The sequence below is a fragment of the Natrix helvetica genome, assembly GCF_964273705.1.
Source record: "Natrix helvetica genome assembly, chromosome: 10".
NCBI lineage: Eukaryota > Metazoa > Chordata > Lepidosauria > Squamata > Natricidae > Natrix > Natrix helvetica.
In genome coordinates, this window is record NC_138561.1 from 6123103 (window position 1) to 6409808 (window position 286706).

The 286706-nt window shown below is 44.3% G+C and overlaps 9 protein-coding genes across 13 annotated transcripts in view; 5 read left to right on the forward strand and 4 right to left on the reverse strand.

Annotated features, from left to right (window-relative positions):
* GNAO1 (G protein subunit alpha o1) overlaps positions 1-39108 on the forward strand; it is a 233568-nt gene extending 194460 nt beyond the window's left edge. For 3 of the 4 annotated variants that reach the window (XM_081963388.1, XM_081963387.1, XM_081963389.1), the window contains 3 exons: positions 2405-2534; positions 12999-13152; positions 17211-18203. In XM_081963388.1, the coding sequence (XP_081819514.1) occupies positions 2405-2534; positions 12999-13152; positions 17211-17398 (472 nt within the window). In that variant the 3' untranslated portion in view covers positions 17399-18203. Of the gene's footprint in view, positions 1-2404; positions 2535-12998; positions 13153-17210; positions 18204-30997; positions 31152-35190 lie in introns of those variants that run through there. The other variant, XM_081963390.1, reaches the window with a different exon arrangement.
* Positions 39109-49527: 10419 nt separating this feature from the next.
* AMFR (autocrine motility factor receptor) lies at positions 49528-88457 on the reverse strand. Its single transcript, XM_081963351.1, has 14 exons — positions 88018-88457; positions 80592-80684; positions 80006-80170; positions 77544-77696; positions 74365-74405; positions 71235-71367; positions 69564-69697; positions 66812-66922; positions 63827-64017; positions 61941-62044; positions 59998-60132; positions 55749-55832; positions 54671-54855; positions 49528-51430 (listed from the first exon to the last, which is right to left on the reverse strand). Exons 1-14 carry the CDS (start codon positions 88282-88284, stop codon positions 51283-51285), a joined length of 1944 nt encoding a protein of 647 aa, XP_081819477.1. The 5' UTR covers positions 88285-88457; the 3' UTR covers positions 49528-51282.
* A 4166-nt stretch (positions 88458-92623) lies between these two features.
* Positions 92624-106131, reverse strand: NUDT21 (nudix hydrolase 21). Its single transcript, XM_081963397.1, has 7 exons — positions 105858-106131; positions 101534-101734; positions 100455-100518; positions 98693-98782; positions 98395-98470; positions 95991-96105; positions 92624-92913 (listed from the first exon to the last, which is right to left on the reverse strand). The coding sequence occupies exons 1-7, from the start codon at positions 106100-106102 to the stop codon at positions 92892-92894; spliced, it is 813 nt and encodes a 270-aa protein (XP_081819523.1). The 5' UTR covers positions 106103-106131; the 3' UTR covers positions 92624-92891.
* A 528-nt stretch (positions 106132-106659) lies between these two features.
* On the forward strand, positions 106660-124289 carry OGFOD1 (2-oxoglutarate and iron dependent oxygenase domain containing 1). Its single transcript, XM_081963352.1, has 13 exons — positions 106660-106835; positions 110639-110784; positions 111397-111443; positions 112483-112583; positions 114304-114420; positions 115931-116022; positions 116543-116671; positions 117748-117861; positions 118372-118451; positions 118745-118989; positions 119241-119357; positions 120655-120713; positions 123138-124289. Exons 1-13 carry the CDS (start codon positions 106676-106678, stop codon positions 123288-123290), a joined length of 1560 nt encoding a protein of 519 aa, XP_081819478.1. The 5' UTR covers positions 106660-106675; the 3' UTR covers positions 123291-124289.
* A 334-nt stretch (positions 124290-124623) lies between these two features.
* BBS2 (Bardet-Biedl syndrome 2) lies at positions 124624-163329 on the reverse strand. 2 transcript variants are annotated; one of them, XM_081963342.1, is made up of 17 exons: positions 163037-163329; positions 161870-162097; positions 158915-159040; positions 157305-157367; positions 154578-154655; positions 145387-145491; positions 143178-143264; positions 142292-142427; positions 139865-140004; positions 138097-138241; positions 135786-135957; positions 133056-133185; positions 131722-131853; positions 129637-129774; positions 126936-127048; positions 125833-125981; positions 124624-124993 (listed from the first exon to the last, which is right to left on the reverse strand). In XM_081963342.1, the coding sequence occupies exons 1-17, from the start codon at positions 163151-163153 to the stop codon at positions 124887-124889; spliced, it is 2166 nt and encodes a 721-aa protein (XP_081819468.1). In that variant the 5' UTR covers positions 163154-163329; the 3' UTR covers positions 124624-124886. The 2 variants fall into 2 exon arrangements, with proteins under 2 accessions (XP_081819468.1, XP_081819467.1); XM_081963341.1 differs by having other exon boundaries at positions 138097-138244; positions 163037-163325.
* A 24664-nt stretch (positions 163330-187993) lies between these two features.
* Positions 187994-194549, forward strand: LOC309397511 (metallothionein-1-like). Its single transcript, XM_081963580.1, has 3 exons — positions 187994-188149; positions 189100-189165; positions 194092-194549. The coding sequence occupies exons 1-3, from the start codon at positions 188050-188052 to the stop codon at positions 194184-194186; spliced, it is 261 nt and encodes an 86-aa protein (XP_081819706.1). The 5' UTR covers positions 187994-188049; the 3' UTR covers positions 194187-194549.
* A 7436-nt stretch (positions 194550-201985) lies between these two features.
* LOC309397501 (metallothionein B-like) lies at positions 201986-205007 on the forward strand. Its single transcript, XM_081963567.1, has 3 exons — positions 201986-202133; positions 203695-203760; positions 204773-205007. The coding sequence occupies exons 1-3, from the start codon at positions 202103-202105 to the stop codon at positions 204865-204867; spliced, it is 192 nt and encodes a 63-aa protein (XP_081819693.1). The 5' UTR covers positions 201986-202102; the 3' UTR covers positions 204868-205007.
* Positions 205008-213475: 8468 nt separating this feature from the next.
* On the reverse strand, positions 213476-224567 carry POLR2C (RNA polymerase II subunit C). The gene is made up of 9 exons (XM_081963115.1): positions 224396-224567; positions 222574-222623; positions 222395-222463; positions 221969-222021; positions 220537-220665; positions 218162-218213; positions 217446-217614; positions 216127-216201; positions 213476-214296 (listed from the first exon to the last, which is right to left on the reverse strand). Exons 1-9 carry the CDS (start codon positions 224479-224481, stop codon positions 214152-214154), a joined length of 828 nt encoding a protein of 275 aa, XP_081819241.1. The 5' UTR covers positions 224482-224567; the 3' UTR covers positions 213476-214151.
* A 1910-nt stretch (positions 224568-226477) lies between these two features.
* The window catches only part of NUP93 (nucleoporin 93), a 132066-nt gene continuing 71837 nt past the window's right edge, over positions 226478-286706 (forward strand). The window contains exons 1-3 of the mRNA XM_081963335.1: positions 226478-226598; positions 243689-243895; positions 247977-248094. Of these exons, the coding sequence (XP_081819461.1) occupies positions 243717-243895; positions 247977-248094 (297 nt within the window). The 5' untranslated portion in view covers positions 226478-226598; positions 243689-243716. The remainder of the gene's footprint in view (positions 226599-243688; positions 243896-247976; positions 248095-286706) is intronic.

Here is a 286706-nt window from a genome sequence, read left to right on the forward strand (position 1 = left end):
ATTCCACCCAAAAAAGTCATAAAAGAAGAACAACCATTCACATTTTGTTGCCAAGAAAACTACCATATTTTCAGAGTATAAGACATACCTTTTTCCCTCAAAAAAGAGGGTGAAAATCTGGGTGCGTCTTATACACTGAATACAGCATTTTTGTCCTACTGAAACCCTGCCCCCTTTGCAAAAATAGCCGTGCATAGCCTTTAGGAGGCTTCCAGAGTGCTCCTAGGGACTGGGGGAAGGCAGAAATGAGTGGAAAACTGGCTGTTTTTTGCTCATTTCTGCCCCCCAGCCCCCAGGAGCACTCTATAAGCCTAAAAGCTATGCTCATTTTGGGGGGGCTCACCCCTCAGGAGCACTCTACAAGCCTCCTAAAGACTATGCATGCCTCTCTCTCTCTCTTTTTTTTTTTTTTACAAAAAAGGGCCCGTTTTCACGAAAAATGGGCCATTTTTGGAAGGTCTGCAGAGTGCAAAAACTTTTTTTTTTATTTGACTCTTCAAAAGCTTGGTGTGTCTTATACTCCGAAAAATACGCTACATGTGTCCTTATCATCACCAAGCGTTGAGCTAGACTAGAAGGGAACTTCACTTTTACCTTCCATGACAGATGTCACCTTAAGGGCCTCCTACTCATCTGAACCAAAGCAATCCCCCCCACTCCCCAGGAATAATCAACGCACTGTATTTAATACCTGAGAATCAGGATGGTGAGGTGGGTGTTCTTAATTGTTCTTTACTTTGCTTCTTACATTTCTGTCAAAAATCAACATTGACCCAGAAGAATTTCATCAGACCAAACCGTTGGATAAACACTGAATGGAGACTTCAGCTTTCACTTCCATCTCGCATAACATCTGGGTCAAACCAGATGTGGTTTTTGAATTGATTTCTTGTGCCAATAACCATTTCCAAGATAATTTTCAGCACACAATTAACCTGACTTCACACATAGATTTCTGGATTGGTTTAAGTGGAAATAGGGGCAGCAAGGAAGAGCCCTAAGCATTAACTGTAAAAATAACCTTTGATCCTACTATATCTTACATGCGGAAATATCTATATTTGCGTTCCTTAATTTATTGGGCATGATTTGTTTCTATGAAAGAGAATCCCGGGAATCAGAAAATTTTGTTCCATTCTCTGAATTCTCTGCCTCGTGTAGCGGTTTTTAAAGGAGTCCTTGCATTTTTGGGAGGAAAGTTTGCAGAAATTTTTGTCCAACACGTTCTACTGAGATAGTATTTTACTTCTCGGTCTACAGCTGAGGAAATCACCCTGCTGGCTTTGGGGCAGTTCTCCTAGCCAACAGCATTATACCAAACAGTCTCTCTGCCCTACACCTTGTTACAAAATGCTTTGAAATCCTCCTCTAGTTTGGAAAGCCATTTCCTGAATGCTTTATGGAATGAACATTTCATAAGAAATGTAAGTTCAGAATGTTCATAGCTGATCAAGTCAGCCTTAAAATGCTTTGGACCTAGGCTAAAGATGTCAACCTGAAGTCCAAATTCAATCATGAAGTCTTTGGGGTTTGGTCCCCAAAATGGCCTTTCTGTTTGTAATCTAACAACAATGACAATAATTGATCAAATGTACAGGCTGCCTGACTCCCAACAACTCCCAACGTGATCATCCAAAGAAATTGCAATAAAACCAACACAGGAAAAAGGCAAGAGCAACAGAAGGCAAAATGATTTATGTAGAATAAGCATATTAATTCTGTGAACATTAATTTTGCTCCCTTTTCCATCCAGTTTTGGTCACCATACTGTAAAAAAAAAAAACTGTTGAGACTTTAGAAATAGTGCAGAGAAGAACACCAAAGAGGATTAGGGGATTGGAGGCTAAAACATACCATGAATGGTTGCAGGAATTTGGCATGGCTAGTCTAGTGAAGAGAAGGACCAGGGGAGACAGGATAGCAGTCTTCCAATATCTCAGGGATTGCCACAAAGAAGAGGGAGTCCAGCTACTCTCCAAAGCACCTGAGGGCAGGACAAGAAACAATGGATGGAAACTGATCAAGGAGAGATTCACCCTAGAAAAAGGAGGAATTTTCTGACAGTGAGAGCAATCCACCCATGGAACAGAAGTTGCCTTCGGAAGTTGTGGGAGCTTCATCACTGGAGGCTTTCAAGAAGAAACTAGACTAACATCTGTCAGAAATGGTATAGGGTCTCCTGCTTTGGGGGGGGGGGTTGGACTAGATGACCTACAAGGTCCCTTCCAACTCTGATCATCTGTAATCTGTAATCCCTGACTTATCCACATCTTTCTCCTTCCTGCCTCTTCTTGGGAATGCTGCCCTTGACCTGTCACTCAGAGGACAAGGGTCAACCTGACGTCACTTATACTCTTTTGTGCTAGGATGAAATAATGAAGAGTTTTCCTTGTTTCTCCTTAAGGCTGTTTGATGTTGGGGGTCAGAGATCGGAGCGTAAGAAGTGGATCCACTGTTTTGAGGATGTCACGGCAATCATTTTCTGTGTCGCGCTGAGTGGGTATGACCAGGTACTTCATGAAGATGAAACAACGGTGAGTAGTTCCCTGGCTAAAATGATCCCTCCCATGGTTCTTTGATTTCCTGTATTTTGTTCATAGACACCACGCCATCGGGGTCCTCTCCCAAAGGATCTAACCCAAAGGATCTAACAATATTCTTCATTGCTCACATGTCTTCCTTTGATGCAATGTCAGGGTTCCAAGTAAGACCCCCAATGAAAGAAGACTCTGAGGCTAGAAGTTCCTCAAAGTTCCATTTTATTAGAGATGTCCTATTGGCACATCTGGGAAGACCCAGATCTGAAAGCTTCCAGGTTTCTCCCACCCAAAAGTAAGTCTAAGTCCTCTCCCTCAGCACCCACATGTCCATCACATGGTCAAATCAATGCACCGTCCCAACTGGAGATGCCTCCCAGGCACACCCCTCCAGGTGCAGAGCAAGATGCCCTTGATTCTCTGAGAAAGGAATGTTATTATGACTATATATCTCCCATGCTCCATATAATCTCCCTTCCCAATTTCCCATAGCATTAAATATGGCAGGTCTGAAGGCCCAGTGCTAAAGATGGCTTCCAGGCCTGACAGGCTCCCTTATCTATTCAACCAGAGTTGGGTTTAAGCCACTGCAATTCAACAGGATGGTCTTAGCTCAGGGAATGAGTTCAACGACTCCCTACAGTAACTCAAGAATTTATCCAGTATCCTTTCTCATTGGTTATATCTGACCAGATATATCTTTCTTTTTTTCCAAAGAAAGAAAGGGGAGGGGGAAAACACCCTTAAATTTTTAATTTTTCATTCTTATTCTGCTGTGAGCGGAAGGGAAGGAAGAGATGACAGATAGACTGCTGTCCAGGGTGCTGACAGAAAGAAAATGAAAAGAACAGAACAGGTAGAAAAGAAAATACTTGAAACAAACTAATATGAACAGATACCAGGTTGTGCCTGTTTGTGAGAGTCATTGACTTGTGTTTTCCTTCTACGCATACCTAAAAAGTCAACGCCAGGTTAATTCTAGTGCTAATCGAAAAGTGTAGAAGTGGGCATACGTTGAAGACATTGTTAATGCATGGTAGATAATACTCAATCATTTATTAATTAACATTTCTATGGGGCTCTACTCCCAAGGACTATACAAACACATGCAAACCAGCATTTAAAATGATGCAGCAATACACAACGGTATGCATTATAATGGGATGAAAATGTGAAGATTCAAGCATCGAACATCTCTGTTTTCTCTCTCACTGCCACATTGGTAATTATTTCCAGAAACTCATTTTGATCTTTCCACCCATTATAGTAGGTGGACAAATTCCTGCATATTTCCCGGGGGGAGGGGCTTTTTATAAGGCATGCAGAGAAGGAGGGGCATTGAGAGACAGAATAATCAGGCAAATATTTAGTTATTTCACCCAGGGTTAAGTTGGGCTTCAGAATTATCCTCATCCATGCCCCAAAAGAAGCAAAGTGAGTCTATAAAGGTAGTCCTCGACTTGTGACAGTTCGTTTAGTGGTCATTCAAAGTTATAACAATGATTTTTCTCTCCTTTGTGGATCGGGTGGAGGGCAGGGGGCATAAAACAGGAAAGTGGGAGAGTGACAGAGGACGTTATCAGCTGAACCCCTTGTTATTTTATTTATTCGATTTATAAAAATATTTATTTATTCCCTGTGAAATGCACATTTGGAGCAAGATGGTGAGGCTATGAAACCTTTGGACTGGAAAAACCCAGATTTTGCAGAGTGAAAGGCAGTTTCTTTGTAATAATTCGTTCATATCAGAAGTTGCAAGTTTAAAGTTATTCAGGTTACGAATTGCTGCATGCTGTTTCGCTAAAGTCTAAATAAATGTATAGTGGAGTGTCAAGAAATGTTGAACTTGTGAAAACCCGGCCTTTCTTGTTCTTCCTTTCTTACTTCTTTTATCTTTTCAGGCAGGAAAGTTAATAAAATTTGGATTGGGGCAGAGAAAATTCTAAGCTTTGCTTAGCTCTTATAGATCGGTGGCCTTTTCTTGCACAGTCACAATTCCTAAGCATGTACAGTACTTAAACTTCCAACTCATTTCTTGTTTTATATTTTCAATATTTTCCTGAATTACGCAAGGGTCTCGTTTTGGCCAATTGCCAATATCTTTAACTATCCACTCCAAGAAAAAAGCCTATTGGCAAGTCCAATCTTTTCCAGGTGAAGTATCTCACAGAAATATTGGGATGGCAACGTCTTCAGCACATTGATCCTATAAAAATGCTGTTATCTTGATTTATCCTCGCATGAGATTTAGGAAGTTTCGGGACATTCCAGAAGTTTAAAATGATAAAAAAAAATCAGACTGAAACTTGAAAACAAATAGCAAGCAGGACAGAGAGGGGAAAAGTTATTCAATGAAGCGTTTGTGATTCTTCTTCTTTCAAACTGTGCTTCCTCATATCATAAATCTCTACCATGTGGTTGTAGGCCCGTGATGGCGAACCTATGGCGTGGGTGCCAGAGGTGGCATGCAAAGCCCTCTCTGTTGCCGTGGGCACCATTGCCAGCTGTTCTGGTCTTTGTGGGTGCCTGAGCACCAGAAAATGCTCCGAAAAACGGCCAAAAGACAGGCCATTTTTGGGGCGTTTTTGCACGCCAGCCAGCTGGTCTTCATGGGCATTGGAGCTCCAGAAAATGGCCTTAAATGGCCAAAAAACCAGTCCATTTTCTATGCCATTTTCCAGGCTATTTTGGGATCATTTTCAGGCCATTTTGGGGGTGTTTTTGCACACCAGCCAGCTAGTCTTCATGGGCACTGGAGCTCCAGAAAACAGCCTTAAAATGGCCAAAGAACAGTCCATTTTCTGTGCCATTTTCCAGGCTATTTTGGGATCATTTTCAGGCCATATTTGGGGCCAGAAAACCGCCTGAGAACAGCTCAAAAAATGGCCTGAAAACGTCCCAAACAACGACCAAAAAACAGGAATGCATGCATCAGCCAGATGGCCTTTGGGTTTCCGGCACTTCGGCACACACATTTGCACACTCATGCACACATGTTCTGGTTTGGGTACTCGGTGCCGAAAAGGTTCGCCATCACTGCTGTCGGCTTTGTGAGTTTGACCTTGCAAGTGGAAACAAATACTTACCTAGAAAGTGAATTTGGGGTGTGTTCCTAGAGGTGGATAGGTTTCAAATTTGCTTCTCACTTAAAGGGGCTTCGAGATTAAGCTGCCTGGTTCTAATCTGGAGGGAGGGGATAAAATTGGTGGGGCAAGTTTGCTCTTTGATTTAAGAGAATGATTAATTTAGAGTCTTTGAATCTTCGAATTAAATGGATTAGATCAAATGATGGGTAACCTGCTTTATAGATGTTTGCGTCAGAGAAAAAAAAATTACCTGGTGCTCAGCGGGGGGGAAAGATTAAATTGCACTTCTCCGAAGTTGTTTTGTGCCATCGTATTATACCAGTTGTTTGTATGACCTTCTGCAGAAGGTATCGTTTTCCATACTGTTACTTGTTTTTCCGCCCTCTTTCAACTACTAAAGGGTAGGTGCTTAACTTGATTATCGAATTAACTTTCTTTCCGGATGTGCTCTATGCATTGGACCCAGTTACTCAACCTGGGTGGATCATGGCTGATCTACTTCATGAAACCTTTAAAACCGAATTCTGTTTGAACCATCAAAGGGGTGAGAGTTCCTTTTATACACTTACACAACTTTATACCTGTGCGTATGTATACCTGTGTTTACACTCCCGAGATTCATCTAATTCCACCTGTGTAAAAAGTCATGGAAAACATAGCTACGCTCTCAAGCTTTCAAGAAGAGACGGGACTGCCATTTGTCAGAAATGGTGTAGGGTCTCCTGCTTGGGGCGGGGGGGTTTGGACTAGATGACCTACAAGGTCCCTTCCAACTTTTAAAATCTAATCTAATCAAGGTTTGGGGCAGGGGTGGTGGTTGAGCTCCTGTGAAATGTTTTATTGTTCTTTAAAGTCTTTCTGGGTACTTATGATATGCTTATTTTTAAATGTTCCTATGTTTTTGATCTAAACTGAATGAAGAAAAGAATGAATGAATGAATGAATGAATGAATGAATGAATGAATGAATGAATGAATGAATGAATGAATAGCCCAATATGCTAAACCATCAAAAATTAATCAAGCTGAAAAATAAGCAATTGTAGTGTATTGTGCAGATAAAGTTATAGTGTTTTAGCTGGCCTGGTTAACATGTTGTCTGAACTGCCTCTACGCTATAATATTTTAAAGCAAAACAGTAATCTGGGAAAAATGACTTTCACACACTAGCTAGGAATTTGGCTCCCTCAATGCAAGAGTAGAATGAAAACAAATCTCAGAAGAGTTGTTTAATATATTCTCCGGTGTATAAGACGCACCAAGATGTCGAAGAGGTAAGTAAGAAAAAACGTTTCTGTCCTCCCTGGCCCCTAGGAGCACTCTGCAGGCTTCAGCAGGGCTGGGGGAAGGCAAAAACACCAGTTTTTGCACACACAAAAAACCAGGCAGAAAATGGGCCATTTTTTGCACAAATGGATCCGTTTTTGCCTCTCCCCAGCCCTGTTGAAGCCTGCAGAGTACTGCTGGGGGCTGGGGGAAGGCAAAAACGCCTCACGTTTTGCAAAAAATGGCCAATTTTTATCCTGTTTTTTTCGCAAAAATGGGATGTGGGGGCAGGGCTTCAGGAAGCTAAAAATGGCTGTATTCAGTGTATAAGACGCACCACCATTTTCACGCTCTTTTGGGTGGGGGAAAGGTATGCCTTATACTCCGAAAAATATGGTATGTAGTTCTGCTTCATTTCATTTCTGAAAAGGGGATGGGTGTGTATCTTTTATAGCAGGTTTCCTTGGGTGCCACTCTATGGTTTGCACAAGATCCGAAAAGGCTGACTAAACTGACCTTTGGTGGTTAAAAAAATAATATTGTTGTACTTTTGTGGGAGGGCGTACTGCAGGGGTGTCCAAACTTGGGAACTTTAAGACTTGTGGACTTCAACTCCCAGAATTCCCCAGCCAGCCATGCTGGCTGGGGAATTCTGGGAGTTGAAGTCCACAAGTCTTAAAGTTCCCAAGTTGGACACCCCTGGCGTACTGTATATGTAAAGGAACGATTGCGTGCAATCATTTTGCGGTTAGTTTTGCCATTTTAGTAAGAAGACAGAGGAGAATGGTATGAACACACGAGGACATTTCTTACGTTTGAGAAAGTTGAATCTTCTGAAAATTGGCCCTTCAGATTTCAAAGTATTAGCCGCCCTGCATGGGGTCAGAGAGAAACAGCATTTTCGTTTCAGTGACAGTTATATTTATGGGATCAGAAGCTCAAGTGAGCTGAACCTGATAGCTTCTTGAGTCTTGGATGGAAAGCAAGCAGAGAATCCCAGGGCTGTAGACTAAACCAGGAAGTTTTGGTTTGTTTTTAAGTCCCTCGGCCTTTTAGCAAATATTTTCATACTGTTGTCCAAACAAGATGCAAAATATGAACTTCAAGATCCCTGGGTTCAAGCTTGACTCAGAGGAAGCCCAAAATATGCCCGAATTAATTCATGAGCCTCGAGTAAGTTTCAAAAGAAATCCAATCATTTATTAGGAACACCATTTCGGCAATACCCCATTGCAGTCAGATCTGACCTCATTTTAATTATGGTTGAACTTTACCCGTTTCTTCCCTCCCCTCAGTCTGTGTCATAAATCACATTTTCCAACGAGGTGCCCCCTCATAAGTCTGCTGTAGTAATCTGAGATCCGCTCTCTGACTGAAAGTATCCATAGAATGTTTCCCCCCCCCCCACCTTTCCTCTCCATGGCAACTTTATGAGTGTGGATCTAACTGGTAAATTCTTATACCTCACATCCCAAACCGACCAGCTGTAGGAAATACCCAAAGGCAGTGGAATAACCTTCATCAGTTCCCAGGTTCAGGCAAAACCTTGAATCAAATAATTCATCTATAAGAACATGAAAGCCGTGGAGCAAGAGATTCCACTTGTATCTTCTTTTTCCTAGAAAAAGCAACTGACTCTTAAATTAAACCAATGGGTTGAAGACAGACAGCTAGACTGACAGAGTGGTAGACTAGTAGACAGAGATACTAACAGACAGACCTAGACAGACAGAGCAACTCCTTGTATGGGATTTGTTTCTTTACAAAGAAGTGGGACTCAAACTTCTTTAGAGTTGGATTGTTTTGATGGAGTGTGATTGAAAGGTCACAAGAGGAAGGGGGAAGGATCTTATCCAAGGAACTGAAAGGCAGATTAACCTGAAATCCTTGTGGTACAAGAAGAGAGCCAGGCTGAACTCTCCCTAAACTTTAACAGGGTCTATTTAATAGATATGTAGATTTGTGCTTTAGTCTGGCAAGATTCCTGCCTAGAGGTGAGCAACAATAAAGAAACTACTCTGAGTAACCCCCTCATGTCACTCTCGGTTCCTTGCATCTACCCATTTTAAAGTTTCCAAGGTTGGGAAGCACTGCTCTAGCCGGATGCCTTCCAATTGTATTTTCAGATGTTATTTTCATACAATTTTGGATGTCTATAAAACTATACATTGTAGAGGAGGATGCTGTTAGGTTTAGGCATGGGCACCCTTTAGAATTCACAAAGACATCAAATAGGTACGTGATGGCAAACCTATGGCATGTGTGCCCAAAGTGGCACGTGAAGCCATGTCGCCTGTCACACGCGGTGTCACCCGTTCCTCTTCTGGGTTTTTGGCACGCATGCGCAAGTGACTATCAGCTGGCTTTTGTGCCTGCGGCAATGCCAGAAACTGGAAGAGCTGGTCTTTTGTTTTCCGGCATGAGCATGCGTGCCAGCCTGATGATCATCATGTGTGCCAGTAACCAGAAGACTAACTGGTTGGCACGCATGCATGCACTGGAAACCAAACGTTCATTTTTCCGGGCAGCTCCTCTTCTGGGTTGTGGCACTTGGTGCCAAAAAGATTCACCATCACTGAAATACGTGATGATATCAATGTGCAAATGACATAGGTGGTGTGGTTTGTGTCATGATGCCATGCTATGTGGGTGTTCTTTTCCTGCCAATGAACCCTGCACACTGCCCATCTGCAAATTCCAGCTAGTCAAAAGCAAACAAGAAGTTTACGCTATTTTTATCCTATGATAATGTTTTCCAGAAGTGAATTTTGAGTTGGACCCATGCTCTGAAACAATTGATATTTACTGATTAATGTGGGGTGTCAATATGCCCAGATGTGGGACAGACTAAGAATGATGCATCGGCCTAAATTAAGACGATCTAAATGGTCATCCAGGAGCTTTCAAAAGGATCTTGAATTGTGGTGGTAGATGAGAGCTCATTAACTTCCCTCTGGCCTGCTATCTACGGTGTTTCCCCCAAAATAAGACAAGGTCTTATTTTCTTTTGACCCCCGAAATAAGCCTTATTTGGCCTTATTTTCAGGGAGGTCTTATTATTTTTGAGGTGCAGGAGGCAGCGAGCATGGTCACCTCATGGCTTCTGCTGTGTTGCAATATTTTTGGGGAGAACTTATTTTCGGGGGAGGGCTTATTTTAGCGCATGCGCTCAAAAGTCCAATTGGGCTTATTATCCAGGGAAGTCTTATTTTCAGGGAAACAGGGTATGTGGCTATAAAAAAACTCAGTGGAAGAGATAAATAGCTTTGTTCAATAATGTTGTGGGTTTTTTTAACGTTTTATCTCCTGAATCTCTTTCTGTCATTCTTATGTTTAATCAAGATTCTGGCACATTTCTCACAACCCATCATGAATTCACATTAACCTAGACTTCTGGTTCTCACCATTGACTCTTTGGAGCAGACAATGAGTTTCCTGTTTTCTTTTGTAGGGGGAAATGCCCCCATTTCTTACCTCTTCACTCCCACTTCAAGCTCCTTCATATTTTGATGAGCATTTAGTGGGCTTCCAAGGTACCTCACATTCACTGGAACTTGCATTGAAAATCCATGCTTTGATGGCTACATTGAAAAGTCCTGATCAGGGTGAATAAAAATCAATGGTTTTTTTTTTTTAAAAAAGCAAAAGCATCAGATTTTTTTTAAAAAAAATTAAATGATTTTTTTATTTAAATCAATTTTTTTAATCTTTTTTTATTTTTATCAAATGTATTTAATGAAATGCTTTTCAAGTAAAAATCTATCTAAAGATAGTTTTCTATATAAGATACATTAATAATGTAGTTTATTCAGCATGAAATGGAGCTTAGTTATGTAGCATGGGATTCAGCCAGTTCGCACCTATTCGGGAGAACCGGTTGTTAACTTTCTAAGCAGTTCGGAGAACCGGTTGTTGGAAGAAATCTCATTTTCCCCCACTTTACAGGGCTAATCCTGTAAGGAAGGCAGGAAAGAAACATTCTGGTGTTGTTTCTAGTCTAATCTTTACTGCCCTGCTAACAGAAACTGCCTCTCCGGTTAACCCTTATGACATTGTCATAGCTAAGGCGAAGCGCCCATCGACGTGAGTGACATTGAGTTGGCCACACCCACACGGTCACATGGCCACCAAGCCATGCCTACCCAGCTGGTCATTAGAGCAGAGAATCGGTTGTTAAATTAGTTGAATCTCACCACTGCATGAGGCTGTATCTTCTGCAATATTAGGACTCTCAGTGAGTCAACAGTGGGTCAGAGGAGGAGCCGCTGTGGGGGGACAGAGACAGTTGCTCTTTAAAAATGACGATTTAAATCGAATTGATCGAAATCAAGCCTTTTTAGTCGTGATTTAAATCAACTTGATTTAAATCAAATCCACCCTGGTCCTGGTTGATTATTTTTTTGCAGAGGGGTGAATGGTTGGTGTTATCTCAGGAACCTTCAGCAGATCTTCCCGTCACTTGAAAAGATTTCTCTGTTTTATGTCTACCCTCTTTGTCTGGATAATTGCAATTTGTGCCAGCCGCATTCAGCAGGAACTACGGCGCCCGACGTGGTGCCACCCAAGACCAAAGCACAGACACCTCTCTGGTCTAATATCTGCTTTGCTTCCGATAACCCCTCTGACTGTCTGGGTTGGCTTCAACCTCCGTTACGGCTGCTCCTTTCTGCTATTCCATTTCCACCTTCGGCCTCTCGCTTCCAACTCCAGCAGGCTTCTTCACCATCACTCTCCCTGGGCCGACTGATCTTATCTAACAGAACAAAGGCAAAAATAATGAGGTTTTGAAAGAAAGACACCCTCCCAATTTGGCAGGTATGAAGCTTCTCTTGAACTGAGAAAAACCCATAGAGTTGAAAGCAGCTGAAGGACAGGACACCCCCAGGCTGATTTTGCTGTGAACTGCACCTCCCACCATACGCCATGTATCTTGTCGCTACTTAATTAATGCATCAACTCTAGTTTTGCTAATAATCACTTATCCACGTATTGTTATTTCATGCATGAGTCCAAACTAAAACCACATTCCTCTCGTTCTTGCGTTTGAACTTGTGGGCATTAGTGGAAAAACTCCAAATTACAATCTAATCTAATCTTTCCGCTTAAGGCATGAACGAAACTTCATCAAACTATAAATATTCACATTATCCTTAGGTGTGGTCTTCCTAGTTCCTTGTCCTTCCCTTTCTTTCTTTTTTTTCTTTCATCCTTGGTTTCCTTTGTGATTTATTTTGAGCAGACCCCACCTTCCAAAAAGCGTCAGCGTAAGGATGTCGATATTAAACCCACCAACTAACAAATGTTAAATGAAATAACAGACAGGCCAAAAATCACACAGCAAGATTATTGTCCTGAAGAGCCTTCTCCCTCTTAGACTGCTTTCAACTCTGGATTAATTCAAGGGTGACATCCAGCCATCCTTGGTTAATGTCTACAGTCAAGTACTGTTCCCACGCAATCAATGATCCTAGGGTCAGCATTTTACTGATCTGCTCTAACAAATCTGCATGAATTGCCTGCCTTCTGGCTTTAATTTACAAGCCTGTAAGGGCAGTAACGGTTCCTCCACTCAGCCATCGAAATGCATGAGCATGGTGATTTATCTGAGCTGGAATCCCGTTTGTTTGTTTGTTTATTTATTTATAAGTATTATTCAAAATATTTAGCTTTATTAAAAGAAAAACAAAGCCACACGCTTCGGTGCTGCTAACTGAAGCTCACCTCTATACCAGCTGTGTCTCTTTGGCTGCGTTTCATGCAACATACTTAATTGTTGTTGAATAGACCACATTGTGTGGGTTCACACAACGAATTGAACTCCTCTACCCCAATCAAACGGATTTGGTGAATTCAACAGGCGAAGCCGTAAAAGAAACTTGACCACAGTTAAAACCCAGCATCTTCTGTACATGGGCCTTTAAGTGTGTTGTGCAAACCCAGTTGTCATCTATGTACACTTTTTTTTCGGTGTTTAAATATGGGCTGTGTTGCACCCATCGTTGTCTGCTTCCTTTTGAGTTCTTCCTTTCTTAATTTTAGATGCTTCCCTACATGTTGAAGACGGCTTTGTAACCATCCCGGCCTGACATGTTATCTCTTTTATGTTACAGAATCGCATGCATGAGTCGCTGAAGCTGTTTGATAGTATCTGTAACAATAAATGGTTCACAGATACCTCCATCATTCTCTTCCTCAATAAGAAGGACATTTTTGAAGAGAAGATTAAGAAATCCCCGCTAATTATCTGCTTTCCAGATTATACAGGTAAATAAAATACATCCTTTCATTATATATGTGCATACACACACACAAACACACACAGAGAGAGAGGGGGGGAGGGAGGGAGGGAGGGATAGTATTTTGTGACTCAGAATATTTGCCCTTTGTTGGGTCAAAAATTCCCAAACTATAGTCCACCAATAGACCAGATGTTGCATCAAAATTGTTTTTGAAAGGGATAGGGAAACATTGGTAGGGAAGACTCCTGCGAAGGCCAGACCCTGAAGAGGAAACTTAAGTACTTTGGCCCCCTAATGAGAAGGAAGGACTCACTGGAAGAGAGCCTCATGCTGGGAAAGATTGAGGGCAAAAGAAGAAGGGGACGGCAAAGAATGAGGTGGCTGGATGGAGTCACCAAAGCAGGATGTGAGCTTAAATGGACTGGTAGAGGACAGGAAGGCCAGGAAGAACATTGTCCATGGGATCGCAATGGGTCGGATACGATTTCACGACTAACAACAACAACAACAACAACAACAGGGAAACATCAAGAATATGTAAATATGGCCCTACATTACATCACCTTCAGTTAACAGACTCGTAGTTAGTTTTGAAGAGGTTCAGGTTACAAAGAGGAACTTGGCATAAGTCCAACATGTGCATAATATGGATGCTGTTGCTTCTGAAAAGAAGCATGAGCTAAGTAGATGTTCTCTTCCTCATTCTAGCCTGGATCCCATGCTTTGGTTGTCAGACAGGAAAATTTATGAAGCATTTTGATAGCATCACCAACAACCGTGAACTAAAGGAATTGCATCAGTTTCTTCCTTTATAGTTCTGGGCAGAACTTTATATTCAGAATGAGTTGAAGGCAAGGAGGAAGAGAACGAAGAAAGAAGGAGGAAGAGGAGGAGAAAGAAGAAGAAGAAGAAGAAGAAGGGAGGAGGAGTAGGAGGAGAAAGAAGGAGGAGGAGGAGGAGGAGAAGGAGGAGGAGGAGGAAGAGGAGGAGGAACAACTAAACCCCTAGCAACCTAGAACTGAGAAATTTCCTGACAGTGAGAACAATTAACCACGCTTGCCTCCAGAAGTTCTGGGGGGCCCATCACTGGAGACTTTTAAGAAGAGACTGTACAGCCATTTATCAGAATAGTATAGGTCTCCTGTGAGAGCAGGGGTTGGATTAGATGGTCTCCAATGTTTCTTCCAACTTGTTATTGTTAAGTTAAATTTTCTATCCTATGGTTCTGCTTCCTTTGAATTCTTTAGAATTAAAGAATCCAAAACATCACCTTCATCTTTAGAGACATAGTATGGTCTAACAGTTAAGGCATCAGGCTAGAATGAGTTCAAACCCCCACCCTTAGCCATAAAAAGCTAAGCAGAATAACCTAGGACTAGTCCCTCCCTCCCTCCCTCCCTCCCTCTCTCTCTCATTGCCCCTTCAAAGTTAAACCAAATTAGCATTTCGTATGATAATTTGAAATTATTTCATCATATTTCATTTGTTGGTCTATTTTACTATAAGCAGCATAAATCCTCAAATTCAATTTTAACATAGAGAGCATTTAATTTAATTAATTGTCCACAATAAGCAATGTTACTATAATTTCCTTATATCTTAATTAACTACATAACATTAACAATCTTAATACTATTCCCTTTAAACTACTAATATATCTCTTCTTTCTCTTCCTCCTCCTCTAACCATTTTCTCTTGGGCTCTCAAAGATTCCCCTTCTTATTAATTTTCTTCTTTTCCCCCCATTCTCCTAGCTTTTGCTTTTTCTTGTTTTTATGATTATTGTAACTTTTCTTCAAAATTGTTTTTCTCACTTTTAATTTTATTATTCTAGTAGCTTTCCCCAGGGTTTTTCCTAGTCTCTTCCCTTCCTTGCTGTTTGATTATTTCTTTTGGGGGGGACATTCCCCCTTGTCTGCTTTTTTTTGTCACTGTAAATGCCAGTGAAATAATCTAACTAGTTTTTATTTTCAGTTCCTTTTTCTTCCATATTATCTTCTTGTTCTTCATTTATACCCTTTTTCCCCCTCTTCTCCTATTTCCTGGTCTGTGTGCTCCAAATAATTCATCATACATCCAAAACTCCATAATGCAAGTTTAACTAATTTAACAAAATTATATCACATTTAATTAAAGCTTAAAGGCCATGTAATTCTTTTTCCCCTTTTATTTCCAAATTCTAATGTTCAATTCTATTATTAATCCAGTCCAATCTAAGTTGAAAAGTTTTTTTTCCTTCCACAGCTATAGATAGTCGAAACCAAACAATGGTTCAAAAACAAGCACTCCTTAAAAGTTATCATGGTTTCAAAGTATCTTTTCCTATAGCCAAGGTCAATATTTCGCAGCTACACTCTTGTTTTCTTCTTTCACTAGGTATTAACTAGGTCACTAGGTATTGTAGTATTCTCTGCTCACCAGTAGATGGCTCTCTCCCATCTGCAATACACTCCAACAGCTGTCTGTCAAAAACTGTCAAAAATCACTTTAAATCCATAAAAAATAGAAAAAGGAGAAAAGGAACTTCCCCCAGGTTCTTTCTTTTTATTATTTTTAATATCTTCAACTCTCTATATAAAAACAAGAATCTTCTAAGGCTTTAGTACTTCAACATCCACTGTTTCGTTTTCCCTCCATAGAATTCCCCAAATGCCAATTAGTTGCTGATTCAGCTCCGGGACCCTTTTTAAGTTCAAATTCAGAGTTTCTTTTTACCTATGAGTTGGCCAATCACTCATCTGGTTCCAACACTTCATTCCAACACCTCTCCTGCACAAAAAGCTTAGTCCAGTTGCCCCAGCTTTATAACGGTAATTGGAATATGGCTGCCACTCCTGTTGTCAGTTTGAAGAGCTTTTCTCTGACCTACCGAGGAACTGCTGGTTCCTCTTGGTCGTCTGAGACACCTCTTCTTCTTCCCTGTCCCTACAAGACGTTTCTGGTCTGAAGACCCCCAACAGCAGTTTGTCTGGTTGGATTTTTGCGGCACTCGTCAGAGCCCGCTATTTTTCCCAACTGGTCTTGCCATGATGCTTCCGGTTTCCTCATCCCCTTTGACGTTGATTGTCAGAAGGTCACAAAAGAGGATCATGTGACACTGGGAGACTGCAACCGACACCAATATGAATTTTGATCCATGATAATGGAGACGCTACAACAGCCACAAGTATGAAAACTGGTCCTAAGTCACTTTCTTCCATGTCATTGTAACTGAATGGTCACTAAACAAACTGTTGTAAGTCAAGGACTACCTGTATACAGTTGTGGGAATTCCCAGCAAATGTCCCTTGAATTCTTTACCGTTACAGGACCCAAAATGCTGTGTTTTGGGAACATTTTGGATAATCATTTGTCTGAAATGGTATAGGGTTTTCTGCCAAAGCAGGAGGTTGGACTAGAAGAGAAGACTAAAAAAGATTTTAAAAAAGATAACACACTGTCCAATGTAGCTTAATTTCACCGCTTATTTTCTTTTGTTTTCAAATTTAATTTAGCTTTAAAAAAAATTGGGCAGTCTCTTTTATAACAATAAGATTTCCTCACCAGATGGACACACTTTCTCTTTCCGCTTTCCTCCCGTTCCGGAGCTGTCCCAACTTCAGCAGCTTTTGGCTGCATTTCTGTCGCCGGCAAGAAGAGATTCTCTTGGATCAATCAGGGACTTTGCGGTGTCCCTGAGATCAGCAAGACGGACTCTTCTCTCTCACCATCTCTTCGGGATGGTTTAGGTCCAAATGGACTGTCCAGTGGCAAAAGTATCAACTGCGATCTCGGAGCTCCTAGATCGCACGTCGTGTCATTGCGACGTCAGTTCCTGTCTCTATTCTGTTATTCTATTCTATTCTATTATTCTATTCTACTATTCTATTCTATTATTCTATTCTGTTATTCTATTCTGTTATTCTATTCTATTCCTATTCTATTCAGGAAACACAAACCTTTGTTTCTCCAAAACCTTTCATTCTTCTTCTTGATTGGTTGGTCCTCCTGTCAAGGGAAGCCAACATGGACGGTGGTCTCTTCTTGGGGAGTGTGAGGCTTCCAAACATACTTTCACTTGGCTGTTCTTTCTCTCCCTTGCAGGAACCAGCAACTTCCCGGATGCGGTGACTTACATCCAGGCGCAGTACGAGAGCAAGAATAAGTCATCTAACAAAGAGATATACTCTCACATCACCTGTGCCACAGACACCAACAACATCCAGTTTGTCTTTGATGCTGTAACTGATGTCATAATTGCCAATAACCTGCGTGGATGTGGACTGTATTAAAACCCCGTCCTCCCCCCGCGTCCTTTAGAAGAATCTCAATTTATTCCGTTGTTTGGTTCGGTCTCCTTACTCTTCGTATGTAGCCCTAAGACCCATCGGTTTGTTTCAGATGTAAAGGTTGGGGAGCATGGGTTACGCACTCCACTTTGATCTGTTATGGTGGGGAAAGAGTTCCTGAAAATTGCTGTCTGTGCCTCAATTCACAGGGGTTTTTTTTTCCCCACAGGATACACGTGAAAAGGATAAAGAGTGAATAATCAGCTCTGGAAATGCCCTGAAGGGAATTTCATAGAAATTGCTGATTTCTCAAATCTTATTCAAACTTTCCACTCTTCTTTCCGTGTTCCCACGCCTGTTCCTCTGCCTTTCAATGCTCTGATTTCTTTCCTTTTTTTTTTCACAGAAAGTTTAAGACCATAAAAAATACATATGTTATTAATCTTTCGGCTGATTTTTTTTCCCATTGTTTTACCCGCCTACCTCTTCCCCTCCAATCTCCACCCAACCTGGACTTCAAATTTTACTGTTTTTTTTTTCCATTCTGAAATACATCTGAAATAGCAGATGAATTTCCAGAGCAAGAATTCCATGTATTCATTTTGCCGTTCAAGCAAACATACCCAATCCACACATTTAAGGACTAGACCTGGGATGGCGATCCTATGGCACAGGTGCCAGCCATCATCCCAGGTCACTCCACTGCATATGCACACCTGCCTCCCACCTGCCAGATTATTTTTGGGTCTCTGCCGTTTATGCTCGGGGGCGGTCCGCATGCAAGAGTTGTATTTGCAGGGAGCAGGAGGGCCTGTGGTGCCTCCAACACGTGGCTTGTTTTGGGTCCCAGGAGGCTGCAGTGAGGCCTGCTAGGCCCCAAAAGGGGTGGGGGGCATGTGCACAGGGGGGCATGGGGGGAGCAGGAGGGGTCGCACGGGCATTGCACTGCACAGGATGACAAAAAGGTTAGCCATCACTGGACTAGGCAACTAGTGTCTGGAGCTAGACAGCAGTGAGGCAGAGGAACAGCTGGAGCCTGTTCCCAGTGTGTGCATGCGCAGAGCTGCCAGAAGAAAAGAACAGCTCAGAAATCAGGGTAGACTTGGGAGTAAAGACACAGGTGGAAGGTGATTGGCCCCTTCCTTTAGGAAATAAAAGAGGAGCGAAAGGGGAGAGGGCTTTTGCAGGAAACAATTTGTTCGGTCGGCCATTAGATTCGTTTCAGGAGTGTGAAGATCTGTCCGTGAATCTCAGAGACTTTCCTTGCACAGCACCACATTTGGAAAATATTTACATGGCAGCTTTCCAAGATAGATAAGGTCTGTGGTCATAAATATCCCTTTGAAGGACTGTTTGCCAGGCCTTTGCTGAATGGGAATGAGAGGAATTCACATTCATTGAATAAAAGGGGGTTTGTCCAGACCAGGACTCTGCCTCGTGCTTTTGGGGGAAGCCTAGCTCAGAACAGGACTTGGGGCGAAGGCACCAGGCTAGAAAGCAGGAGACCATGAGTTCTAATCTCGCCTTAGCCCTGAAAGCCAATTGGGTGACTCTGGGCCAATCACTAGAAGACAAAGATTCTAGCCATCAAAGCCGATTGGCTTACCTTGGACCAGTCTCTCTCAGCTCAATGCACCCTCACAGGGTTGTTGAGCTGGGAAAACAAGAAGGAGGAAGTTGTGTTGGATATGTTTGTCACTTTGAGTTAAAACAATAAAGGCCAGGTACAAACAAACAAATAGGATGGTGTTCACCACAGTGGTGGGTTGTAGGTGGTATGCCCAGGTACGGGCATACTGGAGCCTGCCCGGAGCACCGGGTACCATTCCGGTATGGTACTCCAGAGGGCCCACCCACCCGCCCTCACTCCTTACCTGTCTTTAAAGTCTTCGGCGCTTCCGCGCGTGGTGTGTACAGCGCCTGCGCCATGCTCCGCTAAATAGCTGGAGCACCGCAGAGGATCGCGGAGGCATCGCTGAACAGTAAGACGCATGTGCAAGCTGCGCGCGTCCATGTGGATGACACCAGACCCAGAACCTATCACTGGTTCACCACCACGTCCAACAGAATTATGGTCCAAGGTAGTGTTCCGGGCTCATAGGTAGATTTCTCAGGTATCATGACGGTCAGAGTGAAGAAGACACAATGGAGGTTGGAAGCTGGTTTGAGATGACAAGAGTGTCAAAGGGGCCATGTGAGTGGGCAGAGGGCAATCGGCCGCAGGAAATATGGGAATAAATAGATGAAAGAAAAAACAAGCGATAATGAAGCTAAGCGTTATGCAGGAGACTCCTCGGTTTGAACAAAAACAGGTAGAAAGTCCAAGGAAGTTGATTTTGGAATGGGAAAAGTAGCAAAAGACATATTCAAAGGCCAGAAGGAAAGAGTTGCAAAACTTTACTGGGGAAAGTCTTGGGTTAAGTTCTCCAGAGTTTCTGGTTGCTCTGAACTGGTCTAGGGTTTCCAGCCTGAGCAGGGAGTTTGACTAGAAGACCTCCAAGGCCCCTTCCAACTTGATTATTCTGTTCATTCATTAGGCGGTTATGACTATTTGGCCAATCAGTAAGACTTTCTTGAAACTGTAGAAGAATGCTAGGTTTGTAAGCATCTACGGAAGGCAGGCGGATGAATTGAATCAAAAATACCAGGTAGAAAAACAAAGATCTTATTGGATGCTTTCTGCATGTACTGGGCTCGGGTGGGCTTCAAAAGTTTCCTGGTTGCTGGGTGGGCGTGGCCTTGGTGGGCATGGCCTAGTCAGCCTCCTGAACCACAGTGGGAGGGGGGCATTTTCACCTTCCCTGGGCTTTGGAGGCTTTCCTTGAGCCTCTGGGAGGGCGAAAACTGCTTCCCCCAGCCTCTGGAAGCCTTCCGGGGGCCCATTTCCCCCCTTCCCCGAGTGTCTGCACTTACCTCACATCCAAAATGGGCCGCATGGAGACTCCTGGGAGGGGCATGGTGGGGTGGCAGCAGAGGAGCGTGGTGGGCGAGGCCAGCCTAACCCTAACCCTAACCAGCCATAACGTTAGCTACGGGTTCTCCCGAACTCAGATGAACCTGTAGCAGCTCACTCCTGATTGAGCTCCATTTCCTCATAATCCACCATCCTGACCGTTAGTTGTGCTAACTGGGGATGATGGGAGAGATGTTCAAGAGACACATTGAAGGCATCAGATTGCCATTGCAAATTAGAGGCACAAGATAATATAAAGTTGTTTCAGCTAATGGAATTTAGGGGAATGGATGAGAGCAGAAGTGATGAAGTGATAAGATACGAGATACGAGCCTGCCCTCAGAAATCTGTTGTGGATGTTCTGCAAAGTTTGGACTACTTTGTTAATTATTAGACTAGAAATGTTAATTTTTTTAAAAAGAGCCACTAATAATTGAGTCTTCAACAAAGTGTCGTTAAAAGTGTTGCAGGCAATGGGGGGGATTCAAATTTTTTATTACCGGTTCTGTGGGCCTGGCTTGGGTGGGCGTGGCATGGCTTGGTGGGTGTGGCAGGGGAAGATTACTGCAAAATCCCCATTTCCTCCCAATCAGCTGGGACTCAGGAGGCAGATAATAGATGGGGTGGGGCCAGTCAGAGGTGGCATTTACCGGTTCTCCGAACTACTCAAAATTTCCACTACCGGTTCTCCAGAACTGGTCAGAACCTGCTGAATACCACCTCTGGTTATAGTTAATCCTCCACTTAGAATAGAATAGAACAAAACAGAACAGAATAAATAGAATAGATGGAGTGTAGTGTAGTGGAGTGGAGTGGAGTGGAGTGGAGAGGAGAGGAGAGGGGAGGGGAGAGGAGGGGAGGGGAGGGGAGGGGAGGGGAGAGGAGGGGAGGGGAGGGGAGGGGAGGGGAGAGGAGAAGAGAAGAGAGGAGAGGAACGGAACGGAACGGAACGGAATGGAATGGAATAGAATAGAATAGAATAGAATAGAATAGGTGGAGTGGAGTGGAATGGAACGGAATGGAACAGAACAGAATTCTTTATTGGCCAAGTGTGACTGGACACACAAGGAATTTGTCTTTGGTGCATAAGCTCTCAATGTACATAAAAAGAAGGAACTACATTCAAAAAATGTCAAAAACAGAGTTGAGCTAGAGGGGAGTTGAATTTAAATGCTCTGTTGTTGGGAACCTAACTCTGAAACTAAGTCTGAAATTCGCAACTGGATTGTCAACTTCTACTTTTATTCAATTAAAACTGGGATTCTGATGGGGTTAAGCCAGGAATTTGATAGCTGGTTGTCCTGGCACCGGGTGAGAAGGGGTGTTCTCTTTTTATTCTGTTTTTATGAGCCTCTGTGGGAGCTAGGTGGCTAGATACATCCTTTAAATGCATAAATAAATAGAAGTGAAATAAAAACTTGGTTGGGAACTTAAAATTGCTGCCATTGTAGATGTTTGATAGAAGAACATGAACAATGGACTCTCCGTATTCTTGGGAAATGTCTCTGGGTATCAGTGGCTTAACTGTTGAAGAGTAATGCTGAATGTATGGGTTTCATTTTTGCTTTTTATCTTTGTTGCCTAATTTAAACCAAAGTATATAATGGATTAAGTGTTAGTGTAAACCAACTGTCATGTTTGCAAAGGTGGAAGCTTTGGCAGGTAATATTTTGAGCATGTTCCTATCGAATATTTTCAGCGCTGTAAACAAAATGTGTGTTTTTGTGCTTTGAAGCAAATTCACATCCGATACTTCCCTGAATGAAAGCCTAAATTAAAAGATTTGGAATTCAATTGTATCTCTAGGCCAATGTTTCTCAACCTCAGACACTTTAAGGCAGTGGTCACCAACTGGTAGTTCATGGACCACTGGTGGTCACGAGAAAAATTTGGTGGTCCGCAGAAAAATTATTTACATTTTTTATATTGCACTAAATCAAACTACGGCCCTGGACTGGATATGTGCAATGAATGTGTTGCTGCAGAGAGTCTCCCCCTTTGGGGTCTTTTTGTGCAGGTCAGAGGGGGGTAGAAATTCCGACTTGGGGTCTGCTTCAGCCTCCTGGTGCAGGGCTTATGGCGAAGGCTGGAGGGAAGTGCCGCTGGTGACAAAGAGCCGGAGGACCTCATTCCAGTGGGACTGCACCATGGCCTGGAACTGGCTGACCATCTCGGCCCATTGAGCCTCCAGGCACTGGTACCTGGCCTTGCACTCCCGCAGGTCTTCCCTCTGCTTGGAAAGCCTATGCTCCTAGTCCTCAGTGAGGTGCTTCTGCTGAGCCTCCTTCTCGGTCAGATCCAATTTGAACTGAGCTGTTTTGCCAACTCTTTCTCATGGTGGATGCTCAGCTCCAGCAACTGCTTCCTGTTGGGGCCCTAAGGAGCCCAGGAGGGCAGGTGAGGAGGGGCTGGGAGGGGAAGAGCGAATAGAGGCTGGTAAGGCACCCCTTGACGTGAGTGACATTGAGTTGGCCATGCCCACCCAGTCACATGACCACCTTGCCCTGCCCACCCAGCCGGTCATTAGGCAGATCATATTACTGGTCCGTGGGATTTAAAATTATGGGTTTAGTGGTCCCTTGAGGTCCAAAAGGTTGACGACTCCTGCTTTAAGGTGTGTAGACTCCCAGAATTCATCAGCCAGCACAAAGTCCACACATCTTAAAATGGCTGAAATTGCACCCATCTTACTGTGAAGGATAGGTGGACTTCCGGTTTACCTGGAACATCTTTGCAATAATTTTAGGCTTTTTAAAATATATATATATTTCTCAAACTTGGCGACTTTTAAAATGGGTGAACATCAACTCCCAGAATTTCCCAGCCAGCAGAGGGAATTCTGGGAGGATTTTGACTTTCTTATCTGGCTGGAGAATTCTGGAATTTGAAACCCATGCATCTTAAAAGTTGGCAACTTTGACAAACACGGATTTGGTACATTCCCAATGTATGAAATGATGCAATTGACCAATTCTGCTCGGGAATTTAGGAAGGTGCAATTTTGCCATTTGGGGAAGGCACCTAACGTGTCTGCATAATTCTTGCAGGGACGTCTAACCATGGCTGCGAAAATGCACTAGATTGCTACAACACAGGCTCCTTCCGTCCTTAAATATTTGCACATACTCTGTTTCAAATGAATCGCTTTGAGGAACTAAAAAATAGTACAATTCTACTTATCTTGCCCAGACACATCCTAAATCAATACAAAAGCCTTGGTGGAAATCCCAAATTCAATACTTGCATATATATTTTTGCAGTGTTTTCCAATCTTAAAGCATCTCCTTATCTTTGGCTTTTAAAATTTTAATATAGCCTCCTGTAGCGTGGCATGCTCAAGAACAGGGGGGATTCCCCATGACATTGGAGGAAGCTACATTACTGTCTTCAATCTCAAAGCAATTCAACAGGGCATTATCTCTTTTGCCACAAAAAGAGGGAAGGTAATTAGCCTGCAAATAGAGACATGCTCCTGTTTAAACCTAGCAATATTCTTAGTTCATTGTTGTATAATTGCCCTCTGCAGGAATGAGTAACCACAACAAACATGACAAGCTAGTGCTACCCTATTTAGCAGTAAAATCAGTACTGACAAAAGGTCTTCTTCAGTGAGTCATGCCCACAAAGAAATAGGTGGCTTCTTCGACATGAGTGCCTTCTTCAAATGCGGATTAAGCTATGATATTCATTTGAGAAGCGTGCATATTGCATGCATTAAGGATGCTATAATTCTGTATTCCAGTAATGCAGTAACAAGAAAAGTCAACGTTGCAATGTATAAATCACACAGCCTGAAGAGGTTGCTGACTGATGGGTGATTAGTTGTGTGCTCTTAAGTTGGTTTTGGCTTTTAACAACCACATCGTTCAATTATCCCCCCCCCCCCCCCAGGATAGCCTGTCCCCAATCTTCCAATGATGCATCTACGTTATTGCTATTGTTTCATTTTGCATCGCCTACCTGATTATTTGTGTGCCTAATTGTTTCTCTGTTTGCTACAGGTGGAAAAGGGAAGGATGGAGAAATAGTCTCATCAGTTCTGAAAAATCTTAATATAGTCATGGTTACCTCACTATTTCTAGATATTTTTTAAACTCTGCCCACTATGTAAAGAGTCAGAAACCTGCAGCCCAGGGGTGGAATCCAGCAGGTTCTGAAGAACCGGTAGCGGAAATTTTGAGTCGTTTGGAGAACCGGCAAATGCCACCTCTGGCTGACCCCAGAGTGGGGTGGGAATGGCGATTTTGCAGTATCCTTCCCCTGCCACGCCCACCAAGCCACGCCCACAGAACCAGTGGTAAAAAAAAATGAATTTCACCACTGCTGCAACCCTTTTTCTAACGTGATCAGGGTCTAACTTTTTCTGGACTCAAGCAGAATTTGGAAATTCTACTATTTTTCTTCCAATCTGAACGATAGTTTCCCCAATTCCTGACACACTTATTTCCTGAAAACCAGAACTGTTAGGAACAGTGGATGCTCACAAAACTGACGTCTATAACAAATTAATTCAGTGAGATTGGATGGAAAGGTGTGACACAGAAGTCAAAGAGATATGGGCCACTAAAATCCAGATGCGCCCAACTTTTACATCCAGTGGTTTAGATTAGGGTCCCATTGTCAACATTTATTATTACAGGTAGTCCTTGACTTACAACAGTTCATTTAGTGATCAAAGTTACAAGGGAACTGAAAAGTCACCAGAAGTCACCTTTTTACAATACAATACAATACAATAGTAGAGTTGGAAGGGACCTTGGAGGTCTTCTAGTCCAACCCCCTGCCTAGGCAGGAAAACCTATTCCTGCCTAGGCAGGGGGTTGGACTAGAAGACCTCCAAGGTCCCTTCCAACTCTACTATTGTATTGTATTGTAAAAAGGTGACTTCTGACCATTAGAACATCCCCATAGTCACGTGATCAAAATTTAGACCCTCCTCAAGTGGTCCCATATTTATGACGGTTGCAGTATCCCGGGGGTCTTATAATCCTCTTTTGCGACCTTCTGACAAGCAAAATCCAGGGGGAAGCCAGGTTCACTTAACAACCGTGTGACTAACTTAACAACCGCAGTGATTCACTTAACCACCGTGGCCAGAAAGGCTGTAAAATGGGGCAAAATCCACTTAACAAAAGTCGCACTTAGCAACGGGAATTTTGGGCTCGGTTGTGCTCCTAAACCAAAGAAAATCCATGCCAAAATATAACAGGAAGGGCAAGGCTCGTTCTGGACTCAACTTTGAGACTATGCACAGGCTTGTTTGCCATAAAGCATGTGAAACAGCTGCGGTGGAAATGCAGCATTGGCACCCTTAAGAACATCTGCTTGACTTCTGCAGCCCAACAACTTCGAAACTCTGGTGTTTAGGTGAAACGTGACCTTTAAAAGGTGGGTTTAGGTGAGGTTGTGAGGTTTTGATCGTTATCCTGGCAAGGTGAGCGGCAATGCTCCAGTAACCGATAGTGCGAACATCTTACGTTGCTTATTAACGTATTTGAAGATCCTTAGCAGAGAATGTTCCGTGGTGCCGCGTGAAAGAGAGGTCAAATGACTCTTGTGCTGCGTGACATCATCAACGCAAACAACTCACATCGTGACTCAACTGGTGTGAATTGCCTACTGATGTCATTGTGCGCGTGCCATTGTGGTAACACGGTCGGGTGTAACAAATGCCTATGACACCAAACTGAGCCTCAAAGCAGTACATTGCTGGGGTTTTTTTTAATCATCTCTGCACTGCAGAGAAGGGCTGACTACAAGAGATTTCGTGTTAATGGTTAAAAGCCTGCTAGGTAATGCAATGCTCTCCGCGGATAATGTATCCTGCAATCCAAAATTTAATATTTGTTAAATATCGCTATTTAATAACGATTGTCAAAATGGAGACATGTTCTGTAAAAGGTTTTGGGCATCCCAAGAGAGATCTTATGTGTCTGTCTAACATGTTGTAGCCCCTTGTAAGGTGGGGGGGATGTAAAACAAACGACTTTTTGGGCTCTTTGTACCTTAGGGATCTCTTTTTCCATTTTTCTCTGGCACGAGAAAAAGGTCCCCTCCCAAATACCAGCCGCCCCCCTCTCCCCGTTTCAACGGCAGCCAAAAGCAAATAACGAAACAGAGGCTGACACGAAGGTACAATTGATACTATATATTCGTGATGGCGAATCTATGGCATGCGTGGCACAGGTGGCATACAGAGCCCTCTCTGTGGGTGTGCGAGCTGTCGCCCCAGGCCAGCTCCATTGCGTACGCATGCGTGCCTCCCGCCAGCCAGCTGGTCTTCGGGTCTGGGGGCATGCAGGAGAGGTGCGCTCGTTTGCAGGGAGCTGGAGAGGGCAGGGGATCACATGCACATGTGCAGGGGAGCATGGGAGGGGTGTCACACATGCATGTGCAGGGGGGGTGCATTGCAATGTGGGGGGGGGGGCTTTCGGCATGCAAAGACAAAAATATTAGCCCTCACTGCTGTATATCAAGACCGCCTTAGCCCATCACAGCAAGTCATAATGTAACTTATTTCCTTTTAGTCTAGAGTCCACCCATATGGCCCATAAACCCTAGCTTATAGGTTTGTGTAGTGTGTGAAGCCAGCAAGTTTCGATTAATTTGATTATTTTTTCCCCTTTTAACAAACCTGTAATCCAGCAGCTCCCCCAATCTTTTGGGCATCAGGAACTGGTTCTGGGGAGAGTGGTTTGTTTGGGGGGGCCTGTGGTTTCCCATGGGGATGGAGCTTCGCATGTTTGCGCAGCCCAGTTTCTGGCACGCCACGGACCGATGCCAGTGCCCAGATTGGGGGTTGAGGAACCCCTGCTGTAATCCTTTTCATTTCCAAGTTTGGAACAGGACGAGGGGAGCTTTGCTGTTTGAGTGCGTCAAACCTACTTTGGGGTTATGCTATAGTGGCAGGAGGATCAAGGGGGCACATGATGCAAGTAGCCACCATGCTGCCATGCCACAACCTCCAGCCCTTTTCGGCATGAATCAAGATGCATCGGCCCGATGCTGCTTTTTGTCATTTCATTGAAAAACATTTGATCTGGCAGGACCTCCGTGTTACAATTTCTTCTGTTTTCCACCTCAAAAGGGCAGGAAAATCTCGTTCCTGGTTTTTTTGGAGCCTTTTGCCAATTGTTCTGACCCAGCTCCCCAAACACGGCAAATCTTCTGAGGTGAACTCAAAAGATTCCTTTATTTGGAATGCCGGCAGCCCTAGCAAAAAGTTTCTCTCGCAGGCTAACACGTCCATTCGTCCAGAAGATGAATCGTTGTCTGCCACACCTATTCATCGCCACCCCCTGCCTTTTATCCCCAGAGCAAGGGTGGGGCCTTGTTAGCAGTGGTGGCTCTTCCTTCCCAAGGACCGGCCCATAGATTTCCACTGCTCTCCTCTCCTCTGCCTTCTGCTCATCCGTGCGTCAGGTACTGGACTCAGCTGTTCCTCCACTTCCTCAACAGCCACCTGCAGAACTGGGGGCTGTTGACTCTCCATCTGAGGGCTGATGAACATCCCAGGCTCCGTCTCTGCCTCTCTTTCTCTGCCAGCTCCATCCCCTCTTCCCCCTCGGAGCTCCCAGGTTGCCTTGATGCTGACTCTGACTCCCACCTTCCTCCTCTTCCACTGATTTGGCTGCTGGTGTGGCCGGTGGCCGACAGGGCATAACACCAATATTGAATAAGTCGAAGGGGTTTGAACGTTGGCCATCCCAAATGGTTCGACCCAGTGGCGTAGCGTGGGGGGTGCAGGGGGGGCCGGCCGCACCGGGCGCAACATCTGGGGGGGGCGCCCTGACTCGCCCCGCGCCGCCCTTTGCCGGACTGTGGCTGCCTCTTTCCGCACCCAGCTCGGCCCGCGAACTAAGCTCCCCGGCCCCGGCCCGCCCAGGCCCCTCCTGCGCACCGCCTACCTCCCAGCGGAGCCGCCAAGACCGGCCGCGCCACCCCCGCGGGAGCCGGAGAGCGGCGCTGCGCTCCGTCTGCCCGCCGCTGCAACGCCACCGCGTCCTCCCGCTCCGCCTGGAGCTCCCCGGGGAGCCGGCACCTTCCCGAAGCCCCTGGTGCGCCTCCCACCCCCGCAGCACCTGCTTCCCTTCAGTCAAGCCTTTTCCCGCTGCCCTGTCGAGCTCCTCCTCGGGAGGAAGGCAGGAGGCCAGCATGGAGAGCCTCACTTGACTGATGCCGACCCAGGGGCAGCTGCAGTCGGGCCGCCCTCGGGTTAGGGGGCGCAAATTACTTGCCCCGGGTGCTGACAACCCACACTACGCCACTGGTTCGACCAGAGATTTAGAGAGATACCCTCGACATCACTAGGTGTCTCAACGGGTGGGAGCATCTGACCGGCCTTTTGCTGACCTCTGAAGCTAAATAGGACTTGGCCAGTTGAGTCTTTGATGGGAGACATTCAGAGAATCCCAGGGCTGCTAAGAAGTTAAGAAGAAGAAGAAGAAGAAGGGAAAAGGAAGCGGGTGGAAATCGATGGCAAAGTAGTTGTATAATGGTGGTTGTTATCCTCTACCACCCAGACTTCCCTGGAAATGGAGTAGGTTATGAGCATCATTAGATAAATAAATAAAAAATATGGCTGCCAAGGAAATTGCTTGGATGTGTCCATGACTTTCCAGGGAGTTGAGCACAACACAAAGGTATCTTTACCTCGACGTGTATTTAATGATTTTCCCTTTCTCTCTCAATAAAAAAATAATAATGGGTCTGGAGGCTGTCTGAAAAGTCCTATGCAACCCTGTAATATATTATCCAGTCTTCTTGATATTTCCTTTTTTTTTTCTTATCGTGCCTCTTTTTTCTTTCTTTTTTCCTTGCTGGCTGCTTAAAATGCTTTACAGAGATATGAGTTTTGAAGGAGACGGGAGTTTGCTGAATCTCTCCTTTATGTTTGCAAATTAGCTGCAGAATCTTTTTATTCCGATTTTTAAAAAATTTGCATGTTTGATCGGCCGCAATGGTATTAATGATCATTTTGTATGATGTGTGAATGAGCCTCAGTCCAGTCCAAGAGTTCTTTTGATTCTTATTGTAATAATTTATTGGCTGTCGTGTATTTATTAGTTACCAAATCTTAATAAAGTGCCAGCTCTTTTCTAGTGTCCGAGACACTTTTATTGGATTTCCCTCTACGAAGTGCAGGGTGTCGCGATGGCTTGAGGTTAAGAGGTTGGGCTTGTTGGCTGGAAAACCGACAGTTCAGGTTTGAGACCCTAGTGCCATGCAATGGGATGAGCTCCTGTCCTCGCCTCAGCTCTTGCCAACCTAGCAGTTTGAAAGCATGCAAATGCAAGTAGATAAATAGGTACCACTTTGGTGGGGAGGCAACAGCATTCCGTGACATCCCACTGGCCACATGACCATAGAAATGCACCACCCCATAGTATCAACAACAACTAGGGGAGTAAAAGCTGCAGAGACCCCTTTACCTTTAACTAACAAAGGCAGATGTGAGGAAAACCATAGGTAAAAATATAGCAGAAGATGTCTACACCACTTCTTAATAAGGACATTTTTCATCCTAACAGTTTCCTGAGAAAGAGAAAAGTGCACATAGACATTTAAAGATTTTAGAGGTTTATGGAGATGTAAAGAATTTAGAGAATACAGAATACCATAGTGGAAGAAAATGTTTTCGGGAAGTAACTACCATGTTTCCCCAAAAATAGGACATGGTCTTATTTTATTTTGACCCTGAAATAAGCACCTGGCCTTATTTTCGGGGAGCTCCTGTTATTTTTGAGGTGCAGGAGGCGGCGAGTGTGGTCACCTCATGGCTGCTGCTGTGTTGCAATATTTTCAGGGAGGGCTTATTTTGGGGGTTGAGCACATGCGCTCAAAAGCCCAGTTGGGCTTATTATCCGGGGAGGTCTTATTTTCAGGGAAACAGGATAGCAGAAGATCAAAAAAGCTATGACTACACCACTGAAATCACTCCTGGTTTTTTTTTTTTTTTAATTGGAGTTTATTGTGAGTTAAAGTACAAAAACAAAGAAATATCAAGGGAGGGAAGGAGGGAGGGAAGGAAGGAAGGAAAGAAAGAAAGAAAAGAGAAAGAGAGAAAGAAAGAAAGACAGAAAGAAAGAGAAGGAAGGAAGGAAGGAAAGAAAGAAAGAAAGAAAGAAAGAAAGAAAGAAAGAAAGAAAGAAAGAAAGAAAGAAAGAAAGAAAGATGCAAGAGAAGATAAAAAGGATAAGAAAGCAGGGACTTCTAACCTTTTTCACTTCCTCAACTAGGTGTAGCATCTTTCTTATTCTCACCAGCTCTATCATGCGAGGTGAATTTTCTGGATGACTTAAAGGAGAAAGAGAACTAGGAAGAAAGCATTAGGACTTCCAAACAGTGGCAGTCTTGATCTCATGCTTTCTGTAAACCTGTACTACATGCTCAAAGTAAAGCAAAAAAGAGACAGCAGCATGAAGACAAAACCCAGATCCTTCATACAAACGAAACTAACCTCCAATTTTCTTACCTCTGTATCCTAAACAATGATTCACCCAACAGGGTTCTTTAACTTTTGTTTTCACTGCCGGCTTGGCAATTGTTCTTTTCTCTTAAGCTTAACTTGGTTTCTTTCTCTCTCTCTCTCTCCAATCCCCCCTTTATTTCCTTCTCTCCCACCACTTCCTTCCTTCTTTCCAATGCAGAACCGTATGCATGAGTCTTTAATGCTCTTCGACTCCATCTGTAACAACAAATTCTTCATCGATACCTCCATCATTCTCTTCCTCAACAAGAAAGACCTGTTTGGTGAGAAGATAAAAAAATCGCCTCTGACCATTTGCTTCCCTGAATACACAGGTAAGTCTTGGGTTCTTAGATCTGTGTTTTGCAGCCTGGCCAACGTTAAGATGCGTGGACATCGACTCCCAGAAATATTCTGGGAATCGATGTCTACGCATCTTAAAGTTACTGAGTTTGAAAAATAGACCTCTAGACTGCAAGGGCTAACCCCATGATGGCGAATCTATGGCGCGCATGCCAGAGGTGGCATGCAGAGTCCTCTCTGCGGGCATGTGCCATTGCCAGCAGCACTTCATGAGCACCAGCCAGCTGGTTTTCACGGCCTGAAAACGGCTCCAAAAACAGCCATTTTCCAGGCTGTTTTGGGGCCTATTATGGGGTGGTTTGGGGGGCCGTTTTCAGGCCATTTTGGGGGCTGCAAAACAGCTGGAAAATGGCCTGAAAAACAGCCTGAAAGCAGCCCAAAAAACGGCCTGAAAATGGCCAAAATCAAGCATGCGCTCACCAGCCAGCTGGTCTTCATGTTTCCAGCACTCCAGTGCGTGCACATGCAGACATGTTGGGCACTCGGTGCCGAAATATTTTCCTATCACTGGCCTAACCAATCCAAGCATCCACATGGGAGGGGGATTGACATCTGATGCACTGTGATGCAGGAGTAGGATTCAAAAATGTTAGCAACCGGTTCTCTGCCCAGTTGCTGGGTTGGCGTGGCAGTGGTGGGCGTGGCCTACCTGGCTTCCTGCACCAAGGTGGGGAGGGACTTTTTGCTCTCCCCAGGCTCTGGAGGCTTTCCTCAAGCCTCCGGGAGGGCAAAAACGGCCTCTCCTGTGCTCCCCAGGCCCTCTGGAGGCCAGAAACTGGAGGCCAGAAACTGTTTCCAGACTTCCAGGTCCTGTACTTACCTGGCATCCAAAATGGGCCATGTGGAAACTCCTTGGAGGGGAGGGTTGGGGTGGGCATGGCCAGCCAGTCCTTGTAACTACCAGTTCAGTGAACCGGATGTAAAATTAGCATCCGGTTCATCCCAACTGGTCTGAACCGGCTGAATCCCACCCATGCTGTGATGTCATCACATCAATGACATCATTTTGGCTTGTACTAGACATCTAGGAATGTTGGGCCTCACCGGTCAAGCTGAGTCTCTTGAAACACTAGAGAGCATTCTAGCATGAAGATCCTGGACTCTTGCGCCATAGTGACACAGTGGTTGGCATGCGGTATTGCAGGCTAATTCTGCTGACTGTCAGCAGTTCGATCCTGACCGACTCAAGGTTGACTCAGCCTTCCATCCTTCCGAGGTTGGTAAAATGAGGACCCAGGTTGCTGGGGGTAATATGCTGGCATTGTAAACTGTCCAGAGAGTACTGTAAGGCACCATGAAGTGGTATATGTCTTAAGTGCTATTGCTATTGCTCTTAATTCAACCCCGGTCTTCTAAAATTGGGCAACACAAATTGGGCAACACAACCTTCTGAATCTGAGAACTTGAAGTCGAATCAATCCAATCCAACTGTACAGTTGGTTTTTTAAACAAAAAATGAGTCAGCTGGGATTTGCAATTCTTTCGGTTCCAATCAGAAATAGCCTGTTTGCCTAAGTGCAAAAATCCCCTTCAGACTCTGAATGGCAACCAAGGTGTGTGTGTTGTTTAATCATTCTGAAGGCATCTGTTTTGATTTCATTCAATAATTCAAAGATTTGGTTCAGAAGAATGAATGGAGAGTAACAGGGTCCTTACCTTAGCCTTAGAACAGTGCTTCTGAGCCCCAGCAAACTTTAAGGACTTCAACTCCCAGAATTCTCCTGCCAGCCTGGCGAGGGAATTCTGGGTGTTGACGTTCACTCGTCTTAAAAGTTGCTGATGTTGAGAAACACTGGTTTAGGGAGTTCCCACCAGAGGTGGTAGTCAGCCGGTTCGGACTGGATCACCAGAACCAGTAGTGGAAATCACAGGTGGGCTTGCGCACAGTCACACTTGCGAACCGGTAGGGAAAGTAAGTGAATGCCCACCCTGGTTCCCACTCTTCTATCCAGCTGTTGACAGAGCTGCAGAGGTTCCATGGAACACTAGCTTGTTCTAATTCAGCTGTTGTCTTATTAACCTGGATAAGGGTGCAGAATTTTAAAATATAATTTAAAATAGCCACAGGTCACAGGGATAGCCAAATCATGGAATGATCTTTATGTTCTCAATTGGAATTCAAAACATGAGTTAAGTCATGGATCTACTCTTTAATGATCGAGATTGGTTTTTTGAGGCACCATCTTCATGGTACTCAAATGCACCAGAGTTGAGTTCTAGTTGCTTAAAATTTAAAACTTCTTCCCTCCTCCTTCCATCCCTGAGAAATACTGCCATTACCCAGTGCAATTAAGAAACTTCCAGGATACGAGGAATAAAGAGTCCAGTCTTGTGTTAACACACTGGAGTTGGAAAACTCTGCAGAGTTGCAAGCCAGAATGCAACCAAAGATGCTTTTAATGAAACTTTGTGAAGCAACACAAAACCCCTGGTTTTCTACAGAACAACACACAGTTGTCACGTTGCTTCGCTTTGGGTTGATTTGACAGCCTCCTCCACGGCTAAAAGTCCCTTTCAGGCTTGTGATTGTTCCAGAGGGGGCTGTCAGTGTGAGTGACACCAGGAGTTTCAATGGGGCAAATGACATCATGGCTTCACTTCATTGAAGTGAATTCAGTTGGCTCCACATTGTGACTTGAATGGAATCCACGTCCCAGAGGCTTATTGAGAGAGGGAGAGGGAGAGGGAGGGAGGGAGAGGGAGAGGGAGAGGGAGAGGGAGAGGGAGAGGGAGAGGAGAGAGAGAGAGAGAGAGAGAGAGAGAGAGAGAGAGAGAGAAGAGGATGGGGTTCCTTATATTACAGAGAATCTGTGCAAAAAATAAACTTCTTTGCACAAACTGTTCTAAAACGAGAACCTCTCCTGATGAACTGAAATAACTGAAATATTTATTTCTGAAATAACATGTCAACATTATTAGGGTGTAACAACACTCACTGGTCTGGGAATCCTAGAAAGTTCTGTTTTTCTTCTGCAGCAGACCGATCTGGTCAGTCCGGAGATCTAGGCCGATGCCTTAAATACTACATCAAACTTGGCTGTCTAACATGGTTAGGTTTGTTCAAATAGATTTGGGCACAAAAGTGGTTGGCCAATGCCTCCTTCCTAGGGCTGAGAGGGTGACTGGCCTATGATCACTCACTTGGCTTTGTGCCTAAGGCAAAACAACAACTCTTAATCTCCTGGTATCTAGCCTGATGCCTTAACCACCACACCTGGCTCTCAAACATGGGCTAGGCTTGTTCAAATAGATTTGGGCACAGAAGCCATTTGCCAGACCCTTCTTCCTAGGTGTGGTGGCACTCCAGCGGTCAGTAGAGCTGGCAGCAGATTCGGACAGTGAGGAGTTTGGGGAGGAACATGGGCCAGTCCTGGAGTCTGGGGAAGGCTCTGATGAGGGCTCTGTGTCAGAGGCAGAGATGGGGCCAGGGCTGTATGCCAGTTATCAGCTGCCTTCAGAGTGAGATATCAGTGAGGCAGATGAACAGCTGGAGCCTGTTCCCAGTGTGGGCATGTGCAGAGCTGCCAGACGAAGGAAACAGCTAAGGAACAAGGGTCAACTTGGGAGTAAGGCCACAGGTGGATGATGAATGGCCCCTCCCAGAGGAAATAAAAGAGGAGCGAAAGGGGAGTGGAGTTTGCAGGAGACCATTAGTTCGCTTCATTGGTTCGTGACTCTCCGAGACTCCTTGCCAAGTTTTGCAGATATCGGCCTGGCAGCTCTCCAAGCCAGATAAGGTCTGTGACTGTAAATCCTCCCTTGAAAGGCTTTGCTGGTTGTGAATGAGCGGAATTCACAGGAAATTAATAAAAGAGGTTTTTGTCAGGACGAGGAGTTTGCTTCATGCTCTTGGGAAGCCTCAGTCAGAACACTAGGGCTGAGAGAGAATGGCTGGCCCAGCTGGCTAAGGCAGGATTAGAACTCAGGGCCGCCTTTCTCCTAGCCCCACTACACCAAAGTTTGCCGTCGAAGTTGAGCCGCCATTCCTAACAAATTCTTCCTTCTCCGCAGGACCCAACACGTACGAAGACGCAGCGGCCTATATCCAAGCACAATTTGAAAGCAAAAACCGTTCGCCGAACAAGGAGATTTATTGTCACATGACCTGTGCAACAGATACAGGCAACATCCAGGTTGTATTTGATGCCGTCACCGACATCATCATTGCCAATAATCTTCGAGGCTGCGGCTTATACTGACCCCTCCCTCTCCCCTCTTCCTTCCCCCTTCCTCCCATCCTGTATAGCAAGCAGCATCTTTGGAAACAATCACAGCGAGAGGGAAAATAATAATAATATATAATAAAATATTTGAAAAAAAAAGGCAAAGCAAAGTGCGAGTCTCACAAACACACACACACACACAAACACACACATAACACACAGTAAAAATGAACCGTGCAAGTTGGTAACTGAAAAGGCATCAGGTTGACGCAGACAGACTCATTGCAAAGATGCACTTGTTAATTTTAATCTTGCCTCAAAGGATTCCCATCTCGGGAACTTAGTTCTTCTTTCCTGTTTAAAGTAACGTAATGGCAGATAATTCAGCCTCCTTCCCTTTTTCCCCCTTCCTTCTTTCCTTCCTTCAGGAAAACATAGAGGAAAATAATAATGAATAAGGAAATAACCGAGTGATGAAATCAGTTAATTTTTCTAAAGTGTTTTAGCCACGTCTTTAAGGAATGAACTCTCCGGCAAGTTTAAAAAGGAAACCGTTTTCTTTTAACTAAAAATAAATAAAAAGTAGCAATGTTATTTTTTTAAAGGCATTTATGCATAGGGTGCTTTAAGAAAAGGCTTTCCCCCCCCTCCCCTTAGCTCTAAAGGATTTTTAAAAAAGAAATCTTTATGTATGGAAACGTTTCTTTAACACCGAGAGGTCCCAATTTGTTGGTCCCATCAACTTTGGAAGGGTTAAAAGCAACGGGAAAGGGAAAATTGAAAAAAAAATGTGCACGAAACACAGGCTTCCCCAGCGTCCCTCCACCAAGAGACCACACTGTTCAGCCAACTCACCCCACCCTTGGCTTGATAGGAATCCCTTCCTTTCCCCCAAGCTAAAGTTTGATCAATTTGGTCCTTCCCATTTCCTCTTCCCATCCACAAGGGAGGCCAAGAAACGGGGAAATCCCATCCATGGTTTGAAAGTTGGACTTACCACCCGTGGCCCCATCACACAAGGAGAGGACATTCACCCTTGCATGTCAAGGACACGGCCAAATGACCAAGGAGGTAGTACAACGTTTATTCAAAGTAAAGGTTTTCCCATCTAGTCATGTCCGACTCTACGGCACGGTGCTCATCTCCATTTCTTGGCCAAGGGTCGCCAGCGTTGTCCAAAGAGATCCCCATGGTCATGTGGCCAGCACGACGTCACAGAGCGCTGTTATCTTCCTGCAGACGGGTTACCTATTCATCTACTCGCATTTGCATGCTTTTGAACTGCTAGGTGGTGTAAGGAGCACCTAGAACCAACCTAGAACCAATAACATTGATTATTTGACTGTAACTAGGAGAAGGGATCCTTTTAGTGCTTATTTGGAAGTAGCCCCATCCACGCATGCCACACCCGCCCTTTGCGTTCAGGCCCAAGACATCTTCTGACCTTTCTAGAGTAGACTTTCTGCTCCCAAACTCCAGCCTCAGGTTGACGCAAACTTTTTATTTTTTTTGCGTTGCATTGATGTGTCCTGCTGTGTTAGAATCGTGGCTAGTTTTATGAGATGCAACGAAAGGGAGTCTTTGCCCAAGTCTTTTGATATTAACAAGTCAACCTCAAAAGAGAAGATGAGAAGAATCCAAAATTTGCTCGACACGGGTGCTGGGGAACAGTGGTGGGTTCTGACCAGTTCAGCCCAGTTTAGCCACACCAGTAGTGGTATGGCGGCCTGCGTTGCTGGAACTGGCGGCGACCCAGGCCTGCCATGCCCCTGAACCAATTCCCTCATCGCCGTTGCCACCATCTTGTTTTTTTTTTGTCTGTGCATGCGCAGAGTAATTTTAATTGAACTGCGCATGTTTGAGAAGCGCGCAGTGCGAGCACACCGGCATTAAAGCCGGGCAGACCCCACCCCTGCTGGGGAAGGGTTGCTCAGGTGCTTCCTGTTGACACATGCAAGCAACACCCAACCACGCCTTCATATCTACACAAGACTCACCTACATGCCACCTCTTGCTCGCTCCCTCTCTCCACACACACAGAGACACAGACACACCGATGGAGTGAACCAATGCTGAGGAAGGCATCACCCCCTTCCGAGATGGTTGTGTCGGCCCCCATCAGAACTTTGATGGTTGAAAAGGGGCCTCCTTGTTTTGCTTCGGTGAATGTTTGGGAATTGGCCAGAGGAGCTCCTCATAATAGACAGTAGAGCAAATGACCCAGATGTTAGGGGAATGTTGGTCTTGCCTCCCCAATCCTTCCTATTATAACAGGTGCTGATTTTTTGTCCACGGGACACGGAGAAACGGAGGCGGTACGATCAAGACATTTCCCCCACACCTTAGGTTTGAAGCTGATAAGATGTAGGTTTAGATGCACCAAGATGGCGAGGAAACACCAATGGGAAATATCCAGGTTTATTGTCATAGTCATAGTCATAGCTATACATATTCACAACCTCCTCCCTCCCCTTGATCCTCCACAAAAGTCCTCCCAAAACTACTATCGGGCGCTACTCTCACTTTAGGACTGGCCAAGAAAACGGGGATACATTTTATTTGGGGTGGGGGAGAAGGGTTTAATGATGATTGTTCTGCTTGTCTTGTTCACTCTCTGGTTCTGTATTTTGTTTCTACGAAAGCACAGCTGTCACTGGTCCAAAGGGGCCGAAATTCTCTCTGTGATCTTGTTTGGATGTTTGTTCTGCTTTGAAGGCCACTTTGTACCATACACCATTTTCAGTCTTTTTTTTTTTTTTTTTGGTAAATGGATTAATTGGGTTGGGAGGATTTTTTTAAAAAAAATTCCTCTCTCTGAATTTGATTTCATTTTATGTTTTAAAGTTTCCATGCTCCCCATGAATCCATTTCTTCATCTTGCTTTTCATTCCCTTCTTCTTTTCCAGTCCTTTTGTTTTGTGGTGGTATCCCTTGTTTCTCTTTCTCTTTTTCTCTGTCTCTCCCCCTCCCTCTCTCTCTGTCTCTTCCTCCCTCTCTTTTTCTCTCTTCCTCCCTCTCTCCCGTCTCTCTTCCTCCCTCTCCCCCTCTTCCTCCCTCTCCTCCCTCTCCCTCCCTTTCTCTCTTCCTCCCTTTCTCCCTCTCTTCCTCCCTCTTTCTCTCTTCATCCCTCTCTCCCCATCACTTTCTCTCTCCTCTCTCTCTCTCCTTCCCTCTCTCCCCGTCTTTCTCTCTCTTCCTCCCTCTCTCCCTCTCTTTCTTTCTCTCTCTCTCTCTCTCTGTCTTCTTCCCTCTCTTTCTCTCTCTCTCTCTCGTGGGGTTGTTTGTGCTGCAAAAACAAACAAAAAAGACAAAAAAACTAGGAAAAAATGATATAAAAATTAAAAACACGCATAAAAAGCAACAAAAAATGAAAAAAAAATATGAAAACCAAAATCGAATGTAGTGTTTCTATTATTTTAAAAGCCACCATTTTCATGATCAACGTTTTGTCATTTCTACTCTGATTAAGCAATCAGAGGTTGTTCACCTTTCACTTGTAAGAAGTACCTTTGCTGGAAAAAGCCAATTGCACCCTTTTTCAATTAAAATCTGGAACAAAAATGCAGAAGAAAACTAAACACACACACAAACATACACACACACACAAACAAAACCTATACACGTCTCTTTAAAAAATGCCAGATCTTTCTAAGCCTTTCTATTACCAATTGGTGAGGTTTCTGTGATCTATTAGACACTGCCAATTTCTTTCTCTGACTAATGGAAAAATTCATGTGTAGCTTAATAAAGAGAATGTTTGTCTGTACCACCAAGAGTCTTCCTCTTTCACCTTCTGGTTGTTGTTGTGGGTTTTTTTTTGTAGACGACGTGAGTGTGAAGACATGTCCCATTTGGGCCAGTCTGACAGTCCTCTTACCTTTCCTTTAATCTCTCGTTAAATATACCAAATTAAAGAGAGGATCAGGTTGGGCAGCTAGCTGGTGTCAGTCTAGCCGCAGCTACTCTCTAGGAAAGAAAGACCCTTGACTCCATAGGATTTAGAGAAAGGGTATTTGTACTAGAGGTGCTGCATGCAGCACGGATGAGGCAAGCTCGGAGGAAAAACCATGCAAAAATCATAGATTGGAAGCAATCTCCCAATGTCCAAAACCCTCTCCCCTGGGAGCCCAGTCAGATCAGGTCTCATTCTGATGTTTTGGGAGCTTTGTGCCACAGGAGCCTGTATACATTCCTTTCCCGGGGTCTGGCATCCTTGAAGCTCGGCAGATACAGGGGTGGGCTTCAAAAATTTTAGCAAGGGGTTCTCTGCCTGGTTGTTGGGTGGGTGTGACCATGGTGGGCATGGCCTAGTCGGTCTCTTGCACCACAGCTGGGGGGGGCATTTTTGCCCTTCCTGGGCTCTGGAGGCTTTCGTCGAGCCTTTGGGAGGGCGAAAATGGCCTCCCCAGGCTCTGCGCGGCCCCTGCACTTACCTGCATCCAAAACAGGTTGCGTGAGGGCACCTGGGAGGGGGGTGCCAGCCAGGAGTGGGATTTGGGGGTTCTCCAAATTGCACAGCTAGAGGTTCTCCCAAACCCATGCGAACCCCCAGTAGCCCATCCCTGGCGCAGATGGATCAGTTTGGCACCTCTGGTTCCTGTTAGCATCCATACTCCTCAATTCCCCACAACATTCCTTCACGCCTCCAGCATATTTCCCCTCCCACATGCCCCCAGCTTCCCTGGCCATGGCGAGCTTCAAAGCGAAGATGAGCAACTGACCGTTGGTCTAGAAGACCTCCAAGGTCCTTTAATCCTATGATCCGAAGTCCTAGAACTAGAATGATCTCACAAATGTATTTAAGCAACTACCATGTACTGCTGTTGGTTCCATGTATTTGGGGGCAAGCAAAAATGGATGGGCTGCCACACTGGCCACCATCAATCTAAGCCCCTACCTATTCAGCTATGAAAGGATCTTCTCTCGCGAAATGGCTTCTTGTCAGGCACAAACAACCAGAACAACTTGTGGATGACCTTAAGTGGAAACTTTATTGCTAGTCACCGATGTTACCAGAATCTCACCAGGCTGACTACATTCCCTTGGGAATGGTCAGATAAGTCTCCAGGAATTCTGGAGGGAGGACACACCTGCTTTCTGCAAGGACTCTTAAACTCTTAAACTTAATCCCTCCATCCAGTCTAGCTGGAGGTTCCACCCCATATCCGATCGGGAAAACCACCTTCTCACTGCCATCAAGGGTTCCAAGAAACACCCCCAAAGAAAGAAGACTCCAAGGCTTGAAGTTCCTCAAAGTTCCACTTTATTTGAAATGCCAGGTTGGCACATCTGGGAAAACCCGAATCCGAAAGCATCCAGGTTTTCCCCACAGCCCTGTGAGAGTTGTGAAAGTTCACAAGCCTGCTCAACACCTACAAGTTCACCCACATTGTCCAATCTATGGCAACTGGAAACAATCCCCAGTCACTCCCATCCGGGTGTAGGCAATTGTCCTTGACTCCCAGGGTAAAAAAATGTTGTTATGGCTACATTTCCACTGCTCCAACAACAACAAAACCCTCCCAGGTGAAAGTAGGCGGCAGTCAGGAAGCAAAAATAAAAAATGGCTTCCAAACTGAAAGAGATTTTAAGGCCCTCAAATACTGGAAGAGAGGGGGCGACGGTGGCTCATGTGGCAGGCCTGCGCACCGCTGAGGTCGGCAGCTCGGCGGCTCGATTCCCATGAGCCAATAAACCATGTAGGGACAAGAAAGGAGCGTCCCTCGATCGCCTACCGGCATTCAGGCGTCCCGGGGGTAAAGATAACACTGCCTGAAAAAACTCCTTTCATAGAAGCAGCCAGCCACCTCAGTGATCCATGGCTAACACGTGCCATACGCCGAATAAAAAATAAAACTGGAACACTGCTCTCATGCCACTTCTTTTCCTTCTTTTCATTAAACTAAAGGTAAAGGTTCCCCTCACACATATGTGTTAGTCCAATGACGGCGGATCTTTTCAGCACCGAGTGCCCAAGCTGGAACGTTCATACATGTGTGTGCATGCACATACTGGAGCAGTGGAAACCCGAATACTAGCTGGCTGGCATGCGCATGCCTTTTTTGTCTGTTTTTTGGGGTATTTTGAGGGTGTTTTGGGGGGCATTTTCAGGGCGTTTTCAGGCGTTTTAAGCCACTCCAGCACCCATGAAGACTAACTGGCCAGCTGTGCCCACCAGAAACCAGAACAGCAGCTGGCGATGATGTATGTGCCCACAGAGAGGAACCTAGGTTTTCCATCACGATGTTAGTCGTTCCCAACTCTAGGGGGCGGTGCTCATCTCCATTTTAAAGCCAAAGAGCCAGTGCTGTCCGAAGATGTCTCCGTGGTCATGTGGCCAGCATGATTCAATGCCAAAGGTGCACAGAATGCTGTTACCTTCCCACCAAAGGGGGTCCCTATTTTTCTACTTGCATTTTTTACATGCTTTCGAACTGCTAGGTTGACAGAAGCTGGGACAAGTAACGGGAGCTCACTCCGCTACGCGGCGCTAGGGATTCGAACATTTCTGACAGATGGCAGTCCAGTCTCTTCTTGAAAGCCTCCAGAATTAATTCAGTTTAGGATTCAACCCACCGCACCTGAAACTGTCCAACAAGGCAATAAACCAGTTTAAAAGGAAAAGATGAAAATGAATTCAATGTTAACAGATACCTATAGCGGTAGTTAACCTAATTTATTTTTTTAAATGGTTACGTGCCATCAAGGCAATGTTGACTTTTAGCAACCAAATAATTCTTTTTTGTTTTGAAACTCACCTAGATGAGTTGCAATACACAAGTACAAAATAACCCACTCTTCCTCCCTGTGGCAATGATGGCAATCATAAACTTCAAATGGCTTCTGATGTTAATCAAATTTGGAACAGGACCCAGTTCTGTAAAGCAAGCGATCTAAAATTTAGGATGCTAGGTTAGGTAATTTAACCTACTTTAATTCAGGTTCTTCTCAGCCCCACAGCAGAGGTTGACTCAAGCAATTTATTGCATTTGCATCCAAATTCCGTAGGGTGTGGTTTGTGTGTTTGGTAGCTTAGCGTACAACGATCAGTTAGTTTAATATTTAATCATGTACGCAATGGTCAATCCTACTCAAATAAGACATGCTGTGCAAGGTAATTGATTTATCTTCTGTGATGAACAGCAGCATCCTATATTGAAAAATTTATTGCAATCCATGGATCAATAAAGAGGCAAAGGAATAGCTTGCCTTCAGAGGTTATGGGAGTTCTTCCTCATTATAGTTTTTACTTGCAATTTATATAGAATCTCATATCATCAATCTAATATACACGTATGCAATTATTATCGTTAAACATTCATTTGATTATAGCTATTATTACATCCTTTTATGTGAGACATTCTAAATTTAAAATCAGTTTATATTGTGGCATTTCATTACATCATCCTAAAACGATCCAATAATATTACATCTTTATATTATATTCTATATAAAATTGTTTGTCTTTAGTTACAAAACTTTTAAGCATCCTCTCCATAGTCCTCACAATCTGCATAAAATTTCATATTATCAATCTAGTATATATATGTGTGTGTGTGCATTATTATCATTGTTAATCACTTATCTGACTATAACCATTATGACTTTATGCATAATAGTCTAAATTTAACTAAATTTAACTTAGTTTTTATTATTCCATTACATCATCCTGTATCCTTCCAATAGTAGTGCAATCTTATATCTCTTGCCATTTGTAGTATTTATATTCTGATTGCTTTCTTGGTAGATCTTATATGGACTTCTCTTGGCAACTTGTTTTTCATTGCATATCTTGTAAAGACTTGAAACCCTCCATCTGTTCCTTCCATCAACTTCCCTTTTGTTATCACCAATGCTTCTGCCAAATTTTCTCCCTTTTCTTCTTCTATGTTTTGGTATCTGAGGTAAAGTTCCAATCTGTCAGTCTCCCACTCCTGTCATTTCCAACCAGGCTCAATCTGCTGTCAATATCAACAATTTCCTTATCTCTTTGTTCATCTTTTTCTTCAATTTTTTGAACTCTGTCCTCTAATGCCATCAACATTTGGTAAGTATTCTCAATTTTTTCATCCATTTTTTCTGTTCTTTGTTCTATATGCTCCTTTCTCTTTTCAATGCTCTCTGTTCTTACTTGTATTTTTTGAATTTCATGCATGATCATTTGCAATGTTAATTCCTTTTCTTTTTCGTGTTGCACCATTCCTCCAGATAGTAAACACTGCCACTATAGCATCCAAGGCTTTTTTATTAAATTCCAAAACAGATTCACCGCAATCTTTCAAGTCAAGGCTTTCTTTTCACTCCAGTCCAGCTACTGACAGTACCCCAGAGGAGCAGCTGTATAAACAATCCGTGCTCTTTCCGTTATCATTTTCAATAAACAAGCTCAGAAACCTTGAAGTGTAGATCAAATGTTCAAAGAGAAAAAAGAAAAACAATGTTTCCAAGCCTCTAAGTGGCAGTATTACTTCTTTTTCCTCTGCTTTTACTCCCCTCTTTATATTCCAAACTTAAGGAGAAAGGTTCTTAGGGGGAAAAAATCTAATAGAGCGTTGAAAAAAGAAAAAGAAAGAAAATCTTAATCAATAAGTATTTACAAAAAAAATAGAAGAAGAAGAAGAAAAACCGGTCCAGTTTAAAAAGTAAAAAGCATTTTTAAAAATTCCATCCATAAAAAAGAAAAATTAAAGAAAGATAACACACTAAGTTTGACTCAGGCTTAATCTTGCCACTTAACCTCTTTTGTCTTCAATTTTAATTTTACTTTTGATCTTTTTGGGTGTTCTCTTCTCTAATAATAAAATTTATCTCACCAATTCTACACACTTTCTCTCCCTCTTTGCTTCCATTCTGGAGCTGCCCCAACTTTCAGCAGCTTCAATGGCTGCTTCTCTGTAGCTGGAAAAAAGGGCTTCTCCTGGATCTACCGGGGACTTTGCAATGTCCCTGGGATCAGCAGGATGTGCCCTTCTCTATCAGCATCTCTATGGGATGGTTTAGGTCCAAAAGTACAGTCCATCAGCAGAGATATCGACGGCAATCCTGGAGCTCCAAGTTCAAGCATCATATTGTCACGACGTCAGCCCGACCTCCTTTGTAAATAATCAACATACTGTATGTAACTGGAGGATGGATTTTATGTTTTGTGTGTGTTTATGTTTGTTTGTTTTTTAAAAAAGAAGTTATGGCTGCTCCATCATTGGAGGCTTTTAAGAAGACAATGGACAGCCACTTGTCTGGAATGCTACAGGGTCTCCTGTCTGGACTAGATTAGAAAACCTCCAACATCCATTCCAATTGTTACTCTGTTTTATTTACTGACTGAATGTTCTGAATGGAGATCAAAGCTCAAGAAATTATTCATAATGTATATTAGAGCAGCGTTTCGTAACCGTGGGAATTTAAAACAGGGGGACTGCCTAACAGTGCAGGGTTGATCTCATCTTCTGTTGGGTGGGCCATGCCCATAGCTGGTATCCAGCCTCAAAATTCTGCTTGGTATTCTGACCAAGGCGTCACAAAATCATGAAGGCGACTCCTTGTCCTGAGAAAACCCCTTTTTTATGAAGCTAACGTGAATTCCTCTCATTCACATCCAGCAAAGTCTCGGCAAACAGGCTCTCAAGGCTGAATTTACAACCACAGACCTTATCAGGCTTGGAGAGCTGCCAGGCCAATATCTTCCAAACGCAACTGCTGTACAAGAATATACAGACAATATACACTGTTTGTAGTGTTACATTTCAGACTATACTTGTACAGATGGTGTTAAAATTGATGTGCTTTCTGGAAGTATAGTTATTCTCTGCTATTTAAAAGAACATCACTTTTTAAAACAATAGCACTGGGCCTCTTCAGATCAAACATTTATTTTAAAAAGCTTCTTCATTTTGTTAAGTTGTCTAGAATAATAATAAACCAGTCATTAAAAAATAAGTTTAATAATTTGAACATTTTATAGCCATTTATAGTTGTTGACTTACCTCCTTGCAGCCAAACAGCCAGATTAGCACAAGAAAAAAAATCTGCCTCTGCCTCCCAGCAATTTGCCTCTTGGAGCAAACAGCGTGTTTCACTTTCAATTTCAGTATGGGCCTCCCAATCATCAGCTGTTTCAGGCTGCAGGAATTGCTATAGCCTATTGCAGCCTCTGCAAGCCCTATTTTCCCTGTTTGCTGCAAGGAGATAAATTGCTGGGAGGCAGAGGCCAAAGGGTGAGGGACGGTGGGGGGGGGGCTACATTCAGTGTATAAGACTCACCCAAATTTTCACCCTCTTTTATGGGGGAAAAGGTGCGCCTTATACTCCAAAAAATACAGTACCTATAATTTTGCATGGTCCACTAATTCTCTCTCTTCTTTTTCAAAGCTTTTCAATTAGTAAACATCGCATTACACAGTCCTGAATCTTTATATTTTTTAATTCTGGGATATATTTCAGACTATAATATTGTTAAGAGAGGGAGAAAACATAACTGGAATTCCCAGAAGCCATTCCATAAACTTTATGGAAATTCAATGGTGAAAAAAAGGAAGGTTCTACATTTAGGCAAGAAAAACGAAATGCACAGGTGCAGTATAGGTGATACCTTGCTCAATAGTAGTAACTGTGAGAGGGATCTTGGAGTCCTAGTGGGCAACCATTTAAATAGGAGCCAGCCGTGGGCAGCAGCTGCCAAAAAAGCCAACAGAGTTCTAGGCTGCATAAACAGAGGGATAGAATCAAGATCACGTGAAGTGTTAATACCACTTTATAAGGCCTTGGTAAGGCCACATTGGAATAATGCATTCGGTTTTGGTCACCACGATGTTAAAAAGATGTGGAGATTCTAGAAAGAGTGCAGAGAAGACCAGCAAAGATGATTAGGGGACTGGAGGCTAAAACATATGAGGAACGGTTGCAGGAACTGGGTATGTCTAGTTTAATAGAAAGAAGGACTAGGGGAGACATGATAGCAGTCTTCCAATATCTCAGGGGTTGCCACAAAGAAGAGGAGTCAAGCTATTCTCCAAAGCACCTGAAGGCAGGACAAGAAGATATGGGTGGAAACTAATCAAGGAGAGAAGCAACTTAGAACCAAGGAGAAATTTCCTGACAGTTAGAACAATTAATCAGTGGAACAGCTTGCCTCCAGAAGTTGTGAATGCCCCAACACTGGAAGTTTTTAAGAAGTTGTTGGATAATGATTTGTCTGAAGTGGTGTAGGGTTTCCTGTCCTAAGCAGAGGGCTGGACTAGATTTCCCTTCCTGCCTAATGAGAAAATTGCAAAAAGCAAGGAAGGAACACAGATATGTTTATTTTCAATTCCCACCTTTGCCAGAAATATTTAAACCTGCTTACAGGGACTCATTCGTGGTCAACCAAGCTTAACATCTTAATGCAAATGCAACAGCTATTGGGACCCTTGACCCCCGTTTAGTGGGTTGCATGAACAGCCATTCCATTACATATAAACGCCCTTTTAAAAACAAATAGCTCATTTTTCTCATCCTCCTGCTGAAATAGGTCATTCTGCTGAAGGAGGCAAGGATAAAGGTGCCATCTAGTGGTAGCGGACCTAAATAACTACTTTGGAAGAGAGAAAAACATATTCCAAAACAATCGGTAAATTTCATAGCCATCCATGAATTATGAAGAAGGGGGCATGCTTGGGAAACGGAAACAGAGGTGGGTTCCTACGGGTTCGGATCAGTTTGGCTGAACCAGTAGTAACTTGGCGGCTTGGGTCTCTGGAACTGGCGGCGACCCGGCCTGCCACGCCTCCAAATTGGTTCTCATACGGTGACGCCATCTTGATTTTCACAGAAATTCTTTGCAGAAATGTAATTCCCCCCCCCCTTTTTAACATTTTGTGCATGCGCAGACCTTTTCAGGTGCAAATGCGTACGCGCACGGAGCATTTTTTGCGCACTAAACCAGCAGTAAGAGCGACAGCAACCCACAAGAGAAAGTAAGTCCTGTGCCATCTTGAGACGTTGCTTCAAGGTCGCCCAGGTGGAAGAAGGAAGGAGCGGCACACCAGAGCACGCTTGAACTGACCGCTAGGAAAACAGCTTGCAAGACTTTTAATTGGTTACCTTGAAGCGGGAAAGACAATTAAGGACGGGAAAGGAGAAGGAACATAGGGATTTTAGCATATGAATCTCAGTTCTGGCTATGCCTTGCTGCAATACACTTGATCTCTAATAAAAAGACACTTTTCTCAGCAAAGTAGGCCAAAGATAGTTCGCTACTTTGAGGTCTAAATTTGTGGCAGGTCTGACAGACGGCATCACCAAGAGATGGACAAGCTTTCCAGAAGGAGAGGCAACCTTTGTTTTAAGAGGTCAAAGGTTCCAAAAGATGGGTTAATGCCCCTCAATGTGGTGGGACAATGCTGCATGAAGATTGGGGGGGGGAATCAACATACAGGTAGTCCTCGACTTACAACAGTCCGTTGAACTACCGTTCAAAGTTATAACGGGGCTGAAAAATGTGATTTATGACGGTTATTCAAAGTTATGACCTTTGCGTGACCATCCCTATGATCACGTGATCAAAATTCAAGATGCTTGGGAACTGGCATGTATTCATGACGGTTGCAGGGTCCCGAGGTCATATCATGACCTTTTGTGACCTTCTGACAAGCCAAGATTCATTTAACAACCTAGTTACTGACTTTTAACTGCAGTGTGTCAAGGCCTGGAAGCCATCTTTTGCATTGGGCCTTCCGGCCTGCCACACTCAATGCTGTGGGGAAATGGGAGGGGGGATTATATGGAGTATGGGAGATATATATAGTCATAATAACCTTCCTTTCTCAGAGAGTCAAGGACGTCTTGCCCTGCAGCTGCGATGGTGTGACTGGGAGGCATCTCCAGTTGGGACTGTCACTGCGTTAATTGTTTGCTAGCCGAGCTGAAGAGTTACTGCACAGGTCATAGGCCCTTAACAGCAATGATTTACTGCACATGCTTAATATGTTTCATATACATCACACATTCCAGAGACTTCTTTCCTTTTGATCTTCTGTTCGTCTGCCAAGAAGGTGGGCGACAAACTGCTCTTGCCAAAATGTAACAATTAGATAGATCTGTTTATTTTCTTATTTTCATATTAAAAGTTTGTTTTAATTAGAACTTGTTATTGGATCTTACTTTCGCTTCTTGAAGATATGCTGTTTGGAAAAGCCGACGGTCTACACCTCATTAGCTCAGGGTGAAATTTCCTCTGACAGGGGCGATACCTGATTGGACCATGGGATGGACATGTGGGTGCTGGGCAGGGGCTTGGACTTTCTTTTGGGTGGGGAAAACCTGGAAGTTTTCAGATTCGGCTTTTCCCAGATGTGCCAATAGGACATCTCTTCTTGTGGTTAGGGTTTTGATTTTAAACCCCTATGTTAATCTCATTACAGAACACGCTCTTCTGATCTGGGGGTGGCAGCCTGTCAGGCCTGGAAGCCATCTTTTGCATTGGGACTTCCGGCCTGCCACAATGCTGTGGGGAAATGGGAGGAGGGATTATATGGAGTATGGGAGATATATATAGCCATAACAACATTCCTTTCTCAGAGAGTCAAGGACGTCTTGCCCTGCACCTGGAGTGGCGTGCCTGGGAGGTCTCTCCAATTGGGACAGGGTCTGATTGGACCATGTGATGGACACGTGGGTGCTGGGCAGGGGCTTGGACTTTCCTTTGGGTGGGAGAAAACATGGAAGCTTTCAGATTCAGCTTTTCCCAGATGTGCCAATAGGACATCCCTAATAAAATGGAACTTTGAGGAAACTCAAGCCTCGGAGTCTTCTTTCGTTGGGGATGTTACTTGGATCCCTGACACAGTGATTTGCTTAACAACGGTGGCAAGAAAGGTCTTAGGTGGGGTAAAACTCACTTTAGAAATGTCTCACTTAACAACAGAAATGTTGGGTTCAACTGCGGTCGCATGCTGAGGACTCCGTCATTTATTATGATGAACCGCTCCACTGCTTAATGTGGAAATGCCACCACATTGAAATAGAAATTCAGAACGATGCTTTGCTTTCAGGGATAGAACTAAACTCTCAGCCGGGACAACCGCATAAGCTTCGCAACCCCAAACGTTAACACACTCACCTGCAGAGCTCCAAAGCTTTTCCTTGAGGTGACACTGACCAATGGGAAGCCGGGGTGAAGGGAAAGGGTCAGAAAAAGACCACCGAAACCTTTCCAACACTGATCGAGAGTTTTATTTTCCTTTTTTTTTTTTTAAACAATAAAAACGAAGAGCTGAGTACTGAGCAAAATCGAACCACAAAAAGAGTCTGTATTTTTCTTTCCCCCTTCCAAAGTTTAAACAGCATTGAAAAGTAAGGCTTTGCAAAGGGGCGTATCGAAATAAATTATCTTCACTTAAACACTGTCCAGTTTTATTCACCTTTAAACGTCCTACAAACCTAGCAGGGAAAGAAATTCCGTTTTGTTTTTTTTTTCCCCGTTAATACTGGGCTCTTTTCTGGATACGGGGGATACTCCTGAAACACTTAAAAATTGCTTGCCTTGCGTTGTAAACATATTTATGGAGCCAAAAACCTAAGAAGCTTCCGACAGAGTTACTAGCAATGTAGGGATTCGACAACTGCTGGGACATACTTAACTCCATATCAAATAGCCCTCGAGTCTTTTAAACCTGCACATCTTAATTAAGCTAATGTTATTGCAAAATGTACACTTTAAAAAAATAGATTTTTGCGTTCTCTGCCATTTACCTCCCAAGTTGAATTCGCTTCGCTTTGCCCTGCTTGCTGAGCTGAAACGCTGCACTAAAAGGCGACTGGCAGCTTCCTCGCGACTGGGTTTTCTAATGCTAGCCTCAGCGAAACATTGAATTTTCTCGCCAGCCTCTCAAGCGAAGCAACCCAGAGACGATTCAAAACTTTCCACGCAAGGAAAGAGGGGGGGGGGGAGTTTGAACGCCTGGCTTTGAGTCGCTGGGAAACTGCGGGAAAACTTTTGCTCCGATGCAACTCCTGCAGATTTACATGCGTTGCTTCCTTGCCCTCAACTGTAGAAATGTCAGCTTCACCCAAACAATGAGGCATACGTTTGGGATGGGGTGGAAACAGCAGGCATGTTTGCTTACAGAAGAGAGGAGGAGGAGAGGAAGAGGAGGAGGAGAAGAGGAGGAGGAAGAGGAGGAGGAGGAGGAGGAGGAGGAGGAAGAGAGGAGGAGGAGGAGAAGGAGAAAAGGAAGGAGAAAGGGAAGGAGAAAGAGGAGGAAAAGGAGAAGGAGAGGAGGAGAAAGAGAAGAAGGAGGAGGAGGAGAGGAGGAGGAGAAGAAGGAGAAGGAGGAGGAGAAGGAGAAAGAGAAGAAGGAGGAGGAGAAGAAGGAGAAGTAGAGGAGGAGAAGGAGAGGAGGAGAAGGAGGGGAATGAGAGGAGCAGGAGGATGGAATGACAATTTCTTTTTCTTTTTTAAAAAAATAACCCTTCACTTCTCACTTATTCTACTCCTCCTGAAAAAACCTTCACGAGGAAGTCATATCAGAAAGGGACACTTTCACACACACTGTCCACAAGCATGTGCCCCACCCCCCATTCCTCCTCTCCCTCTGGCAACACACAGTAAGCTTGGGAAGTTGCCCCTTGGGTCACGAAGAGGGGTGGGTGGCAGGGTGGACAAATTAGGCACCCCCTGAAAAAAAAAATTAAAAAAAAGAGAGGGAAAACCCAACCTGGAAAAAAAACCCAATCAACCCGAGAGAAAAGGCGAATTGGTCAGCCGTCCAAACACTTATGAGCAATCACATGCTTTTTTTTTTTTTTTTTTTTTTTGAGAAAGAGAGAGCGGAGAGGCGGCCCAACCTGATCCCTGCTTCTCAGAGCTGCGCTCTTTTTCTGAGCTCGGAGGAGATCCCAGCGAGGAGACCGCGGGACGATATTGAGGTTTGCGTGTGGGGGAAGGAATGGCGGACCGGAAGCGTTAGGAGGACGGCTGCTGTTTCTGTAACCTTCGCTCAGCGGCGGCGGCCAACATCCTGCGTCGTAATGTGATGGAGTCGGAGGCTGGGCCTTCCACCTGGGAGGAAAAGTCCGGCGTGGAATCATCGAAGCTTTTGTTAAGGTAGCGCCTGGAAAAACAGGAATAGAATAGAATTCTTTATTGGCCAATTGGATAGGATAGGATAGGATAGGATAGGATAGGATAGGATAGGATAGGATAGGATAGGATAGGATAGGATAGGATAGGATAGGATAGGATAGGACAGAATTTTTATTGGCCAAGTGAATAGGATAGGATAGGATAGGACAGAACAGAACAGAACATAATTTTTATTGGCCAAGTGGATAGGATAGGATAGGATACGATAGGATAGGATAGGATAGGACAGGACAGAATTCTTCATTGGCCAAGTGAATAGGATAGGATAGGATAGGACAGAACAGAACATAATTTTTATTGGCCAAGTGGATAGGATAGGATAGGATAGGATAGGATAGGATAGGACAGGACAGAATTCTTCATTGGCCAAGTGAATAGGATAGGATAGGATAGGATAGGATAGGATAGGACAGAACAGAACAGAACAGAACATATTTTTTTATTGGCCAAGTGGATAGGATAGGATAGGATACGATAGGATAGGATAGGACAGAATTTTTCATTGGCCAAGTGAATAGGATAGGATAGGATAGGATAGGATAGGATAGGATAGGATAGGACAGAACAGAACAGAACATAATTTTTATTGGCCAAGTGGATAGGATAGGATAGGATAGGACAGAACAGAACAGAACATAATTTTTATTGGCCAAGTGGATAGGATAGGATAGGACAGAACAGAACAGAACAGAACATATTTTTTTATTGGCCAAGTGGATAGGATAGGATAGGATACGATAGGATAGGATAGGATAGAATTTTTCATTGGCCAAGTGAATAGGATAGGATAGGATAGGACAGAACAGAACAGAACATAATTTTTATTGGCCAAGTGGATAGGATAGGATAGGATAGGATAGAATTCTTTATTGGCCAAGTGTGTTTGGACATACAAGGAATTTGTCTTTGGTGCATATGTGCTCAGTGTACATAAAGAGAAATAAAATAGAATACATTCATCAAGAATCATAAGATACAACACTTAGTGATAGCCAAGGTTACTAATAAGCAATCAAATCATACTAGGAAACAAACAGAACAATATAAATCGTAAGGATACAAGCAACATGGTTATAGTCATAAGTGGGAAGAGATAAGAACTAGGAAGGAAGGGAAGAAAATAGTAATACAGTCTTAGTAGGTAATTTGACAGTGTTGTGGGAATTAGTTGTTAAGCAGAGTGATGGCAGTCAGGGAAAAAACTGTCCTTGTGTCAAGTTGTTCTGGTGTGTAGTGCCTTAGAGCATCATTTTGAGGTAGGAGTTGAAACAATTGATGTCCAGGATGCGAGGGGTCTGTAGATATTTTCACAACTCTCTTTTTGACTCGTGTAGTATACAGGTCCTCAGTGGAAGGCAGGGTGGCAGCCATTGTTTTTTCTGCAGTTCTAATTATCCCCTGAAGTCTGTGTCTGTCTTGTTGGGTTGCAGAACCAAACCAGACAGTTATGGAGGTGCAGATGACAGACTCAATAATTCCTCTGTAGAACTGAATCAGCTGCTCTTTGGGCAGTTTGAGCTTCCTGAGTTGGCGCAGGAAGAACATTCTTTGTTGTGACGATCGTTAAGTATCAGTTTTGGGCCTGCCAGACGCTTTGCTCTGCTGAAGGAGTGTCTTCCGGCTACGTAAAATCAATTCATCAGCAAATAAAGGTAGTCCTCGACTTACGGCAGTTCATTTAGTGATGGTTCGAAGTTACAACGGCACTGACAGAAGCGGCTTTTGACATATTTTCACACTGTTGCAACATCCCCATGGTCATTTGATCACAACTCAGATGCTTGGCAGCAAGTTCATATTTATGACCGTTGCTGAGTCCAGGGAGGAGGGGGTCTGGGATCCCCTTTTCGGACATTTTGACAAGCACTGTCAATGGGGAAGCCAGACTTGCTTAACAACGGAGTCGATAACTGAACAACTGCAGTGATTCGCTTAACAACTGTGGCAAGAAAAGTTGTAAATTGGAGCAAACTTGGCTTTAAAAAAATGTCCTATGGAACAACAGAGAGGTTGGGCTCAATCGTGGTCATAAACCGAGGACTACCTGCACCAAATCAGATTTTGCACCCCAAAGATGCTACACCCAAGAAATGCTCAAAAGGGCCTGTCCAGATCAGCAAAGGGAGAAGATTGGTGTGTATTTAATGGCAATGGGGTTCTAATTTGCATAATCCAACTGGTTTGGCAACTGAAAGAAGCGGAGCTGCCCTGAAAGGCATTTGAACTTCTGGGATGTTTGTTAGGCCCCATGCAAACATTTTCAAGCATAGAAAATAGGAAGGAAGTACCTGCTCTTTGGGGGAAGAAATAAGAGGAGAGGAAAGGAGGGGAGGGGGTGGAGAGGAGAGGAGCGAAGAGAAGCACACAAACAGGGCATCTACAGAGTCCAGAGTGACAGTAGAACCAACAATCACACAGTAGCATCAAAATATCAAACCATACCTCTTCACTCCCTATCTTTCAAATCTCAGATTTCCCTTTGGCTAAATCTTCTCACTGGATCTTTCAGGAAACACTCTGTAAATGTATTGCTAAATCCATCTTTGTACCTGCACTTTCCTACAGTTAGGGGAACCACCGGACAGGAAATATCTGTTCTGGCCGAGGCTTCCCGAGAGCCTGAAGCAAACTCCTTGTCTCGACCAAAGCCCCTTTTATTAATTTACTGTGAATTCTGCTCATTCACATCCAACAAAGTCTTTCAAGGGAGGATTTACGGTCACAGACCTTATCTGGCTTGGAGAGCGGCCAGGCCGATATTTGCAAAACTTGGCAAGGAGTCTCGGAGAGTCACGAACCAATTAAGTGAACTAATTGTCTCCTGCAAACTCCACTCCCCTTTCGCTCCTCTTTTATTCCCTCTGGGAGGGGCTGTTCACCGTCCACCTGTGGCCTTATTCCCAAGTCGACCGGTTCTTTAGCTGTTCTCTTCGTCTGGCCACTCTGCGCATGCGCACACAAGGAACAGACTCCACCTGTTCCTCTGCCTCACTGATGTCTGACTCTGAAGGCAGCTGATAACTGGCATAAGGCTCTGGCCCCATCTCTGCCTCCGACACAGAGCCCTCATCAGAGCCTTCCCCAGACTCCAGGACTGGCCTATCTTCCTCCCCAACCTCCTCACCGTCCAAATCTGCTGCCTGCTCCGCTGGCCACTGGTGGGCCACAACAATATCACAACTGCACAGAGCATCCTCCAGACACACACCTGCGTGCTTGTTGCAACAAGTCTTCCTTCCTCTGAACCAGCATCCGCTGCCTCTCATCTGCTGACTTGGAAAAGCGACTGCCTCTCACTTCGAAGTCCTCTGTCTCGACTGCTTCGGCTTCCATTTCATTAAACTCCGTTGTGTCTTCCAGCCTTGAGCTGAGCTCAAGCGGGATCCTTTCCGTCTGCCACGCAGGACGAAAGGGGGGGGGGGAGAGAGAAACAAATCCCGTTTGCATTCGTTCATCGATTAATTCCGTCGGTGCATTTATTACGGCCACAGAGCATGAAAGGAAGAAAATTGGCAACAGCAATAAAATGCACACGAAAGGAAAAGAGGCAAAGAGGAAAACAGCCTGAAAGGTTTTTAAATTGGGCATCCCTGACCTGAAGTAATAGATTCAGCCAATTCCCTACAGAGAAAACTATCTCTGTATAGATAGCAATAGCACTTAGACTTCATAGGGCTTTGTAGTCCTCTCTAAATGGTTTACAGAGTCCGCCTATTGCCCCAACAATCTGGGTCCTCTTTTCACCCATCTCAGAAGGATGGAAGGCTGAGTCAACCTTGAGCCTTTGGTCAGTATTGAACTGCTAGCAGTGGGCAGAGTTAGTCTGCAACGTGTGCATTTTACCCAAGGTGCCACCAGGGTTCAATGAAAAGATAAAGAGACATAAAGAGAGAAAGCTATACCAATAGCACTTAGATTCAAATACCGTTTTACAGTGCTTTCCAGAACTCTCTAAGCGGTTTACGGACTCAGCCTCTTGCCCCCCCCAACAATCCGGGTCCTCGTTTTACCCACCACGGAAGGATGGAAGGCGGAGTCAACCTTGAGCCAGTCAGGATTGAACTGCTGGCAGTGGGCAGAGTTAGCATGAAACACTGCATTCTAACCACTGCTCATCATGGATGGATGGATCCTCACTTTACCAACCTTGGAAGGATGGGAGGCTGAGTCAAGCTTCAGTTGGTGAAAATCGAACTGCTGGCAGTTGGCAGAGTTAGCCTGCAATACTGCATTCTAACCACTATGCCACCACGGCTCTTTATTATACCCTTCCTTTGCCACATTACCTCCATGTCCTCCTCAGCATCTTCTTGATCGGTATTCTGCCTTTCTATAGGATTATTCAATGCTGGTCGGATACTGTCAGAACGCTGTGCATGTTTGAAAAAAAAAAAAGAATTCACTGAGATGGAAAACATGAAACTTCCTTTTTTGTAAGCATTTTAAATTGTGTTATGGATCCTGCTGAAACTCCCATTTTGAGGCCGTGGGACATACCGACTGATTATTTTTTTAAATTCAAATTTTATTAGCTTATCAGAATAGAAAACACACACACACAAAAAAGAAAACTGAAAGTGAAACTTGCCAAATAATAAGAAACTAGGGGAGGATAAAGGGAAGAAGAGGCAGCGTAGGGTAAAAGGGAAAAAGGAGAAGAAAAACATTTGACAAAACATTTTACTCTTTCCAGCAGAGTAAAAGATAATAATGTTACAGCCTCAAATTTTTGCTTTTACATAGTAATATATACTAGCCATTTCTATAACTACAAACCTATTTAATCAGAAAAACCCCAAATCCATTTCATTTTTTTCCCCATCTCAAGCACAAAATCCAGAAGTGGTTTCCGCGTGGAAACAAAATTAGATATATTCTTGGCTTTAAATAAAGCAATCAATTTAACCATCTCTATTTTTTCCTTGTTGTGGAAAATAATGTATATTTGTATTTGCAATTATTAATCTTTATAAACTATGAAGTATACTTTATAAAGATAAATAAGTCATTTATCAAAACTTGCAAGGCTGTAAAGATTTTTGTCTATTATCTGTCTCCGTCTCCCTCTATCATCTTATAATTCACTCACTTATCTATCTACCAATGTACCTCTATCTATCTATTCCTATCTACCTATCATCCAGCCAGCTGTCTGTCTGTCTACCTATCATCTACGTATCTACCTATCTTTCATCTATATCTATCCTATCTATCTATCTATCTATCTATCTATCTATCTATCTATCTATCTATCTATCTATCTATCTATATCTATCATCTATCTATCTATCTATCTATCTATCTATCTATCTATCTATCTATCTATCTATCTATCTATCTATCTATATATATATATATCTATATCTACAGTATCTACCTACCTATTATCTATCATCCATTTATCTGCCTGCATCTCCTTAAATAGATAGATCTATCATCATTATCATCTATCATCCATCTCTCTCTCTTCTTCCTTCTATCACCTATCTATCTGTCTGTCTGTCTGTCTGTCTGTCTGTCTGTCTGTATATCTATCTATCTATCATATCCATCGTATCTCTCTCATACCTATCTATCATATCTATCTATTTATCAATCATCCATCTATCTATCTATCTATCTATCTATATCTATCTATCTATCTATCTATCTATCTATCTATCTATCTATCTATCTATCTATCTATCATCTAGCTAGCTATCATCTATCTATCTATCTATCTATCTATCTATCTATCTATCTATCTATCTATCTATCTATCTATCTATGGTATCTACCTACCTATCATCTATCATCAATTTATCTGCCTGCTTGCCTGCCTGCCTATCTCCTTAAATAGATAATATCATCATTATATCTATCAACCATCTCTCTCTCTTCTTCCTTCTATAACCTATCTACCATCCATCCGTCCATCCGTCCGTCCGTCCGTCCGTCCGTCCGTCCGTCTGTCTATCATATGTATAATTCAGGAATATTGTGTGCAATCTGCACCATAGATTTTGAAAAATTAGCTGAATGAAAACTGCATGCTCTGAATTCCCAGTTCCTTTTGTAAGGGTTGTCCAGAAGCCCATGGAAGGAACGTTTTTAAAAGCCTGTGTGGCCTTTACTAAGTGGACCAGACAAGAAACCAGGTAAATTAATGCTACTTTATAGCAGGGGTGTCCAAACTTTTGGGGAGTTGAAGTCCACAAGTCTTAAAGTTCCCAAGTTTGGACACACCTGCTTTATAGTAAGGCTTACATTAACAGAACTGTGTATGTCTGAAAGTACTAATCTCCCCGTGTCTCTTTTAGAGCCTGAGAAACTGGCAAAGGTCTCTTCTGAGCCTCTTGCTCCATCCAGTACAAAGCTGCAGGCTATGCCCTCTCTTATTTGACCGTTTCCTAGGAAGCATCTCTTGGCCCCACCTCCTAACGTCTTTCCCACATACCATTACATTATGTCACAACTCTATGGTAGCTTCTTATGTGGTTATTGCACACATCTGACAATGAAACAAGTTAAAACAAATAAGACACATGGACACATGAAAACTTGAAGAGATCAATCTACAAGATTTGAAAAGAATATCTGGCAGTTATCTGATTATTTTGTTCCCTATGTCTTTTGGAAAACAAATGCCTTAAAGCTCCAACATTATAAACCTATATAACTGCACGAGTCAAAAAGAGGGCTGTGGAAATATCTACAGACCCCTCACATCCTGGACATAAATTGTTTCAACTCCTACTCTCAAAACTACGACGCTATAGGGCACTACACACCAGAACAACAAGACACAAGGACTGTTCTTTCCCAAACGCCATCGCTCTGCTAAACAAATAATCCCCACAACACTGTCAAATTATCTACTAAGACTGTATTACTATTATTCTTCTCTTCCTTCCTACTACCTATCTCTTTCCTAGTACCTATCTCTTCCCACTTATGATTATAACCGTGTTGCTTGTACCTTTACAATTTATATTGTTTGTTTCCTAATATGATTTGACTGCTTATTAGTAACCTATGACTATCACTAAGTGTTGTATCTTATGATTCTTGATGGATGTATTCTATTTTATGTTTCTTTAGGTACACTGAGAGTATATGCACCACAGAAAAATTCCTTGTGTGTCCAATCACACTTGGCCAATAAAGAATTCTATTTTATTCTATTCTATTCCATCTATTCTAATTCTATTCTATTTCTATTCTATTCCTATTCTATTCACATTCCAGTATTCACATTCCATTATTCTATTCTATGTCCATGATGATGGGAAATAATCAGGGTTCTTTTTGGGGCAAGGCCTTTCATTGTAGAATTATCTGAAAAGTAATTTGCATGTTACTCCAAAAACCCAACCCTTTGTTCTTTTCATGAAAGCCAACAACGTTCAGAGTTGCTTAAGTGGAGTAGAAAAGACTCCACACAACTCATCCCAGGTTGGACAAAACTCAACCACACAAAAGAACCCCAAATGGGTGGAGTAGACCACACAGGCTTTTCAAGACTTTCCATGGATTTCTGAACAACGCTTACAAAATGAAGTGGGAATTCAGAGGCTGCAGTTTTAATCCATAGATATTGCAAAATATCTATGGCGTAGAATGCACATAGTATTTCTGAATTATATATATATTGTATTTTAAGAGGGAGAGAGAGAGAGAGGAGTGGATTAGATAGATAGATAGATGATAGATAGATAGATAGATAGATAGATAGATAGATAGATAGATAGATAGATAAGATAGATAAGATAGATAGATAGATAGATAGATAGATAGATAGATAGATGATAGATAGATAGATGATAGATAGATAGATAGATAGATAGATAGATAGATAGATAGATAGATAGATAGATAAGATAGATAAGATAGATAGATAGATAGATGATAGATAGATAGATAGATAGATAGATAGATAGATAGATAGATAGATAGATAGATAGATAGAGATAGTGGTAGAGAGGTAGGTAGAGAGGTAGGTAGGTAGGTAGGTAGGTAGGTAGGTAGGTAGGTAGGTAGGTAGATAGATAGATAGATAGATAGATAGATAGATAGATAGATAGATAGATAGATAGATAGATAAGATAGATAAGATAGATAGATAGATAGATAGATAGATAGATGATAGATAGATAGATAGATAGATAGATAGATAGATAGATAGATAGATAGATAGATAGATAGATAAGATAGATAAGATAGATAGATAGATAGATGATAGATAGATAGATAGATAGATAGATAGATAGATAGATAGATAGATAGATAGATAGATAGATAGATAGATAGATAAGATAGATAAGATAGATAGATAGATAGATGATAGATAGATAGATAGATAGATAGATAGATAGATAGATAGATAGATAGATAGATAGACAGACAGACAGACAGACAGACAGACAGACAGACAGACAGACAGAAAGAAAGAAAGAAAGAAAGAAAGAAAGAAAGAAAGAAAGAAAGAAAGAAAGAAAGAAAGAAAGAAAGAAAGAATTATCTTGCCCAGTTCAGGGTCTCTTGTGTTGGACCCACCTGTGTTGGGAAAGGCACCTGGATGCGTCCCTCTAAAATATTGTCCGTTGTTATTTCTACCGAGCGGGTCAGCTGCAGGTCCTGGAGAATGAGGTGGTAAGGAACCTGAGGGAACATCTCCTGGATTTGATGGGCCTAGGGAAAACCATGTCAAAATGCTCAGTATTGCTCAGGAATTAAACCAGCTACAAAATCTCCAACCATCCAGATCGGCATTATTATTATTTTTTTAAGAAATAGAAATGTAAGTTCAGCGTATATGTATTAAAAAAAAAAAAGCCAAGGGGGAACATGGGCACTTTTGGGTGAAGAAGCAGCATGAATTTTGAGTGGTGGTTTCAGAGACGGCTCTGAAACATAGCAAGGGCCTGGAGGTACAACATGCTGTTCTGACCGAGGCTTCCCGAGAGCATGAAGCAAACTCCTCGTCCCAACAAAAACCGCTTTTATTCATTGACTGTGAATTCTGCCCATTCACATCCAGCAAAGTCTTTCAAGGGAGGATTTAGTGTCACAGACCTTATCGGGCTTGGAGAGCTGCCAGGCCGATATCTGGAAAACCTGGAAAGGAGTCTTGGAGAGTCACGAACCAATTAAGCGAACTAACTGTCCTGATAAACCCCTTTTATCACAGTGAATTCCTCTCCCACAGTCTTTCAAGATAGTTCACAATTACCGGCCTTTATCGGGCTTGGAGAGTGGCCAGGCCGATATCTTTCAGACGCCGCAATAGTTGGCAAGAATGCAGGAATGAACTACTTGTTTCCTGCAAACTCCACTCCCCTTTTGCTCCTCTTTTATTCCCTCTTCATCGTCCACCTGTGGCCTTACTCCTTGTTCTTTGATTCACTTAACTGTGGCAAGGTAGGTCGCAAAATGGGGCAAAACTGTCTCATTTAGCAACAGAAATGTTGGGCTCAATTGTGGTTGTAAGTTCAGAGCTACCTGTTTTTCTCCCAATATTTCTCAATCTCAGCCGCTTTCAGGTCTGTGGACTTCAACTCCCAGAATTCTACAGCCAGGAGGTAAACCTTTTGCCCTCAATCATCTATTCCACAGCAGTGTGTCAAGATTGCTTTACTTCTTCTGAGCTTTTATTGCTTTTTCATCTTGCCACTCGAGCGGGAGGAGGGAAAATGGAATGCTAAAGCTTTCATCTACGGACTGTGAGAGCCAAGGTCACTGCTGTCGGTGTTAGATGGAGACTGTTCTCATAACAAAAGAAAGTCTTACAATTGGACCGTGTGAATACCCAGGGTGGGGAGAAAGAGAACCTATTGTTTAAGTAAGTGAGCTTTTGCGCAGGAAAATCAGAGCCGGTTTTGCTTCTGTAGTTCCGAGATGGTGTATCCAATAAAGTTATACTTTTGGGAATTCAAAGATCCCGAGGGTGTTTCCTCCTTTTGGGTTCGCTAGTTGGACTGTTGACACAGTGGACTATAGTTTGTAAATGCTTATGCTACAAGAGAGGGTTTGATTAAGCTTTAAAAAGGTAAAGGTTTCCCTCGCACATATGTGCTAGACGTTCCCGACTCTAGGGGGCGGGGCTCATCTCCGTTTCAAAGCCGAAGAGCCAGCGCTGTCCGAAGACGTCTCCGTGATCATATGGCCGGCATGACTAAATGCCGAAGGCGCACGGAGCACTGTTACCTTCCCATCCAAGGTGGTCCCTATTTTTCTACTTGCATTTTTACGTGCTTTCGAACTACTAGATCGGCAGAAGCTGGGACAAGTAACGGGAGCTCACTCCATTACGCGGCGCTAGGGATTCCAACCACTGAACTGCTGACCTTTCTGATCGACAAGCTCAGTGTTTTAGACACTGGTTAAGTGTCCCTTGGTTAAGCTTTGGAGCCCCCCAAAACAGATGATGCTACCAAAATGATTTCTTGACACCAGCAATGGCTTCCGAAATATAAACCAGGGCAGGGGACGGGACTCACCATGGCATTGAGCTGAGAGTTGCTGGCCTGGGCGATTCCAAGGAGGTTGGTGGTGTGCATCACCTCGACTGAAAAGCTTGGGAGCCAGCTAGCAATGCGAGACCCTGGAGGAGAGAAATCAGAAGATCTCTGAAAGATCCTTCCCTTTCATTGTCCTTAAGTAACTTAAGGTATGGAGTGCCAACATTTATAAAGGTAAAGCCCAATTGATGTTCAAGAAATTTAATGGTTCTTCCCAGTTCTGTTGAGCTTTAGAAAGTCTGTTAAGGTCATGACATGTATGAATCATAGGTAAAGGTTCCCCTCGCACATCTGTGCTAGTCGTTCCTGACTTTAGGGGGCAGTGTTCATCTCCGTTTCAAAGACAAAGAGCCAGCGCTGTCCGATGACATCTCCGTGGTCATGTGGCCGAATTGACTAAACACCAAAAGCGCACGGAACGCTGTTTCCTTCCCACCAAAGGTGGTCCCTACTTTTTTACTTGCATTTTTACGTGCTTTAGAGCTGCTCAGTTGGCAGAAGCTGGGACAAGTAACGGGAGCTCACTCCGTTACGCGGCGCTTGGGATTCGAACTGCTGAACTGCCGACCTTTCTGATCGACAAGCTCGGCATCTTAGCCCCTATCGCAAGAATGCTTCTATCATAAATGGTCCTGTTCTCTGGACTATTTTCCCATTAGAGGTGAGATCTGCCCCTGCCCCCTTGACCACCCAGGAGAGCCTGGTTCTTCCACTTGGCCTGGCCCCCTGATGGGTCCCCCTACATTAGGGCTGGCTGAGGAGATAGAGAAAAATTCTTATGTATCCAGGCTGCCTGTCATCTTGGTTTTTAATTTTCATGTTTAGGTTTTTATTGTCATTTTAAATTGGTTTAGCACTTCTTAACTTCAATAAAAGCGAAATAAAGTTACATCTTAAGCCACCTTATTAGTAGGATGCGAAATTCAAGGGAGGGAGGGAGGGAGGGAGGGAGGGAGGGAGGGAGGGAGGGAGGGAAGGAAGGAAGGAAGGAAGGAAGGAAGGAAGGAAGGAAGGAAGGAAGGAAGGAAGGAAGGAAGGAGAGAATAGCAGGAGGGAGGGAAAAAGTTGGATAAATGGAAAAGAGAAGGGTTTTTATTGTCATTTTAAATTGTTTTAGCACTTCTTAACTTCAATAAAAGCTAAATAAAGTTACATTCTAAGCCACCTTATTAGTAGGATGCGAAATTCAAGGGAGGGAAGGAGGGAGGGAGGAAGGGAGGGAGGGAGGGAGGGAGGGAAGGAAGGAAGGAAGGAAGGAAGGAAGGAAGGAAGGAAGGAAGGAAGGAAGGAAGGAAGGAAGGAAGGAGAGAATAGCAGGAGGGAGGGAAAAAGATGGATGAAGGGAAAAAGAGAAGGAGGGAAAATGATGGAGGGAGGGAGGGAGGGAAGGAGGAAGGAAGGAAGGACAGAATAGCAGTAGAGAGGGAAAAAGTTGGATAAATGGAAAAGAGAAGGGTTTTTATTGTCATTTTAAATTGTTTTAGCACTTCTTAACTTCAATAAAAGCTAAATAAAGTTACATCCTAAGCCACCTTATTAGTAGGATGCGAAATTCAAGGGAGGGAGGGAGGGAGGGAGGAAGGGAGGGAAGGAAGGAAGGAAGGAAGGAAGGAGAGAATAGCAGGAGGGAGGGAAAAGATGGATGAAAGGAAGAGAAGGAGGGAAAAATGAGGAAAGAAGGAAGGAAGGAAGGAAGGAAGGAAGGAAGGAAGGAAGGAAGGAAGGAAGGAAGGAAGGAAGGAAGGATATTTGTAGCTCAGGATTGAGAGGAGGGGTTCTTGGGGCTCTCAGAGCAGTAGTAGCTGCTGCTGGTTCGGATCGGTTTGAAAGAACCGGTAGTTGTGACCTGCGGGTGGTGAACTCACCGTCAAAGTGGAAGAAGTGATTGTGCTGGTTGAGATGAGGTCTTCCTTCGGCTGCTGCCACAGGGGGCAAGTTTTCATCCAGGTTCTCTCTCGGGTGGTCCTCCGGAGCTTGCTGGTTGTCCGCAATATTCAGAGACATCCTGCAGGTCGGGCAGGAGGTGTCTTGCTCGAGCCAGGAGCGCAGGCAGGAGCTAAGGGTCAAAAGAGAAACCTAAATGGATTTCCTACGCGGGGAATGAATGTTTGTCTTCGTTCATAATGAAAGGAACGTTTGCATGATGAACGATTGAGCGACCTAGGAATGTCTAGTTCCGTGATGGCGAACCTATGGCACATGTGCCGAAAGCGGCACATGGAGCCATGTCGCCTGACACGTGCAGGGTTGCCCGTTCCTCTTCCGGGTTTCTGGCGTGAATGCACGAGCAAACCGGAAGTCCATTCCTGAAGTTCCGGTTTGCCCATAGGGCCGTTTTTTTCGTGCTTTGGAGGCTTCAGGGAAGCCTCCGGGGAGCCAAAAATGGCCTCAAAAGAAGGCTGAAGTCAGCTGGTGCGCGCTGGCCAGCTGACAGGGCAATGCCTCACGTGCCCTGACAAATGGCTCTGCGTGCCACCTGTGGCACGTGTGCCATAGGTTCGCCATCACAGGTCAGGGGGAACGTAAGGACTCTTGGCTCGTGACTTGTTTGACTCCACCCTTGGCTCTGCCTCCTCTGCTCCTACATTAAGTTCATTTCCCAAGGAAAGAAATAATTCCTTTCAAGGTACATGGAAAAACAAGGCTGAAGGGGTGGGGCCAGGCTACTCAAGGGAACGCAAACGCTGGCAAGCAGAGGCTAATTATCTTATTAGATCCTGCTTAAAACACTGGCAAATATTTATGGCGCAGCTTGCAATGAATGACAACAAAGTGGCCTTGAGACCAGAATGGGAAAAGCAGGAGAAGCATCCAGCAAAATCTCACACTCTTGCTGACTTCAAACCCTTAGGTTGGGTTTACACAACCCATGGGAATGGCAATTTTGGCCACGTCACACACAAAACTTTCCCAGAAACTCAGAAAATACATTATTAAGTGGCCAAATCTCAGCTCAATGTTCCTGCTCAAACTTTCAGAATAGTTCAGATTAAAAACAACAAAACTTTGCAACGTTTCAGTCCAAAATATCAATATCCTGTAAGATTTTAGTTGAGAATATGGAAACCTTCCAAGGCTTGGAGGTGAGAATGAAAGTACATATTACAACCTTAAATTACTTTTGGATGCATGGATGGATGGATACATGATAGGTCAGTAGGTCGGTAGGTCGGTAGGTCGGTAGATAGATAGATAGATAGATAGATAGATAGATAGATAGATAGATAGATAGATAGATAGATAGATAGATAGATAGATAGATGCTGGAGAAAGAGAGATGACAGAGATAGATAGATAGACAGACAGACACACAGATAGATAGATATAGATAGGTAGAGAAAGAGAGAAATAGATAGATATATATAGATAGATGAGAGAGAGAAACATGATAATTGATTGGTCTTATGACTACATCAATAAAAGAAATAAAATAAAAGAAATAAAAGAAATAAAAGAAATAAAAGAAATAAATGAAATAAAAAAATAAATAAAATAAATAAAATAAATAAATAAATAAAATAAATAAAAGAAATAAAAGAAATAAAATAAATAAAATAAATAAAATAAATAAAATAAATAAAATAAATAAAATAAATAAAATAAATAAAATAAAATAAATAAAATAAATAAAATAAATAAAATAAATAAAATAAATAAAATAAATAAAATAAATAAAATAAATAAAATAAATAAAATAAATAAAATAAATAAAATAAATAAAATAAATAAAATAAATAAAATAAATAAAATAAATAAAATAAATAAAATAAATAAAATAAATAAAATAAATAAAATAAATAAAATAAATAAAATAAATAAAATAAAATAAATAAAATGATAAAATAAAAAATATACAAGATCTAACTCCAGGGCAAAATAAATAAAACAAAATGCAGTTTTTTTAAAAAACGTATTTGACTACCATATTTTTCGGAGTATAAGACGCACCTTTTCCCCCCCTAAAAGAGGGTGAAAATTTGGGTACGTATTATATACCAAATGTAGCCCTACCCACCCACCCAACGGCCCGCACCCTTTAGCCTCTGTCTCCCAGCAATTTTCCTCTTTGCAGCAAACGGGGCTTGCAGAGGCTTCAATAAACTATAGCAATCCCTGCAGCCTGTAACAGCTGATGATCGGGAGAAATTGAAAGTGAAACTTGCTGTTTGCTCCACTTGGCAAATTGCTGGGAGGCAGATTTTTTTTTCTTGTGCTAATCTGGCTGTTTGCTGCAAGGAGGTAAGTCAACAACTATAAATACCTATAGAATGTTCAAATTATTAAACTTATTTTTTAAAGACTGCTTTATTATTATTCTAGACAACTTAACAAAATGAAGAAGCTTTTTAAAATAAATGCTTGATCTGAAGAGGCCCAGTGCTATTGTATCTTCTTTTAAATAGCAGAGAATAACTATACTTCCAGAAAGCACATCAATTTTAACAGCATCTGTACAAGTATAGTCTGAAATATAACACTACAAACAGTGTATATCGTCTGTGCTGTTTGCTGTTTGTTGCAAGGAGGCAAATTGCTGGGAGGCAGAAGCAGATATTTTCCCCTTGTTTTCCTCCCCAAAAGCTAGGTGTGTCTTATAGTTTGGAGCGTCTTATACTCCGAAAATATGGTAAATACAAAGAAATAACATTCAGATAAAAATGCCACCTTTACAGGGTACCCCAATTTGCTTCTGGAGGTGTCTCGGGGATCCGGTGGCATCATGCAAAACTGGTTCATTTATATCCCGTGTACACCTTTAAATTTATCGAGACAGAGAGCAGTTGAATTGTCCATGCAGGTAGATCTCCACATACAGCCATAAGGGAGCCTATTGTCCCCGCAGGACTTACTTATGGAAGAGATGGCCGCAAGGGAGCTTCCGGGCGGCCTGCATGGAATCCCAGCAAATGGCACAGTCGTCGTTGTTGGAGGCCAATTCTTCAGGAGTCGCCACTGCAAACCTAGGAAAAGCCAAGAGAGACCAAACACCAAGGTGAGCACGACTGTCAATTCAGGAGGCCGTAACTCCAAGGCAGTTTTCAACTTACGACCACAATTGAGAAAAGAATTTCACTTGTTACGCGAGGTGGTTGTTAAGTGAGTTGCACCTGATTGTATCACCATTTTTGCCACGGCTAAGCGAATCACCGCAGTCGTTAAGTGAGTCGTGCGGTCATTAAGCGAACCCAGCTTCCCCCTACTGACGTTGCTTGTCGAAAGCTGGCTGGGAAGGTTGAAAATGGCGATCAAAAGACCCCAAGATGCTACAATGGTTGTAAACACAGGCCAGTTGCCATGTGCCCACATTTTGATCACAAGGAACATGTGGGGATGCTGAGACGGTCACGAGTGTGTGAGGACCGGTCCTAAGTAGCGGTGGACTGCGGGGGATTTGTAGGAGTTCAGTAGAACCTCTAGCTAAGATTCTGTGTAGTTTGGAGAACCCCTAAATCCCACTCTTGGTTGGCCCCGCCCACCATACACCACCCCTCCCAGGAGTCTCCACGCGGCCCGTTTTGGATACAAGTAAGTGCAGGGCGCGGGCAGAGTCTCGGGAAGGGCGAAAAACGGGCCTACCAGAAGTTCGGGAAGGCCAAAAACGGGTCCATTTCCGGCCTCTGGAGCTTGGAGAGACCGTTTTCGGCCTTCCGGAGGCTCGAGGAAAGCCTCCGGAGCAGTGGTAGGTTCCAGATCCCGTCGCAACCGGTATACTGAAACGAGGCCGGGTGTCCAACATGGGTACGCGTGCTGCACACCCACCCCCCTGCGATGCTCCATCTGCTCGGCGGAGCGTCGCTCTGGCGCCGTACGCTGTGCGTGTGCGCGCAAATGGCCCAGTTGTTTCAAATACAGGTAAGGAACGAGGGTGGGCAGGTGGGCCCTCCAAAGCACCGTTCTGGTATGGTGGCTGCTACTCCCAGCAAGCACAGGTATGCTCGTACTGGGGTGGACCACCCGGGGAGGGCAAAAATGCCTCCCCCCCCAGCTGTGGTGCAGGAGGCCGACTAGGCCACGCCCACCCAGCAACCGGGCAGAGACCCCCCTTGCTAAAATGTTTGAAGCCCACCTCTGGTCCTAAGTCCCTTTTTCCAGTGCCGTTGTACCTTTGAGTGGTTGCTAAACGACTGGCTGTAAGTCAAGGCCTACCTGTAACTCACTAGATGTAGGCATAGTGGACCAACCGTGCCAAAACCACGTTCTAAAGAGGAATTATGAAGCCTGTCATTTGTACCTCAGTACAGGACAAGTAAGAGACTTCAAGGGATAGTTGGGGCTGTAGAAAGAAACTATTGCAACCAGCCTGCCTTCCATTGAGGACCCGCATACCGCACAGGTCAGAAAGAGGGCTGAGAAAACATCTACAGACCCCTCACATCCTGGACATAAACTGTTTCAACTCCTCCCGTCAGGACGCTGCTATGGGGCGTTGCATGTCAAAACAACTAGACCCAAACTTTTCTTTGAAGAGGTTTCGCTTCTCATCCAAGAAGCTCCTTCTGCTCTACTTCTTGGATGAGAAGCAAAACGTCTACAAAGAAAAACAAAGCTTGTTTTTTTGAAAAGCTTTGTTTTTTTTTTGGGGGGGGGGGGGGGACAACCATGACCTGGATGACTGAGAATCTCTGGAGACATTTAACTAGACATATAGTTTTTTCCCCCAGGCCATCGCTCTGCTGAATGCCTAATTCCCACACCGCTGTCTCATGTCTAAAGGCATTTACCCATTTAGTAGGGCTGTATTACTATTATCCTATATTATTATTATAGAGCTGTGGTGGCACAGTGGTTGGAATGCAATACTGCAGGCTAATTCACTCCTCACTCCAGCAGTTCGATCCTGACCAGCTCAAGGTTTGATACAGTCTTACTTCCTTTCAAGATCGATAAAATGAGGACCCAGACTTTTGGGGGCACTAGGCCGATTCTGTAAACTGCTTAGAGAGGGCTACAAAGCACTGTTAAGCGGTAAATAAGTCTTAAGTGTCTGTCTGTCTTTTTCTTTCTTTCTTCCTTCTTTCTTCCTTCCTTCCTTCCTTCTTTCTTTCTTTCTTTCTTTCTTCCTTCCTTCCTTCCTTCCTCCCTCCCTCCCTCCTTCCCTTCCTCCTTCCTTCCTTCCTTCCTTCCTTCCCTCCCTCCCTCCCAGTAGTTAGAATGCAGTATTTGGGGCTAACTCTGCCCACAGCACTTCAATCCTGACCGGCTCAAGGTTGACTCAGCCTTCCATCCTTCCGAGGTCAGTAAAATGAGGACCCAGATTGTTGGGAGTCAATGGGCTGACTCTGTAAACCGCTTAGAGAGGGCTGCAAAGCACCTTATAAATCTAAGTTCTATTGTTATTGCTATCCTCATCTTTCCCATTACCTTCTCCTATTGATGTCTTATGATTTCTCACTTTGTTGCTTGTATGCCCTGTGACAGCTTATGCACCAGACACAAATTCCTTGTGCGTCTAATCACCCTCGGACAATAAAGAATACTGTGTTGTGTAGTCATTATTTTGCAAAGTCACCCCAATTCCCCCCCAAAGGACAAGACACATGTGGCTCTAGGTTGGGGGGGGGTTCATTATTTCTCGCTCTAGAATTAAAGGAAGAGACTCACCTTGCTTCCATGTTTCCAACCACCCGCAGGTAATTCTTATGGCGCCGCAGTCTGCGCTGAACTTCATGGAACAGGTAACGCAGCTGCATAAAGATCACCAGACTGGCCATCGACAACCAAATGTTGCCAAACAGCTTCCAAATATATTTTTTCCCAAGAAGAGCAGGAAGGCAAATCACCGTTGCGAGAGGAAGAATGCAAATGAAGAAAAGAGAATTATTTCACGAGGCCAGGCCGGACCTCCTTCAACCAAGCGTTTATCCTATTCAGGACACAAATACTTTATGCATGCACAAAAATAGAAGGGAACTTTTGATTCCCAGAATGGACGAATGGCTGCAAAAGTTGATGGAGTTAGCAGAGATGGCTGAATTGATTTTTCTGATTAAAGAAAAGAACACCAGTACTTCTATTTCTGCGTGGAAACCACTTCTGGACTTTGTGCTTGGGAGGGGGAGGGAGGGGGGAGAATCTTTGATTTGGGGTTTTACCGATGAGTTAGGTTTCCTGTTATAGAAACGGCTAGTTTATACTAGTAAGTAAAAGTTTAAAAGTTGAGATTCGGTGTTGTCTTATTCTATTGCATCAAAGGGAATCGTAAGTCAACGCCTTTTCCTTTCTTTTTTCCCCCTTTTTCCTACACTTTTCCCTCCCCTCCTGCCTCCCTGTTTTTCCTCCCATTTTCTTTTGTATTTTCGTATTTTATATTGCAGACTAATTTTAGAAAAGGACACAATTCTGAGTTGGAATCTGCAACGTGCAATCCAAAACTTTCAAGAACTCCCCTCCCCCTTTTTTTGCTTTCAAGCCTTAACAGATATAAATTGCTTGTGGATTCTCTTTCGGATTATTTTTTAGTGCCGGGGTCAACAACCTTAAATACCCAAAGAGCCACAAAGTTCCTAACCAGAAATCCTTCATTCAATTCTGGAGCCAACCGGAAGCTTGGTTCTCCCACCATAGAGTCTCCTCCTAGTGTGGCATCCTTTTTCTTCTGCCGACCGGAAGCTTGGTTCCCCCACCATAGAGTCTCCTCTAGTGCTGTGTCCTTATTCCTCTACCTGTCCTAACCAAAAGCCCTACTAATTGTGGAGCTGACCAGCGACAGGGAGCCGCAGCAGAGGGATGGAAGAGCCACATGTGGCTCCAGAGCCACAGGTGGCCGACCCCTGATTTAGTGGAAGCTCTGCCCCCAACCACCACCACCCCAAACAGCCTTGCTTTTTTATCCTGGTACAAAGCAACATAAAGAAAACCCTACTAGGTGCAGAGTACAGGCAGTCCTCGACTTACGACCACCATTGAGCCCAAATTTTATGTTGCTAAAGGAGGCATTTGTTAAGTGAATCAACTCGCCATGGCCAATTCCCCACAGCCAACTTAACCACGGCTGACTTTCCATGGGACAATTCAACAATTCAATCTAGTTATATAAAAATAACTAAAACATTATTGTATTATCTATCATTCACATGTCATTTTATCCCTCCTTCGCCATCCTTCCTTTAATGATTCTGTTCCACTAGTTCTTCTCTAGGAGTGTCACCCTTGTCCCACAAAGAGTTGGCCGCTGCGAGTTGTCAGGCCCCCTGTGCATTTTATGAAGGCTGGCCCTGCGCAACATCTGCCCCACGCGGGAGACTCGCAAAATGATTTATTAAACCTTTATACCAGCATGTGAATGTGGTGCATCAAATCCAGGGACAGCAGCATCAGCTCCATGATGAAATCGGTGTAATAAACATAGGTGCCTTTGCTCTCCCAGGTTCCCTCGTGATTCAGATCCCAGAGATGAATGATGTAACTGGGTGAAAGAAAGAGAAATCCTGCATTGATTTCCCCTGCCGGTTCTACAGGGTGAGCAGCAAAAGTCTGACTGCTAACAGGTGCTAATATCAATAAAAGGAGGAGATTTGTAACTCGGGGTCGAAATGAGGGTCCTCTCTGAACTGGGTTGGTTTCTTGCAGGCGTTTCACGACCCAGCTAGTTAACATCATCAGTGCTAGAAAGGAGTGGGGTTTGCAGGGAGGAGGAGGAGGAGGAGGAGGAGGAGGAGGAGGAGGAGGAGGAGGAGGAGGAGGAGGACGACTGTGGGGTACTTACTGCTCTCTGAGCTTGGTCCTTTTCTTGCAGACATTTTATAACCCAACTAGTTAACATCATCAGTGCTAGAAGGAAGTGAGGTTTGCAGGGAGGAGGAGGAGGAGGAGGAGGAGGAGGAGGAGAGGAAGAGGAGGAGGAGGAGAACTATGGGGTACTTAATGCTCTCTGAGCTTGGTCCTTTTCTTGCAGACATTTTATAACCCAACTAGTTAACATCATCAGTACTAGAAGGGAGTGAGGTTTGCAGGGAGGACAGGGAGGAGGAGGAGGACAACTGTGCAGTCCTTGGTGCTCTCTGAGCTTGGTTCTTTTCTTGCAGACATTTCACTACCCAACTAGCTAACATCATCAGTGCTAGAAGGGAGTGGGGTTTGCAAGGGGGGAGGAGGAGGAGGAGGAGGAGGAGGAGGAGGAGGAGGAGGAGGAGGAGGAGGAGGAGGAGGAGGAGAACTGTGGGGTACTTAATGTTCTCTGAGCTTGGTCCTTTTCTTGCAGACATTTTATAACCCAACTAGTTAACATCATCAGTGCTAGAAGGAAGTGAGGTTTGCAGGGAGGAGGAGGAGGAGGAGGAGGAGGAGAGGAAGAGGAGGAGGAGGAGAACTATGGGGTACTTAATGTTCTCTGAGCTTGGTTCTTTTCTTGCAGACATTTCACTACCCAACTAGCTAACATTATCAGGGCTAGAAGGGAGTGGGGTTTGCAGACAGGAGGAGGAGGAAGAGGAGGACTGTAGAGTCCTTGGGTGTTTTTTTAGCTTGGTTGTTTTCCCGGTTCTCTTCTTTCTCGTCTAGCACTGATGATGTTACCTAGTTGGGTAATGAAACGTCTACAAGAAAGGGAAAAAAAACCAAGCTCAGAGAGCACTGAGGACCCCTCAGATGCTAATATACACACCTACCAATAATCCCCCAATAGGTAATCCAGCTACAAATTAGGGGGTCAATTTCCTCCCCCTTCCCTTTAGCCCAAGTGGGAATATGAATCCCATACGCAGAGAGCAGACATCACTTGGGGAGACCCATCACGGGTGATCCAGCACAAGGTGGGACTACGAACCTGGAGAAGACAATGTTGGCTGCATGAGAATGGTTACATTGCCAATCCTACTAAACGGGGGTTGCTCGAGCATGGGGGTGGACTAGAAGACCTCCACAGTCCCTTCCAACTCTTATTATTTTATGTTCTTAAGGGTAAATGTACGGAAGGGTGAAAAGGGGTGGAGGGTTAAGATTTTCCAAAATTGAGATGGTTTTGCTCCAGCGTTGCCTAATAGTTATTTGCAGAACATCCGATTTAGAATTGGGTTAAGATTTTCCTCTTAACCCAATTCTAAATCGGATGTTCTGCAAATAACTATTAGGCAACACTGGAGCAAAACCATCTCAATTTTGTGGCTCTTGACCTAGTGCGAGAATGCTCACCTGCCACAGGTGTACTCCAGGTACAGACAGTCATCAACTTACGACCACAACGGAGCCCAAAATTTCCGTTACTACACAAGACCGCTGTTAAGTGAGTTTTACGGCCTTTCTTTCATGCCTCCGCAGTTAGGCGAACCACTGCCATTACAACAGTCACACGGCCGTTAAGTGAATCTGCCTTCCCCATGGACGCTGCTTGTCAGGAGGACGCAAAAGGGGATCACGCGACCCCGTCCGTCCCACCCCACCCCACCCCACCCCACCCCCGGGACTCTGCAACAGTCATAAATATGAACCTGTTGCCAAGTATCTGAATTTGGATCACGTGACCAAGGGGATACGGCAACGGTTGTAACTGTGAAAAACGGGCGTTAAAAGTCACATCGTTCAGGGCCACTGTAACTTCAAACGGACACTAAACGAATGGCTGTAAGTTGAGGGCTACCATATTAGATCCATTCTCAGCTGTGATCTCATTCATCCCATCGGGGTCACCTTTACCCCAAAATTAACCTAGTTACTCAATAATTTCCACAATGCACTGAATCAACATTTCCCAATCTTAGCAATTTTAAGATACCGTATTTTATGGACTATAAGACACACCAAGTGGTAAATTGGGGGGGGGGGAGTTTTTGCACTCTGCAGGCCTCCCAAACCCTCTGCACGCCTCCTTTTTTGTGAAAAACGGGGCATGCAGAGAGTTTGAAAGGCCTGCAAACTGCTCCTGGGGGCTGGGGGGGGGGCAAAAATGAGCAAAAAACAGCCTATTTTTCGCTTGTTTTTGCCCTCCCCAGCCCCCAGAAGCACTTTTCAAGCCTCCCAAACCTTCTGCGCGTCCATTTTTGTGAAGGGGACGGGGTTTCAGGAGGCCAAAAATGCTGCATTTCAGTGTATAAGACGCACCCAGATTTTCAGCCTCTTTTGGGGGGGGAATAACCTGTGTCTTATACTCCGAAAAATACGGTATATGGACTTCAACTCAGCATGCTGAATGCCAGTCATCTTTTTTGTGTGTGTTTTATGTTTGAATGACTCTCTTTTACATTGCAAAATTCCCTTTTATTGAATACCTGGAAGGTATTGATAATTGCTTGCAAGAACACAATGGGAAAAGTTAACCAAACCAAAAACAACAACACCACAAACTAACCCCACCCCACCCCACCCCCGCTGACCCTTAGGTCAGATGAACGACAATCTGAGCTTGCGGTCACACCCATTTTGTTAAGGAATTCCTACCCAACCTGTTCAACGTGGATATCATGCTTACCGTAAAATCACATGCACGGTTTTTACGGTGACAAGCAGGGACTGCAAAGGGACAAAAGAATTTGCACGTTATTCTCTGAAGCTGCAGCAGTTACACAAAAACAGACGAGCGGCTCTCCCAGTCCTACAAGTTTAAGTATTCTTTCTGCATTCCGCAATTGGCAATGGCCAAGATCAGGAAAAGATTAAGTTATGGAATCTATATGTCTGTCTGATCTCAAGACACTTGCAGGGTTGGTGTGGGGGGGGGAGGATTTGCACACAGAAACATAAAACAAAAAAACTCCCAAAATATCAGAGTATAGCTTTGCTTTGTCAGATACAAACTTTGGAAAATATTTTACAAAAATGGGTGAAATCGAGTTACACCTTGCAGGAAGCACACATGGAACTAACAAGGCCCTGGGAGTTACAAAAAAGGATTAAAAGGCATAGGTTCCCCTCGCATTACGAGAGGAAAGTAAAAATGATGAGTAATATGTAACAGAAAATGACGGTCGCATTAAGTAACTTGAAAGGGGAAATGGAATATTTCTAACTCTGCTAAAGAGGAAAAGCTTGCAATTCCTATGAAGGACAGGCTCAAAATACAAACTAAAGAAGTACAGGTAGACCTCGACATACGACCACAATTGAGCCCAAAATTTACATCACTAAGCGAGACACTTGTTAAATCAATCTTGTCCCGTTTTACGACCTTCCTTGCCTAGAGTTATTAAGTGAATCACCGCAGTTGTTAGTAACACAGTTGTTAAGTGGCTTCCCCCTCAAATTTGCTTGTCAGAAGGTCGCAAGAGGGGATAACAATGACCCCGAGGACACGGGAACCGTCATAAATATGAATCAGTTGTCAAGCGTCTGAATTGTGACCACGGGGATGCTGCAACGGTCGTTAAGTGTGGGGAAAAAGTCCTAAGTCAGGTTTTTTTCAGGGCCGGCGTAACTTTGAACGGTCGAGTTAAATCAATGCATTTAACAAAAACCTTTTAAAAAAACCAAGATGGATTTTGTTTAATGAAGTGCGGTTCAGAACAATCCATTTCTACTTAGGATCTCTGCCAGGCCTATCCTGATGCCAAAAAAAAAAAAAAACGGGCTGAGGGTCATCACAATGACACACCGAACACAAGAAAGGAATGTGATGTCACTGCAAAAGGACCCAGGTATTTAATGGGTCCCGTCAATCAAGCCAAAATAGACAAGGTTCTCCGGTCACTTGGTGAAGCTTAGCTGCATAACCGCCTGCATAACCAACTTCCAGGAACACAAGGAGCTGGAAATTGTAAATCCGATACAGACAACCACAACTGTTTATAGATTTTGTGATAGGTGTCGAATAAAGAATCAAAGGACTATACAGTTTCTATGTGTAGATTCTCAGCGGCTCAAAGTTGACTCAGCCTTCCATCCTTTTGAGGTCGGTTAAATGAGGACCCAGATTGTTGGGGGCAACAGGCTGACTCTGTAAGCCGCTTAGAGAGGGCTGTAAAAGCACTGTGAAGCGGTATATAAGTCTAAGTGCTATTGCTATTACCCTTCCTTCCTTCCATCCATCCATCCATCCATGATGCATGGTGGTTAGAATGCAGTAATGTGGGCTGACTCTGCCCACTGCCAGCAGTTCAATCCTGACCAGCTGAAGGTTGACTCAGCCTTCCATCCCTTTGACATTGGTAAAATGAGGATCCAGATTGTTGGAGGGAATAGACTGGTTCTGTAAACCGCTTAGAGAGGGCTGTAAAGCACTGTAAAGCGGTATATAAGTTGGAGTGCTATTGCTATTGTCCTTCCTTCCTTCCTTCCTTCCTTCCTTCCTTTCCTCCTTCCTTCCTTCCTTCCATCCAGCCATCCATAACGTGCAGTGGTTAGCTAATTCTGCCCACTGCCAGCAGTTCGATCCTGACCAGCTCAAGCTTGACTCAGCCTTCCATCCTTCCAAGGCGGGTAAAATGAGGACCCGGATTGTTGGGGACTATGGGCTGACTCTGTGAACCGCTTAGACAGGGCTGTAAAAGCACTGTAAAGTGGTATATAAGTACTATTGCAATTGCTAGTTTGTAGAAAGGGGGGGGGCAAATTAATAGCCTATAAATCTATTGAAACCTTTCAACTTTTGTAGGTCAAATATAGGAGCTATTCAAAGAGTGACAGACTAAGGCATGCCCGGTACCGAGCTCCGGGTTTTAATTTAAATTATAATTACTTAATTATAAGGTTCAGGGTTGAAGCTTTGAAGTGTATGCCTCCTGCGCTTAGCAGTGAGCGGCTGGGAGGGAAACATTCCTAGCCCGCAAATGCTGTAATCCTGAAATGATTATATAAACAGCGTTAAAGACAGACCAATCTGTTCTTCAAAATGAGCTACATCTTCCAGTGATTCCAATCCAGTTTGTTTGAGCTTCGCTCCATAGACCATGACTTGCTCAGTAGACCGAGTGCTGAATCCAGCGAGAAAACCACTCAAGCATTGCGCAAAAAATAGAGCAAGAGCAAGAGCACTTAGACTTATATACCGCTTCACAGTGCTTTACAGGCCTCTCTAAGCGGCTTACAAAATCAGTCTATTGCCCCCAACAATCTGGACCCTCATTTTGCCCACCTCGGAAGGATGGAAGACTGAGTCAATCTTGAGCTGGTCAATCAATATATATATATCTATTTCGAGCTAATTAGCTCTCATCAGCTAGCCATACCCTTACTGGGATTTGAACCCGGGCTGTATATATCTTAGGCAGGAGTTTTAGCCACTAAGCCACGGGCTCTGTTCCTTATCAGTTGAGCCAGGGAAATAGGTATGTATTTGTGTTACAACCCCTGGTATGACTAAATATGGGAGGAAGGTCACTACTCCCTCTTTCTGTCCTTCGGCTTATCACAGAAGACCATGCAGGCAGAAAACCATACCACATGTGAGAATAGGTGCCTGGTATCTGATTACATTTCCAACATTTAGCAGACATATTTTTAAACATCTTTCCTAGTCTTGCCGGTGGCAAAGGCCACCTACAGAACATTTTATACAGGTTTTCCTTATAATTAGTTGCCATTGTCAATTTGTAATTTCTATCCTACATAAATAAAATAAAAAATAAAAAAAGAGGCATGGAACAACAGGGGGGGAAAATGAAGCTCAATAAACCAGAAAGACTAAAACCCAGGTGATTTAACCAGGAGTCTCACCTCTGCAGCCATGAAGGATAGCGTGTGCATTCCATGCGCGTAGCCAATGAGGCCGCACACCACTGCGAGGCCACAGCAGGAAAGCAACATGACAACCAGCAGGGCCAGGACTCGAATGTGGCTGTTCAGCGGGGTGGTGGGAGAAAAAGAGAGCTGAAAAATACCAACGTGTGAGTTAGAAAATGCCCACAGCTCATCCTGACTACCAGCATTCTTAGCTGACACACTTCAGAAGGTTCAGAAGAAGACCTCCATGGTATGGTGGTCCACCAGTGGCCGGCGGATCTGGCAGCTGACTCGGACAGCAAGGAGGTTGGGGAGGAACCTGGGCCAGTCCTGGAGTCTGGGGAAGGCTCTGATGAGGGCTCTGTGTCAGAGGCAGGGAGGCAGCCGGGGCCGTCCGACAATTATCAGCTGCCTTCGGAGTCAGACATCAGTAAGGCAGAAGAACAGCCGGAGCCTGTTGCCGATATGCACATGTGCAGAGCTGCCAGAAGAAGGGAATAGCTAAGGAACAATGGTCGACTCAGGAGTAAAGCCACAGGTGGAAGGTGAATGGCCCCTCCCATGGGGAATAAAGAGGAGCGAAAGGGGAGGGGAGTTTGCAGGAGACCATTAGTTCAATTCCTTAGGGTGAAGATCTGTTCCTGACTTCTTGCCAAGGAATTGTTGCTACAGCGTGGAGTTTGGAAGATATCGGCCTGGCAGCTCTCCAAGCCTGACAAAAGGTCTGTAGTTGTGAAATCTCTTGAAAGGCTGGGACTTTGCTGGAGAGGAATTCCCTTGAAACTAAATAAAAGGGGTTTTATCGGGACAAGGAGTCGGCTTCGTGCTTTTGGGAAGCTTCGGTCAGAACTCATGCCTTGCCTTTAAGGAGATCTGGTGAAGTTTCAAATGGGCAGATTCCCCATCCTTAAAGAGGTTACACCTAAGAATAACCCAAGAGTCCAGTGGATCTGCCCCCAGGCCCAGAGTGTCCAGCATTTTAGGTCACATGCTGGGTAGATGGGCGCAGAAGCTCAAAATCCAGGACTGGGTGGCCACACACCCCCTTCCATTCTGGCTTCAAACCCCACCATTTAATTACCTGCTGGGTGGAAAAAATATTTCCTTCTATCCATCGTGAATCTCCATACATTTAGCTTCGGAGTTGTCACCTCAAATCGCAACCATGTAAAATAGGGAGAAAACATCTGTGGGATCTTTGAGGCTCTTTGAGCCTGGCTATTTTCTTGGGGACGTTTCATGACCGAACTAAGTAACTTCATCAGTATTAGAAGGGAGTGGGGTTTGCCGTCTGTTGCTCGCTCTGTCAGTGTTGGTGGGAGGTTTCTTGATTAGGCTGTTATTTACTGTTTAATTGTTGTCTGCATCGGTAGTTCCTTAATTGTGTTATTGTTTACTGCTTGATTGTTAGTTTAGTACTAATCTTGGTGTATATATGCAAGATGAAGAGTAAACTCCACACCCTTCTAGCACTGATGATGTTACCTAGTTTGGTAATGAAACATTTGCAAGAAAATAACCAAGCTCAGAGACCACCTAGGACTGTGAGCTGCAAAGATTCTCTTCTATCAGAATGTATTTCCTTTTACAGCAAACTGTGAAATCTAAAGACACAGCTCCATCACTCTATTCTATAAGGGGACTGGAGGATAAAACATAAAGAACAATTGCTGGAATTGGATATGTCTAGTTTAATGAAAAGAAGGACTAGGGGTGACATGATAGCAGTCTTCTAATACCTCAGGGGCTGCCACAAAGAAGAGGGAAACAAACTATTCTCCAAAGCACCTGAGAGCAGGATAAGAAGCAATGGGTGGAAACTAATCAAGGAGAGAAGCAACTTAGAACTGAGGGGAAAACAGTTAGAATAATTAATCAGTGGAACAACTTGCTTTCAGAAGTTGTGAATGCTCCAAAATTGGAAGTTTTTAAGAAGAGATTGGATAACCATTTGTCTGAAATGTATAAGATTTCATGCCTGATCAGGGTGGGTTGGACTAGAAGACCCCCAAGCTCCCTTTCAATTCTATTATTATTCTATTCTATTCTATCCCATCCCATCCCACTCCTCTCCCACTCCCCCTCTACTCTATTCTATTCTATGTTATTCTATTCTATCCTATCCTATCCCATCCCATCCCACTCACCTCCACCACCTCTACTCTACTCTATTATATTCTACTCCATTATTCTATTGTATTGTATTGTATTGTATTGTATTCTATTCTATTAATTCTAATTCTATTCTATTCTAATTCTAATTCTATTCTATTCCTCTATTCTAGCTTTCTGGCACGACATCCAAATTTGTGGCTCATTTCACCTACAAAATAAAAGTGATTTTATGCATCCCAAATACCCAACTTCAATGTCCTGAGTGACAAATTGGTGAGAGAGTCCGGGGCTAATGAAATCCCCCCCTCCCTTTGCCCAGATACGTGAAGAAATAAACTTACATATTCAAACCTGTCTCTGCAAAGCTGAACCATGAGATGTAAGAACACAAGTCCAGAAAACCAGAGGCACCACATGACGACTTCGTCGACGGTCTGGACATTTAACACCCCGAAAATAAAAATAAACTTGTAGAAGATGAAGTTCCAAAACTTATCCTTCAGATGCTGAAAAAGAGAGTTGCACAGATAGTTATTGTTCTTGTTTTGAAAGGCCACACTGCACTTGGTGAACTCTTATGCAATAGGATAAGCTGTAATGGGGTTATTAATTGGTGGATGGATATTGAAACTGCAGGTAGACAGTCACGCATAATTCGCTTAAGGTTTATTCTAAAATTAAAACATACTACTTTGTTTGTGAACATTTAATGAAAATTGAGTTTTTTTAAAAAAAGATAAAACATACCGAGCAGCCGTTTTTTAAAATAATTTTCTGGGGTTGTTTTTTTGGAATTTCACCTAAAAATTACAGATTTTGCTATCATGGGCCCAGATAATAAAAATAGGTGAAGATGCCCATTAAAGAGAAATAATTTGGTGAATATCATTCACCCATCACTCATCACTCGTTGGAAACATTCCTTACCTGCCGTTCACTAACACGGAGGGGGCCAAACACCATGGTCTGTATTAGCTTTGCAATCAGCATCAGAATGCAACAGGCTGTATTCACCAATACCTGGGGGGAAAATAAAATAAAATAGTAGAGTTAGAATTTTGATGTATTAACTTTATGTTCCATCCATCTCACTATCAAGTAACTTGAATACAGCAGAATCTCACTATCAAGCGAGTAGAGTAGAGTAGAGTCAATGGTGGGATTCAAAAAATTGTACTACCAGTTCTGTGGCTTGGTGGGCATGGCATGTCTTGGTGGGTCTGGCTTGGTGGGCATGGCAAGGGAAGAATACTGCAAAATCCCCATTCCCTCCCGATCATCTGGGACTCAGGAGGCAGAGAATAGATGGGGTGGGGCCATTCAAAGGTGGCATTTACCGGTTCTCCAAACTACTCAAAATTTCCGCTACCAGTTCTCCAGAACGGGTCAGAACCTGCTGAATAACCACCTCTAAGTAGAGTAGAGTAGAAATTAGAATAGAATAGAATAGAATAGAATAGAATAGAATAGAATATAGAATAGGATAAAACAGAATAGAATAGAATAGAACAGAATAGAATAGAATCCATCAGTGCTCCATTGTGGAAGTTTGTAAGAAAAAATTGGAAAGCTACTTGTCTGAAATGGTGTAGAGGTGCCTAGTTGAACGGGGTGTCAGACTAGAAGACCTCCAAGGTCCCTTCCAACTCAGTTATTCTGTTTGGAGTGGAGCAGAATGGAACGGAATGAAATGGAACGGAACAGAAGAGGTGTTTAAAAGTGCAGCTCATCTGTATACTGAATCTCAAAAAGGAACAAGAGTACCGAAGTATCTTAAAACTCAGATTTACTTCCTTTCAGACATTTGGGGCAAAATATAACACCCACAGGACAGCCAACCGCCATGCCGGCTGTGGAAGATGGGAACTCACAACTACTAACATTAATATAGCACCACTTCAAAATTTGCAACGCAAATGATGTGCAACAAACGAAGCAAACATAAGAATAATCAAAGGCCTATTAATGCACACGTCATTATTTAAAAGATTTCAAACAAGGGCTAATCCATCATTATGAGAATCAAGTAATTAATAAGAAGCTATAACTCTGATTTCCATGCTGTAGACTACACCTTCTTGCCTCCCATTTTTTATGACATTTATTCATAACATCTGGGTCACCATCTAGGTTTTATTTTATTTTTTTACAGTGATTTATTCTGGAGTTCACAACATGACGTGACTTGATGTTTTTAGTCCATGTCAATAACAGAAGTCACATAAATGGAAAAATCTGATACAAGCCAAAATAGATTTTTAAGTAGATCTGACTAATTCGGCTCTACATAAGGAAGTCATTCATCGTAATCATTATTTCTTGAGCCCTGAGTACCCTTCCCACAAAATTTTGCAAAGTTTAAAAACAACTCTATAGCTGACATTCACCAAAGGGTCTCAGGACCATCCGAAAGAAAAGGATTTGAGCAAACAAAGCGACAGGTTCAATTCAGAATCCTCGTCCATCAATCCCCTAATCCTTACATATTGGCAAGATACGCAAGGCTTTTGAAGATGGAATCAAATGAAGTGGATTTCAAAAACCTTTCCTTAATTCTGCAATTGGCTTAACGGAGTAGGAGCAGCAAAAACGTCGTTGAAAAAATTTAGGAATGTAGTAATCTCTAAACGTGTTATGTTTCTCCAAGGTGGCAACTTGAAGGCGGGTGGACTTCAACTCCCAGAATCCATTGCTGGCTGGGGAATTCTGGAAGTTGGAAGTCCAACCAACTTCAAGTTGCCAAGCAACTTCAAGTTGCCCTTCCTCCTTCCCTACATCCATCCATCCCTGCTGACTCTGCCCATTGCTAACAGTTCGGTCCTGACCGACTCAAGGTTGACTCAACCTTCCATCCTTCCGAGGTGGGTAAAATGAGGACCCAGATTGTTGGGGTCAATAGGCCAACTCTGTAAACCGCTTTGAGAGGGCTGGAAAATACTGTGAATATATAATATAAGTCCATTGTGGTCGTAGGTTGAGGATTACTGGTAAGTTTCAACCTTAGCCAGCAACAAAATGGGAGTTTCTGAAAAGCAGAGCATTAGAAAGAAGTCTCCAAGCAACTGCTTGTCCTAGCTGAAGAACCAGCTTAGTTTGTTCCCCTGACCAGAGGTAGCAGGTGTTTACCTTCTGTCACACCCCCTCCCCAGGTGCTTCGCTTCACCTCCTGTCTGGTAGATTGCCAAGCCACAGGGCCAGGGCTGAGTTGGGTTGGGTTGCAGGCACAGGCAGTGTCCCAGTTCTACATTTAAGGTGCTGATTTTGATATCTAGTTTTAAAGCATCGAAAGCTGTACTAGTTTGACTACCAGAAAAAGGAGGGAGGGAGGAAGGAAAAGGGAGGGAGGGAAGAAGGAAAGGGGAGGGACGGAGGGAGGGAGGGACAAGGAAGGGAAGACAAGGAAGGGAGGGAGGAAAAGGGAGGGAGGGAAGAAAGAAAGAAAGAAAGAAAGAAAGAAAGGGGAGGGATACAGGGAGCGAGGGAGGAGGGACAAGAGAGGGAAGGAAAGAAAGACAAGGGAGGGAAGAAAGAAGGAAGGAAAAAGGAGGGAGGAAGGAAGGAAAAGGGAGGGAGGGAAGAAGGAAAGGGGAGGGACGGAGGGAGGGAGGGACAAGGAAGGGAAGACAAGGAAGGGAGGGAGGAAAAGGGAGGGAGGGAAGAAAGAAAGAAAGAAAGAAAGAAAGAAAGAAAGAAAGAAAGAAAGGGGAGGGATACAGGGAGCGAGGGAGGAGGGACAAGAGAGGGAAGGAAAGAAAGACAAGGGAGGGAAGAAAGAAGGAAGGAAAAAGGAGGGAGGAAGGAAGGAAGGAAGGAAGGAAAGAAAAGGGAGGATGGAGGGAGGGAAGAAGGAAAAGGGAGGGAGGAAAGAGGGATGGGAGAGGAAAGGATGGAAGGAGGAAGGAAGGAAGGAAAAGAAAGGAATGGATGGAAGGAGGGAGGAAGGAAGGAAAAGGGAGGGAGGGAAAGGGAGGGAGGGACGAAAAAAGAGAGGGAGGGAGGAGGGAAGGAAGGAATTTCTGATACTTCCTGCCAGCTTCCCACAAGAAAACCCCCTGGGGAAGTCCTGCTTCCATTGCATTTTTTTTAAACTACTGGTGTTCATTCTCTTTCTCTGTTCAAGTTCCTGAAACGAGGATGACCTCATGGATGACGAGTCGTCTAACTTTTAAAAACCTCAATCTGTTATGCTTTTCTTAGGCAATTAGTTCTTGACTTATGACAACAACCGGGCCCCCAAGTTCCGTTGCTAAGCGAGGAAGTTTTAGACCGAGCTTTGCCCCATTTTACGACCTTTCTTGCCACAGTGGTTAAGGGAATCACTGCCGTTGTTGGACTTCGTAAAGAGGTTGCCGGGTGCAGCTGGCTTCCCCATTGACCTCACCAGAAGGGCCACAAAAGGGGATCCCATGTCTGCAACTGTCATAAATAGGGGTCAATTGACAAGCTTCTGAAGTTTAATCACGTAACCACGGAGATGCTGCAATTATAAGTCTTTTTTTTTCCAGTGCCACCGTAACTCCAAACGGGCACTAAACAAAGTAGAGGGCTACCTGCAATACATTAATTGTATTAATTATTTTCTGTTACAAATTGTTCTATTTTACATTGGTCTCTCTTTTATCCCAAGCGGCTGACGTTTTGAAAATGTGCACCTGGCATTGTGAGCTTACCTGGCATATAGGTAAAGGTTCACCTCGGACATATGTGCTAGTCGTTCCTGACTCTAGGGGGCGGTGCTCATCTCCGTTTCAAAGCGGAAGAGCCAGCGCTGTCCGAAGACGTCTCCGTGGTCATGTGGCCGGCATGACTAAACGCCGAAGGCGCACGGAACGTTGTTCCTTTCCCACCAAAGGTGGTCCCTGTTTTTTCTACTTGCATTTTTCACGTGCTTTCGAACTGCTAGGTTGGCAGGAGCTGGGACAAGTCATGGGAGCTCACTCCGTTACGCGGCGCTAGGGATTCGAACCGCTGAACTGCCGACCTTCTAATTGACAAGCTCAGCGTCTCGGCCACTGAGCCACCCTTGCATATAGCACATACCTGTCACATAGCAGGCTATTAAACCAATTCAGTAAGTAACGTGAAGCAATTTAATCCAGACATAAAGATAACAAGAATCCTCACCCATTTGCCTTACAGGAGTTTTCGGAGAAGTCATTATAGTTGCACTGATCCTTTGACATGCGCAACGTCATGTTCAGAGTGTGTTTGCACAATACATTCAACGCAACAAAAATAGCCTTTTGATCTTGTGTATTACGTAAGAGGAGCTACCAACTTAACTACGCTATGGGAAGCAGCTGCCTGGATGTGAATGAATAAACCATGTTATATAAATAAAACACGTGAGTTAAACCCGCCTGTGGGTTCAGCCTGTGAATTAAAGCCCAGGCATTCAAGGTGGAAAAATGAACGACAGCAACGGGAAAAGTTGTCGCTGCTTCCAACCACTGCAGTTGTGAGTCTTGGCACCATGCAGAAGAGGGTGGAGTAGATTTCCTTCGCAACCCCTTCCAACCCTTTCCTCTTTCGGGTTTCTGACACTCGTGCGCACGCAATGATCCGCCTTCATGCGTGAGGCAGTGCTGGAACCTGGAAGAGCTGGTCTTCCGTTTTCCAGCGTGCGCAGGCGTGCCGACCACCTGATCATCCCATGCGCGTGGGTGCCAGTAACTGGATGACTAGCTGCGCGTGCCAGAAACCAGAAGCGCGCACGCACCATGCCAAAAAGGTTCGCCATCACTGTTCTAAGACTTTCATACGTAACATGCAGAGGAACGCAATTATTTTCATTCTCTCTTCCTTCTAGCATTTCTAGGTTTGGCTTGATGAGTTCTAGCCGGCTTGGCCTAATTCCACCTATCCCACCTCAGTCCTATTTCTAAATTTTTTAAGATTGGTTTTAAGGTCTGTTTTTTAATTTTTATAAAGTGTACAGGGGCTGTTTAATCTGATTTTTACTTATGTGTATGATTGTTTGTATGTTTTAAATTTATTCCTGTACACTGCCCCGAGTCCCTCCGGGGAGAGGGGGCGGTCTAGAAATTTAATAAATTAAATTAAATTAAATTAAGGTCTTTTTAAAGCAGTGGATCTCGACCTTCCCCATGCCGCGACCCTTTAATACAGTTCCTCATGTTGTGGTGACCCCCAACCATCAAATTGGTGTCTGGGTTCCTAAGACCATCGAAAATATGTGTTTTCCGATGGTCTTAGGCGACCCCTGTGAAAGGGTCGTTCGACCCCCCAAAGGGGTCCCGACCCACAGGTTGAGAACCGCTGTTTTAAAGCAACCTGTTGAGAGAACCAAAGCTTGGCTCTTTTCTTAGAAACCAAGATCTCTTTCTAAGCAAATTCGAGAATTTGTCCATCGTGGCGATCAAGCCGAGGATAACCTCAGATTGACAGACTACAGCTTCCCTAAATCCCAGCCATCGTCCAAGGCGATGGGAGATGCAATCCAAACCAACTGTTCGTGCCAGGTTAAGAGACATGCCTGCAGCCTAGATATTCTTCATGTTTGACCCCAAAGCAACTTCAATGCCTCCCTTCCCACAGCTCTTTCGAGACCTCACATTTTCCATGATTTTCTTCATCGTCTCACACAGACGCCAGAAAACGTCTTCTACCCACACATCACTCAAGGCCGAGCTAGACATGGGAAGCTTCCTGTTCTTCTCGAGCGCAAAGCTATCCTGGGGGTCTCTGAGCCAATCCCTCCCACTCAATCCGGCCTAGAGCTCAGAGTAGCTTCAATGAGTGCTCCTACCACCTGACACCTGCTCCCTCTGTCATAATTTTACTTCCTGACTGACACATTGGCCCCATCCTTGTGCTATTGGCCCCGTTTTCCAAACGTGGCTAGGAGGAAGGTACCATCCTCCATGTCTGTGTTGGCCTCAGATGATGGGGTTCTCCAAATGGACCATAACTGTCATCACATCATGGTTTGTTTGTCGTAGAGATGGGGAAGAAGAGTAGACCTGGGTCCTCCTCTTATATCTAGGTGGGCCCATCAAAATGCTGTTGACTACAACTCCCCAAAACTCAGCCAACAGAGTAGGGTGGAGCTCTCCAAATGCTGGTGGCCAACTCATTCTCCGAAGGCCCATCCCTCAATCCCACCCATGCACATCCTTCAGGAGCAGCCTTTTCTGTCAGCCAGGTTGGCTAAGGATGAGACTACAATGCCCATCTTCCCTGAAGAGGCTGGACGGTGTAGAATAAACTGGAATTGGGACACTCCCACAGAGGGAGGCAAAGAGGCCCCCCAAAAATTGATGGACCATCCTCTCATTTCCCGCACCTAGGGAAGCTGGGAGTCACGCCCGAGGCTCTCAAATTACCCATTATTGTCCAATCATCCCAGTTGGGGATCATGGGACCCGGAGTCACAAGGAACCTGTCAAGGTGGCAGAGTGAAAGACAATCCTCCCCATGCCTCCCCTCCCAGCTGAGGACCATGGGAATCGGACTCTACTCAAGATTCACCAGGAACGCCAGGTCATGCTAGCAGGGCAGGGCACCCTCTCTGCCCGGGGTGGATAATGGGAGCTGGAGTGCATCACCCTAGGCTACGACACCCCTACACACACACACCAACAACAACAACAACAACAACAACAACACCATCCTGGGATAATGGGAACTAGAGCCCATCGCATACGTTCCTCTACCTTCATCCACATACACACACACCAGCTGAGGATAATGGGAACCGGAATCCATCTCCCTAGATTTTCTCTATCTCTCACCCCCTCGTCAGCTGGAGATAATGGGACCCAGATTCCAACTCCCTAGACTCCACTAACTTCAATCACCACCCCCACTAGCTGGGGATAAAGGGACCCGGAGTCCATCCCCCTAGGTTCACTCTATCTCTCCCTGTTGTCAGCTGGGGATAATGGGGCCCTGAGTCCATCCCCCTAGGTTCCTCTATCTTTTTTTCCTCTCCCCCCATCCGCCACCAGCTGGGGAGAATGGAACCCAGAGTTCATTTCCCTAGGCTCCTGTCTTCACATACACCCCCCAGCTGTGGATAATGGGACCTGAAGTCCATCCCCCTAGCTTCCTGCCTCTTATCCCCTCGGGGCCAGCTGGAGACAATGGGACCCCGAGTCCATCCCCTAGGCTCTTCTGCCTTCACACACACATACTCCCCAGCTGTGGATAATGGGACCTGAAGTCCATCCCCCTAGCTTCCTGTCTCTCATCCCCTCGGCAGCTGGGGACAATGGGACCCCGAATCCACCCCCCTAAGTTCCTCTATCTTCACCACCACCCGCCAGCTGGGGCTCATGGACCCCGGAGTCCGCCGCCTCCCCCTCTCCGCCCCCCCCCCCCCGACACTCACCCAGACGCAGAGGCCGTCGGAGAGCAGGTAGTAGGCGAGGTCCAGCGCGGCGGGGCCGTGTCCCGGGGGCAGCGGCAGGGCCGGCGTCGGGGGCGGCTGGAGGGCCGGCGCTTCCCCCTCGGGCGGGCCGGGGCCGGGCTGGGGGCTGCCGGCCTGGCGGAGGGCGCTGTAGGCGCTGAGCAGGGAGCCCAGCAGGGCCAGGAGGCTGAGCGCCGCGTAGACGCGCAGGCTGGGCCACGGGAAGCGCTCCAGGAAGAGCAGCGGCATGGCGGCGGCGGGGGATGCCCGGGGTCTCCCGGCAACCGCGGCCTCTGCCGACCCACCGCTCGCTCACTCGCTCGCTCGCTCCGCCGCCGCACCGGAGCAGGGCAGGGCCGACACGGACTGCGCTGCCTGCCTGGCCGGGAGGCGGAGGCTGGAGGAGAAGGCGGTGCGGGAGGAGGAGGAGGAGGAGCCGGGACGGGCTGGCTACCCGCCCGAGGGCTCCCCACGGCCGGGCAGGGCAAGGCGGCCCGGAAGCCGCACGGCCGACCGGGCGACGAAGCCTCCGCTGGGCTCTCCGGACCGCGGGCGGGGCTGCCTTACTCGCCCCCCCACCTTTGCTACAATGTTGCCCAGGGAGCTGCCGGGGGGGGGCGGAGGGGCTGCGCCCGTGGGAGGGGGAGAAGCTGCGCCCGTGGGGGCGGAGAGGCTTGGGGGGGAGGGGAGGGGCTTAGGGGGGAGGGAAGGGGCTGCGCCCGTGGGAGAGTGGGCGGAGGGCAGGAAGGGGCTGCGCCCGTGGGAGGGGGCGGAGGGGCTTGGGGGGAGGGAAGGGGCTGCGCCCGTGGGGTGGGGGGCGGAGGGGCTTGGGGAAAACGGCCACGCGGAAGGCACAACACCACACGCACCCCCATCCTGGGGGAAGGGTGGGCAGGGGGGATGAGTGAGTGGGCTTGACGGGTCAATGGGTTGAGAGGGGGGGAGAGATGGCCGGGGGTGGGTGGGATCGGCCTCCCCCTTGTACCTTGGGGCTGGTTCTTAGAGTGGGAGAGAGCTGGGAGGGACCCTTTGAGGTCTTCTAGTCCAGCCCTCCCCCTCAGGCAGAAGTTAGACTGTCAGATAAGTGACAGAGTCTCTAGTCCAGGGGTGTCCATACTTGGGAACTTTTAAGACTTGTGGACTTCAACTCCCAGAATACCCCAGCCAGCCATGCCCAAACCTGGGAGCTTTAAAGACTTGTGGTCTTCCAGAATGTTGTTGCTTGCCAGCAGAGCTGGCAGCAGATTTGGACAGTGAGGAGGGTTGGGGAGGAACATGGGCCAATCCTGGAGTCTGGGGAAGGCTCTGATGAGGGCTCTGTCGGAGGCAGAGATGGGGCCAGAGCCGTTTGACAGTTATCAGCTGCCTTCAGAGTCGGAGATCAGTGGGGCAGAACAGCTGGAGCCTGTTCCCAGTGTGCGCATGCACAAAGTTGTCAGGAGGGGACACTTAAGGAACAAGGTCTGAGTCGGGAGTAAAGGCACAGGTGGATGATGAATGGCCCCTCTCAGAGGAAATAAAAGAGGAGCGAAAGGGAAGTGGAGTTTGCAGGAGACAATTAGTTTGCTTAATTAGTGTAAAGATTTGTTTGTGACTCTGAGACTCCTTGCCAATTATTTTCTTGTTGCGAATGTATCAGCCTGGCAGCTCTCCAAGCCTGATAAGGTCTGTGGTTGTCAATTCACCCTTGAAAGATTGTTTGCAGCATTGCAAGGATCCATCTAGAGTTCGGCAGGCAGAGAAATGAAGCACCCCACTTATTCCTGGTGCTAGGAAGGGTAGGAATCCACCGGGAGTGCAGGGGGGCTGCAGTGCTACCCTCAAGTGGAGTTGCACACTGTGCTGTAATATTTGAACTTTCCCAAGAGACGTAATAATTTTGGTAATAAAATACTTAACTTTAGAAAAGAAAAGACTGTTTGCCGGGACTTTGCTGGATGGGAATGAGAGGAATTCACATTAGCTTAATAGAAAAGGGTTTTGTCGGGACAAGGAGTCGCCTCCGTGATTTTGGGAAGCCTCGGTCAGAAGACTGAATCCCCCAGCCCTGCAGTAGAAGGCAGGTTTCCTAAGCAGTTTTGAACTCCTGGAATATAAACATACAAGCAAAATGCTTCCCTCCCAGGCAGTTGAGCCCTGCCTTAGAGAGAGTCACATCCTGTCCTGGTGATTCATCCTTTTGAGCCCTTCGTTCAGGCTACCAAACGTCACACGCTGCACCGTGTGGCCTCTAGACTTTGGTCTTTCCCGTCAAGCAATACCTCCTCTTGCACGGCACGTCAGGTGCTGCTTTAGGCCTGTAAAAAATGTCAACCTGCCTGGGCCGGATTGCTTTGAAGCGCTGTGAAATGAAGCACCTGGTACAGCAGCTGCCGACTGCCGGGTGTTTCGTGTTTTTTTTAAAGACAACTTCCATCATTTCTGGCTAGGATTGAGAGTCCAGGAACTGAATTTGTTTTTGTGTTCTCTTTATGTACTACACATACGTGTTTCTGTGTGTTAGTGTACATGAAACATGCATGACCGGTTTCCTAATACAAATCTACTTTCCTATCTACCTCTGTTTAGGAATAAACAAAACTAATTTTTATAGCACTTCTATATTGTGGTTTGGTCAAGTATGTATAAACCTAACCCACAAATGCACACCCAGTTGCCATTTTGAAGGAGTCAGAATGAATGCTTTATATATATATGTATGTATGTATGTATGTATGTATGTATGTATGTATGTATGTATGTATGTATGTATATACAGGTAGTTACAATAATTCATTTAGTGACCATTCAAAGTTACAACGGCATTGAAAAAAGTGACTTTTGTCCATTTTTCACACCTCCTGTATCTGTCTGATGCAGCATCCCCATGGGATGCTTGACAACTGACTCACATTTATGACGGTTGTAGTGTCCTGGGATCATGTCGATCCCCTTTTGCAACTTTCTGACCAGCAAAGTCAATTGGGACGCCAAATTCACTTAACCACCGTGAAGATTCACTTAACAACTATGGCAAGAATAGTTGTAAAATGGGGCAAAACTCACTAAACAAATTTCTCACTTGGCTGCATAAATCCCAGGCTCAATTGCAGTCGTAAGTTGAGGACTACCTGCAGTAGCATAGCAATAAACCAAAATACAATTTAAACATGAAAGGGAATCCCCATTATTCAGACATATGTATTTTGACAGTAAAATGGAAGCCTTGAACCAACAAAATTGCATGGCCCCGGGAGCCAAACTGGCCAAGCTAGTCATCGACATAAGAGTACAAATATTAAATGTGAAAATTACTTCTCTGCAATGCAACAACAATATGCGAGCCAGAAATCAGCATTTTTGCACAGACGCCTGTAGAAATGAATTTGCTGGCCTCAGCTGATAAGAGGCATGACACAATTTGAAACTCTGGGGTCACTTGCTCACTCTGAGTAGTCCTGTATATTTAGTTTATATTTCTTTAGCTTCCTTCCTCTTCAGTTCTATGGAAGGCAGAGAGAAAAATGGCATGGCAAGAGCTGAGTAAGTTTGATGCAATGGGATACCCCTTCCTTCCTTCCTTTCCCTCCCTCACTTTCCTCCTTCCCTCCCTTCTTTCCCAGACTAGTCCCTGCAGTTTTCCTGCCAATTTTTTTTCAGAAGTGGTTTGCCCTTTCAAGGTTTTTTATTTTTTAATACAAATTATACATATTATAGGAACAAAGAATTGCCTGAGTCTTTTCTTTTACATCCTCCATTTACATAGTCCTTTTTACAATCATAGTTTCGTTTTCACTTTCAGCCAAATTATTATCTTCTATAATTTTTCTTCTTTATAGTTATTTTTTCTTAATACATAAACAATATCTTCCATTTCCCCTTCAAAGTTACACCAAATTTTCATTTCTTATTTTCTCCATTGGTAATATTTTGCTATAAACAGCATACATCCTCTAATTCTATTTAAACATAGAGAGCATTTCTTTCAACTTTTTTCTACAATTAACAATCTATCATTTCTTTATTTCTTAATTAGTTACATCACAATAACAATCTTGCTACTATTCTCTTTAGTCTACTAATGTAACTCTTTTTCCTTTTCTTCCTCTTCTCACCGTTTCCTCTTAGGCTCTCAAAAATTTCCACTTTTAATTCTTTTCCTTCTTCTCCCCCTTTCTCCTAACTTTCACAAGTGGTTTGCCATTCCTCCTTCCTGGCTGAGTGAGACTGGCCCAAGGTCATTCAGTTGGCTTTAGGCCAAAGGCAGGACTAGAACTCAGAGTCTCCTGGTTTCTACCCTGATGCCTTAACCACTAAACCAAACCAACTGGTATCTATCCCACCTTTTTGCCAGCTTTTCTAGACAAAACTACAGATTCAAATCTTCTGGCGAAAAACTACCTCAAATTTCAGCCAAGCAAGTTTCCAGAAATCCTCATGCGATATCCACTTATTATCTGGTCTCAACATTTTTTATTTTATTTTCCAAGATATGGTTAAAACACTGAAGACCACCTCCATTAAGTGCCCCCACCTCCGAATACTATCAGCCAATGGATAGAAACTTCCCTTACACATTTTAAAAAAGAGCCACACGTCAACGCACAACTGAGTCCATTTTTGTTTAATGTTATTTAAAAAAAATCAGGTGACTATCACAACGTAAGTGATTAAAATGCAAATACACTTCTTATCCCATTGTCTAAACAGTCAAGATACTCTTTCCTATTCAGATAGTAGAAAGTTGGGGAGGGGAGGGGGGAAACTCAAAGGAGAAAGAGAGACATTTAAAAAAAAATCCTTGCGTCACATTTTCTCTTCTACATTTTAAAGCTGTTCTCACAGAGACGGCTTCTACTCACAGAAATTCAGGAAATTCAGTTGTAAATAAAATTGAACCTGCCAAAGAGAGTGGAAAGAAAAGAGGATAAATTGAATTAAATTATAATCTCAATTTAAAAGGGATTTAAAAAAAAATTCCTAGGAAATTGCATGTTGGCTCGCTTTCTGTGCACCTCAAAAAATTTTGGAGCACAATTTAGGCGATGTACGTGGTTCATAGCAATTTGTTGTGGCCCGCCAGCAGCCAACAGAGCTGGCAGCAGATTCGGACAGTGAGGAGGGTTGGGGAGGAACCTGGGCCAGTCCTGGAGTCTGGGGAAGGCTCTGATGAGGGCTCTGTGTCAGGGGGCCAGGGCCCTATGCCAGTTATCAGCTGCCTTCAGAGTCAGACAGCAGTGGGGCAGAGGAACAGCTGGAGCCTGTTCCCAGTGTGTGCATGTGCAGAGTTGCCAGACAAAAGGAACAGCTAAAGAACAGGGGTGGACTTGGGAGTAAGGCCACAGGTGGACGATGAATGGCCCCTCCCAGAGGAAATAAAAGAGGAGCGAAGGGGGAGTGGAGTTTGCAGGAGGCAATTAGTTCGTTTAATTGGTTGGTGACTCTCAGAGGCTCCTTGCCAAGGTTTGAAGATACCGGCCTGGCAGCTCTCCAAGCCGGATAAGTCTGTGACTGTATATTAATCCTTGAAAGATTTTGCTGGATTTGAATGAGAGGAATTCACAGTCAATTAATAAACAGGGTATTTTGTCAAGACAAGGAGTCTGCTTTGCGGTTTGGAGAAGCCTAGGTCAGAATACAATTGGGACTTTTGCCTCCTCTCATACTGAGAATGCAGGCAGCCCTTGGTTGGCATTTTATTTATTTATTTATTTATTATTCATATTTATAGACCGCCCCCTCTCCCGGAAGGGACTCGGGGCGGTGTACAGTCACTAAAATACGTTATAAAATACATACAAAACAGTTAAATAATTAAATACGTAGGTGGAGGAGGTTGCAAGACTGTACATAGAATAATAAATATTAAATATAGTATATAGTATATTAAAAACTTTTTAAAACCCCAAACCCAATTAAAATGAATAAATCCCCGGGAGGTAAAACTAAGAAAGTGCCAGGCCAGCTGATTGAAATAGGTGAGTCTTTAACTTTTGCCGGAAGGAACGGAGGTCGGTGGTAGTTCGAATGTCAGGGGGGAGGTCATTCCAGAGGGTTGGGCCCATCACAGAGAAGGATCTACTCCTAGGTGTCGCCCGCTGGCATTGACTAGCAGACGGCACCAGGAGGAGCCCCTCTCTGTGTGAGCGGATAGGTCGCAGGGACGTGTGTGGTAGGATGCGATCCTGCAGGTAACTAGGTCCACTGCCATGGAGCGCTTTAAAGATGGTGATCAATACCTTGAAACGCACCCGAAAGGCCACAGGTAGCCAGTGCAGCTCGCGCAGGAGAGGTGTTACGTGGGAGTAACGTGTACTTCCCATAATAACCCGCGCGGCTGCGTTCTGAACTAGCTGCAGTCTCCGGATGCGTCCCAAGGGAAGCCCCATGTAGAGAGCATTGCAGTAGTCCAGGCGAGAGTTTCTGGTCCCTTGAGCCCTGCAAGACTGCATTTTCAAAATCTGGAAGCAAATGGCCAATTTTGGATGGCCAGACTTTTTACTTGTTCAGCTCTCCGGCATTATTGCTACATTTGCAACTCCATTAATGAGAACTCCTGAAAAAGTTTCAGCGTCTCAAGACTTCAAAACTCTGTGAAGGAGATGAAGGATGGACCATCTGCATAAATCCGCGCTTTTTATCAGCCAAAGGGCTAGAAATGCCTGGTTAACCTCCTAATCTTTGAATTTTAACCCGATTTATTTTTACTTGTACATTTTAACTTGTTTTAACTTTGTTTTTCAGCTCTGCTTTGATTTGGGTATTTATGTGGTTTTGGTTATGCTGGATGCTTTTGTGCAACTTAGATGCGATGAACGGTGTAGAAATTTAATAATGGTGTTAAGAGCAGAATTCCAGAATCTCAGACTGAATCAGCAACGTCATCATCCAAGAGTAACGCTGCCAGAGGTACAGAATATCTATCACTAGTGATAAGACATAGTCAAGAGAAGAAAATGTACATTCCTTTGCTCCACAAAACTTTTTTTCCCCTCACAATCTCTAACCAAATACCGTAGTTGCACAGAAAGAGAGGGAGCAAGCTTTGCTTCTTAAGTTAACTTGATCCAGGGTGGATAAAAATCGATGATTCAAAAAAAAAATCAGATTTCTTTCATTTAAATTGGATTCTTTTTAAATTTAAATCAGATTTTTTTTATCAAATTTATTTTTTAAAAATGGTTTCGGAGTAAAAAATCTATCTAAAGGTAGTTTTCTATTTAAGATACATTAATAATTTAGTTTCTTCAGCATGAAATGGAGCTTAGTTATGTAGCACAAGGCTGTATATTCTGCAATATTTACATTTTTGGGGTAAGCTCATTCAATGAATCCAAGCTTTGCAAGCTGAGATAACGTGCACTGCATTGATACATTCACACAATTTCACAGCAACCATGAGATAAATCATAAAACAGAGTTCAGGAATATTCTTTTATCCCACTGCTTTGCAAATCTATGTACACGACAAACTGTATGATTGTTGGAAGAGAAATACATCTGTACCACCAGGCTCTAAGTGTGAGAAGGGTGAGCAATAAAAATGAAAGTGAAACCTTCTAAGCAGCTTATAAATATAATATTAAAGAGCAGCTGTCATTTCAGATCCATCATGGCAGCGCCTGTTAGCAGGCATCCATTTACCTGCTCCCTGCCACGTCCCTCACCTTGTTGTGTCATTGCTGCATCACCAGCTGTCCCATTAAAGTGAATGGGACGGTCGGTGAGTCAACAGTGGGTCAGAGGAGAAGCCACTGCGGGATAGAAACGACAGTTGCTCTTTAGAAACTATGATTTAAATCGAGTCTTTTTGCTAGTGATTTGAATTGTGGACTTAAATCAAATCCACCCTGACTTGATCCAAGCTCTCCTCCTTTAAAAGGATCGGCCAGCCCCTCCCCTGGAATTAAAAGATGGGGGTTCAAGAAAGCACCTCCATTTCCCACAAAACACACAGAGCTGCAAGTGTACTCTACCTGCTCAAAAGTTGCGGGAGGCTGGAAATGATAGGACCGTAGCCCGGCGCGTTGTCGTAAAGCTCAAATAAAGGAGCAGCTACTAGCTTGTAGTTTTTGGGGACCGCAAACAAAGCTGGAACAAATTCAAGGGAAGAAGCAACTTAGTTTGTCCTTCATCTGGTTCATAGCACAAGCAGAATAAAATTATTTGCCTCCTGCTATTCCCGTCACCACCGATGCACAGATCAGAAAGTATGATCAAAAGGGGTTTCCATTATTGAAAGCCTGTTGCATTCATTGCAAAATATTTAGAAAAACGCGCATTCAGGCATTAACACTGGGATTGGTCTTCAGAAAAGTTCAGCAAGTTAGCTAAATGCTACATTCAAAAGGAACGCATAGTCGCCTAGCTAAATGTAGTTCTTGGAGCAATACACATAGTCCTCGACTTACAACAGTTCACTGAGTGACGGTTCAAAGTTACAGCAGCACTGAAATGTGACTCATGACCATTTTTCACACCTACAACCATCTAGCATCCCCATGGTCACGTGATCAGAATTCGGATGCAAAAAAACGACTCATATTTATGACGGTCGCAGTGTCCTGGGGTCATCTGATCACCTTCTGTGACCTTCTGACAAGCAAAGTTAATCATATTACTAATTTAACAACTGTGGTGATTCACTTGACAAACGTGGCAAGGAAAGTCATAAAATGGGGTAAACCTCACTTAACAAATGTCTCACTTAGCAACATAAAACCTCAACTGTGGTCAAGGACTACAAGTACGGATAAATAGGTAAAACTGTTATACTGAAGGAAAAGCAGTGTAACATTAATGCAAGACTCCTGGGTAGAACCAGGAAAGGCACAAGTTTCCAATTATTGTTGGATTAAACAAAGGTAGTTCCTCAGTTTACAACCGCTTTTGGGGTTGGAACCTCCACCACCGAGCAAGGTGGTTGCTAAGTGAGTCGCACCTCATATTACAACCTTTTTTGTCGTGGTCCTTAAGCAAATCTGGCTTCCCTCATTGACCTTGCGTGTCATAAGCTTGCTGGGAAGTTCACAAATGGCCATCCTATGAACCTGGGATGGTGCAGACATTGTAAGTACATGCCGGTTGCCAAGAATTCTCATCTCATGGCCATGGGGATGTTGTGACAGTTGTAAATGCGAGGACTGGTCATTAAGTCTTTTTATTTTGTTTCTTTTTAGCAGTGCCATAACTTCGAAGTCGCTAAAGGAACGGATGTAAATCTAGGACTTCCTATATCTATCACCTATCCTTTAGCATAGCAAGCTGGGGCTGATATTTGAAGCCAAGCATCTGAAAGCAGGCAGGTGTTGGGGAGTTTCTACAAGGAAAAAATACCCGATTAAAATCTCACGAAGGTGCTGAGGTTGGAGCAACCACCACTGCACAGGCAGCATGTGAAAAATAAACCCGAATGACTTTGTACCACTGTATATTCATTGTCTCCAAGCTGCTTTTTTTTTTCCTTTCAAAAGGCAACTGGGCTGTTTTTTCTTTGAAAAAGGTATTTTGCTTTTCATCCAAGAAAATCCTTCGGTTTGACTGGATGGTGGAGGGATGGCTTATTGGATGAGAAGCAAAACCTCTTCTTCCTCAAGGAAAAAACAGTCCAGTTGCCTTTTCTGGGTTAGGGTTAAAGAAGACAGACACAGATTTCAACGGATAATTAGAACTCCAGAAAAATAATTACTGCCAACCTGCCTTCCATTGAGGACCTGTACACTGCACAAGTCAAAAAGAGGGCTGTGAAAATATCTACAGACCCCTCACATCCTGGACATCAATTGTTTCAACTTCTACCCTCGAAATGATGCTATAGGGCACTGCACACCAGAACAATTAGACACAAGGACGGTTTTTTCCCGAATGCCATCACTCTGCTAAACAACTAATTCCCACAACACTGCCAAATCATCTACTAAGACTGTATTACTATTATTTCCTCCATCCTTCCTATTACCTATATCCTCCCACTTATTATAACCATGTTGCTTGTATTTTTAAAATTTATATTGTTTCATTTGTTTCCTAGTATAATTTGATTGCTTATTAGTAACCTGTGACTATCACTAAGTGTTGTATCTTAGGATTCTTAATGAATTATTGATTCGATCCTATCCTATCCTATCCTAATTCCATTTCATATTTTCCATTCCATTCCATTCCATTGTTTCACAAAAAGCTTGTGGCCAAGAGTGATCCCATTACTTCTGCAGGTAGGACAGGTATTGACCATGAGTGAGAAGATGTCACCTAAACATCTGGCAGGGGCAGTATCCACTGGATACAGGCTGGGCTACATGGTCCTGGTCATCTTGACTTTTACCTGGAACTCTGCTCTCCCATTTCCAGGAAATAAAGCCGTAAGAACCTGCTGCTTACCTTTTTCTTGGAGCTGAACCAAGAAGAGCTTCTTGTGCTCCTTTGGTTTTGTGATATGAGCTGGAATATATGGGTACTGCGGGATACAATAAAAAAGGGTTATTTACTTGGCATCTTGGGATCAACAATTAATTAACTCACTTTTGGAACAGATCGAGTCATGTCATTATCATTTAAATCAATTGTTTCTTGACCACCATAAGGTCTGTGGATTGCAACTCCCAGGATTCCTCACATCTTAAAGGGGCGACATTTGAGAATCACTGGTTTAAATTAAAGGGTTGGCTTCAATTCTCACCTGTGGGGGCTCAAAATTCGGTCTCCACCAGTTACCAATGCAGTCATCAATGACCCAGTCTTGAAGGACGCCGTCTTGACGTCCTAGTATCTGTCAAAATACAGATTGCAGGTTAAAGTCTTAATGCATTTCCAGGCAATTCACGGAGGCAGAATATAATTGGCTCAGCATTAAGGCCAGCGGTCAGCATTTTTTGTATCAACAATTAAGAAGCATTCAGGGGCTTGGCAAGAGTTGCAGTCTAGTTTATTAAGAGCATATCCACCATTTGATCTGACAGTTATTTGTCACTGCAACACATATATTTTTCCCAAATCTCTAGAGCACCTTCTTCCAGTAAATCCTTAGAAGAGTAACTGAAACAGCCCAGAACTATATACTATACTGGATTTTCCTGAAGCATATTTCTGAGAATGATTTTATTAGTTCTAAACCACTTTTTAAAAACCATGTAATAATGTAACTTCAGACACACACACACACACACACACACACACACACACGGAATCTGAAGTGAAAGGGGGTACTTTAGATCTCCCTTATACATCCTAGGAAAAATATTGATATATGGGTAAAAATAATAAAACATCCAATTTTATTTGTCATCTTTATTCAGATTCAAAATTATTTTATTACTTTAAATGAGTTACAGGTTAATTTATTTACACATAAATAACATTCCTATATTGCGTGTGAAATCTTTGGAAGAGTTATGACAATTGAATTCAAATTTACCAACAGAACTAATCTGTAAATGTTACTGATGAACTTGTTCCAAATGGGCTACGGCTTCTGAACATGATCACTTCTGAATTACTGCCCGAGAACCAGGCAAATAATTAAAATGAAAAGCACGAGAGAGGCTCAATACTAAAATAAAGCCAATGATTATATATTTGAACAGAAAGAGATTTAACTACCATTGTTAAAAACTTTTATTGCCAGTGACAAAACTAGCAATAAGGTCCTAAATATTTGGAGTGAGCCATGCATAAAACAGTTCCTGCTCTTTTGAATCTCTAACTACAATTCTGCCCCCTGGAACTGGAATAGAGACTTATTCCTAGTCTCATATTTTGAGAATTGTGGTGTATTGTTTGCCTTCAAAGTACAGGAAGGGTAATGAACCAATATTAAACATTGTATACGAACATTTTCACGATGTCGTTTTTAAGTCATTCTGAGAAAGTGAAGACCTGAGGCAAAGGAATGTCTTGTTTTAAACAGTTTATTCGAATTTCTAATGCAAAACATGTATTCGCTTTATCCTATACTTACAGGAAGAGAGAGGGGAGTCCAAAATGTCTTGCAGAGAAAAAGGGAGAACATCTTGACACAAGAACAGTTTTTTCTCGAATGCCATCATTCTGCTAAACAAATAATTCCCTCACCGCTGTCAAACTATTCACTAAGTTTGCATTACTAATTACTATTAATCTTCTCTTTTCTATCACCCATCTCCTCCCACATATGACTGTATGATTAACTTTGTTGCTTGTATCCTTACGATTTATATTGTTTCCTAGTATGATTTGATTGCTTATTTGTATCCTATGACTATCATTAAGTGTGGGACCGTATGATTCGTGATGAATGTATCTTTTCTTTTTCTTACACTGAGAGCATGCACCAAAGACAAATTCCTTGTGTGTCCAATCACACTTGGCCAATAAAGAATTCCATTCTATTCTATCTTTCCAGGCTGCCCCTTCTCTAAATGACTATTTCTTAGAATAATAGTTTGAATAAAGGTAGTGCTTACCTCTGTCATTAAACGTTTAAGACCTTCTACCTCATCCTCTCCGGGATTAAGCTCACCACCCGGCCTGATGAAAACATAAAAGATGTTTTTTTTAAATATTGTCACTTCATTTTATAGAGGCAAAAATATAAAACTAATACGTAAGCTTAAATTGTAAAGAATTCACACATTAATCATGAAGCAGGGGTGCTAACACACTTTAAGCAGGAGAATTACTAATAATGTCTATATTGTGTTTCTTTTTTTTAAATATTGAGAATATTTTAGGGAAAATATTATTACAGAGAATGCTTGAACTATTCCAAAACCTTTTCAATGCAAAAAATTAAGGTTATGCTCAGCATTCTTTACTTAACAATGTTGTTTTAAAGTGACACACTTCCTATCTAAAGTTTTCCAAAAAGGGACGTTGAACAATAATTGTTCAGCAATTATTATGAAAGCCAAAACAAGTAAATGCATCATTGCTTAGGCCCTAATTTTCTCCCTGAATGTCTGAATATCTGGCATTTTCCATACCTGAAGATGGTGGGAGGAATTATCCAAAGATGAGGGCTAAAGGGTCATTGATTTGAAGACTCCATTTTATCCACTTCAAGGCAGTGGATATCCTGAATCAGTACCTGAACAGGTAAATGAACTAGATATGGGCTAATAACTTAAATAAGTTAAATCCAGGACAGAATCCAGAATTGCTGGCAGGCAGATGATCTGCCCAGGTCAGTTATTTCCAACTTTTCTAGAGCTTGGAATTTCCATGAAATTCCCAACCTTGGCAAATTTAAGATATGTGGACTTCAGCTCCCAGAATTCCCAACCCAGCCAGCTGTTAAATGAACACCACAGTCGCTATGAGAGTCCACTATCTGACAAGGGGCAGCTTTTTTCTGGAAAATGGAAACAAACGACAGCTGCAAGGAAAAACGGCATGTTGGCATATATTGCAGTCGTGTGACTGCGGGATGCTGTAAACCGCAAATGTAAGCTTGGGTATTGCCACTCAAGATGTTGCCAGGTGTCCTTGACAAAGAGCTGGGCAGCTTCAGCTTAAGAAAACCCCGAAAGGGATGTCGACTTACAGTTTGAAGAAGGTTGTGCCCAGCTGCAAGAGCAGCACGTGAGGCAGTCGGTGTTCGTGCACAATGAGGACCCCCTCAACGGTCCGCCTCATCCCAATCTTGTCAAATTCTTCCCTCATGCGCTGGAATCGGGCGGCTACCGAACTGTCCTTCTCGTAGAGGGGTTCCTTGGTCCCAAAGGTATAATTTGTCAGTGGGTACCTGGAAGGATGGAAGGACATCTTAACAACACACAATTCTCATGGAAACTATTTCAGGGTTTTATCAGAGTTTGCTAGATACAAATTGTAACTCGTTAGTACTGTATATTTATTTCCAAAAAGGAGATACTCCTGGATTTATGACACCACCCCTTCCAAAACAAGATTATTACAGAAATATTCATCCACCTCTGCAGTGGTGGGTTCCGGATTCCGTTGCAACCCGTACGGTTGCAATGGGGCCCAGCATCCTCCACATAAATGCGCACAGCGCGCGCGCATCTTACCTTCCAGTGATGCCTCCGCAAGCCTCTGCGACTGTATGCGCCGTGCGCGGAAGTGCCGAAGAGTTTAAAGACGGGTAAGGATGACGGGCGGGTGGGCGGGCCTTCTAGAGCACCGTACCAGAATGGTATCCGGTGCTCCGGGCAGGCACCAGTATGCCCGTACCGGGGCGTACCTCCAGCAACCCACCACTGTACCTCTGTTACTATGGTTAAATCTAAGATGAATTGCTTATATTGAAATTGAACTACTTGGAGAAAACAAAAGCAAGGTATTTCAGCAGCCTGACTCTCCTGAGTAATTTATTGTTAGGCAGATAATATGAAGAAGAAAATAGCAGCAAGAAGGCTCTGATTGCCCCTGTCATTTCCTTGTAACAAGGGAATCAGGCAGACTGCAGAAAGAGTTCTCGGTTTGAGTTGTGAACGGAAACCAGAATCTGTTTTAGCTCTCCATTTCCTAACTGCGAGTAAACAAATCAAGTTATACTTCTGGTCTTTCTAGCTGTCTTAGGAATATGATTTAATTTTATCTTTACGATTAAAGCAACTGCTGCTTTAGCTATAAAGATACAACTAAGCAAATAAGAAGAAGGGGCATTACACAGCTTAATGCAGACACGGGATGGAAGGCTGTAGAGTTGGGAGCTCTTAACTTTTTCATAGATTGATCTGCAATTGTATCATAGCAATAATGGCTTTTCTATGCAGCAGAAAGGAACAGAGCTGAAACGTAGCTGCACCAAAGTCAGCATCTGTCAGCTACCATGAGCTACTACTACCACTGCAGCGTAAGAATTATGGTACTTCTCATGAGCTCTGGAGAGTAGAGAAAATGTTTTTTCTAAAACACCCAAAAGATTGATGGTTCTTAAGAGATTGATGAGATTCAACTGATCATTTGAGACGGGATATTTCTGATGATAGCCATAAATTCACTATCCGCTCTATGCCAATCTCAAAATGCATCTTTAGCACATTTTCCCTAATCTGGAGGATGAAGAAAAATATGAAATAAAATACCCAAGCCTTACAGCTGACAATCCACTTAAAGATATATTGAGCTGTGCGGGACACATTAGGAAGTGTTAAGTTGAAGAACGAAATTTACTTTCAGTTACAAAACTACAGTATTAGAGCTCCAGTTTTTTTTTAAGTGTTTCTTAAAAACTGGAAGTTATTAATGATAAGGGTCAGCTGATTTAGGAAGATCAGTTTCATGGATAGTTTCAAAAGGCTGTTCACTTAAAGATCTACGTATATTAGCGTTTCTCAATCTTAGCAAACTTAGCAACTTTATGTTGTGCGTACTTCCAACTCCCAGAATACCCCAGCCGACAGGAATTGAAATCTACATATCTTAAAGTGGCTAAGATTTGAGAAACCCCTGATTTATATCAAAGCTGTACCATTCCGACACTTAATTAAAAAAAAAAAAACCTCCCAAATCAAAGATTGTGCTTTTACTATGTTTAATCTTCTGCTTTGCAGAAAAAATATTGGGCAGATGTTACTCTTAGCACTTAAAATGTTCACATCATCTTAAGTTTCACCATAAAAATTCACACACTTATTTACAAGTTACTATCAAACTATAGCACACATTATGAATGCAAACCAAATACATGATGCTGCATACATACTTATCATAAATCATGTGCTGCAAAACAAGGACGCATGCCTATAAGGTTTGGGTCAGGAGTCTAAGCACAAAAAAGTACACGCATGGATTAGATACATGTTTTCTCAAAAAAGTGTCCAACATATGAACTGGGTGCAAATCATGCAAAAGTAATTAGCAGCACATGTATGGTTAAGCCTTCATCATTGTTTACATCATGCACAGACGTTAGTAAACCCAGTAAGAAGACCAACACAGGCATCCTCAGAAACGGAATTTCAATTTGTATGGTGGTTTGTTCCTCGCCCAGAAACCCCCTGAGCATCTAGTTAACAGCTGCACTCACACAGGCTACTAACCTGATTACCAAAATAACCCTTTGGGAAGAGGGGGTGTCTCATACTACATTGAACCATGAGTTGTCTCAAAGGTGCTTTTTTCAAAAGGCAATTTTTTTTCAGATCCTCAAAAAGGGAGCATTTTCCAGTTGCCTTTTGAAAAAAAAATCTTTGAGACAATTATTACTTTACTTTACTTTATTTGGACTTTTATACCGCCCCCTCTCCCCAAAGGGACTCAGATGACTGACAATCTCCACAATACACTGAATCATCCCTTATTTAAAGGGGGCCACCTGGTAATTTGGGGTCATAGAGCAGATTGGGAAACTAAAAACTCCTGGGCAAAGAATGGCAAACTACTTCCATAATCTTGCCAAAAAAATAATAATAATACATAAATATAGCAAGAAGTGGTTAAGTCAAACTGGGGAGAAAGAAATCTATATTTTGAACAGTTTGTGGAGCAGCACACAAGAAAAATATTAAAGATCAGTTGACTTCATGGAGCAGCATACATAATAATAATAATAATAATAATAATAATAATAATAATAATAATAATCTGATCTGTTAAGAATTAAGATCACTCTGTTAAGCACTTGGAAGGGAGACCACAAGGAAATCCCAGCATCACAAACTTCAGTCCTCCTAAGTTTGTAGAGATTTTCAGTCATCCAGGTCATGGTTGTACCAAAGGTGCTTTTTTAGGAGGCAACTGGAAGCTTCTTCAGCTCTGACCAGATGGTGGGGAATGGAAGGTTTTATACTCCTTGCAGACAGCTGGTCATCTGCATCCTTTTAGAGAGTCATTGAGGCCACTTGGAGGTTTGTCTGTGTCCTCAGGGTCACCTGAGTGGTGCAAATGGATCCTGTGGTCTGCAATTTTTTCTCCTCTAGAAATCCATTCCTAGAGTCCACACCATTCCAAGGGTCTTCATCCCAAATTGGATAGCTATAAATCTGTAGACTTTTCTCAGCTGTGACTGGATGGTGGGGAATGGAAGGATTTATATACCTTGCAGTTAGGTGGTCATTTGCATCCTTTTAGAGGGTCCTTGAAGCACTTGGAGGCTTATCTGTGTCTTCAGGGTCATCAGAATATAAATCCTTCCATTCCCCACCATCCAGTCAGAGCAGAAGAAGCTTCTTGGATGAGAAGCGAAACGTCTTCAAAGAAAGAACCAGAAAGTCCAGTGGCCTCCTGAAAAAGCACCTTTGGGACAACCACAATCTGGATGACTGAGAATCTCTACGGACTTTTAGCTGTACAATTTGGGATGAACAGCCTTGGAATAATGTGGGAATAGGAACGGATTCCCAGAGGGGGGAAAAACTGCAGACTACAGGAATCATTTGCACCACTCAGGTGACCATGGGGAGATAGATAAATCCCCAAGTGGCCTCAAGGACCCTCTAAAAGGATGCAAATGACCAGCTGTCTGCAAGGAGTATAAACCCTTCCATTCATTTGCATCCTTTTAGAGGGTCCTTGAAGCACTTGGAGGTTTATCTGTATCTTCAGGGTCATCAGACCAAAAATCCTTCCATTCCCCAGCATCCAGTCAGAGCGGAAGAAGCTTCTTGGAGGAGAAGGGAAACGTTTTCAAAAGGAAAAAAGGGGGGGGCTGAGAGGACCACGAGGTGGGCTTCCAGAAAAGGAGCCCCTGGATCGCCAGAGGAATCCATTCGCCTTCGGGCAGAGCGAGGCGGGGAAAGGGGGGCAGAAGCCTTTGCTCCCCAGGGAGCCGAGCCGTTAGAACCCCCGACTCGACCCGTGTCAGTGCTTTCACACGATACGCCCGGGCCTTAAAATGGACCCCCGACGGGCTCCAACCCCTCCCCGGGAAAGAAGCGAGGCCGAGCCCGGCGCCCACTCACAGGTTGATGGTCCGCTCGAGGGTGAGGGGCTTGCTTTGCTGGATGTATTTGTTCCCGAACTGGTTGACCCCGCGGGGCCAGCCGGTCTGGGAGCGGTTGGGCGGCACGACGGACATGGCGGAAAGCGAGCCGGGCTCACAAGGCCACCAGCATTCCCCGCCAAGGCGCCGTCCCTCACGCCGCGCTCTTCTCCACACCCGCCAAAGGGCGCACCGGAACCTGCAGGCCGCACTTCCGGGAGCCATAGAGTCCGCGGAGGACGGAGGGGGGAGCTGAGCCGCCTCGCCCGTCAGTAAGCGCTGACTGCCATAGAGAGGTCAAAAAGAGCGTCGTTAATGGCAGTGGAGGCAGTTTTGGCCAATAAGGAGCGGAGTGACGAGCTTGAGCCTATTGGGTGTCCGAAGGCGCCTAGGAATGCTGCTCATTGGCTGTTCTCAGGGCCCGCCCCTCGGCGGTTCTAAATGCCACTCGCACGACCAAAGACTATCGTGACAGTAAACAATAAGGGAGTTGGAAGGGACCTTGGAGGTCATCTAGTCCAGCCCCCCACTCACGCAGGAGACCTGTACTAGGGATTCGAACCGACGAACTGCCGACCGAGAAAAGGAAATCTCCTGCCGCTAGGACGGGACAGCTCTCCCAATGAACGTCCATACGAATTCGACCGATTTTTATTTATGTGGCGGGCAGCGGGCGGGACTTCCGTTCCCTTTCACAGGAAGTCTCGAGGCAGCTCTTTTCCCGCTCCCTTCGCGGTGATTGGACAAGTCGACCTTTTAAGACCCGCCCCTCGACGTGACGTGCCCCCAGGGAGAAGCATGAACGGGAAGCCGAAGCGGCGGCCGCCTCTGCCGGGATCGGCCGCCAAGAAGCGCGTGAAGCGGCAGATCTGCGTGGAGTTCTCTGCCGCCCTGAAGGAGCCGGCCTTGAAGGGGAAAGTGGCCGCCGCTTGGGCCAGCCAGGAGCCGCTTCAGCATGGTAAGCGGGGGGGGGGGGGGGGCAGGAAGCGCTGCGAGTTCCAAGGGGCCAGTCCTCATTGAGGCAAGGGGGCTGTTGTGGCTGGCATTGACCGGCAGGGGGTGCAACTGAGCTTTAACCCACTGATATTTTCCAGATACGTTGCAAAATGCCATTGATTTTTATTTATTGCTAGAGTTTCATCCTGGCCATTATTTTTATAGGTGTGAGCTGTATATTTACATGCATACACGTAGCTGTATGCAATATAAGGTAATATACACAGAGAGGGACCTATACAATGATGTTATACAGCCAACTTAAAATAGAGATACATATATGGATGTTCGTAGAGGCAGAGGAACTCGAGATCAAAATTGCCAACATAGGCTGGATCATGGAGAAAGCTAGGGAGTCCCAGAAAAACGTCTACTTCTGCTTCATTGACTATGCTAAAGCCTTTGGTTGTGTGGCAAGAGGTGGGAGTACCAGACCATCTTATTTGTCTCTTGAGAAACCTATATGTGGGTCAAGATACAACAGTGAGAACCGGGCACGGAACCACTGATTGGTTCAAAATTGGGAAAGGAGTCCGGCAAGGCTGTATACTGTCGCCCTGCCTATTTAACTTATCTGCAGAGCACATAAGTGAGAAAGGCAGAGCTAGACGAATCAAAAGTTGGAATTAAGATTGCCGGCAGAAATATCAACAACCTCAGATATGCAGATGATACCATTCTAATGGCAGACAGTGAAGAGGAACTAAAGAGCTGCTTGATGCGGGTGAAGGAGGAGAGCGCAAAAGTTGGCTTGAAACTCAACATTAAGAAGACTAACATCATGACATCCAGCCCTCTCAATTCCTGGCAAATAGATGAGGAAGAAATGGAGGTAGTGACAGATTTTATTTTCCTGGGCTCCAAGATCACCACAGATGGGGACTGCAGCCAAGAAATTAAAAGACGCTTGCTCCTGGGGAGGAAAGCTCTGGCAAATCTAAAGCTCTGGCAGACTAAAAAGCAGAGACATCACCCTGCCAATAAAAGTGTGTATAGTCAAGGCTATGGTTTTCCCAGTTGCAATGGATGGCTGTGAAAGTTGGACTATAAGGAAGGCTGAGCGCCAAAGAATGGAGGCCTTTGAACTCTGGTGCTGGAGAAGACTCCTGTGAGTCCCTTGGACTGCAAGGCCATCCAACCGGTCAGTCCTAGAGGAGATCAATCCTGAATGCTCTTCAGAAGGGCAGATCCTGAAGAGGAAACTCAAAGAGTTTGGCCACCTAATGAGAAGGAAAGACTCACTGGAGAAGAGCCGAATGCTGGGAAAGACGGAGGGCAAAAGAAGAAGGGGACAGCAGAGAAGGAGGTGGCTGGATGGAGTCACTGAAGCAGTAGGTGTGTCCTTAAATGGTCTCCAGGGGATAGTAGAGGACAGGAAGGCCTGGAGGAATGTGGCCCATGGGGTCACAATGGGTCGGAAACAACTTCACAGCTAACAACAATATTCTGATATAGTCAATAGGTCTAATATTCCTGTCTATTTATTAGATCTTGTTACTTTGCCCATTATCAGTTCTTAAAGATGCCCAGTTTGTGGGGGTAGAGCCTAAGATTCAAGCACAATTCTATATTAAAATTCATATTTAAATTTATGATTAAATTGTAATATAGATAGATAAATTCAATCTATATTTATACACACACGTGTGTGTGTGTGTGTGTGTGTGTTGGTTGTATTTGTGCTGATAAATAAAGGGAGACTAGTATAGATCTATTTCAAGCTATTTAGATCTCATCAGCTAGCCATACCCTCACTGGGATTTGAACCTGGGCTGTATTACATATTAGGCAGATGTATTAGCCACTAAGCCACAGGTTCTCCTCCTTTATCAGCTGAGCCAGGGAAATAGGTTTGTATTGTGTCACAACCCCTGGTATGCCCAAATATGGGAGGGAACACACTGCTTCCCCTTTCTGTCTTTCCAGGAGACCATCCAGGCAGAAAACCATATTTTTAATTTTATTTATTTATCAGCACAAATACAACACAAATGTAACAAAGGCAACATTAAAAATATGGTTTTCATATTTTCATGCCAGGGGTTGTGACACAATACATTATATATATATACTAGTGACCTTCCTCCCATATTTAGGCATACCAGGGGTTGTAACACAAATACATACTTATTTCCCTGGCTCAACTGATAAGGAGGAGAGCCTGTGGCTTAGTGGCTAAGACTCCTGCCTAAGATATAATACAGCCCAGGTACAAATCCCAGTAAGGGTATGGCTAGCTGATGAGAGCTAATTAGCTCGAAATAGATCTATACTAGTCTCCCTTTATTTATTTATCAGTACAAATACAACACATGTATATGTACCGTGTTTCCCCGAAAATACGCCAGGGGCTTATTTTCTTTTGCCCCACGAAATATGCCCTTGGGTTTATTATCAGGGAGGGCTTATTGTTTTGGGGCTGCCGGGCGGCTGCTCCCTTGTGAACTGGCTCCTGAAGTGCCGGGCACAGCCTCAGGGGCAAAGCAGCCATGAGGTAACCATGCTCACGAGCTGCCGCCCGGCAAATCCCCTCTCCAGCCGGGAAGAGCGCCATTCACTGACCTAGGAGGTAATCCCTAAGGTGCCAAGCCATGTGGCGCTCTGCCCGCTCCCCAGCTCCTGCGGCTTGGCACATTCGGGATACCCCCTAGGTCACTGCATGGAGCTCTGCCCGGCTGGAGAAGGGGGTTGCGCGAGCGCCTGTTCCGCTCGCAGCTTCACCAAGCCCTTGCCAGGCTCTCCCAGGCCACCGCTGCTGGCTGCTGCTGCTGCCCACCGCCGCCGCCGCCCCGCTCCGCTCCGCGCAACTTCAAAACTCGGGCCGAGTCTTTCAGCATCGGCCGCTCCAGGAGTGCTCTCTATGGTGGGCTGGCTGCCGGACAGGGAGTTTTCCAGCAGCCGGCCCACCATAGAGAGCACTCCTAGAGCGGCCGATGCTGAAAGACTCGGCCCGAGTTTTGAAGTTGCGCGGAGCGGAGCGGGGCGGCGGCGGCGGGCAGCAGCAGCCAGCAGCGGTGGCCTGGGAGAGCCTGGCAAGGGCTTGGTGAAGCTGCGAGCGGAACAGGCGCTCGCGCAACCCCCTTCTCCAGCCGGGCAGAGCTCCATGCACTGACCTAGGGGGTATCCCGAATGTGCCAAGCCGCAGGAGCTGGGGAGCGGGCAGAGCGCCACATGGCTTGGCACTTTGGGGATTACCCCCTAGGTCAGTGAATGGCGCTCTTCCCGGCTGGAGAGGGGATTTGCCGGGCGGCTGCTCGTGGGCATGGTTACCTCATGGCTGCTTCGCCCCTGAGGCTGTGCCCGGCTCTTCGGGAGCCAGTTCACAAGGGAGCAGCCGCCCGGCAACTCTCCCCTTCGGCCAGGCAGAACGCCACTCCCCAACCTAGCGGTATCCCGAAGGCAGCAAGCAACGTTTGCGCTCCCCCCCCCTGCGACTTGGCGCTTTCGGAATAATGCTAGGTCAGTGAGCGGTGCTCTGCCTGGCCAGAGGGGGGGTTTATTTTCGGGGGTGGGCTTATATTTTTGCCCACGCGAAAAATGTGGCATGGGTTTAGTTTCGGGACAGGTTGTATTTTCGGGGAAACACGGTATATATACATACATACATACATACATACATACATACATACATACATACATATAATGAAAGTTAAGACTAAAATAAAGCCCAAGACAGAGTCTTATTTAAGATAAGGTGTTATTTGCCATGACCTCCCTCCTGCTCTCCAGCTCTAAAACCTGCCGCATGGGTTGTGTTTTCTCTAGAGGCAGTCACTCTGGATCCTGGGCCTTTCCCCCACTGTGTTATCCCAGGTTTCATCCCCAACGAGGACTTCCTGGAGGAGCTGCAGAGGGAACTCCTGAGCCTAGATTTCCACGAAAAGTGTAATGACCTGTACAAGTTCAAACAGGTGAGTGCTTCGAACTAACGCAAGGCACTGATATACCAAACACTTGCTTGTTGACTGCCTTGTTCAGTGACCTTTTGAAGTGATTGTCAGGGCTGAAAAAATAACTTTACAATCGATGCCTGTTGCATTCATCATGTCCCTTAGTCATGTGATCACCATTACAACCAGTACTTTTTTTTTCCTTTTTGCCTGACCTGTTTTTGTTTTTTTCTTCCCTGGAGAGTTTGGAGAGAAAGGGATTACTGTACAAGAGAATAAGCAGGCATGCAATGGGAAATGCCCTGGCTGTTTATGTAACATATGGGAACTGCCAGTATCACTGTATTAAGTTTTTGATGTGCATTCTCAGTGTTGTGGCCTGCTTAGCATTTTGGGAACGTTCCTCTTCAATGGATGTAAATACAAACACGAATTTTCTTCTTGCTAATTGGCACAGGGCAGGGTGAGCATTCCAAAGGAGAGCACACTTGCGTTCATATGATTTTTTTCATTTCGTATTCACTTTGCTTAATGACAGAGCTGCTGGCCCAAGTTGTGATTGTACCTGTATGGTTTTCTTCTGCAAAAAATGTCCATCTCTAAATCATCTAATATGTCTTTCTTGTTGCAAAGTCAGATGACCTAAAGAAGAGAGGAGGGCCCCACGTGGCAGCATTAAGGTAAATTAGCCCTGTGGTTTTGATTTGGCCATCAAATAGGATCAGCAAAATTATCCTCGTTCCTAACTTGATGTAGTGGCAATCTACACATTTAGGCTTAATATTTTTTTTTTTGCAAAATAAACTATTATAGTTTATTCTACAAATTATGGTTTAACAAATGCAGATTTGGCTCTGTGAAATTGCAGCCGGAAGGTAAATTGTTGTAATTTCATTTTCCCATTTAGAACAATTGTCCTGGCTTTGCTCATTGTCCGGCTAGATCAGCTTGAAAATTGTGTGTATTTATTTAACTATATGTACAGCCCAGCCCTCTCTACAATTATTTACTGTGAACCATGAACATGTCCTTTATGAGGAATTGAGCCCTATTTACTGTATTTTTGGACTATAAGGCGCAGCGGTGTATAAGATGCAGCAAAATTTCAAAGAAGTAAGGAATAAACGTTTTTGTCCTCCCTGGCTCCCAGGAGCACTTTGCAGGCTTCAGCAGGATGGTTATTTACTGTGAACCATGAACATGTCCTTTATGAGGAATTGAGCCCTATTTACTGTATTTTTTGGACTATAAGGCGCAGCGGTGTATAAGATGCAGCAAAATTTCAAAGAAGTAAGGAATAAACGTTTTTGTCCTCCCTGGCTCCCAGGAGCACTTTGCAGGCTTCAGCAGGATGGTAAAAATGCCCCCTTTTTCGCAAAAACAGGCGTTTTGCCTTTCCCCAGCCTTGCTGAAGCCTGCAGAGTGCTTCTGGGAGCTGGGAGAAGGTAAAAATGCCTCTGTTTTTGCAAAAAAAAAAAGGGCCCGTTTTGTGCAAAAATGGGATGCGGGAGCAGGCTTCAGGAGGCCAAAAATGTCTCTATTCGTTGTATAAGACGCACCAACGTTTCCACACTCTTTTGGGGGGGGGGTGCGTCTTATACTCGGAAAAATACAGTAGTTATAAAAGTTCAAAAGCAAACGCCAAAATGCCTCCTTGCTTAGACAATCGGTAGAGCTGAGATGCCGCAAACTCACCTGTCTTCTCTCTCATCTTTTTAGAAAAATTCTTTTTGAAGAATTCCGGTTTTGGCTTTCTGACGTGATCCAGGTAGAGCTGGAACCAACCATCGACCTGTCTTGTGCTAAATATGAATATACAGGTAAGCCAGAAATTAAAAGAACCCTGAAGGTATTGAATCTATTGTGTTGCTAGAAGAAACTGCATGCTCCTGAGAAATCCAGAAAAGATACTTGAGCCGCGGGGTTTGTGAGCACCTAAAAATTAATGGCGATTACTAGAAGCCAGCATGGGTTTGTTAAAAACATCATGCTGTAGAAACCTTATTGTGAAAGGGTCCTTGGTACTCTCTGAGCTTGCTTGTTTTCTTGCAGATGTTCCATTACCCTAACTAGGTAAGATCATGAGTGCTAGTAAGGAAGCTCAGAGATCCCCAAGGACCCCTCATTTCCACCCGGAGCTACAAATATTGAAACCTTCTTGTCTTCTTTGACAAAGAGACTAAGTTAATGGATCAGGGAAATGCTGGGCACATAATTTGCTTAGGCTTCCGTAAGGCATTTGACAAAGTAGGCCACATCCTGGTCTTGCTAAGGCAGAACAGTGTGGGATAGAGAGCATCGCCACCAAATGGATCTGTAATTGGCCGACCAACTGCACTCAGTGTGTGGGGCTGGACTAGATGACCTCCAAGGTCCCTTCCAACTCCCCTATTGTTTACTGTCACGATAGTCTATGGTCGTGCGAGTGGCATTTAGAACCGCCGAGGGGCGGGCCCTGAGAACAGCCAATGAGCAGCATTCCCAGGCGCCTTCGGACACCCAATAGGCTCAAGCTCGTCACTCCGCTCCTTATTGGCCAAAACTGCCTCCACTGCCATTAACGACGCAGGGACGCTCTTTTTGACCCTGCCTCTCTATGGCAGTCAGCGCACTCAAAGGGGGTAGAAGGTAAACTCAGATTTGCAGACAATACCAAGCTGGGGGGAATTGCAAACACTTTGCAAGATAGGCTCAAGGTTCAGAAGGATCTTCTTGACGGACTTGAGCATTGGGCAGATGGAGTACTGCATCCAGTTCTGCTCACCACAATACATATTTTTTTTTAAATGCTGAGATTCTAGAGCAGTGTTTCTCAACTTTGGTGACTTTAAGTCCTATGGATTTCAAATCCCAGAATCGCTATGCTGGCTGGGGAATTCTGGGAGTTCTGAAGTCCACAGGACTTAAAAGTCGCCAAAGTTGAGAAACACTGCTCTAGAAAGAGTGCAGAGAAGAGCAACGAAGATTATAAGGGATCCGGAAGCTAAATTGTACAATGGACGATTATGGGATATGACAAGTTTAATGAAGAGAAGGATTAGGAGAAACAGGAGATCTGTCTGCCAATACGTGAGGGTTAGTGGCCGAGAAGAGGGGGTTAACTTATTCTCCAAAGCACCTGAGGGCAGGAAAAGAAGGAACGGATGGAATTTCATTAACGAGAGATCCAACCTAGAACTAAGGAAAAAAATTTCCTGACAGTGAGAACAATTAATCAGTGGAACAACTTGCCTCTAGAAGTTGTGGGTGATCCATCACTGAAGGTCTTCAAGAAGAGACTGGACAACCATTTGTCTGGGGTGCAATAAGGACTCCTACCTTGGGCAGAGGGCTGGACTGGATGCCCTCCAAGGTTTCTTCCAGCCCTGGGATACTATGAAGTATGGAGAAGATATTGTTGAATTGGAATGCAAACAATAGATTTGGACCTGGGTGCGAATAATCAGCACTGACCCGATGGTGCATAATCAACTGGATCGCCCTGCTTTATTTTAGCTGCATTGTGTGCCTCACACAAATCAAATTCCCGTTTTGTTCCAGATACCCTGCTGTGTCACGATGATGAGCTGGAGGGGCGGCGAATCGCATTCATCCTTTATCTTGTCCCCCCCTGGCATAAGCACGATGGGGGCACTTTGGATCTCTTCTGTACAGATGGTAGGATTTAGTTATTTTTGCCTGCTTTGGTAGATTTTATATCGCACCTGCCCTTCAGGAGCTCTAGCCAGCTCAGGTTCCATCCTTCCCTTCCCCCCCCCCCTCCACATCCATCTCTCTTTAATTGACACCCTATATCAGAGGTCACCAACTGGTGGCCCGCGGACCACTGGTGGTCTGCGAGAAAATTTTGCTGATTCCCAGAAAAATTAATATTGCACTCAATCAGAGGTCTTCAAACTATGACCCCTGGGCTGGATACATGCAACGAACCCTTGTGTTGCTGTAGAGTGTCTCCCCCTTTGGGGTCTTTTTGTGTGGGTCAGAGGGGGACAGAAATTCCAACTTGGGGGTCTGCTTCAGCCTCCTGATGTGGGGCTTTGGGCAAAGGTGGGAGGGGAGTGCCACATGTGGCAAAGAGCCAGAGGGCCTCGTTCCAGTAGGACTGCATCATGGCCTGGAACTGGCTGACCATCTCAGCCCGGTTAGCCTCCAGGCGCTGGCACCTGGCCTTGCACTCCCGCAGGTCTTCCCTCTGCTGGGAAGCAAATGACCAGCTCTGTCTGCAAGGAATATAAATCCTTCCATTCCCCACTATCCTGTCAGAGCTGGAGAGGCTTCTTGGATAAGAAGAAAAACGTCTGATGACCTAATTAATTTAGGAGCCTCGAGACAAAGTTCAAAAGAAATCCATTCATTTATTCGGATCCACATTCTGGCATGTTCTCCTGCAGAGCCGAAACTGACTTCCGCTTCATTGCGTTTGAACTTTACCCCTGTGTCCCCCTCCCCTCTGTCTGGGTCATAAATCACATTCACCCACCAGGTTGTAGAAATATGAGATCCGACTCTGGCCGAAGGTATGCATGGGATCCTCCCTCCAATGCCAACCTGATAATAGCCATGGCAACGCTTTACAAGTTGACAACCTCTTCCAAAGAAAAAAACAAGGAAGTGTAGTTGCCTCCTGAAATGGCATCTTTGCGACAACTGTGGCCTGGATGACTTGAGAATCTCTGTAGACTTTCATACCGCAGGCCCCCCATCTTGAGATATGTGCTTTCGTACTGCCATAATGGGCTGCTATACAGTAGGATACCACAGGTGGGTTTCACTTAATTTTACCACCGGCTCGCCATGCACCGAAAATGTGAGCGTGTGTATGCACTTTGCACGCATGCACGAGGCTTAGGAAACGTGGCTAAATAGGACAGCCTAGCGCCGAGCGGGTACCGGTTCGTCTGAACCAGTCTGAACTGGCTGTATACCACCACTTTATGATCCTTATGGTATTAGGGCCGGATTGAGACTTGGATCCTTCTAGATTGTAAGCCGAGTCTTGTTGTGAACTTGGTCCTTCTGTTTAAACCTTTCTCCAAGCGTCACTTTTCCTCTCTTTCCTTTAGAAGTCAGACAAAGCCAGATAGTGGTGAAATGTGGAGGCAGTGGGAGAATTCCAGATAGTTCTGCTTACTGGAGTGTGTCTTGTATGTGTCCTTGTCTCTGGCAGATCATTTCCAGCCTTTGCAGATCGTCAAGTCTTTGGTCCCTTCCTGGAACTCGCTGGCTTTCTTTGAAGTATCACCAGTCTCCTTCCACCAGGTAAGCAATTGTTCTCCTTATGTTGAGACTCTAGAAAGAGTGCAGAGAAGAGCAACAAAGATGATTAGGGGACTGGAGGCTAAAACATATGGAAAATGGTTGCAGGAACTGGGTATGCCTAGTTTAATGAAAAGAAGGACTAGGGGAGACATGATAGCAGTCTTCCAATATCTCAGGGGCTGCCACAAAGAAGAGGGAGCAAAGCTATTTTTCAAAGCACTTGAGTGTAGAACAAGAAACAATAAATGGAAACTAATCAAGGCAAGAAGCCACCTGGAATTAAGGAGAAACTTCCTAAGAGTAAGGACAAGTAACCAGTGGAACAGCTTGCCTCCAGAAGTTCTGAATGCTCCAATACGGGAAGTTTTAAAGAAGATGTTAGATAATGATTTGTCTGAAGTGATGAGGGTTTCCTGCCTAAGCAAGGAGAGAGTTAACCTAGGGATGAGAAATTTCCTGACAGCATCTTTGTCTGAGAAATCAGCGCTTACGTGTTCTTTCGCCTTTTCCTCTATCCCAGGTGTCTGAAGTCGTTTCCAGAGAGAAATGCCGCCTGTCGGTGAGCGGCTGGTTTCACGGCCCCTCGGTTGCGAGGCCGCCACGCCATATCGAGCCACGGATTCCACGAAGCCCCCATATCCCCCGTGATGTAAGCTGCTTGCTACCTGTGGCATTGCTCTACAAGACTTTTGATTCTTGCTCTGGCCTACTAAGGAGAAACTTTTAACGTTTTCTCTGGAAAGACCATTGTTTCTGCCTTTGCTTTCATGTTGCATCTTTAGCCTAACATTTGAGGGGGCCAAGCTGGGAATAGTCATTTCTTCAAATAGAAGCTGCAGTTTGTAACTTTGTGTGTCTGTGATACACACTTCAGTATGGTTATGAAGATGATGTGTTGACTACTGAGTGCAATACATGCTGGGCCAGTATTTCCTGGGCCTGGTCAACTTTAAGATGCTTGAGTTGCCTGGAGAATTCTGGGAGTTGAAATCCATACATCTTAAAGTTGACTTAAGTTGAGAAACACTGTACTGGGTAATGCATGTCAAGCACGTACCAGAATTTGCCATTTACTATTTACTAAGACTATTTACTAAGTCTGCATTACTATTAATTTTCTCATCATTCCTATCACCCATCTCCTCCCACTTATGACTGTATGACTGTAACTTTGTTGCTTGTATCCTTACAATTTATATTGATTGTTTCCTAGTATGTTTTGATTGCTTATTTCTATCCAATGACTGTCATTAAGTGGTGCACCTTACGATCCATGACAAAAGTATCTTGTATTTTTATATACACCGAGAGCCTCTGCACCAAAGACAAATTCCTTGTGTGTCCAATCACACTTGGCCAATTAAGAATTCTATTCTATTCCATTCCATTCCACTCCTCTTATTGTATTGTATTCCATTCTATTCCACTCCACTCTTCTTATTGTATTCTGTTCTATTCCACTCCCCTCTTCTTATTGTATTGTATTGTATTCCATTCCACTCCACTCCACTCTTATTGTATTCTGTTCTGTTCCGTTCCACTCCACTCTTCTTTTTCTATTCTATTCCATTCCACTCCCCTCTTCTTATTGTATTGTATTGTATTGTATTGTATTTCTGGAAATAAGAGCCACAAAGAACAAAGGTGGTTACTTTAAGATAAGTTGATTTTCAGTGCCATAGTGTAAATTTCAGCCTTGTCTTCCATTCCTCCACATTTTTCCAGCATGAAATCTTATATGATTGGATCAATCCAGTTTATTTGGACATGGATTCCCAAGCACAGATCCAGGAGGAATTTGAAGATCGATCTGAGATCTTGCTGAAAGACTTTCTCAAGGTGAGGCCAGCACTTTCTTGGGTGCAAGGCGATAAGGCAAACAGGTACGGTCCCTATTCTCATCGTCCTTTCAGCTTCACGTGACAGGTTGAGAGGTGCCGAGTCGTCCTTGACTTACAACAGTTTGTTTAGTGACCGTTCAAAGTTACAGCCGCACTGAAATAAAGTGACTTATGACTAATTTTCGCACATACGATGGTTGCCGTGTCCGGGGGTGGTGGTCATATTTTCCATTTTTGCGACCTTCCGACAAACAAAATCAACAGGGAAGCCAGATTCCCTTAACAACAATGTCACTAACTTAATAACTGCAATGATTCGCTTAACAACCGTGGCCAGAAAGGATGTAAAAGGCGGCGGGGGGAGGGGGGAGAAGGGAACGGACTCGCTTAACTTAAAATTTGACCAAGGAATTAATTCCATCAGGCTCCTCCATCAGCTGCTTTTGCAAACACTCTGCTTCCAACAAGAGCTTGCTTCAGATGGACTTTCCTTATGTTTGGTTTCTAGAGAGACATGTATGAGCTGGTTTGCAAAGCTCTGAAGATGGAAGGACTCACCTGGAGCGGCAGAGGGCCTCCCAACAAAAGGTAAGGCTGCTTCAGGCTGCGTCGCTCCCAATTGAGCAGCTGGGTTCAGCTGAGCAGTTTTCCAGCCGCCACCAACCTTCTGCCAGCTGGATTTGGCTCCTGCTCCAAGAGATCCGTGAATGTAACGCGAGAATCGCTTATAAAACCGGATCACCTTGAGAGTTTTGGTTAATCCAGCCGGTCGTCTTATAGGCTAGTAAGGAAATGAGGGTATGACATTCCAAACAGCAAAGCATTTTGAAGAAAGGAAGTGTACGAAAATCCTCACTAATGAAGCTTGCTGTCTTTTGTAGGCATTACGAGAAGGCAGAGGAGAAAAGCTTGCCGGCCACTTTAAAAGAGTGCTTGGAGCTCTTCCGGTCCGAGGCCTTGTTTTTGCTCCTTTCCAATTTCACGGGCCTCAAACTGCATTTTCTAGCCCCAGAGGAGGAAGAGGAAGGACCCTCACAAGGACCCAGCAGTCAAGAGGAAGATGGCAACGCCGACTGTACCGAGGCACCAGGGACCATCCCCGAAAATGAGGAAAACCAAGAGAATGGTATGTTGAGCTTTCCAGATCTAGTCATAAATCTGTCAGCGCAGCCCAAATCACAATGTGCCCCACATGCTTAGTTATCCCTGGGGAATTCTGGGAGTTGAAGTCCAAAGGACTTAAAGTCGCCAAGGTTAAGAAACACTGCCAGAGACTCTTAAGGACGGAGGGTTTTTTTCTCCCTCCTGCACCCTATTCTTCAAAATGAGGCGTGGGCATCCTGAAAGCCAAGAACATCTGCTCTTTTCTTCCCTCAGGCGTCCCACTTTGCGCTGGAGAGCTGAGACGCTGGAGAAAAGGATGCTACACGCTGATCCACGATGCCCAAAGAGCAGAGTTCGCCCTGGATCTGCTGTTCTTCTGCGGGGGAGAAGGTGGGTTTCATTTTTAAGCTTGTCTGAAACTGTTCAATGGGGAGAGCTTTCCCTGCCCCTCCTTCCATCAAAGAAGGAAGGAAGGAAGGCCAAGGGGAGAGAGGCAGCACCTTGTCGAAGCGCCACGGAAGGGATTAAGATCAGCCGCTCCCAAGCAACAGGTTATCCACTCACTGATCTTCAAAGTCAGCCGACATCGGCTAAGTTTCAAGTATCTTCGTTTTGAGCTGCTTGCTTTATCCATTAACGCAAGAAGATAATCCAGGGTTAACCACAGAAGGGGAAAATCCTTTATGCCCAAATGACAAAATATAATGTCTCCTTGGAAACTGTCCCAAAGGTGTGTTTTTTTTTTTCAAGAGGCAACTGGACTTTCTGGTTTGCTTGTTTTTTTAAGACGTTTTGCTTCTCATCTAAGAATCTTCTTGGATGAGAAGCGAAACGTCTTCAAAACAAAAAAAAACAAGAAAGTCCAGTTGCCTCTTGGGAAAAAAAGCACCTTTGGGACAACCACAACCTGGATGAGTTGAGAATCTCCATAGACATCTCTGGAAACTGCTTGCATTTTCATCCTTGCAGATGTTGTATATACCTCTCTTCACAATCCAAAGCCATCACTAGATCTTTTCAGTTGAGTTGGCCAAACTTCCTCTAAAAACAAATTTTTAAATCATCTTAGGGCCAATGTTGCTCAGCCACCCAGTCTCCCCTAGCCTCTAGAGATGAGCGGCACATAAGTCCACAAAAATCAATCAACCTTACTGTTAAGTAAGTAAGCAAGCTCGCCGTTAGGGGAGCGAGTGTGCAGAGAAGTGTAATGAGAGTGGTATGGAAGAACATGCACAAACCAGCATACAGGGACACCGAATAGTATAAAATATAGTAGTTTACTATGTGGAAATATAGAGGTATTCAGAGTTCAATTTACAGTCCCAGTCATACACGGTTCATCAGTCAGTTATCAATGTTCTCAGTTAAGGAATGAGCCTTTGAACACGGTCCAGTATCAAATAATCAGTTTAGGCTAACAGTAGCAAAAACACAGTACCTCACAATACACCGATCAGCGTCTAACAAACAGAGAGTTAACAGTCATTCTAGCTCCCTCTTATGGCTGCTTGAGGTAACAGCAACCAATCACATTACAGCAGTACTTAAAGCAACAGTACTACCATCCTGGTTTCTATATTGCTAACCCAACTGTTAGCTTACATTCCTAACACTTACTGTTGTGTTTTGGCAAATGGATTTGTTTTGTGGCTGCTCGCTTTAAAATGGGATGTTCATTCCTTTTAAGATTGGGACGTCGAATCGGGAGGCTTCACTTCGTACATTGCAAAAGGTGAAGATGAAGAGGTAAATGTTTTTTTTTCCCCATTTTCAGGGGCACCGCTCAGCCCACAGATCGTTTAAGCTCTTCCTATCCCTCCCTTTCCAGATGCCCAGCCTTGGGAAGTAGCTCACGGCTCCTCCTTAAAATGCTAGAGAACTGCTTTACCTGCATGTGACAGAGCACTGCATGCCACTTGAAAAGCAGGGTTTCTTGGTGACCTTAGCCTCGTTATCATGCAAGGGGATAGTGAAGTAATGAAAGGAGTCTCAGTGCCCAGAACTGTGTTGGATCAGGGAAACTATGCAAAATTGGAGCAGAGGGTGAAACAACCTTAAGTATTCTACAGCAAGGCTATCAAACTCGGGTTTCATGGAGGGCCGCATAAGGGTTGGGTTTGACCCCAGGGGGCCAGGGTGGCTGTGGCAAACTCATCTCGTATCCAGAGCACCTGTGGTGGCCAAATGCTAAGGCAGGACTTCCCTCAGACCCTCCCTCACTGTCATTATCTCCTTCCTTTTTTTCCTCTTCACTCTTCACTCTCCTGTTGTTTTTAGCTTGGTTTGCTAGCCCTTTGCCAGCGAAAACAGAACTCGGGGGATGGACGCATGCAGGGGGCTCAGGCTCCGTTTTCAGCCATGCCAGTCTCCTGCAACCCTCCGCCAGCGAAAATGGAGCTGGGGGTGGGGGGCATTTTTGCTGGCAAAGGCACTGCGAGCCGGTCCTTTGTTTCCAGGGCAGCCGTGCAGGCACCCCAAGGGCCTGATCCAGCCTGTGGGCCTTGAGTTTGACACCCCTGTTCTACAGGGAGTCCCCAACTTTCAACCACAAATAGGAACAGAATTTCTCTTGCTAAGCAAGGTGGTGTTAAGTGAGCTGTGCCCAATCGTTCTTCTTCTTTTTCTCTTCTCACGGTTGTTAAGTGAATCGTTGAAGTTAAGCAATTCACGCATTCGTTGTAAATCTCCTTCCCATTGACTTTGTGAGAAGGCGGATGGGGAAAATCCCAAATGGCGAACGCTTGACCTTGGGATGCTGCAGTCTTTGTACAAATACATGCTGGTTGCCAAGTGCAGAAATCTTGATCCTATGACGGTGGGAATGCTGTAACAGTTGCAATCGTGCGGACTGGCCAGGTCACTTTTTTGAATGCCAGTCACTCAACGAATGATTGTAAGTTGAGGACTACCTGTAGACATGTCCCAAAGGTGCTTTTTCAGAAGACAACTGGACTTCCTTGTTTTTTTCTTTGAAGAAGTTTTGCTTCTCATCCAAGAAGCTTCTTCAGCTCTGACTGGATGGTGGGGAATGGAAGGATTTTATATTCCTGGCAGACAGCTGGGCATTTGCATCCTTTTAGAGGGTCATTGAGGCCACTTGGAGGTTTGTCTGTCTCCTCAGGGTCACCTGAGTGGTGCAAATGGTTCCTGTACTCTGCATTTTTTTCCTCCGGAAATCCATTCCTATTCCCACATTATTCCAAGGGTCTTCATCCCAAATTGTATGGCTAAAAGTCTGCAGAGATTCTCAGTCCTCCAAGTCATGGTTGTCCCAAAGGGGCTTTTTTCAGGAGGCAACTGGACTTGCAAAAGGATACAATTGACCAGCTGTCTGCAAGGAATATAAATCCTTCCATTCCCCACCATCCAGTCAGAGCTGAAGAAGCTTCTTGGATGAGAAGCGAAACGTCTTCTAAGAAAGAACCAGAAAGCCCAGTGGCCTCTTGAAAAAGCACCTTTGGCACAACCATGACTTGGAGGACTGAGAATCTCTACAGACTTTTATCTGTATGCTTGTTCTTATTTATATCATTTCCTCCCTGGCTCTGCCCATCATATACAATAATCGTTTGTTTCACCCTGCAGGGGATCCAATTCAATCCAGTAATCACTTTGGTATCCTCCCTTTTTGGGGTTAAATCCCGTGGTATCTTTTTCTAAGGTGCATTGGCAAAACTGGACCAAATACTCCGTCGTAAGAGCATTGCTAATGGTGTTACGTTACTGCCAAGTTTCTACTTTCAATTCCCATCATTGTTTCAAGCCAAGAATTTGCCTTTTTTGTGCTGTTTCAAAAGGGCCGGAGCTGGCTGAATAGAGGAACATTTTGTTCCCACAGCAGCTGTTCAAGATGCCTCTTGTGAATTTGAACATGAGCCTAAAATGAATGTAGCATCTCATCTACTCTTAATGAGTAGCCACTGACAATCCTCTTTTCCACGCTGTGGTGAAACTACCTTAATGTTTATTTTAATGGGAAATTACAGCTGGGTTAGATCCTATTCTTCTCTGCATGCAGACTGAATGTTTTCTCGTTTTATTGAAACCCGTCATTTGGGCGGGTCTGCACAGATGCAGCCATGAAAGCAAGGTTTTCCTGCACGCTCCTTAGAAAGTAGTATGCAAACAAGTTGTTTTACTTAACTGCCCTTGTTTTATTCTCTCTTCAAGCTGCTGACGGTGAATCCAGAGGCCAATTGCTTGGCTTTAGTTTACCGAGATCGAGAGACACTGAAATTCGTGAAGTACATTAATCAGCGTAGTTTGGAGCAGACACCAGATCCGAAAGAATTCTGGGACTTCTCCTTTGTTTACTATGAATGAGAGATGGTGCCAACCAGTGACGGCGAATCATTTCTCTTAGTTCAATGCTCAAAAGGGTTTTTTTTTCCTTACAAAGAAAGATTCTGTTGCACAAACTGCTTTACGCTGATGCTCCTGCAAAACACCACTCCTTTTCTTGGGCCTTTTGGGAAATTTAACCATGCTCTGAACTGCTGTAGCCCGCCCCCCCGCCCCGCCCTCCCACCCCAAAGCTTCCACCTTGTAAGCAATACAAGTACAACGTCATTTGGACTGAGGGCAGGACTCTGGTTATGGCTCATCCTAAGCAGCTGCAAAGAGACACAGTGGCTAAGATGCTGAGCTTGTCAATCAGAAAGATCAGCGGTTCGAATCTCTAGCGCTGCATAACGGAGTGAGCTCCCGTTATTTGTCCCAGCTTCTACCAACCTAGCAGTTCAAAAGCACATCAAAAATGCAAGTAGAAAAATAGGGACCATCTTTGGTGGGAAGGGAACAGCGTTCCGTGCGTCTTCGGCATTGAGTCACGACCACAGAGACGTCTTTGGGCGGCGCTGGCTCTCGGGCTTAGAAACAGAGATGAGCACCGCCCCCTAGAGTCAGGAACGACTAGCACATATGTGCAAGGGGAACCTTTACCTTTAAGTAGCCTCAGAAAAACACAGTAGCCCGGAAGAAGCCAAGATTCGCTGTGTTCTCCAAAATCCACCATTTCTCACAGACGACCAAAGAAGGGTGTTCCCTATTGGTCTAATGATGTGATATTTTGCAGCTTGGGTTAATAATCATGGAAGGTTGTTGAGTAAGCCTCTACTGGTTGGATCCATGGAGCTTGTTAAACCGTAAATCAAGCCAGCCTTTTAAATGTGTAAGCAGGTTACTATCAGCTGCACCAAAGGGAGAATCCTAACTCAATAGTTGCGCCCAGCTTAAAAGGCAGGGACCCTTTTCAAACTTTATTCTTAATCAAGACCTCACATTAATTTATATTAATAATAAAGGTTTGGTGTTAACTTTTAAGCTTTTCTTTTCTTGCTTCGTACAAAGTTAGAGTACAGTTTTTCCTTGCCTGGCTCACGGGTGTCCAACCTTGGCCATTTTAAGACTTGCGGACTTCAACTCCCAGAATTCCCCAGCCAGCATGGGTGGCTGGGGAATTCTGGGATCTGGGGACTTCAATTGTGGGAATTCTCCCAGAATTGGAAGTCCACAGGTTTTACAAGTTGCCAAGATTGGCCACACCTCTGGTGTAAATGAACTAAATCATGCCGATAGACTGAGGTTTGTCAATTTTATTGAAGAATCAAACGTTGCTATTTTAATCAACGGCCTCCAGGGCGTTTTTTGTGGGGGGTTTTGGCTTCTGAAATTCCCAGGTTTGGTCTGTAACATCCACAAAAGCTTGGCCATGTCTCCGCTAGCATGATGTTTATAAAGTACCAACATTCCTGGCCTCCTCTCCTCTACTGCAGGCAGCCAGACCTTTAGGCCTAGGAACGTCTTCATCCTGCGCTTTCACTGGGCACTAATCTGACAGCATCCTCTACCGTCTACCTACAGCCAGATCTTTCGGCTCGTCTCCCTTGGCTAGTTTTGGCCTCCAGTCTTCACTCCGGATCAAGAGCACGATGTCCCCAAGCGCATGATTTTGATGAGCATATTAACGCTGTTGTTCTTAATAGCGTCCCGGCAGGCAGCAATCACTTGCATTTTGTGTTTGCCAACTGGAGAAAGAGAAAAAAACAACAACGAAGAGTTAGCAGAGTCTGTTCTTTTCCAAGAATGCAAATGGACACTTTTGCAGTCCAGAAGGGGAAAGTGTTGTCTCCCTCCCGCCCCCAACCCAAATCAGCTGAGAAGGGGACAGCCTGTGCAGGACATAGCTATTGTTGCTCGCTGTTTGCGTTATTTTGAATTCCCTCGGAAGGTGAACGGGGGCCGTCTGTGGCCCATTTTTTAAATTTGTAGGAAAGGCACGCAAGCAGTCATGTGCCAGGATCTCTTAGCCCAGCAGTCTTAAAAGAGGAGACTCAAGGGCTCTCTGGAAACTGCGAGAGGGAAACAAATTGGGGATGAGGCTGGGATCTATACAAAATGAAACCTCGAGGAAGGAAAAAAAAGAGCCAGCCCTTTTCCAGATGGGATTAAAGGGGGAAAAAACCCGGACACTTTCTCCAAATGTCTGTGCCTCTTGTTAAATGTTCTAACGAAGCACATAAAAGTCAACAAGATTCTTTCGGGATAAATAGAGCTACCGTTTCAATAGTTTTGGAGAAAGGGTGGATCAAAACTATTTGCCACTTTGGGACCTCTGCTTTTTATTTCCTGCCAGAGGCTTGAGTTCTTCTGAGTTGCAAATCGGAGGCCAAAGTCATCTAGATCAATGTTTCTCAAATTTTAATTTGAGAAACTCAAGAATCCAGCCCCCCCCTTCAAAACCCACTCCCATTTCTTTCCAGGTTAAAATTCACCTTAAGCACACACTTTTCTTTTCAAGCTTCTTTTCAAGTGACACAACGTGTATATGAGAACTGATCCTACGGCTCCCTCCCTCAGACCCTACCTCGGAGATTTCCTGCTCGTTGGATGGCCTGATTTATGGCTTTAAGATTATTTAGAAACTCTGAGTGATTGGTGCAGCGAATCTTGTACTGAGACAATAAATCCTTGTTGAGGTCATACAGTTCATTATACCGTTTCTTCATGTTTTTCCTGCAAGGGGAAACGGAAATTAAAAGAGTATAAAGCAAATAATACAATACAAAACAATACAATAAAATAGTAGAGTTGGAAGGGACCTTGGAGGTCTTCTAGTCCAACCCCCTGCCTAGGCAGGAAACCCTATACCGTTTCAGACAAATGGCTATCCAACATCTTCTTAAAGACTTCCAGTGTTGGAGCATTCACAACCTCTGGAGGCAAGCTGTTCCACTGATTAATAACAGTTGAAAGCTATTTAAGCCGTTGGGATCTGAGTTGCAATGAATGCAAGACAAGCTTTCCTCAAACGGTGGCGCAGTGGTCAGAGGGCAGTACTGCAGGCAACGACTGCCGGCTGCTTGCAATTTGGCAGTTCGAATCTCACCAGGCTCAAGGTTGAAACAGGATGAAGCAGGTTGGATTTGATTTAAATCGACTTGACAATTTAAATCTTGATTTAAATCCCCAGTAAAAAAAAAAGCTTGATTTAAATCAACTCCCATTAAATCATAATTCATAATTATTAAAATGAATCATAATTATTAAAGAGCAACTGTCATCTCTGTCTCGCAAGCGGCTCCTCCTCTGACCTGCTGTTGACTCACCGACAGTCCCAATATTGCAGAATATACAGCCGCCTCATGCTACATAACTCAGCTCCGTTTCATGCTGAATAAACTAAATTACTAACGTAGCCTTATATGGAAAACTACCTTTAGATAGATTTTTGCTCCAAAAGCATTTTATTAAAATAAATTTGATTTTAAAAAAAATCAATTTAAATTTTAGAAAATCTGATTTAAAAAAAAAAACACCATCAATTTTCATCCATCCTGGGCTGAAGGCCTCTTCTGCGTGTTTCCAACCGATAAACTCCCGAGCTTTCCTTTGCCAGTGGGGCCCGCAATACCTGCTGATCAATCAGTCTTCTATCAGTCCGTCTTTCGATCGATCGGTGTTACTCACCAGTCTCCCATCAGCCGGGAATCTTCTGCTCGAACCAGCATGCTGCGGATGGAGTTGGAGCTGTCAGCCATGTTGGCTGTGAGCTTCTGACAAACTGTATGAGAGCTGTCTACCTGTGGAGGAGAACCACCCACACCTTAAGACAGGTAATAGGAGGGTGAAGGTTCGTTCTCCGAGCTGGGGCATTGGTGTCCAAACGTTTCGTTACCAGGCTGGGTAACATCTTCAGTGGAGTTTAAGAGGATGTCGGTGTCGTTTATAAGGACTTCAGGTGTGGTGTGTCAACCTGCCACTGTTCTGACTCAGCTCCCCAAACATGAGAAACCCTCAACTCAAAGATTTCTTTAATTAGGAGGGCCGACAGCCCAGAAAAAATGTTTCTCTCTCACCGCAGGCTAACCAGTCTGTCTGGCAGGGAGAGGAATAGTTGTCTGCCACATCTATTCATCTCCACCCCCTGTCTTTATTCCCAGAGTTAGGGTGGGGCTACGCTAGCAGCACTGGCTCTTCTTTCCCAAGGACCGGCCCATAGATTCCCACTGCTCTCCTCTCCTCTGCCACATCTTTTCATCTCCGTCCCCTGCCTTTTATCCCAGAGCTAGGGTGGGGCTTCGCTAGCAGCAGTGGCTCTTCCATCCCAAGGACTGGCCCATAGATTCCCACTGCTCTCCTCTCCTCTGCCACATCTATTCATCTCTGCCCCCTGCCTTTTATCCCCAGAGCTAGGGTGGGGCTTCACTAGCAGCACTGGCTCTTCTATCCCAAGGACCGGCCCATAGATTTCCACTGCTCTCCTCTCCTCTGCCACATCTATTCATCTCCGCCCCCTGCCTTTTATCCCCAGAACTAGGATGGGGCTTCGCTAGCAGCAGTGGCTCTTCCATCCCAAGGATCAGCCCACACATTTCCACTGCTCTCCTCTCCTCTGCCTTCTGTGCATTCGCATGTCAGGCACTGGATCCAGTTGTTTCTCCTCTTCCTCATCAGCCACCTCCAGACCTGGGGGCTGTTGACTCTCTACCTGAGGGCTGACAAACGGCCCAGGCTCTGCCTCTGCCTCTCTCTCTCTGCCAGCTCCATTCCCTCTTCCCCCTCGGAGGTCTCAGTTTGCCTTGATGCTGACCCTGACTCCCACGCCGCCTCCTTTGATTCTGGTGCTGGAGGGGTCAGCAGCCACGCTCATGGGTGCATCAAAGTCTGGCACTCTACAAGCAATTCCATCCACAGCCACGCTGACCCACAACCAGCCTATGAACCCCACAAAATCCAAATCAACCGCACAGCCAACCAGAGACGGCACCGACCCGCGACCAACCCACACAATCCCCCATCCATCAACAGTTAACCTCCCAATGACCCTGGCCTGATGTCATCTCCTTATCACAAGACCCATCACAAGACCCTCCCTTGACATACCCACACCTGAAGCCCTTATAAACAGAAGAACACTGACATCCCCTAAACTCTGCTGAAGATGTTACCTAGCCTGGTAACTTAAACGTTTGGAAACCAACCCACAAGTTTCAAAGGACGAACCTTCACCCTCATCCTACACCTGAGCTACAGATATTTGCCACTATTGCACACCCCAAAAATATGTGTTTGCTAGACAAGACAATTAGATGTTTGCTTTCTGGGGAAAAAGGAGGCTCTGCACTGCCTGTGATCCCTGGAGTCTTCGTGTTATGGAGCCACTTCCTTGGGGCAGACATTCGAAGTACCTCCTGGTCGAATACTTCCTTGAGATTTTAGAGTTCTGGGACTCCCCCTGTCACCACAGACAGATCTGCTTGCAAAATCATGAGCGTTCCAAAACCTCACAGGTGGCTCATTCAAATTCAGACAAAGCAAGTAATTTGGTTGAGTGAATCTCCAGCCTAAAAGCAAAGCTGTTGACAATTCAAGTCTCCTGTTGCAAGTTTTGTCTGAAATGGAGCATCAATTCCATTCAGCAGAAAAGCAATGAGATGGCCTGAGATGCCATGAAAAGAGGCAATCTTTCCTAAGACAAAATGGTCTGATCGGCTGGAAGATAAATAATTAAGAGTCTGGTGCTGCTTTAGGAACGTTCTAGATAGACCAGTTAGTGTCGTTCGCTATTTCAAAGCCCTTGAAGAGCACCTCTTGCTTGTGGCCCACCAAATCCATGGATTTTCTTTAGCTCCTGCCTATTCCAATTTATTTAAGCATGTCAATCCATCACAATGAGGTATCTCAGATACGGAGCTCTTGTTGCTTTCTGGGTTTTTTCTTTTATTGCATGCAGATGTTTCACTGCCCAACTAGGCAACATCCTCAGTGTGAGTGAAGGTGTGGGTTTTGCTGCTTGTATATAAACATCTGCAAGCAAGCAACTTCAGAGAGTATTAAGGACCCCACAGGTGTCTTCCTTGCCTTCTCCTCTTCTGCACTCCGCACTCCACTCCCTTTCGGCACTAATGATGTTACCCTAGTTGGGTCATGAAACATCTGTAAGGAAACAACCAAGCTCAGAGAGCACCGAGGACCTTTCCCTCCTCCTCCACTTCACAAACCCCATTCCCTTCCAGGACTGATGGCGTTACCTAGTTGGGTCATCAAATGTCTATAAGAAAACAACTAAGCTCAGAGAGCCCCAAGGATTCAAACCTGAGCTACAGATGTTCTCTTCTACTGGTACCCCAGTAGAATGAAGAATATTTAAGAATATTTGCTCACTTACCCCAACAAAAGCTTTGTGCACCTCATCAAAATACACAGGGAAGTCTGCTTCAACCTGTAAGTCCTCAATGGCCCAAAAGGAGGCCATCGATTGGATGATGTCACCGGCCAGATCAATGTTATCCGTGTTAATGGTGATCTAATAAGCAGAAGTAAAAACAATAACTCAGATTGGCCCCAGACACACTCTTTACAATGGGAGAAGATGATGCTTAAAAGAGCCTTATCACATCGGTGGTGACGCAGAGGTTAGAGTGCAGCACTGCAGGCTACTTCTGCTGACTGCCGGCTGCCTGCAATTTGGCAGCTTGAATTTCAAGGTTGCCTCAGTCTTCCGTCCTTCCAAGGTGGGTAAAATGAGGGCCCAGATTGTTGGGGGCAAATAGGCTGACTCTGTAAACTGCTTAGAGAGGGCTGGAAAGCCCTGTGAAGCGGTATATAAGTCTAGGTGCCATTGCTATTGCCCTTCCTTCCTTCCTTCCTTCCATCCATCCATCTATCCATCCATCCATCCATCCACGACGTGCAGTGTTGCAAGCTAACTCTGCCCATTGTCAAAAGTTCGATCCTGACTAGCTCAAGGTTGACTCAACCTTCCATCCTTCTGAGGTGGGTAAAATAAGGACCCAGATTATTGGGGGCAATGGGATGACTCTGTAAACCACTTAGAGAGGGCTGTAAAGCACTGTGAAGCAGTATATAAGTCTAAGTGCTATTGCTATTTTCCTTTCTCCCTCCCTCCCTCCCTTCCCTTCCCTTCCCTTCCTTCCTCTGCACAATGATTAGAATGCAGTATTGCAGGCTAACTCTACCCACTGCCAATAGTTTTAATCTCAGCAGGCTCAAGGTTGACTCAGCCTTCCCTCCTTCCGAGGTGGGTAAAAGGAGGACCCAGATTGTTGGGGGCAAATAGGCTGACTCTGTAAACCGCTTAGAGAGGGCTGTAAAAACACTGTGAAGTGGTATCTAAGTCTAAGTGCTGTTGCTATTACTATCTGAAGCTAAACTAAGGTAGCCCAAGTACTAACTGTGAGTGTGGATGTTTTCTGAGGAATAGCTTGCAGCAGCTCAGATGAAGGCTGATGAGAAACAGAGACTGTTCATTATTAATAACCATGACACTAAGTGTGATGGAGAACAACTTCTTTACTCTAAAGGCCAGGCTTAAAGTTGCCAAGGTTGGAGACCCTGATCTGAGCCATCCCAAGAAGATACCACACCCATTTGCACTGATTCAGATGTCTATGAGGGTACAGATAAACCCTCAGTGGCCTCAACGAGGACAAGATGACTGCCAAGAATATAAATCCTCCCCAACCATTCAGTCAGAAGTGAAGAAGCTTCTTGGATGAGAAGTGAAACGTTTTCAGGGGGGCGGGGAGGGACCCAAGAAAGTCCAGTTGCCTTTTGGAAAAGCACGTTGGGTACAACCCTGACCTGGGTGATTAAGAATCTCCGTAGGCATCCATACCTCCAAAGTATAGCAGCACTTTAATCAAAAGGGATGGCAATGTTTTGCAAACCCATAAGCACCTGCAATCATTGTTTACGACAAATCGGTCTCCACAAATGAAAGCTGCCATCATGGAGGGAAACTTTCCACGGCTGCTCCCCCTCAAGGAGACCCGGGAAGGACTTATTTCCAAGGCTCATTGCAACATAGCAATAGCACTTAGACTTATATACCACTTCATAGTGCTTTACAACCCTCTGTAAGCATGTTGTCCCCCAACAATCTGGGTCCTCCTTTTACCCACCTCGGAAGGACGGAAGGCTGAGTTAGGATTGAACTAGCGGCAGTGGGAAGAGTCAGCCTGCAATACTGCATTCTAACCACTGGGGGAAAAGGGAGGGAGGGAGGGAAGCAAGGAAGCAATAGCAATAGCACTTAGACTTATATAGCGCTTCACAGCGCTTTACAGCCCTCTCTAATCGATTGACAGAGTCAGGCTGAGTCAACCTTGATCCTGGTGGGATTCGAACTGCCAAATTGCAGGCAGCCGGCAGGCAGGAGAAGTAGCCTGCAGGACTGCCCTCTAGCCACTGTGCCATAAATGAGGCATAAATGAGACAAGCACGAGAGTACCTCTCCACTGGAATTCATTCGGATGCACAGCTGTCCTGTGTCACGCAGGGAGGTGAAGCAGACCTCCAGCGATTCGCTCTGCATCTCCACATCCTCAGGTAGCAAGAAATTTTGTTTGATCCACACGAGACCCTGGAAGCATAAATTCACAGGGGGCGAGTTTTGAGAACAAGAGTGGGAGGGAAACCAATGGCAATGCCCTGGTGGGTTTCTGGGGATTTGCAGCTGATGCCCCAGGCATGTAAGGGAGACGCCTGCAGTTATCAAGAAGTCTCAGGGATAAAAAGACGCTATAAGTAGTCCTCAATTTACAACCATTGGTTTAGTCACTGTTCAGGTACAATGGCACTGACAAATGACTTATGACCATGCTGGCTGGGGAATTCTGGGAGTTGAAGTCCACAAGTCTTAAAAGTTCCCAAGTTTGGACACCCCTGGCTTAAGGAATGTCTCACCTGGCAACATCAATTCTGGATTTAATCGTAGTTGTAAGTCGAGGACAACCTGTATCTACGGCTTTCTTTTACCATCTTTAGATTCAAAGTTGGCTCACCTCCACCTTAGGTCCTTCTCCTTAGCCCTGTGTGTCTCTTTCTCCCCCCCTTCAGCCTTCCTGTTACCAACCACAAGCTAAAGGCCTTGCTTAACAATCAGTAGAAGCATCTATCAATTCTCTGCAATAGCTCTTGGTTAATGGAGGCACCAGGCACATCCTTTTAGCCTTTACCTTAGAAGACAAGTATTAAATACTACAATGCTGAATTGAATTACTATACTAAAGCATACTAAAAAGCAGACATCACCCTGTCAACAAAAGGGTGCATAGCCAAGGCGATGGTTTTCCCAGTTGCAATGGATGGCTGTGAAAGTTGGACCATAAGAAAGGCAGAGCACCAAAGAATGGAGGCCTTTGAACTCTGTTGCTGGAGAAGACTCCTGTGAGTCCCTTGGACTGCAAGGCCATCCAACCGGTCAATCCTAGAGGAGATCAACCCTGACTGCTCTTTAGAAGGCCAGAACCTGAAGAGGAAACTCAAATACTTTGGCCACTTAATGAGAAGGAAGAAGGACTCCCTGGAGAAGAGCCTCATGCTGGGAAAGATGGAGGGCAAAAGAAGAAGGGGTCGGCAGAGAAGGAGGTGGCTGGATGGAGTCATGAAGCAGTAGGTGTGAGCTTAAATGAACTCCAGGGGATGGTAGAGGACAGGAAGGCCTGGAGGAACGTTGTCCATGGGGCCGCGATGGGTCAGACATGACTTCGCAACTAAGAACAACAACAAAAGCGTTTACGACAACCCAGATGGGGGGAAAAGAAAGAAAGGAAGAAGACTTACCATCTGCACCTTCTCACCCAGAGTGAATTTTACAAAGCTCAGAGGCCTGGTTGCAGAGTCCGGGATGCAGAGCGCATACATCGAGAAGCGAGGGAGCTGTCGGGACAGCTCGAAAACATGGAACTGTGTGCTGGGAAAGTATGACACAAAACCATCAAGGCGGCTGAACAAATGGACTCGTAATCATTTACCTCCTCGTCAAGGCCATCTAGGCAAGCCTTTGTTCTTTCTATGATGCCCTGATCCTGACACTCGTTTCACATTCACATGGGGGAGGGCGGGGGGGGGGAGACGAATGCCAATGATCATCTCCATTTTGTTTTCTCTTTTTATAGTGTTGCATCCCTCTTTGTGCTATTATTGAAAATGTCTCTCATGTCCACACTGCCATAGATAGCATAAGGATGTTAATCAAGTAATTTTTCTGGAATAATGTGATGTCTCTGGGACTCTGAGCTCTTGTTTTAAAAGTTTCTCTATCTCATGAGTGAATTGTAGATGCTTACAAGAACAAGAGATGAGTACATTCAAAGCCCAGGGACAGATAGAGATTTTCAGATGCAAACGAGGGGATGTAGTTTCATTACTTCGCAGGCCCTTTATCTCCCTTCTCTTCCTGCTGCCTAAGAATTAGGAGTTATTCCAACTTCCACAAATTCCCTAATATCCTGCATGCCTCATTCTTCCTTCTACTGGCAAGACTGGGCTAAAAAAAAAAATGCACACACGTGCAAAGGGAAAAACCACCTAAAATATTTGATACCTCTGCATAGAAGGCTATTAAGTTCCAATTAGGTTCTCATTTAAAGGCAAGATTTGGAAGGAAACTATTGTTTTAATTGTGGAAGGGCTGTCAAATGTACTTACCTGGATTCTCCAGAATTCAAAACTTTTTGGAAATGACAGATGGGGAAGAGAAGGGGAAATGTGCTGAGCCGTCTCAACTGAAGTGACTGCAGTCAAATTTAATTTTTATGCATAAACTGTGTGTGTGTGTATGCACGCACACACACACACACATATATATATATATACATACATCTGTCATTTCCAAAATCTTTCAATTTCAGAGAATACATGATAATATATCATAATTATACAGATAATATCAGATAATATACATCTGCGATGAGTGTATTTAACAGATTAACAGAGTTGGAAGGGATCTTGTAGGTCATCTAGTCCAACCCCCTGCCCAAGCAAGAGACCCTCCACCATTTCTGACAGATGGCAGTCCAATCTCTTCTTGAAAGTTTCAAGTGATGAAGCTCCCACAACTTCTGAAGGCAACTTCTGTTCCTTGGGTTGATTGTTCTCACTGTGTCAGAAAGTTCCTCCTTATTTCTAGATTAAATCTCTCCTTGTTCAGTTTCCATCCATTTTTCTTACTATAGTGTTTCCCCCAAAATAAGACAGGGTCTTATTATCTTTTGACCCCTAAATAAGTACTTTGCCATATTTTCCAGGTTGGGCTTATTTTAGCGCATGCGCTCAAAAGTCTGTTTAGGCTTATTATCCGGGGAGGTCTTATTTTCCGGGAAACAGGGTAATTCTTACTAGTGTAATATTCTAGATCATGAAGAATTTCCCTACAAGATCCTTCTCACCAAGTTCCAGACTACTAATAGACCCATTGTGAGGGAGGGAGATCCAAGAACTGGCGTAAAAGGAATATCCTGTAGCATAATTTAGCTGTCTGCACAGATATATTTATTTCCTTTACCATGAAAAGCCAAGTATGAATCTCAACCCATTTGCACCCCATGAATGGCCTGAAGATTCTAGCTCTGTGATGTCTATAAAAGAGCATGTTTGGTATAGTGGTGAAGGCATCAGGTTAAAAACCAGGAGACTGGGAGTTCTAGACCCGCCTTAGGCACAAAGCCAACTGGGTGACTTAAGGCAGTCCTTCTGTTTAGGCCCTAGGAAGGAAGCCCTGGCAAACCACTTCTGTGCCCAAATCTATTTGAACAAAAGCCTAACCTATGTTAGAAAGGCAAGTTTGGTATAGTGGTGAAGACATCAGGCTAAAAACCAGGAGACACTGAATTCTACCCTGCTTCCCCGAAAATAAGACCTCCCCAGATAATAAGCCCAATTGGGCTTTTGAGCACAATAAAAATAAGCCCTCCCCCCAAAATATTGCAACACAGCAGCGGCCATGAGGTGACAACGTTCGCCGCCTCCTGCACCTCAAAAATAATAAGACCTCCCCGAAAATAAGGCCAAGCGCTTATTTCGGGGGTCAAAAGAAGATAAGACCTGGTCTTAATTTCGGGGAAAACACAGGTAGTCCAACCTTAGGCACAAAATCAGCCCTGGCCAGTCATTTTCTTTCAGCCCTAGGAAGGAGGCAATGGCAAACCACTTCTGAAAAACCTTGCCAAGAAAACTGCAGGGGCCTGCCCGGGCAGCCTCCGAGAGTCAGACATGATTGAACAGAAGAAAACAATAATCTATCGACCGATATACAGCATTTGTTCCTTCAAAACATTAAAAAATAAACCTTGCTGAATGCAAAATGCTGGCACTTGTTGACTCAAAAACCCGCCTGAGGGCTTATCCAATATGAGATATTTCTCTCTGCGTTTGGATTTTCCCGACTTCTCCCACATAATTGATAACTGTTTCTCTAATAAAAGCCCAAGAGCAAAAATGCTTTTGAGTCCATCAAAGGAGTTGGGGAGGGGGGGGAGAAGGCAGTTGATGGGAAACCTGCCCAGCCCTCACCTCTTCTTGTATCCAACAAGGGCTTTGATGTTCAGCTCCACCGGGATGTCTTTCGGGGGGCAGAGGGGGATTTTTATGCTGCTCGAGAGGTTCTGAGGAGTCGGGTGGATCACGTGGCTCTCGTTTTCGAAGATCCCTTCGGCGAAAATCAGCACCGCTCGGATAATCGTGTCTTAGACGAAAACAAAAACATTCCCTCTTCGTCAGTTTTAAAGGTTCTAACAGAGGTAGGTAAGATAGGGTGGGTACGTAAGAGGGTAGGTAAGATGGGATGTGGTGGCTCAGTGGCTAAGACGCTGAGCTTGTCAATCAGAAGGGTCGGCAGTTTGGCGGTTCGAATCCCTAGCGCCGCGTAACGGAGTGAGCTCCCGTTATTTCTCCCAGCTTCTGCCAACCTAGCAGTTCAAAAGCACGTAAAAAATGCAAGTAGAAAAATAGGGACCACCTTTGGTGGGAAGGGAACAGCGTTCCATGCGCCTTTGGCGTTTAGTCATGCCAGCCACATGACCACAGAGACGTCTTTGGACAGCGCTGGCTCTTGGGCTTTGAAACGGAGATGAGCACCGCCCCCTAGAGTCGGGAATGACTAGCACATATGTGAGAGGGGAACCTTTATCTTAAGAGGTAGCCCTCGACCTACGGCCATAATGGAGCTTGCTCATTACAGTTGGGTGCCCTGGCGGTCATTAAGCGAGATTAAGAATACTAGGATATTTATTCAGTTTCAAAGCTATTCTCCAGGACGGCAGACAGGATAGAAAAGAAGTCAAAATCATCACTGCTGCCATCACCCAAAACAACCAACCAGATATTTCCCTTGTGGCTCAAGTTTACTATGAACATAGAACATAGAATCATAGGGCTGGACGGGACCTCAGAGGTCTTCTAGTCCCTGAGACCTCATACCATCCAGGTCAAATGGTTGTCCAGTCCGTTCTTGAAAACCTCCAGGGATGAAGCACGCATAACTTCAGGTCAGCTGTTCCACTAATTAATTCTCAGGTTGGATCTCATCCTTTCAAGCGTTCATCATACGATTTTGCCTCCAAACCTTTTATCATCTTTGTTGCTCTTCTGCCCACACTTTCTAGGGTCTCAAACCCCCTGGATTTACTCAGGTTAATCTCTTTCCTTTAGATGCTGTCCCTTAAATTCTAAGGGTCGGCTATTCTCCATGCATAACAACTGTCAACTCTGAAGCTAGCCTGGCTGAGGCCATCTTTGAGGCTTCATCGTTGCCATAATGGAGATGAAGAATAGGGAGTAGAAATCCCTGAGATTTTGTAGCCAAAATAAAATAATTTCCTCTGGGAACCAAGGACGATTCAACAGGTGGCTGAAGAGAGGAGGAGTGAAGTTACCAAGCGACTGGACAGCGCCTTGATTGGACCATGTGACGGATTGTTTGAGGGGGGAAAGGGGGAAACATTTACCGTATTTTTCGGAGTATAAGACGCACCAAGATTTTGAAGAGGCAAATTAAAAAAAAAGCTTTTGCACTGCAGACCTCCCAAAAATGGCCCCCTTTTTGCAAAAATGGGCACGTTTTTTGTCAAAAAAAGGGCATGCATAGCCTTTAGGAGGCTTATAGAGTACCCCTGGGGGGCTGGGGAAAAAACAAGCAAAAAACCACCCGTGTTTTGCTCATTTCTACCCTCCCCAGCCCCCAGGAACACTCTGGAAGCCTCCTAAAGGCTATGCATGGCCATTTTGGTGGAGGGGTAGTTTCGGGAGGCCAAACGTGCTGCATTCAGTGTATAAGATGCACCCAGATTTTCACCCTCTTTTTTGAGGGGAAAAGGTGCGTCTTATACTCTGAAAAATACGGTACTTTTAATTAGGTGAAAACCGCAGGAACATTTAAGAGTCGGTTTTCACCAGCCTGTGATATATCCCAGGGGTGTCCAAACTTGGGAACTTTAAGACTTGTGGACTTCAACTCCCAGAATTCCCCAGCCAGCATGGCTGGCTGGGGAATTCTGGGAGTTGAAGTCCACAAGTCTTAAAGTTCCCAAGTTTGGACACCCCTGATATATCCAAATAAAACTATTCTTTGAGGAACCTACCTGCCTTGGAGGTCTGTTTGTTGTAGGTGTATTACTTGCAACCCTGACAACAACCTCCTAATAGACGTATTCCTCTGGCCCAGAGAGATGCTCAGATGCTTAAGATCAGGCCAAAAAATATCAGTGAAAGGTGCAAATGTCCGAGTCAGATCAAACAAGCATCTTCCTCAGGTGCTCACAGCCAAGAAATCATACATAGGCACTGAGCCTGTACCAACAAATATTGGCTGCTAATTCTGACTTACCGTTGGATGTGGATATGCAGAGTTCTACATGAGCAGATTCGGTTTCCGATCCCAGATTGACGGACAACGCGGTCTGGAGCTGTGTGTTTGCCGGGATCACACCCCTTTCGCCATCCATCTCATTTACCTGAGTGTTCAGTTCCATCTGCTTTAAAACGAAATGCAGGCCTTATTCGAAACGTTGGACAATGGATAGAAATACATACAATCGGCTCCACTACAGGTAGTCCTCGGCTTACAACAGTTCATTGAGGGACCGTTCAAAGTTACAACAGCACTGATAAAAGTGACTCCTTGTTCTGACCTAGGCTTCCCAAGAGCATGAAGTCCCGACAAAAACCCATTTTATTAATTTGCTGTGAATTCTGCTCCAGCAAAGTCTTTCAAGGGAGGATTTACGGTCACAGACCTTATCTGGCTTGGAGAGCTGCCAGGTCGATATCTGCAAAACTTGGCAAGGAGTCTCGGAGAGTCACGAACCAATTAAATGAACTAATGGTCTCCTGCAAACTCCACTCCCGTTTCGCTCCTCTATTATTCCCTATGGGAGGGGCCATTCATCGTCCACCTGTGGCCTTACTCCCAAGTCGACCTCTGTTCTTTAGCTGTTCCCTTCGTCTGGCAACTCTGCGCATGTGCACACTGGGAACAGGCCTCACTTATGTCCGACTTTGAAGGCAGCTGATAACTGGCATACAGCCGTGACTCCCTCTCTGCCTCCAACACAGAGCCCTCATCAGAGTCTTCCCCAGACTCCAGGACTGGCCCAGGTTCCTCCCCAACCTCCTCACTGTCCGAATCTCCTGCCAGCTCTGCTGGCCGCTGGAGTACCACCACACTCATGACTATTTTTCCCACTTACAATCTTTGTAGCAGCCCCATGATCTTGTGATCAAAATTCAGACGCTTGGCAAATGGTTCGTGTTTATGACCACTGCTGTGTCCCAGCATCCCCCTTTGTGACCTTCTGACAAGCAAAGTCAATGGGGAAGTGTTACGTACCGACGCGGCCCGCCCCCTTCTGTCAATCAGACAGAGCAGTAGCTGATTGGTCGAATTTGGGTTGTGTTCAGGCGGGAGAACTGGAGCGTTCTTATTGGTTAACGCTCTGACAGCCGCGAGTATAAAAGAGCTTTTCAGAGCGCGAGTTGTTGTTCTGTTCTGGTTTCAGTTGAAATAAAGCCGTTGTTTTTGAACCAGAGTCTCAGCATTCCCTCAGACGCTAAATACGTTAAAGGAAGCCAGATTCATTTAACAACCTGTTACTAACTTATCTGTCGTTGTAATTCGCATAACATCTGCGGCAAGAAAGGTCGCAAAACTGGGGCAAAACTCACTTGACAAATGTTTCACTGAACCCCAGGAAAAGTTGGGCTCAATTGTGATTGTAAGTCGAGGACTACCTGTAATTGCAATAGCTTGCCATTAGCACTGATAAAACATTTTTATACTTTGCTTTCACAGAGACAGGAAGCTCCAAAATCGGGCCCAAATGTTACCTACCGAAGACACCCAAATTTCTTATGACAGAATGCCAATTGCTCCTCTCTGTCAATCTTCCAAATTTACAAAGAGAGGAAAATTTTATTTCTGTTGTTGTTGTTCAATCATAATTCTTCATCAGCAAAATAGAATATGGACGAAATAAAGTAAGAAGTAGAGTTTTCTTTAATTCCTGAATTTCTAGCGTCCTACTGCTGAAGTTGTACTTGCTTGCTTTCCTACAGGCCAAGATCGGTTCTGGATTTTCCATCTTTACATAAATTACCTTTGAATTTTCTTCATAGTTTCGTAACTCAAGGAGCAAGTTCTGCTTCTTCTGACTAAGCCCTCGAATCAGATCTTGCTCCACGCTCGTGGCCATCAACCTTCCTTTCATCTCTTGAGTCCCTGGCAGGTATCCTCGCACTGTACAGAAACAAAGACAAGAAGAGTGCTAAGTCTCCTCTTGAAGTTCTTGATAGAGAAAAGCTGTCATTGCACACACAGCAGTGGTTCATAAATAAGGGAGAAGAAATGGATCATATATTTAGTCTGACCTAAGCGCAGATTAATAAAGTTTTTAAGGATAAACCTGTTCAATCGAAACCAACAAAAGGAAAATGGTTGCAGGAACTGGGCATGACTAGTCTAGTGAAGAGAAGGACCAGGGGAGACATGATAGAAATCTTCCAATATTTGAGGGGCTGCCACAGAGAGGAAGGGGTCAAGCTATTCTCCAAAGCACCCGAAGGCCAGACAAGGAATAATGGATGGAAACTGACCAAGGAGAGATTCAACCTGGAAATAAGGAGGAATTTTCTGACAGTGAGAACAATCCACCCATGGAACAGAAGTTGCCTTCGGAAGTTGTGGGAGCTTCATCACTGGAGGCTTTCAAGAAGAGATTGGACTGCCATCTGTCAGAAATGCTGTAAGGTCTCCTGCTTGGGCCAGGGGTTGGACTAGATGACCTACAAGGTCCCTTCCAACTCTGTTAATCTGAGAGCTAATCTGAGATTAAAAGGGCATCTCTACATTTGACATCCAGCTTGTTATTCATCCTGCTGAAGTTCCACAAAAGTTCTTCTAATATACAATAAACAATTGTGCATACTCACACACACAAACAAAGATACCCCAATTAAAAGACAAATCAATTCTAGGTAGTCCTCAATTTACAATTGTTTGCTTAGTGACCACTTCAACATCACTGATAAAGTGACCAATGACCCTTTTTCAGACTTAACAACTGTAGTAGTATCCCCATGATCACATTATTGAAATTCAGACGCTTGGCAAGTGGCATATATTCATGACGGCTGCAGTGTCTTGGGGTCATGTGACCTTTTGTGACCTTCTTATGATGGGGGAAGCTGGATTAACAGCTGTGTTACTGACTTAACAAGTGCAGTGACTCACCTAAGAAGTGAAGTGAGCAAGGTTCAAACATGGAGCAAAACTCAACTAGCCAATGTCTCTCTTTTGGGCTCAATTGTGGTCGTTAAGCTGAGGACTACCTGTACCCTCCACTTAGTAAAAGTGCCTTATTCAAAACACTTGCCTACTTCAGCACATTGGGATGGAGCCAGAAAACATTATCTGAATTCAGGGCCGAGCGAAGAGTCCCTTGGGTAAGAGCGCCAAGGAAAGCTAACCAGCCACCGAGCTCCCCCCATCACCAAGCCTCTTGAATGTGAGAACGCAGCCTTGGGAAGGAAAGCAGGACTCGCGAGGACGGAGAGGTATCCAGGGGTGAGATTCAAGTTCGGACTGCTTTGGGCAAACCAGATGTTAATTTTAATCTGGTTCGCTGAACCGGTAGTTACAAGAACCGGCTGATCCTGCCCAACCCACTCTTCCCCTCCTAGGAGTCTCCACGGAGCCCGTTCATCCTGCCAGGAAAGTGCCGTGTGATTGGAGGATATTAGAAATAGCAAATGAAATGCCAGTGTGTGGTTATGTTTTAAATCTTGGTATATTTCATGATGAAGGACGTTCAGACAATTATAGTCAAATGAAAATGGAGGTATGATGATGGTAACATGTATAAATATATCTGAGTTAAAATACTTGAGTTAATATGAATTATGGTTGATGACTGTGGAAGAGATGCACGGAAGTCTTTTGTAACCAACTGATACACTTTCTATAGTATGGAAAGAAGGAGGATTCTGTGTGTTGTGTTTGTTTTGAAAATTAAAAATTAAAAGTAAAAAAAAAGTGCAGGGCCCGGATGAAGGCTCTGGAAGGGTGAAAAACGAGCCTACTGGACATACCTGAAGCCTGGAAACAGGCCTGGGGGGAGGCTGTTTTTGCCCTTCCGGAGGCTTGAGGAAAGCCTCCAGAGCCTGGGGTGGGAGGGTGATGCACACACCCCTTCTGCCGCCGTGGTGCAGGAAGCCAACTAGGCCACGCCCACCCAGCAACTGGGCAGAAAACTGGTTGCTAAAAAAATTTCAATCCCACCTCTGGAAACGGCCCCCAAAAGTGGAACCCGGGTCGTTTTTCTCTCTCTTTTCTCTCTTTCTTTCTCCTTCTCTCTCTCTTGCTCATACACACACACACACACACCACATGCTTGTCTTAGCTAGGGCTCGAGAGATCTGGTTTGTTCTTAGAGCAACAGAACATTCTGCTTCAGAACAGGCACTCGCATTGTTCCCACTCCTCATAAATGAAAAAAAGGCCTTGAAATTTGCAAAGGCTTTTTTACCTTCACCTTCAACCGAGCAGCAGATTAACTGTGTGCTTCCATCCATCCGGTAATCTCCCTGCACGATTCCCGCGATTGAAGAAGCAAAGTTGTCCTTGAAAATGACTTCTCCGGTTCGATCGCTGCGCACGTCAATCTGCAACACAGATATTCCCCGGACAGCATTCAAAGGTGGGAAGACCAAAGATCAATTTTTAAAAAAATGAAAAGAATGTTTTACATTTTAGGTAAAATCTTCTAAGTCAAACCGAGATGTTAGAAATCCAGAATAGCCCCTAGTTTATAACCTAATCCTTCTGTATATTTAGTTCCACAGAGGTGGCTCAATGGCTAAGACGCTGAGCTTGTCAATCAGAAAGGTCGGCAGTTTGGCGGTTCGAATCGCTGGTGCCGCGTAACGGAGTGAGCTCCCGTTACTTGTCCCAGCTTCTGCCAACCTAGCAGTTGGAAAGCATGCAAAAATGCAAGTAGAAAAATAGGAACCACCTTTGGTGGGAAGGTAACAGCGTTCCGTGCACCTTCGGCATTGAATCATGCTAGTCACATGACCACGGAGACGTCTTCGGACAGCGCTGGCTCTTGAAACGGAGATGAGCACTGCCCCCTAGTGTCAGCAACAACTAGCACATATGTGCGAGGGGAACCTTTACCTTTACCTATTTAGTTCCATTGCAGTTCTTCCATGATCTTCAAGCACACACAATGCAATTTTAAGAAAATAGCCAAACTAAACACCGGCTCTTCCTATCTGTCTAATAATGGTCATTTGGTCTGCGGGCAGCCATTGATTTCTTCCAACAATGCTAGCAGAAATCTAAACCAGGCCCACAAGTTAATCTTTAGGAAAGAAGCAGGGAAGAAGGTAAAATACAATCTTTATCCTTACCTTCCCATTGGACCAGCCAGTTATCAATTCACAGACGCCGTCGGAATTAATGTCAAAAGCGTCGATGCACATCGCCTGATTTTTAGACTGAGAGGGGGAAAAAATGGATCTATGAGTAGCAAGCAGGTCACTTCTTGGTACTAACCCCTAATCTTTTCCCACATCTAGTGGAGAGATACTGACGCAGGAGAGTAGTCAAGATGATAAATAGCTATGACTCTAGATTCACTCTTGACTCTGAGTCCAAGAACATCTCCTTTTAACAGTAATTATCCTACAGAGTTGCAGCAAGAATGAAAGACCTTGGGCATATGAAAAGGCGATTATTATTTTCCCTGAATAGATGAAGTTTTTGTCCCAAAGGGAGAACAGATTAACAGAGTTGGAAGGGACCTTATAGGACATATACTCCAACTCAAGCAGGAGACCCTACACCATTTCTGACAAATGGTAGTCCAATCTCTTCTTGAAAGTCTCAAGTGATGAAGCTCCCACAACTTCTGAAGGCAACTTCTATCTGCGATGAGTGTATTTAACAGATTAACAGAGTTGGAAGGGACCCTGTAGGTCATCTAGTCCAACCCCCTGCCCAAGCAAGAGACCCTCCACCATTTCTGACAGATGGCAGTCCAATCTCTTCTTGAAAGTCTCAAGTGATGAAGCTTCCACAACTTCTGAGGCCAACTTCTGTTCCATTTATTGATTGTTCTCACTGTCAGAAAGTTCCTCCTTATTTCTAGTTTGAATCTTTCCTATATCACCTGAGTTGGATCTTCAACTTCTTTCTAGCTCTCAGGTACCTGTCTGTCAAGACTTCAAAATTCTCAACAAAGCAAGTTTAGAATCTCACCTACAACAAGACGGTTGCTAGAGTGATATAGGAGAAGAGTAGATGGCGCCTGAAGGTGGGGTTAAACATGTCATCAGTCTGGTGTCAGACCTGGAAGCCATCTTTTACATGGGGCCTTCAAGCCTGCCACATTTTCTACTGTGGGAAAATGGGGGGGGGGGGATTATATGGAGTATGGGAGATATATATAGTCAAAATAACATTCCTTTCTCAGAGAGCCAAGGACATCTTGCCCTGCACCTGGAGGGGTGTGACTGGGAGGTATCTTCTGGCTTGGATGGTACCTGATTGGATCATGTGACGGACATGTGGGTGCTGGGCAGGGACTTGAACTTTCACTTGAGTGGGGAAAACCTGGAAACTTTCACATTTGGGTTTTCCCAGATGTGCCAATAGGACATCTCTAATAAAATGGAACTTTGAGGAAACTCAAACTTCGAAGTCTTCTTTCGTTGGGGATGTTACTTGGATCCCTGACATCTGGACCCATTGTTCTCACAAGAAACCCAAGTCCAGCCCACCCCCATGAATTCTGATGACCCTTATCTAGCACCAATTTAGCTTTGACCGTTAATTGACCAGATTCTTGTGAATAGGTAGCATTAATAAGCCTTTCTGTAGGAGATGACCAAGCTAAGTCTGAGGGAGGAGTCAAACGCATCATCAGACTTGAGTCCCTTCAAGCCCACAAGAGATTTAAGTCCAGCCTTCCTTAAATTCCACTGACTCTCATCTATTGCCAATTTGCTTTGACTGTTAGTAGCTCAGATTTTTGTAGAGCGCTTTAAGCATACAATACAACCTATATATTAATTTGAACCGTCTGGACTCCCGGATTCCAGCGCTTGACGCTTTCAGTTCTTTGAAATCAGCATTCAGAAATGGTCACTTGGTAAACCTGACAGGTTTACCCAACAGACTTAACCAAGTCAGTTAAAGAGCATGGGCATCACACACGACGCCTGATTAATGTTAACCTTGAATAAAACGTTGTGACGGGTGAACTAAAAGATCCTTCCTAGTTCACACATTCTAAGCCTCTGTGTTTGTTTACATCACCCAATCAGAACTGGACAGCGTCCAAACTGAATGGAAGAGGAGGAGGTGGAGAAGAAGGAAAGGGAGAAGGAGGAGGAGAAGAACATCCATGTTGTGGCAGTACTAAGATGGCAACTACGAACACGTGATGAAAGCCTTTGATGCACATAAAAAGATAGAAGGGGACTTCACTTCCATGGTAACGGCTGCCATCCGGACCCTTTTGGGGGTCCCTCTGCAGATTTCCAGCAAAGTCAAATATACATTTCTCCATGCTGGATATTCCAGCTGTTCTGAAGTCTCCAATTTGATCATACTAACTTTAATTCTCCAGTAGCGTGCTGTCTGGTTGTAAATGCCCACCGTGCCATTAGCAAGGGCATAGCCGAAGCGAGTGGGGCTCATCGCCGTTAGGGCAGTGATTATCTGGAAAATGAAAGTAGGTAGGTTAACAACTGTTGTTGAACTAAATAGTTAAGCCAACTATTTCTATGGAATAAAACTGCCTTCGGCTAAATCAGACTGATATTGGCAGTTTCGTGGCGTTTGGAAATAAGCAGGTACGGTATTCATGCCCATTAAATTAAATCAGTCTCAATAATACCCACCTTCCCAGTATCAACACCTGCACTGAAAAGATTTGGCTAGTGCTGAATCCAGCTGTGATGTGGAAGGCTGAGATATGATTTATTCTATTTAATATTTCATTCGTTTGACATCATTCCGAAAACTTTACAAGGGCTCCAGATGTCATGATTTACATTTATTATGCACCAAATTGTTTTTTCCCCCACTGCTTTCTTCCCTGTCTGTTCTTACTGTCAAAACTCCATGGAAAGAGGGAGTAAGTGGATGGGGAAATAAGAAATTCCCTAATCATTCTTTGTTAGCACTAAAAGCCCTTAATCTGGAAGCAGCCGAAGTTTTTCTTCCACATTTTAAATTAGCATGAAGTTGCTGTACTGGAACCAGTGCAAGGGAGAACAGCTGAATGGGAGCAGCCCAGAAGAGGGGTAATTTCTATAGGGCAGAGGAGAGCCATGGGCCAAATCCAGCTCTCCGCCTGCTTGCAGTTATGAAACACGGAGAAGTCTGAGATCTATTTTCATTAAAAAAAAAAAAAACATTATATGGCTCCTGAGTTGTATGATCTTTACAGTACAGGTAGTCCTCAAGTTACAGCCCTTCGTTTGGAGACCCTTTAAAGTTACAACGGCACAGAAAGAAAGTGACTTATGACTGTTTTTCACACTTACAACCTTTGTAACATCTCTGTGGTCATGTGATAAAAATTCAGACGCTTGGCAACTGGCATGTACTTACGACGGTTGCTGTGTTCTGGGGTCATGTGATCACTTCTGTGACTTTCTGACATGCAAACTCAACGGGAAAGGCAGATTCGTGTAACAACCGTGTTACTAACTTAACTACTGCAGCGACTCCGTTAACAACGGTGGCAAGTAAGGTCATAAAAGGGGGCAAAACTCACTTTAACAAATGTCTCGCTTAATAACAGAAATTTTGGACTCAATTGAGGGCTACCTGTAATGCAGCCAATCTTTTTCTTTTTTTAAGAAGTCAAAAGAGTCATCTTGATCTTCTGGCTTTGAAACAAATCAGCCCAGATTCTCAGACTGTTTAAAAACAAGGCAACTTTTGTGTCCTAAAATATATTACTGATCTATGTTGGGGGTCACTGAGTAGATTATTGAGAAAGACTGCAAAAACGATTTAGATCTGATTCTTCTTCTTCTTCTTCTGCCATATCCATCATCGGACATTGGCAATCATGTTGGTGATCCTATTTTTGTCAACAGCCGCATGAAAAAGTGCTGCTGAGTTTTGTCCAAATCGGTCCCTTAGACTTTGAAGCCATGATGTTCTTCTCCTGCCTGGACCTCCTTTGCCTTCAATCTTTCCCTGGAGGATGAAGTGAAGGATGTCGTATTTTTCCAGGTGTCGCATCCATGTCCAAAATATTCTAACTTTCTCTTTTTGATGGTTTTGATGATTTCCCTTGGCTTTCCAAGCTGGCTCATCACCTCCTCGTTTCTGATTTTGTCAACGGAACAGCCGCCTGTCAATCCACATTTCAAATGCTTCTAGTTTCTTCAGGTGGCTTTCTGTCAGAAACCAACTCTCCACTCCGTAGAGCAGGATAGAAAAGATGTAGCATCTGACAAGCCTGATTTTCAGACTTAGGCTTATGTCGTGACTGCAGAAGATCTCTTTCATTTAGATCTGATGTTGGGAATTAATTCCCAGCCTCAGTGCTGTTTCATTTATGTCTCTTGGGAATATACTTTTCACACGAGGCACCAATGGGTGGATTGCCAAATGCCAATATAAAGCAAAATAAAGCACTTGTGCCAAGCCCTGTGAGCTTAAGATGTAAGAACAAATATTACAACAATTACTAAACAAACTCAAACTGGGACCAATAAAAGAAATGGGGTAAACCCCCCCCCCAAAAAAAGTTTTTCCCGCTGAAAAAAAAATACCTCTGGCAAAGTGACTGGAGTTAGCATCAAAAGAACTTGTTGGAGCAGGAATAATATTCCGTGTCATAATTAAATCTTAACAACAGAGCCAAATTATACCCAGAAAAGGGGGAAACCATTTCTTTTGATCTAGTTACCTGCAGGATTGCATCCTGCCCCATACATCCCTGCGACCAATCCGCTCGCACAGAGAGGGACTTCTCCAGGTGCCGTCCACTAAACAGTGTCGGGGGCGACGCCTAGGAGCAGAGCCTTCTCTGTGATGGGCCCAGCCCTGTGGAATGACCTCCCCCTTGACATCAGGATTACCTCCGATCTCCGCTCCTTCCGTGTAAAGCTCAAGACCCACCTTTTCCAATTAGCTGGCCTGGCTCAACCATAGTTTTATCCCATTCCTCCTGACAGTCTTTTTAAATTTGTAATTTTAACTGAGGGTTTTTTAATTGTTAATTTTAATTCTATTACTACTATTGTATGTTTTTAACGATTGTTACCTCCTCCGTGTACGTGTATGTGTATGTATTTATGTGTATATGTATTTGTATGTATATGTATATATGTATGGGTTTTTATTGTACGCCGCCCCGAGTCCTTTCGGAGAGGGAGCGGCTAACAAATTAAATTTATTCTATTTATTATTTTATTCTATCTTGGGTGTGTTGAAGGCTAAAATTGCATCCATCAACAGTGTTTGTTCTCTTCTCTACTTCAGTCACATCCGAAGCTGGTAACTCCCGGAGTTGAAGGCCACATAACATCTCGGAAAGGTCAAGTTTGCAGAGACCCTTTAACCTGCCTACAAAATATGTCTGTGGGAATCAGGTGCGAAAGCTTTTAATAAGCTGTCCTTCTTTAAAAGAGGAGCTTGGTTTTCTTGCAGACATTTCATGACCCAGTTAGGTAACACCATCAGTGCTAGAAGGGAGTGGAGTTTGCAGGGAGGAGGAAGAGGAGGACTCTACGGGTGATAGTGTTGTCAGAGCTTGGTAGTTTTCTTGCAGGTGTTTCATTGCCAAGCTATTAACATCATCCATGATCTTATCTAGTGCGCTGATGATGTTACTTAGTTTGGTAATGAAACATCTGCAAGAAAACCACCAAGCTCAGAAAGCACCAACTACCCCCCCATGTTTCTTCTTTTCTTGCTCTTCTACTGGTCACCTCTAATAATTCAAATGCACGTGAGACACAGAGCAAGGAATAGTTTTTGGCCAATTTCTGTCATTAAACTCACACTGACCACAACCTTTGTGACTGAGAATGGGGTAAAAAGTAAAAGGAGTAAGTAAAAGGAAACCCATTCAGCACTACACACAATATCCAGAGACACAACCTCATTTCCTATTCACACACGGGGTTAAATGTGTCATCAAGTACTATACCAACATTTCTTGAAACCTTTTTGGAAAAAAAGTGGAAAATATAGGAGGGTAAGATTAGAGCGTGTGGATGCCAAAAATTACATGCGCCCAATCTGTTTCTGATTAGCTTTGGCACATAAGCACCCTTGACCAAGTGACTAAGGATGATGGGTGCTGTAATCCCAAGCAGCCATTTGAAGCAAACAGTTCTGCAAACAAAAAAAGCTGCTCAGGAGGTCTGCCTTCTCCTAGTTTTACATGTCACTCAAGAGCTAGCACATCAACAAACCCTAAACAGAACCACTCTAAACAATGCTGGAGGTGATGGTTTCCTTTTCCAGTCATGGTCCATTGTAGGGGGTGATGCTCAGCTCCGTTTCTTAGCTGAGGCAGTGGTCATGTGGCAGCATGACTATATGCTGAGGCACCCAGAATGCTGAAGTGGTACCTATTTATCTACTCGCATTTGCATGCTTTCGAACTGCTAGGTGGGCAGAGAGACAGACAGAGACCCACAGAGAGAGACAGAGACAGAGGAACACAACTTCTTTGCAATAAGTGACTGTAGATAACAGGGTATGTAAGAAAAATCCATGAACCTGGGATTCAGCGGCTGGTGTGTGTCTTACAGGTGGAAAGCTAACTGCAGTGGCAGGTGCCTCTCATGCCACTCAGGTTAGCAATCTGAGGCTCCCAGCATCTCTCACTACATTAGACTAAGTTAGCAACTGTGATCCAACGTAGAGAGGGAAAGCTACACCTCTTCACATTCGGATCATTTCTCACTTGGACCTTTATGGGCGAATTGCAAAAGATAGCCTGTGAAAATCGTCTGGCAAATTCTCCAATCCGAGGTAGAAATGTTGTAACGTTTATGTTTTACCAGCTCGCCGAGGTACAGGTAGTCCTCACCTCACAATCACAATGGAGGCCCAGAATTTCCTTTGCTAAGCAAGGCAGTGGTTCAGTTTGTTGTGCCCGATTCTGCCGCCTATTTTTTTTGCCCCCTTTGTGCCCTGAATCGCTGAAGTTGTGAAGTGACTCACACCATTGTTAAAGCAAATCCAGCTTCCCCACTTACTTTGCCTGTTGGAAGCTGACGGAGAAGGTCCCAAGTGCTCCTCGCATGATGCTGGGATGTTGCAACCATGGTAACTTACGCGCCTGCTGCCAAACACCCCAATCACGTGACTACGGGGAGGCTGCAATGGTCGCAAGCCGAGGAACTATTCCCTTTTTTTCAGTGCCCTTGTAAACTTTAAATAGTCACGGAACAAATGGCTGTATGCCGAGGGCTACCTGTCTCCTTATGCAGACTGAACATGTCTCCAGACTCCCATTCTTATGTCTTGGGCCTTTTGCCAAGTCTGCCCTCAAAAGGTCCAAGAGATAATCTTTCAAGAACAGGCATTTTGACTGCAGCTCAAAGAAACTCATCGACGCCCCCGTTACGTTCTTTCCAGCATTAAACAGAAAGCTCGTTTCCCATTTTTCTTCTTCTACATATTCAATACTCTTTAGATACCTTCCTTTTTTTTTGCTGCGGACTTTTACATTTTATTTTCATAATATGTGCTTTTCAGATCTTTACATGTGATTTGTACAAAGGGTTATTAGTACAGGCTGGTCCATCCATAAATAATGGGAGTCTTCTAATCTGCCAAGGACGCTGGAGAGAAGCCACCTGGCCCTTCTCCAGCTCAGGCCCACAGACAAGGAATTCAAGTCTTCTTGCAGAGCCCCTGAGCCATTTGGCCGGCTGCTGCCCAAACAGTCATTGTTGCTAAATGTTACGCTGCGTAGAAACGAGGACATGTTTTCCCCACCACGATACAGAGATGTTTACCTCTTGGAATTGTCCTTTTAAAGTTGCTTTGGAGTTAAACTATTTTATCCCACTTCCAGATCCCCCCCCCATAGCAGACTTCTTGAATCACGTAGAGCCCCCATCTTCACTCTAAGTAGCTTGTGGCAGAATCAGAACTGTTTAAATTCCTTTGTCATTACAATATGATCTGTCTTGTTCTCTCTCTGTCTGTCTGTCTCTGTGTCTGTGTCTCCCTATAATATACTAGAATACAGAATAGAGTTAGAATGAAGCTTGGAGGTCTAGTTCAACCCTCTGCTCAAGCAGGGGACTCTATTCATTTCAGGCAAATGCTTGTCCAATCTCTTCTGAAAACTTCCAGCGATGGAGAACCTACAACCTTTGGAGTCGAGCTGTTTCACTGATCGATTGCTCTCCTTGTCCGAAAACTTCACCTTGAAATTGAAAAGTTCTACGTTGGATCGCTCCTTGATAAGCTCCCATCCTTGACTTTTTGTCCTGCCCTCAGGTGCTTTGGAGCGTAGGTTGACTTCCTCTTCTCTCAAGAAGAGCTCAAGTTCTAGAAGACTTAGTACTTGTCACCCCCTAGTCCAGGGGTGTCCAAACTTGGGAACTTTAAGACTTGTGGACTTCAACTCCCAGAATTCCCCAGCCAGCTATGCTGGGAGTTGAAGTCCACAAGTCTTAAAGTTCCCAAGTTTGGACACCCCTGCCCTAGTCCTTCTCTTCATTAGGCTAGACATACCTAGTTCCCTTAACTGTTCATCGTATGGTTTAATCTCCGGTCCCCTAATCCTTCATCATAATTTAGCCTCCAAACCCTTTCTGATCTTTGTTGCTCTTCACTGCACTCTTTCTAGAATCTCAACATCTTTTCTCTCCCTGGGTGGCCAAAATTGGACATAGTATTTCAGGTGTGATCTCCCCGGCGGTACTAACATTTCACATGGTCTTGAAACGACGGCACTGGCTTTTCTGGCAGCAACTTAAGTCTGAGGAAGAGCATGCTGTCTGATCTAATAAGCCTGCAGAATATGAATATCTTTTTGTGTCCCTAAACTTAGCATGCACAACCTGGAGTCCCAGGTTATACATAGCCCTTAACAGCCCCTTAGTGCAGCCCTCAGAGGCCCCCCCAAAGTAGGTACCAAACTAAATCTGAACGCCAGAGAAAAGGGAAATGAATAATCCCCCTGGCAGTCGTAATTCGTCTCAATTAGTTTTAATTAAACTTAAATGCATTCAAGTTAAATCTGAATTAATGGTTGACCTGGCCCTGCCTCTCTTTGGAGCATGTTTCCCATCTTCCTATGGAAGCCTAGCGTAGCCCTCAACTCCCAAAATATTGAACTCGGTCGCCAAGATGTTTCCTGTTGCAGATGCTGCCTGGCGGGAGATGGCAGGAGATTTGGGGTTATCTAAAGGTGGAGGAACTTAAACTTAAACTTAAACTTTATTGGATTTCTAGACCGCCCCTCTCTCAAAAGAGACTCGGGGCGGTGTACAGTCATATTAAAATAGTTGAACAGTAAATATACATGTTATAAGTATACAATAAATAAATTAAACATAGGACTGGAGGAGGTAGTAGAAGTTCCCTGTGCAATTTAGTTAAGTTAGATTAATTTTTTTTAAAAAATTTAAAAAAGTTAAAAACATTAACCTTAAAAGCAATCCCAAATAAAATATCCGCCAGGAGGTAAGAGTAGAACTATAAGTGGGCCAGGCCGGCTAATCGGAACAGGTGAGTCTTAAGTTTTTGTCGGAAGGAGCGGAAGTCGGTGGTAGTTCTAATGTCGGGGGGGGAGGTCATTCCAGAGGGTTGGGCCCATCACAGAGAAGGCTCTACCCCTAGGCGCCGCCCATTGGCATTGCTGGGTGGACGGCACCCGGAGGAGTCCCTCCCTGTGTGAGCGAATTGGTCGCAGGGATGTATGTGGTAGAATGCGATCCCGCAGGTAACTAGGCCCTGTGCCATGGAGCGCTTTGAAGATGGTGATCAACACCTTGAAACACACCCGAAAAACCACAGGTAGCCAGTGCAGCTCGCGCAGGAAAGGTGTTATGTGGGAGTACCTAGTACTCCCCATGATGGCCCGCGCGGCCGCATTCTGAACTAGCTGTAGTCTTCGGGTACATCTCAAGGGGAGTCCCATGTAGAGAGCATTGCAGTAGTCCAGACGAGAGTCACCAGCGCATGAGTGACTGTGGGCAGACAGCCGAGTCTGCTGCAAGGGTCTCTCTGCAAAGCACAGTTCAGGGGAGGCAGTGAACAAGCAAGGACGCCAATCCCTTTGCATGGCAAAAGGGAAAGGAGGGACTCTACAAGGCAGGGATGGAGAACAGGAGGAAAAGTGAATGAGAAAAAGACCAGAGGGATGACGGAACTGAAGGGAAGGGAAGGGTTTGGGCAGCTCTTGATGTGAGGGTTTTCTCTATTATATCACCTTAGAAATTATCTTGGTTTCTGCCACCAAAGAGAGACTTTTAACAGAGTTCTATTGTTCATTTTTGACCCACTGGTGTCTTTGGAATTAATGAACCAAGGTCATTCAGAGATGCAAGTCCTAAGGAGCTAATCCTCAATCTTTTTGAGCTCTAATAAGCTTTACCTTCTGGCCTCTAGTTCATGTCTCTGGTCAACATGGAGAGAGCTGTGGCAAACCCAAGAGCTGCATTGCCCCTAATATCGCTAGCCTGACCTTGGTTCCAGGTCTGGGGTTAATGCTTTGAGGAGTTCAGTTTTAGTGGTAGTTTTTCGTCTGGACTGTCTTATTTATATTTTTTAATTCTTTTAATTATTCATTAGATTTTGTAAGCAGCCTAGACTCCACCGGAGTGGGCGACTGTGGTAAATCTAAATATTAATAATGACTCATCACTAAAACAAGAGCATTCATTTTGTTCCACCCTAGAACAACCATTTCGATATTCCCTTAATAGGACTACTCATTGTCACAATAGAGAAAGCAAACCCCGGGCATTTTTCTCCCGGAATTTTACTCTGCTCAGTTTGAAGTTGTTCTGTTTCCTCTGAAAATCTAAAGCGACAGGTAGTCCTTGACTTACCACCATAATTTGAGCCCAAAATTCCTGTTGCTAAGTGAGATGGTTGTTAAGTGAACTTCGCCTCATTTTAAGACCTTTCTTGCCGCAGTTATTAAGCGAATGCCTGCAAAGATCGCAAAAGGGGATCATGACACACACACACACACACACACACACACCGGGACACTGCAACCGTCATAGATGTGAACCAGTTTCCAAGTGTCTGAATTTTGATCACATGACCATGGGGAGGCTGTAACAGTCGTGTGAAAAACGGTCCCTAAGTGCCATCGTAATTTTGAGCAGTCACTAAACGAATCCCTGTAAATTGAGGATTATCTCTATTCCCGTTTCAGATTTCCTTTTGAATGAGGCTTAACAGACTGGCAGAAGGCAGAGAATTATCTAGAAAAGGCAACATCGATGTACTCCAGTATATAATATATTTTTTTTACTCCTCTCATTATTATCTCTTTCTCCTGAATCCACTTTCTTTCATTTGGTCTTGAATTAAATTATTTGATTCATGTCCAATTTCCATTAACCTGTCAAAAGGAGTTCAGCTACCAGGGGCGGGAAAAGAGAGAGAACAGCATAGCAGGCCTAGAGGAAACTTTTGAATATGCTGAGTGATAAAATGAGGTTTTCATCTATTTGAAGACTGTTGTATGGTCAAAAAGATTCCATAACTTCACATTTCTCTCTATCTAAATTGAATCACCACACTAAACTGAATAACCACATAATTTTAGTATTTAATTCCTCCCCACTTACCTCAGTCTCAGACATTTCCGCCACAATCTCGTCTTCTTTAAAAACCCTAATATCAAAATCCTCAGATCCAACGAGAAGCTATTTGGGGCAGGGGGGGAGAGAGGGAGAAAGAGAGAGAGAAAGAGAGAGAGAGAGAGAGAGAGAGAGAGAGAGAGAGAGAGAGAGAGAGAGAGAGAGAGAGAGAGAGAGAGAGAGAGACCATGAAGCGTTTAACAGACCGTATTTTATTTCCATTAATTTGCTCTTCTAGCTGCCAAAACAGGAGAAACGTTAATGTGATCTGGCTTGTTGATTTCTAGACATCTTGGTGATTTGTGGTGTGGAATGATGACAGTTGAAGCCAAAAACATTTGAGAGCATCAGCAGAGGAAGGCTGTCTAACTCACAGCTTCAACACAACATGCTGAAATATATTCTAGAACAGGGGTTACCAACCTTTCGGACCTCAAGGGACCCAAAAATTCATAATTTTAAATCCCACGGACCACTAATATGACCTGCCTAATGACCAGCTGGGTGGGTGTGGCTAGATGGTCATGTGACTACTAGCCCCTCCCCTGCCAGCCACTCCTTGTCTGCCCGCCCGGGATCCTTAGGGCCCCAACAGGAAGCAGTTGTTGGAGCTAAGCAGCCACCCTGAGAAAGAGTTGGCAAAATATCTGGCTCCGTTCAAATTGGATCTGAACGAAAAGGAGGCTCAGCAGAAGCACCTCACTCTCGAAGCAGAGGGAAGATCTGCGGGAGTGCAAGGCCAGGTGCCAGTGCCTGGAGGCTCACTGGCTGAGATGGTCATCCATTTCCAGGCCATGATGCAGTCCCACTGGAACAAGGCCCTCCAGCTCTTCGCCACCAACAGCGCTTCCCTCCAGCCTTTGCCCAAAGCCCCTCACCAGGAGGCTGAAGCACACCCCAAGTTGGAATTTCTGCCTCCCTCTGACAAAAAGACCCCAAAGGGGGAGACTCTCTGCAGCCACACAACCGTTCATTGCACGTATCCATCCCAGGGGCCGTAGTTTGAGGAGCCCTGATTTGAGTGCAATATAAAAAATGCAAATCATTTTTCTGCAGACCGCCAAAGGTTTCTCGTGGACCACCAGTTGTTGACCGCTGTTCTAGAAAGTCCCAAAGGTGCTTTTTCAAGAGGCAACTGTTTTTCCCTTTAGACGTTTCGCTTCTCATGCAAAAGAGCTTCTTCCGTTCAGGAGCTGAAGAAGCTTCTTGGATGCGAAGCGAAATACCTTCAAGGAAAAACAGATGTCTCTTGAAAAAGCACCTTTGAGACAACTATGACCTGGATGACTGAGAATCTCCCCAGACATATTCTAGAAAGTGCTGCAGATAAGATCAGGGAATTATTGCATGGTTAGATGAACAGCCCAATTTATGACGTAGGGAACCAGGAAAAACTGTCTTGGTTGACCTATTTTTCAAGTCCCGCAATGATGGCTGATATATACTGTATATTCCAGATCAAACTTCAGTTTGAACCACTAAGATGCACGTCATCCCAAGAGTAAATATAATTTAGGGCAGTATTGCTCAACTCTGGAAATTTTAAGGTGTGTGGACCGACTCCCAGAATTTCCTAGTCTCCCTGCTAGCTGGGGAATTCTGGGAGTTCCAATCCACAGGTCTTATAGTTGTCAGGGCTGAGAAACAAAGACTTAGGGCATGCAAAATATGAATTTCCTAGTCTCCCTGCTAGCTGGGGAATTCTGGGAGTTCCAATCCACAGGTCTTATAGTTGTCAGGGCTGAGAAACAAAGACTTAGGGCATGCAAAATATGAATTTCCTAGTCTCCCTGCTAGCTGGGGAATTCTGGGAGTTCCAATCCACAGGTCTTATAGTTGTCAGGGCTGAGAAACAAAGACTTAGGGCATGCAAAATATGAATTTCCTAGTCTCCCTGCTAGCTGGGGAATTCTGGGAGTTCCAATCCACAGGTCTTATAGTTGTCAGGGCTGAGAAACAAAGACTTAGGGCATGCAAAATATGAATTTCCTAGTCTCCCTGCTAGCTGGGGAATTCTGGGAGTTCCAATCCACAGGTCTTATAGTTGTCAGGGCTGAGAAACAAAGACTTAGGGCATGCAAAATATGGTCTGGGATTAAAAGGACCGACTCCCTTGGCCTGGGGCCACACGAGAGCAGTTCTTTGTCTTTACATGCAGGGCCCTTCCAGCAAATCTGTCTTGCATTCCTGGTTTGGGAGGCGGCTGGGCTGGGAAAGCCCTTAGGGCATGTCATCCCAACTAGCCAGACAAGCAATGTCTCCCGGGACATACATGAAAGAGGAACACAAGAGAATTGGCGCTGGCTCTTAAAAGCAAGGAGGGATGTGATGCACGTGCTGCAACCGAGGAAGCTGTGTGCTCAGACTGAATTTAGGAAACCTCGTGGGTTTCCATTCAGGGAGCTTCTTCTAAGGACTAGACCAGTGGTTCCCAACCTTTTTTTTGGCCATGCCCCACCTAAGCATCTCTAAAAACCTGATGCCCCCGCCCACTTCCCCCGTGACATATCATTCTTACTTTACTCAAAAAGTGAACTCTGCTCACCTGGTGGAATCCTAAAAGGCCGTTAACCGGGTTTAAACAAGGTTCAAATTGCCCCCATTAAAAATTAACTTACATTTTAACTTAAATAACTTAAACTTAAATTGACTAGCTGTGCTAGTACTACGATGGAAATGTTAAATTCATGCACATGCCCCCTGCCAAAAACATACCTCTTTTTTCCCATCGCCGTCGAAGTCGCAGAGGGCGAGAGTGCGAACATTGTCACCAGTCACCTATAATTGTATATTAAAAAAAGTATTTCTTAGTTTAATCAGACCAAAGGGAAGTAACATCAGGGGAAAAAAATTTAAAAGATGCTCAGTATTTCGTCATACGGCGTCAACATCTGTGGGAACTTTAGTGTGGTTTCCTTGCGGACATTTCATTACCAAACTGGGTAACATCATCAGCGCTAGGAAAGGATGGAGTTTGCTCTCCCTATATATTCTAGTGGTTTGCCCGGTCAATGTTGGTGGGATTCATGAATCTTCCGTTTAGCAAGAGAAACGTTGGGGGTTGTAAGTTGAGGACCTCCTGTACCAAATATTCTTTTGGTGTCTTTTTTCAAAACGCCATCCATTCAGAAAAAGTCTAGTGGCGTGATGGTGAAACTACGACACACGTGCCAGAGGTGACATGCAGAGCCCCCTCCGCTGGCACGCGTGCCGTCAGCCCAGGTCAGATCTCCGTGGTGTTTCTTTCGTGAGCTTCTCTTTTCCTGCAAAGGACGAAACAGAAGCTCGGGAAAGAAAAAGATCTGACCTCTTGCTGCTGGTGTTGGGATGCCCTGCCTCCCGCTGGCTGGTTGGTCTTTGGGCCTCTGCTACGCAGGCGTGCATTCACACACACACACACCTTTTGGTTTAGGCATGCATGCGTGCAGCTTGGCCACTGGGTGTCTAAAAGGTTCGCCATCACTGGTTTAATGGCTCACTAATACCGAACTTCTCAAAGCGTCTTGGAGAACTTTTCCCTCATCTCCTTGCCCTGCAGAGAAATCCCGGAGGAAAACTGCCTTCACAAGACTAAGGCTCCAAAGATACAATACAATACAATAGCAGAGTTGGAAGGGACCTTGGAGGTCTTCTAGTCCAACCCCCTGCCTAGGCAGGAAACCCTGTACCCTTTCAGACAAATGGCTATCCAACATCTTCCTAAAAACTTCCAATGTTGGGGCATTCACAACTTCTGGAGGCAACTTCTGTTCCACTGATTAATTGTTCTAACTGCCAGGAAATTTCTCCTCGGTTCTAAGTTGCTTCTCTCCTTGATTAGTTTCCACCCATTGCTTCTTGTTCTACCCTCAGGTGCTTTGGAGAATAGCTTGACTCCCTCTTCTTTGTGGCAACCCCGGAGATATTGGAAGACTGCTATCATGTCTCCCCTAGTCCTTCTTTTCATAAACCTAGACATACCCAGTTCCTGCAACCGTTCTTCATATGTTTTAGTCTCCAGTCCCCTAATCATCTTGGTTGCTCTTCTCTGCACTCTTTCTAGAGTCTCCACATCTTTTCTACATCGTGGTGACCAAAACTGAATGCAGGATTCCAAGTGTGGCCTTACCAAGGCATTATAAAGATCAGGAGCAATAGGTGGGAAAAGGACTATCAATGCAACTTCCCTTCCACCATGCCTGGCTATAAAACCCCACAAGCCTTGGCAAGTTATTTTGGGCACAACCCCTCCACTTCTAATCTTGAAATGATCGGTGGGCTCCCTTTATAAAACGGAAGTAATAACAGTAATAATAAATAAAACCCTATAATATGTACACACTCACCGTCCAGAACAGGTCTTTCCCTTCATAATTAAAGCCTTGCAACGCGCAGTTTCCGCCAATAACTGCTAAGGGGGAGGGAATGTCTCCCAGTGTTCCTATCACTATAGAGTTTGCTCCATCGGGAACCTGCGGGGAAATAACAGAAAAATCAATTTACCTGCAAATAAAGGTACCAAGAAAAAAAAAGTGAGATAAATTGGAGCATTCACTCGTTTCTCACAATTCCTAGAGCTAGAAACAATTCAGAGAATGTTTTTAAAAATAAACACACTATAGCATAGTAAATACACTATATTACGTTTTTGCTAGACTGTTGTTTAGCAAAAACATAATACAAGTATTTGCTACAATATGAAAAGGTAAAGGTTCTATGTACTAGTCGTTCCCAACTCTAGGGGGCGGTGCTCATCTCTGTTTCAAAGCCGAAGAGCCAGCGCTGTCCAAAGACATCTCCGTGGTCATGTGGCCGGCATGAATAAATACCAAAGGCATACGGAACGCTGTTCTCTTCCCACCAAAGATGGTTCCTATTTTTCTACTTGCATTTTTGCGAACCTCTAGGTTGGCAGAAGCTGGGACAAGTAACAAGAGCTCACTTCATTACGCGGCGCTAGGGATTCGAACCGCTGAACTACGGACCTTTCCGATGGACAAGTTCAGCGTCTTAGCCACTGAGCCACTGAGCCACTACACTCTGAAAGTTGGACCTTAAAAAAGCAAGACAGGAAGAAAATGGACTCATTTGAGCTATGGCGTTAGAGAAGGCGCCTGCATATTCCTTGGACATATTCCGTGACCAATGAAGGAGGACTGGAGCACGTAACTCCAGACATGTCCACTGGATGCAAAGTCACGAAACTGCACCTCACTTACTTTGCCCTTGTCATGCGGGGGACCTCAACAGAGAAAGCAACGATGCTTGGAAGAGTTAGCAATGAAAGGAAAGCAAAGAGTACAACAGCTGGGCACCATCAAAGCTGACACCAGCCAGAGCAACTCAGAAAAGTTGTGCAAGATTTTAAGATGCGGAAAGACCACCTAGCCCAGGGGTCAGCTAACTTAAACACTCAAAGAGCCATTTGGACCCATCTCCCACAGAAAACACCGGGAGCCACAAAGGTCCTAACCGGAAGCCCCGTTCAATTCTGGAGCTGACCGGAAGTTCAGTTCCCCTACCATAGAGTCTCCTCCTAACGCGGCGTACTTTTTCCTCTACCTGTCATAACCAAAAGCCCTATCAATTGTGGAGACAACTGGAAAACCCTCCCCTTGCCATAGAGTCTTCTCCTGGCGCACTGTGCTTCTCTCCTCTCCCCCCCAGAAGCTCCTCTCAAAATTGTGGCGCCGACCAGTGATGGAGCCACAGCAGAGGGAGGAAAGAGCCACATGTGGCTCCAGAGCTGCAGTTTGCAGACCCCTGACCTAGCCCATAGAAATGGCCAAGAGTCAGACACAACTGAATGGATAACATCATCATCAGGGTAGCAAATAAACAATGTTTGTTCATCTTTCCAAAGCCTCCCACCTAGCCCAGTACAGGTAGTCCTCGACTTACAGTTCATTTACTGACTGTTAAAAGTTACGATGACACTGAAAAAAAAGTGACTTAGTACCGTTTTTCGCACTTACGACCGCTGCAACATCCCCATCATGATCACGTGATCAAAGTTTGAACACTTGGCAACTGTCTCATATTTATGACGGCGGTAGTGTCCCGGGGTCATGTGATCCCCTTTGGCGACCTTCTGATAAGCAAAGTCAAGAGGGAAGCCAGATTCATTAACAACCAGGTTACTAACTTCACGGCTGCAGTGATTGGCTTAAGAATGATGGCAAGCAGGGTCGTAAAATGGGGTAAAATTTATGTAATAAATGTCTCCCTTAGCAACAGAAAGTTTGGGCTCAACTGTGGTCGTAAGTCAAGGACTATGTGAATTTTTTAACGCTTACAAACAATCAATTTCTGGATGGACATTAATTGTGTTCAGGGTTGGAGCTGCAAGAAGGTTAAACAGACAATGTTCTATTTAATTCTGGAATATTTCTTTTAAAAGGCAAAAATATTGTAAAACAGGAATGGGGGGGGGGGTAAAAACCCTTAATGCATCATTTCTAACTGCGCTATCTTTCAAGATTGGTCAGAAGTTTCATAATTGCCCGTTAGCAAGGCTGATGGTAAGGCATTTAATCAAGCCAAAATAAACGTTATTTTTGCCATTGTCATACGGAGAGGAAATCAACAAAAACAAAACTATCATTAATGCTTCTTTCATAGAAGGGATTAGAAAATTACTGTTGTCCCTTTCAAGAAACGATCCTGGATCAAATGTTGAATGACTCTTTGAGCAAGGCAAAGCCTAAAACACAAAACAAAGACAGTTCCGGTGACTTACTCCACATTGATCTAACGTTGTCATCCACTAATGATGCCAAAAGCCAGCTGGCGTGCACCATTAAATTATGAATTGAAAAAACAAAAACAAATTCTAATTTCCTTGATTCCAACCGAAGTAATTTGGAAAGCCTTTGGGAGACATAAAATATGCATCCTAAAAATTTGAGACTGCACCATTTCACTTCAGATTTTGTCCCATAAAATAATACCCCTATGAGGGCATATTAAGCATAATAAACACACCTAAAAAATAAATTGAGAGTTTCTCCGGGCACAGATAAAACTTTCCTCTAGAACAAGGAAATAATCGGTTCCAAAGAAAATAATTAACATCTGGATCAGAGGTGTCAAACTCGAGGTCCGGGGGCCGGATCCCTGGAAACAGCGAAGGGCCAAACAGCGGTGCCTCTGTCAGTGAAAATATGCGAATTATACAAATTGGAAAGAAGGTATTTAAAGTTAAATTCAGGGATGGTATATTCGAGCACTGTAACAATTTAAAAATTCAGCTGTTGATGTGTCATCCTGGGGAAAAACACACCAAAAAAAAATGAACTCACCCCAGCATAAAACAAATCAGCATTGTTGTGTACATCATATGCCAACAAACTGGTCTGTGTGCCAACTAGGAGGGAATCACAGCCAAGGTCAGGGTTCAACAATCCTGCAGTTAAACAACTGACGGCTTCATTGATGTTCAGCAAAGAAATATCAGCATCCTGGGTACTTAGTGCCAAGCGGTTTGCATTCATGTGCTGGCCACGTCCATGAGGATTGTGAATAAAAACCTGTGGGTATTAAACAAAGCATTAGCAGCAATAGAATGGAATAGAATGGAATAGAATAGAATAGAATAAGGAATAGAATAGAATAGAATAGAATAGAATAAGGAATAGAATAGAATAGAATAGAATAGAAGAAAGGAAGAGAAGATAGAATGGAATGGAATGGAATAGAATAGAATAGAAGATAGAATGGAAAGGAATGGAATGGAATGGAATGGAATAGAATAGAATAGGATAGGATAGAATACTTTATTGGCCAAGTGTGATTGGACACACAGAAGGAATTTGTCTCCAGTGCATAAGCTCTCAGTGTACGTAACAAGTGACAAGTTGACAATCATGATCATAAAACACAATACTTACAAATCACAGATACAGCACTCAGTGATAGGATAGTGATAGGATATTAAAGCAATCAACAGAAATCGTAATAGGATATGAAATAAAAGCAATCAACACAAATCATGAGATACAACAAAAATTTACAGTCATTAAGAATCGAGGGAAATAGAGCATAGGAAATAGATGAGAAGGATAATAAGCAACAACACCCTTATTAGCTGGTTTGACATCCCAGGGCATAGGCATTGTTATGGGAATGAATTGTTTAATACAGTGACAGCATGGGGAGGGTGGAGGGTGGATCTGTGTGTGTGCCTGGTTGTTTTGCCGTGCAAATTCTAAAATGCAAATTGCAAATGTGTCTTTTATAAAACGTGCACTGCAATCTGGATAAACCTAGGATTTATATTTCTTTGAGTCAGGAGTAAGAAGGTCAATGCAAACCCAGGCGGGGGAATTACGACCGACACAAAATTGCCTCCCGCCCGACACGCCCAGGAAGCCTCGGCGGGGCTGCAAAGTGGGGCGGAGGGCGCCCGTGGAAGGCCGGGGACCTCCCCCCTCCCGTGCGCCCCAGCTCCCCGGGTGGAGTCGGGCTACCTTGCCGGCCTGCGTGGCCGCCGTCAGGCACGGGTGGATCCCGTCGTACCTGCCCAGCGCCACGCCGCGGGGCAGGATTTTGTGGTTGAGCTTCAGGCTGAAGACCGGCACGAGCATGGCGTCGGCGTCGGCGGCCGGCCTGGGCCTCTCCGGGCGGCCCGCGAAGCGAGGGAAGGATCCGTTGCTATGGAAACCGCAGCAGGCCGCAAGCCGGGCCTGCGAAGCGGCGGCGGAGGAAAGCAACCTCTCTCGCGGGCGCTAATGTAATAACCGCCCCCCCCCCCTGCGCCTTTCCCCTCCCGAAATACTACTCCCATTAACCCCAGCCGGCCGAGGAAGATAGGAGTTGTAGTCCGGGAGCGGCCGGAGCAGCGCCCGCATCGCAACCCAGGGAAGATGGAGGCGGATTCAGTCCCGTCCGCCCTCCCATTTTGAAAGAGTTCGGGATTCCTAGGGCGGAGAAGTTAGTTGGGCCTGGTCTGGATTCGCTGTTTTGGAAAGCACCGATTGGGGTTGTTTTGCTCTGCAGGGAGCAACGTCGTGATTGGCAGGGCCCAGCCTGGGAGCCGCTGGGATGGGAGGCCGCCCAAAAATCCTACCCCAAAATGAGGGCTAACCACTGTATGCATGCATACGTGCATGCATGCAGGCAGAGCTTTTGTGCTATCCTCAGCAGAGGGCACCCTGCAGCTGAGTTTGAAATTGCTGAGCAGGGCTAGATCTGGTTTGGGCTTGGATGGAGCACCAACAGGAAATCCTACGCGTCAGGGTGCACTGGGAGAAATCTGCCCCCCCCCCAAAAAAATGGCAAACTATTTGTGTGCTGCCGCCGAAAATAAGTGCCTTGTTGCATGTAAGAAGACCTCCAAGACCCCCACCTCCAGGATTCAATTAAGAGTTTAAAGTTGATCTAAACTCTGATTTAGAGTTTACAGGATGCTTGGATGGAAGGGCTGTAAACCAGATTTAAGCAAAGCAAACATGGCCAATCCTCACATGTTATTTGCAAAAGCTATGTCTATGTGCAACTCAAGGGTATCAAAAGATTCAGCAGATGGGGATAGCATCAGGGTGATGAGTAAATGGATGGGAGACCACATGAAGTGCTAAAGGCTAACCCTACAATAGCATTTTTTTTCTTTTTGGTAAGCAGTCTCTGGGGCAATGTTTCTCAGTCTTGGCTATTTTATTTTGGTTGCTGGAATGGGGGATTACTAGTCTGGTGAAAAGAAGGACTAGAGGAAACACGATAGCAGTCTTCCAATATCTTGGGGACTGCCACAAAGAAGAGGGGGTCAACATATTTTCCAAAGCAGCTGCAGGCAGGACAAGAAGCAATGGCTGGAAACTAATCAAGAAGAGAAGCAACCTAGAACTGAAGGAGAAATGTCTTAACAGTGAGAACAATTAATCAGCGGAACAATTTGCCTCCAGAAGTTGTGGATGCTCCAACAGGGGAGGCTTTTAAGAAGAGATTGGACAACAATTTATCTTAAATGGTAGAGGGTTTCCTGCCTAAGCAGGGGGTTGGACTAGAAGACCTCCAAGGTCCCTTCCAACTCTGTTATTCTATATTCTAAGGTCATTGCCGGGAAGGCATTCTCCATATTCAGTATTTTCAATGGAACTGTTCCTCAAACTGAATTCAGTTTGATTACTTTGGAAAAGCCTCTTCGTCATCTTTTCACCCTCTAGATGATAGAGATTTCTCAGGAAACTGAACAACACAACAGCTAGTTTCACTGGCTTTGGCATAGTCACTTTTCTTGTTCTGCTTGTCTCCAACAATTCCTACAGAAAGTACAGTAATATACCTTCAAGGGTTCCTTCCTTCCCAAAGTGATAAGATATTCCAGTCCTCTGCCAAAAAAAAAAAAAAAAGCCTTTTTGTAGCCAAACATATTGTTGAAAATGCTGGGCTGTGACCGTAATAAAAATTATTATTATTACATATTGTGTAATTTAGATGCTTCTTTCTCTGGGCTCTGTAATTTTTGGTTATGATTGTCCTAATATTTTGGTATGATCTACTGTATAGGACAGTCTTATAGCATATATGTGTGCATTAAATATCTGTGACTTTTCACACACAAGACACATGAACATATATCAGAATTAAAAACTATAAAGCTGATCATTTTTGAAGAGTGATGAAAGAATATGAGGCCTCCCCAAAGACTAAAGCTAATTATTAGCAGCTAAAATGGCATAACAATAATACAATTTACTCTTAAATTAGATGGACAAGGCAGGACAAGAAGCAATGGGTGAAAAGTAAGCAAGGAGAGAAGCAACTTAGAACTAAGGATAAATTTCCTGACAGTGAGAACAATCAGTGGAACAGCTTGCCTCCAGAAGTTGTGAATGCCCCAACACTGGAGGTTTTTAAGAAGATGTTGGATAGCCATTTGGAATAGTATAAAGATACCAGACAAGAGATGCTTGTTTGTGGTGCTTAAAATAGAATTGTTGAGATTTTCAAACTCTCTGAAAGTAAGTATAGGTGTAATCTTTATTGTCATTAAATACAACGAAATTGGTTTAACTTCACTGGTGCAAAATTATAGCAGAAACTAAAAAAGAAAGAAAAAAAAACCAGCGTGTGCATGGAGTGATAGTGGTTGTATTTAAAAGTCTAAATAGAAACTATTTTTAAACCTATTTCTTTGGCTGGCTATACTTTGATGCCTTCTGCACGATGGTAGAAATGCAAAGAGACACTGACCAGGGTGTGAAGCATCTTCCTTACTCTGCTAAAGCAGCGAGACCTGGTGATGTCATCCAGTGGTGTCAGAGGGCAACCAATGGTTTCTTGTGCCGAATTGATCACTCTCTGTAGAGCCTTCCTGTCCGCAGCTGTTAAACCAGCATCCCATACTATAATGCAATATGTGAGGACACTTTCTATGGTGGACCGATAGAAAGAGGTCATCAGCCGTTGTTCCACCTGATTTTTTTCGCAGGACTCTTAAGGAAATGAAGTCTCTGTTGGGCCTTTCCAATCCCCAGAGATGTTTTGTTTTTCCAGGTGAGATCTTGACTAAAAAGCACTCCCAAGAATTTAAAGGAGGAAACCCTCTCCACACAGCCCCCCTCGATATACAATGGGGAAGGTTCCTCTCTGTCCTTCCGGAAATCTAGCACCATCTCCTTTGTCTTACTAGTATTTAGTTGTAAGTTGTTTCTTGAAAATGTGAAGTTGGTACATATCCTGACGCTGAACACAGAGACTGAACCATAGAGGCCCAGTCTCTGTCCTGCAGGAGCACAGAGTTGGAAGCCATCTAAGAAATGAAAAACACTTGCACAAAACAGAAATGCCGTGTTTGTCTTCTCAACCCACACTTGGAAAAAGAGAATGCACAAATAAAAAGCAAGATGGAGATTTGAACGGAGCTGCATTTGCAGAACCGTATACAATCATAGCCTCATAGACCATTTATCTTCCCGTGATCAGATATCAATCCTCAGTGTTGGGGGTGGGGTGGGGAGAACAGGTAGGGTAGGATGGACTGACATGAGAAACTGGTATCTTACCAATCATCCTCAGATGTGATAGACTTAATTCTTACACAAATTGCAGTGCCAATGTTGCAAATAGGGAGTGACTATTGGCTTCATGATCACATCCCGTGCTCAGGCAGATAAGTTATAAACCTTGTGGTTGCATTCATATTAGATGCTAAGCTTCATGATTTCCTTTAGTGCTTTAATCTGTCTCTCTCTCTCACACACACACACACACACACACACACACAGACTTAAGGTGTGTCTCCACGTTTTGTACAAACCCAAAAAACTGAACGACTTGGAAAGTTTTTGGACTAAAACAAACATCTCCCCTCATTCAGTACCTGAATTGGTTAGAGCTACAGATGCAAAATGGGGACACAAAAATATGGTGGACGCCCACTGGAATTAATCTTGGTGTCAATGTACTTGTATAGAAATGACTTACAACAATTCGTTTACCATTCAAAGTTACCGTTCAAAGTTACAACAGCACTGAAAAAAGGTGACTTATGGCCATTTTTCACACTTAGGACTATTGCAGCATCCCCATGGGTACATGATCAAAATGCAGATGCTTGTGCAACTGGCTCATTTATGAGAGTTGCAGTGTCCCGGGGTGATCTCCTTTTGCGACCTTCTGACAAGTCAACGGGGAAGCCGGATTTACTTAACAACCGTGTCACTAATTTAACAACTGCAATGATTCGCTTAACAACCGTGGCAAAGGAAGATCGTACAATGGGGCAAAACTCGCTTAACACATTTCTCACCTAGCAACATAAATTTTGGGCTCAATTGTTGTAAGACGATGACTACCAGTAGTGTGTTATCCCAAAGAGGGCAGCCTCCAGTTACTCCACCTTCAATTCCCACAATTCTCCAGCCAGCAGGTGCCCTACTGAAAGAGTTGGGAGCTGAAATCCACCCTACTAAAAGTTGCCACGATGGAGAAACTCTGGTTTAAAATGATCATATTTCTTTCCGACTCTTTAAAAGAAAAAAGGCAGTCTTAATTACGGAGGGAAATAATGCACTGTGGATCAGCTGGTGTTTTGTGAAAAAATTATTCTGTGTCAAAACCTTCACCTTTGCCTTAATGCTGCACAATATCTTAAACCTGGTAAAATATTATGGACTAGATCTGAAAATACGAGAACGAATGACATATTATTCTCCACAGCAAGGGAAGCTGAGATGGTTAAAACCAGGGGTGTCCAAACTTGGGAACTTTAAGACTTGTGGACTTCAACTCCCAGAATTCCCCAGCCAAGTCTTAAAGTTCCCAAGTTTGGACACCCCTGGTTAAAATGCTTCTTTTATCCAAAGAAGAGATTATATTTAATTTTGTCTCTAGTTCGAAATGGCTTCTGGGTTTTGTGTTGGCAATGAGAAAAAAAATGAAATCTTGATTCTGTTTTTGTAAACTAGACAGGCTTATTGTTATAGAAATAGCTTGTTCATGCTGATGTGTGAAAGCAAAAAGTTGTAATGTTGTTACCTTTGACTGTGCCAAAGAGATTCCGAAGTTGGTGCCTTTTTCTTTTCTTTTTCTCCCATTGCACTATACCCCTTCTTTTTCCCTTCCTCTCTACTTACTTTTCCATGGTTTTGTTTTTTTACTTTGTATTGTATACTTCCATAAACTAATAAAAAAAGTTTTAACAAAACCTTCACCTTGCTTGTGTTATCCATAGGGTGGCCCAACATGTTTAACCCGGTTAGTTAAAGATCTACCTGGCTGCATTTGCATACAACAAGCTCAACTTGATTACTTTTAACCTCAGTTAAGATTATTGTGATACAGCACTAATCTCCACTTGTTTGGTTATTTTAGGTTTCTCTGGCTTGTAGGAAGGTAGAAAATGAGTGGATGGGTGCAGTAACCAAGTTCCTTGTGTTCAGAAACAACGTCCATGTATCCCGCACTGTATCTTGAGGTGTTTTTTTCCTTCTTGATACCAATGTTTGAATCTTACAAGCACAGACAAGCATCTGCTTAGTACTAAGAGCTTTTTTATTTTCTTGGCTCTCAAAACCTTGTCTCTAATTCAGAAAATTACCAAGCAGCAAAAAAATGTAATATCCATCTCCTGTTCTGCAAGATTTGGCAACCCCGGGGGCAGGTGTTACTCAGAAGGAGGCGGTTTTGTGGGTTTCGATTCTCCTCACCTGACACAGAGCATCATCTCAAGAGAAATTGGTTTTCGTGGTGTGGAGACCATAACTTGGCCCTTAACACCAATAAGACCAAGGAGCTTATAGTGGACTTTGGAAGGAAGAGATCAGACATCCAGCCCTTGCTTATCAATAGAGACCGAGGGGAGCAAATGGCCAGTTTTAAGTTTCTGGGTGTTGTCCTAAAAGAGGACCTGACCTGGGGCACTCAAATTGCAGCAGAGGTCAGAGATGATACTACCTGAAACAACAACTGAATACAAAACTGCTGGTGACCTTCTACCGCTGCACCGTAGAGAGTATTTTAATTTACTGCACCTGCGTATGGTTTGCCAATTGCACAGTGGCAGATAGGAGAGCGCTCCAGAGGGTCAACGTCATTGCCCAGAGGGTCAGGGGTTGCCCTCTCCCCTCTTTGGAAGAGCTTTATAGCTCCCGATGCCTTAAGAAAGTTCAAAACGTTCTTAAAGGTCCATCTCATCCTGGGCACCTTTTTTTTTTTGAACTATTACCATCTGGCAGACAGTACAGGACAATGAAAACAAGGGCAAATAGGCTGAAAAACAGCTTCTATCCCAGGGCAGGAACTATATTGAATTCTACTGTTATAAAGGTAAAGGTTCCTCTTGCACATATATGCTGTCATTCCCGACTGTAGGGGGCGGTGCTCATCTCTGTTTCAAAGCCGAAGAGCCAGCGCTGTCCAAAGATGTCTCTGTGGTCATGTGGCTGGCTTGACTAAACGCCGAAGGCTCACGGAACGCTGTTGCCTTCCCACCAAAGGTGGTCCCTATTTTTCTACTTGCATTTTTACATGCTTTCGAACAGCTAGATTGGCAGAAGCTGGGACAAGTAATGGGAACTCACTCCGTGGGGCTAGGGATTCGAACCGCCTAACTGCCAGCCTTCTGATCGACAAGCTCAGCGTCTTAGCCACTGAGCCACCAATACGAGGAGCTTTCAATTCAATTGTATAGTATGTGAAGGATGTGTGTTTGTGTTTTATTTTTATAGTTATAATGTACACTGAAAATGGCGTGTAATTTCGTTGTACGAGGTGCAATGATAATAAAGAAAACTAAAGTAAACTAAATAACTCATAAAACCACAAGGACCTTAACACCAAGATGGAAGTTTGGGGAGAGCTGTGTGTTAATTTACAGACTCTTCCCAGGAATTACATTCTTTCCAGGAGCGAAAACATATGATGAACATATGATGGAGGAAACTGGGTATGTCTAGTCTAATGAAAAGAAGGATTGGCAGGTGACAGGATAGATGTCTTCCAATATTTAAGGGTCTGCTACAAAGAAGAAGCAGGGCAAGAAATAATGTATGCAAACTTATCCAGGAGAGATCCAACCTATCAGATTCTGGAACAGCTTTGTTCCCTTATGCCAGGGGTAGTATTCTGCCAGTTCGCCCCGGTTCAGGCGAACCAGTAACGGCGGTGGCAGGAGGCTCCGCCCACTCACCCCGATGTCATCACGGACACGCTGCACATGGGCAGAAGGTTCTGTGCATGCGCAGAAGCGCTGTGAGTAAGCACGCCCTCCCAGTTCCAAACCAGTAGCAAAGGTGAGAGAAAACCATTAGTGGCTTATGCCATTCCTCTGGTAAACTCACAAGATTTGTTTTTGTCACCATAAACATTTATACATCCAAACTAGACTGCGTTGTTTCTCTGTGTCATATATAATATATGTGGGTATATGTACATGGTTTTGTATTTATTTATTTACTTCCTTGCCATGTTTATGTAGAGTAAAATTGGAGGTGGTGACCCCTTGAGAGCTGTATGCAGCAAAATTTCATTTTTAATGTATGCCAGTTAGTGTACATTCAAAGTGACCATAAAGTCTATTCTATTCTATTGTTATTCAACACCATTTTATTCTTATTCTATTCTATTCCATATTTCCTTTCTTTTCTATTCTAATTCTACACTATTCTATTTTTATTCTATTCTATTGTTATTCTATTCTACTCTACTCTACTCCTATTTTATTCTACTGTTATTCTATTTTATTCTAATGTTATTCTGTCCTATTCTTACTCTATTCTATTCTTATTACATTCTATTGTTATTCTATTCTACTCTACTCTACTCTACTCCTATTCTATTCTATTGTTATTCTATTTTATTCTAATGTTATTCTATTCTATTCTTACTCTACTCTATTCTATTCTTACTCTACTCTATACTACTCTAATCTACTTTACTCTAATCTACTCTACTCTATTCTATTCTTATTCTATTCTACTCTACCCTACTGTACTCTACTCTACTCTAACCAAGAACTAAGGAGAAACTTCCTGACAGTGAGAACAAATAGCCAGTGGCATGGCTTGCTTCCAGAGTTTGTGGGTACTCCATCTCTGGAGGTTTTCACGAAACAATTGGATAGCTATTTGTCTGAAATGGTATAGAGTCTCCTGCCAGAGCAGGGGGTTGGAGTACTAGAAGATCTCCATGGTCCTTTCCAACTCTGTTTTTCCAAGTAAACCATGGCCAAACATAGAATTATAGGGCTGGAGGGGACCTCGGAGGTCTTCCTATCCAACCCCCTGCTCAAGGCCTTATACCATCGCAGTCAAATGGCTGTTCACCCCATTTTTTAAAACCTCCAATGACGGAGCATCCATGACTCTGGGAGATAAGACATTCCTATTGATACAACTTTTATTGTTTAAACGCTACTTAGGAACCCTGCAATGTTGGGGCCCCTGGAACAAATCTGGAATTTTTAGAAGACGTTTGAGGTGCTCTCTCAAAATTACCACGCTGTGTTGTACTGTTGCGAGAAGGACGGTTCTCTTTTTGATGCCAACGGGCCCCCATTTCCAAGAGGCAAAATGTTGAGTCTGCTTCTCAAGAGCTTCTCCAGAAATAGGTCTTCTGGGCACGCTTCCAAACCATGCCCTATGTTGGAGCAATTTGCTAGTTTTATTGTCTAATTACAGGACCAGGTAGGGCCAGAGAATTTTGCGAAAAGGGAGGATAATTGGAGGCTAGTACTCTGTGATTTTTTTTTTAATTGTAAAAGTTTGAGTTTTAATTATAAGAATCAAATCATCACAAGGTAGAACGCGGAGCCTACTAGGCACCAAAGGAGGTGTGTCCACTAATTCATTGGTGCCCAGGTGTCCACGCTACCAATTCCTGCCCAATTTGAATGAGTTCTAATTCCATTGGCATTCATTACAGGTAGTCCTCAACTTACAACATTTCTGTCAGGGTTAGGGTTAGAGTTCCTCAAAGAATCGCTTTATTGGATGTATCATATTGGCACACTTCTGGAGAAAACCAACTCTGAAGTTTCCCCACGCTTTTCCACCCAATCAAAAACAAAGGTTTCTCCCTTAACCCCAAACAATCAGCCACTCAGTGGTCCAATCAAAGCGCTGTCTGGTTGCCTTGGTGACATCACTCCTCCTTCCTCCGGCCAGGTGCGAGAACGTCCTTGGTTCCCAAGAGAAAGGATTTTATTTTGGCCACACAACCCCAGCTATCTCTAATCCCCCTTCCTCCCTATCTCTCAGCTCCAGTGTGGCAGCACTGAAGCTCCAAGATGGCTTCGGCCAGGCCAGCTTCAGGGTTGACAATGTGATTTAGTGGCAACTGGTTCCTCTTTATGACGGTTGCAGTGTCCCAGGTCATGCGACCCCCTTTTGCGAACTTCTGACCAGCAAAGTCAATTGGGGAAGCCAGCTTCACTTAACAACTGTGTCACTGCCTTAACAACGGCAGTGATTCACTTAACAATGGTGGCAAGAAAGGTCATAAAACGGGGCAAAACTCACAAATGTCTCGCTCAGTAACAGAACCGTGGCAGGGAAGATCACAAACTGGAGCAAAGCTCCCTTAACAAATTTTTCACTTAGCAACATAAAACCTGGGCTCAATTGTGGTCAGACGTCAAGGGCTGCCTCTATTTCTTAGTTGATGTTGAGTGAATCTGACGTAGCTTATCTGAAACTGACTGGAAGTGACAATCGCAAGACTCTGCAACCGTTATAAACACAAGTGGTTGCCAAATGTCCTTATTTTGATCGCATGATTATGAGGATGCTGCAATTGTCATAAGTGCAAAGACTGGTCATAAGTCACTCTTTTCAGTGCTGTGAGCTTCCAACTAAACAAATGGGCTACTAGGGCTATAAAGCCTTAATAAGACCACACTGAGAGTACTGCATCTAGTTTTGGTCACCACACTATAAAAAAGATGTTGAGACGCCAGAAAAAGTGCAGAGAAGAGCAACCAGGATGATGAGGGGGCTGGAGGCTAAAACATACGATGAACGGTTGCAGGAACTGGGCATGGCTAGTCTTGTGAAGAGAAGGACTAAGGGAGACACGATAGCTGTGTTCCAATATTTGAGGAGCTGCCACAGAGAGGAGGGGGTCAAGCTATTTTCCAAGGCACCTGAAGGCCAGACAAGGAATAATGGATGGAAGCTGACCAAGGAGAGATTCAACCTGGAAATAAGGGGGAATTTTCTGACAGTGGGAGCAATCAACCCATGGAACAGAAGTTGCCTTTGGAAGTTGTGGGAGCTTCATCACTGGAGGCTTTCAAGAAGAGACTGGACTGCCATCTGTCAGAAATGGTGTAAAGGTCTCCTCCTTGGGCAGGGGGCGGGTGGAGTAGATGACCTATAAGGTCCCTTCCAACTCTGTTAATCTGTTAATATCTGTTAATCTGTTAAATAATTGTTCATCCAGAATTACCTGCAATTGTTTGTACCATTCTCCTTTTGCCGGTCTATGTCCTAAATAAAGATTTGATTGACATTTTTTATAGGACAACAGCCTCCAAAGACCATTACTCATTAAATATCATGCAATATTTTAAAAAAAACCTTCACATTGCAAAGTTTATCCTTTTTACTGCAAGGTGCTCTGTCTGAGCAGAAAACTATGCTTCAGGGAGAACATTTGGCTTTCCTTCTTCGCACCTTGACGTGCTGTCAATGCACATTGGAATTTATGTGGAATTCGATTCATCTAGGGAGCACCCCCAAGATGAAAGAAGAAAGGACAAATTAGGGATTATAGCATCTAGATAAGCTCAGATAAACACCAAGATTAATACTAGACCAACAATCAAGAAGTAAACCCTACTCTAATCAAGGAACTACCAACTCAGACAAACAATCAAATGGCAAATAACAGCCTAAGCAAGGAGCTACCAAGAAGAAAACAACGCTCCCACCAAGGCTGACAGGGCAAGCCACTAGCATAAACAGAGAGCAAACTCCATTCCCTCTAGTACTGATGACATTGTCTAGTTGGGTAATGAAACATCTGCAAGAAAACCACCCAGCTCAGTGAGCATAAAGGACTCCACAGAGGGGGGATTATCCTAACCTGTTAGACTCCAATGTGTCTACTTTCCTTTTTTGCATGAAACCCGCCAGCATGGTAAATTTATTATTCATTGCATTGCACAAGCCCAGGAAATTCAGTAAACTCTGACTTACACCGGTTGCATGAATGCAATCTAATTTTTACACCCAGGTGCTGGATCCTAGAATGCCCCAAACAAGAAATTAGATGAATGAGCCTGAAATTTACCCAGCTATGTGAGAATATCCATCTGATCCAGTTGCCAGTTCAACTCAAAGATCCTTTTGGAATGATTACTACTCAGTGCATTTAGCCACCACGACTCTTTGTTCTTGCCCCAAAAGGATTTGGTAATATAGTTTGACCTGCCCCGCTCCTCAAGCCATTAAATCTTTTAACAATGGCTTCCAAATCTCAACTTACTTACTTTCATCTGTTCTTCAGATGGTTTCCTTGGCAACTCCTGCGAACTGGCTTCAGGATCGAGGACACAGTGGCCCCAAGATGGAATATTTGATTAAATCTGGCTTCCTTTTGTCAAGGAAACATGATTTCAATCAGCCCTGGATTAACCATTAAGCGAAACATCAAGGGAAGGAGACACCATATTTTTTCTCCCCTAACTAACACAACATAACTCTTTCACTGCTATCCTTGACTTTAGTCAGTTCCTTCACAATTGTCCTGCTCTCCTGTGTTCAACTTTAATTAAAGCAAATTAAGGGGAATTAAAGAGCCTCTTGATGTGGGTGAAGAAGGAGAGTGCAAAAGTTGGTTGAAACTCAACATTAAAAAAACTAAGATCATGACATCCTTCCCTCTCAATTCCTGGCAAATAGATGGGGAAGAAATGGAGGCAGTGACAGATTTTATTTTCCTGGGCTCCAAGATCACCGCAGATGGAGACTGCAGCCAAGAAATTGAAAGAGGCTTGTTCCTGGGGAGGAAAGCTATGGCAAATCTAGACAGTATACTAAAAAGCAGAGACATCACCCTGCCAACAAAAGTGTGTATAGTTGAGGCTATGGTTTTTCCAGTTGCAATGGATGGCTGTGAAACTTGGACCATAAGAAAGGCTGAATGCCAAAGAATGGAGGCCTTTGAACTCTGATGCTGGAGAAGATTCCTGCAAGTCCCTTGGACTGCAAGGTGATCCAACTGGTCAGTCTTAGAGGAGATCAACTCTGACTGCTCTTTAGAAGGCCAGATCCTGAAGAGGAAACTCAAATACTTTGGCCACCTAATGAGAAGGAAGGACTCCCTGGAGAAGAGCCTCATGCTGGAAACGATGGAGGGCAAAAGAAGAAGGGGACGACAGAGAATGAGGTGGTTGGATGGAATCACCAAAGCAGTCGGCGTGATCTTAAATGGATTCCAGAGGATGGTAGAGGACAGGAAGGCCTGGAAGAACGTTGTCCATGGGGTCGCGATGGGTCGGATATGACTTTGCAACTAACAACCACAAAAAAGAAAAATTTGGGAACAGGAGGCGCCAACGTCGCGATGATACGGACGTGCGGTCTCGATGCTCCAAGACCCCAGCCAATACCTTTGCCTCTAGGTGGTCCAGTCGGACCTAAACCATCCCGTAGAGACGGTGAACAGGAAGAACACGCCTTGCTGATCTCAGGGACATTGCAAAGTCCCTGATCGATCCAAGAGAAGTTCTTCAAGCCGGCGACAAAAAATCCGGCCAAGGCTGATGAAGTCGAGGCGGCTCCAAAATGGAAGGATACAGAAAGAGAAAGTGTTTCCACCTGGTGAGGAGTTTTAAAAGAGATTGCCTATAAAAAACTTAACATTAATTTAGATTGGAGAACAGAAGAAATAAGCGGCGGAATTAAGTTTGGCATGGTTTTGGACAGTGGGTTATCTTCTTTTTTAAATGCTATGTTCATGGATGGAATTTATGCAAGCCTTTTAAAATACAAAAAGAAACAAAGAAAATTGCAACAATAACACTGCTTCTCGGAGGCTGGAGGTTTGTGTATTGGAAACTAAACACTTTTACTTTTCTTACTGATTATCCTGGCTTGGCAGTCCAAGGTCTCACTGCTTGTTTATAGAGAGTGATAAGAAGAAAAGCATACAGATGTCCCTTTGAAGTATATCTTTAACCAGAGAAAAGTGAAAATAAAACTTTATTGTGAATCTTAATCTTGTAAAAACCTTCCAAGCTAGAGCAGCAGTGTTTGTTAGCTGGAGATAATGGCATACCTTAAACAGCAGAAAGAAACTTTAAGCCTGCAAAAGATATTCTTAGAAATTCAGAAATTATCAAACACATTTGAGAGGACGGAGAAGAAGTTCGAAGGCTTAGAGCATCTAACAGTAAAATATGATGAAGAAGTTGGAGATGTTTATCAAGTGGAAAAAGTGGAGGTTAGAATCCTAAAAACCGAAGAGGAAAATGACCATAAAGAAATTAAATCTGCTGATATTTATGGTGATTGGTTTGTTTCTGGAAATGGAAAGAGTGGAATACTGAAAGAGGAATTAAATGGAGGGGAACTCTACCCCAGATGGCAAGACACAGAAGAAGAAAAAACAAAAAAAATTATGGATTTAAAGAGAGAAATTCTATTAGCAACATCATTGATAACACTACTGACAATTAAAGATAAGCTGATTAAGGAAACAGAAGAAGGGCATCGAAATTACATGAGAAATTTTATAAGCAAGGAGTTGCTAAGAGGAGTCCATACAAATTTGATTAAGGAGATGATTAGAGGACTGACACCACAAATGGCAGAAGACATGAGACTGTTTTGCTACTGGAAAGATACAGGTTGATAGATGGAAGTGCATAATTTAAAACTAGTTAAACTTAGTGAAATTTAGTGACAATAGATATAGTTAAATAAACAATTGATAATGATAATAATGTATACAATGTGTAGTGTTATGATAAGTAATAATTGGATATGAATATTGAATGGTACCCATGAAAGGAAGATTAGAAATCCTTTTGAATCATATATAAAGGTTAATAAAAAAGAACTAAGTTAGATTCAGTTAAGTCTTGATTATTAAGGGGGGGAATGTCATGATACAGGATATAGTCAAATAAAGGAGGGATAATGATAACAACATATATATATATATATATATATATATATATATATATATATATATGTATGTATGTATGTATGTATGTATGTATGTATGTATGTGTACAACATAAGGAAACTGGATGTAAATTGTAAATAGTGATTTGGAAAGGAGGATTAGAACATTTTGTTACTAAATATTATGGATGTTTAGCTAGAATAGGACATAAGGATTCAGCGTTATTGGAGGATTTTAGAAATAGAAAATGAAGTGCCAGTATGTGGTTATGTATTAAATCTTGGTATATTTTATGATGAAGGACGTTTAAACAATTATAGTCAAATGAAAATGGAGGTATGATGATGGTAAGATGTATAAATACTTGAGTTAATATGAATTATGCTTGATGACTTGTGGAAAAGATGCACGAAAGTCTTTTGTAACCAACTGATACACTTTCTACAGTATGTAAAGAAGGAAGATTTTTTTGTGTTGTGCTTGTTTTGAAAATAAAAAATAAAAAAAATTATTTTAAAAAAAAGAAACATTTGGTTTGGTATCATGAGGGATTTAATCCTGAAGGACTAAGGTGTCAACATTTGGTCGGTAGGTGTTTTCAGGTATCACCTTGGTTCTCTCGTGACATGAGAATTTCGCTTCCCAGGTCTCGCTCTATTGATGTACTTTCTCTTCACATTTACAAGGATTGCTGGCTGAGATCAAAGGGAAAGAAACCCTTTCATCTTTCAGGCAGGCCCAAACACAGAATTGCTTTATTGCAATTGTGATCGTTACTGGAGGCCCTAGCCAAATTTTCTTCTGCTGTATGGAGCATGCGTGCCTCGCATGGAGGGAGAAATTACACATGTTGATGACCTTGGTGAGAAGACCTAAGATCCATAGATGCCTCCAAGGGATGACTTGAGGTGGAACAGCTTTCTAAAGTGAAACTCCCTGACTGGAACATCAAGGGGATAACTTCAGACATCTTGACAATGTCTGTTCTGGAAATCCTCAAGTTCTCTCATCTCATTGCCCCGAAGGAAGACACCTACAAAATGTTGGAGCCACCTGTTCAGGGATAGAAGCATCTAGCTGTCAGATGTTCCCTTGCAATCCATTTATAGCATGGTTAATGATGAAGTCTAATGGTGTTTCTCAACTTTGGCTCAACTTTAAGACGGGGACGTGGTGGCGGGGGGACGGACTTCAACTCCCAGAATTCCCCAGTCAGCATATGTATATGTAACTTCACATCAATCTTCCCCGATCTATGCTTCCTCCTGAAGCCCAATACATCTGGATGTTTGAGACAGCCTGGTTACGCCTGTATCTTATTGCAATTTGCTTTATGTTCAAATCCAATCAAGAATGCAGTTTTGCAGGCTGATTCTGTCCACTGCCAGGAGTTTGATCCTGACCAACTCAAGGTTGTGTCAGCCTTCCAAGGTCGGTAAAATGCGGACCGAGATCGTTGGGAGCAAGAGGCTGACTCTGTAAACCACTAAGAGAGGGCTGTAAAGCATTGTAAAGTGGTATATAAGTCTTAAGCGCTATTGCTATTGCTTCCTTCCTTCCTTCCTTCCTTCCTTCCTTCCTTCCTTCCTTCCTTCCTTCCTTCCTTCCTTCCTTCCTTCCTTCCTTCTGGTTGACTCAGCCTTCCATCCTTCCAAGATCAGTAAAAAGAGGATCCTGATTGTTGGGGGCAAGAGGCTGACTCTGTAAACCACTTAGAGAGGGCTGGAAAGCATTGTGAAGTGGTATATAAGTCTTAAGTGCTATTGCTATTGCCCTTCCTTCCGGTTGACTCAGCCTTCCATCCTTCCAAGGTCGGTAAAATGAGGAACCTGATTGTTGGGGGAAAGAGGCTGACTCTGTAAACTGCTTAGAGAGGGCTGTAAAGCATTGTGAAGCGGTATATAAGTCTTAAGTGCTATTGCTATTGCTTTAAAACCCGTTGCTCTTTGGTGCATGACTCCTGGCACGTTTCTTGAGGTTAACCCAGCCTTTAAAATAAAGCTGTGTCTTTAATTCAAAAATTGGTATTTGTCATTCTCTCTTTAGTACTATCACGTTTCTAGATCTCTATTTTTATTGTGTTGCCTTTGAAACCATTGCACAACATCTAGGAAAGGTGTTTTTACAGACATCTGGCACAAAGGAATACACCAAGGAAGTCACTATTGTTCATTTTGTAGGTGGGCAGGAAGAGGCTGGAAAAAAAAGAGCTTGTTTAACAAGAAATCAAACAAGTCAAAGATGATTGTGAGGTGGCAACAGAGTAAAACAGGACCTCTTTGGGGCCATCTGGTTTTGCAGCCCAACTCATATAGATCTGCTCGTTGAAGCCTGTTAAAAATATCCCTAATGGGGGAAGAAGAGAGGGATAGGAGAGAGGGCAGGGGGGAAAGAGGAGGAGAGAAAGAAGGAGTGGAAAGAGGAGAGAGGAGAAGGAGAGAGGATGGGGAAGTAGAGAAGAGAAAGATGACAGAGAGAAGAAAAGAGGTAGGGAGGAGGAGAAAAGAGGGAGAAGAAAGTGATGGATAAGGTACAAATATGGTGTATGGAGAACAGAAAAGCCAATAATAGTTTTTGGTAGTTGATGGTAAGACGAATTGATGTAAATATTTAATAATATAAAATAATGTTGCTTATGTAACAGTATACATGTGGTTATTTGTTATGAAAATGGAAAAAAAACTTTAAAAAAAATATCCCTAATGGGGCAGTGGTGGGATTCAAATGTTTTTACTACCGGTTCTGTGGGCATGACTTAATAGGCGTGGCATGGCTTGGTGGGCATGGCAGGGGAAGGATGCTATAAAATCCCCATTCCCTCCTAATCAGCTGGGACTCGGGAGGCTGGGACTGGGGGTGGGGCCAGCCAGAAGTGGTATTCGCCGGTTCTCCAAACTACTCAAAATTTCTGCTACCGGTTCTCCAGAACTGGTCGGAACCTGCTGAATACCCACCTCTGTAGTCGGGCAAGATTCAGATCAAAGATTTCATAATGCACAGTTCCTATAGCAGTGTCTTTCACCCTTGGCAATTTAAGATTGGTGGACTTGAACTCCCAGAATTCTGCAACCAGCATCCTACCTGGTGTATTCTCTGGGAAATGAAGTCCACACATCTTCAAGCATGCTGGACAGAGGTGGCTTGCTCCCGGTTTTACTACCGGTTCGTTTCGTGCGCCCTTTGCGCATGTGCAGAATAATTTAACAGTGAACTACACACATGCCCACGCTACTAAACAACATGCCTGCAATGGCACCTTTGTGAGCAGAGAACCGGTTTGGGGGCATGGCCAGCCTGGGTCACTGCCAGTCCAAATCGGGAGCAACCCACCTCTGATTCTGGACGAAGAATTCTGAGTTGAAATCTACAACATCTTAAAAGATGCTAGCTGGGGAATTGCGGGAAATGAAGTCCACATACCCTAAAGCATGCCGACCTAGAAATTCTGGGAGTTGAAGTCCACATATTTTAAAGTTGCTAAGTTTGGGAAACATTGACTTACAGGCATTGGTGGTAGACACAATATTCAGGTAGACAGGAAGTTACATTCCTAAATCAGCAATTCAAAATGAGTATAACCTTAAACCAAGTAAACCCATCCAAGGAGAACATTTTGTAAAGGGGGGGGGGGTTAGCCCTACAATTAAAAATGGGTATGAAACTCTACTCGATTGTAACCAACAGCAGAAGCCATAGGCACCAATGCCGTTGTGTAATTGTAGATTCAGGACATTACTGAAGTATAGATTTATGTTGCTTCTACTCCACCCAGTATCAAAACTGGCACTGTAACAGTAAAGCGTTGGAAGGGATCTTGGAGGTCATCTAGTCCAACCCCCTGCTCTCGCAGGCCTATACTATTTCTGATAAATGGCTGTCCAGTCTCTTCTTAAAAGTCTCCAATGATGGGGCACCCACAACTTCTGAAGGCAAACATTTCCACTGGCTAATTTGTCCTCCCTGTTAGGAAGTTTCTCCTTCATTCCAGATTGCTTCTCTCCTTGATTAGTTTCCATCCACTGTCTCTTGTTGGTGCTTTGGAGAATAGTTTGACCCCCTCTTTTTTGTGGCAGCCCTTCAAATTTTGGAACACTTCTATCATGTCCACCCTAGCCCTTCTTTTCACTAAGTACTGTATATCCCTGCAATTGTTCTTCATATGTTCTTCATATGTTTTAGGACACTAATATTTTTTGTTGCTCTTCTCTGAACTATTTCCAAACTGTCAACATCAATGATCATCGGATATTTAATTGGTACCTTTTGAGAATGAAGACAACCCTGATTTTTCACCTGGAGCCATAACCTCTGGATTAGGATGGGATCCAGATATAGGGAGCATCGTTTTCATGCTCCAAATAGGTGAGTCATCCATTGGCTCAGTTTACAGAATGTAAACTTCAATGGGAAAATTGATTTTAGGTATGAAGATTTGCCAATGAGGCATTAATTGCTTAATACATTTCACAGGCACAGCAGACAAGAAAAATTGTGGCCCATGGTATTTCTCCACAAAACCCTAAGGCTTTTATTTATTAATATCCATCCAAGGCTGTCATTATTCAAACCAAGTCTTAAGCTCTACCATGAAGTTTAGAAAGATGTCTCCTTGATATTTTAGAAACTAAAAAAGAGTGAATGGTTAAACACAGTGCTTTGCATCGAAATGTTTCCATCTGCCCAGAAAATGGAAGGGAAGGGGGAAGGAAGGAAGGAAGGAAGGAAGGAAGGAAGGAAGGAAGGAAGGAAGGAAGGAAGGAAGGAAGGAAGGAGGGAGCGAGGAGGAAGGAAGGAAGAAGGGAGGGAGGGAAGCAAGGAAGGGAGGGAGGGAAAAGGGAGGGAGAGGAAAGGAAAGAGAGGAAGAAGGGAGGGAGGGAGAAGGAAGGAAGGAAGGACTATTGCTATTACCCTTCCTTCTATCCATCCATCCTTCCTTCCTTCTTTCCATGATGCGCAATGGTTAAAATGTAGTATTGCAGGCTAGTTGTGCCAACTGCCAGCAGTTCAATTCTCACCAGCTCAAGGTTGACTCAGCCTTCCATCCTTCCAAGGTTGGTAAAATGAGGACCCAGATTGTTGGGGCCAATAGACTGACTCTGTAAACTGCTTAGGGAGGGCTGTAAAGCACCGTAAAGCGGTATATAAGTGCTGTTGCTGATGCTAATCAGAAGTCCATCCTGATCATCACATAGAAACTGACTTTCCCTTTAACAGAATCGCAAAATAACACGTGAACATATTTATATGTCTGCATACCAACATATACCAAAGAATGTAGCTGTCTTAATTATCTTCATTAGCTTGATGGTATCAATTCTATATTTATTGTTTAAGGAATGTCAACCATTTTTGATCCCCGATCAAAAAAACCCAAAACGGAAGGAAAATTGGAAGGAAAAGAAAATATTAGCTGCCTGGATGCAGCACGCCTTCCACGTTCATACGGAAAATACTGTAATTACCGTATATTTTAGCTTTGGTTACATTCTGAACTATTTTACTTTGTTCTTTCTAAGACGTATTTTCAGAAATTCCTTCTCTCCTAGCTAAGCCAGGCCCAGAGCAGGTGCTGAAATTCACCAGTGACAATTAACTATTAATTACTATGCCGTCAGGAAGATAATTAATAGCCTGTAGTTCTCATAGTTAATAATGAATCAGAAATGCAGTTTCAACAAGGCTCTTTTTCATCTAACATCTTTCCCAACCTGGTGCTTTCGAGACGTGATGGTTGAATAAGTATTCTCTAGTCTTCAGCTCCTGGTAACTGGCACTGTATGGATTTTTGTGGCTGTATAGAATTGGTCAAAAAGGACACAGTGGCTCAGTGGCTAAGACGCTGAGCTTGTCGATCAGAAAGGTTGGCAGTTCGGCGGTCCGAATCCTTAGCACCGCGTAACAGAGTGAGCTCCTGTTACTTGTCCCAGCTTCTGCCAACCTAGCAGTTTGAAAGCACGTAAATATGCAAGTAGAAAAATAGGAACCACCTTTGGTGGGAAGGTAACAGCGTTCCATGCGCCTTCGATGTTGAGTCATGCCGGCCACATGACCGCAGAGACGTCTTCGGACAGTGCTGGCTCTTCGGCTTTGAAACGGAGATGAGCATCGCTCCCTAGAGTCGGGAACGACTAGCACATATGTGCGAGGGGAACCTTTACCTTTTACTAGAATTGGTCAAAAAGCTTTCAAATATAGCAATGTGGCTGCTATTTTGCCTTTTTTATCATATCCTGCAGATATTCTACGTTTGCCTCTGCCTTGTTCTAGATTTTTTTCCTGGAAATATAGAAGTGGTTCATTGAAAAGTGTTTCGGTTTGGATCGGTGTCGCTCAACCTTTTCACTTGGATCTTATGCTTGTACAGGTGGGGTTATTAAACTTAACAACTGTCCTGACTTAGGCTTCCCCAAAAGCACGAGGCAGAGTCCTGGTCCCGACAAAACCCCTTTTATTAAACGAATGTGAATTCCTCTCATTCACATTAAGCAAAGGTCTGGCAAACAGTCTTTCGAAGGTGAATTTATGACCACAGACCTTATCTAGCTTGGAAAGCTGCCATGTAAATATTTTCCAAACGCAGTGCAGTGGAAGGAAAGACTGGGCACAGAGTCTCTGAGATTCACAGACAGATCTTCACACTCCTGAAATCAACGAACGAATGAATTGTTCCTGCAAAAGCCCACTCCCCTTTCGCTCCTCTTTTATTTCCTATGGGAGGGGCCATTCACCTGTGGCCTTACTCCCAAGTTGACCCTTGTTCCTTAGCTGTTCCCTTCGTCTGGCAGCTCTGCGCATGAGCACACTGGGAACAGGCTCCAGCTGTTCCTCTGCCTCATTGCTGTCTAGATCTGAAGGCAGCTGATAACTGTCAGACGGCTCTGGCCCCCTGTCTGCCTCCGACACAGAGCCCTCATCAGAGCCTTCCCCAGACTCCAGGACTGGCCCATGTTCCTCCCCAACCACCTCACTGTCCGAATCTGCTGCCAGCTCCGCAGGCCACTGGTGGGCCACAACAACAACTGCAATGATTTACTTCGATGTGGAGGGACCACCTGGCCCATAGAAATGGCCAAGAGTTAAACACAACTGAATGGATAACATCATCCTCAAATGATGTTATCAAACAAATGAAATAAATGATGTTAGCAAATAAACAAGCACGTTCATCTTTCCAAAGCCTTCCCCCTTGGGCAGCAAAGGTAATCCTCGACTTACAACAGTTCATTTACTGACCATTCAAAGTTACAACGGCCCTGGGGAAAAAAGCCACTTGGGGACGTTTTTCTCACTTACGACCACTGCAACATCCCCCCATCACGATCACGTGATCAAAATTCGGACACTTGGCAACTGACTCATATTTGTGACGGTTGCAGTGTCCCGGGGTTATGACGACCTCCTGACAAGTGAAGTCAAGAGGGGAAGGGAGATTCACTTAACAACCGGATCACTAACTTCACAGCTGCAGTGATTTACTTAACCACTGGGGCGAAGAAGGTGGTAAAATGAGACAAAACTGACTTAACAAATGTCTCACTTAGCAATATAAATCTTGGGCTCCATTGCGGCCGTATGTCGAGGACTCCTATATTGTCATTTTGTTCAGTGTTGTTGTAACTGTGGACAGTCACTAAATGAACTGTCGTAAGTCGAGGACTACCTGTAGGGGAGTCCCGAGGGTCGAAAATATCGAGTTAGCGACTGCCACCCTTCAGCAAACTCCGATTCCTTGTTTGGTGTGTTTGCACATCACGCACATAAAACTCACACGGTGTGGCGGCTATTTTGACTTCGTTGCCCCCTTCCTGCCCTTCTTATTATAATCTCTTGAAATAGCTGCAATGGCTCAGATTCTGACAGCAAAGGTAGTCCTGGATCTAGAGCAGTTCGTTTAGTGCAGGGGTGTCCAAACTTGGGAACTTTAAGACTTGTGGACTTCAACTCCCAGAATTCCCCAGCCAGCATGGCTGGCTGGGGAATTCTGGGAGTTGAAGTCCACAAGTCTTAAAGTTCCCAAGTTTGGACACCCCTGGTTTAGTGACTGTTCAAACAGTCAACAGAAAAAAATGACTCATGACTATTTTTCACACTTACGACCATTGTCGCATCCCTACAGTCCTGGGGATGAAAATTCAGAGCCTTGGCAACTGGCTCACATTTATGACGGTTGAGGGTCTCAGGGACCCTTTGGCGACCTTCTGACAAGCGAAGTCGAGGAAGAAGCCAGATTCCCTAAACAACTGGGTTATTAATTTAACAACTGCAGTGATTCAGTTGCAAAAAAAAACCCCTCATAAAACGGGACCAAACTCACTTCACAACTGTCTCACTTAACAACATAAATTTCGGGCTGAATTGTGGTCGTAAGTCGAGGACTGCCTGTACAGGTAATCCATGACTTACAGCAACCATTGGGACTAGAACTTTCCTTGCTAAGCCAAGCTGTGGTTCAGTGAGACAATGCTCAATTTTAGGAGTTTTTTTCGCCACACTTCAGCAAACCACTGCGGTTGTTAAGTGATGCATGCGGTCACTAAGTGAATCTGGTTTCTGCTTGTCAGAGGTCAGATCAAAAGGTTGCAAATGGGATTCCCATGATGGGAATGGGATACAACTGTTGTAAATTCATTCCAGTGGCCAAACTCTTGAATTTTGATCATGCGACCATGAGGATACCGTGATCGTCATATGTGTGAGGACTGGTCCTAAGTCACTTTTTTTTAAAAAAAACCCTTTATAACATCAAACATTCCTTAAAATGAAGACAGGCAGTCCTCGACTTACGACCACCATTGAGCACAACGTTTACGTGGCTAAGTGAGACATCTGTTAAGGGAGTTTTGCCCCATCTTGCCATTTTCCTTGCCACCGTTGTTAACTGAATCACTGCGTGGTTAAGTTATTCACATGGTTGTTAAGTGAATCTGTCTTCCCCCTGGACTTTGCTCGTCAGAAGGTCGCAAAATGGGATCCCGTGAGCCCGAGACACTGCAACCGTCATAAATGTGAGTCAGTTGTCAAGCATCCGAATGTAAATCACGTGACTATGGGGATGCTGCCAGGGTCGGAAAAGAATTCTTTATTGGCCAAGGGTGAATGGACACACAAGGAACTTGTCTTGGCTGCAGATGCTCTCGATGTACATAAAAAGAAAAGACACATTCTATAGAGTCGAGTCGAGTAGAGTAGAGTAGAGTCAAGTAGAGTAGACTAGACTAGTCTAGAATAGACTAGAATAGAATAGAATAGAGTAGAATAGAATAGAATAGAATAGAATAGAATAGAACAGAATAGAATAATGGAATGAGAATAGAATATAATAGGAAATAGTGTAGTGTAGTGTTGAGTAGGATAGGGCAGGACAGAATAGAATAGAATAGAATAGAATAGAATAGAATAGAATAGAATAATGGAATGAGAATAGAATAGAATAGAACAGAACAGAACAGAACAGAACAGAACAGAACAGAACAGAATAGAATAGAATAGAATTCTTTATTGGCCAAGCGTGATTGGACACACAAGGAATTTGTCTTCGGTGCAGATGCTCTCAGTGTATATAAAAAGACAAGATACATTCTATAGAATAGAGTAGAGTAGAGTAGAGTAGAGTAGAATAGAATAGAATAGAATAGAATAGAATAGAATAGAGTTCTTTATTGGGCAAGGATGATTGGACACACAAGGAATTTGTCTTTGGTGCAGATGCTCTCAGTGTATATAAAAAGATACATTCTATAGAGTAGAGTAGAGTAGAGTAGAGTAGAGTAGAGTAGAGTAGAGTAGAATATTGGCCAAGTGCGATTGGACGCACAAGGAATTTGTCTTTGGTGCAGATGCTCTCAGTATATATAAAAAGACAAGATACATTCTATAGAGTAGAGTAGAGTAGAGTAGAGTAGAGTAGAGTAGAGTAGAGTAGAGTAGAGTAATAATAGAGTAGAGTAGAGTAGAATATTGGCCAAGTGTGATTGGACGCACAAGGAATTTGTCTTTGGTTCATATGCTCTCAGTGTATATAAAAAGACAAGATACATTTGTCAAGAATCATAAGATACAACACTTAATGATAGTCATAGGGTACATATAAGCAATCAAATCATACTAGAAAACAATCAATATAAATCATAAGGGTAGAAGCAACAAAGTTACTGTTATGCAGTCGTAAGTGGGAGGAGATGGGTGACAGACAGTCATAGGTCACTTTTTTCAGTGCCGTTTTAACTCCCGTCACTAAATGAACCGTTGTAAGTCGAGGACTCCTTGCAGTTGCTCAGCGAGGGCTTCCTGCACAAACCAGAGTGGCTGGAGTCACCTATTAAGCTAAACCCCTATGAAATAGATTGGTATATTTTTGGCTCTAGGGGAGAAAACAGATCAATCACATTAAGAGCCGACCTGGACAGTTGGGGGAGCCCAGAAAAGCTGAGAATCCGGGGCTCCCTCATCTCCCAAGCTCCTCTAACTTCGGCAGCGCTCTGCACACGCCCAGACACCATTCCCCCCAATTTCCAAGTCTAAATAAACTCCCTTAATTAGCCACATCCAAGGTCAATCAAGAGCGCGCGGCGTGGCATCAACCGGGACCCCCAAGTGGTTCCTTTGCAAGGGTCCAGAAGCGCCTTGCTGGAGGGGGGGATAAGCAGAGCTTTGTCTCCCCCCTCCTCCCCACCCCCTCCCCCGCCCCATCCGTCCGTCCGGGTCTGCCTCGGGAAGCGCGGAGCCCGTGCAGGTGCATCCGTCGCCCGGGGGCCAACGCGCTCAGCTTTCCAGCCGGGCGAGGCACGGCGGCGGCTTTTTCGGGGGGCGGGCACCGGGCGCCGTGTGCACCGGGCGGGGCGGCTTTTGCACCCGCTCCCCGCGGGGGAAATAAATAGCGGCCGTACGCGGCTCTCCTCCTCACTGGATGCGCATCTTCGCCTTCGCATCTTCGCCTCTTTGCATCAACCGGAGCCCCGAGACCCAAAGCGCCCACATGGATTCCGAAGACTGCTCGTGCTTCAGCGGTGCGGCTCCCTTCTCTGCCCCTTCTGCTTGGAAGGAGGGGGGGGGGAGAGAGAAAAAGAAAGAAAGAGACAGAGGAAGAGAAAGAAAAAAGAGAAAAGAGAGAAAGAAAAAGAGAGAAAGAGGCAGAGGAAGAGGAAGAAAAAGAAAAAGAAAAGAGAGAAAGAAAAAGAGAGAAAGAGGCAGAGGAAGAGGAAGAAAAAGGAGAAAAGAGAGAAAGAAAAAGAGAGAAAGAGGCAGAGAAAGAGGAAAAGGAAGAAAAAGGAGAAAAGAGAGAAAGAGAGAGAAAGAGAAAAAGACAAGAGAGAGAGAGAGAGAGAAAGAAAAAGAAAAAAAGAGACAGAGAACAGAGAGGAGAAAAGAGAGAAAGTGTAGAGAGAGAGAATGAGAGGAAGAGAAAAAGAGAGAGTGGAGAAAAAGAGAGAGAAAAGTGAGAAAGAAAAGAGAGAGAGAGAGAGAAAGAAAGAAAAAGAGAAGGAGAGAGAAAGAGAAACTGACCTGGGCTCCACTTTTGGGGGTCACCTCTCTCTCCTCGTGGGTCCTGCTTTCCTTCCCGGGGTTGCATTCTCATGTTCAAGATGCATCTCGATGGGGGAGCTCAGCGGCTGGAAGCTTTCCTGGGGGCTCTTAAGCCGAGGGACCCACCAAGAAAATCCCTTCTCTGCTTCCTCCGCCTCTTTTCAGACTTTGGGAAGCAGTAGCCAAGGGCGAGCTAGGGGTTTTTGATCTGCCATGGGCATCCTTGCTTGGGTGAAGGAGCGGTCTCCCTTTACACACACACACACACACATGCTATTCCTTCTTAGGTTGACTTGGAGAGGTTGCTTGCCAAGGCTGGAACGCATCCCAGAGCATCCCGGAGTCCTTGAGTCCTTGTGGGTTTATGTTGAAAGTGACCTTTTGTCTTGTTGGTGTTCCAAAGGTGATTGTGTGTCTTGTTTTTGTTTTGCAGGTGGGGTGTGCTCCTGTGGCAACAACTGTCAGTGTAAAAACTGTAAATGCAAATCCTGCAGGAAAAGTGAGTACCGTCATTCGCTTCCTAAATGTTTCACCTTCTCTCCTTTCAAGTTGCGGCTGTGTGTTTCTTACGAAGTGTGCGCGGGGTTGCAGTCGCACAACATCCTTGCCAGTGTGGTCCCACTAACCGTCATTTATTCAGTTAACCCAATCAGCGTTTGTATGGGGCACCAAACCGTTCAAACAAGAGGCCAGGCTATCAAAGATGGGTGTGATCATTTTATCTATGGAGATTCTCAATCGTCCAGGTCAGGGGTCATCAAACTTGGCAACTTTAAGACTTGTGGACTTCAGAAGTCTTAAAGTTGTCAAATTTGGAGACCTTTGGTCCATGTCATGGTTGTCCCAAAGGTGCTTTTTTCCAAAAGACAGCTGGAGTTACTTGGATTTTTCCGCTGAAAATGTTTTGCTTCTCATCCAAGAAGCTTCTTCAGTTTTAACCAACTAGTCTAGTGAAAAATGAATTAGAACTGTAGAAACTTCTTGGATGAGAAGTAAAATGTTTTCAAGGGAAAAAACCCAATGAAGTCCAGTTGCTTTTGGGAAAAAGCACTTTTGATCGTTTCATCCTCATGTAAGACTTTTTGCCTTACTTCTGTTCCAAAGTTGTCTAACGCGCAAACCCCCAAATTCCCAACAACCTGTTACTTTTCTTTTTTTATAAAGGGCAAATTGTCAACTTTTTATTGCTGGTTATTAAATTATGCTACTTAATTTAATTGCTGAATTAATCTGCTTTGGAGAGCGCAAGATGGGATGAATCATAAATTAACCCAATGGAGTATATGGTCTGTACTGCTAAATATTTAACTAAGATTAATGCCACATTTAACACGTGGCACAAATGCGGGCATTGTTTTCTCCCTGATTAAATGTCCTGTGAACAGACAGGATCCAATACACGGAAAATAGCTGGTTGGGGAATTCTGGGAGTTGAAGTCCACAAGTCTTAACATTGTCAGATTTGGGGACTCTGGTCCATATAATAGAGGTAACATTTCTCCAGGACCAGCACATAAAATGGTTAGTAAGCATGCTCGTCAGAATTCAAAATATTTGCTCCCAAAATTACAGGTAGTCTTTGACTTATGACCGTGTTACGATTGCAACATTTGCTTAATGACCGCTGCAAAAAAAAGACAATAAAATTGGATCAGTCACATGGGTGGCCTGATTTATGGACCTCATGAGTTACAATTGTCTCATTATGGTCATAACTTGAGGAGTTATGAAGGCAGCCCGTTCCTGAGAGCCAGGTTGCTTAAGGTAGAAACCAGGAGACCCTGAGTTCTAGTCTCACCTTGAGCCAGTCACTTTCTCTCAGCCCTAGGAAGCAGGCAATGGCAAACCACTCGCCAAGAATACTCCAGGGACTTCTCCACGCAGCTGCCAAGAATGTACTCTGTTTTGGAGGCACCCTCCAAAAATCACCATTGCTGTAAGGAAAGAGAGAGAACATTATGTGGAAGGATTAAGAAGGGATGTTTTAATAATTAAGATTCTGTGATGCTTTAGATCCAGTTGTAAAAGAGGGGAACTAGAGAGCACAGTCAGAACAGATGAAACATCTGCCTTCAACTTTTTAAGGTTTCTTTCGAAGATTTGCAAACAGGTGTTCCTGCACCGAAACACCTTTAGGGAGCGGCATTCAAAGTGCCGTTCTTTAGCCCTACTAATTCCAATTACCCTACAAGCCTGCAGCTAAACTGCAACGGCATTGCTCAAAGTCAACGCAGAGATAATTACATACAACTTAAATTTCTATGGGGAGGCTGTGCTAAAGCCTCTCCGGTCCAATACTTCATAAAATCGTGGCGGTTAGATTTGGACTTGACTTCGTGAAGTGAAAACAAGGAGGGCTAGTTCAGGACATGACGGGGAACAGAATTGTCGAGCGGGGTGGGGCAACCTCACGTCACACGATTTGCTTCCACCTGGTTTAAGTAAACCACAAAAGGTTTGACTCAGGTAAGATACCACCCTGTACACCAAGTCTTGGCTTGGAGTAAAGTCTACGCCAGGGATGGTTAACCTTTTTGGCAAGGAGTGCCAAAACTGGAGTGCACCAGAACCCAGAAAAGAGCAGCTGGCTGGGGCACATGTGGGTGGTGGCCAGCTGCTCTTACTTGTTCCATCACGCACATGCATGCCAGCCAGCTGCTCTCCTCCAGCGTGCCGGCCAACTGGTCTTCGCGTGAAGAGCAGCTGGCTGGCATGCATGTGCACTCTGGCCCAGAACCAGCGGTGGGTTTCAAAATTTTTTAGAACCTCTTCGGTAGGTGTGGCCTGCTTTGTGGGAGTGACTTGCTGGCCATGTGACTGGGTGGGAGTGGCTTATCAGCCATGTGACTGGGTGGGAGTGGCTTACCAGCCATGTGACTGGGTGGGAGTGACTTGCCGGCCATGTGACTGGGTAGGAGTGGCTTACCAGCCATGTGACTGGGTGGGCGTGGCCAGCTTGTAAAATGTGATGAAACTCACTTAACAACGCTCTTGCTTAGCAACCAAAATGTTGGCTGAGAAACTGGCATTTGAAGCACACAAGTCTTAAAGCTGTCAAGTTACAAGACTCTTGCACCCCTAACCCTTTAGGGGAAAAAACCCCAGGAGAGTTCAAACTTGACAGCTTTAAGACTTGTACACTTCAACTCCCAGAATTCCTCCTCCAGTCATATTGGCTCAGGATCTCTGGCATTTGAAGCATGCAAGTCTTAAAGCTGTCAAGTTACAAGACCCTTGCACCCCTAACCCTTTAGGAAAAAAAACTCACGGGTGTTCAAACTTGATAGCTTTAAGACTTGTGGACTTCAACTCCCAGAATTCCTCCTCTCGCTCTTCATCTTGATGATATGCAGACGGGCGGGGGGAGAGAGCTGGAACCGGTTCTAAACGGCACGGTAGATTTGTGGAACCTCTTCTATAGAAGAGGTCAGAACTGGCAGGAACCCACCCCTGCCCGGAATGCAGAAGAGAGCAGCTGGCCAGTGCACATGCACACTGGACCAGGTGTCTGGCGCTCATTCCCACGCCAGAAGAGCAGCTGGCGATGGTGTGCATGCCCACAGAGGGGGCTCTGTGTGCCACCTCTGGCACATGAGCCATAGGTTCGCCATCACTACTGGGCTCTGTAGGGCATGCCAACAATCATAAAGTAGATGGAGTTAGATGCCAGTGGGATGATACATTCAGGTTGGTTAAGGATCAAACAACATAGAACATTTTTGCAAATATTAAGGCACACTGTTCATTCCATAAAGCCCTAATTTTTAATTTTTGCATTTCTCTACTCATTCTGGGACCTGTGAAAGTGTTGGAGGTTTATCTTTGGTCTATGGGATGTGTTTTTTGGACCGCTGGGATGTGTTGTTGTTTTTTTACTAACCATGATGCTCAGATTCACAGCCCATTAAACCTAAATTGTACAGTGTGAGTTCCAACATGTTGTTTGGGCTTAATGTCTGTGACTCCAGCCCCTCTACCTCTTCGTTCAGATGACCTTTTTATCACTTGAGCTGGGATAGGATGCCGATACTTTCCTTTTTTCTTCTTCTTCAAAATTTTATTAAATTTAAAAAAAGGAATAAAATACTTTTGAGGAGGGAAAAGAATGAAAAAGAAAGGGAAAAGAGTAGGAAAGAAGCAACATCGGGGAACTATAGAAAAAATGCTGTAGAGCTAAATATAGCTTTAAAAGCTATACTGCTCAATAAAAGAAGTTATAGAGGTATAAAAGCTGTAGGAAAAGATAACATTTGACTTTCTTTGATAGAGATAAAACTTTTAAACTCAATAATCCTTTGAACTAGAATAAACCACGGCAAACAAAACAAATCTAATCATCAAAAAGCAGGGCTAAAATTGCATTTCAGTGCCAAACAAGTCTCTCTCCCCCCCCCCCCCCCCCGGTGTGTGTGGGGGGGTTCCCAAGTAGAAATGAAGCTAGATAAAGTCCTTCTTTTAACCAAAGCAGTACATTTTGCAATCTCCAAGCACCCCATTTCACCATTCTTTCTCCCCTTGTGGGCCTATGGTGAAAAATATGTCCAGTCTAACGAAGAGAAGAACTATGATAGCAGTCTTCCAATATTTGAGGGACTGTTCCAAAGAAGAGGGAGTCAACCTAGTCTCCAAAGCACCTGAGAGAAGGCCAAGAGGTAATCGGTGGAAGATCATTAAAGAGAGATTGAACCTGGAAATAAGGAGGACATTTCTTCATAGTGGGAACAATTAACCAGTGGACAGAAGTTGCCTTCAAAAATTGTGGGTGTTCCATCATTAGAAGTTTCCAAGGAGATATTGTACAGCCATTTGTCCAGAATCTGGGTATAGGATCTCTTCCTTGACCAGGAGGTTGGTCTACATCTAGAAGACCTCCAAGGTCCTTCCCAACCCCGTTGTTCTATGTTCTTCCATCCCTATGTGCGTACAGAAGCCTCACTGCTATTGTCACATATAAAAACAAAGCCCCATTTTGTTTTTTCGGTCTCTTTGTCCATCAAACCTCCGAGAAATTCAACTGAGCATTCGGCTTGTCAACTTGTAAAACATTTCCATGACTATTATCAAGTTGACAGGGAAAAGAGAGGGAGAATTCCATGCCTACTTTCGACCAGGGTCGGATCTCAGATTTCTCCAGCAGGCGTGTGAGGCGTGAAAGTTCACAGCCCGCTGCAGCACCTCGTTGGTGGATATGATTTATGACACAGACTGAGGGGAGGCAAGACACAGGGGTAAAAGTCAGACACCAATAAACCAGAAATCAGATTCGGCTCCGCAGAAGAACATGCCAAAATGTTGCTTCTAATAAATGAGTGGATTTATTTTGAACTTTGTTTGGAGGCTCGTAAATTAATTTAAGGCACCTTTTGGGAACTTCAGGATTCTCTTGTTGAAGGTTGAGGCTGACATTTTCCATTCTCTTTTTCAGGCTGCTGCTCCTGCTGCCCAGTGGGCTGTGCCAAGTGTGCCCAAGGCTGCATTTGCAAAGGCCAACCTTCCACCAAATGCAGCTGCTGCAAGTAAAGAGAAGCCGCCTTCAGCAGTCTTGAAAATCTGTATATTTGCCCGCAGGAATGTCACGTTGATGTCCGGTTCTGTTTTTGCTATTGCGCGCTCTCACCATTAGTTGTGAAAGTAAAACAATGCTGATAGTAATAAAGCCATGTATGTATATAAGAAATGTTTGCGATGTTTTGGCCTTGGCCTTTGCCAACGGACCAGCAGGAGGCGCTGATAGGCGTGAGATGCTTTGCTCCCCGTTAGGAATCTGCTCTTAAATGGAAGTTCTATTAACGGCTATATTTCACATATCGGAAATTTTTTTGGGCAACCGATTGCAAGGTACTAACTCCTGTTTAAAAATAAAATGATTTTCAACACTTAAAATGTGTCCACTGGCTTTATTCCTAGTCAGCAATGCTGTGAATTGGTAGATATGGTATCTTGCAACCCTATTATTCTATGTTCTAGGTTAGCTGCCTTCATGGATGAAAATACTGCGTGGGGATGCATTGGAAGAGTTGACACCAAAGATGTAACGCTAATCATTTCCAAACTGCAGTTCAGGACTATGGAGAAGTTAGGGAGTTCTTACCTCTCCTTTTTTTCTTGTTGTTCTTCTTTAATTGCTAAGTCGTATGCAGCTTTTCGTAATCCCATGGACCATAGCTCTCCTCCACTTTCTCCCCGAGTTTGCCCAAATTCATGTTCCTTGTGTTGATGACACTATCTAACCATCTCGTCTTCTGCCGTCCCCTTCTCCTTTCGCCTTCCATCTTTCCCAGCGTCAGGCTCTTCTCCAGTGAGTCCTTCCTTCTCATTTGGTGGCAGCTGAATGGACTTGTTTACACCCAGTCAAGGTCAACCGTCCCAGAATACCAGGTGGGCGAAAACACCTGAAGATGTGCCCTACATGACACCATATGGGTTGGGGATTGGACATTCAGCCTGCGTCCTTGGGGGGGGAGGGATTTGGGGATACTTTCAACATGTAACTTTCGCGCCTTTTGCTTCAGATCCTGCTTTTCTTTTCTTGCTATCCTTTCAAATTCAAGTAAAAGTACCTCTTCTCTACAAACATGGAATTGGGTTTTTTTTCTTTCTTGGGTTCTGAACAGAAGCACACCTGACAGAGGGCTCAAATGCAGTTGTGGCCGCCATCTTGACTTGTTTGACTTGATGGAAGTTGACTTCCATCTCCCTATGGATCCTGTTTAGGTCAGGGATGTCCATCAAAAACCAAAACTACCAGAAGGACAATCACAGTGAATGGGTCCCAAGACACCTCTTGAAGCCCAGATCTTATCTTAGTCCCTTAGGCAGGCTGCCCTTCTAAATTCCATATTGGGTCTCCTAAAAATCCCTGTGAGGAATACGTGGGCCCAGAGGTTTACATGGGAAAAGGTGTGAGAAGACTCCATTTTCATTTCCAGCATGGAATTTTCCCTTTTAAAAGGTTCAATTCTGAATTTTCATGAAAATGTGTTGGTTCCTTTCTGGTTCTAACCAGGTCTAACTGGTGATACTCAAAGTGATACTTTGAGTATCCCGTGAGGTAAAAAGTTAAAAGGCCACCTACTACGATGATGCTGGATTCGCATTTCCAAGCTTATCTTTTTGTAATGATGCCGTGTGCATAATTTGAAAGCCAGTTTGGTGTAGTGGTTAAGCCACTAGTCTGGAAAGTAAAAGACAACGAGTTCTAATCCTCCCGCAGGCATGAAACCAGACGAATGATTATAATGACAGTCACTCCCACTCGGGCTTAAGGAGAAGACAACCGGGATCAACCACTTCCAGAAATCTTGGCATCAAAACTGCAGGAACCAGTCCAGGCAGTCACCAGAGTTGACAGACAATAAACATTTAAATCTAAACACTAACCTGTTGTACAACTTTTAGCTAATTATTTAACTCGATTAAATGAGTTGTGCACTCTTATTAAAAATTAAACACGCTGGTTGCCCACTACTAGAGTAAAACTAAAGGTAAAGGTTCCCTTTGCACATACATGCTAGTCGTTCCCGACTCTAGGAGGCAGTGCTCATCTCCGTTTCAAAACCGAAGAGCCAGCGCTGTCCGAAGACATCTCCGTGGTCATGTGGCCGGCATGACTAAACGCCGAAGGTGCACGGAACGCTGTTGCCTTCCCACTAAAGGTGGTTCTTATTTTTCCACTTGCATTTTTATATGCTTTCAACTGCTAGGTTGGCAGAAACTGGGACAAGTAACGGGAGCTTGCTTGGTTACGCGGCGCTAGGGATTCAAACCGCTGAACTGCTGACCTTTCTGATAGACAAGCTTAGTGTCTTAGCTCCTGAGCCACCATATTATTTATTTACTGGCTGCAGAATTTGGGGAGTTGAAGTCCACAAGTCTTAAAAGTGGCCAAGATTGGACACATCTTCAGTAAGTCACATTTTGATGGTGACTTATGGCCACCCATCTGGGCCACATTTTGGTCACATCTGGGCTACATTTTGGTGGCCCAGATGGGTGGCTGGCAAGAGGATTCTGGCAAGATGGGAGGCTTTTCACCTTTTCCTGGCATCCTGTAAAGGGAAATTTGTTGAATTTAGGACTTTTGGCCACGTGGGGAAAACTTTTGACCTGCAATCCAGGAAATGTCTGGCTCAGTTTGAGGTTCTTTCAGGCGAAAGTTTATGGTGGAAATATCCTGCCAAATGTTTTTTTTTTCCTGACACACACATACAAATAAGAGAAGCGATAGAAAAAAACACCATAAGGAAGGTTGAGACATTGGGAGAATCCCCAATCTACGCCTTTTCAGAGCAAAACCAGCTGAGCTGAATGCGATTTCAAAACAGTCCTCAACTTACAATCTTTGGTTTAGTGCAGGGGTGTCCAAACTTAGGAACTTTAAGACTTGTGGACTTCAACTCCCAGAATTCCCCAACTCTGGGAGTTGAAGTCCACAAGTCTTAAAGTTCCCAAGTTTGGACACCCCTGGTTTAGTGAGAGTTTGACGTTGCAACGGTACTGAGACAAGACACATCACGCCCACCAAGCCACGCCCACAGAACCGGTAGTAAAATTTATGAATCCCACCACTGAAGCTGTGGCATAACTGTATCCAAAAGCAAAAGCCAAACGCTTTCTAAAATGTGATTTATCATCCTTGTTGTCACAACATGGAAAGTATTCAGGACACCCAAGTTGGGACTCAAGATGGTGGCCAAAACTGTGTGACCCACCCTTTTTAATCTGCATAAAAGGGGGTGGGGCTTCAGTCACGTGGCTGTGAATGCCATCTTGACTTTTTCTGACTCTTTCCTGGGGTGGAACCCAATCTCTGGACTAGTTTCCTCTTTTTACCCTTAATTTACAATACAATACAATAGTAGAGTTGGAAGGGACCTTGGAGGTCTTCTAGTCCAACCCTCTGCCTAGGCAGGAAACCCTATACCGTTTCAGACAAATAGCTATCCAACATCTTCTTAAAGACTTCCAGTGTTGGGGCATTCACAACTTCTGGAGGCAACTTCTGTTCCACTGATTAATTGTTCTAACTGTCAGGAAATTTCTCCTCAGTTCTAAGTTGCTTCTCTCCTTGATTAGTTTCCACCCATTGCTTCTTGTCCTACCCTCAGGTGCCTTGGAGAATAGTTTGACTCCCTCTTCTTTGTGGCAACCCCTGAGATATTGGAACAATGCTATCATGTCTCCCCTAGCCCTTCTTTCTGTTAAGCTAAACATACCCAGTTCCTGCAACCGTTCTTCATATGTTTTAGTCTCCAGTCCCCTAATCCTCTTTGTTGCTCTTCTCTGCACTCGTTCTAGAGTCTCTAAGATTTCTAAGATTGGGGCTTCATATTCATACAGTAGACCTTCCACAGTCATTAGACTAAACCAGGGTTCTCCAACCTTGGCAACTTTTAAGACTTGTGGACTTCAACTCCCAGAATTCCCCAGTCGGCCATGTCTGGGGACTTCATGCTGGTGGGGGAATTCTGGGAGTAGAAGTCCACAAGTCTTAAAGTTGCCAAGGTTGGAAACCCTTGGACTAAAAGGGACTGGAGACTAAAACATACGATCAACAGTTGCAGGAACTGGGCATGGCTAGTCTAGGGAAGAGAAGGATTAGGGGAGACAGGATAGCAGTCTTCCAGTATTTGGGGGGCTGCCACAGAGAGGAGAGGGTCAAGCTATTTTCCAAAGCACCTGAAGGCCAGACAGGAACAATGGATGGAAACTGATCAAGGAGAGATTCAACCTGGAAATAAGGAGGGATTTCCTGACAGTGAGAACAATCAACCCATGGAATAGCTTGCCTTCTGACATGGTGGCAGCTTCATCCCTAGAGCCTTTCAAGAAGAGACTGAACTGCCCTCTGTCAGAAACGGTGTAGGGTCTCCTGCTTGGTTGGGGGGTTGGTCTAGATGACCTACAAGGTCCCTTCCAACTCTGTTAATCTCTAATAATAATCTCTCTCTAAAGCCCAGTCTGGCTAGTGGGTTGTAGGTTTTAGTGTGTGGTATGAAGTTCACTTTCTTCAAATTGTTGCTTTCCATGCCCCCACTGGACTACAATCCCCATCAGCTCCAGGACATCTGAGATGGATTGTTCCTCAGGAGGGGTGGGTGGGGAATGTTTTGTTACTAATTGGTATGTGGCTAAAATGTTTCTGGAATATGAGTACCGTTTTAAAGATGTCTGGGAAGCATTTTTTCTGGATGATTAATTACAACTTAACTAGTTCCACCTAGAGAACAATCAACTGCACCTTGTAATTTTTATAGCATATTTTGCTTTTGTTTGGTGGACAAGCTGGCTAGTTTCTCTGCTTCTCTTGGAAGCAGATGGACCCCATATAAAGATATCCCCCAATGAGCTCAATATTTTACTTCCACAAAAGGTTTCCAAGATGGCAGGGCAAATCAAAAGACACTTTGGGTACCTGCTCTGGCCCTTCTTTTCCTCACTTAAAAACCTCTATAGGAAGTCCTTGAGGTACAACCACAATTGGGTCCAGAATTTCTGTTGTTAGCCAAGGTGGTGGTTAAGGAAGTTGTGCCCAAGTTTATGACTTTTTGTGCCATGGCTAAGTGAATCACTGCAGTTATTAAGTGAATCACATGGCCATTAAGCAAACCCAACTTCCCACATTGAGTTTGCTTGTTGGAAGCTGGCTGGGAAATTCATGAATAATGGATCCGTGACTCAGGATATTGCAACAGCTGTAAATACATATCAGTTGTCAAGCACCCAAATTTTGGTCAGGTGGCTCTGGAGATGCTGCAACAGTCACAAGTGCAAGGACCAATTGTGAGGACAGACTTTTTGGTACTGTTGTACCTTCACTCATTAAACAAATGGTTGTAAGCCAAGAACATTTACACAACACACTTAAACAAAACACAACATATGAATGAGTATTCAGTTGTATTCCTGACTGGTTAGTCGTAACATTGGTTAATATTGTACTTTAGTGGCTTAGCAGGTTGTGAAAACCCAGACTGCTTTCACTAATTATTGGCCAAACCCAGAAAGAGGGCAACCAGTAACCAAGTTAAGTTGAGGTGTGCAAACTCAACTCGACTGCAAAGGTTTGAATAGTGTTTTAACCGTTGGCATTTTAATTTTGAATGCCCTATGAAACGGTGTGATTAATTCTACACAAACAACTCAGGGACTTTCAACTGAAGAAGTATGCTGACATTAAACGATTAAAAACCAAGAGTATCCAATCTGGAAATTAAAGCGATATTCCACCTGAAGTTCAGCCAGGCCATAACAAACAAACTTTGAGTGCCGTCATTGTTTGCTTAAAGTTCTACTAACTAGAGCTTTAGCTGCTGACTCACTCTTGAATCAGCACTACCAACCCACGTGGGGCTTTTGCGCACTGCACTCTGCACACCGTTTTCGGAAGGGGTGGGTGGGGGAATTGTTTGTATTGTCATGTGCAAAAGGAGGCGGCCTTAACAGCTGCACACCACACCAGCTTGAATGAGAAGGAAGTTTGCACACTGTTGTCATCTTGTAGAAATGGCTTCACTGTGTTTTGAGCCAGCCAGATGGGGGTCAGCAGATATCTGCCACCAAACCAAATCCATGATCACAACACTCTTAATTCATCACAAAGACACTAAACTAATGTAAATCGTTCCTTCCAACTCTTGTTATTCTCTTTCCTTTTCTTAGCAACAAGGCTCCGGAGGTCCAATTCCTCAAATTTAATCAGATTCCAACTTTTGGGAATATGAGATTATTTGGGTTATGAGCTAAGAGAAATACTGTAGTTTCTCAAACTACCGAAGTGGTATTCCTGATATTAGTGATTGGATTTGAAAGACATGTAATTTTACTTTTTTTTAAAAAAAAGCATCTTTAAAGTTGTGGAAGCTTCATCACTGGAAGATTTCAAGAAGATTCTGGACTGGCATCTGTCAGAAATGTAGGATCTCCTGCTTGGGTGGGGGTTGGACTAAATGACCTCCAAAGTCCCTTCCGTTCATCTGTTAAATACATGCCAAAAACTGGCATAACTTCATGCTTGGCACCAACTTCATGACATTTTACAACAATAGAGTATTATTTTTGCTGTTTCATTTAGAAAGTTTAATGATTAATGTTGAAGAGATATGAAAGGTACAGATGTCACGTGTTTTCCCCTTCTTTTCATTTAGTTTGATGACTGCTTCAGCTTGCTGGTTTAAAGGCTTTTGTTTTCTTTTCAATTTTGTGTATGTCTCTTTTTAAAGAAGACAACGTAGGCATAGTTTGGCCCTGTTTTCTTTCGGGACTTTTTTAAACGATTAAATCGGTTTGTTTTTAAGGTTTAAAAAAATCCAATGCTTTTCCATTTCAGTCCTCCTGATTTGCAATCCATATTTGTTGAGCTCAAAGGCTAGCTAGCTAAAGTGAGGTATTGGGGACTGGGGAGATTAAATCTACGAGAAACCTTATTTGATTTAATCCTAATTAGGATCCAGCAGGGTGAGGATCTAGAACAGCGAGGTTCATCCAAACTCCCTGAAATATTTCCTCCAACGCACCTCGCAGGATTTTGTTGTGGTCAAGAAAAAGCAAAGACCTCAAAGCAAAACTTTGATCCACAGATAAAATAAAATATTATTCTAATCTAAAGAAAGCAGGCCCACTGCCCTGGGCCCTGCCATAAAACTCCGGGCCAGAAATGGACATTCCCAGTTTGGTTAGAGAAGGGAGGGCAGGATTCTCCCCCCCCCCCGCCCCGTGGAGTGGGGGGGTTAGACTAGAAGACCTCCAAGGTCCCTTCCAACTCTATTCTGATTGATTGGATTGAATTGACTGATTGATTGATAGACATGGGAGAAAAGCCCCATTCAACAGGATGGCAGGTCACCTGGGGGGGGGGAGTTCCCACTCGGGGACTTTGCAAATCCCAGGGATCTCCTCCCCTTCCCCCAATCAACGCCACGGAGATCCAACCTGGACCCCCCACCTGTTGCTTCCAGCTGTAGAAAATGAGGACCCATGACAGTCGTGGGGGAAGGGGAGGCGACCCCTTCAACAGCTGCCTGGAGGTCCCCCCAGACCCCGTTTTGAATCAATGAGACCCCACCCCCGGCGCCTCCATTCGCTCCAGGGGGACCAAGTCAGGCTAATTTCGGGGGGGGGGGCTTAGCGTGTAGCCCGTTTGTGCTGCACCCCCTTCGGCTACGAAGCCCAGGGGACCAGCGGGAGCCCGCGGGCGCCCGCTTGCAAACGCGGGGGCTTTGCGCGCGGCGCGGAAGCGGCTCCTTTTTGCGCCCATCCTCACCGCCGCGGCCCGTGCGCAGGACAGGGAGGGAGGGAGGGAGGGATGGGCGGTTTGCACACGCCTCGCTGACCTCGCGGCCGCTATAAAAAGCCGGCGGCAGGCAGCCCTCCAGCATCCGTGCATCTTTCCTCCGCCTTGGGCTGTTTGCGCTGCTTTTCGTCTCTCTCGACTTGCGATGGATCCCCAGAATTGCGGCTGTGCCACCGGTAAGTCTCTGCTTCTGTTTTCCCTCCACCCCTTTAGGGGGGTTGCATTGCCTTAAAAAAAACAACACCCTTATTCCCCTCCCTTTAGAAATCCCGGTTTGGCTGCCCAGAATCCAGTAAGCCAGGCTATTGAGCGCAGGAGATGCGCGCAAGTGCTGCGGAGGGAACCTATGGCTCCGTTGAGGCCGTTGGGGTGGAGTCTTGCGGGACCCCGATGGGTTGGGAAAGCAGCGGGGTTTGTCCCTCTCCGTCCGTGCTGTTTACAGATGAACAGAGTTGGAAGGGACCTTGTAGGTCATCTAGTCCAACCCCCTGCCCAAGCAGGAGACCCTACACCGTTTCTGACAAATAAGTCTAGTCTCTTCTTGATGAAGCCCCCACAACTTCCTAAGAGTTGTCCTCCAAGAGAGAGACCCGTTTCTTCCCCCTCCCCCAAAAAACCCCATGAACACTTTCTGGAAGTCTGTGTCGGGTCTCTAACAGGGTATAAGCCCCCTCCCCCCCACACGCACAGACAGAAACAACGTATCTACCGATACAGAAGCAGTTCCCAAATTTCTGTTCTCAGATAAACTTTTTTTTTACCAGCTTTCCAGGCCAAATAAAATTCGGCAGGGCTTTAAGCAACTAAGATTTGCTTAAGTTTGACATCAAAATGTAGCATTGAACAATTTAATCTGCTCTCTGTTTATTGGGGTTGCTAGTTATATGCCAAGGATCCAAGGCCAGGTTTCTATGGAAGCTCCTGTGGGCAAGACTGGAATATAACCAAGTTACTTCTTTTCAAAGGAACTATTGGCAAGAATAGGCAGTTTGACTGGCAAGTCTTAGCTTCCCCATTTGGGGGAAAAAGCAACCGCCTAATAATACATTAGCAGTAGGAAAACCGATTTCCCATTCAGAACAGCTGTGAGGAGACTTAGGAAAATGTTCCCAAGTTTTCTCCCGTGCCTGGAAGCATTTTTTTTTCCAAATTGGACATTTGAGAAAAGTATCCCTAACAAGATGGGAGTTTGCAAAAGCTCTTAAAGCAAAATAAGTTTCCCAATTAGATTGTCCTAAAAAGGCTGTAAAAAGGTTTAGAAACGAATCTTTCTCCAAAAACTAAGTACCATTTCAGCGTAGTGGAGTAACGTAGCCATGTAATCCAGGGAAAGGAAATTTATGGGCATCCTAGTTATTTTAAACCAGGACCTGGGAGATTTTTTTTTCTCTTTGAAGTTTTTCTAGTGCATCCAAAAACTCTTCAAACTTAAAATTGTGTGTCTACCCAGAGAGGGGGAAGACACTTCAGGTTAAGCCACGGTTTAACAGACCTCATAGTTTAACCATTCACATTAAGCCATGATTTAACCATGGGTTTTACAGGCTTCCAAAGACTGGGTTCAAAACCAGAACTAAACAAACTCTAGTTTACAGCGTGCATTGCCCGCTTAGTCTCAGCAGTTGCATGGAATAGTGTATAGGAGCTTCTAGTAAAAGGGGTTGAATCGTGCTTGTGGTTTGTGATTATTCTCTTTCAGGCAATGACATTTGTTCTTTCCCCGTTTTAACATTTCAGGCACCTCTTGCTCCTGCAATGGATCGTGCAAATGCAAAAACTGCAAATGTACTTCATGCAAAAAAAGTAAGTCTTTTGTTTTCTAGAACATCAATTGGGGGTTAAAAATGCAAAGGTCGAGGTTTTGAGAAAAAGCGAGGTCGTTGTCAGTCATCTGATTTGACACAAGACTTGCAACATATGCCTAAATCAGGGGTGTCCAAACTTGAGAACTTTAAGACTTGTGGACTTCAACTCCCAGAATGGGAGTTGAAGTCCGCAAGTCTTAAAAAGTTCCCAAGTTTGGACACCCCGGGCCTAATTAATCCCATGGAGTCCTTGGCACTATCATGAATAAGAGTATGGGTTTAGATATAGAGTGAATGCTTTTGAAAGATATTAAAGTTTTAGTTGCAGGATTTGGGTATGTCTGGTCTAGTGAAAAGACACAATAGCAGTGTTCCAATATCTCAGGGGTTGCCACCAAGAAGAGGGAGTCAAGCTATTCTCCAAAGCACCTTGAAGGCAAGACAAGAAGCAATGGGTGGAAACTAATCCAGCAGAGAAGCAACCTAGAACTAAGGAGAAATGTCCTAACAGTGAGGACTATCAACCAGTGCAACAACTTGCCTTCAGAAGTTGTGGGTGCTCCATCATTGGAGGGTTTTAAGAAGAGACTGGGACAGCCAATTGTCTGAAGTGGTATAGGGTCTCCTCCTTGAGTAGGAGCTTGGACTAGATGACCTCCAAGGCCCCTTCCAGCTCAATGCTAAGATTATGTGCAATTAGGATGTAGTTGAGGTTTAATCCTATGCATTCTAGAGGATTTTATTCTGAGCAAGAACAACCTAACCAGGTTTTATGGACAGGGAAGCCTACAATAAATTCATTCGTTGCACATTTTATTAGGGGTGTGTAAATTGGGCAAACTATGGGCTGTCCACTTGGCAACGGACTCACATTGAGATTGAATGTGGGAATTGAACTGGACATTCAGTTTGATCTAGAAAACCCAATTCTAAGCCTTCGAGTATCCAAGTTGATTACTGTATCCCATTTCTAACGTTATTTCATCTCCTGTTTTTCTGACTCTTTCCAGGCTGCTGTTCTTGCTGCCCTGCCAGTTGTGACAACTGCGCAAAAGGCTGTGTCTGCAAAGACCCTTCCCTGAACAAATGCAGCTGCTGCCCCTGAACCCCCACCCTTCCTCTTTTTGTAATTAGGTGAAATCTGTTGTGCAGTCAAAATGATTTTTCCAGGCTACAGCGACATGTGTGTTGCCCTTGTTTTTTTAAAAGCCTGAGAGCATGAAAATAAAGCTGACTTCAGACAAACCATTGTCTGTTTGGGTTTCTTGGGGTGGGTTTCTTCAAAGTGACTAACCTGGTTTTAAAGGTCATCAGCTACAGTGGAACTCCGGGCAGTCTTTTGAATGTACCTTGGTTTTGTTAAACATGGTGGTCTAAATCAATTTGCAATGTGGTTTGCTTGCTTTTGGGTCCACAGAGTGGATTTTACATATTGTAACACAAATACATACCTATTTCCCTGGCTCAGCTGATCAGGAGAGCCTGTGGCTTAGTGGCTAAGACTCCTGCCTAATATGTAATATAGCCCAGGTTCAAATCCCAGTAAGGGTATGGCTAGCTGATGAGAGCTAAATAGCTTGAAATAGATCTATACTAGTCTCCCTTTATTTATTTATCAGCACAAATACAACACACACACACACACACACATATATATACACACATATACATACATATACTGTATATAATTATTCATATGCTATATATCCTGAACACACACACACACAGTGGCTAAGACACTGAGCTTGTCAATTGGAAAGGCCAGCAGTTCAGCGGTTCGAATCCCTAGCACCGCGTAATGGAGTGAGCTCCCGTTACTTGTCCCAGCTTCTGCCAACTTAGCAGTTCGAAACCATGTAAAAATGCAAGTAGAAAAATAGGAACCACCTTTGGTGGGAAGGGAACAGCGTTCCGTGTGCCTTTGGGGTTGAGTCTTGCCGGCCACATGACCACGGAGACGTCTTCGGACAGCGCTGGCTCTTCGGCTTTGAAACAGATGAGTACTGCCCCCCAGAGTAGCACATATGTGAAAGGGCAACCTTGACCTTAATTATTCATATTCTGTATATCCTGAGCACTAATATTCTCTTATCTATAGGACCACACAGTCCTCAACTATCATTAACAGAATGGAAGGGACCTTCGAGGTCTTCTAGTCTAACCCCCTGCTCAAGTAGGAAATCCTATACCATTCCAAACAAATGTCTGTACAATCTCTTAAAAACCTCCAGTGATGGAGCACTCACAACTTCTGGAGGCAAGCTGTTCCACTGGTCCATTGTTCTCACTGTTAGGAAGTTTCTCCTTAATTCCAGGTTGCTTCTCTCCTTCATTAGTTTCCACCTATTGCTTCTTGTCCTACCTGTACTAATTCCTGCATTGCCGATTCCTTTTTTTTCTGCTCTCCCTGCCTTACTGGGAAGAGAAAGGGCAGCACCTGTTTCTTAAGTAAACAGGTGGGAAACCCAAAGGGCCCAGGAGGGCTCCCCTTAGTCTCATCAATCTAATTACAAACTTGTTCCAAAACAAGAGAGATGACAGCTTGGGCTTCAGGCAAACCAGAGGAGCTGTAGGAGGTGGGAAGGAAGTAATCTTTTGAGAGACAAGGTGGCTGAAAACCAGAGAGGCAGGCAGGTAAGCTTTCTCTTGGGGGCAGGGATGGCCCTGTGGTGGATCCCAAGGTGAGATGACAAAGCTACAAGTTGAAGCTTGTCTCTCTATAGCTCAGTATTTCTCGGTCACTTTTAAGATGGATGGACTTCAACTCCCAGAATTCCCCTGTTGCTGAGATTGAGTAGTATGAATCTTGAAGGTGTCATTTTGGGGAAGAACGTGGTGGAATCCCTACCTGGTCTAGTGTTCACCTGCCCGATAACAGAGAATTGGATCTAAATGGGGGCTTCTGGGAGTTGAAGTCCACACCTCTTAAAGAGGCTGAGGATGAGAAACAGAAGGAATCTCTTCTCCACTCCCTTGGCCCTACTGCCTGCAAATCATAAAACTATAAAAGTGACTCAGTTTTGGGGGGAAATTGAGGGTGGGAAGGGGAGAACCAGAGGTTGGAAAACTGAACTCTTTCAGGTCCAAAACATAGGAAGAATGGCTGCAGGATTTGGGCTTGGTTAGTCTAGAGCAGGGATGTCCAAACTTGGGAACTTTAAGACTTGTGGACTTCAACTCCCAGAATTCCCCAGCCAGCCATGCTGGCTGGGGAATTCTGGGAGTTGAAGTCCACAAGTCTTAAAGTTCCCAAGTTTGGACACCCCTGGTCTAGAGAAAAGAAGAATTAGGGGTGACATGATAGCAGTCTTCCAATATTAGGCTGCCCCAAAGAAGAGGGGGTCAAATTATTCTCCAAAGCTCCAGAAGGTAAGACAAGAAACAACAGATGGAAACTAATCAAGGAGAGAAGCAACCTGGAATTAAGGAGAAACTTCCTAACAGTTTGAGGACAATTAAGCAGTGGAACAGCTTGACATTAGAAGTTAGTGGGTGCTCCATCACTGGAGGTTTTTAAGAAGAGACTGGACAATCATTTGTCTGAGATGGTATAGGTTCTCCTGGTTGAGCAGGGGGCTGGACTAGAAGACCTCCAAGGTCCCTTCCAGCTCTAGTCTATTCTAAAAGAAAAAGGTTTATGTGCAAATGGGCACCATTGCCTAGGAATTTCAGTTTTCCCAGCTCCAAAATTGACCAAGGGGGGGATCCAGAGAAAAATAGGTATTCCCCGACTTACAAGAGATTGTTTACTGACCATTCTAAGATACAACGGCTTACAAATAGACTCACAACTGTTTTACACACTTAATGACCACTGCAGTATCCCTATGGTCATGTAAAATGGGGCAGAACTCACTTAACAAAGGTCTCATTTAGCAACAGAAATCTTGGACTCCACTGTGGTCCACCACTACCCCTATTTTCAATTTATAGGCCACCGAATTGCAAAAGTCACTCCGGAGGGCATTCCAAACTGTTAAAAATCCACCTTCAAAGCAATCCAAAAGAAACGTAATGATAACAAGGAGATAATAAAACATTGCCTTGGGGGGGGGGGGGATGTAACCTGAATTTTAGTTTTTTTAAAAAAAAGCCTCTGAAAACCTCGACTGCAGATTTAAAATCACCCAGTTCTCGAAAAGCTAGTTATTAGAACTTTTCCCCAAAAGGTGAGAAGGTTGGAGTCCTGTGGATTGTGTGTGTGTGTGTGTGTGTGTGTGTTTTCTTCAAAGGCAGCTAACAAAATGTCCCACCCCATAACAAAAACATGCCTAGAGTAACCTTTTGAGAACCATGATTACAAACCAATAAAAACACAAAGCACAAAGACTACCAGGGGAAAATGGTAGTTCTTCAAAACGAGTTAAATGAAAAATCCCATTGCAATTTCCTAATAATTAGCCAGTGGAACAGCTGGCCACCAGAAATGGTGGGTGCTCCATCACTGGAGGCTTTTAAGAAGAACTGGACAGTCACTTGTCTGGAATTGTATAGGATCTCTTGCTTAAGCAAGGGATTCAATTAGAGGACCTCAAAGGTTTCTTCTATTATGGCCTGTCAGCAGTGGTGGGAGCAGATTCGGACAGTGAGGAAGCTGGGGAGGAACATGGGCCAGTCCTGGAGTCTGGGGAAGGCTCTGATGAGGGCTCTGTGTCGGAAGCAGAGAGGGGGCCAGGGCCGTCTGACAGTTATCAGCTGCCTTCAGAGTTGGAGATCATGGGGCAGAAGAACAGCTGGAGCCTCTCCCCAGTGTGCGCATGCACAGAGTTGCCAGACGAAGGAAACAGCTAAAGAACAGGGGTCGACTTGGGAGTAAGGCCACAGGTCGAAGGTGATTGGCCCCTCCCAGAGGGAATAAAAGAGGAGCGAAAGGAGAGTGCAGTTTGCAGGAGACCATTAGTTCGCTTCATTGGTTCGTGACTCTCCGAGACTCCTTGCCAAGTTTTGCACAGATCAGCCTGGCAGCTCTCCAAGCCAGATAAGGTCTGTGACTGTAAATCCTCCCTTGAAAGACTTTGCTGGATGTGAACGAGCAGAATTCACAGTCAATTAATAAAAGCGGTTTTTGTTGGGAGTTTGCTTCGTGCTCTTGGGAAGCCTCAGTTAGAACATCTTCCAGCTCTATTATTCCATTATTTTAGTAGTATATAGATTTAACTTTGATCGCTGGCCATAATCATAATGAATTCTTATATATGAGCCGTGCCCAGGTAAGGCACACATAGGACCAGGGAAACGTGTTGGCATCTTCTTGCCAAGGTCACAAGGAACATGGCTTCGGGGCTGAGATACAGTTTCTCACAGCTGTATTGCTTCAGTCAGCAACTTAGAGTTGTGCAGGGTAATTCTCCAGCAGGATTCAGGTCTTTGGAGGCCCAGGGCAAAAGGGAGGGACCATGTGTTTGCAGAGAAATTTGCACAGTGAGGTCGCTGCTCCTCTACAAAGTTCTCATGGGATTTGATGAAAGGGAGGAAGCTTTGAACAACTTTTCTCAAAGGACAGGAGATTTTTTTGCCTGCCTTTTCCCAGGTGGTATTCTGATTCCTGGGGAGGAAAGCAATGGCAAATCTAGACAGAAGTGTGTGTAGTAATACAATACAATACAATAGCAGAGTTGGAAGGGACCTTGGAGGTCTTGTAGTCCAACCCCCTACCTAGGCAGGAAACCCTATACCGTTTCAGACAAACGGCTATCCAACATCTTCTTAAAGGCTTCCAGTGTTGGGGCATTCACAACTTCTGGAGGCAAGCTGTCAAGGCTATGGCTTTCCCAGTTGCAATGGATGGCTGTGAAGGTTGGGCCATAAGGAAGGCTGAGCGCCAAAGAATGGAGGCCTTTGAACTCTGGTGCTGGAGAAGACTCCTGCATTGAGTCCCTTGGACTTCAAGGCGATCCAACCGGTCAGTCCTAGAGGAGATCCATCCTGACTGCTCTTTAGAAGGCCAGATCCTGAAGGGGAAACTCAAAGACTTTGGCCACCTGATGAGAAGGAAGGACTCCCTGGAGAAGAGCCTCATGCTGGGAAAGATGGAGGGCAAAAGAAGGGGATGGCAGAGAAGGAGGTGGCTGGATGGAGTCACTGAAGCAGTAGGCATGAGCTTATATGGACTCCAGAGGATGGTAGAGGACAGGAAGGCCTGGGGGAACGTTGTCCATGGGGTCGGGATGGGTCAGACACAACTTCAAAACTAACAACAACAAATTCTAACTCTTGTTCAATCCTTAAAGGGCTAAGGGATTGTGTGTGTGTTTGTGTGTGTGTGTAAATAACCTGTCTTTGTCTGCACTATCCTTTCATTGACTGTATGCAGCCTCCCTGCCTTCTCACCCATTCCATTCCATGTTGGGAGGAAGAATCAAAAATGAATTCCTACCAAGAGGCATTTTATTGTTTGATCAAACTTTTATCCCACCTTTATAAGTTACTCAAGATTGTGAACAAGCTTAAGTCCTCCTCCATTCTCCTATTTGTCCCCATAACAACAACCCTGTGGGTTAGGTTGAAACAGAAGGACTGGTCCAAAGTCACCCAGCCAGTTTTCATGTCTAAGGCAGAACTAGAACTCACAATCTCCTGGTGATTGGTCCCAGGACACCCGGATGGTTTTCATGTCTAAAGCAGGACTAGAACTCACATCTCCTTAGTTTCCATCCCTGGGAAAAAGGCTCTCTTTTTAACACTCCAATAAAAAGCAATTTTGAAAACCAGTATACATAAAGAGTATCAATAATCCCTTTGAAACAGAAGTAATCATGATCGACAGCAAAATCCATCCCTACATCAGCTCAACGTAGCCATTATTTTAAAAGAATATTTGGTTAAAAACAATCTGAAATACAAAGCCATATATTTTAATCTAGCTTTAAGCTTGATTATGGCGCAGATTCCACAATTTATGTGGTAATAACATGCATATGCCCTATTTCAGAAAGTTAGCAAGAAAACATTTGTGTTAACACTAGTTTCCTAGCTTTTGCAAACATGGGAGTGATGTTCCTACCTGCAGGTAGTTTGCTTGTCACCTGGCAGTCTTGTTACTAGTTCAAGTCTTACCATAGACTAAAGACATTATTTTTATCCACAAGTACCTGGTGCCACCCAGTGGTTACTTTTAGCATGTCAGTTTTGTGTATATCGCTATCCAAACCTTTGTGCCTGTCACCAACAGAGATGGGCTATGCTGGCCATGATACCCAAGGCACCTGAAGGCCAGAGAAGGAATAATGGATGGAAACTGAAGAAGGAGAGATTCAACCTGGAAATAAGGAGGGATTTCCTGACAGTGAGAACAATCAACCCATGGAACAGAAGTTGCCTTCAGAAGTTGTGGGAGCTTCATCACTGGAGGCTTTCAAGAAGAGACTGGACTGCCTTATGTCAGAAATGGTGTAGGGTAAGGTGACCAACCGTCCTCCTTTAGGGAGGACAGTCCTTCTTTTGTAAGTTCTGTCCTCCCTCGAAAAGTGTCCTCCTATATGTCCTCCTTTTCGATATTTGAAGACTAATCTGTTGCGCGTTATGTGACGTATTTGTATTTGACATGACAATTCGTCAAGACTCAAGAATTTTTATCTAAAGAAATGCTAGACATTAAAATAGACGACAATTGTCTCTTTGAAGAAATTAGAAGACTGAATGTATATTTAAATTCTGAAAAATTAATACAATGGGAAAATCAACATGTTGAAATTGATAAAAGATGGGTGGATGTTTTCAGCCATTTCAAAAATGAACATATTCCATGTGAACATTTATTTATACTTGTTCAATTTACGTTGTGCTGCCCTGGAACTAATGCAGCAGTTGAAAGAGTTTTTTTCAATGGCCAATGATTTTTCGTCAAGTGAGAAATCGAGATTGAATGTTGATACGCTAGCTGCAGCACTTGCCGTAAAATTCAATATGAAGGATATTTCTTGTTCAGATATTTCCAATATATTGTTAGAAGATGATACATTGACAAAATATATTAATTCAATGGAAAAGTACGCATTTAAATAATAATTAACAGGCATGTAAGCATAATTACAATATAAAATGTTGCAAATGTTTTTATTATGCATATATCATAATTTAGTGTATTATTGTTGCAATGAATAAAATATTTCTTTTATTTACGATATATTTTTTCCAATTTATTTGTCCTCCTTTTCATTGTAAAAAAGTTGGTCACCTTATGTAGGGTCTCCTGCTTGGGTGGGGGGTTGGACTAGATGACCTACAAGGTCCCTTCCAACTCTGGTGTTCTATATTCAATGGAACAGAAGTTGCCTTCGGAAGTTGTGGGAGATTCATCCCTGGAGACTTTCAAGGAGAGACTGAACTGCCATCTGTCAGAAATTGTGTAGTGTTTCCTGCTTGGGCCAAGGTTGGACTAGATGACCTACAAGGTCCCTTCTATTATTCTGAATCTATCTCAGACGATCAAAGGCCTGGAGATTAAAACATGTAATGAACATGTGATGAACTGTTGCAGGAACTTGGCATGGCTAGTCTAGTGAAGAGAAGGACCAGGGGAGACAGGAGAGCATCTTCCAATATTTGAGGGGCTGACAAAGAGAGGATCAACCTGTTCTCCAAAGCACCCAAAGGCCAGACAAGGAATAATGGACGGAAACTGAACAAGGAGAGATTCAACCTGGAAATAAGGAGGAATTTCCCGACAGTGAGAACAATCAACCCATGGAACAGAAGTTGCCTTCAGAAGTTGTGGGAGCTTCATCACTGGAGGCTTTCAAGAAGAGGCGGGACTGTCGTCTGTCAGAAATGGTATAGGGTCTGCTTCGTCAGGGGGTTGGACTAGATGACCTACAAGGTCCCTTCCAACTGTTCATCTGAATCTGTCTAAGATGATCAAATGACTGGAGGCCAAAACATAAGATGAACGATTGCAAGAACTGGGCATGGCTGGTGTAGTGAAGGACCAGGGGTGACAGGATAGCAGTCTTCCAATATTTGAGGGGCTGCCATAGAGAGGACGAAGGGGGTCAAGCTATTTTCCAAAGCACGCAAAGGCCAGACAAGGAATAATGGATGGAAACTGACCAAGGAGAGAATTCAACCTGGAAATAAGGAGGAATTTTCTGACAGTGAGAACAATCAACCAATGGAACAGACGTTGCCTTCAGACGTTGTGGGAGCTTCATCCCTGGAGGCTTTCAAGAAGAGACTGGGCTGCCATCTGTCAGAAATGGTGTAGGGTAGGGGGTAGGTTCCAGTTGGCTTTATTGCTGGTTTGCTCGTGCACGCATTTCGTGCAGTTCAATTAAAATTGTTCTGCACATGTGCAGAACTCAAAACCAAGATGGCGGCAGTGAAGGCGACCGGGCATCTGGTTCAGGGGCGTGGCAGGCCTGGGTCGCTTCTGGTTCCAGTGACCCAGGCTGCCATACCACTACCGGTTCGGCTGAACCAGGCCAAAGCAGTAGGAACCCACCTCTGGTGTAGGGTCTCCTGCTTGAGCCAGGGGGGTTGGGCTAGATGACCTATAAGGTCCCTTTCAACTCTGTTAACCTGTTAAACCTATGGTTTTACCTGATCCACGGAAAATCAATCTCTGCTTCGTATCAAAATTGAGGCTGAGGAAAGGAAAGCATTTCGTCTAAAGTGCAATTGATTGGGAAGAGATTCTATAGCCTTGCACAGATTTTATCAAACCCTGGAGTATGTTCTGAGCTGATGGAAGAAATAGAAACAAAAATGCAGGCACCTCTTTCTCAAAGCAGAATTTATTTTTATTGTGTACTAAACAAACACCTGTTGGGTAACATGGACTTTCCTCAAACTGGAGATCTTTCCTTCCAAACCTCAAGAGAGACAAAAAAACAGGAAACAAGATATAAGGTTGGTGGTTTTGTTCTCAAGCTGCATATTTTTACATCCAAGGCATAAGTGGACACTTTAAAAGCTGTGGATGTCAATTCCCAGAATTCCCCAGCCAGCATGGCTGGCTGGAGAATTCTGGGAGTTGAAGTCCACAAGTCTTAAAAGCTGCCAAGGTTGGACATCTCTCACCTAAGGCCGATATTTTGTTAGAGAATGCTGAATGCAATTTAGAAGAACCGTTCTCAACTTCAACAACTTTTAAGATGTTTGCAGTTCATCTCCTAGTATCCTGCAGCCAACAGGGAGTTGCGGTCTAGCCATGCTGGCTAGGGAATTCTGGGAGTTGAAGTCCCTCTATTTTCAAATGGCTGAGGTTGAAAAAAAAAAAAAAACCGCCGATTTAGAGCAAAAACTGTTTTGACCCACAGTTAGCCAGAGAAAAACACCGAAGGGGTAACGGATTTGGAGGGAGAATAGTTCCCACTGAGCAAATCGGGCCTCATCTGCCTTTAGCATTTCCCCAGAAATCAGGGTTGATCCAAAGTGGCCAACTTAGGATCATCAGTTGATCGTCAGCACTTCGTTCTGGATCACTTGACTCAGCTGAGTTTGGAGGTCGCTCAACTTCTTCTTCAAGCCAGATAAGGCGGAGAGAACGATGGTCTCGGGACGCAGAGAACCGCAGGACTCCACATTGTAGTAAAACCTGAGTGGGGATAAAAAGGTTGGAGGACACCTTCATTTAACCCGCGATTCAAGCCCAGCCCTTGGGGTTTACCGTAACCTGTGGTTCTATTAATGAAATTATTGCACGGAGGTGCCCCTGGATGGATCATTCAGGGGGCTCCTGGCCATTGATCCATTATTGCGGCATTCTCTCTGGGAGGAAGTTCCGAAGTGCTAGATTCCGCTAACAGACTGGTCCCTTAGGTTATCTGTCGTGTAAATCCTCAGGATTCTTTTCTCTCTCTCTTTTTTGGCCATGTCTAGGTATACATCTAAACTAGACTGATGATTCTCTGGGTCATGCAGGAGTGTGTAACTGGGTATATGCATAATGGTTATCTTTTGAGAGCTGAAGGCAGCAAATTCTTATTTTAATGTATGCTGATTAGTGTATATTGAAAGTGCCAAAGTTTTTAATTCTATTTTATTTATTCCATTCCTTCTGTTTTCTATTCTATTCTATTTTTTCTGTTATTCTATTCTATTCCATTCCATTCCACTCCCATTCTATTTTTTCTGCTTTCTATTCTTTTTGTTCTCTTCTTTCTGTTCTACTGTTCTGTTCCCTTCTTCTATTCTATCTATTCTATTCTTCTATTCTATTCTAATCCATTCCACTCTCCACTCCACTCCACTACCATTCTATTTTTTCTGTTTTCTATTCTATTCCATTCCACTCCACTCCCATTCTATTTTTTCTGCTTTCTATTCTTTTTTCTCTTCTTTCAGTTCTACTGTTCTATTCCATTCCGTTCCCTTCCTCTATTCTATTCTATTCCATTCCATTCCATTCCACTCTCCACTCCATTACCATTCTATTTTTTCTGTTTTCTACTCTATTGTATTTGTTTTTTGTTCTCTTTATTCTTTCTGTTCTACTGTTCTGTTCCATTCCATTCCCTTCCTCTATTCTATTCTATTCTATTCTATTCTTCTATTGTATTCTATTCTAATCCATTCCACTCTCCACTCCACTCCACTACCATTCTATTTTTTCTGCTTTCTATTCTTTTTTTCTCTTCTTTCTGTTCTACTGTTCTATTCCATTCCGTTCCCTTCCTCTATTCTATTCTATTCCATTCCATTCCACTCTCCACTCCATTACCATTCTATTTTTTCTGTTTTCTATTCTATTGTATTTTTTTTGTTCTCTTATATTCTTTCTGTTCTACTGTTCTGTTCCCTTCCCTTCCTCTCTTCTCTTCTCCATTCTCTTCTCTCTTCTCTCTTCTATTTTCTATTGTATTCTCTATTCCTATTCTATAGTCATTCTATTCTGCACCATTAATTATGGTGCTCGACAAACCAGGATTAAAACAAAACATGGGTTAAACTGAAGTGTGAACCAAGTACTGTATTGATTTCAGGGGAGAGGTCAGAGAATGCCACCGCCCTGATGAGCTGTTTAGAGCACAGGCAGTCCTCGAGTTACGACTGTAAATCAAACATGCCCACCACAGTTATAACCCATTATTGTTGTAAACCGGGTTACCCACATTACTAACCCAATTTATTGCGGTTGTTATGCAACTTACCACTAAGTTGCTAAGTGAATCCAGGTCATTAAGCAAACCAATGCTTTGCTAAAAAAACTGGAAGTAATGGCTGGTTTTGGGGAAAAACGTTGTTGACCATTGTAGACCATTATAACTTCAACTCCAGCTGAGACATACCCCCCCCCCCCTCCAGGGAAGTCCGCGGTAGCTTCCCACGATCATTAAGTGAACAGTTGCAAGTCAAGGACTGTCTTATCCAACAGGCCGAGTTCCAGTTGGGAGAAAAATCTAGTTCAGGTATCCCGATCCCTCACCTTTCTGGCTTCCCGTTGGGATCGTAAGGTGCCTGGGCTTCATCCTCATCGATTTCAGAATATTCGCTCTTTGGCCTAGAAGGAGGCAGAAACACAAGAGTTGATGTTCAGTTGTGAAGTTAAACATTCATAGAGAAGATCCCGATGCTTGATAAAGATCAAAAGCAATTAAAAAAAAACCAGGATGTCAAAGAAGTCAAGGAGGTGAGATGCTACCACTGATCACAAGACGACCTTGGAGAAACTCAAGAGAAGCAGGTTGTCAGGTCTACAGCCATGCTCCTTTTGGACCCTTGGCCTGCCACACGTCTAGTCTACTATGCAGTTTCTTTAGTGGAAATTGGGAAATTGGGGATAGTATGGAGTGAGATGCGATGTAGCCATAACAAAATTCTTTCTAGAAAACCAAGGTCATCCTTTGTCTTTGCACCTCTGCACCTGAGCGGAACTGGATGGGTGGAAGGTGCCAGCATGGCAGTGGGAGATTGGACCATGGGATGGACTGGTGGGTGTGGGGGCAAGGTCTTGAACTTTAACTTGTGTGGGGAAAACTGGGAAGCTTTCAGATTCGGGTTTCCCCAGATGTGCCAGCATGGCTCTCTTAATAAATTGGAACTTTGAGTGATACTTTGCCTTGGACTCTGATTTAATTTTGGATGCTATCTGGAATGCTGGCACGGGTACTGACAGATAGTCCTGAAGAAAAGATGTTTTTCAGGTCACAAAAGTCAGAAGCATCTGGATGACCAAACAAACTAACAACGAAGCGTTTACAGAAACCTACTGTTACGGCTTATCGGCAGTTGGCCCCTCCAGCAACCAAATCAGAGGAAGAGGAGGCGGCGGTGTGGAAGTCAGGGTCAACATCAGGGCAACCTTAGAGCTCGGAGGGGGGAAGAGGGAATACAGCTGGGAGGGAGGGGGAGAGAGAGGGGGGGTGGAGCCTGGGCCATCTGTCAGCTCTCAGATGGTGAGTCAACAGCCCCCAGGTCTGGAGTTGGCTGATGAGGAAGAGGAGGAACAGCTGGGTCCAGTGCCTGATGCGCGGATATGCAGAAAGCAGAGGAAAGGAGAACAGTGGAAATCTATGGGCTGGTCCTTGGGACGGAAGAGCCACAGCTGCTAGTGAAGCCCCACCCTAACTCTGGGGATAAAAGGCAGGGGGCGGAGATGTATAGATGTGGCAGAGGAGAGGAGAGCAGTGGAAATCTATGGGCTGGTCCTTGGGACAGAAGAGCCACCGCTGCTACTGAAGCCCTACCCTAGCTCTGGGGATAAAAGGCAGGGGCAGAGATGAATAGATGGGTCAGAACACCTACCACTCCTCAGGCTTGGGGTAGACTGTATGACGCAGGGCGTTGTCTGGATCGTACTCAAAGGCCACGCCTGCTGTGGGGTTCCACTTGGCATGCTCCTTGCCAAAACCCTTCGTGGCATAGGCCCGGAGCCTTAGTTCTTGGCCTTTCCGTAACTTGACAATCAGGATGTCTAAAAAAAAAAAAAGAACAACAGTGCGTCCTGTTGGAGTGGAAGCTTATCAGAATCGTGATGGGTGCCCATAAATGCAGAATGCCCATACATTGCAGGCTAACTCTGCCCACTGCCAGCAGTTCGATCTTGAGTGGCTCAAGGTGGACTCAGTCTTTCGTCCTTTCCAAGGTCGACAAAATGAGGGCCCACATTATTGGAGGCAATATACTGACTCTGCAAACCGCTTAGAAAGAGTTGTGAAGCGGTATATAAGTCTAAGTGCTCTTGCTATAAAGCAAGATGCTAGATGTCTTGGTCAGAAAAGTCTTCTCCACCCAGATAGCTTCCTTGATCATCACCTCCATCGTCTGCCCGAACTTATTATAGCTACCCAATGCCAATGGACTCTTATTACCAACTACAGCTGTGGTGTGTGGGATGGCTCATAGATCAGCCTGAATGCTCCTGCTCCCTAAAGCAGAGGCCTCTCCAAACTTGGCAACTTGAAGACTTGCGGACTTCAACTCCCAGAATTCCCCCAGCCCAGCCACGTTTGGGAACTCACCATCTGGTTCAACGTAGTCATTGGGGTCGTTGTCCCGTCTCCTGGATGTCACCTGCAGAGGACAAAGGAAAGGTAGGACGAAGAACGAAGACTCCTCCTCTTCAGGACAATGAAGAGGCATGGGCAGCCTGCCAGGAAGGGCAGGGAAGGGAGGGCAAAGGCTTGGAGGAAAATGAAACTGAATTGAAGATTTATCTTGGGGAACTGTAGGAAGTGAGCATCCACCCCCCCTCTCCTAGAAAAATGAAATATTTCAGGAAATATTAAAAGGGGAGAATAACTCACTCCCCACCCCCACATCTTTGTCAATAGGCCGGCCATTAAGGCCTGAGCCAGTCTATTCTACATAACAAAGATCTACCTCCTTCAGGCAGAGCCATAGGAGGAATTGCCCAAAGCCCTTTCATTACATCATCACCCAGCAAGGCTCAACCAAGCCTGGGACTCAGGACAGCCTACAGAATTGCCCCTGCATGGCCCCATGGGAGTGCGATAACCAATCAGAACACAAGCTTAAATTCAAAAGCTCAGAGAGGGCATAAAACCCAGGGCACTCTCAGCATCTCTTCCCTTTTTGCCCAGGACTTCAAACCATGCGGTCCTGTCCACCATTAAAAACCATCTTTCCAAGCAGTCTCCGTGTTTCCGGTGTCTTTTCCCCCCACTTGGAACTGAGCCCAGATGGACGTTTCTTCCAACAGAACCTACAAAGTTCCCAAGGTGGTTTCCCTGGGAGAAAAATGCCATACGTGGAGTGACGGCTCCCAAAACGTCTTTTCTTTTAAAATGGATTGGGCAACGAGAGAGAAGAAATGGGAAGGGGCTGAGGACGGAAAATTAATTGGGGAAAAAAACTCTTTAGTTTTGGCTTTCAATTGCTGTAATTCATTTGATCTCTAGTGAACGATACCTTTATCAACCTATGGAGGTAAGGATCGTTTTTACTTTAAAAAAACAACAACAGGTCTGAAGCTGAAAAGCTGAAGCAGGACTGACAGTTCAGCTCATGAAGCTTGAATATGGTTATGGATTATTCTATTCTATTCTATTCTATTCTATTCTATTCTATTCTTCTTCTATTCTATATTCTGTTCTATTCTATTCTATTTTCTATTCTGATCTGTTCTGTTCTATTCTTCTATTCTATTCTATTCTATTCTTCTGCTATTCTATTCTTCTTCTATTCTATTCTTCTATTCTATTATTCTTCTATTCTATTCTATTCTATTATTCTTCTATTCTATTCTATATTCTGTTCTATTCTATTCTATTTTCTATTCTGATCTGTTCTGTTCTATTCTTCTATTCTATTCTATTCTTCTTCTATTCTATTCTTCTTCTATTCTTCTATTCTATTCTATTCTTCTATTCTATTCTATATTCTGTTCTATTCTATTTTCTATTCTGATCTGTTCTATTCTTCTATTCTATTCTATTCTTCTTCTATTCTATTCTTCTTCTATTCTATTCTATTCTTTTCTTCTATTCTATTATTCTTCTATTCTATTCTATTATTCTTCTATTCTATTCTATATTCTGTTCTATTCTATTTTCTATTCTGATCTGTTCTGTTCTATTATTCTATTCTATTCTATTCTATTATTCTATTCTATTCTATTCTATTCTATTCTATTCTTCTTCTATTCTATTCTATTCTATTCTATTCTATTCTATTCTATTCTATTCCTCTCTCTCTATATATATAAAAGGTTGTATGTATGTATGTATGTTCCGGCATAACTCTGGAGCGCCTCAAGCAATTTCAACCAAACGTGGTATACAGATGACTTACTCTCTGGAAACAAATACTGGGGGCTGGGGGCTGGGGGGAGGAGACACCACTGGTGTGTGTGTGTGTGTGTTTCTGTGTGTGTGTTCCAGCATAACTCTGGAATGCCTGGGCCATTAAGGAGAGTGAGTGTGGCATCCTAGAGCGGCAATTGTTTGTGATTTCACTTCCTTTGCAGCTTCCTCTGGAAAGCCAGCTGTGACGTTCGCCCTCCAGTGGACCAATGGGAAAGCGCCTGATGGATTTGGGGCAAAGGGCCAGGACCGTAGACAGGGCAGGAAAGAGGAGCGCATGGGAAGGGGAAGGGAGAGGGCAAGGATGATGGGCATGAGAGTACAGTGAAAAAAGTCCCTTCTCAATGGCTCCCTGTCAGACAAACGCTTCGACGTCTACAAATACCCGGGCAACGTCGGGTTATCACCTGGTAGCTATAATAAATCAACAAATAACAAGAAGCAAGAGTTTCTGGACCAGCTCTCTACAGTCTGTAAATAGTCCCTTGCAACCATTGTTGCTTCCTTGGGATCTAAGCCCTGCTTGTGTCTTGACCCAACTGCAGTGTGGAGACAGAGAACAGGACACTGACCGGTATAACTTGGGAATTGTTGGAGATCAGGTCCCGAGATGTGACATGCCGTGTCTGGTCTTCATTACATCGGACATCGAGGGAGAACTCCACCGAACAATCAGGACAAAATTCATCACAGTTGCAGTCCTGGTAAAAGGGGGAGGCAGGAAGGATGAGGGATCCTTCTGGAGTTCAACTCACCCAGGGACTTTCAGTCCACTAAACTAGGCCAAACACTGGACCGAATTTGCACTGGGCATGGTCAGACGCCCTCTATCCTCATCTTCATTTAACGACCCCATAATCCCGTGCGGAGTGGAGTCTGGGCAACTGAATGGTGCTAGAAGAATGTTTACTGGCCAGATGCCCTTCCTGTTGCCAATGCGGAGTTATATTCAGCAGATAGATTCTCAACGTGCCCAGAGAGAGAAATATCTGCCCCTACCTATGATTGAACTCACAGCCTCCTGATTGTGAGGCGAGAGCTCCCCCTCTAGGCCACTGCACCACTTCGGGTCAGATGCCCTCTATAAGCGGAGCAAAATACAGGTAGTCCTCAACTTACAACAGTTCCCTTAGTGACTGTTTGAAGTTACAACAGCACTGAAAAAAGGAGTTTTATTGTTCTGATCTAGACTTCCTGAGACAGTGTAAATCGCACGCTTAGCCCCCCAAAGCCTCTTTTTATTTAAACGGCTGTGAATTATGTTCATTCACAGCCTATAATGATTTACAATCTGTAGATGCCTACAATTCTTTCAGGGTAAGGCTGACAAGCACACACCTTTATCTCCCTTGAAACGCTGCCAGAGACCTAATTGCCAATTAGTTTTGCAAGGCCAAACGGAGCACAGAGTCAAACAGAGCTCCAGAGTTTGAACAGACCAGAATGAACAAAATTGCTTCCTGCAAAGGCTCGCGTCCGTTTGCTCCTCTTTTATGTCTTATGGGAGGGGCCAATCATCTCCAAGCCTTACTACCGAGTTGCCCCTTTTGTCTTTAATTATTCTTGCCTTCTGGCAGTTCTGTGTATGCGTGCGGCGGGAATAGGCTCCCACTGTTCTTCTGCCTCGCTGATGTCAGACTCCGGAGGCAGCACATCACTACCAGATGGCGCTGGCCCCCTCTCTGCCTCTGACGCAGAGATCTCATCTGAGCCTTCCACAGACTCCAGAACTGGCCAGTGTTCCTCCTCAACCTCCTCACTGTCCGACTCTGCTGCCAGCTCCGCCGGCCGCCAACTCCGCCGGCCGCCAGCAGACCATAACACTAATGAATATTTTTCACACTTATGACCGATGGCGCATCTCCATGCTCACGTGATTTACATTCAGAGGCTTGGCAACTTGACTCACAGAACTGATACAGCAATTTTGATCCCCCGTCTTTAACTCCCTCTTCATAGTGATCCTCCAGAAATATAATTTATCGCTGGCTTAGTGAGACTCACCCTGGAATATTGCAGCTTATCAACCACACCGTCGCTGGTAAGGGGGATCAGGCCTAAAGGGGAAGAGAAATTGATGATGAAAAATAAGTCATCAAAAGTTCCAATCCCGTCAGAACTATTTGGCCGAACCTATCTCAATAGCAATCATTCTAATTTGATCTAGATCTGTGTTTCTCAACCTTGCCAACTTTAAAGTATGTGGTGGACTTCAACTGTCAGAATTAGCAGAGCTGTTTGGGGAATTCTGGGAGTTCAAGTCCGTATCTTTTAAAAGTTGCCAATATGGATTTAAAGAATTCCCAGAGATGCTTTTTTTTCCTCCTGTTTTATTTTTGTACATTTTTTTCCTTGCCTTTTCACTTTCTGAATAAAATAAAAGTGTACTAGAAAAAAAGAGCTTTTTCCTTCTGTTTTATGATTACTCACCTAATCGGTGCGCAATGAACTCATCGTGTAGCACGGATGAATTGGCATCGATCTGAACCCAGTCGATAGCTGAAAACAAAATAAGAACGAAGTAAACACAAAGAATTCCCCCCTCCCCCAAAAGAATGCAAAGAGAAAATGAATGAATGAGAGAATGTGACGAAAGTTGGAGGTATTACCTATGATAGGAACTTCTGCTATGAATACCCTCCTGATGGAATTTGCAACTCTGGAATAAAAAACAACAACACAATATTTATAATACCTAAATTGCAATAGTTGTAATAGTGATCTCAGTTCTTAGGAAGGGATGGATAAGTGGATAACAATTCCAAATCCAGTTTGAATACCTGGCTGACTGAGGAATGGACCACAATTTCCCAGGCTGTCAGGGGGAATTCTGGGAGTTGGAGTCTGCCCGATTTAAAGCTGCCATGTATGAGAAAGCAACGGGGCCTGCTGGAGTGAGCCATGAGCCCCCCACCAAAATCCTCCTTGCCAAACCATTTGCAGCTTGACTGCTGGCCTTCAAGGGCCATCTAAGCCAGGGGTCACCAACTTTCCGGACCTCGGGGACACTAAATTCATAATTTTAAATCCTGCGGACCACTAATATGATTTTAAAAAAAGATAAATAGTATTTAGTGCAATATAAAAGATGCAGATAATTTTTCTACAGACCACCAAAATTTTCTCACGGACCACGAGATGTCCACAGACCACTGGTTGGTGACCACTGATCTAGACCCATTGCAGAACAGGTAGTTCTCACCTTATGAACCACAACTGAGCCCAACATTTCCAGTGCTAAGCAAGTCAGTTGTTAAGTCTCCCCACGCGTGGGAGAAGACTTGGGTATCCACACCAGCTGGCGTGGCTGGATCTTCCCCCGGGCAAGTGGGAGAGGAAGACCCTTGTGTCCAGGCAGGCTAGCCATGGCTGGATCTCTCCATCCATGGGTGGAAGGGAAGGACCTGTGTTTCTCCCTTCCACCCCATGCCGGATCTCCTACAGGTGTCTCCCTTCCACCTAGGCTGCAACCCACGTGTGCAGACCTGTTGACCATTGCTGGATATCCTTATGCACAGGTGGGAGGCACAGACTTAAATGTCTCCCTTCCACCCCTGGATCTCCCTTCCACCCCATGCTGCACCTCCGCATACCTGGGTGGGAGGGAAGAACCTACATGTTTCCCTTCCACCCCACGCTGGATCGCCTCACGCATGGGTGAGAGTGGGAAAGATCCATGTGTCCAGATCCAGCTGTCCATAGCTGGATTTCCCCCCTCCCCAGCACAGGTTAGGAGGGGGAGGCCCGCTTGTCCAGATCAGTTGGCCTTGGCCCACTGTCCCCACGCACAGGTGGCAGTGGGAAAGACCCCCGTGTCGCCTTTCCACCCCATGGACCATCCTTCCACTCTATGCTGACTGTCCCCACGCACAGGTGGCAGTGGGAAAGAACTGTGTGCCCAGCTGTCTGTTGCTGGATCTCTCTCCTGCACAGTTAGGAGGGGAAGACCCGCGTGTCCAGACTGGCTGTATCTCCCCATGCGGGGTTTGGTGGGGTGGAAGTGGGAAAGACCCCCGTGTCGCCCTTCCTCTCTTCCATCCCATGTTGCATCTCCCCACGTGGGAGTGGGAGAGAGCCGTGTGTCCCAGCTGTCCGTAGCTGGATCACCCCCTCCAGTTTTTTTGGGGGGAAAGACCCGCGTGTCCAGGCTGGCTGTCCGTGGCTGCATCTCCCCACGCGGGGAGTGGGAGTGGAGAAAGACCCCCGTGTCGCCCTTCCACCCAACGGATCTCTCTTCCACCCCATGCTGGATCATCTCCCCATGCGCAGATGGGAGTGGAGAAAGACCCGCGTCTCCAGTCCGTGCAGGAAAACCCCCACGCTCCACTCCCCCGGGTCCGGGCAAGCGCGGGCAACGGGGAAGAGGAGGACGGGCTGGGAGGCAGGAAGCGCCCGGGAAGTGGCTCTCCCGGGGCCGCGGCGGCTGCTCACGCCAGGTCGGTGTTCTCGACGATGAACTTGACGTTGTCGTCGCTCAGCTCCGTGATGCGCACCGTGGGCTGGTTGGCGTAGGGCATGGCGAGGCTGCTGCTCCCGGGTTTCCCTCCGTGCCGCGGCCCTTGCTCCTCCGGGCCCGGCCGCTCGGGCGCTCGCCTGCCTCCCAGCGACCCGGGAGGACCCGGTGCAAGGACGCCTGCGAGGCCGGCTCTGCAGCGCCCTCTCGCCACCTTTCTGCGCCGCTCTCCCCGCTGGTGGATTTGCGGTGATGTTTAAAAAAACACCACCACCTTTATATGTAGAAAAAACATACAGCAGCCCACTTCTTTTTTTATTTAAAAAAAATAAATGTTTATTGAATGTTTTAATCTTTAAAAGCAAAACACAACGAGAAAGAAAACACAAAACATGCATATTTATATTTTACATTTAAAGTAATTTTACAGCCTTCTGTATGGGCTTTCCTGCTTGAAAGTTCTCCATTAATAATAATTAATATTATTATAAGTGTTCATACTACTGTTGTTATATTATAGGACAAGGTAAAAAAAAACAATAGGAAAGCAGCAGCAGAGGGGGGCTGCCACCCCTACACACGGCTATAGGAATACTCCATAGATAAGGTAGACAGAGACAGGAGCTTGAACAAAAGGACCCTTTAAAGATCATGTTGGTAACGAATCTTTGTCTCTGATTGGGTAAACTTTGTTTCTATCTGCCTAAAATGTATATAATACTCTGATCCCCTCTTGCAGGGTGTGACTATTCCTTACATGAATTTATTTGTATGTTTTGGATATAGTTTTGTCACCCAGCTTTTGCTATGGCCATAAATAAAAGCTGATATTTTTTGCAAGCCTCGTCTCGAGTCTCACTCTCTTTGGCATCTCAGTGGCTCGGGAAAACTGCTGGAACCTTACATTATGTTGAACTTCATTGCGAAGAGCAATATCAGAGATTTTATCTGGGTAGCTTTATGGGCTGCCTAAGAATCCACTATCTTGCAAGTCAGAATCCCAAAGGACTTCTCTATCATCTGTCTTACTGCTATCATCATCTTATTTACTTCCCCTTTTACTGCTTTGGGTATCGAGGGAGAGTCAACATTCTGGCAGCCTCAACCATTGTTAATTGATGTTGTAGCATGTTTTGATGTTCTTGCAGTGTGTACAAGCAAGCCTGCCCCTCAAGATTGGAACCTGCAGAAGAGAAATAATTGCACAGTATTATTACTCAACTTTAAACTTTTAACGTTTGCAGAGATGCAACAGCTACGCAGGTATCTTCAAACAACACACACACACACACACACATTTCCTGATGCGCAATGATGCAGAAGTCTAAATCAAGCTTAAGTGAGCAACCATTCGAAGTATAACGGCACTGACAAAAATGACTTACGGTTAATCCTCGCACTTACGACTAGCACAGCATTCTTACGGTCAGGTGATCGGAATCCAGGCACTTGTCAACTGGCATGTATTTATGATGAGGGCAGCATCCTAGGGTCATGCCATTGCCATTTTCAACTTCCCCAGCTGGCTTCCAACAAGCGAAGTCAAGGAGAGAAGCTGGACTCACTTAACAACTGCATGATTCACATAGGAATCATGGGGGTGGGGATGGGGGGGGAGATCATTGCTTTGCTTAGCAACCGAAATTCTGGTCCCAATTTGGCTCATGTCAAGGACTACCTATAATCAGCGATTGGAGTCAGACTTTATTGCACGTTTTATTCTTCCTTTTTGCAGATGGGTTTTCCACCAGTTAACCCCCCTCCCCCTGGAATTTTTCATGGCCACCGAATGGAAGCTGTACGGCCTCCTGTTTCCATAGCAACGAAGCCTGGCTAGTCGTGATTTAGGGAAGCGTCTCACGGCCGCCACCCAGATCTCATTCCACCCATACGCCGGGCAAAGAACACAAAGGAAAGAAAAGACCCACACAAAGGAAAGAAAGAACGAAAGAAAACCAAGCATTTCCCATATTAAACCAGTCTCGTTTTTATTTCGTATTATTCGTGCGCCCTATTCCCCCCATCCCTTCCTCTCTAGCGTCATAAGGGCGTGGGTGGGGCTGGCTTGGCGCGCCGCCGCAAGGACTGATGGGAGAAGCCGGATTCTCCACCAATCGTTGCGCGCGGCGGGCAGCGGCGCGCCATCGACGTGAGAGCGCCACCGGCGGAACGAGGGGCACGGTAAGTGTGGCCGCGGCGAGGTTAGAACACGTGGCTTCTTTGGCGAGCCTGTTGGCTCCTCTTTCCTCGGGCTTCCCGGAATGCGGCGGTCGTAGCTCGAGGCGTCCCTTAGGAGGTCCACCTTTCCTTTCTGCAAAGCAGCTTCCGTTAGCCTTTTGGACTTCATCTCCCAGAATTCCCTAAGCGGTAAAGCCAATGGCTGAGCCGTTCAGGGATTTATGGGAGTTGAAGTCCCCCCCCCAAACATATGGAGGGAAAATAAGGCGTAGGTTGGATTTTGCCTGCCACATGAACAAGCAGCAGCCCCGCTTTTCAATTTTGCTGGGACTCCCCCTTCCCCGTCCCCAAAGCAGGTGCGCCAGAGGCTTGTTTGTCTTAGGAATCCCAGAAGCAGGAAGGTCCCCTAAAGCAGGAAGGTACCCAGACATGGAGGTTTAATTTGGGCTAATATTTCCCCTGACTTTTGTCATCTGGCTAACTAGCATTTAGAATAGAATTCTTAATTGGCCAAATGCGATTGGACATACAAGGAATTTGTCTTTGGTGCAGATGCTCTCAGTGTAACAAAATACATTCTATACAGTAGAGTAGAAAGTAGAGTAGACAGTAGAATAGAATAGAATAGAATAGAATAGAATTCTTTATTGGCCAAGCTCGATTGGACACACAAGGAATTTGTCTTTGGTGCAGATGCTCTCAGTGTACATAAAAAGACAAAATGCATTCCATAAAGTAGAGAAGAGAGTAGAATAGAATAGAATAGAATTCTTTATTGGCCAAGTGCGATTGGACACACAAGGAATTTGTCTTTGGTGCAGATGCTCTCAGTGTACATAAAAAGACAAGATACATTCTATAGAATAGAATAGAATTCTTTATTAGCCAAGTGTGAATGGACACACAAAGAATTTGTCTTTGGTGCAGATGCTCTCTAAACATAAAAAGACAAGATACATTCATCATAAATCATAAGATACAACAGTGATAGTCATTGGTTACTAATAAGCAATTCAAACATACTCGGAAGCAAACAGAACAATATAAATCGTAAAGTTACAAGCAACAAGATTATAGTCATAAGTGGGAGGAGATAGGTAATAGGAAGGATGAGAAGAATAATAACCAATTTCATTGTATACGTGATGTACAATGACAATCAAGGCTATAATCCTGATGGCAATCCTATGGCATATGTGCCCAAAGTGGCATGCGGAGCGTTGCCTGTTCCTCTTCTGGGTTTCTGGTGCGCATGATGATCAGCTGACCGTATTGCGGCAGTGCCGGGAAGTGGAAGAGCTGGCCTTCCGTTTTCCAGCCTGAGCATGCATGCTGGGCAGCTGATTGTCGCGTGCGCCAGAAACTGGAAGACTAGCTGTCCAGCGCGCATGCACACGCAGGAAACCAGAAGTTCATTTTCTGGTGCACACATGACCCCTGGGCAGCTCTTCTTCCGGGTTGGTTCGCCATCACTGGGCTATACTATAATAGTAATACCATCTTATTAAATAGTTTGACAGTATTGTGGGAATTATTTGTTTAGGAGAGTGATGACATTTAGGGAAAAAACTGTCCTTGTGTCTAGTTGTTCTGGTGTGCAGTGCCCTATAGCGTCATTTTGAGGGTAGGAGTTTAAACAATTGATGTCCAGGATGCGAGGGGTCTATAGGTATTTTCACATCCCTCTTTTTGACTCGTGCAGAATACAGCTCCTCAATGGAAGGCAGGTTGGTAGCCATTGTTTTTTCTGCAGTTCTAATTATCCGTTGAAGTCTGTGTCTGTCTTGTTTTGTTGCAGAAAACATCCTTTCTCAAACTTGGCAAGTTTAAGGTATGTGAATTGTCAATTTCCAGATTGCCCAGCCAGCATGGCATAGCATAGCTGGGGAATTCTGGGAGTTGAAGACCGTGAATCTTAAAGTTACCAAATTTGGGAAACATCTGTTTAGAAGAAAAGCATCCTTACCTGGAAGGGCCATTCTGCTGTTATTGATTATGATCGTATCGTTTGGGATCAAGCCCCAATAAATTCAGTAAACCTCTTTTCTGATCGATAGGTTTTTGTTGTCGAACCTTTAGGTCTATTGCAATTGGTGGACCTCTGCTCCTTGGATTTCCAGAAATTCTTATTTAAGTTGGTATCCATGTTTATATCTCGCCTTGATTTGTACAAACAAATCGGGACCCTATATTTATATATATTGTTCTTGCTTCCTTTCCCCCCCACAACAACAATCATGTGATATGGGTTAGCAGACCAAGAGTGAAAGACTGGTCAAACCTGTCGGTTTTGTACTCAAAGTGGACTAGAAATCATGCTTTCCTAATTTCTAGTCCAGCATCTTAACTACTCTACCGCAATGGTTCTACGTGCAGAAGGTGCCAAATTTAATAACTGTCTTTTCCAATTTAAAATGATCAGATGACTGGTGGTGAATGAACCTTGCTGGAGACTCTGAAGAGCATGACTCATTCAGGATAAGCATGAGTGATGTGGGACAACAGAAGAATTGCTATTCTTATTTGAATGTATAATTTTTCTAGTTAGCCTTCACCTGTTTCATCTGGTTAAATGTGTGTATGATTTCACTTAGGTTTCACTCCTAGACATCTGCCTTATGAATAGGACTACGCTGCAAATCTGCAGACCCCTATAAAGTTAGGGTTCATTTTTAAAAAGACCTTTTAACAGAATAGAATAGAATTCTTTATTGCTGCAAGTGTGATTGGACACACAAGGAATTTGTCTTTGGTGCGTATTCTCTCAGTGTACATAAAAGAAAAGATACATTTGTCAAGAATCATAAGGGACAACACTTAATGATAGTCATAGGGTACAAATTAGCAATCGAATCATATTGGAAAACAATATAAATCATAACGATACAAGCAATGAAGTTACAGTCATAAGTGGGAGAAGATGGGTAATAGGAACGAATGGGAAGATTAATAGTAGTGCAGACTTAGTAAATAGTTTGATGGCGTTGAGGGAATTATTTGTGTAGCAGAGTGATGGCGTTTGGGAAAAAACTGTCCTTGTGTCTAGTTGTTCTGGTGTGCAGTGCTCTATAGCGTCATAGTTTTGAGAGTAGGAGTTGAAACAATTTATGTCCAGGATGTGAGGGGATCTGTAGATATTTTCACAGCCCTCTTTTTGACTCATGCAGTGTACAGGTCCTCAAGGGAAGGCAGGTTGGTAGCCATTGTTTTTTCTGCAGTTCTAAGTCTGATTCTGTCTTTTTGGGTTGCAGCACCAAACCAGACAGCTATGGAGGTGCAGAGGACAAGAGTTAAAAAGGCTGGATCAGGGCTAAGCCTCTCCATTATAGCGTTCTTTTTCCATAATGGTGAAGTAGAACTCAAGAGCCAGATACACCATTGATGTAAACAATAATTGATGCAATGCCTCCAGTTTTGTGGGTTAACACAATAAAATCATCCATAAATGAACTATGCAGCTTCGATTTCTAGAGGGTTAGCCTTAAATGTAGTTGGCTAATTTGTGATTCTGAATGATGTGTGAATACAGCATCCGGAATGTGCTAAAATAAGCCAGATTTTGAAGTAGTGTCACCTGGGGAGATAGGTAAAGTCCATCCTTAACAGGTTGAAGTTTCCCAATGTGATTCTGAGATAGTCGTCGTTCATTCTAACCAAGTTCAGGATTTTGGAGGGTTTTTGGGTGGGTGGGTGGGGAAATCAAGGCAGTCATACAAATGTACAGATATGTCAAATTACCTTCCCAATACGCGATAGGAATTGAACTAATAGTTTTCTTCTATAGCAGAAGACCTTCATAAAGCATTTTTCCACAAATACGTTTTGTACATTGTGGTGAATTTCAGATTGCTGGAATAAACCATTCATTTTCCAATATTTTGATAGGAATCTTTCTCTGCAAGAGCTGCTTTGTTTCTGCTCACATGCCTTTGGTGTCTAATATTGAAGCCCGCGAATATTAATTAGGAAGCTTTTAACATTGTCTTTTAGGTCAGATTGTTTGAATTTCCTTGGACCATAAGGAATATAGATTTCCTCTTATTAATGCCTGAAGACCTCTGGGGTTATAGCGCTTCAGAAAACAGTACACAGGATCAACAATTTCCCTTCTTTCTGTGCAGCTTCAGAAATTAGCACATGGGACAATGGACCATTTTTCTTCTTCCTGGGCACAGGGCTATGCATTCGAGTTATACAGGGTCATTTTTTTAAAAAAAACTACTTGGACTTGTTTGCATTGCAAATGCGCATCGACCGCTGGCTATTATACATGTCCACTAGGTAGGCCTGCATTGCAGAGCTGCATTCTGATGAATCCTGAATTATGTGGGCAATGCGTAGGGCTTAATGGAATGCCTGCCTTCCTTTTTCATCGTGGCAAACTGGTTGGTTGGTATGCGTCATCTCTATTTTTCCCCCGACAGTTCTTTAAGTTAGGAGGTCTAATATTTCAGACGCAACCCACTTCCCGAATCGGGATCTGTAAGGCACGTGGCACTATATAACTACCGTTGCCTTTTGTGAGTGATAGGCACAATTCAATTTATTGTTGGGTGTCCTTCAAGAACTCAAGGCATTGAACTTCCCACTCTCCCTCTTCCCATTTCCCCCTAAAAACAACTGTGAGTTGGATTGGGCTGAAAGAGAGGGACCTATCCAAAGTCACCCAGTAAGCTTCCATGGTCGGGTCTATGGTTAGGTGTTATGGTTAGAAGTCACCCAGTAAGCTTCTATGGTTGGGTCCCTTAAATGCTATTCCCGGAGCCTCCAAACTTGGCAACCTTAAGACTTGTGGACTTCAACTCCCATCGCTGACTGGGGAATTCTGGGAGTTGAAGTCCACGAGTCTTAAGGTTGGCAAGTTTGGAGACCCCTGTGTTATTCTAACACCTGAACTACAGCACACCATCGTTCACTTTACCTGTAATTTAACAGAATAGCAGAGTTAGAAGGTAGCTTGGAGGCTCTGGAGGCTTCAGGGACCTTCAGGAGGCTTCCCTGAAGCCTCCGGAGTAGTCAAAACGAACCTCCGAGCAAACCGGAAGTGACTTCCTGAACTTCCAGTTTGCCCATAGGACCGTTTTTTTGCGCTCCGGAGGCTTCAGGGAAGCTCATGAAACCTCCAGAGGGCCTCGGGAGGGGGGAGGGGCGGGGGAGGCTCTTTTCGCCCTCCCCAGGCTCCTATAAAGCTCTGGAGCCTGGGGAGGGCGAAAAATGGCTTTTAAAAAGGGTGAACTCAGCTGGCCAGCGCACACATGCGCGCTGGCCAGCTGACACAGCAGCGCCTTGCGTGCCCTGACAAATGGCTCCGCGTGCCCCCTGTGGCACGTGTGCTATAGGTTAGCCATCACTGTCCTAGTCCATGATTTGTGACTGAATACAAGCAACAATTAACAGAGTTGGAAGGGACCTTGTAGGTCATCTAGTCCAACTAGCTCAAGCAGGAGACCCTACTCTATTTCTGACAAATGGCAGTCCAGTCTGTTCTTGAAAGCCTCAAGTGATGAAGCCCCCACAACTTCTGAAGGCAAATTCTGTCCCACTGGTCGATTGTTCTCACTGTCTGAAAATTCCTCCTTATTTCCAGGTTAAATCTTTCCTTGTTCAGTTTCCATCCATTATTCCTTGTCTGCCCTTCGGGTGCTTTGGAAAACAGCTTTGCCTCCTTGTCTGTGGCAACCCCTGAGATATTGGAAGACTGCTATCCTGCGTCCCCTGGTCCTTCTTTCCCTAGACTAGCCATGCCCAGTTCCTGCAACCGTTCTTTATATCTTTTAGCCTCCAGTCCCCTCATCATCCTGGTTGCTCTTCTCTGCACTCTTTCTAGAGTCTTAACATCTTTTTTTACTGTGGGATGACCAAAACTGAATGCAGTACTCTAGGTGGGGTCTTACTAGTGATAGATCATCTTTTTTATTTTTTTAAACCAAAAAAACAACCTTGCCGTCTCTGGGTTTTGGCTTTGTCTTCGATTGGCATTGAAATTCTCTCTCTCTCTCTCTCTTTCTCTCTTTCTTTCTCTCTCCCTCCCTCCCTCTTTCTTTCTTTCTTTCTTTCTTTCTTTCTCCCTCCCTCTTTCTTTCTTTCTTTCTTTCTTTCTTTCTTTCTCTGTCTCTCCCTCTTTCTTTCTTTTCCTCCCTCCCTCCCTTCCTCTTTCTTTCTTTCTTTCTTTCTTTCTTTCTTTCTTTCTTTCTTTCTTTCTTTCTTTCTTTCTTTCTTTCTCTGTCTCTCTCTCTTCCTCCCTCTTTCTTTCTTTCTTTCTTTCTCTGTCCCTCCGATCTGTGCTGCTGCGGTTTCCTCAAATATCCTGGCATGATGACTCTGCTAATCTTCCCCTGTGCTGAACTCGCGTCAGGAGTCTGTCTGCAGTCTCTTGAATGCAGTAAACTTCCTCCCCCTCCGCCATTGTAAAGATTCCATGCCTGTGCACTTGATGGTCTGGGGAAAACAAAAATATTTGAAAGCTGTCAATTGGAAAGAAAGGCTGCATTCCTCGATCAGCTGGGGGGGGGGGGATAAGCAGCCTTTAGACAATGGAAGGATGTGCCCTGCAAACAATAGGAATGGAATCAGAGGCTGCTTCACCACGCCCTCCTTTCCCCATTCACTCCTGTCTTTTTCAAGTCAACATTAAATCTGAAATGTTTTACACGGGGAGTCCTCGCCTTACAACAGTTCCTTTAGCGACGGCTCAAAGCTACACCAGAAAAAGTGACATAGGGCCGTTTTTCACACAACCGGTGCAGCTTCCCCTTGGTCACATGATCCACATTCAGATCAGAGGGGGTATTCAGCCGGTTCTCTCCAGTTCGGGCGAACCGCTAGCGCCGGCTGTGGGAGGCTCCGCCCATGCGCCCCGACGGAATGCACGAGCACGGCGCATGCGCAGAAGGCGGTGCACATGCGCCGATGAGGCACGTGCACGCTCACATTTGCAAACCGGTAGGGAAAGTAAGTGAAACCCATCGCTGATTCGGATGCTTGGCAGCTGACTCGTACTTATGACGGTTGCCGTGTCCCAGGGTCCCGCAATCCCCTTTTGCGACCTTCTGACAAGCAAGGTCAATGGAGAAGCAGGATTGATTTGACTAAACTTAACAACTGCTGCAATTCATTTAACAACTGTGGCAAGAAAGGTTGTAAAACGGGGCGGAACTCACTTAACAACTGCCTTGCTTAGCAACATTGCTAAACTCCGGCTTCAACTGTCATAAGCCGAGGACGATCTGTATTACAGTTGTATTTAGTTTTGTTTTTTTTAAAAACCAAAATTGTTTGAATGTATTCTCCCCAACTACCCCGACGTTATCAATTTACTTTTGAATATTTGCCACACTGATTTCCGTGTGCTGGCTAACGACCGCAATCGGGTGGTGTTGTTTTTTCCATTTGATTTACCCCAACAATTTAATTGTATTACTTTTTCTCACTGAATCATGTTTCCATTCTACAAATAAAGCAGAAGGTGGGATAATTGCAGGACGTGCATAAGATGTTCGGAGGATGTGGATTGAATTGCTTTGTCCATTTTCATTTTGCTTCCAAGCATACCTGAGGGCAGAGGGTCTTCCTAAAATACTAATTCACATCGAAAGTGATTAATTTTGCCTTTTCAGGCTGCTCAAGATTATTGGCCTGAAATTTGGCTACAAAGAACCAGGTAGGGACAACATAATTTTCTGCTACTTATCAACAGACAACAAAATAACCACCTATGCTGATAGAAAGCTTTTAGATAGGCGCAATAAACCTAGAATAAGGATGGTCAATTAAACAGACATATGGGAGAAGCCAGTACTGACCCTCTCCTTAAATCATTCTCTGCTAGAACACTTTAAAAAAAATCTTGACTCCAGCTCAGAATCCCGGTGAGGCTTTTGAGTTCATTTATATTTGTGTATTTACGGAACGGACCCAACTTGCTAGGAACACAGTGCATTAAAAAAAAAAAGATTAGTTCGATGCACCATGTCCCAGTTTGGTACTTGAATTAAATCTCTTGCAGTTCGCTTGTTCGTTACACCGATGTGCCAACTAATATGTTATTGACCTAAAGTGATAGCAATCTTCCAATATCTCGGGGTTGCCACAAAGAAGAGGGAGTCAAACTATTCTCCAAGGCACCTGAGGGTAGAACAAGAAGCAATGAGTGGAAACTAATCAAGGAGAGAAGCAACTTAGAACTGAGGAGAAACTTCCTGACAGTGAGAACAATTAATCAGTGGAACAGAAGTTGCCTCCAGAAGTTGTGAATGCCCCAACACTGGAATTCTTTAAGAAGATGTTGGATAGCCATTTGTCTGAAACAGTATAGGATTTCCTGCCTAGGCAGCGGGTTGGACTAGAAGACCTCCAAGGTCCCTTCTAACTCTGCTATTGTATTAAAGTGGTATACAATATCATGATAATCCACTGTTAAAATACAACATTGTGTTTGCCAACTTTTATCTTTATTTTGTAAGTCTTACAGCATTGCAACTTGGCATGGTACAAGTGTGATGAGTTATTTTTATGATTAAACGCCCACAATAAAAATGAATTTTTAATTGATTTCTGTTTGTTTGTTATCCCAACTTTGTTATTATTTTTTATAAATATGGGCAGTCTTCAAGCTATGACCAAGTTGAGCCCAAATCTTCTGTTGCTAAGCAAAACATTTCTTAAGTGATTTTTTGGCCCTATTTTACAACCTTTTTTTGCCACAGTTGTTAAGTGAATCACTGCAGTTGTTAAGTTAGTAACCCGGTCGTTAAATGAACCTGGCTTCCCCATGAACTTTGCTTATCAGAAGGTTGCCAAATGTGATCACATGACCCCGGGACATTGCAACCGTCATAAGTATGAGTCACTTGCCAAAAGTCTGAATTTTGATCACTTGTATAGGTAGTCCTTGACTTACAACAGTTTGCTTAGGGATCGTTTGAAGTTACAATGGCACTCACTGAAAAAAGTAACTTATGACCATTTTTCACACTTATGACATTTGCAGCATCTCCTTGGTAGCATGGTTTACATTCAGATGCTTGACAACCCACTCACATTTATGATGGTTGCAGTGTCCCAGGCTCTTCCGCAACCTTTCGACAACCCAAGTCAATGGGGAAGCCAGGTTCACTTAACAACCGCGTGACTAATTTAACAATTGCAGTGATCCACTTAACGTGCCCAAAAAAGTCTCAAAATGGGGCAAAACTCACCCTTATAAAAATGTCTCACTTAGCAACCTGAATTCTGGCCTCAATTGTAGTTGTGAGTGGGAGGACTCCCTGTATTCCAAGCATGGCCTTAATAAGGCTCTGTCAAGTGGTACTTTACGAAGTCCCGCTTTAGAACTTCACGGGAATGCAAAGGTAAATGTTCCCCTCGCGCATGTGCTAGTCGTTCCTGACTCTAGGGGGTGGTGCTCATCTCCGTTTCAAAGCCGAAGAGCCAGCGCTGTCCAAAGATGTCTTTGTGGTCATGTGGCCGGCATGACTAAATGCCGAAGGCGCACGGAACGCTGTTCCCTTCCCACCAAAGGTGGTCCCTATTTTTCTACTTGCATTTTTACATGCTTTCGAACTGCTAGGTTTGCAGAAGCTGGGACAAATAATGGGAGCTCATTCCGTTATGTGGCACTAAGGATTCGAACCGCTGAACAGAACGCTGTTACCTTCCCACCAAAGGCGGTTCCTATTTTTCTACTTGCATTTTTTACGTGCTTTCGAACTGCTAGGTTGGCAGAAGCTGGGACAAGTAACGGGAGCTCACTCCGTTACGCGGCGCTAGGGATTCGAACCGCCGAACTGCCGACCTTTCTGATCGACAAGCTCAGCGTCTTCGCCACTGAGACACCGCTGCGACTTGGCAACGTACGAGGTCACTAAACTAAACTGTTGCAAGTCGAGCTCTACCTGATAACGGGTGCAGGCAGCCGAGGGGCATCCATTCTGCATCTCCCAACTTCCCCTGAATCTCCCAACTTGACATTGGTTGGCTTAACCGTTCCAGTTTCAACTTGTCATTTGCCCGATTTGCAGACCCTTCCCGGGGGCGCCTTTTTAAAAAAAGCGAGTGAGGAAGCGCCCCGGCAGACACAAACCCCCGAAGTGCGTGCTGTCCTTGCGCCTTTTTGTCGTCGTCGTCTCTCTCGCTTGATGGGGAAGTTTGCTGCCGTGCAATGAATGAAAAAAATAAATAAATAAAAATAAAAGAGAGAGTGAATCCGATCAAAGCAGCATCTGCCGTTCTTGCAGTCACAGACAGACGCACTGCTGCTTCCGAAATTGGCAGGCGCAATCTCATCGGAGCGAAAGTACGGCTTGCTTTGGACGCTGTCTGCCAGCAGAGGCTGTTGCTCTTTGCCAGAGGAGGGAAACAGCTTGCACGGAGAGGCCGAACCTTACTGCATTGCAGGGCATAAAAATGCTTTTTTCCCCCCCGTGACTGGGCTCCCCTCCCTGACTCTCTGTCTCCGTCGCACATGCTGTTTATTGGCTTATCGAAGGCTGCTGGTGGTTAATGCCTCAAAGTAATGCTGGCTTGCGTTGAGGGAGAAGATTCATGCGATCTCCGTTCCTTGGCGCCGCCGGCCTGATCTTTGCAGTTGGATGTCTGGGTGACATTTCTGGGAAGGAAGGCTCTGTTTTGCCTTCCCCTTGACAAAATTAACCTATCGTGGAGAACAGAGAGGGCTGTTTGTTCGTGTAACAGAGGCCGTGTACATTCCCGGGAACTTCGAAAGAGGTACTTTGTAAAGTACCCCTTTACGAAGCCGTAGTAAGATCACACTTGGAATGCGATGTCCAGTTCAGTGATGGGCTGCCAATTTTTTTTACTACTGGTTTGGGCATGCTCCTGCCCTTCTGTGCATCCATGGCGCTTCTGCGGATGCACGGAAGTGTCCTTTGGAGCCTCCCGCTGTTGCTACTACTGGTTCGCCCAATCCGGGCCGAATTGAGAGCAACCCACCTCTAGTCCAGTGTCAGGCCATCAGCCATCTTTTCTTTGGGGTCTTTGGCCTGCCACACTTTCTATTATTCTACTATGCCTTTTCTGTTGTGGGAAAATGGAAGGGGGGGATTGTACGGAGTTAGATGCTATGTAGCCATAACAAAATTCTTGTAGAAAGCCAAGGTCATCCTTTGTCTCTGCACCTCTGCACCTGATTGGAACAGGATGGGTAGAACTGCCAGCATGGCAGTCGGAGACTGGACCATGGGATGGGCTGGTGGGGGCGGGGGCAAGATCTTGAACTTTCAACTAGGTGGGGGAAACCGGGAAGCTTTCAGATTCGGGTTTTCCCCGATGTGCCAACAGGGCTCTCTTAATGAATTGAAACTTTAAGGAATCTTTTGCCTCGAACTGTGATTTAATTTTGGATGCTATTTGGAACCCTGGCATCCAGTTCTGTTCACCACAATATGAAAAAGATGTTGGGACTCTGGAAAAGAGTGCAGAGAAGAGCAACAAATATGATTAGGGGGCTGGAGGCTAAAACATACAAAGAACTGTTACAGGAATTGAGTATGTCTAGTTTAATAAAGGGAAGTGGTGGCTCAGTGGCTAAGATGCTGAGCTTGTTGATCAGAAGGTCAGTTGTTCGGCGGTTCGAATCCCTAGCACCGCGTAACGGACTGAGCTTCCGTTACTTGTCCCAGCTTCTGCCAACCTAGCAGTTCAAAAGCGTGTAAAAAATGCAAGTGGAAAAATAGGGACCACCTTTGTTGGGAAGGGAACAGCGTTCCGTGCACCTTTGGCGTTTAGTCATGCCGGCCACATGACCACGGAGACGTCTTCGGACAGCGCTGGCTCTTGGGCTTTGAAACGGAGATGAGCACCACCCCCTAGAGTCAGGAACAACTAGCACATATGTACGAGGGGAACCTTTACCTTTACATTAGTTTAATGAAAAGAAGGATTGGGGGGGACATGATAGTAGACTTCCAATTTTTGAGGGGCTCCTACAAAGATGAGAGGGTCAAACTATTTTCCAAAGCACCAAAAGGCAAGAGGAGAAACAATGGATGGAAACTAACCAAGGAGAGAAGCAACCTAGGACTAAGGAGAAGTTTCCTAATGGTGAGAGCAATCAACCAATGGAATAGTTTGCCTTCAGAAGCTGTGGGTGCTCCATCATTGCAGGCTTTCAAAAAGAGACTGGACAATCATGTATCTGAAATGGTAGAGGGTCTTCCATTTGAGCAGGGGTTGGACTAGAAGATCTCCAAGGTCCCTTCCGACTCTATTAAACTATGTTCTGTGTACAGCATCCAGTATGCAGGTGGCAGATTTCTGTAGAGTCCCTGCCAGGGAAGGGCCATGCTACTCAGAGATACAGAGGTGTTTTTTACATTTTTTGCAATGATATCCCTTATCTTTAGCAGAGGACTTTTCAGCCATTCATGTGGCTTGATGTTATACCAATGAGCTTTAGGCTCCTATGCTCCTGGCCACATATCAATGCTGTGCAAATCTGGGGTGGAACGCTAACAGAAGATCCTCTATTTGTTTGAGATACAAATATGTTAAGGACATGCTAATGTTTACCTAAACATTATTTGCTTTAAAAAAAATCACTACAGGTCATCCTTGATTTAGGACTGCAATCAAGCCCAAAATTTCTGTTGCTAAGCGAGACAGTTGTTAAATGAGTTTTGCTCTATTTTACAACCTTTCTTGTCTTCTCCGTCAAGGGAATCGAGGCCATTGTTACCTAGTAACACAGTTGTAAAGTGAATATGGCTTCCCCATTGACTTTCCTTGTCAGAAGGACCCTAATGGGAATCGCACCACAATGGTCATAAATACGAATCATTTGCTAAGCGTCTGAATTTCGATTACGGGACCATGGGAATGCTGCAGTGGTTATAAGTGTGGAAAAAAAAAACCGATCATAAGTCACCTTCAGTGCCGTCGTAACTTCAAATCGTCTGTTGTAAACCAAGAAGTTCACCTCAAGAGGTGAGAATGCAGAACGCAGACTTGGTATGCAGAAAGAGATCCAGAAGGCGTTGTCCCTAAGTCTAGATTAAATAGGCACCATAAACCAAGAACAAGACACAACGAACTGCTCGGAGAAGTTTTCTTTCTTGCTGTTCACCCACAGACTCCCGGAGTCTTGCCAAACTAAAGCACACTCCGGGTAATTGTCGGAGAAATACGGTGAAGATTTAGGGAGGATCCTTTCTTGGTCTCTTTCCTGCAGCTCAGCTGCCAGATTCCACCACAGTCCTTCCCACCCGCTTGTTCATTTTTGGATGCGAAGGAATGTGGTTGGTAAAGGGAGTTTTTCTACCCATCGTTTCCCACTTTGACTTGTCAAATAAAGCTTGCGCGGTTCCCAATCTAATCGCGAAATGTTTTCCGTAACACAATGGAGGGGGGGAGGGGGGAGAGAGGCTGGATGAAACGCCCTGGGAATTCTTCATGATTGTCAAATTAGACCCAACTTCACATGACAATAAAGCATCCTCCGAGAAGACAGCCGGGGGGCGGGGGAGGATGGGGGGGGGGGAAGCGAAATCGGAAGGGGGAAAAAAAGTAATTCTAAGGGTGCTGTTGTGTGGCTGGCATGGTGAAAATAAAAGCCTCGTAAATTTGGCTTTTAAAGCACTTAAGCAGATTGCTGCTTGTTTTGGCACAACGGCTCCTTCCCTGAGAGCACTTTGAAGCGACTCCTACGCAGGAATAGATGTGAAAAGTGTTAATATTGGAATGGAAACCCCTGGTGGATTTTCTAGAAGGAAATTGTGATTGGATTACTTACATTTCTGGCCAAACTTTTTCGTCTGTCAGTCTTTCCTCAAATATAAGAATTTCAAGCACGGCTGAACTAGCTTTTAAATGATCAGACCTAAAGGTAAACGCAGATAGTCCTCAACTTGCAACCAAAATGTCTTGTTATTAAGCAGACAGTAGCTCAGCGGGTTTTGCTCCACTTAACGACATTTCTTGCCACAGTTGTTCAGTGGATTGCTGCCGTTATTAAGTGAGTAATGTGATGGTTAAGTGAATCCCGCTTCCTATTGACTTCGCTGGTTAGAAGGTCGCGGAAGGTTTGGCTAGTTAGAGAAAAGAAGAATTAGGAGTGACAAGATAGCAGTCTTCCAGTATTTGAGGGGCTGCCACGAAGAAGAGGGGGTCAAATTATTCTCCAAAGGCACCAGAGGGCAGGACAAGAAACAATGGTTGGAAACTAATCAAAGAGAAAAGCAACCTGGTGTTAAGGAGAAACTTCCTAACAGTGAGAACAATTAACCAGTGGAACAGCTTGCCACCAGAAATGGTGGGAGCTCCATCATTGGAGGTTTTGAAAAAGAGATTAGACAGTCACTTATCTAAAATGGTATAGGTACTCCTGCTTGAACAGGGGGTTGGACTAGAAGACCTCCAAGGTCCCTTCCAGATTGTGTGGTGTGGTGTGTGTGGTCTGGTCTGATCTGGTAGTCTAGTCTAGTCTAGTCTAGTCTCTAGTCTAGTCTAGTCTCTAGTCTCTAGTCTAGTGTCTAGTTACTCTAGTCTCTAGTTACTCTAGTCTAGTCTCTAATCTAGTCTAGTCTCTAGTCTAGTCTAGTCTAATCTCTAATCTAGTCTCTAGTCTCTAGTCTCTAGTCTCTAGTCTCTAGTCTAGTCTAGTCTCTAGTCTAGTCTCTAGTCTCTAGTCTAGTCTAATCTCTAATCTAGTCTCTAGTCTCTAGTCTAGTCTAGTCTCTAGTCTAGTCTAGTCTCTAGTCTCTAGTCTAGTCTCTAGTTACTCTAGTCTCTAGTTACTCTAGTCTAGTCTCTAATCTAGTCTAGTCTCTAGTCTAGTCTAGTCTCTAATCTAGTCTCTAGTCTCTAGTCTAGTCTAATCTCTAATCTAGTCTCTGGTCTCTAGTCTCTAGTCTCTAGTCTCTAGTCTCTAGTCTCTAGTCTCTAGTCTCTAGTCTCTAGTCTCTAGTCTAGTCTAGTCTCTAGTCTAGTCTCTAGTCTCTAGTCTAGTCTAATCTCTAATCTAGTCTCTAGTCTCTAGTCTAGTCTAGTCTCTAGTCTAGTCTAGTCTCTAGTCTAGTCTAGTCTCTAGTCTCTAGTCTAGTCTCTAGTTACTCTAGTCTCTAGTTACTCTAGTCTAGTCTCTAATCTAGTCTAGTCTCTAGTCTAGTCTAGTCTCTAATCTAGTCTCTAGTCTCTAGTCTCTAGTCTCTAGTCTCTAGTCTAGTCTAGTCTCTAGTCTAGTCTCTAGTCTCTAGTCTAGTCTAATCTCTAATCTAGTCTCTAGTCTAGTCTAGTCTCTAGTCTAGTCTCTAGTCTAGTCTAATCTCTAATCTAGTCTGTAGTCTCTAGTCTAGTCTAGTCTCTAGTCTAGTCTCTAGTCTAGTCTAATCTCTAATCTAGTCTAGTCTGTAGTCTAGTCTCTAGTCTAGTCTAATCTCTAATCTAGTCTAGTCTGTAGTCTCTAGTCTAGTCTAATCTAGTGTCTAGTCTAGTCTAGAGTCTAGTCCAGTCCAGTCCAGTCCAGTCTGGATCATATGACCCTAGGAAACCACAGGGATGCTGCAGTGGTCATAAGTGTGACAAACGGTCATAAGTCACTCTTTTTCAGTGCTTTGGAACAGTCACTAAACGAATGGTTGTAAGTCAAGGACTACCTGTATGAAAAATCCGCCAATCCTACCCCATCCCCTCAATGTTGAGCCAACTGAATAGCCCCTAGATGTGGGCACTAAAAAAAGAGGCAGTGTTATGCCATGCTGGCCTTTAATCTTGGTTGACTCTTGAATTTGTACTGTTTCATGACATGCTGTTATATCTTAGCTGGCTTTTGTGTCATGTATTTAATATATTTGTATATTGTTTATATACTACGGGGCATACATAAGTCTAAGTCCTATTGGCATTTTGGATATTTTGGCAGAAATTAAGAGATTTAAGTACAAAACTGTTTTTCTTTTACCTTGAGTGGCAAGTGGTTTATGGATGTGCAGTACTTACCCTAAACTTCCCAAAGCATAATAAGGTGGCCTTATCTTTGCATCCAGACCTGAACGGTCCCATTATTTAGCTCGTGGTTATCCTTCCATTGATCCTCCGTTGGCACTAAATTTCTGTGAGTGCCATTCATTAAAGCGTGGCTGCATTGCCAGCAAGCAGACTTGTGGATAAAATTCTCTGCAGCCTGGCAGATAATTTGATTGGTGAAGCTGGTCTCCATCGTTTCTATTCTGTTTCCGGGTGATACAGCGTGGGGTTTGCGAAAAGCAGATCATGCCAGACAAACCTTATCGCCTTCTTTGACAATAAAGAGACTAAATTAGTGGATCGAGGAAATGCTCTGGATACGGTGGACCTCGATTTCAGTAAGGAATTTGATAGCGTAGACCATAGCCTAGTTCTTGGTAAGATAGGTAGAGCAACGTAGGATAGACAGCACCACCACAAATGAATTCACCGGACCCAGCATGTACACAGGTTTTCCTCGACTTGCAACGGTTCATCTAGTGAGCATTCACTTTAAAAAAAAGCGACGTACGGCTTTTTTTTCACACTTACGACCGTTGCAACATCCCCATGGGCACGTGATAAAAAATTCAGGCACTTGGCAACTGATTCACCTTCATGACAGTTGCAGTTTCCCACAATTATGTGATCCCCTTTTGCAACCTTTGGACAATGGGGAGGTGAGATTCACTTAACGACCGTGTTACTAACTTAACAAGGCAGGAAGTTACTAACTTAGCATGCGTGTGCTGGGACCCGGAAGAGCAGCTGCCCGGTGCGCATGCATGCGCTGGGCAGTTGCTCATGCGGGTTCTACTGTGCGCATGTGCAGTGGCCACCTCGTCTTCCAGTTTCTGGCATGCATGCATGCACAAATACCAGCTGGCCAGTGCGCCTGCACCTGCCAGAAATCTTCCCACTAGGCGTATGCATGCTGGGCGGCTGCTCTTCCAGCTTCCAGCTAAGTTAGCAAGACTGGGCACAACATCTGCCCTGCTTAGCAATGGAAACTCTGGTCCCAGTTGTCATAACTTGAGGACTACCTGCAATCAGAAAAGGTAGAGTAGATCGGCGATTGGCTTTTTGGTTGGACTTGCCTTGATTGTAACTTCTATTCTTCCTGCTTGCTCCTCTAGGTCTCCCACGTAGCGTCCAGGCCTGCAGATGGACGCAGAAGGGTTTGGCGAGCTGCTGCAGCAGGCAGAACAGCTGGCAGCTGAGACAGAAGGCATCGCAGAGCTTCCTCACGTCGAGCGCAATCTCCAGGAGATCCAACAGGCTGGGGAGCGCTTGCGTTCCCGGACACTGACCCGCACCTCACAAGAAACAGCAGACGTCAAGGCGTAAGTCTCTGGTTTGCTTAAAACCTCTGTCAGTGGCTGCTGGAGTTGTATCGCTGGAGAGCAAAGCCTGGCAGGGGTGTCAAACTCCTAGAACAGGGGTGTCAAACTTAAGACCCACGGGCTGGATCCGAACCCTAGGTTGCTTAGATCTGGCCCCCAGGGCCGCCCTGGAATCAGTGAAGGACCAGCTCGCGATCCTCTTGAGATCAACAATGGAGCACGGCCCCAAATTCATTGGTCCTTTCCCCATTGTGTGGGTTGTTATTCCCATCACAGTGCAGCTAAGACTCTCCCCCACACACACATTGCGGAGAACACGCCCACTGCAGCCTGATCCAATCAATTCAGGCATCTGATATCAGAGGAGACCCGTTACGGCCGCCAGCCCCGGGCACTGTAGACGAGGAACAGTTGCACTATGAAGTTCAAGATATACTAGCTACCAGGTAGTATACAGAGGGCGGTTACAATGCCTTGTTCTCTGGAAAGGTTATGCCCCCTGTCGGAGGTATCATGGGCTCATAGTAAGGACTGTAGGGCGCCTCGCCTGGTAGCGAGATTCCACCACAGACATCCCGCAAAACCGGAGGGGGTGAGGGGGTGTCCTTTGGCACTGGCAGAGGGCTGCAGGAGGCAATTACAGCTGGAAACGGAGGTTGTAAGTCCATTTGCGCTGGCAGAGCACTCAGGATGTCACGGGCACCCCCTCTCAGCCCCCCCCCCAAAGGTTAAACACAACCCTGATGTGGCCCTCAATGAAATTGAGTTTGACACCCCAGGTCTAGGACAATTCACCACGGCCTCCTCGCCATGGGACAACATGACATTAACAGATTAACAGAGTTGGATGGGACCTTGTAGGTCATCTAGTCCAACACCCCTCCACCCCCACCCCAGCAGGAGAGTGGACAATTGTCCTGCATGGACATTTCCATGTGGGATAACTCAACGCGATCCATGTTATCCGCCACTTTTCTTTTGACATTATTTCCATCGCTAAAAAAGGTAATTGAGTGGGACAGCTGACACCTGATTTTTCTCTTTGATATACTTCATTCCCTCAGCTGTTCCTCATACGATTTAGCCTCCAGGCCTCTTATCACCTTTTGTTAGTCTTCTCAGCATGCTTTCTAGGATCTCAACATCTTTTTTGCGTTGTGGTGACCCGAATTGGATGTTGTATTCCAAGTGCGGTCTCACTTAAGTGTGATATCACTAAGTGTTGTATCAAATGTTTTGTGATCAATGTAGTTTTACGATGACTATGATAATGCTCTATTGTTGTATGTATACTGAGAGCTTATGCGCCGTAGACAAATCCCATGTGTGTCTAATCACACTTCGAATTCTAACTCTTCTAACCAGTGTGATACAAAGGGGTACTGTCACTTCTTATCGTAACCACCTCATGATTCGCTTAAATCAGGGGTCCCCAAACTTGGCAACTTTAAGACTTGTGGACTTCAACTCCCAGAATTCTCCAGCCGGAGAATTCTGGGAGTTGAAGTTCACAAATCTTAAAGTTGCCAAGTTTGAAGACATCTGGCTTAAGTGGTTTGCTTACCAACCGTGGCAAAATAAAAAACGTTGCAAAATTGGGCGTGACTCACTTAACAACCCACCTAGATTAACAATATAGAATTCTGGTCCCCGTTATGGTTGTAAGTCAAGGATTACCAGTATATATATTTTGCAATTCAATCATTCCTTCTTTATATCTGACCAAACCACCTCATTGTACTTTTTTCATTCACTTTTGCATTCCATCCATCACCCATCCATCTCTTCTTGTCTTACCACACCTATTTCCTAAGTACAGGTAGTCCTCGACTTACAACAATTCATTTAGTGACTATTCAAAGTTACAACAGCTTACAACTGAAAAAAGTGACTTGTGATTCAACTTCAAACGCTTGACAGCTAGTTCATATTTATGACAGTTGCAGTGTCCCAGGGTCTTGTGATCCCCCTTTGTGACCATCCGACGAGCAAAGTCAATGAGAAAGCAAGATTCACTTACCAACTGTGTTACTAAATTAACCACTGTAATGGTTCATTTAACAACTGTGGCAAGTAAAATGGGAAACTCACTTAAACAAACCTAGCAGTTGTTCTGACCGAGGCTTCCCTAGAGCATGAAGCAAACTCCTGGTCCCGACAAAAAACCCTTTTATTAATTTCCTGTGAATTCTGCTCATTCAGAGCCAGCAAAGTCTTTCAAGGGAGGATTTACAGTCACAGACCTTATCTGGTTTGGAGAGCTGACAGGCCGATATCTGCAGAACTTGGCAAGGAGTCTCGGAGAGTCACCAACCAATTAAGCGAACTAATTGTCTCCTGCAAACTCCACTCCCCTTTCGCTCCTCTTTTATTTCCTCTGGGAGGGGCCATTCATCATCCACCTGTGGCCTTACTCCCAAGTCGCCCCCTGTTCCTAAGCTGTTCCCTTCGTCTGGCAACTCTGCGCATGCGCACACTGGGAACAGGCTCCAGCTGTTCGTCTGCCTCACTGATGCCTGACTCCAAAGGCAGCTGATAACTGGCATACGGCTCTGGCCCCTTCTCTGCCTCTGACACAGAGCCCTCATCCGAGCCTTCCCCAGACTCCAGGACTGGCCCAGGTTCCTCCCCAACCCTCCTCACTGTCCGAATCTGCTCACCAGCTCTACTGCCTTAAGTCACAACAGCATTATAGATTTTGGGCTTAATTGTGGTCGTAACTCCGTACCTATGTACCATTTCCGCTGTGTTCAAGTTTTATTTTTTCCCCAGCTCTCACTTCTACACCCTATTTATCTCAGCTTATATCCTTTCCGCCTGGTTGGCATTCATTGCCGAAAGAGCACCACGGTTCCCTCGGGGGAATTTCTTGGGAGTTCTCTCCTGATTGAGATAATTTCTAAAGCAGATTTCCTTTCATCAGACCGAATCGAGAATCAGTCGAAGAAAAAATGCCAAATGAAAAGAGATGGCTGTGGAAACATTGGCAGGCAGGTTGTGTCAGACTCAAATGCGGTCACATTTTGGGGAACATGTGCAGGCTGTCAATCAGCAGATGTTGAAAAATATTTTAGAAGTCTTCTCAACACTGTTCTCCTCAACTGAGGCTTTGGTTGCTTTAATGATCAGGCAAACAAAAGTTGTTTCTTGAAATGTGTTTATTTCAATCCAGATTGTGTAGAAGCTCCAAGATCCAAAAACTAGTGCAGATAATTTTTCTACCTGGGGCCACAATTTGGGAGCAGAGTTTTGGTGGCTGAGCCAGGCGGTTGTTAGGTGAATTGCTAATTATGCCACCTTCTTGCTAAGGCTGTTAAGTGAATCACTACTGTTGTTAAACGATACATCCAGTTGTTAAGTGAATCTGACTTGATTGATTCTGCTTGTTGGAAACTGGCTAGGAAATACGGTCGCAAATATGATCACGTGCCCCCAGGATGCTGCAGCTGTCCTAAATACTGTACATGTGCCCCAATTTTGATCAGGTGACCATGGGGATGCTGCAGTGGTCGTAAATGCGAGGCCTGGTCATAAGTCACTCTTTTCAATGCCATTATTACTTTGAATGCTTGCAAGTCAAAGGACTACCTGCATTGTGCTCTCTGGATTTTAATTTTGCTTTGGGAAGAAATGGGGACATGGTGGCTAAGACGCTGAGCTTGTTGATCAGAAAGGTTGGCAGTTCGGCGGTTCGAATCCCCAGCGCCGCATAACGGAGTGAGCTCCCGTTACTTGTCCCAGCTTCTGCCAACCTAGCAGTTGGCAGAAGCTGGGACAAGTAATGGGAAAGCACGTAAAAATGCAAGTAGAAAAATAGGAACCACCTTTGGTGGGAAGGGAACAGCGTTCCGTGCGCCTTTGGCGTTGAGTCATGCCGGCCACATGACCATGGAGACGTCTTCGGACAGCGCTGGCTCTTCAGCTTTGAAACGGAGATGAGCATCGCCCCCTAGAGTCGGGAATGACTAGAACATATGTGCCTTTACCTTTTACCTTGGGAAGAAATGACTGTGTCGTTTTGTTTATTATCTCCGTGCTTTTCATCCTCTGTTTTTTTTTTTTTTTGAAATCTGTCTTCCAGATCAGTTCTTCTTGGATCCAGAGGCCTCGATATATCCCACATATCTCAGCGCTTGGAAAGCTTGAGCGCCGTGACAACATTTGAACCTCTAGAGCCAGTGAAAGACACCGATATACAGGTCAGGGTCATACGTGACAAAAGGATGTTCTCTTTAATCGAAGGAAGCGCATGTATTTTGCAATGCTTGATGTGTGGACGCCTTGGTAAACGTGTTCAAGGGAATGGGGTCCTTCTTTGCTGAAGAGTAAAAGCATTTTGCATTGTGCATTGAATGCTTAAGTGTCTCGAGGTTTCAGTTCTTGGTATCCTCTTTGCGCATGGCATTGTTTTCGGTGGCACTGTTGAAAGCCTTGCCTACCTCGGCTTGTTTACTTACTGAAAGAGCTGGTGGTGTATTCATTCGAAGGACAGCACTGCAGTGATCTCAGTTTGAAGAGCGTAGACTTTGGGTGTTTACTTTTTGAGTTTCCTCTCGCTGAATCTTTTTTTTTTTTTGAAGAAAAGTTGTTTATTTTTTCTTCTCTATGTACAATTGTAGGTATTCATTCACATAGTTGTTATTCTTTTTTTACATTCGTCATTCTTATACATTTGTCATTCCATTGACAGGGTTATAACCTACCGTTTGGGTTGCTTTGTTTACCATTCCTTGCCTGTTTTGACATCACCTTCTTTTCCCTCCCTCCCTTTTCTGCTTCCTTCCTTCCTCTCTCCTTTCCCTTCCTTCTTCCCTTCCCTTTCCTCTCCCCTACTCCTCTCTTCCTCTCTCCCTTCCTGCCCTCTCTCCCTCTCTCCCTTTCCCTTCCTTCTTCCTTTTCCTCTTCCCCACTCTTCCCCTTCCCCTTCCTACCCTATCTCCTTCTCTCATTTCCCTTCCTTCTTCCTTTTCCTCTTCCCCACTCTTCTTTTCCCCTTCCCCTTCCTACCCTATCTCCTTCTCTCCCTTCCGCTTCCTTCTTCCCTTCCCTTTCCTCTCCCCTACTCCTCTCTTCCTCTTCCTCTTCCTCTTCCCCTTCCTGCCCTCTCTCTTTCTCTCCTTTCCTTTCCTTCTTCCCTTTCCTCTCCCCTACTCCTCTCTTCCTCTCTCCCTTCCTACCCTTTCTCCTTTCCCTTCCTTCTCCCCTTTCCTTTCTTCTACACCTTTCTCCCTCTCTCCCTTCCTGCCCTCTCTCCTTCTCTCCCTTTCCCTTCCTTCTTCCCTTTCCTCTCCCTTACTCCACTCTTCCTCTCCCCCTTCCTACCCTATCTCCTTCTCTCCCTTCCCCTTCCTTCTTCCCTTTCCTCTCCCTTACTCCACTCTTCCTCTCCCCCTTCCTACCCTATCTCCTTCTCTCCCTTCCCCTTCCTTCTTCCCTTCCCTTTCCTCTCCCCTACTCCTCTCTTCCTCTCTCCCTTCCTGCCCTCTCTCCTTCTCTCATTTACCTTCCTTCCTCCTTTTCCTCTTCCCCACTCTTCTTTTCCCTTTCCCCTTCCTACCCTATCTCCTTCTCTCCCTTCCCCTTCCTTCTTCCCTTCCCTTTCCTCTCCCTTACTCCACTCTTCCTCTCCCCCTTCCTGCCCTCTCTCCTTCTCTCCTTTCCCTTCTTTCCTTTCCTCTCCCCTACTCCTCTTTTCCTCTTCCCCTTCCTACCCTCTCTCCTTCTCCCTTCCATCTTCCTCTCCTCACCTCTATCTTCCTTCCTTCCTCTCCCTTTCCTCTCTTCCTCCTTTCTTTTTCTATTGCTGTAGGTGTCTCTTCCGGCTCTTAATTTTTATTTTCTTGGAGGGGTACTTCCGCAGACCCCAAAATAGTTAAACATCATTTCTTGTTCCCTTTCCTTCTCAAATCTATCCTGATGATGTTTCCCCCGCACCTTTGTATCTTACTTTTGAATATGTACTTATATATTATTAGCTGAATCTAGCTGAATCTTTAAGGGGAGGGCTGTATTTCAGTAATAAACTGCGCATTTCCTTATCATACATTCTGAGTTTTGATCCCAAAATTCTGCCAGAATTTACTGGGTTTGCAGTCGGAAATGTGATCCAACTGCCTTCCGGCTCTTTGTACGTTGTAATCTACAAATTATGGGTAGGTGGGTGGGTGGGTGTTATTAGTATGGTGCAACGGCCCCCTCCCCCCTGAACCCGATGGACGACTGATTTAACTTGATCTATTTCTTTGTTCTGCTGTGACAATCAGGGTGCCTCTCCCTAAATTTTAGCGTGAAATCTTGAGTATTTCAGAGACTGAATTTTCGGTAGGATTAAACTGCAACCCCTTTTGCTTGTAACATGATGTTCCTTGCTTTGCTGATTCTGATTCCACCCCCCCCCCTTTTTTTCTCTCTGTCTGTCTCAGTGCTGCATAATGGTAGGTGAGATGGTTTTATCAGTTGGTATTCTTGTAATGGAAGATGAGCGGTATCATATCCAGAGCCTTCTTGTTTATTTTTGTCTTTCTACCTATCAGCAGCGCACATCCTTGTTTTTAAAAATCAATACCATCGCATTACAGGGAGTCCTCGACTTACAACCCATATTGAGTCCCAGTTTTTTGTTTTTTGTTTGGCTAACCGAGTCATTTGTTCAGCGAGTACTGCCCCCGTTTTTACGACTTTTCTCTCCGCCGTTGTTAAGTGAGTCTGCTGCACTTCTTAAGTTAACGACGCGGCTGTTAAATGAACATGGCTTCAGCCATTGATTTGGTCCGAAGGTCACAGAAGGGGATCGTGTGTAACTCCAGGACATTGCTGCCGCCGTCGTAAGCGTGAGTCGGTTGCCAAGCCTCTGGAATTTGATCATGTGACCTTGGGACGGCTGCGATGGTCGTAAGTGTGAAAAACGGTCCTAAGCCACTTTTTTTCAGTGCGGACGGTCACTATATGAACTGTTGTAAGTCGAGGACCATCTGTGTATCTTTCCCGATGCGTTTAATTATTTCAACTTCAGTCGTATTTAGAGTTTCTACATTATTATGTATTATTATGTATTATTATTGCATCAACAGAATTGTATCACAGCAGCCAGTTGTTTCGCCGGATTTGGCATTAATTACTAATGTATTATTATTATTATTATTATTATTATTATTATTATTATTATTATTATTATTATTATTATTATTATTATTATTGATTGATTGACTGATTAGCCTATAGGACAGCGATGGCGAACCTTTTTGGCACTGAGTGCCCAAACTGGAACATGTGTGTACATGTGCGCGCGCCGAAGCATCAGAAACCCAAAGACCAGCTGGCCGATGCGCATGCCAGCCAGCTGGTCTCTGGGTTTGTGGCATGCGCCAACCAGCTGCTCTTTGCATGTGCCAGAACACTGGAAACCCAAAGACTTGCTGGCCAGCACACACATGCCTGTTTTTTGACTGTTTCCTGGGCCATTTTCAGGCCCCCAAAACAGCTGAAAATGCCCTGGAAAAGAGCCTGTTTTTTGACTGTTTTTGGCTATTTTTCAGGCTGTTTTCCGGTGCTCCAGTGCCTGCAAAACCCAGCTAGCAATGGCACACATGCCCACAGAGAAGGCTCTGCGTGCCACCTCTGGCACGCATGCCATAGATTCGCCATCACGGCTGTAGGCCATATCAATATACAAGGTTCAAACACTTTTTACCAGTAAGATTTTAGAGTTTCTACATTCTAGGAACTGACAAGATTTGGGTGGGTTTCTAAGAGCCTTAACATTCAGCTTTGCAGGCAGCAATTTGTGTATTTTTGCTATTCGAACAAGAATTTGTACCCGCAGACGATACCTAGGTGTTCTTTAAAACCTCGTGGCTGTTGTAATAATTAGCGGGGCGTCTTTTTTTTTCCCCCCTCTCCGAAACGGCTTTTTAAGCTTTGGATTTTAGTGCTGATGAAGGGGCCGTGCCAATCGACGTCTTAATTTTTTTGTGAATTATTTAGCGGTAATAACACTTAGGTGATTGATAGAAGAAGAGGAAAATAACGCGGAGATGTCTCCCCTCGGATCTCGTAATTGATTCTGGGCCTGGGGCGAGCGATTCCCGTTACGTTTGGGAAAAAAAAAAGAGAGAATAATGCCTTTATTATCTCAGATCAGGGACTCATCCCATCCTCAACAGACAGAGAGCTCTGGGGGAGTTGCAAGCCAGACGGGGGTCTGGCTCTGCGGAGGTCTTGTAAGCGAGCATAAAGATGGGCATTTCTGAGAGATCCTTTCGGGGGGGGGGGAGAATGGGGGGGGGCTTTTGTGAGCATATGCAGCATCCTCTCATAAAATGGCTGCTACGGCAGTCACAGTTATTTCGCTTATTTCAGAAGACCAGATTGGTTTCCACATTCTCTCCTCGGTGCCCTTTAGATGTTCCTTCTTCCACCCATCACAGCTCAGTTCTGGCTTTTTTTCCCCTCCCAGAAGAAATGCTTACAAAAATCTGGAACCAAACCCCTTGTCCTTTTAAAGAAATTCTTAAGGACGCAGGTGAGATTTGGTAAAGAATGCTATTTTAGGTCAACGACGGCGAATCTTTTCGGCACCATGTGCCCAGATTCGAATGTGCGTGCACATATGCCGGAACCCCAAAGACCAGGTGGCTGGAACGCATGGGCGCGCTGACCACCTGGTCTTTAGGTTTCCGGTCATGTCTCCATAGGGGAGACGTGATAGCAGTTTTCCAAATATCTCAGGGGATGCCATAAAGAAGAGGGAGTCAAGCTATTCTCCAAGGCACCTGAGGGTAGAACAAGAAGCAATGGGTGGAAACTAATCAAGGAGAGAAGCAACTTAGAACTGAGCAGAAACTTCCTGGCAGTTAGAACAATTAATCAGTGGAACAGAAGTTGCCTCCAGAAGTTCTGAATGCCCCAACACTGGAAGTCTTTAAGAAGATGTTGGATAGCCATTTGTCTGAAATGGTATAGGGTTTCCTGCCTAGGCAGGGGGTTGGACTAGAAGGCCTCCAAGGTCCCTTCCAACTCCATTATTTTTTTATCTTCTTCTCTAGTCTAGTCTGATGAAGAGAAGGACTAGGGGAGACATGATAGCATTGTTCCAATATCTCAGAGGTTGCCATAAAGAAGAGGGAGTCAAGCTATTCTCCAAAGCACCCGAGGGTAGAACAAGAAGCAATGGGTGGAAACTAATCAAGGAGAGAAGCAACTTAGAACTGAGCAGAAACTTCCTGACCGTTAGAACAATTAATCAGTGGAACAGAAGTTGCCTCCAGAAGTTCTGAATGCCCCAACACTGGAAGTCTTTAAGAAGATGTTGGATAGCCATTTGTCTGAAATGGTATAGGGTTTCCTGCCTAGGCAGGGGGTTGGACTAGAAGACCTCCAAGGTCCCTTCCAACTCTGCTATTGTATTGTATGGAGAAAGATGAGAGAGAGACAGACAGACAGGAGGAGAGAGAAAGAGAGAGAGAGAGAAAAAGATGAGAGAGAGACAGACAGACAGACAGGAGGAGAAAGAAAGAGAGAGAGACAAAGATGAGAGAGAGACAGACAGACAGGAGGAGAGAGAGGGAGAGGGAGAGAGAGAGATGAGGGAGAGAAAGACTCCAACTCTGCTATTGTATTGTACACCTGCACACTGGCCAGCTGGTCTTTGGGTATCCAGTGCTCCGGCACATGAGAAAATCAGCTGGTTGACATTCATGCGCACACCTGAAACTAGCTCCTGGAGCCAGCCTCGTGTAACCTCCCAGGCTGCCAGTATAAGCCAGGAGGGACACGGGTCCAGTAAACATGTAGTGGCTCGCAGTCGCCCACGCAACCTGTCCATATCATCGGCGGCAACAGAGTCAAACTCCTCCCAGAATGGTCCCTCAAGACTCAGCTCTGACGTCCCCTCTAGACTATTGAGGGGGACCCATCCACTCCAGATTTGAGCGATTTTGTCATGCAGATATTCCCCAAATTCCTCTGCTCTACCCTGCAGAGGGGCTTCCCGCGGCCTCTGTGAAAGGAGGGAGCGGGTCACCCGAAACAGGGCGGCAGGGCGGTTATCTGCGGACGCAATAAGAGTGGCGCAGTATCAATGTTTGGCCACTCTTAAGGCCACAAGGTAAGTCCGTAAATAGGCTCTTACCTGTGTTCGGTCAGATTCGGAGCGTGAAGATCTCCATCTGCTCTCTAGGCGTCTCTTGTGGCGCTTCATCACCCTTAGCTCCTCAGTAAACCAAGGGGCCAGGGTGGCTCGCTGCCGCAGGAGAGGCCGCAAAGGCGCAACCCGGTCCAAGGCCGCACTATTCCATGTGGCCTCCAGGTCCTCCATCCGGGAGCGGGTCAGGGCTACAGGAAGTGGCCCAAGCTCCGTCTGGAACCTATCCGGTTCCATCAGGTGCCTGGGGCGGAACCATCTAGGACATTCTGGTTCCGCCTCCCCGCGGTGGGGGGTAGCGCCAGGGAAGTCGAGCCGGAGAAGTGAGTGATCTGACCATGACAGGGGCGTAATGACTTCCCCTATTCCCAGATCACTCGTCCACTGGCCAGAGACAAAAATAAGGTCCAGTGTGTGGCCACCCTCGTGTGTGGGCCCCTGAATTATTTGGGTCAGGTCCATGGCTGTCATGGAAGCCATGAACTCCCGAGCAACCTCGGATGATTCACCTATCGATGGCAGGTTGAAATCCCCCATAACCAATAGTTTGGGGGTCTCAACCGCCATCTCTGCGATCATCTTGAGGAGCTCGGGCAGGGCCGCTGATGCATAGCGAGGAGCCAAGTATACAATCAGCAAGCCCAACTGTTTTCCTGGGCCCCACCTCACGCACAGAGACTCACACCCGGATATCTGTGGCACAGTGAACTCTCTCGGCTCCAGCCCCTCCCTTATAATCACCGCTACCCCACCACCCCTACTCAGGGCCCGCGGCTGATAGAATGCACGGTAGCCTGGTGGACACATTTTCACAAGGGGTAGACCCCCCTCGTGGCCCAACCAGGTCTCTGTTATCCCTGCGAGGTCCGGCACCCCCTCCGAGATCAAATCATTAATGAGGGGGGGCTTATTGACAACGGACCTCACGTTGCACAACATCAGCCTCAGGCCCTGGCTCTGTAGACCCTGGCCACCTAGAGTGCGGGGGTTGGGACAAATGACCGGCCGTATCCAACGGCCACGGTCTCCCAACCGGTTAAAAGATCTCGGTCTACCCTCACATCTACCCCTCCTCTCGACCGTTTGGGATATTCCCAATCCTGGAGTACTTTGAATTCTGTTTTAAAGGGTTCCTAAACAAACAAACAAACAAAAAAAAACAATGGGAAGAAAACAAGGGTTCCCCCCCCCCCCCATATTTGAGATTTTAAGCATCTTGCTCGCTCCTCCTCCTCCTCCTGATGCTTCCGGATCTCCAGCGTGAACGAGGAAGAATGCAGTAATGATTAATGAAGAAAAATACTGCAGTTGTTGGCTGCATATTATCTCTTAAGCCTTTCCAGAGTAATTGGTTTTTGACTCGCTTTGGGTTTCATGCCCCGGCTAAGGGAGAGTCCATTAAGTATTTTTGTTGTGTGTGTTATAGCTGAGATCCATTTCTGGTACAAGATGTTTGATAGCAACTAACTCTTCCATCGCTTTGTACCGATTGCCCTGGGGCAGCTTCGTAGTACGTTCCCCACTGATAGATCTCATTTTGGCTATTACTAGGATGCTGTTACTAGGTGGCTCGGTGGCTTGCTCTCCACATTAAAAGGATTCAGAATTGTGAGTTTCAGGCTTGACGTTCACCCGAAAACATCGTTCATTGTTTGCTGAATGTTGCAAACGTAGAGTAGCCGACTCTATTAGATTACTTAGCGGTATTATTCAGAATAAGGCCTTGAGCCGAGAGAGTCCTCTGTGCCACAGATAACCGGTTGTGAGTCCCTGTGCATGAAGTGGGGCCCAGGGAGACAGTTAGGCTTGCTGATTGTATACTTGGCTCCTCGCTATACATCAGCAGCCCTGCCCGAGCTCCTCGAGGTGATCGCTGAGATGGCAGTTGAGACCCCCAGGCTGTTGGTCATGGGGGACTTTAACTTGCCATCGGTAGGGGAAACATCCGAGGTAGCTCGGGAGTTCATGGCCTCCATGACAGCCATGGACCTGACCCAAGTAATTCAGGGCCCCACACACGAGGGTGGTCACACACTGGATCTTATCTTTGTCTCTGGCCAGTGGAGGAGTGATCTAGGAGTAGGGGATTTAGTCATTACACCCCTGTCATGGTCAGATCACTCACTTCTCCGGCTTGACTTCCCAGCCGCTACTCCCCATCGCGGGGAGGCGGAACCGGAATGTCCTAGATGGTTCCCCCCCCAGACACCTGATGGAACCTGATAGGTTCCAGACGGAGCTTGGGCCATTTCCTGTAGCCCTGACCTGCACCCGGATGGAGGACCCAGTGGCTGCATGGAACAGTGCGGCCGCCGGGGCCTTGGACCGGGTTGCGCCCTTGTGGCCTCTCTTGCGGCAGCGATCCACCCAGGCCCCTTGGTTCACCGAGGAGCTGAGGGTGATGAAGCGCCGCAAGAGACACCTAGAGAGCAGATGGAGATCGTCACGCTCTGAATCTGACCGATCACAGGTGAGAGCCTATTTGCGGACTTACCTTGTGGCTTTAGGAGTGGCCAAGCGTCAGTATTGGGGGAAAAAAACCCCTTAGCTTTGAAACAAAACGGCAAGCAGATTGTTGCATTGTTCTTAGATATGTTTTATTCAATACATTATTGCCTGGAGTCACACAATCTGTTGAGCCTTGGTTTACAAAACATGGTTGCATTCACATATTATAACAGGGGTCGGCAACCTTAAACACTCAAAGAGCCACAAAAGTTCTAACCGGAAGCCCCCCGTTCTATTATGGAGCCGGCCGGAAGTCCAGTTCCCCCACCATAGAGTCTCCTGCTAGCGCGGTGTCCTTTTCCCTCTACCTGTCCTAACCGAAAGCCCTACCAGTTGTGGAGCTGAATGGAAAACCTGTCCCTTGCCATAAAAGTCTCCTCCAGGCGCCCTGTGCTCCCCCCCACAACCAGGAGCTCCTCTCAAAATTGTGGTGCCGACCGGCGTCAGGGAGCCGCAGCAGAGGAATGAAAGAGCCACATGTGGCTCCAGAGCCGTGGGTTGCCAACTCCTGTTTTATACCAATCCACAAGCAAGCACACAAACCATAGCTTGCTTTAGAATCATCTGTGCATTGTACTTCAAGCAATGCAGAGGGATAAGTGATCAGCTGGTATCTGGTTATATCAAAGATGGCTGGATAACTGCCAAGTGGTAGAAGCTGAAGAATTCTGGGAGTTGTAGTCTACAAATCTTAAAGTTGCCAAGTTTGGAGACCCCCCTGCCTTAGAGGGACCACAATATTTATCGTGGGAAAAACTTTGCCTTCAGATTCCTTGTAACGAACAAAACACCCAGCCTTGTGCAAATGTTCCGGAAGCATGCTGGAAGCCCCTGCCTGATCACTCCCACTCCAAAGCCCCTCCATCTGTTGATTGCTTAAGGATCCCTGCTTTGCCCTTCTCTTAAAAAGGAGAAAATTGAGCAATACATTTCATCGTGCTGACCCATTCTTGATAAGGCAAGAATTATTATTTTCTGGCATAGAATGATTCTCCACTTGTACTGCATTGCAATGTGTTTTACTCTCTGGCTGACTTCTGTCCAATCTTAAAAGCAAAAGATTTCTTCTTCTTCTCTGCAGCAGCCCAAAAAAAGCCAACGCAGTCCTAGGCTGCATTAACAGAGGGATAGAATCAGAATTCACGCGAAGTATTAGTCCTGTTTTAGAAGGCCTTGGCAAGACTGCACTTGGAATGCTGCATCCAGTTTTGGTCACCATGATATAAAAAAGATGTTGAGACTCTAGAAAGAGTGCAGAGAAGAGCAACAAAGAGGATTAGGGGAGTTGAGATTAAAGAATATGAAGAACAGTTAAAGGGATTTGGTATATCTAGTCTAGTGGAAAAACGGACCCGGGGAGACATGATAGCAGTGTTCCAATATCTCAGGGGTTGCCACAAAGAAGAGGGAGTCAAACTATTCTCCAAAGCACCTGAGGGCAGGACAAGAAGCAATGGGTGGAAACTAATCAAGGAGAGAAGCAACTTAGAACTGAGGAGAAATTCCCTGACAGTTAGAACAATTAATCAGTGGGACAACTTGCCTCCAGAAGTTGTGAATGCCCCAACACCGAAAGTCTTTCAGAAGATGTTGGATAACCATTTGTTTGAAATGGTATAGGGTCTCCTGCTTGAGTAGAGGGTTGGACTAGAAGACCTCCAAGGTCCCTTCCAATTCTGTTATTCTGAATTTGGATTTCCTCCTGAACAATTTGGTACCCTCTTCAAAACTTTAAGCAGCTTATTCAAGAAACGTATGCCCTTATTTTGTCTTGAAAATGCTACCAAACGTAGCATTGATTTCAGTAGTTTATCCTGCTTAGCTTCACCATGAAAAGTTTCAAACTGAATTACTTTTGAATGGAGTCCATCACAACCAAAGATGATGACTTTCTGGTCCTTTTGATGATTTCATTTCCCCCCCCCCCCTCCCAAATGATTGTTCAAGCATCATTTCTCTTCTTGGAATTCTTGGAAAAGGTTCCATGCTTTTCTTTTTTTGCGGGAGGGCGGGAAACCCCTGAATTTTTAAATATTTCCCATATTGATAATCTAACTTCTTTTGGAAGTCAGCAAGTACGGAAGAAATATTTGATACATAGACGTAGTTTAATGAAAGGGATCAATAGTGCAATCTGAAAATACGGTTCACACTTACGTTATCCCTTTGCAGAATTTTTCTGACGGTGTTGTTTGGCCAGCTTTGTAATTTTGCAGTATTGATGGTCCAAATAATTGCTCCTCATTGACTTTTTGATTAGCCAAGTGATAAATTAATTTTTTTACTCCTAACGTTCTGAGACAGACTCATTCCATTTTGGCCAAGCTGGCGTGTTTATGACGGGCATCCACCGGCTCTGATTTAAATGCCGGTCTTGTTTTTTGTCCCTGGGTAACAAAGGCAAATGCTTGGCAATGCCAGTTGATGAAAGTGTGGCATCAAACAGCGATGTGGTCTTACTGGTAAATGCTAATTATTTTTTTTATTGGGTGGCTGAACATGCATGCTCAATTTGTTTGAAAGCAAAGCAGCAAAGGTGGCATAGAAAGCTGGCCCAAATTGTGTAGCCATAGCTTCTCGCGGATGTCTATGGAAATTCTCAGTCATCCAGGTTGGCGTTATCTCAAAGGTGCTTTTTCAAAAGGCAACTGGACTGTTTTTTCTTTGAGGAAAAAGAAAATGCAGATGATGAAGCTTCTTGGATGAGAAGCAAAATCATCATCATCATCTCCTCCTCCTCCTCCTCCTCCTCCTCCTCCTCCTCCTCCTCCTCCTCCTCCTCCTCCTCCTCCTCCTCTTCTTCTTCCTCCCCCTCCTCCTCTCCTTCTCTTTCTCCTCCTCCTCCTCCTTCCTCTTCCTCCTCCTCCTCTCCTTCTCCTTCTCCTCCTTCTTCTTCGTGATCCACAGCCATATCTGTAATGTGTTCTAAGTGAAGATGTACATATTTTGTTCTATAGTACTTGGCTTCCATTTTTAGCTTCTGCTGGAAATAAAAATTCCCCAGGAGGGGGAATATATTTTCTATGCAACAATCTCTGATGGCAGAGAATTGGTTACATCTTCTACTTTTTAAGGAATCGGGGATTTAGGGTGGCAATTTGCAAAGAGATGGTGCAATAAGACTCTGATATAGAAATATCCCTCCCCCCCTCCTCCGGCAGTGATTTATGGATTTGAAATTTTCAGAGTGAGATGCGTTCCTGCTTTCCTTTTACATTTCAGACATCTGGATTGTTCCTTCATTGGGACCACAGGGATAGATGACAAAAGCCATGTGCTTGTGAAATAAGTGTGAGAAATACGGTCATCGAGATATTGCCCACTGGGAGCAAAATCATCCTCCTCCTCCTCCTCCTCCTCCTCCTCCTCCTCCTCCTCCTCCTCCTCCTCCTCCTCCTCCTCCTCCTCCTCCTCCTCCCATTGCCTTTTAAAAGCACCTTTGAGACACAGCCTCACAACTGCAGGAGGACATAAGAATTATTGTACAGGCATTCCTCATCTTATGACCACAATCGAGCCCAAAAGTTCTGTTGCTAAGCGAGACATTTCTTAAGTGAATTTTGCCTCATTTTATGACCTTAAGCAGGGGTGAAATTCAGCAGGTTCTGACAGGTTCTAGAGAACCGGTAGCGGAAATTTTGAATAGTTTGGAGAATGGGCAAATACCGCCTCTGGCAGGTCCTAGAGTGGGGTGGGAATGGAGATTTTGCAGTATCCTTCCCTTGCCACGCCCACCAAGCCACTCCCACAGAACCGATAGTAAAAACAATTGAATTTCACCACTGACCTTAAGTACTTTTTTTATTTTACAGTAATTATACTGTAATTTTTATTGCAGATGCCAAGAAGATTAAACAGATAATTGTATCCTCCTTTCCAATTGTCTTCCTTTGCCTGTTCAGATAATCTGGTAACTATTGGTTTGGTCTGGCCAGAATGGTGGTTTTTTATTTTTATTTTTATTTTCTCCACCAGGGTTTTGAAAAGGCAAGCCAGTCTGTCAGCTCTTTGAAATGCAAGATAGGGGTAAGACTCAGCATTTGTCCAAAAAGGCAGACTTTTGCACACTGATGTACTTCATTAGCATTTTATATCATATTCTTGGCTGAGAAGACAACCCAATTTCAGAGTAAGGCGTCTCACGTTTCTTCACCTTGAAACTTTACCCGTTTTATAAAAAGAGCTTCGGTTTGTTGTCCAGCCAGAGATGGTTAAACAGGAGTTCTCTGCTTCTGAATATTTTTAGTGGTTGAAGCCATTTTATGTTGCATCTTCAATAGTTCTTGATGATACCCTTGCTCCAAGACTGTTATCCATGAAAATGACCTTGATATTTTACTCTATTTCTCCTTCGTAAGTTCTACGATGGAAGCACTACATGTTCTTCTGGTTCGTAAATTCCTTGTGTGTCCAATCACACTTGGCCAATAAAGAATTCTGTTCTGTTCTGTCCTTTTCCTATTCCTATTCCTATTCCTATTCCTATTCCTATTCCTATTCCTATTCCTACTCTTCTCTTCTCTATTCTATTACCTATTCTGTCCTGTCCTATCCTAGCTTTGTTCCTGTTCCTACTCTACTCTACTCTACTCTACTCTACTCTACTCTACTCTACTCTACTCTATTTTCTATTCTATTTTCTATTGTATTGTATTGAGTGCATTGCATTGCATTCTGTTCTGTTCTGTTCTATTCTATTCCCTGTCCTGTCCACCCTGTCCTATCCCATTCCTATTCCTATTCCTATTCCTATTCCTATTCTATTAATTGTTCTTAATTAGTACATTATAGACAGTCCTCATTAGGCAATCATTAGTTCCATAACTCATTTGAAGTTACAGTGATTCTGATAAAATGAAACGATTGCTACCTGAAGTTGTTACTCTCACATTATACCTGTGGTCACAGGGTGGAGATTTGGGCTTTTGACAGTCAGATCACATTTACGATGTAGCGGCATTGACAGTCACATGGTCATCATTTGTGACCTTCCCTGACGGCTTCCAACAATGTCATTGGAGAAGCCAGTAGGAAGTCCCAAGTCGCAGTCAGGTGACATTGTGCTTAACAACCTGCAACGATTCACTTCATGACTTAACCAGAACCAACATCAGAAGTTGGTGGGTCATGGAACATTGTGCTTAATGACTCTGCCACTTGATAGAGTTGCTGGTCCTTATTACAATCTAAAGGTAAGTGTTGTGGCCCAGCAGCGGCCGGCTGAGCTGTTGGTGGACTCTGACAGCTCAGACCATTGTGGGACTGCTCTGGAGGATGAGGAAGACTATTAGAGGAAGTTAAAAGAGTTTTCTATGCAATTATTAATAACAAAACATTAGCAACAGAGAAAGCTTTGTCCTGCAAAAAAGCAGCACGCTTGCATTTATGCTGGATTGCATCAGATATGATGTCTACATCAGAGGTATGAACTATAATTTGAGTTTATATATTAAAATGGAATTACTGGAAATGAAAGCTTTTAGTCTCCTTGTTTTTCTTCTAGAAGAATACAGAGGAGCCAAGAAACCTGAGTCATGCTCATACAATTTAATATGACTTCTGAACTCGACCTCCTTGCCTATTGAGTGACACAGATGGATAATTTAAAAACGAAGAACGTACTATATATTGTTTCAGAAACTCCATACTAGCTATATTAGTGATGGCGAACCTTTTGGGCGCCGAGTGCCCACACCGGAATGTGCATGCACCAGCGCACCAGAAACCTGAAGACCAGCTAGCCGGAGCGCGCACGCCTGATTTGGTGCGTTTTTGGCCATTTTGGGGGCATTTCAGTCTGTTTTTGGCCCCAAAACAGCTTGAAAACAGCCCGGAAAAAGGCCTGAAAAACAGGCTGTTTTGGGCCATTTTTTTCAGGTGGTTTTCTGGTGCTCCAGCACCCACAAAGACCAGCATCAGAAACCATAAGAGCAGCTGGAGAGGGCGCGCATGCCCACAGAGAGGGCTCTGTGTGCCACCTCTGGCACATGTGCCATAGGTTTGCCATCACGGAGCTATATTAATTCATGGGGGGGGGGGGGAACCTCCGGCCCGCTAATCATCCTGGTTGCTCTTCTCTGCACTCTTTCTAGTTCTCCCAAGCAGCCTCTTGTTGACTTTGAAATGATGAGAATACTAGAACCAGCCGTTTTTTTCCTCCCTTCAGCTGTCGTCAAATAGAAATCTGTAGAGTATTGCATTTATTCACAGGAGTGTCGAGCACAACCTCAAAAGCCCCGTCGCCTTCTCTCCGCAAAGAAAGCAAACAAAGCGAGAAAAGGGGGCCACCGCCTCAGCCTCCTTTTAACCCACGTTGTCAGTACTTGCGGGATTCATTTGTTTGGTTGCTTACACACACAGAAAAAATCTGAGTGCTTATATGGGATGGAGCGATCGTTTTTTCCTGCCTTGAGAAGGTTCCTCTGGGAGCTATGAAGATCACGTGATATCCTGTTGTTGGTTTTGCAACTGGGCACTTTTGTCAATGCCTGCCTGCTTGGCAAAAAGAACAAGAAAAGACGAGCTCCTTATTGTAACGACGGCCTTTGTCGTAGAATTGGCATGTAATTCTGTACAGAAATTCCTTCTTCGCTTTTCTGTCCTGCGCTAGAGAACAGTTTCACTGGCCAGCCGCAGGTGAAGTGCAGAGAGTCCCCAACTTTTTTTCATTTTCATAACAAATAACCACATGTATACTATTACATAACCAACATCATATTATATTGTTAAATGTTTACATCAAATTGTCTTGGCATCAACTCCCAAAAACAATCATTGGCTCTTCTCTCTATGCACCATATTTGTACCCTATCCATCACTTTCTTCTCCCTCTCTCCTCCTCCTCCCTACCTCCTTTCTTCCCTCTGTCATCCTTCTCTTCTCTACTTCCCCTTTCTCTCTCCTTCTTCTCTCTCCCCTTTCCACTCCTTCTTTCTCTCCTCCTCTTACCCCCCCTGCCCTCTCTCCTATCCCTCTCTCCTTCCCTTACCTCTCTCCTCTACTTCACACTCTTCCTCTCATTTACGTGGTGTATTTCAGCCTCTGAGCGAGCTCCATTTTATGTTGATGGTATTTATAATTCCTTTTCAATGTACATATTTAATTTCAACATATACGTTCACATATATACATTCTCATCGTTGTTGTCAAGATTGTGTGTTCTTTTAACACATATAACAATTCATTTCTCCATCTAAAGGTTTAAATATAGACTCGGGATTGTTTTACCTGCCATCCCATTCATCCATCTTGTTTTGCTACAACCCTGCTATTCCTTCTTTTTCTCCTTCCCTCCCTTCTTCTCTACTTTCTTCTTTCCTCGTCTCCTTTCCCTTTTCTTCTTCCCATTCCTGCCCTCTCTCGTACTCTTACTTCCCCTCCATGTCTTCCTCTCCTTTCCCATTTCTTCTTTCCCTCTCCTTTCCTCCTCTCCTCATCCCCCCTTTTCCTTCCTCTCTCCCTTCTCTCTTTCTGTTGTTGTGATTATATATTTTCCTCTTCAATCTGCTGTATTTTTGGGATGGCGTTTGAGCAAACCCAATTCTGTATTTACATTACCATCTTAAATTCCCTCTTCCTCATTTCATTTTCCATTCTATTAGTCACACATACCTCATCCTTTGAACATATATTTGTATATTAATACATTTCTATTTCCCCCCTCTTTCCCCCTCCTTCATTTAATAGTGTGTCATCGGGGCTTCTATTTTGTTTTTTTTCTATATTCTTATTCATATTCTTTTTCTAACCAATTGTAAAATCTTCCCCACCTGGAGCCCAAAATTTCTGTTGCTAAGCGAGACATTTGTTAAGTGAGTCTTGCTTCTTTTTACAACCTTTCTCACCCAGAGCTGTTAAGTGAATCACCGCAGTTGTTAAGTTTGTAAACGTGGTTGCTAAGTGAATCTGTCCCCAGGACATTGCAACCGTCATAAATATGAGCCAGTTATCCGAATTCTGATCGCACGATCGGCAGGATGCTGCAAGGGTCGTAAGTGTGAAAAACGGTCATACGTCTCTTTTTCAGTGATGTTGTAATGTTGTAAGTCGAGAATTGCCTGCATATGAGTGATTTCGCCACATGTTGTACAACGAGATGATGCTTGTATGTTGAGATCCCTATTAAAAAAAATATATAGCACAGGTTTTATTTGAGTGTCAATCAAATGCCCCAACCGGAAGCCAATATTTATAAAACCGTGACTTGAGAGAACAGCCTTTTGGCACCTTAACAACCGATTGTCCTGCCTCCTTCAGGGCATTAAATAAATATCTAGGCAGCGGAACTGCCAAGTTGATAGTCAAAGCTGTTCAGAGCTCGCTGCAAAGAGCAGATCAGTGCCGCAGGTAAGGGTGATGCGTTGATCTGAATACAGTGGCACCTTGGTACTCAACTGCTTTGAAACTCAGCAATTTCGGTCCTCAATGCACTTGTGACATGAACATTTTGTCCCCGGTACTCGTTGTTTGTTTGATACTCGATACACAAGCTGGAACCTGTTGCATTCGGCTGCTTTGTGGCTGATAACATTATTCCTGATGGGAAAACTGTGTGTGGTATTCATCGTTTTTGTGCTCATCGCGCTTCCTGGAACCAATCCAGGATGAGTACCAAGGTACCCCTGTATACTTTGAACTTGTGGCAGGGTTCCAAATAGCATCCCAAAGTAAATCAGAGTCCAAGGCAAAGTATTGCTCAAAGTTCCAATTTATGAAGAGAGCCATGATGGCACATCTGGGGAAAACCCGAATCTGAAAGCTTCCCGATTTTCCCCACCCAGTTGAAAGTTCAAGATCTTGCCCCCACACCCACAAGTCCATCCCATGGTCCAATCATCCACTGCCATGCTGGCACCTTCCACCCATCCAGTTCACCAGAGGTGCAAAGGCAAAGGATGACCTTGGCTTTCTAGAAAGAATCTTGTTATGGCTACCTAGCATCTCACTCCTTACAACCCTCCCCCTCCCATTTTCCCACAATAGAAAAGGCATAATAGAATAATAGAAAACGTGGCAGGCCAAAGATCCGAAAGAAAAGATGGCTGCAGGCCTGACACCACTTTGGTATATTTATATTTGGATATTTGGTATATTTGTATTTAATTGTTTGGTTAGCTGATGCTACCTCTCGATGCAATCAATCGACTAATAAATAAAGTCACTAACCAGCTTAACCCTGGCCAGACTCACGGTTTCCCCATCAGTAATTTTAGGAAGGGCTTTAATAACAAACCCTTAGGAGATCATCGCTGCCCCTATTCAGATTGAGGCAATCAAAACCCACGTTCAGTGACTGCCTGCCTCTTGTATCAGTCCTGGCCTTATGAACCCATTATGGTTTAAGAGGAGAATGTTTTGCCCATGCTAACAGATCAGATCTGTGCAAATATATTAGATAGCCAATTTTCTCAAAATGTAACTGTGGTAAGGAAGTTCTGGAAATGCTTGTTGGCAAATTCCTCGCGTGATATACACAATGACTGGGGTTAGGGAGAAAGGAAGCATGTTATGTTCCAAACAAATATATACAATTTAAGAGGCAAGATTTGAAAATCCTAAGAACTCTTTTGCTGCCCTTTTTAACTTTAGCTGGAGGAACCAAACTCTGCTCCCACGTAAATGGGACCAGATTGAATGCAAATCCGAAACAGCTCTTTGGATGCCTATGTCAAAAAAGGGGGAGAATGTTTGATTAGCAATTTAATCTCTGCTTCCTTTTTGTGACTACTCTAGAAGAACTGCAAACTCTCCTTCAGGCATTCCCCTTAAGGGACCTTCTAAGGCAGCTGAAACTTGGGATTTGGGAAGTCCGTAGAGATTCTCAACCATCCAGGTCATGGTTGTCCCAAAGGTGCTTTTTTTCAGGAGGCAACTGGACTCATTTTGTCTTTTGAAGCCTTTATTGGATGATGGGGAATGGAAGGATTTATACTCCTTGCAGACAGCTGGTCATTTGCATTCTTTTAGAGGGTCGTTGAAGCCCTTGAAGATGTTTTGCTTCTCATCTAAGAAGGTGGGATTTGGGAAGAGTTAAGAGTTTTCTCCGAGGCAGAAGGAACATCTAAACCAAGAACATCTTCAGAGCTTCACTCCAACCATAAGATCCCTTTGATCTATAAATCAATTTGATTTATATTGTACTTACGCTGGAAGTGACTCGTTGCCAATCTCAGCCAAAGCTGTGGGATCACCAGAGCTGTGTCTGATTTTGTATAAAGTGCCTTTATAGATGTCCCGAATGTAAACAGGGCTGGGTCCTTCATTGAATTTGTGCATTCTTACTTTTTTTTAAATAAATCATCTTCACACTCCTAGATTTGGAAACAGCACAAGAAACAACGTCTTTTACCAGAGCTGTGTATATATATATATATGTGTGTGTGTGTGTGTTTTGGTTTTTTTTGAAAGGTGCTTCTTGAATTACATACAACCGTTTGTCGTTTTTATCTACTTGCTCAGCTGCCATATTATTTTGCTTTTTTTTTAAAAAAAGAAAAATACCCCGGTGTTGCTTGTAGCATCCAGAGGGCCCTTGATAAAAAAAAAAAAGTCTTTTGCGGCAATTAAAGCGTTTTGCCGACTAGGGAAATAAATCTATCCGGACAGCTGTGAAAAATAAGTTGAATTTTCAGCTTTCCGTAGTATTTCTATTGCTTTGTTTGAAACGGAGGTGGGGTTTTTAATGGAGAGCAAGCTTCAACGGGTGAATCATGTCTTACAGTAATACGAAAGCATTGATTGTTGCTTTACTCCTAGGCATTAATACAAAACTATTTCCTTAGTTGGTGCCTTGAGCATCCATTAAGGACTTGGCTCTGGGCCAGTCTAAGTTGCAATTTTATAGTTGATATTGTACATTGGCTATCTATCCCGCAGTACTAATGTAGGTTTAATTTTAAAAGTAGATGAAGCCTGCAGTTTCTTTTGTTTTAATATTTATTGCTCTGCCAATATAGCGAAAGAGGGCTCTTTAATGTACTTTACTGAGGTTTGTCCTGTGGAAATAGAATATCAAGTGAGAAATCGAAGCATCATATTCAGCTTGGGGCCGACTTCCCCAACCTGGTGCTCTCCAGCTATATGGACTGTACATATATTTTCCTCTGATAGGCAAAATTGAGAAAAGGTGAAATGCAGGTAGCCCTCCACTTTAACAACCACAACTGAGGCCAACATTTCTGTTGCTAAGCAAGACAGTTGTTAAGTGAGTCTTGCCTCTTATTACAACTTCTCTCACCAGAGTTGTTAAGTGAACACTTAACAATCACAACTGAGCCCAAAATTTCTATTGCTAAGCAAGTTTCGTTCCATTTTATGGCCTTTTTATGTTCCATTTTATGGACTCAGTGGCGAAGACGCTGAGCTTGTCGATCCGAAAGGTCGGCAGTTGGGCAGTTCGAATCCCTAGCGCCGCCTAACGGAGTGAGCTCCCGTGACTTGACCCAGCTTCTGCCAACCTAGCAGTTCGAAAGCACGTAAAATGCAAGTAGAAAAATAGAGGCCACCTTTGGTGGGAAGGGAACAGCGTTCCGTGTGCCTTCAGCGTTGAGTCATGCCGGCCACATGACCACGGAGACGTCTTCGGACAGCGCTGGCTCTTCGGCTTTGAAACGGAGACACTGCAACCATCATACATTCGAGGCAGTTTCCAAGGGTCCAAATTTTGATCACGTGACCGGCTGGCAGGGGTCATTGGTGCGGTAAAATGGTCGCGAAACAAACTGTCGTAAGTCGAAGATCTTCCTTGAGGAAGCATTGTTAGGCAGGGCTGAGAGAAGATGAAATAAGTAAACAGAATAAATCAAAAGGGTGAAATAAGAAGGAAAGTTAACCACAGATAGTCCTTGACTTACAACAGTTCGTTTAGTGACCGTTCAAAATGAGAACGGCACTGAAAAATTTGATTTATGACTATTTTTCACAGTTACGACCTTTGCAGTATCCCCATGATCACAGTTTCTGTTTCTTTCATCTTGGTTGTTTGATTACGTTCTTTGCAACAGTCTTTTGATCGGCATGAGCCTGTGTCTTCTATTAGTTTTCTGCAGCAATAATTCTCAAAGACGAGTTTCTCCCATCCACAGTCTCTGTCATGTCGTGAATTCACCAAGCATCCTTTTTCATATTTCTTATGATGATGTCCACATCTATCAGGAGCAAACTGAGTTGTTAAAGTATGGGGTTTTTTAACCATGTAAATTTAAATCTGCATGCCAAGCTACTCCCAATATTTTTTTATTTAAAAGAAATAGCCTGGCGAAAACAGATGGATATAACAAATAAAACATCTCCTTGCAGACATAAACCCTAAGCATATCTATTTAATTGCAGAATCTTGCTTTTTATCAATCAAGCGTGCCACATCAGCATTAATGGAGGGAGGTAAAAGATCTACATATCTGGCGGTGACTGCACACTTTTGTTGCATTCTGTAATGTTAATTTTTTTTTCTCACTCTCAACCAAGGACTTCTAGATTCACCCTCCATTCATTACTTTGGAAGATTAATCTTCCTTCTAGTACTTTTTTTAAAAATAGATGACTCATTTTCTCTTCCTGCAGTCTGCCGTCTTTTTTCCTTGTTTCTTTCATTTCTTTGTTTTTATATACATATCCATTTTTTGAAACCAAAAGTCCACTGAACTCTGTCCCTCAAAATGGCTTTCATATCTCCTTCATTATTCCCCTCAATTTTTCACTACAAACCAACAACTCAATTAGACTGGTAAGCTTATGTTTTATTCTTTTGCTGTGGAATTCGTATGAATAGGCTTAAATCACATTTTTGAACTTTTAAATCAAACTTTGTGTGACTTCTTAGGTATCAAGACAGCCCAGTCACTTTTTCTGTAGTTTCTCTACCCGAAAATATCATGTATAAATGAATCTCCACACTCCACAGAACTTTATCATCATGAAGTGTTTTTCTCAATACTAACGAATAGTTCACGGAAAGCCTTGTTCATTCTTAATTACAAGTTTAACTGAATGGAGGAGGTGAAGGAAATGTTGATTCTTCTAAATCTAATTGAAGGGATTAGGAGAATAACATCTGTTTTGGCCAGTTGGCCAGTTTTCTTGTCTATAAAATGCAAACCGTAGCCCCTGCCTTCCGATGAGGATGTTGAGATGATAAAGCATTTTCCATTTTTGTAAAAGTGGCAGCCCTAAACATACTGTATTTGAATTGCAATTATATATTATGTATTTTCCTGACTAATGAATAGTTGCCTTTATGCTGGATTTTCAGAATGACTTGCAAGTGAAGATCTCAGAATAGAATAGAATAGAATTCTTTATTGGCCAAGTGTGATTGAACAACAAGGAATTTGTCTTTGGTGCATTGACTCTCAGTGTACATAAAGAAAAATAAAATAGAATACATTCAACAAGAATCATAAGGTACAACACTTAGTGATAGTCATAGGTTACTAATAAGCAATCAAATTATACTAGGAAACAAAACAATATAAAATTTAAAGATACAAGCAACATGGTTATAGTCATAAATGGAAGGAGATAGGTACTAAGAAAGAGATAAGTAATAGGAAGGAAGAGAAGAATAATAGTAATACAGTCTTAGTAGATAATTTGACAGTGTTGTGGAAATTAGTTGTTTAGCAGAGTGATGGCATTGCGGAAAACACTGTCCTTGTGTCTAGTTGTTCTGGTGTGCACTGCCCTATAGTTTTGAGGGTAGAAGTTGAAACAATTTATGCCCAGGATGTGAGGGGTCTGTAGATTTTTTCACAGCCCTCATATAAAAAACTAAATGTTGGGATTGTTGCAATTTTGCCAAGAGTTTCAAAGTTATGGGATTTCTTTTACAGTATTCCAAGGTTTATCCTCATCCAGCCCAGCTTTCCTTTACATTTTAAGAGTTTATAAGAAGGTCTCTCACTTTGAAAGGAAGTTAATAACCTGTTGGTGGATTTATTTTCAATGGGGACCTAAAACGATCCTTTATGTTCCCTCTTGTTTAGCTGCCAAATTAAATGAGCGTGACCAACACCTAACTAAGAAAGAATGTTATAGTATGAAGGCAATTCGTACGTTTCACCAGCCTCACTTATTTGGGTTATTTCATTACATTCTCCACTTTCTCTTCCAAACTTTTTCCACTAACACCAAATTCAGTCCTCAACGGATTGTGCTTTTTTCCTTATTTTTACTCATCGCCCCGAAATGGATGACATTTCCCTTTTATTTCCAGGAAAGCATTTTAACTTAATGTGCAAAGGATTGATACCATCATTTTCAATTACTTACGTCCCCCTCGGTGGCATAAGAACAAAATAAATAAAAATCGTCATCTTAGCCCTCAAGATCTAGTGTGCTTTTCCATCCACTTTTCAACTTTCTTCTTATATCAGAAATATCACCGTGTTTATTAGCACTCGCCCTAAAATCTTGCAGAACCCAGGGAAAAAGGCAGACATGTTATGAGAATTTTTTAAAAAATGGCACTTTAATTTTCGGATTCTGCATTTGCCTGGTGCCCGTGGGTGTTTTGTTATTGACCTTCCTGCGATAGAATTAAAAATGAGATTCTTGTATTTTTAAAACAATTAAAGATGAACAAATTCTGAGAAATGATCACTTTTGGTGATTAAACTCTGTGTGTGATAAACATTTAAATGAAAGTGTTGTGTTGCTGGATTTTTGTTTTGAACTGTTGTTTACTTACAGCCGTGATATTTCTTGAATAAAGAATAGAATATAAGTTTGTCATAAGCCTTATCAGTTGGACAGCACTAAAGATAACAATTCGGAAAAGAAAGCTACTCTTAAAAATAACCACAGTGACGAAAATTTGAAAAGCGAATCAGTACAACGTTGATTTAAATGATATGTATACTTTCTTAACCCTGCCCCCCCCCCAATTAGAACTAAATAGGAATAAAAACCTTAATACACAATAGACTGCACACCATGCAAAATTGGACTCTCTTTCACAAAAGCAACCTGGGATTTTCTACAATTAACCTACTTATACGCCATGAGTGCACAATATGCTTAATTTAGTGATTGTTATTAATTTTATTTATACCCTGCTCTTCCCTCCAAAGGGACCCCGGATTGACCCATTTTCGGGATCCCAACAAGATATTCAGCCACAGAGTAACTTAAATGGGCTTGGTTTGTACGATGTACATTAAGTCAGAAAAAGGAACCAACTAAGGCCAATACTTATCAAGCTTAGCAGGTTTATGTATTTATTTGGTAATGGTTACTTTGTGATGTTTGTGTAGAAACTTGCATCTTTAACCTGCTTAAGTATGTTTCAGGAACCAGTCGCAATTTTTGGCAAATCCATCTTTCGCAAATTTCTTTCCTCTTTCCCAATTCTTGTCTGAATCTTTTCCAGAACAACATATTTTAAAAGAGAATATTTGCAAGTCAGGATTGAAGTGACCTTGGTGCTCTCTGAGCTTCTTGGCTGAGCGCATCATTAATTACTTATTGCCTACATCAACTGACTGACTGAACGGGTAGTTTACAAACTAGGAATCACTGCACTGAAGCAAAATACTAAGCCCAATTCAAACCACGTTCAGATTAAGCTTTAAATTAAATGCTTAGCGTGGTGGGAGCATCTAGCAAGCCTTGGCTGATCTCGTAACAGCTAAATTGGGTTGAAACTCTGAAATTAAGAGTTGGACTTTATGCATGCTATTCTGTACATAAAGAATAGGGCTCAATTGTGTCTTTGTGGTCAATATCTTGATTTTCTTTTCTTTTCTTTATTTATTTTTATTTACTGAGCGCTTATAGACCGCCCCCTCTCCCGAAAGGGACTCGGGGCGGTGTACAGTCCATACAAGAAATACATCATATAAATAACTAAATAATTGAACAGTTAAAATTGTTAAATAGGAAGATAGATATGGAGGAGGTTAAAAAGAAGGTTAAAAAGAACTGTACAGCTGAGTAAAGTATATAAATATAGTTTTAAAACCCCTAAAAATATCCCATAAAATTAGATTTAAAACCATTCCCCTAAAATACCAGTTAAGAAATATGTCTGCCAGGAGGTAACCGTTATGGTTGTGCCAGGCCAGCCAATCGGAACTTTGACCTTACACTTGTAAATAGTCTTGCATAGATCACATTTCAATAGAAAATTATATGTGTGTGTGTTAGGTAAGCTCCCCGTTAGGAGGGCGAGTGCTCAGAGAAGTGTAATGAGAGTGGTGTTGGAGAACACACAAACCAGCATACAGAGACACTGCAGTTTGAATAGGTTTTTATTTTTGTGGAAAATAGAGATATTCAAAGTCCAGTTAAACAGTCCAAGTGATACACGGTTCAGTCAGTCAGTTATCAAATAATCAGTTCAGCACACAAAGTCGCTAACAGTAGCAAAACACACAGTAACTCACAAGCAGTATTCACCGATCAGCATCTAACAAACAGAGAGCTAACAGTCATTCTGGCTCCCTCTTATGGCTGCTTGAGGTACCGGCAACCAATCACATTACAGCAGTACTTAAAGCTACAGTACTACCATCATGGTTTATATATTGCTGACCCAACTGTTAGCTTCTATTCCTAACAGTGTGTGCGCACACACAAACATACACATCCCTAGTTTGGGTAATGAAACATCTGCAAGAAAATCAGGCTCACAGAGCACCAAGGACCTCATAGTCATCGTCATCATCCTCCTCCTCCCCCTCCTCCTCCCCCCTCCCCCTCTTCTTCCTCTCCTGTCTTCTTCTACTTCACAATCCCCATTCCCTTCTAGCACTGATGTTGTTACCTAGTTTGAATAATGAAACGTCTGCAAGAAAACAACCAAGCTCAATGAGTACCAAGGACCCCACCGTTGTAGTCCTCCTCCTCCTCCTCCTCCTCCTCCTCCTCCTCCTCCTCCTCCTCCTCCTCCTCCTCCTCCTCTCTCACTCCCTTCTTGCACTGATGTTGTTACCTAGTTTGAATAATGAAACGTCTGCAAGAAAACAACCAAGCTCAATGAGTACCAAGGACCCCACCGTTGTCGTCGTCCTCCTCCTCCTCCTCCTCCTCCTCCTCCTCCTCCTCCTCCTCCTCCTCCTCCTCCTCCAATCTCACTCCCTTCTTGTATGGATGTTGTTACCTAGTTTGGGTAATGAAACGTCTGCAAGAAAACAACCAAGCTCAGAGAGCACCAAGGACCCTTCACAACATATGTTAAATATCAGTTGTTAAAGAGCCACGAAGGAAAAGGCTCGGTCCTCCGTATCTTACCGTTTTCCCCGAAAATAAGACAGGGTCTTATTTTCTTTTGACCCCCGAAATAAGCGCTTGGCTTTATTTTGGGGGGAGGTCTTATTATTTTTGCAGTGCAGGAGGCAGTGAGCATGGTCACCTCATGGCTGCTGCTGTGTTGCAATATTTTGGGGGCGGGGAGGGCCTATTTTAGCGCATGCACTCAAAAGCCCTCTTGGGCTTATTATCCGGGGAGGTCTTATTTTCAGGAAAACAGGGTATTTTGCAAGCTTTCTAAATGCATCCGTTTGGACACTGTGTAATGCAAGGTGCTAGTCTCATAAAGCCTTTGGCTTAATTCATGCCTGCAATGACAGAGTAGATTTTAGAGTCGCTATGAAGTGTTTCTGGGTATGCTTCTATATGCTCCATCAATGGCAATTGCTCCCTCCCAGTATTAATTGTATAGGCTCCCAGCCTTCCCCCATGCCTTTAGTTGCACTTCCCCTCTCCTCCCTCCCAGATGGCATGGCCTAAAAGCATTTTTGGCTGGGAATTATAGGGATTAATGTCCAATATTTGGAGGGCATTGGGTTACGTTGCCATATTTCAGCAAGAACGGTTTAGGTTTTTTACAAGCGGTGTAAAGGGGACGTGATCATACAGCGTTTTAATTTATTCGGTGACCGTGATTATTTATAGTCTTAAATAATTACTGTGCCAATTTGGGTCGCTCTGCTCCACTTTTTTTTTTTTTAGCTATTTGCTGTTGTAAGGGATAAGAAACCGACTACGGGAGGGTGAATTAATAGGTACCTTCATAGACCTTGGAGGGACCAGGATTTGATTGCGTTCCTCAAACCCTTCTCTTTTTTTTTGAAAAGCTTTTTATTTTTTATTCTCTTACATACAATTATAGGTATACATTCACATGATTCTTCTTCTTCTTCTTCTTCTTCTTCTTCTTCTTCTTCTTCTTCTTCTTCTTCTTCTTCTTCTTCTTCTTCTTCTTCTTCTTCTTCTTCTTCTTTACATTTGTCATTCTTATGCATGTGTTATTCCATTTAAAAGGTTATAATACACAGTTTGGGTTGTTTTATTTATCATCCACCTGTTTTAACACCATCTTATTTTCCCTTTCTTTTCTCCCTCCCTCCCTTCTCTACTTCCTTCCTTCCTCCTCTCCTTCCCCTTCCTTCTTCCCTTACCTCTCCCCTACACCTACTCTTCCCCTTCCCCTTCCTGTCCTCTCTCCTTCTCTTTCTCCCCCTTCCCCCCTCCTCTCCTTATCCTCAAACCCTTCTTGTGATTTGAAATGGATTTTGATTACTAGGATAGGCCTTCCTCCCCAGTCCGTACGCCTATCCATGCTCCCTTACTGGAACTGGTACATGCTCAGGTTTGCCAATGTTGATGGCCTTGCTTTGAAAATCACAAAGCCCAAAGGACAGGAGGAAGACACTACCAGTCTATGGCAGAGCCAGGGCAAAAAGCCAAATTGCCAGAATGCGTGCCAGGCCTGGCTGAGTCCTCCACCATTCAGCCTCAGGTGGCTCGTTAAGACTCGTGCCTAAAATCTTGGACGCTCAAGGGCAGAGAGATATCCCGAGTGACGAAATTGACAGGTTAATTTCGGAGGGCAGAAGAACACCGACAAAAATGGGGGGGGGGAACACACGCAGGGGGACGACATTTCAGCAAAAAAAAGAGGGGGCAATCCTAGGTTGCCATCCGCAAAAGGATAGTTTCAGGCTTCACGTGAAGCATTCGTACTACCGCTTTACACCGCAGTGGTGAGACCACGCTTGGAATACCGCTGCCTCCGGTTCTGGTCATCGCCATAGCAAAAGTTGTTGAGACGCTAGAAAGAACGCAGAGGGAGAGCAACAAAAATGATAAAGGGTCTAGAGCAGGCGTGTCAAACTCGATTTCATTGAGGATTGCATCAGAGTTGCATTTGACCTCGGGGAGGGGGGGGCATGGCCAGCCTGACATCTCGCGCGTCGAAGCGCTTTGCCAGCGAAAATGGGCTCCCGAGCTTCGCTTTTGGCTGTGACAGCTTCCTGCAACCCTCTGCCAGCAAAAACAGAGCTCGGGAGAGCCGCACGCAGCCCTCCTGAGCTCCGTTTTTGTTGGCAGGGGCACTGCAGGCCACTCCTTTGCTGTTTCCAGGGAGGCCCCGTGGACCAGATCTAAGCACCCCGCAAGCAAGATCTGGTATGCAGTTCTTGAGTTTGACACCTCTGGTCTAGAAGTGTTGTGGCCCACCAGTGGCCTACGGAGCTGGCAGCAGATTTGGACAGTGAGGAGGTTGGGGAGGAACCTGGGCCAGTCCTGGAGTCTGGGGAAGGCTCTGATGAGGACTCTGTGTCAGCGGCAGAGAGTGGGCCAGGACTGTCTGACAGTTATCAACTGCCTTCAGAGTCAGGCATCAGTGGGGCAGATGAACAGCTGGAGCCTGTTCCCAGTGTGCGCATGCGCAGAGTTTTCAGACAAAGGGAAGAGCTAAAAAACAGGGATTGACTTGGGAGTAAGGCCACAGGTGGACAGCTTGAGTGGGAAAGGCTCTGATGAGGGCTCTGTGTCAGAGGCAGAGAGGGGGCCAGAGCCGTATGCCAGTTATTAGCTGCCTTCAGAGTCAGACATCAGTGGGGCAGAAGAACAGCTGGAGCCTGTTCCCGATGTGCTCATGCGCAGAGTTGCCAGACGAAGGGAACAGCTAAGGAACAAGGGCCGACGTGGAAGGAAGGCCACAGGTGGCAATCAGGAAACAATCAATATCAATATAAATCGTAAGGATTCAAGCAACAAAGTTACAGTCCTGCAATCATAAGTGGGAGGAGATGGGTGATAGGAAACAATGAGAAGACTAATAGTAATAGTAATGCAGCCTTAGTGAATAGTTTGACAGCGTTGAGGGAATTATTTGTTTAGCAGAGTGATGGCATTCAGGAAAAAACTGTCCTTGTGCCTAGTTGGCTTGATGTGCAGTGTTCCATAGTGTCGTTTTGAGGGTAGGAGTTGAAACCATTTATGATGCGACATAAATGTCCAGGATTGTAAAACGGTCATAAGTCTCTCTCTCTTCAGTGCTGTTGTAACTTTGGTCACTAAACGAATGGTTGTAAGTTGAGAACTACCTGTATTTAACGTATTATGCATGAACCACTCATTTCTATCCTTTCCATCGGCTGCAATGGCTTGGGTTGATGGGATTGAAGCAGATCGGAAACACATCTGGAAGGCAGCAGTGGCTTAGCTGCCTGAGACAGCATGGCAATTTAAGTACACATTAAAATGTAATGTTCCTTTTTGGGGGGGTTGATTTATCATATGTAACGAGGCTTATCTTTATTGTGATCTCTCAATATCTGTGACGATGCTCCTGAAGATGCTTTTAAGCCTGCATTTTAAGACAGTTGGGATAAAAGTCTGTTTGGCAGCGGAAGTAACATTTGGGGTGTATGTGATGTGCCTTGCTCTCCACATTAAAAGGATTCAGAATTGTGAGTTTCAGGTTTGACATTCATCCAAAAATATCTTTAATTGTTTGCTGAATGTTGCAAACGTAGAGTAGCCGACTCTATTAGATTACTTAGCAGTATTATTCAGAATCTTGGTATCAGTTGGAGTTTATAACTCTTGGGATTCTCTTTTAAATGGGTGTGCTGCTTATATTGTTGTTCAGTTGTTAAGTCATGTCTAAATGTTCGCGGCACTGTGGATGATAGCACACCAGGCTCTTCTCTACTACCTGTATCTCCTGCAGTTTGTCCAAATAAACAGGGGGATAGAATCAAGATCACGTGAAGGGTTAATACCACTTTATAATGCCTTGGTAAGGCCACACCTGGAATACGGCATCTAGTTTTGGTCGCCACGATGTAGAAAAGATGTGGAGACTCTAGAAAGAGTGCAGAGAAGAGCAACAAAGAGGATTAGGGGACTGGAGACTAAAACACATGAAGAACGGTTGCAGGAACTGGGGATGTTTAGCTTAAGAGAAAAAAGGACTAGGGGAGACATGATAGCAGTCTTCCAATATCTCAGGGGCTGCCCCAAAGAAGAGAAAGACAAACTATTCTCCAAGGCACCTGAGGGTAGAACAAGAAGCAATGGGTGGAAACTAATCAAGGAGAGAAGCAATTAATCAGTGGAACAGCTTGCCTTCAGAAGTTGTGAATGCCCCAACACTGGAAGCCTTTAAGAAGATGTTGAATAGCTATTTGTCTGAAACGGTATAGGGCAGTGATGGCGAACTTATGGCATGCGTGCCACAGGTGGCATGCGGAGCCATTTGTCAGGGCATGCGAAGCGCTGCCCTGTCAGCTTGCGCGCGCTGGCCAGCTGAGTTCACCCTTTTTAAAAGCCATTTTTCACCCTCCCCAGGCTCCAGAGGCTTTATAGGAGCCTGGGGAGGGTGAAAAGAGCCTCCCCGCCCCCCCTGGAGGCCCTCCGGAGGCTTCATGAGCTTCTCTGTTGCCTTCGGAGCGCTCAAAACGACCCTCCGAGCAAACCGGAAGTCACTTCCTGTTTGCTCGGAGGATCGTTTTGAGCGCTCCGAAGGCGACCGGGACCGTCCTGAGGCTTCCCTGATACCTCCGGAGGGCGTTTGGGGGGTGGGGGAGGCTGTTTTCGCCCTCCCCAGGCTCCTATAAAGCCTCTGGAGCCTGGGGAGGGTGAAAAAAGCATGTAAAAATGGGGATGGGTCACGCCTGCAGTGCCCGCATGCGCACTGGGGGGTCGCGCATTGCATTCTGTGACCCCCCTGTACTCCCCCCACTTATGGTACACGAGCCAAAAAAGGTTCGCCATCGCTGGTATAGGGTTTCCTGCCTAAGCAGGGGGTTGGACTAAAAGACCTCCAAGGTCCCTTCCAACTCTTCTATTCTATTCCATTCCATTCCATTCTTAATTCTATTATATTCTTTTCAATTCCATTCCATTCTAAATGTTCATTCTGTCAACGCCACCATCTAACCATCTCATCCTCTGCCGTCCCCTTCTCCTTTTGCCTTCCATCTTTCCCAACACCAGGGTCTCTTCCAATGAGTCCCCTCTTCTCATTTGCTGGCCAGAGTACTTCAGCTTCAGGACCTGTCTTTCCCCAGCTGCCTGCAATGGAATATACATCCTTCCCTTCCCCACCGTCCTGTCAGAGCTGAAGAAGCTTCTTGGCTGAGAAGCGAAACGTCTTCAAAAGAAAAAAAACCCAGAAATTCTGGTTGCCTCTTGAAAAAAGCCCCTTTGGGACAACCATGCCGTGGATGACCGAGAATCTTTACTGACTTTTAGCCGTGCAACTTGGGATGAAAACCTTTTGAATGGTGTGGGAATAGGAATGGATTTCCAGAGGGAAACAATTGCAGACTACAGAAACCATTTGCACCACTCAGGTGACCCTGAGGACAGAGATAAACCCCCAAGCGGCCTCACGGACCCTCTTAAAAGGATGCAAAGGACCAGCTGCCTGCAATGGAATATACATCCTTCCCTTCCCCACCGTCCTGTCAGAGCTGAAGAAGCTTCTTGGATGAGAAGTGAAACGTCTTCAAAGAAAAAAGTCAGAAAGTCCAGTTGCCTGCTGAAAAAGCACCTTTGGGGGCAATAATTAGGGTTTTATTTCCTTCAGGAGTGGCTGATTTGATCTTGCAGTCCAGTGGACTCTCAAGAGCCTTCTCCAACATCACCATTCGAAAGCACGCTGTTTATAATAAAATGGCGTTGGCTAGAAAGTTGTGTAGGTGTGTTTGCGAGAGAGAGAGAGAGAGAGAGAGAGAGAGAGAGAGAGAGAGAGAGAAAGGGAGAGTGTAGGGGAGGTGCGCAAAGCCACTGTAGCGGCATGTGAAAGCATCTCAACTCCCAAGACAATCAGTCTAAACAGTCGGAGAGGCATTTTAATGTGACGGTCATTTGATTTCTATAAGGAGTGCCCAACCTAGCAGTGAGCGGATGGGTTTGTTTGTTTGTTTGTTTGTTTGTTTGTTTGTTAGCAGGAGAGATCCTAGTTTGACATTTCTACCGTTGCAGATATCTGGAAAAAGTTGATTAGACAGGTTAATTATCTGTATTAAAATACGCCAAAGTAGATGGTAATAATAATTTCACAGCGAATGTTGCAGTGGGGATTTTAATTGATGGCGCTAAGACTTCCCGTTTGATGGCGTTGCCCGAGTTGCTTTTTTGCTGCTCCTGGAATATCTGCTGTGGCTGAGCTATCCTTACTGCATTGTACACGCTCTGTGAGCGTGTTGTAAGTTACTTCCTTCTGATGGTAAAGAGAGCTGCCCCACCCCCACTGCGATCCTGGTTTGTTAGTAAGACCAGTGTTCTCTCGAGCATCTTTCTATGCATTGAAAAGAAATGATGTTGAGACGCTAGAAAGAGTGCAGAGAAGAGCAACAAAGAGGATTAGGGGACTGGAGGCTAAAACATATGAAGAACGGTTGCAGGAACTGGGCATGGCTAGTTTAATGAAAAGAAGGACTAGGGGAGACAGGATAGCAGTCTTCCAATATCTCAGGGGCTGCCCCAAAGAAGAGGGAGTCAAGCTATTCTCCAAGGCACCTGAAGGCAGGACAAGAAGATATGGGTGGAAACTAATCAAGGAGAGAAGCAACTTAGAACTAAGGAGAAATTTCCTGACAGTGAGAACAATTATTCAGTGGAACAGCTTGACTCCAGAAGTTGTGAATGCTCCAACACTGGAAGTCTTTTAGAAGATGTTGGATAGCCATTTGTCTGAAGTGGTGTAGGCTTTCCTGCCTAAACAGGGGGTTGGACTAGAAGTCCTCCAAGGTCCCTTCCAACTCTCTTATTCCATTATTCAGAAGTCGGCTGGCCAGCTTGTGAATGCCTCCTTACAATGGTGGTTGAATGTAGGAAGCAGATTTTAGTGTTTTTTCCTCCCCCCCCCCCCAACCAAAGCTAGTCTACAGTAGTTTTTATTTTTATTTGTAAAATTTATTGGCTGCCCATCGTATCACAGGTTAACGCTGGGTTTTCACTTTAAACCCTCCCATAATTTCCTGGATGCCGGCCATTTGGTTCGGAGCTGATCTTTTTAAAAGTGATCCATCCTTGCAGTGGAAAAAAAAAAGTGTTTGCATATTCACAGCACCTCTTAATTTAGGACTCCCCCCCCCAAATATACCCCAAACCTCTCTACAAACTGACCATTTTCTAGTAAGACCGATCCTTTAAGAACAATTCCCTTTGCATAATGGACACTTGTTACTCTTTGTTTGATGACATCTCAATGATGACTTTGATTGCAAGAGTACGGTTTACTACCCTGGGTCTTTTGTTAAAAAGGCTTCTAATTAAAAAAAACAGCCCTCTGCTTTTCGCCTTGCGCTTATGAAAGTGGCCATTTCTGAGAGATTGCTGAACTGTGAGCAAGTTGCATTCAGCCTGGGGAATGATACCATTAATTGGCAAGTGGGGTTTCCACGGTCAAGCCCATGGCCGGTGCCAGCCCTTTTTTAGAGGCTTCCCACGTTCCCCTGTGGCTAAAGGGGGGGGGGGAGAGAACTCCCTCCTTGTGTATACTGCAGTCCCCCTGCACCACGGTCCCCCCAAAATGTTAAATTTCTAGCGTTGTCATTGCTTTTTAGGCCCAGTCATCATGTCTTGTGCGTTTTGCCAGAGTTAGAAAGGAGGTACTCCATCCTGAATATGAGCAATCAGACTTTTAAGTTTGCAAGAGGGGGGAAAAACACCAACTCAACCTAAAAGACTGCCTCCAGGGGCTGATATTGATGCTAACCAGATTATTTTCCTTCTTCTCGGGGTCTCATAATTTTGCTTATTCCTGTCCTCTACCATCCCCTGGAGTCCCATTTAAGATCACACTAATTACTTCGGTGACTTCATCCAGCCACTTCAGTCTCTGTTGTCCCCTTCTTCTTTTGCCCACAATCTTTCCCAGCATTAGGCTTTTCTCCAGTGAGTCCTTCCTTCTCATTCGGTGGCCAAAGTATTTGAGTTTCCTCTTCAGGATCTAGTCTTCTGAAGAGCATTCAGGATTGATCTCCTCTAGGACTGACCGGTTGGATGGCCTTGCAGTCCAAGGGACTTGCAGGAGTCTTCTCCAGCATCATAGGTGAAAGGCCTCGATTCTTTGGCGCTCACCCTTCCTTATGGTCCAACTTTCACAGCCATCCATTGCAACTGGGAAAACCGTAACCTTGACTATACGGACTTTTGTTGGCAGGGTGATGTCTCTGCTTTTTAGTAGGCTGTCTAGATTTGCCATAGCTTTTTTCCCAAGGAGCAAGCTTCTTTTAATTTCTTGGCTTAATTATTAGACTTAATTCCTCTGATTGTTTGTCGCCATTGTACATCTTTCTTATAAATTATACATGGTCATTGCCTATTGTTTCGGTTCAGATAGTCCTCAACGTATGACCACAATGGAGCCCCAAAATTACGTCGTTTAGTGAGAAATTTGTTAGAGTGAGTTTTGCCCCATTTTACGACTTTTCTTGCCACGTTTGTTAAGTGAATCACTGCAGTTGTTAAATTAATAACACGATTGTTAATCTGGCTTCCCCAGTGATGTTGCTTGTCGGAAGGTGGCAAAAGGGGATCACATGATCCCGGGACACTGACCGTCATAAATATGAACCAGCGGTCAAGCGGTCAAATGTAAATCACGTGACCATGTGGTTGCTGCAATGGTCATAAGTGTGAAAAATGGTCATAAGTCACTAAACAAATTGTTGTAAGTCGAGGGCTAATTAATTTTGGCTCCATTTTTTTTTAATTTGGAGATTTTTTTAAAAAAAATCTGTTTTTTCTCTAAGCAAAGGCAGTCCAGATTCCACACCAGTCTGCTGCACTCCCTCCTCCCGCCCAAGGAGACATACCATGGTTCTTCTCCATTACGTGCAATTCGGGGCCTCTGAGATAACTCATTTATCAGAATTGGAAAATTGGAGCTTCCTTGCATATTCCCAGCCTGCCTGCCAATGAACATATGGAATTGAGTTAAGCTGCTTTCTTTGGTAACACAACACCACCTAGACCAGTTCATATTCTTCTTTACAAAACTGATTAGTGGGCCACTATGGCAATTTTATGCGCTTCAAATCCCAGAATTCCTGACCCAGCCATGCTCAGGAATACCACTTTACAATGCCTTGGTAAGGCCACACTTGGAATATTGCATCCAGTTTTAGTCGCCACCCTGTAAAAAAGATGTGGAGACTCTAGAAAGAGTGCAGAGAAGAGCAACAAAGATGATGAGGGCACTGGAGGCTAAAACATACAATGAACGGTTGCAGGAACTGGGTATGTCTAGTTTAATGAAGAGAAGGACTAGGGGAGACAAGATAGCAGTCTTCCAATATCTCAGGGGCTGCTACAAAGAAGAGGGAGCCAAGCTATTCTCCAAAGCACCTGAGGGCAGGACAAGAAGCAATGGGTGGAAACTAATCAAGGAGAGAAGCAACTTAGAACTAAGGAGAAATTTCCTGACAGTGAGAACAATTAATCAATGGAACAACTCTGTAATTCTACTCTACTCTACTCTACTCTACTCTACTCTACTCTACTCTACTCTACTCTACTCTATGAATTCTGGGAGTTGAAGTTCACAGGTTGTGAAGTTGCCATAGCGGATTAGAGAACATCCTATACTGATAACTTGAAATATTTTATTTTAAGTTTTTAGACTATGGGGTATATGATAGACACACAGGAAGCTGCCTTGTGCCAGGTGAAATGATTGTCCATCTAGCCCTTCCTCTGTCAGGGCTGTGTTACCTAATGATCCCATGTGGATCCCAAAGAATTCATCCATCTCCTCTTCAAAATCTGCTGCTTACTATTTTTATTTGGAAAAAATCCCCCCAAAATTAATAAATACGGGAGTAATCCACCCTAATCAGGGTGCATGTGTGGAAGTGGGCGGCGGGTGGAGAACCAGTGGTAACAAAATGTGAAATCGACTGCTGCATGTCACAACATCTGGAGGCAAGTTGTTCCACTCATTAATTGTTCTCACTTTCAGGAAATTTCTCTCCTCGATCCGTTTCCATCTATCGTTTCTTGTCCTGCCCTCAGGTGCTTTGGAGAATAGCTTGACTTCCTCTTCCCTGTGGCAACCCGTGAGATGTTGGAACACTGCTATCATGTCTCCCCCAGTCCTTCTTTTCATTAAACCAGACTTGCCCTGTTCCTGAGACCGTTCTTCATATGTTTTGGCCTCCTAACCCCTGTTCATTTTTGTTTGCTCTTCTCTGCACTCTTTTTTCCAGACTTTCAACACCTTTGTTTTTATATTGTGGCGAGGGGGCGCAGTGCATCCAGACCAGTAAGATTCTGTTACAGGAACCTATCCATAACGGGGATAGGATAGGATAAGATAGGATAGGATAGGATAGAATTTTTTATTGGCCAAGTGTAATTGGACACACAAGGAATTTGTCTTTGGCGCATAAACTCTCAGTGTACATAAATAAAAATGAAATAGAATACATTCATCAAGAATCATAAGATACAACGCTTACTGATAATCATAGGTTACTAATAAGCAATCAAATTATACTAGGAAGTAAATAAAACACCCTGTATTATAATAATTATTGTAATATAAAATAATACCCTGTTTCCCCAAAAATAGGATCCAACTGGAAAATAAGCCCTAGCATGAATTTTTTCAGGATGCTTGTAATATAAGCCCTACCTCAAAAATAAGCCCCAGTTAAGATGGTCAGCAGATGGAGGTTTACAGTTTAGTACTGTATTTCCCCCCAAATAAGACCTAAGTGGAAAATAAGCCAAAAAGCGTCTTTTGGCGCAAAAATTAATATAAGACCCGGTCTTATTTCGGGGGGAAACACGGTAGTAGCATTCCCGGTTGGTGCTTCTGTGGACCACCTTGAAAGCTTGACATTTCCACAGTTTGAACAACCTGGAAGTATCCTTGTTCACAGTTTGAGAAGCCGGGAATATCGTCTCTCTGGCTCCCAAGTAGGAATTTTCCTCAACGCCATCTGCTGATCTTTGAATCTGCTCCTTCTACAGCAGAAGTCCTGACATTCAGCTCTGAAACTCTTCCAGCATAATGGATCGAGTCTATTCATTTTTACCCAAAAATAAAATAAAATAAAAGGATGACATAAATCTTCCTTCTCTTTCTTTCTATTCCCCACCGCCAGTCGGTATTTGCTGCGCACATGTGCTCAATTTCTTACCCAGTAAATACCACTCTCTTCATCATATGTCTTGAATTTCCTGCCTACTGCTTCCTGTCATAGATCGGGCCGGGTAGTCTTGGGGAAGGATGGAAATAAATCATGCAACAACAACAACAAAAAAAACGCAACACGGACATTTTGCTTTGTTTGCATAATTGATTCGGTTATCAAATTGCCGAGAATCTAGTTGCCCTTGAGACAGAAAATGGATTGTTTTGCGTGCGTTTCAAAACCATTCGACTCTATTGCAAACTTTTGAGCATGGGTTGATAAACCTGCGTTATCGTAGATGACTAATTAAATCCATCCGAATTAGGAAAAAAACTAGGTTAGGTTTTATTGCAGGGGAAATGTCTCTTGCTTTCTGAACACCAGCTCTAAAAGGGCTGGGTTAATTGTGGGGTGTTATTGTGGGGTGGGTGGGTGTTGGTACCAAGGAGGATTCCCCTTTTGTGAAGATCTGTGTCAGAGATCCTCTAATCATCCTTCAGATTGTAAAAATAAGACTTGGCTTCTGAACGTATTTGTTTGACATCAAATCCCAAGAGGCTGACTTAGAAGCCTCTTCCTGCAGGATTTATTTAAGTTAAAAATAGGTTTTGCTAATTTGAAAGGAATAACATGCTAGCAGGGCCACTCTGATTCAAGAGCCAATTTTCAGGCTGGTGAAGCCTTACTTTCAAATGGAAGAAATGTTGCATGTTACCAAAAGCAAACTTTTTACTCTGTGACAAAGGGATTGAAAAGTCCGTATTCTGACTTTCAGATTCTTTTACAGTGCATGTTAGAAATGAAAGGTTATTCATGCAGATGTGGTTACATCTTACAAATGTAATGGCAAAGTGAAAGAGAAATGACTAGTTAGACAGATTTAAGATGGTCCTTTTTTTGCGTTGCGTTCCATTCCTCTCCCTATTTCTGATCCAATTTCCTCCATCCCCCAAATTTATAAATAAGAAACTACAACTGAGCGATAGTTGTTCAAGATTGTTCGCGAACCTATACGGTATTTGGAATTGAAATTTGTGATATTAGTATTCTGCTTGCCTACCTACCTGCTTATGAAGCTATGGCACCATTTTTCCCCCTTATAAAATAGAGTTCCAGTCCATCAAGGATTTTTTATTTCTGTTTTTGCTTGACCCTTATATTGGCACTGGGGAATAGAACCGGAAAACAACTCCCCACCTGTATTTCTGTTATTCGTGTGGCGGGGTCTGCATTTACCAGTTTCCCGTTTTCCAAAAATCTGCAAAGCTTTTTATAGAATGCATTTCCAATGTGCATAATGACCAACGTGTTTTCACAAATGTAAGCTAGCGCAACATAACCTCGAGATAATGTATATTAATAAAGACCTTTCGGAGCGGCAGGAATATTAACAGAATAGCTGCTTATTACCTATGCGCCCTTTGTACAAATGCATTGAAAGTAATTAACCAACAAAAGGTTAAGCGGGGGATACCTTTGGAGATCTAAGGAAATCACTTTGTTTCCCACCCAAATAAGCACGGACATTAATTTCACTTAACATGTATGCAATTTCCTCCTGGGTCTTTGTCTCTATACTTTCGGAATGTAGAATTTTAGCCTATTCAGTATCTTTAAAGATGCCCACCATTTCTCTTGTCTTTTTTCTTCTGATGGGCCTTTATGCTGTCCATATGAATGGTAGAACACACCCACAAGCCTTTGTTAGCTTGTTTATCATATTTATACTAGTCACACCAGCACAAGATTCTCTAAACGTTAAAAGGGATTGCAACCT

Coding starts and splice junctions, on each gene's coding strand:
- POLR2C (XM_081963115.1), bottom strand. CDS start 224,481: ATGCCCTACGCCAACCAGCCCACGGTGCGCATCACGGAGCTGAGCGAC. Junction 217,615..218,161: donor TGACTACGTTGAACCAGATG/GTGAGTTCCCAA, acceptor TTTTTTTTTTAG/ACATCCTGATTGTCAAGTTA. Junction 216,202..217,445: donor TACCCCAAGCCTGAGGAGTG/GTAGGTGTTCTG, acceptor GCCTCCTTCTAG/GCCAAAGAGCGAATATTCTG.
- OGFOD1 (XM_081963352.1), top strand. CDS start 106,676: ATGAACGGGAAGCCGAAGCGGCGGCCGCCTCTGCCGGGATCGGCCGCC. Junction 112,584..114,303: donor TGCTAAATATGAATATACAG/GTAAGCCAGAAA, acceptor GTTTTGTTCCAG/ATACCCTGCTGTGTCACGAT. Junction 118,990..119,240: donor TGAGGAAAACCAAGAGAATG/GTATGTTGAGCT, acceptor TTCTTCCCTCAG/GCGTCCCACTTTGCGCTGGA.
- BBS2 (XM_081963341.1), bottom strand. CDS start 163,153: ATGCTCGTGCCGGTCTTCAGCCTGAAGCTCAACCACAAAATCCTGCCC. Junction 145,492..154,577: donor CGGAAATGTCTGAGACTGAG/GTAAGTGGGGAG, acceptor TTCATTTTCCAG/ATAATCACTGCCCTAACGGC. Junction 124,994..125,832: donor ACGAGCAGGAAATCTCCGAG/GTAGGGTCTGAG, acceptor CTCTTTCTCCAG/TTGGCAAACACAAAATGCAA.
- AMFR (XM_081963351.1), bottom strand. CDS start 88,284: ATGCCGCTGCTCTTCCTGGAGCGCTTCCCGTGGCCCAGCCTGCGCGTC. Junction 77,697..80,005: donor GCAGAGACAGGTTTGAATAT/GTAAGTTTATTT, acceptor GGTATTTTTCAG/CTCTCTTTTTCTCCCACCAC. Junction 62,045..63,826: donor TCACTTCTTCCACTTTGACG/GTGAGTTCACCA, acceptor TCTCTCCTCCAG/GGTCTCGCATTGCTAGCTGG.
- NUDT21 (XM_081963397.1), bottom strand. CDS start 106,102: ATGGCTCCCGGAAGTGCGGCCTGCAGGTTCCGGTGCGCCCTTTGGCGG. Junction 101,735..105,857: donor CTCGAGCGGACCATCAACCT/GTGAGTGGGCGC, acceptor CCATCCTTCCAG/GTACCCACTGACAAATTATA. Junction 92,914..95,990: donor CTCCCGCAACTTTTGAGCAG/GTAGAGTACACT, acceptor TCTCTTTGGCAG/GTTCAATTTTATTTACAACT.
- LOC309397501 (XM_081963567.1), top strand. CDS start 202,103: ATGGATCCCCAGAATTGCGGCTGTGCCACCG. Junction 202,134..203,694: donor GAATTGCGGCTGTGCCACCG/GTAAGTCTCTGC, acceptor TTAACATTTCAG/GCACCTCTTGCTCCTGCAAT. Junction 203,761..204,772: donor ATGTACTTCATGCAAAAAAA/GTAAGTCTTTTG, acceptor GACTCTTTCCAG/GCTGCTGTTCTTGCTGCCCT.
- LOC309397511 (XM_081963580.1), top strand. CDS start 188,050: ATGCGCATCTTCGCCTTCGCATCTTCGCCTCTTTGCATCAACCGGAGC. Junction 188,150..189,099: donor AGACTGCTCGTGCTTCAGCG/GTGCGGCTCCCT, acceptor TTTGTTTTGCAG/GTGGGGTGTGCTCCTGTGGC. Junction 189,166..194,091: donor ATGCAAATCCTGCAGGAAAA/GTGAGTACCGTC, acceptor TCTCTTTTTCAG/GCTGCTGCTCCTGCTGCCCA.